Below are 288,358 nucleotides of genomic sequence, written 5' to 3' on the forward strand. Positions count from 1 at the left end.
AAAAGAGGGCTTATTCAGGGAAGGCCTCTTGAAGGAGATAAGCCTTCAGTAAGGCTCTGAAGCAGGGGGAGAGTTATTGTCTGTCGGCTATGAGGAAGGAAGGCGTTCCAGGCCGGAGGCAGGCAGAAATGGACGAGGGCAAAGGGTCAACGGCGAGACAGAGGAGATCAAGGTACAGTGAGAAGGTTAGCATTAGAGGAGAAAAGTGGGAAAGGGCCAACAGGAGGTGGTTTTAAGACTGTTGAAATGGATTCAAGTACGTTCTTTGCATCCCAGTTTTCAGGCTAGCTGATTAGAAGCTAAGGGCAATCATTTTCCAATAAACCATGACCCAGCTTTTGACACAATGGGAGTCCATTGCTTAGCACGTGCCCCCATTCAGGAGAGGCCTCCCAAAAGATACGAAAAGGGTGATTCGGAAACAGTTTCCCTTGAAGCACGCAGGCAGGGACATTTTCTCCTTCTAATTTGGTAGAGAAGGCTCAGATGAAGACCAGGTTGGAGCTGGAGCCCAGGAAGGAACCAATGCCACGGTGACACTCCAAGAGGAGAGTCGCAGAAAACAATAGAAAAAATGGCAATCGTTTTTGAAACCTAATAAAGGGAAACAGGGTGGAGAAAGGTTACCGTAAGAACACCGAAAACCAAAGCTGGGAGACAGTGATGGAGGATCTGAAAAGGGCCGAGTAGCTGAACTTCACTCTGCTCAGATCTCGGAGGCATTCGCATTAGAAGATGATGAATATCGCCAATTAAATGTGTCACAATTGTGCTTGGGAGCGGAACATGAAAATGATGGTATGATAATCACTACCATAGACTTCCCAAATTAATAGTGGAGCAAGAGGGAGGGAGAAACAAGCCCAGGAGATCAAATTAATCACTGAGCTAAAAAGTATTCAAGAAACCTCTGTCAGGACGTGGGAACCACATAAGCATTTAGCAGACATTCAAAATGGCCATAATGGCAGGCGTGGATTCAGAGGCCCCGAATCTAACTTCAATCAGCCTTTACCCAAAGTTAACCAGGGAGAACATCATACCCCAGTTATTTAATGGGAAATAGATAATCTTCCAGAGCCATTTTGATGAGATTTGAGTGAGAGGCATCCAAAGAGGGATTGGGTTTGTACAACCCAAGTGAAGTTGAACATTGAGGATTTTTTTTTTTAACTATTTTATGGTATTTGTTCATTCGTTCATTCAATTGTATTTATTGAGCACTAACTGGGTGCAGAGCACTGTACTAAGCACTTGAGAGAGTCCAGTATAACAATAAACAGACACACTCCCTGCCCACAATGTGTCAAGAGCTGTTTTAAGCACCGGGGTAGATACAAGATAATCAGGTTGGACATAATCCCTGCCCCCCTTAGGGCTCACAGTCTAAATTGGACAGAGGAGGATTTAATCCCCATTTTACAGATGAGATAACTGAGGCACAGAGAAATGAAGTGATTTGCCCAAGGTCACAGCAGATAAGTGGCAGAGCTGGGATTAGAACCCAGATCCTTCTGATTCCCAGGCCTGGGCTCTTTCCACTGGACCACACTACATTAATTAGTTGGATTCTTCCATAGAGGTAGCCTGAAGAGGTAATGCGGTTTGGACTCGGTCTGTATCAGCTCGCCTCAAACCATTCCTAACTAAACTGGAGCAGACCCCAGTGTATTCCTGTCCACTTAGGGATCTGTCCTGAACTGATTGAGTCTCTGGGTTCAAGAAGTCGTGCTGGCCAATAGCCATTACCTCCCTCCTCTTTTCTTTAAGGACCGCCCAGGGTTGCCTTTGACATTCTCGGGGGCCCCTTCTCTTACCTGTGATCCTTTACCAATTGTGATTATAACTGCTGCTTCACTGTCCAGTCTGTCGGCCCATCAGGTTGGCCTGACCGGTGTTGCTTCAGTGTCTGACTGGTTCCTGCCTCAGTGTCCAGTCTTTCTGTCCACCAGACTGGTATAACCGGTGCTTGCTTCATCTCCACGTCTGTCCACCAGACTGATTTGACCAGTTCCCGCTTCAATGTCCAGTCTGTCTGCCCACCAGATAAGTCTGACCGATGCTGCTTCAGTGACCGGTCTGTCTGTCCACCAGGCTGGTCTGATTGGTGCTGCTTCATCACCAGGTCTGTCCGCCCTTCAGCTGGTCTGACCAGTGCTGCTTCAGTGTCCAGTCTGCCCACCAGGTTGGTCTGACTGGTGCCGCTTCAGTGTCCAATACGTCTGCAGTATGTCTGCCCACCAGGCTGGTCTGCTCCGGGCATTGAAATCCTGCATCAGGTGAGACATGGCTTACCGGGGAGACCCTAGGAAGCTTCTGAAGACTGGCATAACCCATCACTCACTTTGATGGCTGGAAAAATAGGTAAGAAGGACTTGGCGCTTTCCATCTGCCCTGGAACCAGGAGTCTTTGAGGAACTGGAATCTTCCTGGAAGATCTAATTCCTGAGATGGAAGAAGATGGGCAAATCTCAAGATAGATCTGGGTCAATTCATTCTTCTGAGTTTCCATCTCGGTCATTTAGGGTTTGGGTTTGCAAGAGTATGGTGCTCCCGTGGCTCAGTGCAAAGAGCCCGGGCTTGGGAGTCAGAGGTCATGGATTCGTATCCCGGCTCTGCCACTTGTCAGCTGTGTGACTGTGGGCAAGTCACTTCACTTCTCTGTGCCTCAGTTCCCTCATCTGTAAAATGGGGATGAAGACTGTGAGCCTCATGTGGGACAACCTGATTACCCTGTTTCTACCCCAGCGCTTAGAGCAGTGCTCTGCACATAGTAAGCGCTTAACAAATACCAAATTAAAAAAAAAAAAACTCCCTTAGGAGAAATAAGGCATCAGTGCTAGCCACCCATGCCACAGCTCTTTTTAAAACAACACCATCCTAAACTCTTTCATTTTCACAAAAAACAGAACTGTGAGTGGTGATGTTCAATTTTTTTGGACTCAGTTTGAGTTCCACCAATGATGCATTTTGTCATAGGCAATTATCATCAGAAACTATGTGGTATTCACATCTGAATGTACATCTCTTCAGAAAAAAATTCCCAAGCCACCCATTCCATAATGCACAATGCATATGCATAATTCCATAATTCCATAATGTGTGTGAGAGACAGAGAGAGAGAGAGAGAAGTAGGGCGAGAAAGGGAAACAGTGTGTACATATGTATTTGCATGTGTGCAAGGGAGGGAGGGGGAGAGAGAAGCAGAAAAAATCAGAGAGAGAGAGAGAGAGAGAGAGAAGAATGGGCTTTCTAGCTGATGCAGCCCAAAAGGAAATGGGCTTAAAATGCAGCTCAATGGATTTTGGTTGAGGAAGAACTCACTGAAAGTGAGGACTGCTAACTTGAATGGGATCCTAGAAGAAATACTTACACTTGTTAAGGTAGCCGTTATTGGGTCCCCTTTCCTTTACTCTACGTAGAGGCTGGGTCGGGAATCCTGCAGCTTCTTGATCAGATTTATGTTTGAAGGAGAATTTCCAAACAATATTTTTCATAGACCAAAATATATATTTTATTTCCAAACATAAAGCAAGCATCAATTTACAAAAAAATGCTACTGCAGTATCGCTGATTCAAACATGAACAAAAGCGCAAAACATTAAAAATGATGTATTACATTTAAAAAACCACAGTTTTGGTAAGAAAATACCCTGGTCCACATACTCCCGTATCTAGCAGGAAAGGTTAAAGAAAGGTCCTCAGCAAAGTTAATCTTAGATTTGATATAAACTGTGATAACTTGCAAAGGAACAGGACAGCTGTTTGGCTCTAACATTGTTTCCCTTAACTGGAAGCTTGATTTACTACAAATGCATATGAAAACTATAAATAATATGACAAAGAGGTTATGGTCCCTGCAGTATGAGTATTTGTGTTTACACAACAGAACGTTTTCAGGCATCCAGTCACTTTGCTTTCCCTGCTGAAAAGCACTTAGCTTAACAGTTGCTACATTAGCTGCATACGTGAAGATGAAGTTGATTCACACGAGTGTCACTGAGTAGGGGATGTGTGAACGTGCGGGTCACCATGACAACTGCCTGGTACGGTGAACACTGAGTGGGAAACTAAATGAGGAATGAATATTAGCGAGGGCTCTCTGAAATGGTTCTTTGGATTTGAAACTGTGACATCACGACTGCCTGTTTAAGCTTCCATATTATTGTCAAGGTTCTGAGGGAAATAAGTTTTCCCAGGAAGGAACTGGGTGCCTCTTCGCTATAGCCTTTCGGTGCTCGTTTTACACCCGCTACTAAGAGGGAGGTGAAACAGTGGCCCAGCCCTTCTGCCTTAACTGTTCAAGTCTTGAGCCTGTACTGCATCAGCAAGGACGGAGAACACTCAGGAAGACTGAATTTGCTAATAAACTGGTTTTGTAATAATAATAATAATTGTTAAGTATTTACTCTGTGCCAAGCACTTTACTAAGCACTAAAATAGGCATAAGCTAAATCAGGTCAGACACAGTTCCTGCCCTACATGGGGCTCACAGTTTAAGGGGAAGGAAGAATCTCTAGTTTACAATGAGAAAACTGAGGCACTGAGAAGCAAAGTGATTTGCCCAAAGTCACACAGAAGGCACGTTGCAGAGCTCGGATCAGAAACCAGATCCTCTGAATCCCAAGTCCGTGCTCTGTCCACTAGCCACTCTGCTTCCTAGTAGAAATGTTTGGTATATTTTCTGGACCTTTTTGCAATATGGTCCTAAGGGATTTTGAGTGGGGAGGCTGACTCCACCATTAGATAGTAAGCCCCTCCCTTCTTCAAGGCCCTTCTGAAATCACATCTCCTCCAAGAAGCCTTCTCCAATTAATCTCTCATCTCCCCACCCTATTTTCCTCAATCTTGCCTCTTCAGCACTTCAGTATCACCTAAACACTTAGGTAGTCTCTCTCTCTCTCTCTCTCTCTCTCTCTCTCACACAAACGCGCACACAAACTTCTCACTCCTCACCACCGCTCTTTGATACATATCTTCATATTCTATCGCTTCCCCTTATCTGCAATCTTATTTTTGGTTCTCTCACCCCTGCTAGACTGTAAACTCCTTAAGCGCTTGAGCACTTGATATTTACCCCACCTTAAATCAAACAGCATTTATGTACATATTCCCCTATCTGAAATTCATTTTAAGGTCTGTCTTCCCCTCTAGACTGTAAACTCCCAGTGGTCAGGGATCATGACCACTCCCAATCGCTTGGACAGTGCTCTACACACATAAAGTGCTCCAAATAAAATCCAATGAATGAGTCAGGATCATGTCTACTAACTCTATTGTTCTCTGTCAAGTGCTTAACACTGTACTCTTCATAGAGTGAGTGCTCAGTAAATACTACTGATTGATTAAATCTGTTGTACTATGTCAAACTTCCCACTCAGCAGGAGTTCAGTGCAGATCTTTGATGGGTTGATTGTGATGACCCTGAGGAGTTGAGTCTGACAGCCTTAGTGTTCCCAGATCCAGAGGGCTGGAGTTTGGGTGTGGTCAGGAAAGAGGAGGAAGAGAGAATGACAGAGGAGTGCAGGAGTGTGACATTAAAGGAAGGTTTCTTAGCAATTCCTCCCCAACTATCTCGATTCCCAACCCCCACTTTGTCCTATGGAATAGATCTAGCTTCAAAACTAGATTCTTCTAGAGGAGACGCCCCGCTGGCTAAGATACACACAAAACAGCGATCTCTCTGTCTGGCCACCGATTAGTTGCGGTACACAGATCTTATGAAGTGACGCACACACACCCTAATAATAGTGCCTTGAAAGCAGGAAGTGGTTAATCGGCGCTTTTTTCGTGACACAATCGAGACTCAAAACAGTATCCCTCTACCTGCTTCCTCCTTGCTGATGAGAAATCTGGAATCACAGCGGATATGGTTTTGAGAAGGAAAATACTCCTTTAGAAGGATGGAGTAATCTGAGTCCCTTCACACTCAGTCATTGAAAAAAGCTAGAAACAACAAACAAAAAAAGCCACATCAAATAGGAGTGGGGAGGGAGGAAATCTTTCCATCCCAGACTGGGCAGGAACAGCATACAATGCTCTTCACACAGAAAGCGCTCAATATATACGATCGGATGAATGAATGAACAGGGTCCCCAAGTCCCAGCTTTCAACAGTGGACTTCTACTCAGTCACCTGGGCCAGGAAGCCACATGACCTAATGGAAGAAGTACAGGGTTGGGATTCAGGAGACTTGGGTTCTAATTCTGACTCCCCACTTGCCTGATGGGTAACTTTGGGCAAGTCACTAACCTTCTCTGGGCCTCAGTTATTTCATTTATACAATGGGGATTCAATAGCAGTCCCCCTACTCCTTAGATTGTGAGCACTTCATGAGATAGGGACTGTGTCTGGCCTGATTCTCTTGAATTTACCCCACCGCTTAGCCCAGTTCTTGGCACGTAAGCGCTCAACAAATACCACATTTTTACTGTTGTTGTTGTGAGAACTCAGTTACCCACTTGAAAAGGGGAAGGAAAGCAAGAATCCACAACTTGGGGAGCATGGTGGGTTTCTAACCATGCCCCTACACGCCTCCCTATATGCTAAATATACCCTCCAGAAGGAGCCTAATCGAAATATGAAATCAAATGCCTCTCTGCCCCTTTAAAACCAATCTCCATTCTTCCTTTCCAGCTGCCTTTTGATCAATCAATGGTATTTATTGAGCGCTTACTACGTGCAGAGCACAAAATGTTTTGCCCTTTTGATGACGCAGTCGGGGTCAGAAATGTCCCCTTTCTTTACGCAGAACACTTATTGGACTCGACCGTGGTGATGACCACTGCACCAGGGTCCGGACAGTTAAGCTACTGTGTTGAGCCACAAAGAACCCATTTGCGTTCTTCGGGTTTCGGGCAAAGGACTTACCCTCTAGATGAAAAGAGATCTTGGGGAGGGAAAGGGCAAAAATCCATCACATACGAGCAATTTCCCCCCACCTCGGGTATTTTGCTGGAATTCTTTTTTCTCTTTCTGGGAGAACGGAGCAGGAAGGACGCAAGTCACTACCGTCCCAGTCGGCTGGAAACTTGCATTCCTCCTGCCGAGAGTGGGATTTCGGTAGCTATAGACCCTCCCCACTAGAGATATGCTGGGGTGTGTTTCTCTAGGAACACCTGGTCCCTAAAGAAATGCCCCCTCTGACTGAATGAGAGTTGGCAGGTAACCTAACAATGACTATCTTGTGAAAAGCAGGGTTATTATGATGGTGCCACTTGGGCTCCCAGAGCTAAGGTAGTTTCAGGATTCCTCTCCAGACTGTTTTGAACAGCTTTGATCGCCGTGCTATAGAATATTTTCTATGTTGAACCTTTTGGTTAAACCTGCAATTTTTTCATCTCTACAACTTTATCTTGACAGTTTTGTGTATGATGGGAGCAGGGGGAGGTCAGAGGGGAGACAAGCGGGGAGGAGAATTTAACTTGTAAAATGAAACCAAGAGAGAAAACCTGGACGGGTTAATGGCTGTGTTATTATTTTTCTGCTGGGGTAACTCAAAGACTGACCTGGATAAGAAATGAAATCTGACTAGCGGTCGGTCCATGAGGTGAGCACGTTCTGGAGACCATTTTGAAAAAAGAATTTAAAATGGCGACTGCTACGAACCTTGATTGCTGACCCCTCGAACGCAGCGGGAAACCCTTTTCCGAAGCTGGAACAGGCAAGACCCTAAATGTGTTTGAGCAACAGCATGTGTTATGCGAATCTACCACGGCTGAGCCCACAGCAGCGTGGGAGTGCCGGACCAGCGGAAGAGAAGAAAGGACATGCCTTTGTCCCACGTGATTTAGGTGATTTTAAGCTAGGAGGCAGGGGACTGGACCAGTTGACTTTTTGGGTGTCCTTTCCTGACTTGTGATTCTATCCCTAAGAATCATCTTCACTGATTATAAAGGAGCTCATTTGGTTCAGTCGGAAAGCATGTTATTCCCCATTTTTTAAAATGGTATTTGTTGAGTGATCATTATGTGTCAAGCACTGCTCTAAGCACTGGGGTAGATACAAGTGAATCCGGTCGGGAATCGCCCCTGTTCCTGTTCTACATGGGGATCACAGTCTAAGTAGGAGGGAGATCAGGCATTTAATTCCCATTTTGCAGCTGAGGAAAGTGAGGCATAGAGAATTATTATTATTTATGGTATTTGTTAGGCACTTACTCTGTGTCGAACACCGTTCTAAACACTGGGGTAGATATGAGTGAATTAAGTTGGACACAGTCCCTGTCCTACATGGGGCCCATTGATTAAGTAGGAGGGAGAACAGAAGAACTGAGGCACAGAGAAGTTAAGTGACTTGCCCAAGGTCATATAGTAAGCATTCGGAATTAGAACCCAGGTCCTCTGACACCCCGGTCCATGTTCTTTCCACCAGACCATGCTGCTAGTCCATTTACTCACCAACCCCAATCTTACGGGCTAAATAGCACATGTTCAGTATTCAGGGATGTGCCTTGAATACAGTCTCCACCACGCATAGTAAACATTTAACTCTCATACAGTCAATCAATCAATGGTATTTACTGAGCCCTTGCTGTGTGAAGAGCACTATACTAAGCACTTGAAAAAGTACAATATAATAGAATTGGCAGATGCGACCCGTGTCCACAAGGAGCTCACTCTCTCTGAGGATGCAGATGGGTCAAATTGGATTTCCCCAAGCATCCTCTATTTTCTTGAGCCAAGAGAAAAGGGCGGGAGGTGGGGATAATCAAATGCAATGCTATTATGGGCCCTTAATGCATATGTCATTATTCAATCACCCTAGGATCTGCAGAGACAGTGTTTAGATGTCCCTGCCTGCTGGGAAAACGTTGGAGGCAGAGGAGATACTGTGGCTTGGACTATGGAAGAAATGGGACAATGAGGGACAATGTCCAAAGGGGAAGGGTATGTGGTCAGAAAGGTAATTCACACGCCTGGCTAGCATGGGCCACTTACATGACCCAGTTTGGACTAGCCAGGCTGAGTTCATGCTGAAACTCTAGTTTTTCTCTTCGATGATCACCACCTTAGGCTCTCCCTCTGCCCACCCGAACCCCTATTCTGGGAGCCTGATGCTCTTGTATATATATCCCTATGGGCCTTTTGACCTGAGGTCTGATGGGTCAGGGAGGGCACAGTGTCCATCCTGTTTAGACATTCGGGCTCAAGGATTTTTTTACGGCATTTGTTAAGCGCTTTCTATGTGCCAGGCACTATGTTAAGCATTGGGGTGGATACAAGCTTATCAGGTTGGATGTAGTCCAGGTCCCACCTGGGGCTCACCAGAATTAACCCCTATTTTACAAATGAAGGAACTGAGGCACAGAGAAATGACTTACCCAAGGTCACACAGCAGACAAATGGTGGATTCAGGATTAGAACCCAGGTCCTTCTGACTCCCAGGCCCATGCTCTGTCCGCTAAGTTACGCTGCTTAATCAAGAACAGGAAAACCAGAAATCTTTGGAGGGGAACCTAACTTTGATTATTTTAATCATTCAAATACCTGGTCGATGGCCACCTGAAGATGATCAGGGGCCACCCAAAGATGATCAGGTGGCCACCCACTGAAAGAGAAATCAACTCAGGATGGCCTATCCCCTCTAGACTGTAAATGTGCTGTGGGCAGGGAATATTTATGTTATATTGTTTTGTTGTACTCCCCCAGTTGGTTAGTACAGTGCCCTGAACACAGTGAGCCCTCAATAAAATACATTTGATTGTACTACTAGCATAGTGCCTAGTCCAAGGGCTCCACGGGTAAAAAAATAAGCACTCAATAAATACGACTGAACTGAATGAATAAAAAGTGCCAGGATCGGTTCCGGTGACACAGATGGGCCGGTGGGTCTTTTTAGCTTTTATTTTATTCTGTGCAGGCACATCCTAAATGTCAGTTCCTTAAGGAAAGATTGGGTTCTTTATCTACCCCATCCTACCCGATGACTCGCAGAATTCTGATCTCATCTAAAATATCTCCAAGCATCAAAAAATTGCCAAGCACTCAACCGAAACCTACTAAGATCTGACCTGCCTGGTCCACTCCAAAGCATGGTGCTATGCCACAAGCTTCAATCCTAAAACTTTAAAATGATCCCAGTCTCAGGGTCAAGGGGCCCTGAGAGGAGACTTTCCTAAATTTAGATCCTGACCTTGATAGTAGGAAATAGTCACTGACATTGTGCAAAGCTGCAGGATGTGATATGCCGTTAAATTTCTTTCTACCTCAAAACCTGCCCTAGACCAAAGAACACTGTTTAATCATTTGCCAGAGGAAACTTTCATCCGTTTTGGATTAGGGTACCCCCTCCGCCATGAATTAGATAATCCGGTGGTTTAGTTAGTTAATGAACAAGACAGACGTTCGACCGGTTTAAAAAAAAAATGTCTCTTGGGTTTTAGTCGGACTACGCAGTATTCATCACATAATCCAGAGTGGCAGGAGTGAGGGGAAATTTGAGTAAACTGGGGACACAGAAAGCATAAGGTTACTCTTGACAAAGTATTAACCTTTTAAAGAAATCAAATTATTTGATTTACAGCAGACTTGCAGATAATTCCAAAAGGTTTACCAACCCACATGGCTTTAAATCATCCCACCAACGTGATAAAAGCAATACAATCAAAATTCTATTCCACCATCTTGGGGTACGTTGTTCATCATCTCGGGTGAGTGAACAAGCGGCTTTATGCTCCTGGCCTTTTGACTTCTGTTTAGCTAGTTGTACATTTGAGTATCTGTGTTTGTTTTGTCACCTCATTAGATTGTAGCAGTTGTAAGTAGCATTTATTGAGTGTCCCTGTGGTGCGGTGCACTGTTCTAGACACTCGGGATGCACAGAGAAAAGAAGCAGCACATTCACTGCCCCCGAGGAGCGTAAACTCCTTAAGGGCAGGGGCCTGGCTAGTGTTTCATTCCCCTTCTCAATGTTTCCTAAGTGCCTAATCCAGTGCTCCGCTCAACAGGCACCCGGGACGGTGCTCAACCCACAGAACGTGCTCAATCGATGCTGCTGTAAATGACCGATGAGTAGAACACACATTTTAAAAACTGTGCTACCCAATTTCTAAAGAACACAGTCAGTTTGTGGCTTTTGATGACACAAAAGGGGAGAGAGGCAGCCCTGCACCCTTCCGGCTGGTCCGATATTGGAGGCTTGGCAGGGAAGACCCTCGTATCACGGGGTGGACTTTTCCAGGGGAGGCGAGGTGGTGCTGGGGGGGAATTGGCCTCTCTGGTTAAAATGAAGAAGAGGGAAGAGGGGGATCAGCTGGAGAATCGATTCAGCTCAGAGCCTCCTGCGGAAAATGAGCGGTGGGAGAGAATGGGACCCTAACCCCAACGGAAGCACCTTAGAGCCAAAGCTTTCGGGGAGTCTCTCTCCAGCATCTCTTCGGTTTTATTTCTTTTTCCAGTTGGAAGTCTGAGCACCGGACGTCTCCCCTCGGAGCGCTATGTGAGTCTCATTAGCACTAATGGGAGTTACGTGTGTGCCTCGAACATGGCGGAGACCTGTCTATATTTAATATCGGCCACGTGACCGACCCAAGTAAATTCCTACAGCCTCCAGGCGGCAATAAATAACTTAGCAGGTCATTTTTCCCCTAAGAAATATGCATATCTGGAGCTCTGACTCATGGCTGGCCCCTGCTCTTTCAGTCACTCTGTCTCCTTTCTGGGGACTGTCTCTCTCGCCCAGGTATAGGATTAAGGGAAGATTATGGCTGGTTAGAGGAATCTGGTGGAACAGGCAAAACCATCACCGCACACTGAAAGGCAGCATTGCATGAGTAAAGCTTTCTGTGGCTTCTTTAAGCAGGAAAAAAGGAGCGGGGAGTGAAATGCTGCCTCTAAAAGCAAGCAAGTGGCTCTCTTCATCTCTGCGGCCGAAAATTTCAAGATCCCTGTAACGTCTCTCCTGAATGCTGTTGTCCAGAGAATACTGGATTTTAGATATTTAATCCACTTAAATACAGGGGTAGAGTTTTTCACTGGTGGGATTAACGGAATCAAAATTAGTGGCTGGAATCGAGGAATCCACTCTAGGGAGGTAGTCGGCACAACAGGCAACTTCAGCTACACTGTACCACGGTTACCAAAAAAAAAAACAAAACCTCTCCCGTTGTGACTCGTGCACAACTGTGAGAGTTAGACAAGGGTGTTTTTAGGCACATTTCTTGCTTATGTTTTTGGCCTCTGCCACATGAGGCTTCTCTATCAATCAATCAATCAATCAATCACTGGGATTTACTGAGCACTTACTGTATGCAGAACACTGTGAGCTTTCTCTTCTCTGTAATTTTTTTTATTTATATTAATGTCAATCTCCTCCTCTGGATGTAAGTCCCTTTTGGGCAGAGAACATATCTACCAACTCTGTTGCATTGGACTTTCCCAAATTCTTAGAACAGTGCTCTGCATACAGTGAGCAGTCAATAAATATCATGGATTCTCCCCACTCCAAGCTTTCAGAGTACAATAAAAGGCCATGCTGAACTTACTGACATCGATAAGGGCAGTCACCGAGAGACAGGCCACACCCTGTCTGAAATAAGTGCATGACTGACATGAAGCTGAGATGCAGAAAAAAAAGAGCACAAGAAAAGCCTATCCAAAATTTCCTGTGAATTATAGCAAGATTTATAAGCGGGATGTTTCCGAATAAATTCAGATAAATTCCCAATAGGAAAAAGTGTGTTTCTAATTTGGATTTTACCTGCCACGATACTGAATCTTGAAGGTGAAGCGTCAGCTCGTTTCATCTCCCGACCGGGCGTGTGGAAAGAATGCACCGGCCGAATCCTCGGAAATCCAGCTTCGAAGCCTAAGGTTGCCAACTGATGGAAACTCCATAACTCGGTTCTAGGCAGGGATATGGCCCACATGATCACTTCCTCTCCCAATTTCTGCTCTCCTTCATCCCTCTGTCCTTCCTGTCCCCTGCCTCTGTCTCCCTTCCTTTTCACATCCTCCGACTTTGTTCTTCCATCATTTTGGAGCTGCCCAACAAACTCAAAGCCATGGCAAGGTGTCTTGGCAAAAGGATTGATAGCTTCCATATGTCTCTGGTGCCTCATGTTCCCTTGCTGTTTCCTCTTTGATCTAAACTGGGGGCAGGGTGAAGGGACACAGAGTCTCGAGACTGTTTGATAATTTTAATCCTGGTGTTTAAACCTGCTACCATACTAAAGAAATCACAGTGGGAAGCGGTGCAGCCTAATGGATAAAGCACGGGGCCTGGGAGTCAGAGGATCTGGATCCACCACTCGCCTGCTGTGTAACCTTGGGCAAATTACTCAGCTTCTCTGTGCTTCAGGTTCTTCAACTGCAAAATGGACATTCAATACCTGCTCTCCCTCCTGCTGTGACTGGGTGTCCCATGTAGGACAGGGAATGTATCCGACCGGATTAACTTGTACTTATCCCAGTGCTTAGAATGCTGCTCGACATAATAAGCACTTAATGAATGCACCCACTGTACTCCCCACACCCCCGCCAAAAGAAATTTTAAAAAAAAAATCTACGCCTCCAGTTTAGGGAGGGTGTCTTTAGCCGCATTTTCAACAAAATAAGGAGAGGTATGGGTGGATCAACCTGGGATCATAATGCCCGAGAAGGACACGAATTGGAACAGCTCAGTGGAATTAATGTTCTATCAAGCCAGCTACTTTATAAAGGATAGGCTGCAGGCTCTGCAGGAACTAATATAGACAGGAAAATAAGATAAGCCTCCTCTCCTTACTCTCTGTCTCCCCAAAGCTCCTGACAAGCAGTCCTCTGTTATGGATCTTCCTTCCCCTTTCCCTCTCCAACTTCCCCCTACATCTATTATTCCTTTCTGCCTTTTTTCAATCCTCCTGGCGCTTTCTCTTCACTAAAAACAAAAGTTCCTTTCCCTTAGATCCTTTCATCTTTTTCCTCCTGTGCTTTCTTGCCACCATTCTCTTCTCCTTTATGAGCATTTATCCATTCAACGCCACTGAACCCAACACCTTGTACTAGACGCTCTGGGGAGTTGTAGAGGAAGTAGAAGGTAAAGTCTCTATCTTTGAGCAACATACAGTCCAAACATCAGTGATGTGCAAAAAAAAGTAAAAAAAACCACTTCCCGTGTCTATTCTCACATACCTCCTCTCATCGAGAACAGAGTTTATCTGTCCAGTCACGCAGTTTAAGAAACACATTTTCCCTCAGCAGAACATTCTTTAATGCCACCAGGGCCAATCGAACACTTTGAACAAATTTGAAACTAAATCTAATGCCTCACGTTATCATTCAGGAGAAGCAGCATGGCATAGTGGATTGAGAACGTGTCTGGGAGTCGGAAGGACCCGGGTTCTAATCCCAGCTCCTCCACTTGTCTGCGGTCTGGCCGTGGGCAAGTCACTTCACTTTTCCGTGCCTCAGTTACCTCATTTGCAAAATGGGGATTGAAACTGGGAGTCCCATGTAGGACGTGGACTGTGTCCATCCTGATTTGCTTGGATCAACACCAGTGCTTAATACAGTGCCTGGCACATAGTAAACGCTTAACAAATGCCAAAAAAAAAAAAAGTTCGACATAATGGACAATCACTACCTGATTTTGATCCTCTCCCATACTAAACTGTAAGCTCCTTGTGGGACGGGATCACGTCTACCAACTCTGTCATATTGTACTTTCCCAAGGGCTTGGTACAGTGTTTTGCATACAGTAAGTGCTATAAATATGACTGACTGACTGATGGGTCCATTTCATTCAATAGCATTTATTGAGCGCTTACTATGTGCAGAGCACTGTACTAAGCGCTTGAGCACTTTCTTAACTAACCATAAGGCTCTGGGTGGCAAAAGATGGCATGGCTGTCAAGGGTCCATGGCATCCAAGGGTTCCTGACCTTGATCCAGCCCAGGATGACTGGGTACCCCCAGAGATGACCCCTGCTGGGAGCAGTGCCTGGGGCTCTGTCTGAACAACCGAGTCAAGGACCAACTGGGCTGCAGAGGCTGGGCAGAGTCCGTCATTTCCAGACGTGGTCATCGTTTGCTTGGGAGGTCAGTTCGTCTATCAGTCAGCAAGTATTTCTCGAGCACCCACACGGTGTCCAGCACAACATTAGGCCCTTGACTGCTGTAATAATAATCGTGGTATTTGTTACGATCTTACTACGTGTCAGGCACTGTACTAAGGGCTGGGGTAGATATGAGATAATCAGCTCCCATATGGGGCTCCCAGTCTGAGGAGGAAGACAGGGTAGTAATAATAATGTTGGTATTCGTTAAGCGCTTACTATGTGCACAGCACTGTTCTAAGCGCTGGGGTAGATACAGGGTAATCAGGTTGTCCCACGTGAGGCTCACAGTTAATCCTCATTTTACAGATGAGGTCACTGAGGCACAGAGAAGTTAAGTGACTTGCCCACGGCCACACAGCGGACAAGTGGCAGAGCGGGGATTCGAACCCATGACCTGTGACTCCCAAGCCCGGGCTCTTATTACATCTGCATTTTACAGATGAGAGAACTGAGGCACAGACAAGTTCAGTGATTTGCCTAAGGTCACCCAGCAGGCAAGTAGTGGAACGGGAGTCAGAACCCAGGTCCTCTGACTCCCGTGTTCTTTCCACTAGGCACTCCTGCTACCTGTGCTTTCTCTGCAGGACAATCAGCCTTGGCACCAGTCCCATTCACACCCAGCAGCTCACCTTGTCACCTCCCTCTCTTCCATTATTCCCTGTCCTCCTCTACCCTTACTCTTTCTCTCCATACAAACAACCCTTTTCCTTCCACCCAGTCTGCACAGGATAAAAAAAAAATTGTGGAGGGAAATGGCAGGATGAGCAGAATCCTCATATGTTGAGCTCGGACCAAGTAAACCCTGGGAGTCCATAAAGCCAGTCCCATCATTCCCTTAGAAAGAGACAGACAGCTAAAGTGAAGCCCCTCCCTCACCCCCAGGGCAGCAATCCCAGCCCAAACTCCCCAGAGAAACAGGGTCCTCTTGAGCTGCAGAAGGAAAGTAACCTCTGGATGCCCCCATCCTTTCATTCCATTTGAGGCCTTCTCTTCTCCCAGCTGAATCACAGTATCAGCTCGATGGTGATTTTGTTTAGGCCTCTTCAAGTACAGATTCAACCCCGGGAAGAACTTATAAGCAATTTCCTGTGGATTGCTTCAACAGTCAAATGTTCCCGACTAGGCCTTCCTCACCATTTTGGGCTTAGGAAATGACACGCAGGACAAATGATCTGAGGACCTCCTCCCACCCCCTTCCTCTCCTCGGCTTTCTTTTTTAAGGTATTTGTTAAGTACTCACTATGTTCTAAGCATGGGGGGGGGGGGGTAGATACAAGTTAATCAGGTCGGAAAGAATCCTTGTCCCATATGGGACTCGCAATCTCAGAAAAGGTAATGAATCCCCATTTTACAGCACTCTTTCCACTGGGCCACGCCACCTCCTGCTTCATTAGTCAAAAGCCTAAGAGAACTGGGAGGGAGCAAGGTCTTCTTACACACAATGTTCCCTGTGCTACAACGAATATCATCTCGGTATTTCAACATATGGGTGGCATGAAAGGAGAAATGGCAGAGCCCCCCAGTTTTTGGAGTCCCCACATTTCAAACGGAGCACAACCGAGGAACGATGCTCTAGGCTGGCCAGTTGGCCAACCGGTTTAAGAGCCCATCTCTCTGGCCAGGTCACACATGGCCTGCTCCAGAACAGTCAGTACCCAAGAGTATTCTCTCTTTCAAGGTGAAAGCCAACATCTTCTAATGCCCCGTCCTTTCCATGCCAGCTCCACCACACCCACCCTGACTCACTTTAAAAACCGGGGTACTTAAATCATTTTGATGGTGGTGATCTAGATTATAAGGGGGTCGGGGTTTGGAAAGTGCTCGTGAAAAACAGTCCAGTTAAAATACTTCATATAGTGACCATAAGACTGAGGTGGAGCTGAGAAGGGGCTCAGGGAGAGAAGAAAGGAGAGAGAGAAAGAGAGAGAGAGCGCGCGTGCACACAAGGGAGCATCCAGGCTGCTCCACTCTCTCATTGAGATGGATCACTGCGTTCAGAACCTTGATAACATGGTAACTGTCCTTCTGGAATGAAGCTGGTGCCCAGGGCACACTACCCAACAGCCCTCTCCAGTGCCCGGGAGAGGGGAGTGGGTGAGACCGTCACCCTGCTGCTCATGTGACACAATTCCAATCTGGAACTCCTCTTTAGCATACTCTTCCGAAGAAGATCCCCTTGGTCCCTTTCTCTTTGGTTGTAAACGGTAAAAACCCAGCCCAAAAAACACCTCTGCTTTTCAATGCGGAGTGCAGTCAGAATCAAAAATACTGTAGACTTATATCCGGGGAGGGATAGATTGTCAGGCGCTTTTATATCTATATATATAGCAATGTTATATACAGTATAAATATAGGAGCAGCATATACGTCCTCTGTATATCGCTTCCCTAGCCACACGTACATACACATACGTACAGTATAAATATATCCCGTTTATATTGTATAAAAATTAATTTCGCTCTGGTAACGATGATACTGGATTTAAAGGACTCAGCTTTGGCTGCCCGGGTCCGACCACATTTCCAGTTAAAACAGCGACCTGGAGGTTGCGGACGCCGCCTCGGGAGGGGCCGATCCTCCGGCCGGCCGCCGGGCGGTCGGCCGCGGGTTAAGTCGGCGGCGGCCCGTTGTAGCGCAGCATCAGGTTGAAGGAGCGGGCGTAGTTGTTGGAAAGCGCGCAGCTGTGGGTCTCTTCCTCCAGAGGCAGCAGGAAAAGCAGGAGGAGCAGCAGCAGCAGGAGGAGTTGGAGGGGCAGGGCCATACAGCACACTCGCTCCAGGAACGCGCACAGGCCCCCCGAGCGACTCTAAAAAATCCAAATGGGGCAGAGGTTAGTTGGCAGCTTGACGGGGAGGTCACTGAGGGGGTTTCTGTGGGAAGCTGAGGCCCCACCAGCATCCCACTAGACACGCAAAGGCACAAAGACTGTACGATCCCCCTTCTAGACGATAGGCTCCTCGTGAGCGGTGATTGTGTCTACCAACCACACCGTACCGCTTCTCCTGGAAAGCAGCGAGAAGCTTTCGCCCCGCCATGGCCTGGGAAGGCCTGGTTCCGACCACGTCTTTTGCAGAGCAGTCTACCAAATCCGTTATACTGTATTCTTCCAAGCATTTAGTACAGTGCTCTGCACACAGTAAGAACAAAAAGCGATTGTCGCTCCTCCTCTACACTGTGAGCTCGATGAGGGCAGCAATGTGTCTGCTGCTACACTGCACTCTCCCAAGCTCTTAGTACAGTGCTTTGCCCACAGTAAGCGCTCAAAAAATACGACTGAATCAACCCTGCTGCGTTGTACTCTCCTAAGTGCTTAGTACAGTGTCTACTGCTGTGTTGTACTATCCCAAGTGCTTAGCACTGAGCTGTGCATACAGTAAGCGCTCAATAAATATGACTGAATGAATGCTCTGCACATAAGTGCTCAATAAATATCATTGCTTGATGATATTCTAGTCTTAGTACTACCTCTGCTTTACAGAAAATCATTTCAAACCTCTTCGGCTCTCCGTTTCCTCTTCAGTCATTCAACGGTATTTACTGAGCATTTACTCTGTGCAGAGCACTGCATTAAGCATTTGGGAGCCAACAATAAAGAATCAATCAGAGGTATTTATTGAGCACTTAATGTGGGAAGAGCACTCAATTAAGTGCTTGGGAGAGTACAACGGAGTTGGTAGACACATTCCTGCCCACGGCAAGTTAGACACAATCCCGGCCCTTCAGGAGCTTTCAGCTTAACAGGGGAGACAGGCCCCGAAATAAATTACAAGTAGAGGGAGGCAAGAGAGTATACAAATGCTATCAGTGGGAAATCTCTGAAATGGGAACGTTTTGAAATCTGTCAGATTCTTATTTGATGCCCACTATGGGCACTGCGCTCTAGAAGTAGAAGGCACAAACTCTGCCCCCAATAAACCGTTACCACAGACTTATTGTGTCCCTCTAGATGTTACAGAAAATTGACACCGCTTAAATATTGTTTAGATCTTTGTGAACTGCAAATAAATACGAGCAGGAACTGGTAAGGATACATTTAATAAGGTCAAACTCAAATTGCAGTGGGTTTGTTAAATACCCTAATGCAACTACAGGCTAAGGTGTCTCCTCTTTAGGTGAAATGGGCCTGGGGCCTCTGGCACCAGTCAGCTGGACCACAATGTGTGTGCACAAGGGCAAAAAAGCCATCCCTGATTAATTCCCCACACCCTTAAATCAATGCAACCCAATAATCTAACAATCATTCTTTTTTTCTTTTTAGTTTTTTAAAGGTACTTGTTAAGTACTATGTGCCAGGTGCCGTATTAAGCTCTGGGTTAGATACAAGATAATCAGGTCCCGTCTCTGTCCCACATGGCACTCACAGTCTAAATTAGGGGGTCTAAATTACAAATGAGGTGACTGGGGTACAGAGGAGTTAAGTGACCTGCCTAAGGTCACCCAGCAGACAAGTGGTGGACCCAGGGTTAGAACTCAGGTCCTCTGACTCCCAGGCCATGCTCTTTCCACTAGGCCACTCTTAGCCCTTATATCTCCAGACCCATCCTCAGCACGTATATATTGGCATATAGTAAGCACTTAACCAATACCATCATTATTAGATATGTCCATTCAAACATTTATCCGGCTATCACAGGCTGGCATCCTCAGAGGCTTCTTGTTCTATCCTTGTTCTGCCATCTGCTCCCACTATTCGTAAATAATTAAAACTGCCTGTCGAACTATTAGGTCGTAAGCTCTCTGAGGGCAGGAGAAGCGTCTTTGTGCCTCTAGTACTCTTCCACGCTCTTAGCACTCGGTACACGCACAATAAATACCAGTGACTGAATGACTGATTCCAAAGAAAGAACATGGCGCGGTTCCTGCCCTCACAGAGCTGAAATTCTAATTGCAGTCATCTTTCTTTTGAGGGATGGTTCTGTGGTTGGACTGATCTCAGGATCACTTAAAAGAAAATGACTTGGCACTCACCAGAGGAAAAACAACTTAACTGTCATCGGGATTGATTTTGTGACTACTGAACGGTGGATATGAATATAATGAATAGGAAGCTGCCAGTTGACCTTATTTCAACAGTGAATTCTGGAAAAAAAGTATTTTAGCAGCTGTATTTTTATTCCAGAGGAAAATATTCCCTGAGAGAACTCAACCTCTCTTAATTTCTTTGCTGCAGCAGCAGATCGCTGTGTGCTGCCCATATTTGTGATTGACAACCTTGCTTTAGTTACCTCGGGCCCCGAGGCTGATGGAGACTAGGCCCTTTTCACTTAATGATGCACGGTAAAATTACTCGGTCCCTTTCTCCCAAAAGAGCTACAGTGGAAACTGGCTTCCACTGCCTCCCGTCGGAGAATCCTGGCCCATTGGAGGTAGAGACCTGATCTGAAGTCAATAACTGCCCCCCCCCCCCCCCACCCAAAGTGCTACCCTCAGAGCTGCTTGGGGAGATGTTTGCGGGCAACGGAGCAGTGCTCACCACACACTTAGACTGTGAGCCCGTTGTTGGGTAGGGATTGTCTCTATCTGTTACCGAATTGTACATTCTAAGTGCTTAGTACAGTGCTCTGCACACAGTAAGCCCTCAATAAATACGACTGAATGAGTGAATAATAATGTTGGTATTTGTTAAGGGCTTACTATGTGCAGAGCACTGTTCTAAGCGCTGGGGTAGATACAGGGTGATCAGGTTGTCCCACGTGAGGCTCACAGTTCATCCCCATTTTACAGATGAGGTAACGGAGGCACAGAGAAGTTAAGTGACTTGCCCACAGTCACACAGCTGACAAGTGGCAGAGCCGGGAATCGAACCCACGACCTCTGACTCCGAAGCCCAGGCTCTTTCCACTGAGCCACGCTGTGAATGAACCTAGACTCAGGAAGGACTGACGAGGGAAGTTGAGTCAGTGTCATCCTCATTGCCCTTGCCACCTCTTCCTCCTCCTTCTACCACTTCTTTCTCCTCCAGCTCCTTCCCTGCCACCGCCTCCTCAGGCGGATGGAGAGAGAGAATTTAGGCTTAATTCTGTTACTATTATCTTGCGTTGTGGGTGTCCTCCAAGCTCAGGATACTAACTTTCATGAGACATTTGGTCTTTGAAAATACTGGCTGCATCAGGGACCACTGGGGATATAACTTGGCTAAAAATAATATACTGGAGGGGCATTGCAGCACACGGCACGAGAAAACAAGAGAAACTGAGTGGCCTAGTGAAAAGAGCCCGGGCTCGGAAGTCTGATGACCTGGGGGTCTAATTCTGTCTCTGCCACTTGTCTGCTGCGACCTCGGGCCAGTCACTTACCTTCTCTGGGTTTCTTTTCCTCATCTGTAAAATGGGGATTAAATCCTACTCCCTCCTACCTAGACCGTGACCTCTATGCGGGACAGGGACTGTGGCCAACCTGATAACCTTGTATCTATCCCAGAATTTTAAGACAGTGCTTGGCGCAGAGTAAGCATTTAACTAATAGAATAGATATAACTGTAATAATAATAACAATGATACCAAGGCAAGAACTAACTTGGCTTTTCAACGCTGAATGGTACTTGCCAAGTGCTTAGTTCAGTGCTCTGCACACGGTAAGCGCTCAATAAATACAATTGAATGAATAAGCAAACCCATTATATATCTCACTTCAGACACTCCCTCCCCCCTTCATATATGACAGATCACCACTCTCCCCTTCTTCAAAGCCTTATTAAAATAACAACTCCTCAACAGAAAAGAACACGTTTCCTGTCCATAAAGAGCTTACACTCTATCAGGGTAGAAGGATAAAATTTTTTTTTTCATGGCGGTTACCCTGGGTAGTGTTCTTTTGGGCATTACGAGATAGTGAACCAATTGACCCTGCCAGCAATAATAATAATAATATTCATTAAGCTCTTACTATGTGTCAAGCACTGTTCTAAGTGCTGGGGTAGATACAAGTTAATCAGGTTGGACACAGTCCCTGTCCCCCCGGGGCTTACAGTCTCAATCCCTCTATTACAGAACTGTGGCACAGAGAAGCGAAATGACTTGCCCAAAGTCACTTAGCAGACAAGTGGCGGAGCCAGGATTAGAACCCAGATCCTTCTGACTCCCAGGCCCGTGCTCTACCCACTCCTTGCCCAGGCTGCCATCCCCGAATTGTCTCGCTGAACCGACCAGGACTGGATCGCTGGGTGCCATGTTTTAGGATGATGAATTATAAAAAGCGGTGGCTAAGAGCCCACCGGCATTCCACATTAACTAAAAAAGGTAAGGCCGCTGTCTTCCTTGAGGGGAGGGATTCTAACCTGTGTTTCTCTTGTTCACTCCCAAGCATTTAATACAATAGGCATTCAGTAAATGCTCACTGACTGAGGGGGCTGTTTAAAATGGTCCAAAAAATTTTGGATTGTGAGGGAAGCAGCACAGCCTAGTGGAAACAGCCCGGGACTGGGAGTCAGAGGACCTGGATTCCAAACCCAGTTCCATTCTTCGCTTGCTGGGTGCCCTTGGACAAGTCCCTTCACTTCTCTGTGGCCTCAGGTTTTTCATCTGTAAAATGGGAACTCAGTACTTTTTTTTCCCCCTCCTACTTAGACTGTGAGCCCAATGAGGGATAGAGACTATGTAAGACCTGATTATCTTGTTCCCTGCCCAGCACTTAGTACAGTGCTTGGCGCATAGTAAGTGCTTAACAAATACCACTTTTTATAGCAAAACAAAGCCTTGACTATCAGGTGGGCAAGTCAGTTCTAAATGTTTTGTCCTCGGTCTTCAGCATAAACAGGTTCTTCTAAGACAACAACACCCGTCCCAATCCTCCGTCGGGTAACCACTCTTCTCCCCCCGACCCCAACGATCTGCCACGTGAATCTCTTACACAGCAGCCATGTTCTGGTTATGAAACAGCTGGTTCTGGGCAGTGACTGAGTGTGTTGGTTAGTTCTGGCCAAGAATAACACTTGAGTTTGGAGAGGGGACAAGAATGGTCTTGTGTGAGCCCTCGGACATCGCTCAGATGAATCCACTGTCGCCTGGGAGCCACTGGGAGGCTGGATTGGGCCTCTCACCCCAAATGATGGAGTCTGGGGGCCACAGTGCAAGGTTAAGCGGCAGGCGCCAGCCTCTCGGACCGAGGGATCGTTTGCAAAGCCCCACGTTGGTTCAAAGTCGGCCAACACTTCCAGAGTGAATTTTAGTTTTGGCAATCTGTTTGGCTTCCTCTGGCTCCTTTCAAAAAGTGCCAATCCAACCTCAGAGTTGGTTTTCCTATCCTCTCTTTCAGCTGGAACTCCCGGGGAGGCAGGCTTACATTTCTGCCATTATTCTTCCAGAGGACTTTTCAGGGCATCCAAGGGCTCAGTCACTCTGGATGTGGGCTATGACTCTCTGGCTCTAGACTGTAAGCTCGATGTGGGCAGGGAATATTGCTGTTATATTATTCCACTGTACTCTCCCAAGTGCTTATCCTCCCAGCCACCTGTGTATCAAACAAAAACTCCCCACCATCGATTTTAGATCACTCAATCACCTTGCCCCTTCTTATCCACCTCACCACTCTCCTACTGTATCCCGGCCCGCACACTTTGTTCCTCCAATGCTAATCTTCTCGCCGTCTCAAGATCTCACCTATCTGGCTGCTGACCTCTCACCTGCATCTTCCTCCGGCCTGGATCGCCTTTCCCCCCCATATCAGACAGATAATTGCTCTCCCCCCACTTCAAAGCATTATTCAAGGCACATCTCTTCCAAGAAGGTTTCCCTGATTAAGCCCTCCTCTCCTCTTCTCCCACTCCCTTCTTTGTCACCCTGGCTTGCTCCCTTCATTCATCCTCCTTCTCATCTCCACAGCACATGAATATATCTGTAATTTATTTATTTATGTACATTAATGTCTCTCTCCCCCCTAGACTGTGAGCTCGTCAGTTCTACAGCTCTACGGCTTCACCGTAGTCGGGGGCGCCCAACCCACCTGATTGAGTGGCGGGGTCCAGGTCAACCAGGTGGCCCGCCGGGGGGGCAGGTCGACCATTAGCACAGTGCTTTGCACAGAGTAAGTGCTCAATAACTATGACTGACTGAATGACTGGGTCTGCCTCAGTCATTTGGTGTCTCAGTTCCCAGATTACTCTCCTGTGAAGGCCGCTGGACTTGAGGAAAATTGCTAAGGGCTGTTGGGATGGCCAGCTTGCTTTTTTCTCCCTTCTCCATGGTCCTGGATGGAGCCCTCCCACGAAAGCAATGTGTCTGACCAAATCTAAGGCCCCTTTGAAGTGGGAAGTGGAAAAGACAGGTTGCCTTCAAACCGGCAAATGCAATGACAACCACAACCGCGATATTTGATAAGCACTTACCATGCCAAGCACCATGCTAAGCGCTAGGGAAGGTAGATACAAGGTAGCCCAGTTGTATATGATCCCTATCCCACGTGAGGCTCACAAGCTAAAGGAGTACAGATATTGAATCCCCCTTTTACAGATGAGGAGAGGACACAGGCATGGGGAATTGAAGTGACTTGCCCAAAAGGCCTGATGCCTTATGTTAGGGATAATCCCCCAGACCCAACACCTGGGATCAGAGCCGCGGGTGGAACGGATCCGGCAGATCCACCGGACCCCTGCTCTGGCCACCTGAGAGCTAGAGACGGTGAGGATCAAAGGCCCCGCTTGAAGCTTTTTAAGCTTATACGTTACCTATTGGCCCCATCTATATGCCCTCTGAGCAGCGGTCATATTTTTTTTTAAACAGTATTTGTTAAGTGCTTACCACATGCCAGTAACTGAACTAGGTGCTGGGGTAAATACAAACTAAGCAGGTTCACAGAGTGCACAATCTAGTGAGTAGACCGCAGGCTTGGGAATCAGGAGGACTGAGTTTTAATCCTGGCTCTGCCACTTGTCTGCTGTGTGACCTTGGGCAAGTCACTTTGCTTTTCTGTGCCTCAGTTACCTCATCGGTAAAATGGGGATGAAAACTATAAGCCTCATGGGGGACAGGGACTGTGTTCAACCCAATTTGCCTGTATAAACCCCAGCGCTTGATACAGTGCCGGGCACATGGTAAGCGCTTAACAAATACCACAATTATTAGTTTGTCCCACCTGGGGCTCACGGTCTTCATCTCCGCTTTACAGATGAGGTCACTAAGGCACAGAGAAGTTAAATGACTTGCCCAAGGTCACACAGCAGACAGGTGGCAGAGCAGGGATTAAAACCCAGGTTCTTCTGACGCCCACACCCATGCTCTATCCGCTAGGCAATACTGCCAGCATATGGTGATTTGACAACTCATTTCCTACCTGATGCCCTCTCATTGCCACACCGTGGTAACAGGGAGGTGCTTCTTGTGGGCAGGGAACATGTCTAATATCTTTGTTACACTGTAATCTCCCAAGCTCTTAGTACAGTGCTCTGTACTCAGAAAGTGCTCAATAAACAGTCAATATAGCAAACTAACAGAAATAAAATTCTTAGTGGTACAGTCTATTACTCTTCTGCGTATCAGCATTAGTATGAGCTGGGGCATAAAATTGAAAGCCTGTACGACATTCATATTTATCTGGCTCGGGGAATGAGTCTCTTAAATCACTAGTGAGGGTGGGACTTAAACCCTGTTCTTTCTTCAGGATAAATCCCTCGCCCGAAAATAAAGACAGGCTGTGCTGTCTTTTGGAACTCGAGAGGTTTGCTAAATGCAACCTGTCACCTCCTCTGTATCAGAATCACCACCTCACCACACCAGGAAGGAGGCACTGAACTATCTGAACCAGCTGCTCTGAGGTGTAGAGAAAGAGTGGACGTTTAAAGGAATCTTCTGAAAAAACAACGCAGTCGTTGAGCTGGTCCAGGCCCTCGGCTTCCTTCTTTAAAAGTCTTCATCACTATCCGGGGGGAACCGAGGACGTTCACCCTTCGGTGAATTTTCAACAAGATTGGCAGGGCTTTCCCTGTGAATGTGTCAAGACTGAATTTTCTGAAGGAATCAAGGGAAAAGCAGAGAGCCGGGATACAGAAAGGAGTCAGATTTGTTGAGAATTTGTAATGGGCCATCTAGATGCAACAGTCCCTTGTGAGGAAGGATGGATTTTTCTACCAGTCGTGTCCCCCCCACCCCGCTGGTTGGTGATTGTGACACCCTTCTAAGGCAGACTCTGTCATAGACAATTGGATGTTTTGGCTGCCCTGCAGGGGAGTGTGAGAAGAGGCAAAAGAGTTGTGAGAGCGGAACCAGAGTAACTTGCAAAACAACAAAGAGCTTTGATATTAGGGGGTGGGCAGAGCTGACAGGCATCGGGGTTTGGCAAAATGTCTGAGGCGATTTTTCAAACATGCTGGGTTTTGGAAAAATCCAAAACACATTTTGCCAAGCGCCTTTCTCCTTAAATTTTGGCATTTCAAGGAAAATTTAATCCATCTGTTTTTGATTCATTTACACTTAACTCATCAAAATGCTGTTTTGCAAAGGCTCTCTGATGTCAAAAAGTCTTCTCAGCCTTTTTGGGTCCTAAAACCAGGAAGTTATATTTTGCCAGCATTAAATGCAATCCAAACAGTTCAAATTCAGATCTAGTCAGAACAGATGAACTTTGAGGGGGCGGGGGTAAAGGGCGTCCAAAAATCTGGCCAAATTCATCCTCTCACTCCTCACTGAGCTCTCACCGGAGTGACTGAGAAAAGACAGACTTACAAACACTATGTGCAAATCGAATGTTTCAGAACCGAAAGGAGGATACACGTGAAGATTGCTTTTCCTTGCTGGAATTAGAGAGCAAGTGGGACTCGGACATCTTTAAACCAAATTCACCAGACTGAGGGGGCTTAAGTGCAGCTGAAATGGGCTTAGTACAGGCTGAAATGGGCTTAGCGCAGCAGCGACCGAAAGACCCTGTGGTAAAGCCTCAGATGAAGTGCCAGAGCTGTGGACTTCTGGGGAGTGAATTGTGGCAGGCAGATGGACCTGGTGAGCTGCAGTCTGGTATGAGATGGCTCTTCCGAAACAAAGGGAATATACCTACCAACTCTGTTGTATTGTATTCTCCCAAGCACTTTCAGTAAGTAACCACTCAATAAATGCCTCTGACTGAAGATCGAAAATATTTCAAAGAAGCATCGAAAACAAGTACCAGGCACTGCAAATAGCAAAACAAATGGCCACGTTCATCATCATAATAAAAGTAATAATAAAAATAATAATAATACTTTGCTTGTATTTGCGTAGTGCTTTTATTTCCCAAAATGCTTTTTTATCAGTTACCTCTTTTATCCTCACATCACTGTGAAGTAGGGAGAGGTGGGTATTTTTACCCTTATTTTAGAGATGAGGAAACTGATGCCTAGAGAGGTTAAGTGACTTGTCCAAGGTCACTCGGTAGGGCAGTGGCCGAGCTGGAACTAGAACACAAGTTTCCTGACTCTCAGCCCCATGCTCTCTCCCAATAGATTTCACCATGAAGGAAAGGCATATGTTTCCAGCCACGGCCACATATATGGATACAGTTCACCAACAGTAGGGTCACCTTCCTTCATGAAGGGCAGTCTCACACAGACGTATCACCTCGATGAACACACTCTGAGGCAGCATGATCTGGAAAATGATTAGCATTGAAAGGAGACAAGACTCTGACTAGGCAAGGCAATAACCCATTAACTTGCATCCCCAAGGGCTTAATACAGTGTCTGCTACACAGTAAATGCTTAAATACCATTGAAACAACAAAAAAGGTTATCGAACACTCTCCCTGGCCTATACCAATCAACCAGTTTCATTCACTGAGCATTTACTGTGTGCAGAGAACCGTACGAAGCGCTTGGGAGAGTACAACAGAGTTGCTAGACACGTTCCCTGCCCACAGTGAGTTAACAGCTACAGGATCCTAACCCAATAATAATGATCAAAATAATAATCTTCACCATAATTGTGGTATTTGGGTGTTCAGGTGCACACAGAGCCAACACAGTCTGGGCAGACACCACTTAGAGGGCAGCACCAAGCCATTTCACCAAGATTGACAACAAGTAGATGCAAATATTGAACAAGGAGTGACCCAGACGATGTATGATGTGTCCTGGACAAAATTTTGGCCAACTGAAGAAGTTCAGGAAGAAGAAATTCACTCCCCATGTTACAGTCTGAAAATACAAACCTCCACATCATGCGCGCATGAGTGGGTATTTGACTGGGTGTGTGGGTCTTCACGTACACACCCATATCAAGAATGGACAATTAATTTCACTTCCACCTTTCGTTTGTGAAGGTGATTCCGAAACTGCTTTCAGGAGGTAAAAAGACCATTTCCATTCCAGGACAGGGAAGTGGGGGAAGAGGGGGATGAGAGTGGGAGAGAGTGAAAAATTTGTGAGAGAGAGGAGGAAGAGGGAGCAGTTACTGCAAAGCTAAAGAGGAATTTTAAGAGCACAGCAACAATATAGGGTTTCCTACCATTCAACTCCTGAGACACATTAGGCCACAACCCTACTTCTGTCATCCTTTGGAGGATGTTCATGTCATAGAACACCAGGTATGTTCTTTATACTAGCAGATACGCTGAAATGCTGCTGCAGCCTTGGAACTAATTCCCTAAATTCTCCCCATCCTCAACAATGCATCTCCAGGTAAACAAGGGCATTCCAGCCAACTCAGTTATCACAGAGGGTGACCTTTAGTTTTCAGATATCAACAACAATTGCGGTATTTGTTAAGTGCTCCTATGTACCAAGCACTGTGTAAAGCACCGAGGGAGATACACACCATGCAGATCAGATACGGTCCCCGTCCCACGGGGGATCGAAACTGAGGAACGAAGAACTGAAGCGACTTGCCAAAGATCACACAGGGTTAGGGAAGGAGGATGGAGCTCTCCATCACCTTGCATCCTCCTACCTCACCTCCCTTCTCTCCTCCTACCGCCCAGCCCGGACACTCCACTCCTCTGCTGCTCACCTCCTCACTGTGCCTCGTTCTCGCCCGTCCCGCCATCGACCCCGGCCCATGTCCTACCTCTGACCTGGAATGCCCTCCCCCCTCACATCTGCCAAACTAACTCTCTTCCCCTCTTCAAAGCCCTACTGAGAACTCACTTCCTCCAGGAGGCCTTCCCAGACTGAGCTCTCCCTTTCCCTCTGCTCCTCCTCCCCTCCCCATTGCCCCTACTCCCTCCCTCTGCTCCACCCGCCTCCCCTCCCCACAGCACTTGTACATATTTGCATATATTTATTGCTCTATTTTATTAATGACGTGCATTTATCTATGGTTCTGTTTAGCTATTTTGATGATAGCGATGCCTGTCTACTTGTTTTGTTTTGTTGTCTGTCTCCCCCTTCTAGACGGTGAGACTGTTGTTGGGTAGGGATTGTCTCTATTGCCGAATTGTACTTTCCAAGCACTTAGTACAGTGCTCTGCACACAGTAAGTGCTCAATAAATACGACCGAATAAATGAATGAATGAATGAATGAATGAATGGAGGTGAGAGTAGGAGTCAGGCAAGAGGGGAAATTGGAAAGCTTTAGTGAGGTATTCATTCATTCAATCATTTACTGGGCAGTTACTGTGTGCAGAGCACTGTACTAAGTGTTTGGGAGAGTACAACAATAAACAGACATATTCTCTGCCCACAACAAGCTTACAGTCTAGAGGCAAGCTTATCCATTGCAACACCACCCAGGCCTCACGCCATCTTCTCTTACAGCTAACGTGAGACTGGTATCGAAGAGTTACCTCTACCTCAGGCCTGGGAGAACTCAAGGAAGCTGAAGGGTCTGTCAAGGAAAGAGTTTTGCAGGCGGCTTCCCAAAAGTTCTACGGAAGCAGGAAGGGCTCGACTCATTCCTGCAGTTGGAGGGAAGCCCCGAAATAATGATCTCTTCCAAATGATAACCCTCATTATATCCTAAAGTGCCAGAACTGGTGCCAGAGGTGGATGCGGAGGGGAGGATGGGTGGGACCCTGGAGTCCCGGAGGACGGTCCTCCCAGAGAGGAAGCCGGGCTGCACTAACTCCCTGCTCTCTGAGCCGATTCACCACCCACTGCCGCCTGGTGCTCTTGAGCCAGCTAACGCGTCTCGTACGAGTGAGCGGTTTAATCCCGTAGAGTAATTCCGCTCACCCTGGCTCATGGCAGGCTCAAACTCAGTAATAACCCTTGGCATTTTTACAGTGCTTTTCATTTTCAGAGAGCTTTGCAAGCATTAGCTAATTAATCTCGAGGCATTACTGTTTCACATCAGTCCCTTTATGTCGCTGCGGTTCGGATTTTTTTCCGAGATACGTCTTCATCTGCAATTATCCAGGGTGCAGCAAGGATGACTTTTTTTTTCCTTTGTTTGTTTGTTGGCTGGTTTGTCATTATTTTCCACTTTGATATCATGAGTCTGTCTTCAGTGGCCTGCCTTCTGAGAAATGTAGAACATTTAGGATTTCAACCAGTATGCTATTTTTGATCCATCAGAATCTTCCAGATAAATTGCTTGTTTGAGGCTTGTTCCTAAAATAAGCCAAAGGAATATCCTGGTGGATTCCATCGTGGATTGAAATTCTGACTCTGGGTAGATCCTACTTTATAAACTACAACAGTTAATGCTGGTGGGTTGAACCACCGCTGAAAAGCTCCTTCAGAAAGCTACTTACATGGCTTTCCGGCTTAAGCATTTCTAGGTATCTCAGACTCCCTTTGCTTCCTAGGACATTTGATCCACTTCAAACATACAAGGAGCACATCCCATTTGGGGAAATTCCAAAAGAGAGGACAAGCTTCAGGCTAGTTCTTGAGAGCCATGGTCCTCATCTTCCCCATCTTCTCATTTTTCCTCCCCTCCCCTCCACTTCCCTATCTCCACTGACCACATCTTTATCCCCCCTCCCTTAGCCCCACAGCATTTACGTGCGTATCCACAATTTATTTATTTATATTAATGTCTGCCTCCCCCCCTAGACTGTAAGCTCGTTGTGGGCAGGGAACGTTTCTATCAACTCTGTTGTAGTGTACTCTCCCAAGCGCTTAGTCGAGTGGTCTGCACACAGACAGCGCTCAAAAAATACCATCGATGGATTGACTGACCACCAATCTCCCTGTCACTGGGACCTTCGTGGACTCCGTAAACTCTTTCGTCTCTCATCCACTCTACTGTCCAAATCTGCCAACTCCTCTTCCGAAACAATTCGCCGATCCGCCCCTCCCTTCCCCCAGTGTAGCCGCTTCCCTGCTTCAAGCACTCGTTGCATCGCCATCGGAGGCAAAGAAGTGAGGTCACTTGCCCAAGGTCACACAGCAGACAAGAGGCGGAGCCGGGATTACAACCCGTGACCTGCTGACTCCCAGACCCGTGCTCTATCCACTAGGCCATGCTGCTTCCCTTCTCAAATCCACCAAGCCACAACCCTCTCCGTCTTCAAAATCTTCCTAAAAACACTTCCTCCGGCAAGACTTCCCCAATTAATTATCGGTACTCCGATTCTTATCAACCCTTACGTATTCATGTCCACCCTTAATATGGTGAATATTTCGCATATGCGATATTTCTATGTGGCTCCCGGTTAGAGCGTAGTTTCCTTATGGACAGGGAATGTGCCTAGGGCATCTCTGTACTGTCTCCCACTTCACTGCGTTGCAGTCAGGAGGAGTTCAATACGAGCCATTATTACCACTACCGCTGTCATTGCAAGATGCTCCGTTAAAAGAAGCAGGGGCGCAGAACGGTCTGGTGGAAAGAGCAAAGACCTGAGAGTTGAAGAAAGTGGGTCCTAACCCAGCTTTGCCACTTGCCTGCTGGATGATCTTAGGCAAGTCACTTAAACATCTCTGGGCTTCAGTTTCCTCATTCGTAAAATTCATTCGTTCATTCAATAGTATTTATTGAGCGCTAACTCTGTGCAGAGCACTGTACTAAGCGCTTGGAATGTACAAGTCGGTAACGGATAGAGACAGTCCCTGCCCTGTGACGGGCTCGCGGTCTAATCGGGGGAGACGGACAGACGAGAACAATGGCAATAAATAATGGGGATTGAATACCCATTCTCCTTCTTATTTAGACTGTGAGCCTGTGTCGGACTGTATCCGACCTGACCAACTCTTTGTCAAGTCCTTGGCACGTAGTAAACACCGAGCTATTATTCTTAGTAATAGTATTAGTATTAATACTACTCATAACAACAAAAATAGTAGATTATAACAAAGTCCAGGGCTCTCGGTGAATATGACTTCCAAGGCCCTAGGCAGGCCTGACAGACTGCAGCCCTGCTCAGAAGCAAACTTCCTGTTTGCCTCAAACAAAAAGGAACTCCGGCTACTAAATACCAGTGAAATGGGCCAATGAAACTCTCCCTCGCGTGAATAATAATAACGTTGGTATTTGTTAAGCGTTTACTATGTGCAGAGCACTGTTCTAAGCGCTGGGGTAGATACAGGGTAATCAGGTTGCCCCACATGAGGCTCACAGTCTTCATCCCCGTTTTACAGATGAGGTAACTGAGGCCCAGAGAAGTGAAGTGACTTGCCCGCAGTCAAACAGCTGCCCGAGTGGCAGATCCGGGATTCGAACCCATGACCTCTGACTCCCAAGCCCGGGCTCTTTCCACTGAGCCACGCTGCTTCTCGAAGGACCGATGCCAAACAACTGCAACTGGTCAGCAAGCAGTCCTGAACCACCGGGAGAGGGAAGGATCCAACTGAGTTAATTATAATAACAACTCTGGTATTTGTCAAACACTTACTATGTGCCAAGCACTGGTCTAAGCACTGGGGTAGATACAAGCTAATCAGGTTGGACACAGTCCCTGTCCCACGTGAGGTTTACAGTCTTAATCCCCATTTTACAGACCAGGTAACAGGCACAGGGAAGTTAAGTGTCTTGCCCAAAATCACACAGCAGACATGTGGCCGAGCCGGAATTAGAACCCACATCCTCTGACTCCTGGCCCGTGCTCTTTCCACTGGGCAACACTGCTTCTGCCCTGTCTTCTCTGCAAACTGTTTCACAGGATGGGGTCCCTCAGAGATTATCGTGAATTATTAGGGGCTCACACATCCGTAGCCTGAGAGAAACTACCCCTGGCCGAGGAGAAATTGGACTCCGGGCATATTAGAACCTAAATATTAGGACCATTCATTCAATAGTATTTACTGAGCGCTTACTATGTGCAGAGCACTGTACTAAGCGCTCGGAATGAACAAGTCGGCAAACAGATCACAGATCACGTCCCTGAACATCACTCTCCTACTTCTCCCAGAGAATGGTCCTCACTGACATCAGACATTATAATAATAGAAATAATAATTTTGGTATTGTACCAGGCGTGGCTTAGTGGAAAGAGCCAGGGCTTGAGAGTCAGAGGTTCTAATCCCGCTCGGCCGCTTGTCAGCTGGGTGACCTTGGGTAAGTCGCTTGACTTCTCTGTGCCTCAGTTACCTCACCTGTAAAATGGGGACGAAGGCTGTGAGCCCTACGTGGGGCAACCTGATTACCTTGTATCCACCCCAGCGCTTAGAACAGTGCTTGGCACATAGTAAGCGCTTAACAAACACCAACATTATTCTACAAGCTAATCGGGTTGGACGCACTCCCTGTCCCACATGAGGTTCACACTCGTAATCCCCATTTTAAAGATGAGGTCGCTGAGGCACCGGGAAGCTGAGGCACGGTCACACGGCAGACGAATGGCGGAGCCGGGATTAGAACCAGGAATTTATGAAGCAGTCACCGACCCCAAGCCAGGCATACGTTTAGCTTGTCCTGTGAACCACTGAAACTGATAAGGGAGCGGGGAAAGTCTTTTGAAAGTCACTCCGTTACGTGAAATCTGAGGGCGGGGCACATTTTAAGGACTGGTGGGCCCTTCTGCGGGACAAATGATCTGGGGGGGTTAAAACTTGACTGTGAAGCTGGTTAGACCTGAGAGACACCAGCTCCTGGCCAAAAAGATGGGCACAGACTGAAGGTTGGGGGAGAGAGAAGAGTGAGGTAATTTAATTAACAAGTTGTTTACCTTACGGTCCATTGCTTGGGCCTCTGCATTAGGTCACTAAGATCCTTCCTGACAGCTGGTTTTGTAGCTGGAGCTATTCAGCACGTGATGAGGATTTCAGAGGTTGGACCTCAAGACTCGCAATTGGGCCAGGATGTCAGCCAATCCGTGACACCACATCCATGAGGTGAACTCTGGTGCCTGGGCACCTCTCGTTAATTGGAGTCGAGGATGGGTTTCAAAATTAGCAGCCCCTGATAATTGGTTACGGTTCTGCAGAACGCGCTGACACGAAAAGACAGGGCAAACGTTCCCGAAAGTACTCAGTCATCTTCAAACCTGGTCCCCTCACACTGAGAATCAGCGTGGCTTAGGGGAAAGAGCACGGGCTTGGGAGTCTGAGGACGTGGGTTCTAATCCCAGCTCCGCCACTTGTCTGCTGCGTGGCCCTGAGCAAACCATCTAACTTCTCTGTCCCTCAGTAACCTCATCTGTAAAATGGGGATCAAGACTGTGAGCCCCATGTGGGACAACCCGATTATACTGCAACTACCCCTGCGCTTAGGACAGTGGTCGGTATAGAGTAAGCGCTTAACAGATACCATAATTATCGTTATTATTATCTGCCCCAGCAGGATGTGCAAATTGGAAATCCAATCAATACGGAGATCGAGTATCTAATTCCTTTTGGAAAGCAGCGAGGATTGGGAGCCGGAAATGTGCCCCAAAGGTTCCAGGATTCACTGATGGGAGGCAGAGTGACCTCATGGAAAGGGCTTAAGGCCGAAGGTCAACAGACCCTGATATGTGAACTGCTGCATGGCCTTGGGCAAGCAAACAGTATGGCCCAGTGGGTAGAGCACAGGCCCGGAGACGGAAGGACATGGTTCTAATCTCGGATCCACCGCTCGCCCGCTGTGTGAACTTGGACAAGTCACTTGACTTTCCTGTGCCTCACTTACCTCATCTGTAAAATGGAGATTAAGAACGTGAGCCCCATGTGGGACAGGGACTGTGTCCAACCTGATTCCCTTTGATCCACAGCCTCGGTGGGGACTATCTTGAAACCCTTTCTCCCAGGGGATGGCAGGAGGATAACGAGATGGCCCGCCCTGGCAGGGCTGCGTTGCTGGGTTCTCTGACTCCTCTGCCACCGGACGTGCGTAGACACACCGCGGTTTCAGTTGTCCCGAGAGCACAGTGAACCTCAGAGGTGTCAGGGTAGGTCACTGCATTTTGGAAAATGTAAATCCTACCCGGGACACCCAGGGTAGGACTTACTTTTGTGTGTGTTTGTGTTTGTTTGCGTGTACGTACCCGGGAAGCCCTCCAGATCAGAAACCATCCCAGTCCTATATGAGGTAGGCGATGCAAGAGACTAGGTATTTAATCCTCATTTTACAGATGAAGAAACTGAGGCGCAGAATCTAAGTAATAATAATTGATAATAGTAATAATTATTGTACTTGTTACACGCTTATTATGTACCAAGCACTGTTCTAAGCATTGGGGGAGATATAAGTTAATCAGTTTGGACCCAGTCCCTGTCCCACCAGGGGCTCACACTCTTATCCCCATTTCCAGATGAGGTAACTGAGGCACAGAGAAGTGAAGTCACACAGCAGAGCGGTGGCAGAGCCAGGAGCAGAATCCAGGTCTTTCTGACCCCCTGGCCCGTGCTCTATCTACTAGGCCATGCTGCTTCTCTAAGCGATCTGCTCGCGGTCATACAGCGGGCAAGTGCAGCGTGGCTCGGCGGAAAGAGCACGGGCTTGGGAGTCAGAGGTCATGGGTTCGAATCCCGGCTCGGCCACTCGGCAGCCGGGTGACTTTGGGCAAGTCACTTCACTTCTCGGTGCCTCCGTGACCTCATCTGTAAAATGGGGATGAAGACCGGGAGCCCCACGTGGGACAACCTGATTCCCCTGTGTCTACCCCAGCGCTTAGAACGGTGCTCGGCACGTAGTAAGCGCTTAACAGATACCAACATTATTAAGTGACTCCGAGGCCTCAGCTCTTCGCATGCCCTGGAACCCCCAAGTCACCTGGGTTCTCAGCAGAATCCACCAGTGACGGCAGACGGCCTCTCCTTTCGGGCCCAACAGTAAGCCAGGAGGGCTGCCTGCATGAGGAGGAGCGGGGGAGGCTGTGGGAGCTCGTGACCAAGGACTGTTTCTCAGAACTGGTGAGGCGCCCGGAGGCTGCCCCGATCAGGGACTGTTTAGCAGCTATATTTTTCACGGTCGATATTTTTATTGTGCAATTTTAACTTGCCTTCACTGACTTCGCATTATAGAGAGCTGTTATTCGTCTGTCCCCTTGTGTGCCACGGTCTGGGTCTGAATTTGATTTTCTTGCAATTTCCCCAGTGCTTAGTACTGGGCCTTACACACTGTAAGCACCTAATAAATGGGGTAATAATCGTACTAATAATAATCTGACATTTCTCCCCCCCAAACCACCATTTCCCAGTTTGCAAAGAGTAAAACCACTCAAAAGCACAGTCCCCGAAGTCCATGGAGAACACGATAAAACTTCCTTCGTTATTACTCATCAACGGAGCAACGGGTACCCCATCTCCTAGGTTACTGATAATAGTAATGATAACAATAGTACTAACTGTGGTATTTGCTAAGCCCTTACTATGTGCCGAGCACTGCACTAAGCGCTGAGGTAGAAACAAGATAATCGGTCCCACACGGGGCTCACAGACTGAGTAGGAGGGAGAACAGGTATCGAGTCCCCATTTTGCACATGAGGGAACTGAGGCACAGAGAAATGAAGTGACTTGCGCTGCAGTCAAGTGGGGAAGCCAGGATTAATAATGTTGGTATCTGTTAAGCGCTTACTAGGTGCAGAGCACTGTTCTAAGCGCTGGAGGAGACCCAGGGTCATCAGGTTGTCCCACGTGGGGCTCCCGGTCTTCATCCCCATTTTACAGATGAGGGAAACGGAGGCACAGAGAAGTGAAGTGACTTGACCACAGTCACAGTCACACAGTCACAGTCCCACAGCTGACAAGTGGCGGAGCGGGGATTCGAACCCACGGCCCCTGACTCCCAAGGCCGGGCTCTTTCCACTGAGCCACGCTGTTTCTCTAGTGTGGCCTACTGGAAAGAGCATGGACCTGCGAGTCAGAAGACCTGGGTTCTAATCCTGCCTTGGCCACTTGCTTGCTGCGTGACCTTGGGCAAGTCACTTCACTTCTCCGTGCCTTCGTTCCCTCATCTGCAAAACGGGGTTTCGATGCCTGTTCTCCCTCCTATTGAGACTGTGAGCTGCATGTGGGATTTGACCATCTTGCATCTACCCCAGCACTTAGTGCAGGGCTTGGCACAGAGTAAGGTGTTTCACAAATACCACAGCTATCATTACTTTCATTAAACGGATTGGCAAAAGGCAGTACCACCACCGATCTCTGCCCTTGGGCACCCCGCACAGCTACCGCAGCGTGGCTCAGCGGAAAGAGCCCGGGCTTTGGAGTCAGAGGTCATGGGTTCGAATCCCGGCTCTGCCACTTGTCAGCTGTGGGACTGTGGGCAGGTCACTTCGCTTCTCTCGGCCTCAGTTCCCTCATCTGTAAAATGGGGATTAACTGTGAGCCTCACGTGGGACAACCTGATGACCCTGTCTCTCCCCCAGCGCTTAGAACAGTGCTCTGCACGTAGTAAGCGCTTAACAAATACCAACATTATTAAGTCACTTCACTTCTCTGTGCCCTGGTTCCCTCATCTGTAAAATGGGGATTAAGACTGTGAGCCTCAGGTGGGACAACCTGATGACCCTGTATCCCCCCCCCAGCGCTTAGCACAGTGCTCTGCACGTAGTAAGCGCTCAACAAACACCAACATTATTAAGTCACTTCACTTCTCTGTGCCTCATTTACCTCATCTGTAAAATGGGGATTAAGACTGTGAGCCTCAGGTGGGACAACCTGATGACCCTGTATCCCCCCCCCCAGCGCTTAGCACAGTGCTCTGCACGTAGTAAGCGCTTAACAAACACCAACATTATTACTTAACCTCTCTGTGCCTCAGTTACCTCATCTGTAAAATGGGGATTAAGACTGTGAGCCTCACGTGGGACCACCTGATGACCCTGTATCTACCCCAGCGCTTAGCACAGTGCTCTGCACACAGTAAGCGCTTAACAAATACCAACATTATTATTTCTGGACAAGCTCCAGGCAGATGAAGTTTTAGGAGACCAAAAGACCTCATTCCAAGTTTACTCCCCAGAGCTAACCACGAATGAACTTGAGCTCTCACCCCCTAAGGACTTAGGGCATCACCCCAACCCATATCCTCCACACCCCTCTCCCCCCACCATCAGAACTATGTACCTGAATTTACACTCATTTGCTTCCCCTTACCTCTCTTTCATTTTAAGTGTCTAACCTGCTTAATGATAAGATTTTGGAAGGCAGGGATTGTGTCTACTTACTCTATTCTACTCTCCCAAGTGTTCAGTACAGTGATAATAATAATAATGTTGGTATCTGTTAAGCGCTTACTATGTGCCGAGCACTGTTCCAGGCGCTGGGGTAGACACAGGGGAATCAGGCTGTCCCACGCGGGGCTCACGGTCTTCATCCCCATTTTTCAGATGAGGTCACTGAGGCACCGAGAAGTGAAGTGACTTGCCCAAAGTCACCGAGCTGACAAGTGGCCGGGCCGGCATTCGAACCCATGACCACTGACTCCAAAGCCCGGGCTCCTTCCACTGAGCCACGCTGCTTCTTCATTCAATTAACGCCAGGGATTGATTGAGATTCTTTCAGTCCTCCGAAAGAACCCAGGAGTCAGGCTGACAAGTCCAGCATGATTTTGGAGGTTGCGGCGAGGTATGTAAACATTCACAACACGTATAAAACTGTAAATTCTCAACCGAGCAGCCCGTGAGGGGCTGGAATCTGGCATGTGTGAAAATCACCTTCAAGATATCTTCCCCAGGTTCCAACCAGCTCAGAATTCAAATGACCTCCCATCATTAGATAAACAATGGGCTGCTAATGCCCAATACGGGGAAAGGGAACGAAGAATTTGTTTTACTTGGAAAGAAAATTGCTTCCCAGCTTGAAGTCGATGGTGTTTTACAGACTTGTTTTCCCCCTAATTCAGTTTGATAAAACTCATCTCCAAGAATTTAAAAAGTCGAAAAGCGAGAAAGGAAAAACAAAACAAGTTCAACTGCAGAGGGGCAATCATCCCATCCTGCTTCTGGCAGGCAAACACCGTACCTTTCTGAATCCGGCTGAGCCCTCCGAAGAGTTGTGAATCTGTTAAAAAAAAAAGAGAGAGAGAGAGAGCGGAAGACAAAGTGTATGGAACCTCAACGCGGACAGGATCTAAAATGGAATATTCATTTTGTCAGGGGGGTGTTTCTTTAAAAAATATTCTGGTCGTCTGGGCAGACTGAGCCTGCAGGTGATTCGGTTTAATGAGCTTTTTAACTCACATCGGGCACACGGCCTAGTTGGGTTCTGTTTTCTCGTGATTTCAGTCAAGAAGTAAGCCGGCATAGCCTTGATTGTGCTGACACCTACTGGCTCCCTACATTTTAGAGAGCGGATTTGTTTAAAAGAGTGGATTTGTTCACTGATGAAGAAACAAGGGATGAGCCTCGTTCCTCAGGCTTCAGGCCCGAGCACTGAGGAATGGCTTAGAGTGTTAGAGGCCCCCGCAGCACCATTCACACGCTCCCGTCTCTGCCAGTCATGTCCCCCCTGGAGCCCCGAGTGCCACAAAGGAGAAGGAAGGTAGGGGTGCTGCAGCTGCAGAGTGCCTATGCCGTCTCTGCGCACACTTGCCAGCCTCAGGCAGACCCTGGACTAGAACCCAGGTCTCTGATTTCCAGGGTGGTTCTTTATCCACTGGACCCAATCAATCAACGATAGTTACTGTGAGCTTACTTTGTGAAAGGCACTACACTAATTGCTTGGGAGGGTACAACGCAACAATACAACCAATCAATGGTATTTATTGCGAGCTTACTGTGTGCAGGGCACTATACTAATTGCTTGGGAGAGTACAACACAACAACAGACACATTCCCTGCCCTCAGTGAACTTACCATCTAGAGGACCAACGGTCAGGACTTATTTCACGCTTTCAGCCAGACCCCTGCTCTCCCCACCTTAAGGTCACGTCTCCTCCAAGAGGCCTTCGGGGATTAAGCCCTCTTTCCCCACCTTTTTTCTGCGTTGTTGGATATGTACGGCTGTATCTATGTCCTCTGGGCACACGGTATCCCCCCCATTCTCAGCCCCACGGCACTTGAGTACGTATCCGTAATTTATTTATATTAATGTCTGTCTCCCCCTCTAGACTGTAAGCTCACTGTGGACAGGATACGTGTCTACCAAAGGATTGTACTTTCCCAAGTACTTTTAGTACACTGCTCTACACCCAGGAAGCGTTCAATGAATACCATTGATTGATTGTTTTGAAAAAAAAAAAATCAAAAAACATCTCAGGAAAAACTACTATTTGAGACTGTGGTAAGTTCTTGTCTTATCCACTGATAGAAACCATTCTGTAATCAATCATATCTGAGTGCTTGCTGTGTGCAGAGAAACGTACTAAGCGCTTGGGAGACTATAACGTAATATAACAGACACCTTCTGCACTTATAAAACACATCCCGTACTTACAGAACACAAAACCTTCCTCCCACAAACCTCTCTCTGAGTATGATTGACAGGGGCTACTAGAGTTCCCGGAAAGGGACTTACTTTATCTCCTTGGAGGAAGATTCCAATTCTTCCTCCACCTCCCTGCCTCCTTCCTCTCTCTACTCATTAAGCCAGGGCAGGCTTGGAAACCTTCATAAGGATGGCGGTATTCGTTGGGCATCCGTGGCGTGCCCAGCACCGTGCTGTACACGAGACAGTAAGGTTGCATGTGGTCCCTGTCCTCTCTCGTTCACATGAGGTCTGGACCTGACGAACGCCCTCCCCCCTGCCACCCCCAAACGATGACTCCCGCGGTATTTATGGGCATATCTTTATTCTGAGTTGCTGCTGCCTATAATTTATTTCGATGCAGACTGAGAATTCCTTGAGGGCAGGGTTTGTGTCCACCAACTCTATTGATTATACTCTGCCAAGCACTTAGCACCGTGCTCCGCACAGAGTAAACACTCAATAAATACTACTGATTGACCAATATTAGCCTTTATAAATAGCCCCGTTCTGGGTCTGACCTCTCAGGCTCTATCCTGCACGTCTCTCGCTAGTTAATTCCAAATGCCTGTTCTCCTTCCTCCTCAGAGCCATTGAGCTCCATAAGGGACAAGAACTGTGTCTGACCTGATTATTGGGTATCGATTTGGTATCTTATTGAAAGCACGTCCTCCAAGTAGTCTTTTCTGACTAAGCCCTCCTCACCTCTTCTCCCACCCTCTCCCTGACTTGCTCCCTTTATTCATTCCTCCTCCTAGTCCCAAGGCACTTCTGAATATATCTGTAAATTTTTATTTATTTATTTATGTATATTAACATCTGTCTCCCCCTCTAGACTGTGAGCTCGTTGTGGACAATGAATGCTTCTGTTTATTGTTATACTGTAATAATAATAATAATGTTGGTATCTGTTAAGCGCTTACTATGTGCAGAGCACTGTTCGAAGCGCTGGGGGAGATACAGGGAAATCAGGTTGTCCCACGTGAGGCTCACGGTCTTCATCCCCATTTTACAGATGAGGTAAGTGAGGCACAGAGAAGTTAAGTGACTTGCCCACAGTCACACAGCTGACAAGTGGCAGAGCTGGGATACGAACCCACGACCTCTGACTTCCAAGCCCGGGCTCTTTCCACTCAGCCACGCTGCTTCTCTGTACTCTCCCTAGCTCTTAGTTCAGTGCTTTGCACACAGTAAGCGTTCAATGAATACTATTTAATGTCTACCCCAGTATTAAGCAGATAGTAAGCTCTTAAATGCTGCAATGACAACAATAATTATCCTATAACAATGATCATTACAAACATTATGGTCATTATACACGCTATAAATATATTACAATTTATGATTACGTGAATTATGAAATTTGTGTATAATAGAGACTGCTATATTCTATATTATCAATGGTATGATAAATATAATGATAATATAATCATAAGGCTAATGATAATTGTCACTATTATTCCTGGTAAGCCCCGCCGGGTCTCTTCAGCATCAGGGTCTCACTGGACCGGGTACCTACCGGCAGGTGGATGGAGTCAGTGAGTTTGGATTTGTAAAGCATCCAGCGATAGCGGACATCCTCCAAGTCTTCAGAGTTCCCTTTGGTGGACTGAAGATGAAGGAGATTTTCGAAGAGGTCCTGTCCTTCGGGGATTCGGGACTGCAACTCCTGGCGGGGAAGACAAAAAGTCACCCACGTGGGTTATACAGCTGCCTTCCAAGCACCAAAATTGGGATTCTTTACCCTATTCCCTGCCAGATGTGAACATCAAATCTCCCTTCCCATCCATAAAATCGGTGAGAGCTAATAATGTGTTCTCCATCTTACTGGGTTGTGGCTAAGAGTGACTGAGTCTATGAAGTGTTTAAACTCCCGAAAGAAACACGTTCTAGATTAATAAAGGGATCCTACAACAAAGATTCTTCTAAAGGCCATTACAGAGGATTGACAGGCATCTGCAGTATTTTGCTCCACTCACTCTTCTATCTGGGGGTTTTACCACTGATGTGCTAATGCACTGATGATGAGTGAATGTGCATGGTTATTTCCGAGCATACCAGGACGGACCAAGAACAAGTCTTTAAGAATGGCCTTTAAGAAGCTGGAAAATGCATTTCATTCCTCCTCATTCCTGTCCAATGGGTTCAAAACCACAAAACTAAAAATAAATCCAACTGGGAGTCACTCCAGAGCCTCTAGCTCCTTGCCAAGCCCATGTGCTCCAGCAAGTAGGAGGATGGTGTCCATGAGCCCAGTTTCCTGGAGAGAGGGTGCTTCCAGAAAGCCGGCATTGTGGTATAACGCAATTCACCTACGTCTTGGGATCCTGCTAGGATTCATTCATTCAATCGCATTTACTGAGCACTTACTGTGTGCAGAGCACTTGTATTAAGCGCTTGGAAAGTACAATTCGGCAGCTTATAGAAACAATCCCTACCCAACAACGGGCTCATGGTCTAAAAGACAGGCTCACAGATGTAGGTCTTGGAATCCCAAATCTCCCTGGAAAATATTCCAGGGAGGGAAGGGGTTAGGACTTCTCCCCTGCCCTTCCTCCTTTTCCCCCAATCGCTTTCCTGAGTCGGAAATGTCACATTACTCCTCCGTGAGGCTTCGGTCTATCTGGTTCCTGCTCGGACAGGCAGCAAGGAGATGCAGCGGTCAGGGAAAGGTATGAGGGAAGAGCAACCACAGGATGTGGGCCAGTTTAAAAATACACCCACACTACAAAATGCAATCCTTCAGAGGCTCGCCGAATACCAGGGTTTACCCGAGTCACACTGTAACCCAGCCCTCGGGCCATTCACCCTGAGGAACACTGCCGATAATTATCTGTCACACTGATGTCTACGATGAAGAAGAAACCCAAAGAGGAGGGCCTGTGCCTTGAGAGACCGAGAGGAGAAAAGCAACTGAATGCCTAGACCAAAGCAGAGAATCAGCATGGCCTAGGGGAAAGAGCACAGCCCTGGAGTCAGAGGACCTAGATTCTAATCCTGGCTCTGTCGCGTACCTTCTCTATGACCTTGGGCAAGTCATGTCACTTCTCTGTGACTCAGTTCCCTCAACTGCAAAATGGGGATTCGATACCTGTTCCCCTTCCTACTTAGACTGTGAGCTCCATGTGGGACCTGATTATCTTATATCTACCCCAGGGCTTGGTACAGTGTTTGGCACATAGTAAGCATTTAAATACCACAATTATAATAACACAGTAATAATAATAATAATACGTTGTGATTAGAAGGGTGTGCTGTAGGAACAGCTATAAGGAAGCCTAGGCATAACAGCAGAATGGGCAACTTTCCAAGAGAGTTTCATAACTTCCCATTGCTCCTCTTCCTTTCTGAAAAAAACTCTTCCCGGGTATTTGGAAAGACAGGTCTGGGAGAGTATTTTTATCCCAAGGCCTTCGAGAGAAGGCAGGAAAACCAAGAATATGGCTAATTTTCTCTGCAGGATATTATATTTTTCCCATCACGGACTCCTCAGAGAAAAGACCGGTGCTGAGGATACGCACCTGCAGCTTGCTTTTTCTTGCTTTCACATCCTCTGGGGTGGGAACTTTCACCTCGATAATTCTGGCCAGTTTAGCATTTTCCACTTGCAACCACTGTTCAAACTTTTCCAGGCCGGAATTGAAATCTCCTTCTCCATCACGCAATTCTCCCTGCATTAAAGATTAAAGAAGAAGAGTGAAAAGAGATTCCCTCTGGTTACAAAGGCTGAGGAAGGACAGGTGAGGGATCTTTTTTTTTTTTGGTATATATTAAGCACTTCCTATGTGCCAGGCACTCTAATATACTCTGGGGTATGTACAAGCAAATTGGGTTGGACACAGTCCCTGTCCCACGTGGGGCTCGTGTGCTCAATCACCATCAGAACCCAGGTCTTCTGACGCTTCGGCCCATGATCTTTCCACTAGGCCACAATACTCCTCACTCGTGAACCTGGACTTTAAGGAAAGAGCTAGAATAGCCTTGACCACTCCACATCAATGCTATTGGAAAATTAAAGACACGTGGGGTTGGGGAGACTGCTGGGTGTCTTCTTGAGCCAATCTAAAGAAGTTATGGGCCCAGAATAGTGGATGTTTGGTAAATCCCCCGACGCCAAAGTTCTCCTTCTACCCACACTCACTCCCGGAGCAGGTGTGTTGGGAGTACTTCACTGGCCACACAGAGGGAATCTATCCCTGCATTTAGTGATAATGTATTTGTTAAGCACTTACTCTGTGCAGAGCACTGTTCTAAGCACTGGGGTAGATACAGGGTAATCAAGTTGTCCCTCGTGAGGCTCCCAGTCTTAATCCCCACTTTACAGATGAGGTAACTGAGGCACAGAGAAGTTAAGTGACTTGCCCACAGTCCCACAGCTGACAGGTGGCCGAGCCGGGATTCGAACCCATGACCTCTGACTCCCAAGCCCTTGCTCTTTCCACTGAGCCATGCTGCTTCTCTACAGTGCCAGGAACACAGGAAGTGCTTAACAAATCCCATAAAGGAAAAAGAAACAAGGGGGAGCAAAGGAGGGGATGAAATGTGACACGAGAGTGAAAAACAGTATAGTATGGCCTCGTGGAAAGAGGGCAGATCTGGGAGTTAGAGGACCTGGGTCCTAATCCCGGCTCCGCCACTCATCTGCTGCATTGCCTCAAGTGACTTGTCCAACTTTTCTATGCCTCAGTTTCCTCATCTGTAAAATGGGGGTTCAATTCCTTTTCTCCCTCCAATTTTCACTGTGAGCCCATGTGGGATGGGGCCTGTGTCCAACCTGATCTAACTGTATCTACTCCAGTGTATAGAATAATGATAATAATGTTGGTATTTGTTAAGCGCTTACTATGTGCAGAGCACTGTTCTAAGCGCTGGGGTAAACACAGGGGAATCAGGTTGTCCCACGTGGGGCTCACAGTCTTCATCCCCATTTTACAGATGAGGGAACTGAGGCACAGAGAAGTGAAGTGACTTGCCCACAGTCACACAGCTGACAAGTGGCAGAGCTGGGATTTGAACTCATGAGCCCTGACTCCAAAGCCCGTGCTCTTTCCACTGCGCCACGCTAGAACACTACTCGATAGATAGTAAGCATATAACAAATACAATAATGATGATGATAGGAATAATAACAATTATAATTCAAATGGGATAGGGGAAGGTGTATGGATAGGTCAAGTTGCCCTCCAATGTCTCCCAGTAGGCAACATCTGAGTTTGTTCAACACCTAAAATGGACCCGGGGCCAGCCCATAGTTAATAACTATCATCATAATAATTGTGGTATTTAAGTGCTTACTATGTGCCAAGCACTGGTCTAAGCGCTGGAGTCGATACAAGGCCATCAGGTTGTCCCACGTGTGGCTCAGTCTTAAGCCCCATTTTATAGATGAGGTAACAGAGGCACAGAGAAGTTAAGTGGCTTGCCCAAGGTCACACGGCTGACAAGCGGCAGACCCAGAATTAGAACCCACACCCCCTGACTCCCAAGCCCGTGCTCTTTCCACTAAGCAGCAGAAGCAGCGTGGCTCAGTGGAAAGAGCCCGGGTTTAGGAGTCAGAACTCATGGGTTCGAATCCCGGCTCTGCCACTTGTCAGCTGTGTGACTGTGGGCGAGTCACTTCACTTCTCTGTGCCTCAGTTACCTGGAAAATGGGGATGAAGACTGTGAGCCTCACGTGGGACAACCTGATGATCCCGTATCTCCCCCAGTGCTTAGAACGGTGCTCGGCACATAGTAAGCGCTTAACAAATACCACCATCATTATGATCCTGTCTCTCCCCCAGCGCTTAGAACAGTGCCTGGCACGTAGTAGGCACTTAAACACCAACATTATTATTACTAAGCCACGCTACTTCTCCAAGTAGCTTCTCTAAGTTAAGTAGCCAAAATTCGGATTTTGAAGAGGAAGTGCCTCCATGGCTTGCCAAGCTGTGACATTCTGAGCCCTTCCAAACCTTAACCAGGACACCGGTCCTTTAAAAAACTAAACGGCAAAAACAAACAACAAAATGACGGCTGGGGCAATCAAGGGGGGACGGGGAGCGGATCTGCATGCTCTGGGAAGCCCGCCGCCCCCTGTTTCGTCTCTTGGGGAGGGAGCCCAATCCTCACCCAGCCATAATGCCCATCAACGGCATTCCCTGCATGCCTGAAGGAGCCGGGTTTCGGGTTGTGGTTTGTCATCACTTTTTTCTTCCCTGAGTCGGCATTCACTCTTTTCAGCTGCCAGCTTCTGACGAGGCTGGAAAACACAAAGGAACACAATCGGTAAACAATGATCTCTAATAATCTCTAGGTTAACCCAGACTCGAAGCACTTCTCTTAGAGAGCCTTTGGCCACAGCGTCTACTCTCTGCACACTCAGCAGTAGCCATGTCGATTTAATTGTTAATTGTTAATTGGGGTATTTGTTGAGTGCTTACTATGTGCCAATTACCATGTGGCAATTTCATTGCCACTGTTCTCGTCCGCCCGTCTCCCCCGATTAGACCGTAAGCCCGTCAAACGGCAGGGACCGTCTCTATCTGTTGCCGATTTGTACATTCCAAGCGCTTAGTACGGTGCTCTGCACAGAGTAAGCGCTCAATAAATACTATTGAATGAATGCCGAGCACTGTACTAACCCCTGGGGTAGATATACGATAATCAGGTCACACATAATAATAATAATGTTGGTATTTGTTAAGCGCTTACTATGTGCAGAGCACTGTTCTAAGCGCTGGGATAGATACAGGGTAATCAGGTTGTCCCACGTGAGGCTCACAGTTAATCCCCATTTTACAGATGAGGCAACTGAGGCACAGGGAAGTTAAGTGACTTGCCCACAGTCACACAGCTGACAAGTGGCAGAGCCGGGATTCGAACTCATGACCTCTGACTCCCAAGCCCCTGCTCTTTCCACTGAGCCATGCTGCTTCCCTTAGGCCCAGAGTCCAAGTAAGAGGGAGAATAGGAATTGAATCCCCGTTTTGCCGGTGCCATGGCTAACGACACTGCTGATCATAATAATGATAATGGTATTCGGTAAACATTTTCTATGTGCCAGGCACTGTACTAAGCGCTGGGGTAGATACAAGCATATCGGGTTGGACACAGTCCCCGTCCCACGTGGGGCTCGTGTGCTCAATCACCATTTTACAGATGAGGTAACTGAGGCCCAGAGAGGTGAAATGATTTGCCCAAGGTCACCCAGCAGACAAGCGGCAATGCCAGGATTAGAACGCAGGTCCTTCCCAGGCTCTACCCCCTAAGCCACAAGGTGACTGGCAGTTCTCCTACAACATGGGGATTGCCCTCTTGCAGAATCCCCCATTGGAGGACTTATCCCGTGTCTGACACTGCACACACATGTACAACTGTGTCTTCTGCCTCTGCCTCACGCTGTATCCATACAGATCCCGCAGAGCCTGAAGAGCATTCTCTAATCCTTCCCTCTTTCTTCCCAGAACAGGGACTGAAAACCTCCGCTCTGGCAGGAAGGAATGAACTCTAATTTCTAGCCAGCTTTCCCTTATGCCAAAATTCTGCCCTGGAGCAACTGACATTGTCTTTGAAAAGAAGCAGGTAAGCTTACCTGAGACCCCAGCTTGGTACTTAGAACACTTTAGGGTGCTTCCTTAGCCCTGTTTTTGGTGGCAATAGTAAACTCCAGGAAAACAGACAATGCACACGCTTGCTTGACTTTATACAGGGCTCACCATTTTTCTTTTGATGGTATTTGTTAAGCACTTACTGTGTGCCAGACACTGAACGAGCACCGCAGTGGACGCAAGCCAATCTGGTCGGATACGGTCCACGTTCCATAAGAGGCCCACAGTCTTAATACCCATTTCACAGATGAGGTGAGGCACAGAGAAGTTAAGTGACTTGCCCAAAGTCACAGAGCAGATAAATTGAGGAGTTGGGATTAGGACCCAGGTCCTCTGACTCCCAGGCCCGAGCTCCTGTCACTAATAATAATAATGTTGGTATTTGTTAAGCGCTTACTATGTGCAGAGCACTGTTCTAAGCGCTGGGGTAAACACAGGGGAATCGGGTTGTCCCACGTGGGGCTCACAGTCTTAATCCCCATTTTACAGATGAGGGAACTGAGGCACAGAGAAGTGAAGTGACTTGCCCACAGTCACACAGCTGACAAGTGGCAGAGCTGGGATTCGAACTCATGAGCCCTGACTCCAAAGCCCGTGCTCTTTCCACTGCGCCACGCTGCTTCCCCAGGACAGAAGGCTGTGAGACCGTGACTCCAACACAGCGCTGTAAACCCTCGTCTCCTCTTCTTGCACCCAAGGATCAATCAGTGGAATGTACTGAGTACTTTCTCTGTGCAGTCGGTCAATCATATTTATTGAATGCTTACACGGTGCAGAGCACAGTACTAAATGTTTCGGAGAGAACAGTACAGCAGAGTTGGTAGACACATATCCTGCCCACAAGGAGCTTACAGTTTAGAAGTGTAAAATCGTGTACATCGCCTTGATTCTATTTAGTTGCCATCGTTTTTACGAGATGTTCTTCCCCTTGACGCTGTTTAGTGCCATTGTTCTCGTCTGCCCGTCTCCCCCGATTAGACCGTAAGCCCGTCAAACGGCAGGGACCGTCTCTATCTGTTGCTGACTTGTTCATCCCAAGCGCTTAGTCCAGTGCTCTGCACATAGTAAGCGCTCAATAAATACTATTGAATGAATGAATGAATGAAAGTGTCTTTGCAGGTGCCTGGAATTTGAACTCTTTCTGGAGTGAGAGACGTTAAGGTGTTTTTTTCCCAAAGAAATATAAAATCACGTGCAACTAATGCGAGTGGCCTTGCTCGCTCCACCCTGTGACTTTAACATATGCCCAGAGCCAGTGACCTCGATCTCATTTTATCAATCTCATCTTGATCTCGTCTTATCTTGCCACAGACCTCTTGCTCCCCTCCTGCCTCTGGCCTGGAACGCCCTCCCACTCCATTTCCGACAGACAAAATACTCTCCCCTGCTTCAAAGCCTTACTGAAGGCGCATCTCCTCCAGGAAACCTCCCCTAAGCTCTCATTTCCTTTTCTTCCACTCCTTCCTGCATCACCCTGCTTTGCTACCTTTATGAAATCCCTCCTCGGCCCCACACTGCACTTCCGTACGTATCCCTGATTTTATATTAATGAGCGTCTCCCCCTCTAGACCGTAAGCTCACTGTGGGCGTGGAATGTGTCATACTGTACTCTTCCAAGAGCTTGTACAGTGCTCTGCACACAGTAAGCGCTCGATAAATACAATTAATTGACTGATCTATCTTAACTGTCAGATCTCCATGCTACCCAGCTTCAAAGCCTAACTAAAATCATATCTTCTCCAGGAAATCTTCCCTGACTAACCTCTCATCTCCCCCACCTTCTACTCCCCGTCCGAGTCATCCAGTTTTGGGTCTGATCCCCCGAAACCCTCTGATACTCACTCCACCCCAACTTGAACAGAAGTTATATGCATAAACTTAAGACTCTGTTGCTTTTCTTATCTGTAATTCATCTTAGTGTCATCTGCCCCCCCACTTCTAGTTTGAAAGATCCTCGAGGGCAGGGACTGAGCCTACCGACTCTATTGGACTCTCCCGAGTGCTTAGTTCAGTGCTCTGTGAGTGCTCAATAAATACCACTGATTGATTGATCGACTGTCAGATTTTCTAGGGACAAAGCTGAGGGAGAGCAAGAGAGCGATCATTTTTTTTTAAGAACAACTTTACCCTGACAGCATTTCCTCTAGCACCCGCAGGGAATTCCAGGACTCCTTCAGCTGTTTCAGCTCCTCCTGGATGAGGGCTACCCCTCCTGGAGAAGACTGCTCCATCACCCTCTGGCCATGAGCTTCCACCAAGTGCAGCTGGACCTCTTTGTTGGGGAACTCAGCCGACAGTCTCTACAATAAACAAGGATTATTTTTATTAATAATCATCATAATATTTTTTATTGATAATACAAATTTCCTCAGAGGAACAGAAATCTCAAGCCCAGAGAGGTTAAGTGACTTCATAATAATAACTATGGTACCTGCTAAGAGCTGACTATGTGCCAACCACTGTTGTAAGCACTGGGGTAGATATAAATTAATCAGGTTGGACACAGTCCCTGGCCCCCACGAGGCTCCCACTCTTAATCCCCATTTTACAGATGAGGTAACTGAGGTTCGGAGAAGTGGAGTGATGTGCCCAAGGTCACACAACAGACACATAGAGGAGCTGGGATGAGAACCCAGGTCCTGACTCCCAGAACTTCATGTTCTAGCCACTAAGCCACAGCTGCTTCTTGAGTGTGACCTGACTTGCCCTAGGCCGCACAGCGGGGGCATCTTCAGGGCAGAAAACGCGGTGTGGTTTACGGAGAAGCAGCACGGCCTAGTGGCAGGAGCACGGGCCTGGGAGTCAGAAAATTTGGGTTCCAATCCCGGCTCTGACACTTGTCTGTTGTGCGACCTTGGGCAAGTCATGTAACTTCTTTGGGACTTAGTTGCCTCATCTGTAAAATGGGGATTAAGACTGTGAATGCTATGTGGGCCAGGCACTGTGTCCAACCTAATCATCTTATATCTTTCCCAGCACTTAGTAAACTTGTCCTCTAGACTGAAAGCTCATTTTGGACAAGGAGTATTTCTTCCAACTCTGTTTTATTGTACTTGCCCAAGTGCTCTGGGCACAGTGCTCTGAGCACAGTAAAAGCTCAATAAATGCCATTGCTTGGTTAATTAGTACAGTGTCTGGTACATACTAAATGCTCAACAGATACAATGACAAAGAAGATTCTTACCTCAATTTCCCCAGCTCGGGTCTCTACCTTCCACCCGTCACTGTCCTCCTGGTAGGATTCCAGCTTCTGTTTGACCACCATGATCCACTGCTGAAGCTCTAACCGTTTGTTGCTGAACAACCAGTGCTCCTCGACGCACTGCTGACTTTGCTCTAGCATCATCTGAAACACCAAGGATGACCCCAACGTACTGGCATTAAACCCAGGCAAGACACAGGCCTGCTAGTGAGAGGGAATCGAAAGGGGAGAGGAAACAGTAGGCAGGCAGAGGAGGGAAGACGGAGGCCGACTCTAAGCAAACGTCTTGGTGGTTTCCCAGAAAATCAACTTCCACGTATATCTTTGAAGCACTACGTCTATGAACGTGGCCACCTGGGGGAGTACAATGACCTCAAATCCCTTCCCATTTAATAAACCGATGTAACTGGAGAGTTCATTCAATTCATTCAGTAGTATTTATTGAGCGCTTACCATGTGCAGAGCACTGTACTAAGTGCTTGGAATGGACAAATGGGTAACAGAGACAGCCCCTGCCCTTCGACGGGCTTACGGTCTAATCGGAGAGTTGAGTTCTGTGTTGGTTTCTCACTGACATTTAGCTGCCTGAGCCAACCCAAGAGCACAAGAGCTGTCCCGAGCATCTAAGAGGAATGCCACCTGACATTTATTGCAGTGGTCTGGAAAAGGAGGTACCTCCGCAACGAACTCCCTTAGGTTACTAAATAGCAGTCCATTCGGGTCTCCTTACTGCTGAGCTAAACCTTATTGTGCAGAATTTCAGGCTGAGAGGCAACAGAGTAAAGACAGTGACAGATTGTCCCTTTTTTTGTGGTATTTGTTAAGTGTTTACTACGTGTCAAACACAGTTCTAAGCGCTGAAACCTTGGTGTTATCCTTGATTCCTCTCTCTCATTCAACTCACATAATCTATCACTAAATCTTGTCAGTTGAAGCTTCAAAACCGTTAAAATTCGTCCTTTCCTCTCTATCCAGGCTACTACCGTGTTAATGCAAGCACTTATCCTATCCCACCTCGATTATTGTTTCAGCCTTCTTGCTGACCTCCCTGCCTCCTGTCTCTTCCCACTCCAGACCATACTTCACTCTACTGTCCGGATCATTTTCTACAAAAACCTTCGGTCTACGTTTCCCCACTCCTCAAAAACTTCCAGTGGATACCCGTCCACTTCCACATCAAACAGGAATTCCTTATAATCGGCTTTAAAGCACTCAATCACTCTGCCCCCTCCTACCTCACCTTCCTACTGTCCTCCTACGACCCAGCCCTCACACTTCACTCCTCTACTGCCAACTTACTTACTGTAGCTCGATCTCATCTATCTAGTCACTGACCTCTCACCCATGTCCTACCTCTGGCCCGGAACACCCTCCCTTTCCATATCCATCAATTACTCTCCCCACCTTCGAAGCTCTATCAGAGGCCCAACTCCTCCAAGAGGTCTTCCCTAAGCCCTCATTTCCTCTTTTCCTACTCCCTTCTGCATCTTCCAGCCTCACTGCACTTATGTATACATCCATAATTTATTTATTTATATCTGTCTTCCATTCTAGACTGTGGGGAAGCAGCGTGGTTCAGTGGAAAGAGCCTGGGCTTCGGAGTCAGAGGTCATGGGTTCGACTCCCGGCTCTGAAGCTTGTCAGCCGTGTGACTGTGGGCGAGTCACTTCACGTCTCTGTGCCTCAGTTACCTCATCTGTAAAATGGGGATTAACTGTGAGCCTCACGTGGGACAACCTGATTACCCGGTATCTACCCCAGCGCTTAGAACAGTGCTCTGCACAGAGTAAGCGCTTAACAGATACCAACATTATTATGAGTCTCAATGTGGGAAGGGAATGGGCCTGTTAAATAGTTGTGTTGTACTTTCCCAACTGTTTAGTACACGTGCAGGGCACTGTACTAAGCACTCAATAAATATGACTCATCGATTAATACAAGATAATGAGGTTGGACTCGGTTCCCGGCCCACAAGAGGCTCATAATCTTCATCCCCCTTTTACAGATGAGGCAGCTGAGGCTCAGAGAAGTTTCCCGAGGTCACACGGTGGACAAGGAGTGGACAAGACTAGAAGCAGCTTGGCTTAGTGGAAAGAGCACGGGCTTGGGAGTCAGAAGTCATGGGTCCCAATCCCAGCTCCACCTCTTGTCAGCTGTGTGACTTTGGGCAAGTCACTTAACTTGTCTGTGCCTCAGTTCCCTCATCTGTAAAATGGGGATTAAGATTGTGAGCCCCACGTGGGACAACCTGATTACCTTGTATCTATCCCAGCACTTAGAAGAGTGCTTGGCACATAGTAAGCGCTTAACAAATACCATCATTATTATTACTACTACTGGAGCCGAGTAGAACCCAGGTCCTTCTAACTCCCAAACTTGTGTTCTACCCACTAGACCATGCTGTCCCTGGGAGGGGCATGTTTTGGGAGGAAATCTAAAGGACTGAAAGGTGTCTCGCTTGCTTGTGGGACCTCAGGTGACCTCTGGAGTCCCTGTTTGCCGAGGTCAGTGCACCTCCAAACTGCAGGTATGGGTGACCAGACCCAGTCCCCCTGGCTTTCTGTCCATGGCACAGATGACACCGGTCAGAGTTTCTGGTTTTTCTGTCTCTGGGAGGAACACCCGGCCTACCTCCAAAGACCTCTTCAGGGTGTGATAGTCCGAGGAAAGTTGGCTCATTTTATGCTGGTGACTCGGCTCAGACTGAACCAGGAGCTTCAGATCATCCATTTGAACTGCCAATTCCAGCAAATCTTCTTGGAGTCTCTGCAAAGAAAGGCGGAGTTCGCACGTTTCAGAGGTGGCATCACAGGGGTGTCACCGGCTGGCCCACCCACTCTGAAACCCCGGGTGTTGACGGGTGGAACTCTGCCCTCTCTGCCGAACTCGAGTAGGGAGCTCGAGAGCTGAGGGGACGTTTGGGGAAGTTCTCGGCTGATGGGCTCCGTTTGGTCAGCCGAGCACCTGGCAGGTCATCGGGGCGATGGGGGTGAGGGCGCTGGGGCTTTCAGGAGGGAGGAAGAGGTCTGAAACAGTTGCTGTGGGATGGAGGCATGGGAGTCAATAAAGGAGGAGATGTAGCATCGCTGAGTAGAGGAGAGGGCAGAGTAATAGCAGGTGAGGATGGAAAAGAGATAGCCAAAATTGGCCTGATGCCTGGATTACCGCCATGGGCATTATTACAGGGTGATACTGGTAACCCGAAAATTTTAAATCTGAAGCAAGAATTAGGGTGTGGAGGAGCAGGGGTGGGGAGAGAAACAAAATGTTCGGAAAGAGAATGGAACATTCCGGCATTAAAACAGAGCACAAGAGGACTAACCACTTTGGAAACACTCCAGACTATAATTTCAAGGGATTTAAAAATCTGTCAGTGGTATATTTATTGATCACTTACCGTGTGCTGAGCATTGGGAAAGTACAATAGAAAAGAGTTGGTAGAGAGACATTAAAAGAGATGTAGTAAAATCAATCGATGGAATTTATTGAGAGCTTACTATGTGCAGAGCACCGTACTAAGCACTTGGGAAAGTACACTACAACAGAATTAGTGGACATGTTCCCCGCTCCTAATGAGCCACATATACAGCGTCTCTGTATTTCACAGAGACACTAGATTCAACTCTTGCCTATTTGTAAAACTAAAAACAGTACGTGTACCGATTGGGCAATTGGTAGTATTTTTTGGACATCTTCTGTAGAAAGTACACAATACTAAGTGCTTGGGAGAGTTTAACAAAGATCGCTGTCACAGTGAGCTTTTAGTCTAACAGGGGAGGCAGATACAACATAAGAGAAGCAGCGTGTCCTAGTGGATAGAGCACGAGCTCTAGCATGAGCATGGGCAAGCTATGTAACTTCTCTGTTCCTCAGTTTCCTCTTCTGTAAACTGGGGATTAAGACTGTGAGCCCCAGGTGGGACACGGACCGTGTCCCACCTGATTAGCTTATATCTACTCCAGTGCTAGTACAGTTCCTGGTACAGAGTTAGAATTTAACAGATACCATAAAGAAAAAACAAGTAATTGATAGGGGGAAGATAAATGTTTTCACGGTACATTAAGCAAATCGCCGTGTACCTATGTGCAACAACAAGTTTTGAGTACCAAAGTGCTGAGATGATAGCTAGGAGGATTGCATCTGAGGAGAAGAAATATTAAAATGGGGAAAGCTTCCTGGAGAGGGTCTCATCTCAAGACTTTAAAGTTGCAGGGAGCTGAGGTGTGGTGGAATCGAAGGAACAGGGAGTTCTGCTCAGGAGGAGTGAATCAGGAGTCAGAGGTGGGCGAGTCAAGAACCTGGCATGGAGAGAACGTAAGCTTGAGAGAAACAGAATGTGAGCTGCAGTTCAGTAAAAGAAGAGAGTGGAAAATAAGGAGAGACCTGATGGAGTGCTTTAAAGCCAGTGGTCAGGAATTTCTGTTCGAAGCCCAGAGCAGTGGGAACCCCACATTTCTCCTTGGGTAGGGTGACCCCAAAATGAAGGTGGCATAACCCAGCCACAGAGTTGCCCCAACATGCCGACCGACCTGCAGCTTCTGGAGCTGGGCCTGTTTACCACGAAGGTCAGGCTGAGGCTCTTTCTCGACGGCCACCCTGATCCTCAGAGCTGCTAACCTCTTCTGCAAAGGCTCGAATGCAGCATCGAAGTCTTTTTGCTGAGAGAGCATATTCTGGAGAGACAGCAACAACGAAAATGAATATCGTAGCCAGCTTCATCTGCACCCTTTTCATGGGGTCCCTCCATACCAGTGATCGGTAACCGACGGCATAACTGGTCAGGGCGCTGCATTCTACTCTCTTGAACTGGGCACAAAGGGCAGGATTTCAGCCAGTCCGACGCTCACCAGCAATTTACTTTTCCTTTGCAGAAGACAGTTATGGAGCCGATCTCTGTCCTTGGTCGCATCAGTAACTTCCGCCACGAGAGACTTTGCTCGCTCCTCACCGAAGATGCCGCTCAGCAAGTCTCTCTTGAGTAATACTGCCGTCAACTTCTCTTTCAAGTCAGAGCTCTCAGACAACGCAGCCTAAAGGAGAATGGGCCTTATTTAAATATTCTTATCCACTACAATTTCCCCTTCTCCTAATCTATTTTAATCTCTCTCCCCCGTGGCCTGTAAGCCAAAAGGGTAGGGTGTTAAGTGCTTACCATATATTGTACTCTTCCAAGCACTTAGCACAGTGTTCTCCATGCAGCAAGTGCTCAGTAAATACCACTGATGGATCGACAGAACAAATATTCTGGAGTTTTTTAAATGGCATTTTTTAAACAGTATGTGCCGAGCAGTGTACTAAGCACTGGGGTAGATGTAAATTAATCAGATTGGACATAGTCCCTATCCCACGTGGGGCTCACAATTTTAATTTCCATTTTACAGATGATGTAACTGACACACAGAGAAATTAAGTGACTTGCGCAAGGTGATACAGCAGACGTGTTGAGGAGCTGGGAGTAGAACACAAGTCCTTGGACTTCCAGGCCCGTGTTCTTTCCACCAGACCATACTGCTTCGGTTACCAGTGGACGAGAAGTGGCAGAACAGAATGAGATAGAGCTCGCTCTGCTCCTATCCCACTGGACAAAGAGCAACAGCGAGTGAACTCTGAACATTTCCATGCCTGAAGCGGAACCCCTGAGCTCGGCTTACATACTACCAACAGGGAGAGATATCCACTCCAGCCTGACCCCAAAACCCAAACTGATAACTATATCTGCCCCCCCCCCCCCCCCGTTTCATCCAGACTCTGCTACACCACCCCAGCAGACTGCATTTTAGAAGCTTTGGGAGCTTCCAGTCCTCCAGGGCCTCCATAAAGCACTATTTACGCTCCTGAGGGCAGGGCTTGGGTCTTCAAGCCCTTACTGTGCTTGCATAATACTCTGCAGAGAGAGTAGTCATACAAATATGAAAAGCAGCATCCCTAGTGAAAAGAACACGGATGGACCTGGGAGTCAGATGACCCGGGTTCTAATCTCAGCTCCACCTCTTGTCTTCTGGGTGACCTTGGGGACGTCACTTCACTTCTTTGGGCCTCAGTTTCCTCATGGGGATTTAATCCTAACCCCTTCTACTTAGACTGTGAGTCCCCTGTGGGACAGGGACTGGGTCCAACCTGCTTATCTTATATCTACCTCAGTGTTTAGTACACTGCTTGGCACACAGTAAGCACTCAACTAATCAATTAATTGTATTTATTGAGTGCTTACTGTGTGCAGAGCACTGTATGAAACACTTGAGAGAGTAAAATATAATAGGCACATTCCCTGCCCCCAACAAGTTTATAGTTTAGGGGACGAGTTTACAGAATATACATATATATATAATATTATTAATTATTATGATGATTAAACTATGTTATAATAATAATGGTATTTGTTAAGCACTTACTATGTGCCAAGCACTGTTCAACTGACTGAGTTGTCATTACTATCATCAGTAGTGCTTAGGGACTGTAAGGAATGCTACTGTGGACAGAGCATTCAACTAATTGTTCGGGGCTGACTGGATCATGCCCTAAATCTACTGTTAGAGAACTGAGCATACCTGCCCAGAGCCCCCAGGGACAAAGATCTGCATCTTGAAAGGCTAAGATATTGAACGAAGCCTGCCAAATGCCCTTCTCCCCATCCGTCACCATCCACCGTCACAGCTATTGAGCCAGCTCTTTCCGCCTGGGCGATTCAGGCTCCGTCTGATGCATAGATTGGTTTGCTGCTACACGAATTGACACCCGATCAATAAGAAGCATAACTGGATCCTTCCCTGGGGACTTTCACTGGCTTCCCCAACTTGATTCTGGCCCCTTTCCCATCCTACATCAAATAAATTCAAGGCCCCTGAAGATGGCACCATAAGTGTTCACTCCATGGGGGCAAGGGGACTAACTGTTCCCAGACCATTTTGAGCTAAATGCCCAGGTTGCCTGACCAGCCCTGAGAGTTTCCAAATAGGGCTGAAGAGACCCAAAATGGTGGCTCTAAGGCCTGTTAGCTCCTTGTTCCTCCTAAAATCCCTTCCCCTTCCTCGGTACCACGCTCTAACCGAAAAGCTGTGAATGGCACACAACCAGATTTCACCCCTCACGTTCATTAAAATTTTCCCCAGAGTTGCAGAGTGTGGACATGTGGTGCCCACTAAAAATCCTCCATGTGCGTTTTGCCCTAGAGCCTGATTCAAAACAACTGACTGAGTCAACGGAATTCCTACTCGAGAGTCTTTGTTGCTTTCAGCAATTGAATGATGACATCCAGCTGTGGTTTAGAGAGGACGATGGGTCCATTTTTGTCTTAGGACCGTCCCCCCAGTGACATGAACAGTGAGGCCAAGAGATGATGCATCAGATATCAGGACCCCAATAGTGTTCAATTGAAGGGTGAGGGTCAGATTTTTCATTTCCATAAGTACTCGTTTCCCTGCTTACAGATTTCTTTCCAGATTTCAGCTGCCCAGTCCCCTTGAGTGGACATATCAACAACCTTGCCTCAACCTACCACAACTTTCTGCTCTCTACTACAACCCAACCTGCACTCTTCACTCCTCTAATGCCAACCTACTCACTGTACCTCAATCTCACCGCCGACCTCTCGTCCATATCCTGCCTCTGGCCTGGAACTCCCTACCTCTTCATATCTGACAATTACCCTCCCCACCTTCAAAGCCTTCTTGAAGACACATCTTCTCCAAGAGGCCTTCCCTGATTAAGCCCTCCTTTCCTCATCTCCCATTCCCTTCTGCATCTCCCAGATTTGGTACCTTTATTTATCCCCCTTCAGCCCCGCAGCACTTAAGTACATATCTGCAATTTATTTTTTTCTATTAATGTCGGTCACCCCCCTCTAGGATGTAAGCTTCCTGTGGGCAGGGACTAATAATAACGATGGTATTTGTTAAGTGCTTACCATGTGACAGGCATGTACTAAACGCTGGGGTAGATACAGGCAAATCAAGTTGGACACAGTCCCTATCCCATATGGGGCTCACAGTCTCAATCCCCATTTTACAGATGAGGTAACTGAGACCCAGAGAAGTAAAGTGACTTGCCCAAGGTCGCATAGCAGACAGAGGCACAACAGGGATGAGAACCCATGACCTTCTGACTTCCAAGTTGTTATATTGTACTTTCCCAAGCATTTAGTACAGTGCTCTGCCTACAGTAAGTGCTCAATAAATATGACTGATTGATTGATATCTGCCTTCCTCCTGTCCTTTCCTGCAGAGCTGGTGAACTCATGAGCATACGGGACTCTGACAAGCCTGATCGCTGCTTCCTAGTTAAAAACGCTCAGAGGCCATCCAAGACCGCTACATCAGAGGTGTCTGTTCAGCCAGGGCACAGTGACCAAGACAACGAGCCGCCTCAGTTACCTCCAACTGTGGTAAGAAAGTGGGAATCATTGAGCGATCGGGAACACTGGCCGTGATATTCACAAGTCTCTGGGCCTCTGTCTTCCACAGCTGGAAATCCCGGAGCAAGTGTTGAAAACCCTGTGCCAGTTCCATGCCAGTGCTGGTCAGCAGTTTGGCCGTTTTCCCTTTCACGCTGAAAGAATCAACAGACGGTGTAAATATCTGACTTAGCGGGAAGGTGACATCCTTAAATCATTGTGGGCAGGGAATGTGAATGTTTACCGTTATAGTGTACTATCCCAAATGCTTAGTAGAGTGCTTTGCGTCCCTTAAGTGCCCAAATATGACTGAATGAATAAATACTACTGCTTGATCGATCCTGCAATATGGCATCCTTCATTTCCATCAGGGCACCATCCACCGTGTTCTTTGCACATCACCTGTATTAAACTTAAAGGATCTCAACAGAAGACACAAGAGATGCGAATGTCTTGCTTCTGTTGTAGTCTCCAAAGGGTTTAGCGCAGTGTCCAGCAGTAACTAGATGTTCAAAAATACCACTGATTAAGTGGATGATCGACGCCCCCAAGGCAGTCTAGTTTCTTGGGGTCAGTTCTGTTGATTAAATACCCAGAAAACCCATGGAGGATGGTGATGATGAAAGTAATAATAACTGTGGTATTTGTTAAGCACTGTGCTAAGTACTGGGGAAGATTCATGAGATTCAGGTGGGGCACGGTCCCTTTCCCACATGGGGTTTAAAGTCTGAGGAGGAAAGACAACATGTATTGAGTCTCCATTTTACTGATGAGAGAAGTGAAACATTTAGTGACTTGCTGCAGACAAGTCGCAGAACTGGGATGAGGGCCTACTCCCTCTCCCTTCTGGTTCAACTGTGGACTTGGATCTTTACCTTTTAAGCACTCTGGAACCTTTATGGCCAGGACCCTAATCCAAATACCTTTGGAAATCCTGAAGAGCAGTCACGACGTTGGCTGAGAGGGGCTGCCCGTCCTGAGAAAATTGGATGAGTTCCTTCAGCTGAGCCTTCAGCTTTTCCGCTTTGGCCTCTTCTGCCACAAGAGCCGATCTGGTCACCTGAGTCGACCAAACAGTGACGGAATTAAAAGCAGGGAAAAACAATAACCAGAGTGGGAAACAAACTGTGCTGAGGAGGAACTGATATGAGGTGGGAAAAGGAAGGGCAGAGCCAAAAAAAAAAAAAAAAAAAAAGAAGGGTTGAAGCCATATCGGGCACAATACCAAAGGAACTGTTTACCTACTGGGCCTATGATAGATCCTCTCTCTCGCTCACCAGCCTCATAATGGGGGTAAGTTTCTTTCATTTTGGGAACTGAATCCTGAATTACATTCAATACAACACTTCCATTTTCCTTCATCATAAATATTTCCTGTCAAAATTCAATATTTAGTACTACTATTACTAATAATGATACTACTAATAATAATTGTGGTATTTGTTAAGCACTCACTAGGTGCCAAGCACTGTACCAAGAGCTGGGGTAGATACAAGATAATCAGGTCGGGCATGTTTAACAACAATGTTGGTATTTGCTAAGCGCTTACTATGTGCAGAGCACTGTTCTAAGCGCTGGGGTAGATACAGGGTCATCAGGTTGTCCCATGTGAGGCTCACAATCTAAATGCCCATTTTACAGATGAGGTAACTGAGGCACAGAGAAGTTTAAGTGACTTGCCCACAGTCACACAGCTGATAAGTGGCCGAGGCGGGATAAACAATACGTAAACAGGTTGAGCTTGCTATACAAATTTTGAAAGAAGAGGGGGAAAAAATCCTGGTCAGTGAATAAAGCCTAAATGATTTTACTTAAATTAAAAGCTTCTTATATCCATCTCCTGAAAGGAGGCCAAATTAGAAGAAAGGAGTGGGTTTTAACCGGAGAAAAAGGAGGGAGAGGATTATAAGTGAAAATCAGTGGCTTAGAAACATTTGGAAGATTTTCTACAGGCTCAGAGAGGAGCCTGTCCACATCAGGTGAGACCCTGGATTCAGCTATGCTCAGTCAATCATATTTATTGAGCACCTATTGTGTGCAAGGCTCTGTATTAAGCACTAGGGAGTGTACAATACAGCAATACAACAGACACCTTCCCTGCCCAAATGAATTTACAGTCTAGAGGGCAAAAAGAGGACTTGGTTTTCATGGAATCTAATACCGGGAATGGACTCAGGCTGAGGGAAGGATGGGGATATTTTTAAGTGGCTAAAAATCATGAAATTATAAATTGAGGTTACAAAGAAACCCAGGACTATCAAGAATCTAAAGAGGTCATTTGATCCAATGCCCAGTACAGTGGTCAATAAATACGACTGAATGAATGGGACCACTCCTAAACCATCTCAGACTCTAGTCCCAAAGAGCTCCATGGAAGTAGTTTCCTTGGTAATCTGTATCAGGATTTTTCAATCTTCAGCATCTCGTAAGTTCTTGAAAGCAAAAATTTACTTTCCTCTAATTAAAATCTGTCTCCTCTTGTTTTATCTCTACAGGAAATAAGAAACAGCTACTTAACTCATAAAAACAAAGTCAAAGGTCCATCTAGTTTGCTATTCTGCCTCCACAGCTTCTTGGAGGCCCACAGTATGCACCCCTCTCGCCAACACTCCATGTTTTCACTAGAAAGTTAGAGAACTAGGGAACATTCTTCCAACATTGCAAGTCTATCTGGCTTCTGACGGCGTCAGAAGAAAGGGCTCTGCACGTACATGCACCATACAAGGGTTAATATGACAGTGTGAATCTTCATGAACAAGGGGTCCTCCACAAACGCAACCCCAACGTTAGAGGAGAAGCAGATGCTACATTTTAATGTCTGTCTCCCACTAGAAACTGTAAGCTCGTCGTGGACAGGGATCACATCTACCAACTCTCCGGTACTGTAGTTTTCCCGAGCGCTTAGTACAGTGTTCTGCACACAGTAAGCTCCCAATAAATACTAAGATTGAGTGAATGAATGATTCTCAAAGGATCATAGTGGGTATACGTTTTAAGGCGGGGGACACCGCTGAGCTCCTGGGAAGTGATAACCGATAATCCAGGCAACAAAAGGAGCAGGAGCAGCCCAAGGGGACGAGAAGAGATATCAGGCCTGCCATCACTGTGCATCGCTGTGGCCTCTCTGGAGTTCGTGTCTCTGTCAGAAGCGTGAGTTCCAGGGAGGTGGAGGTGCCAGCAGCAGCAGCAGCAGCAGGGAGGATGGTTTCTCTTCTCATCCTGAGGATTCCTCAGTGGGGGTCAGGTAGGGAGGTGGGAAAATAAGTTAGGCACAACTTTTTTCCTTTCCTCAACTCCCTTCTGTGTCATCCTGACTTTTCCCTTTATCCATCCTCCCTCCCAGCCCCAGTGCACTTATTTAAATATCCGTAAATCATTTATTTAATGTCTGTCTCACCCTTTAGACTGTAAGGCTCATTTTGGATAGGGAATGTGTCTGTTCTAGTATACTCTCCCAAGCACTTAGTGCAGTGCTCTGAACACAGTAAGCATTCAATTAATATGACTGACTGACAACTCGTCTGCAGGGGTGGAATTTCTTAACAATGTTGAACACCGGCTGCTAACACGATTAGAATCCTCCCGACGCATGTGACTATTGATGTGGCTTCAGCTACTCACAGTGTATTTCCTCCAGAGAGCAATTAACTCCTCTTCATCTCTCGCCTTCTCCCCTGGCTCCAAGCTTTTGGCCAACCTTTGGATCTCTTGCCGAAATTCAGCGACCTCAGTTCCCAACAGCTGGGCCTGAGATCGGTAGGACCCGTCCAACTTCAGGGCCTTCAGGAGTCTCTCCTCTTCCTCCTTACACAGCAGTTTCAGCTTCTCCAGGGCTTTCCTCAGCTCTTCCAGCTCACGGGTGATCTTCTCGGTACCCAAAGGAGAAGTGTTCTGGATAACTCCCACCGACTGCCTCTCGAGGTTTTTTAGAGACTCCTCTCCTCTCAGAAAATCTCTGGCAATATCCTGGTGCGGAGAGAAGATAGGAAAGAGTAACTTAGGCAAAGAAAATATCAGGAAATCAGGTACTGAATACACTGTATCATCCTCCCCCAAGTGCTTAGTACAGTGCTCTGCACACAGTGGGCACTCAATAAATATCGTTGATTGGTTGAGTGGCACTTGAGAGTAGTGGTTGTGGTTTCCAGGGTATTTTCATCTAAAATGTTGTCTGTTGTACTCTCCCAAGAGCTCAGTACAGTGCTCTGCACAAGTAAGCTCACTGTGAGCAAGGAATGCATCTATTTACTGTTATATTGTACTCTACTGAGTGCTTGGTACAATGCTTTGCACACAGTAAGTGCTCAATAAGTACAACTGAATGAATGAATAGTAAGCACTCAATAAATGTGACAATGATTGATTGATTGAAATTATAAACTGACCAGTCACAAGGTTGCAGGTCTCCCTATTTTGAGGATTCTTATGGGTGTCTCCTCGGACCAGTATATAAAAGGAGTCTGACAACCCTGGAATAATTCGAAGCCTTATCGTTTGCCCTGCGATTTGACTTGCTGACATTTAAGTAGAAAGAAGCACACTGTGTGCATTGCATTCCTCTTGAATGAGGGGGACGACAGGATAACTCACTGATCGCTAGGCGGTAAGGTTAGCTGTGGCTGGCCCCAGAGGGCGGGAGTGATGTCTCCATTCTCCAGCACAGCTGGACCAATGGACAAGTTTCCGTGGAATTATTACCCGCAGATCCTTGAGCTGGTTCTCGAGGGTTGATTGGTTGGCTCTTCCCAGTCGGCTGCTCACCCGCTCCGTCATGCCCCCTAGCCATCCCTGGAACGCGTCCACCTTCTCCTTGTACTCCTTGTGCTCGCCGGTTATCTTTTCAAGCAACTTCACCCTGTCCTGTTTCAAGAAGTTCACCGTTATCAGTTGCCCTTGGGGTCGGGCTTGATCCATCTGGGCACAAGCTGTGCTCTTTAAAAAGTGAAAATGGATAGCCTGGATTTTGCTGTCACCTGATCCCCAAGCACCCTCAGTCACAAAACAAAATGTGCTCAACTTTTTCAGGAATCTACTGTGCCCCGGGCTGAGGATAAAGGCCACTGGGTCTCTGCCCTGGATGTGGTTATATAACTGCGCATCGCAGCCCAGTTGCTCCGTCAAAGTCATGTGAGGTTTCATGCACTAGCTCCCTTTCCTGCCAAGCCAGCTCATTCTACCAGATGTTTGTGGGTCCTATTTTCCATGGACAGAAAAGAACCCTTGACATTCTAAGCGCTGCCTGGGTGTGAGCCAATGCAAGGCCATTCTCCCAGGGGAGGCAGGAGCCTGGGGATATATCTGGGAAATGCAGATGACTTCAAAGGGCTGGCACACATACACTGGGCAGAAAACACCCCTGCTAAGGCCTCTCTTCCAAAGGGAGACACTCACAGGACTTCCTGCCCCTAGCCAAGACATTCTCTTTGGCTACACCAAGCAGGTCAGAAATAACAAACCTGAGAGCCCGGGGCTGAAACTGATGATGATTAATGTTGCCCCTAAATGAACACTCTGAAGCACACACGTATCACTGAACTTGGTAGTGCCAGATGTGTTAAGCTCTGAGGACTCCACGCTGGAAAGAAAGAAACAAATAACACTCCACGAGATGAACAGAAGGTACTTGGAGTGGAAAACGGCTGAGCGGCGCCAGAATCCAAGGAAGATTCATGAGGAACATAAACAGTGTGAAAGTGTAATTTAAACCACTGCTCAGAACCCTGCAAGGAGGGAGCATGACAGGTGAGACAAACCGAGAAAGAGCTTAACCTTTCCTGTAAGGAAAACAATTCAAGTACGATCCGGCGCCCGTGGTGGGGATATTACTGTCGAAAGCTTCTAACTCCATTCAATTAAGAAACAAATGGCAGATTTAAGCAGACGCTGGACTTACAGACCGTTAAATGAAAAGCTTTGACTTTCTGCCAAACAGTCAGGCAAGTGCCGGTTCTCAAAGGGAAGACGGTTAGAGGATCCCACCATTTGTTCAGTCGCCTGGTGAAGAATTACAGATTGGGAAATGACCCAGGGGATATGAATCGACCAATCAATGGCATTTATTGAGCGCTTACAGTGTGCACAGCACTACACTAAACACTTGGGAAAGTACAATATAGCAGAGATGGTAGACCCGCTCCCTCGCCATAATAAATGGACTTTCAACTCCCTAAAGTTCTCTGGAATACCAAAGTTTGTCCCCTTCCCAGTCTTCCCTAGTTGCTTCCCTAAAGGAAACAAAGGCTACCTTGTTGACCCCGCCAAAATTCTGATTAGGCATAAAATAATCCACATCACACAAGACTCAGTATGGTGCTTTGCACACAATAAATACTCAGCAAATACTATTGAATAAACTGTTGAGTGAGAGAATCCACATTCTTGCCCATGAGGACTATGTGGACATTCCTGATTCACGGGTAGGAAAGCAGTGGGTGACCCAGAAAGGGAGGTGAAGGTCGACCTCCCATGCCAGTGGCTTGGCAATGTCACGTGCCAGGAGCTGCCAGGTGGAAGACCGCCAGCAACAATGGAGACCCTCTGCACCGCCTGGCCCAGACATCTCAGAGGAACCGGCTGCCCAAGGTGGATCCGTTTTAGAGGGGGCCAGCCTGGTTTCGGGAAATTGGGTCACGCTCTGAGAGGCCTAGGGCCCTCTGAGAACCAGCCCACTTTATGCCAAGATGGGAGCCAGAACCCATCAGTTGCAGTGGTGATGCAGAAGGGGAGGAAGGGCAGCAACAGGGGTGGCTGCTGTTGCAGCTTCGGAAGGAGAATACTTGTCTCTTCACCACAGTGGTGAGAGCAGTCACTACTTAACTTCTCGGTGCCTCAGTTACCTCATCTGTAAAATGGGGATTAAGACTGTGAGCCCCACGTGGGACATCCTGATTCCCCCAGCGCTTAGAACAGTGCTCGGCACATAGTAAGCGCTTAACAGATACCAACATTATTATTATTATTACCTTACTGCCACTGCAGCTGACCCGGAACTCACAGATGGGAAAAGGAGTTTTTGACGTGGCCACTTCTGAACCCCCTAATCTTGGATCTAAGGCTCAGTTATGGCAAGGTCGGGTGGTTGTGACAGCCATCAGCCCCTGTGTCCTCGTGCCTTTTTTTTTTTTTTAAATGGTATTTGTTAAGCACAAACTCCGTGCCAGGCACTGTACTTGAGCACTGGGGAAGATGCAAGCTAATCAGGTTGGACACGGTCCAGGTCCCACATGGAGCTCACAGTCTTAATCTCCATTTTATAGATGTGGTAACTGAAGCACAGAGAAGCTAACTGAATGGCCCAAGGCCCCACAGCTGACAAATGGCAGAGGCGGGATTGGAACCCAGGTTCTTCTGGCTCCCAGGCCCATGCTCTATCCACTAAGCCATGCCGCTTCATAAGGGCAGTAGCTTTTATTGGGTACAGACATCCAGCTTGGGCAGAACTACTGAGACCAGGTGGCAGCTGGGAGCATGGCATACAGGGGAACTGGCGATGCCAAGTACTGGCAACCCAGTTTAGGCCCATGTGAGCGCTCAGGAGAAGAGGGGGGGTAAATGGAAAGCAATTGTGGAGGAGGAGCTACATCCCCACTGTTCCTGATTTTAGCTCTCCTCTCTCCCTCTCCCGCTTTCTTCCCTCTGATCCTGTCTCCTTGTAAGCCCCTCACCCTTCAAGTCCAACTTCCTTTCCCCTTGACGTGCTAGGCATAGAGTGTGGTGACTCCTCGCTCCTCTGGAAAGACAGAAAAGGGAAAGTGGTGCAACAAACATTTCTGGCATTTTTTGTCCTCAGGGGTCAGTACTTCCTCCGTGTAGCAACTGCCATAATTTATTACATCCAAAATTTATTTATGCTAATATCTGTCCCCCACCTCCACCCCACTAGACTATAAGCTCATCGTGGGCAGGAAACATGTCTACCAACTCTGTTATATTGTATTCTCCCTAGCACTTAGTACAATGCTCGGTGCACAGTAAGCACCCAATAAAAATGACCGATTGACTGAGAAGTGAGGCCTATTAACCAGTATTAAAAGGCCCTCATAGTAAGGAAACATTACTGAGTCACTAAACAGTGGCTTTGATGTGTTCAGGGATCCCTAGGGTCCTTCAGCTGTGTGACTGTGGGCAAGTCACTTCACTTCTCTGTGCCTCTGTTACCTCATCTGTATGCCAACGTTATTATTCTTCTAATGGAAAGCCCGGCTGCATCACGAAACGAGATCTCAGAGCTCTGCTCAAAGAGCTGGGAGGGGCGGTCTAACTGCCAGCATTCTGACTGATATCTGCCCCATGGCCAATGTGAGAAGAGCAGCTGTCTAGGTTCGGAGCATTTGGACCCTGCTCTGATCTCTCATTCCAAGGCCACGAAGCAACTGCAGCTAAAAACTTTAGACCCTGTGTGAGGTCACAACCGGGTCAGACCAATGTCTCCATTCACTTCAGCGTTCTGTCTCCGACAGGGACAAAAGGATCCTTAGAGAGAGTGTGAGACGACCCCTCTCTTTGACATTCCTCCTCCTGGATGAGGGTGAACTGAAGTTCTTATCTTTTTTCTTTAACAACCATTTTCATTCAATAGTATTGATTGAGCGCTTACTATGTGCAGAGCACTGTACTAAGCGCCAGGAATGAACAAGTCGGCAACAGATAGAGACGGTTCCTGCCGTTTGACGGGCTTACGGTCTAATCGGGGGAGACGGACGGACGAGAACGATGGCGATAAATAGAGTCAAGGGGAAGAACATCTCTTACAGTGTTCCATTTATGAACTCTTCAGGAATGGTTCAGTCAAGAGGGACTCTTCATTGCCAACCAGCTGATCCTCCTTAACCCCACACCTAAGCGGCTTAGAGAAGCAGCGTGGCTCAGTGGAAAGAGCCCGGGCTTGGGAGTCAGAGATCATGGGTTCGAATCCCAGCTCTGCCACTTCTCAGCTGTGTGACTTTGGGCAAGTCACTTCACTTCTCTGTGCCTCAGTTCCCTCATCTGTAAAATGGGGATGAAGACTGTGAGCCTCACGTGGGACAACCTGATTACCCTGTATCTACCCCAGCGCTTAGAACAGTGCTCGGCACATAGTAAGCGCTTAACAGATACCAACATTATTATTATTAAGTGGATAAAGCACAGGACTGAGAGTCAGAAGGACCTGGATTCTAAGCCTTGCTCTGTCTCTTGTCTGCTGTGTGACCTAGGCCAAGTCTCTTCACTTCTCGGTGCCTCAGTTCCCTCATCTGTAAAGTAGGGGTTAAGACTGTGAGCCCCATGTGGAACATGGACTGTGTCCAGTCCAATTAGCTTATAACTATCCCAGTACTTAGTACAGTGCCTGGAATAGAGTAAGCGCTTAACAAATGCCATTAAGAACAAAACAAAAAAACTGGGTCCCGGGAGTCCCAATCCAAGCCAACCATCTTCCTACCTCTCCCGCTTCATCCACCCAACAGGAATTCAGGCTCACCCTAGGACAGGTAGGTGATTGGATGTTCCAAACTAGGGCAGACGTGGAGGGTTTTTGACTCTTGCGGTGAGAGTTTTAGTTCTGCCTACTGTGTGTGCCTAGGCAAGTCACTTAACCCCCTTGATCCTCATCTGTGAAATGGGGATAAGATAGATTGGGAGCCTCCCAGGGGATAGGGAATGTGTCTGATCTCAAAATCCTGAACCTGCGGGCAGGGAATGTTTCTGTTTTTTGTCACATTACACTCTCCCAAGTGCTCAGAACAGCGTTATGCATACAATAAATGCTCAATAAATACAATTGGCTGACTCTTCATTTTCAAATCCAACAGACCAGCACTCTCCCCATCTTCAAAGCTTGCTACAATCATATGTCTCCTCCAGCAAGCCTTCCTGAACTAAGCACTCATCCCTGAAACCCTATTTTCCCTCTCTACTGCCTCAGCCATGCACTTAGTCCTACCGCAACCTCTATAGCACATATGTACATGTCCTTAGACTCAGCTGCTTCCTCTATCTAAAATTTAGTTTAATATCTGTCTTCCGTTCATCCTTTATAGCAAATGCGTAATAAGAGAAACCAGATTGGATGAGATGAACGGGGAGTAAAGATTGGAGGAAGGAATATAAACAACCTCCATTATGCTGATGATATTGCCTTACTAGCAGAAAATGAAGAAGATTTGAAGGGCTTATTATTAAAAGTTAAGGAGCAGAGCCAAAAGACGGGCTAGTATTTGAATGTCAAGAAAACAAAGATCAGGACAATTGGAAGTTTTAGCACACTTATAGCGGATGGAGAGAAGATTGAAATAGTTGGCAATTTTTCTTTCCTAGGATTAATAATCAATAATAAAGGAGCTAGTAGTCAAGAAATAGCCAGAGATTAATGTTAGGAAGATTTGCTATAAAGAACCTGGAAAAAAAAATCAAACGTGCTGATGTGACATTTGCCACAAAATTACGGGTTGTTAATTCTATGGTGTTTCCAGTGACAATGTATGGCTCCGAAAGCTGGACAGTGAAAAAACAGGATAGAAAGAGTATCGGTTCACAAGCTTTTTCGAATATCTTGGACTGCCCGAAAAACAAACAAAAGGTTTTGGAGCAATTTAAGCCAAGCCGGTCTTTGAAAAACCAACTCGACTCATATTAGCATATTTTGGACATATCATCAGGAGGGCTAATTCTCTGGAGAAGACACTAACGCTAGGAAAGGACCAGGGAAAACATGGAAGAGGCAAATCAGCAGCTAGATGGATAGAAACCATAACAGATAACAGAAGAACCGTTAGTAAGGTTACGGATTATGGCAGAAGATAAGACGATCTGGAGAAAATGTATCCATAGAGTTGCTATGAATCGGGAATGACTCGATTTCCTTTGATAATAATACTTCCTCACTCATTGGTTAGCACCCTGAGGAGAAGCAGCACGACATAACGGATGGAGCACAGGCTTGTGCATCACAGGGGTCATGGGTTCTAATCCCAGGTCCACCACTTGTCAGCGGTGTGACCATTGGCAAGTCACTTCCCTTCTCTGTGCCTCAGTTACCTCATCTGTAAAATGAGAATTAAGATTGTGAGCCCTATGTGGCACAGGGATTGTGTCCAACCTGATTACCTTGCATCTATCCCAGAACTTAGACCAGTGCCTGACACAAAAGAAGTGCTTAACAAACACTGTAAAAAAAAAAAAAAAAGGATTCCTCTGCAGCTCTGCACCCTATCTCCACACAAAATCACACACACACACCCCAAACCCACCCTAAAGCACTCTATCAGGTCGCCTCTTGCCTCACCTCACTGATCTGTATATATGTATAATTTAAAAGAGCCCGGACTGGGTCATTCGTTCGAATCCTGGCTCTGCCACTTGTCAGCTGTGTGAGTGTGGGCAAGACACTTAACTTCTCTGTGCCGCAGTTCCCTCATCTGTAAAATGGGGATGAAGACGGTGAGCCCCACACGGGCCAACCTGATTACCCTGCATCTACCCCAGCACTTAGAACAGTGCGCTGCACACAGTAAGCGCTTAACAAATGCCAACATTATTATTATTATTACTTGTTTTGGTTTTTTGTCTGTTTCCCCACTTATAGACTGTGAGCCCGTTATTGGGTAGAAATTCATTCATTCAATAGTATTTCTTGAGCGCTTACTATGTGCAGAGCACTGTACTAAGCGCTTGGAATGTACAAGTCAGCAACAGATAGAGACAGTCCCTGCCCTTTGACGGGCTTACAATCTAATCGGGGGAGACAGGCAGACAAGAACAGTGGCAATAAATATAGTCAAGGGGAAGAATATCTCATAAAAACAATGGCAAATAAATAGAATCGGAATTAACAGAATAAATAGAATAGAAATAGAATAGAAATAGAAATTGTCTCTATGTGTTGCCGAATTGTACTTTCCCAGTGCTTAGTACAGGGCTCTGCACACAGTAAGCGCTCAATAAATACGATTGAATGAACGAATGAATAGAAGGTGTTCCTCTTGACCCAAACAAATGACTATATGGATGAAAGGGCAAGAACATTTTTCAAAGGCCTTTGTCTTAGCCTTTGTCTGGCTCCCCTAATGCCACAAAGTTCCCCTTGCCATATTCCACCCACACCTGCCGAGCCAACAAAAGGGAAGCCCAGACGGGCAAATGACAGCACATCGCATCCTCCACCAGGTGAAGACCTTTGAACAGAACCACCCTTCCTGCCTCCACAACTTTACCCCCAGGCCTACCACTTGAAGGTGGGCCTCGAAGGAAAATAATTATCAGCTGGAGAAGCTTCCCTGGGCAGAGAGGTTGGAGATGAATCAGATGGGCTCAAAGCAATTTCACCTTTATTACCTCCTTTATCCACACAAGATCCCTGGGAAAGAGGCAGAGGCAGGGGTAATTATCCCCATTTTACAGACAGGGAAACTAAGGCCCAGATAGGCTAAGTGTCTTGCCACGGGCCATACAAGTCACAGCTGAATCCCAATCAGTAGTCCCTCACCTTCTTTATTTTTTTTTATAGCATTTGTTTTAAAAGTATTTGTCAATTCTAAGGTATTTCTAGTGACAGTGTTTGGATCCAAAAGCCAAACAGTGAAAAAACAGGACAGAAAGAGCAAAAGTTCTTTTGAAATGTGGTATTGGATAAGGCTTTTGCAAATACCTAGGATTCCCAAAACACAAACAAATGGGTTTTGGAGCAAATTAAGCCAAGGTGGTCTTTGGAAAGCCAAATGACTCATATTAACATATTTTGGACACATCATCCGGAAGACTATTTCTCTGGAGAAGACACTAATGCTAGGAAAAGTCCAAGGAAAATGTGGAAGAGGCAGACCAGCAGCTAGATGGATAGAAACGATAACAATGATAACAGAAGAACCATTAGCAAGATTCTGGATTATGGTAGAAGATAGGACATTCTGGAGAAAATATACCCAGAGAATCACCATGAATCAGAAACAACTCAATGGCATTTGATAATAATAATAATAATTTGTTAAGCACTTTACTATGTGTCAGGCACTGACCTAAGAGCATGTTACAAAATAACCATGTTGGACACAGCCCACGTCGACGTGGGGCTCACGGTCTCAATCCCCATATTTACGGAGTGAACTGGGGCAAAGAGAAGTGAGGCGACTGGACCCAGATAACACAGCAGACATGGCAGAGGTGTGATTGAAACCTAGATCCTCTACTCCCAGACCCGTGCTCTTTCCATTACTCCATGCTGCTTCTCTGGCACACGCTTCCAGTTGAGGAAGGTCAGGGCACAGCTCAGAGCTGCTGCTGACCCTCTTAGGTTCTCTATCCGCCTAGACCCACCATCGCTCAGCTTTCTCGGTGAATCGTTCCAGGGACTTGGCCACATTGAAACCTGGCTGGCAATGGACAAAGATGACAAGTCTTAGGGACACTGGTAAGCAGGAGGGCTCCTGGCCTCGTTCAAGGAAAAACAGCGCGGCCTTATCTTGGAAAGAGAACAAGCCTGGGAGTCATAGGATTTAGGACTTAATCCCAGATCAGCCACGTGTATGTGCGTGATCTTGGGCAAGTCACTTCACTTCTCTGTGCCTCAGTTACTTCCTCTGTAAAATAGGGATTAAATCCCACTCACATGGTGAGATCCATGTGGGACAGGGACTTTGTCCAACCGGATTAATATGTATTTATCCCAGCTCTTAGAACAGTGCTTGACACTTAGTAAGTGCTTAATGAGAACTATCATTATTAATATTATTATTATCATTAAGGAGATCAAATGGGTTTAAGCCAAAAACTATCCCATGGGCAGTTTTACTGTCACCCATCTCTCACCCCCTCCTCCTCCTCCACGGCACCTTCCTCTGTTCCCTTAGTTCAGAGCTCTGCGTGCCTATATCCATATCTTCAAATTGCATATTTATTATAAATTATATATTTATATTAATGCCTGCATCCCCTTCTCAACTGTGAGCTCATTGTGGCAGGGAATGTTTCTACCAACTCTGTTGTATTGAGCTCGCCCAAGTGCTTAGTACAGTGCTCTGCACCCAGTAAGCACACAATATATACCATTGCCTGATTGATAAGTGCTCACTAAATATCACTAACTGTGACAGGGGAGGGTAAGCCCATCAAAGGGCAGGGACTGTCTCTATCTGTTACCGATTTGTACTTTCCAAGCGCTTAGTACAGTGCTCTGTACATAGTAAGCACTCAATAAATACTATTGAATGAATGAATGAATGAATGAATGAATGAATGAATGAATGAATGAATGAATGACGCAGTGGCTGAGTCAGGATAAGAGATAGATCCAGTGGAATTTTACAGGGTCACTGTGAGAGTGATTCAAATGGGATTAGTCAAAGGAAATTCTCCCAGAACCACTTGAACTCTTTTGCCTCTTCCACCAACTAATCCTGTTTTAACCCCTTCCACAATGACCCCACCTACTCTTCTCCGTTAAGTTCTATAAGAGAGTTGGTAGACAAGATCCCTGCCCTCGAGGAGCTTACAACTTACCATCAATCAGTGGTATTTACTGACCCCTTATTATGTGCAGAGTATTCTACTAAGCACACGGGAGAGTAAAAAACAAAAGAATTAGCAGATATGTTCCCTACCCGTAAGGAGCTTATAGTTTAGAGGGAATTTTAAGAACTAGGACGGGATGCCTTGGTCTCTAAAACTCCCCGATCCTGAAGACTGAAAAGAAATGAGAGAGAGATAGGCTCAAGGATTCTGGGTTGTTTACAAAGTTGATGGAGTTTGAACTGAGTCAAACTTAACCTGCCTCTTGAAGTCTTTAGGTCTCCCTTCTCTCTTTGAGTCACTTTCCCTTAACTCTGCTTCCACTGAAATGTCATCTTAATGATAATAATAACAATGTTGGTATTTGTTCAGCGCTTACTATGTGCAGAGCACTGTTCTAAGTGCTGGGGAAGATAGACGGTAATCAGGTCATCCCCCGTGAGGCTCACAGTCTTCATCCCCATTTTCCAGATGAGGTAACTGAGGCACAGAGACGTTAAGTGACTTGCCCACCGTCATACACTTGACAAGTGGCAGAGCCGGCATTCGAACCCATGACCTCTGACTCCCAAGCCCGGGCTCTTTCCACTGAGCCACGCTGCTGCTCTAGAAGAGAGAAGCATCTCTGAAGAAGATGCCATCTTCTTCAGGTGGCATCTGTGACACTATTACTTCAACTCTTGCCAGGGTTTTGTTGGACATGTTCTTGGAAAGGAAGGAACATTCCGAGGGCCCCTGCCTTCCCTTTGCCCCCCCACGCTTATGTGGCTGCCATCGGTGGTATCACTGCTAAACACAAGCCAGTTTCCCCGAGGTTGTGTACTCCAATCCCAAGTCTATTCCTCTTTGCTAAAGGCAACTACTGCAGAGAAAGAAGAATAAGGGAGGAGGATTGAGTGAGGGAGAGACAGGGAGGGAGAATGGGGGGAGAGAGAGAGAGTGGGAAAGACAGGGAGGGAGAATGAGAGAGAGGGGGAAGAGGAGGTGAGAGGAAAGAGAGGAAAGAGCAAAGAAAGTGTGGGGGGGAGGAGGACGGAGGCTAGGGCACTGAACGCAGCTGTTCCACAAAGACTGCCACAGTCTGTCACGAACCAAACAAAAGCCAGTGTTTTTGCTGCCCTGTTTTATTTCCTGATCTGGGTGGGATAAAGGAGAGCGGGCTGCCTGAACTAGACAGAGAGAAAGAGAAAGAGAGAGAGTTTGGCAGGAGTGGGGATCAGTGAAACTGCACCCTTCTTTTACAAGTTCTCTGTCAGTTAATAAAGAGAACAGAATCCCAGCCAAAATGTCACTTCATAGATCACCTGGTAATTGCCTTCGCATTGCAAGATGAGCGAGTTCAAATTGGGCTGACCCGAAGGCAGTTATTGCTTTTGACAGAGTTAATGGACTAAAAGGACATCTCAAATAGAGACCCTGAAGTCAGGCCTGGGAGGAAGTGTCAAAGCAGCTGTCTCAGGGTGAGGGAAACCCAGGTTACACCCCCTAACGACCCATCCCCCAACCCATTTCAGGTAGGAAAAGTCACCAGAAAGACCCATTCCTTTCCCCCAGACCAGGGAGGACTTCAGAAACAGGAGCTGTGAAACCATGCTATTCTACACCACCTCTTCCAGGATGCCATCCCAGATTAACCTTATCTGTTCAGATGTGTAAATCTCCTCTGTACAAGTCTGTCCACATTCTGCCCTATCTCTTATACAGCTCTATCCTTCTAGTCATGATATTTTGTATATTGACCTGTACCCTCTTCGGACAGAAACTCCTAACCATTGGCTTCAGAGCAATCAATGACTTTACTCCCTCCAGTCTTACGTTGCTGATTTCCTATTACAAGCCAGCATGCTCACTTCACTCCCCCAACACCAACCCACTCGATGTTCCTCAGACTCATCAGTCAATCATCTTTACTGAGCACTTACTATACGCAGAACACTGTACTAAGCACTTGGGACCGTACAAGAATTAGCGGACACGTTTCCCGCCCATAACGACCTTACAATCTAGAGGAACTCACATCTATCTCGCCACTGTTTCCTTGCCCATTTCCTGCCTCTGGCCTTGAACTTCCTCCTACTCTCTGCAGCCTCAAAGCTTTATTAAAAATCACATCTCCGCCAAGGGGCCTTTCCCAACTAAGCCCCTATTTCCCCTACTCTCTTCCCCTTCTGTGTCACCCTTGCGCTTGGATTTGTACCCTTTACTCATCCTCAGTCCCACAGCACTTATCCCTAATTGATTTTAATGTCTGTCTCAACCATCTAGTCTGTAAACTCCTTGTGGGCGGGGAAGATGTCTCTATGATGTACTCTCTCAAGCTCTTAGCACAAGGCTCCGCACTGATCGACTGATTTGAAGGTGGACTTCCTTTTTTGTCACTTCCTCCCGGTGCCTATGACTGCACTCTGTTCTCCACAGGAGCTGGATCAACCCCGTGGGCAGTTCGAGTGGCCGACTCAAACCGTGCCCGCAGCCTGGGTTCCCCACTTGCTTCTCTGGCAGCCGTGTATTTATTTATTTATATTAATGTCTGTCTCCCCCTCTGGACTGCGAGCTCTTTGTGGGCTGGAACGTGTCTGTTGTTATATTATACTCTCCCAAGCGCTTACTGTTTGCACACAGTAAGTCCTCAGTAAATACGACTGAATGACTGAATGAACAATCCCCTGCTCCTAGGGGTGGGACGACCCGCCGGCTGCCACTGCAGCTGCTGAGCCAAGTCAGCAAGGAGCCAACCCCCCCCCGACCCCAGCGAGCCGAGATTCCGCACTGCCAGTCTGCACGATTCAACATGCCTGTGAGCTTCCCCGCTGACCCCTGACCATCACACGGGGCCCCTGGAGAACCTCCAGCCATCAGGCATCAGCTGGGCAGTTTTATGCCAGCTTTCAGAGCCGGGGTAGGCACCAGACAGACCCAGGAGGCCAAGAATCTGGTCCTAACACTTTCTCTTCTTTGCCGTTGGATTTAGAGCACTTACGCGCGGACCAGATCTGGGGAGTCCAACCCTCCCCCCGCCCCGCCCTGGCTCAGACCCTCTCCGGACCGAGATGCACTGAAGAATCCGGGGCCCGGGCCCCCTGATTTTAAGAGCCGGGCCCGAGCGTCAGAACCGACATTTCACGAGACCGCTGCCGCCCCGTCCCCTGCCGAGAGCGGCTGCTCGGTGCCTGGGTCTGCGCACGTGAAGCTTCCGGCTGAAGAGGTGGGGGCAGCAGCAAACATTCAGGGGGAAATTGGCTGACACATTTTTTCGCCGGAAATTGGCTGACACATTTTTTCGCTGTTACCTTTAAGAATTTAAAAGGCAGAAAACCAAAATGAAGACCGTTTGAATGTGCCCTTAGCCAGCCCTCCCCCCTCAGGACTTGGCCAGACAGTAGCTTAGGATTGGCAGATCTGGGCAGCCGACACCGGCCTCCCTCTCCCCTACCCTCGGTCCCCAGTCCTCGAGCTCGTAAGCTCGTGGAAGGCAGGGCACGTTCCTACCAAATGTCTTGTACTCTCCCAAGCATTCAGTACAGTGCTTTGCACACAGAAAGCACTCAGTATATACCACCGATTGATTGATTGCCCTCCCTGGACCTCCATTTCCCCACGTGTACAGCAGCTTACTGGACCCCAGCCTCACCCCTGCCTCGTGACACAGGACAGGTCAACCTCACCTGGGCCTTGGCTTTGATTTCCTCGTACTCGGCTCTCATTTTCCTCTGGACGTCCTCGTCCACGCTGGGGTCCCCGATCCTGTTGAACAAGGAGGCCGCTTCCTCCAGGAGCCTGTCCAGGAGGACGGCCTGATTCTGGACATTGCTGAGCAGGACCTCGGAGTGGCTCAGCTGCCACTGCTTCTCCTTCCAGCCCAGCTGCAGCTCCAGGGCGGGCTCCAGCGTCACTCTCATGCTCTGAAACCACCGGTAGAACTCATCCTGGGCCCGCAGGTACTCATTCCAATGCAGCCATACCCACTCGATCCGGCTGTGGAGGGAGAACGAGAAAGCGGGAAAATGAGGTTCTCCGGGCCCACTGATGCTCGCCGCTGGGGAAGGCCCCTGGGAGGTGGCCCGGTTTCCCGGGAAAGAGCCCGGGGCTGGGAGTTGGGAGATCTGGGTTCTAGCCTCAGCTCTGCCACTGGCCCTGCTGGGTGACCCTGAGTAAGTTAATTATCTCTCTCTGCCTCATTTTCCTTATATGTAAAAAAAGGGAATACGATACCACTCTCTCTCTCAGATTGAGAGCCCCAAGAGGGACGGACACTAGGTCTAATAATGCACCTACTCCGGTGCTTAACACAATGCTTTGGCATCTCATAAGCACTCAATACCCACCAGTATCATCATCATCATCATTGTCATTATTACTACTGCAATGAAGTTCCCACAGTCAGTCGGATTTATTGAGCGCTCCCAGTGCGCAGAGTACTGTACTAAGCACTTGAGAGAAAGCAATATAAAAAACGTTGGTAGGCCCATTTCCCGCCCACACGGAGCTTATAGTCTAGAGGGGGAGACAGACATTAACATAAATTACGGATAAGTGCTGTGGGACCGAGGGGAGAGTGAATAAAGGGAACAGATTCAAGTGCAAGGGCGACCCAGGTATTGCGATCTGTCGAGGTGCGTGCAAAGATAGCAGAAGGCTGGATGGCCGGAGCCTTTTCATTCCAAATCATATTTATTGAGCATTGTACTACGTGCTTGGGAGAGTACAGTGCAAAAGAGTTGGTGGACATGTTCGCTGCTTACGGTTTACAGTGGGAACTTGTAAAACCCAACAGGGTTGAGACTTCCAAACCTCTGCCCCAGCGATGGTATTCTGACTCCCTGACCCGGCCAAGACCCCAGAAGCTGGAGGTTCTTTGGTGAAAACTTGCTAGGGTGGAGAGGGGAGGGGACAGGAGGAAGAGGAATCCTAGGATGGTGGGACAACCTCCTCCATATCGCCCACTCTCAGCAAACTGGGTTAGGAGAGACCCTGGATTCCCCATCTAATCCCTCTTTTCTTCTGCGCCCGAGTGCCGGTAGCCTCGTGACAAAGCAGGCCGGCCACCGCGGAGGCTTCCCCTCCCATCCCTAACCACGATGGTTTGGCCATGTCCTACCTGTGACAGTGAGTGATGTAGACGACTGTATCTTCCCACTGTGTCTTGATGTCTTTCAGCTTGGTCAGGACCGCGGGCTTCTGATCCTCACCGCACGAGCCAAGGAGGGTGTCGGCCGACTTCAGGACCCTGTCCATCTTCACCTGCCCTTCCGGCTCTAAGTGGCATATCTTCTACTCGGAAAGATAAGGAACGAGGTTAAAAGGGAAACCCAAACTTACCACCTCAGAGCAACTCAGGTGTTTGGTGTGGATCCACTGGGGGAGTTGGAAGATGCATCACCAGACAGAGGGCAAAAAGAGCAAATGGCTTGCTGAGAAGGAGCATGGCCTAGTGGAAAGAGAATGGGCCCAGGAGTCAGAGAACCCGGGTTCTAATCCTGGCTCCACCACTTGTCTGCATGTGACACCTTGGGCAAGTCCCTTGGCTTCTCGGTGCCTCATCAGCTCATCTGCAAAATAGGGATTCAATGCCTGTCCTTCTTCCTACTCAGACTGTGAGCCCCATGTGGGACCTGATTATCTTGCAGCCACCTCAGTGCTTAGTTCAGTGTTTGACACATAGTAAATGTTTCACAGATATTATTATTAGGGTGAAGGCTGGAGGGTGAGGACTGTTAAAATACAGGAATGAGCTGCCTGGTGGAGAATCAATCAATACCATGTATTTACTGAGTCCCTACTGTGTGCACAGCCCTGTACTAAGTGCTTGGGAGAACACAGAGTTGGCAGACATGTTCCTTGTCCACAGTGAGTTTACAGTCTAGAGGAAGAGAGGTAAAGATTTCAGGACTCCTTTTCAGGAGCTCTTGGGCAGTGGTGAATTGATGGCATCAGTAGACAGGTCAACCGCTGTGGTCGTGATAGGGAAAAGGCTTCCTCCTTACCGGCTTTGACCCTTCAGAGATGAACCAAAAAAATGAAGAGCTGCTTTTCATTTTCCACGGCTGCTCTTCAGAAACTGCACCTGTTTTGCCCACCCACCACCTGCATCTGAGGTCAGACAATCCTAAGAGGGACTTCCAAGACCCTCCCCAGTTGGGTGAAGCAGTATTTCCTGAGCAACCTTCCCTAAACTGGACATAGGCTCTGGAAACCTCTATTAAGGAATAAGCATAATCCATGCCCAAAGGGCTGACATTCCAGTAGAGAAGCTAATAATCCTTTTAGGAATGTTACCTGATATATCCATAGGGATAGGTTGCCTTTGGTGCCAATAATACAAATAATAATTGTGACATTTGTTAAGAACTTACAATGTGCCAGGCACCGTACTAGGTGCTGGGGCAGATATAAAGTAACCGGATTGGACACAGTCCCTGTCCCACACTGGGCTCACGGTTTAATCTCCATTTTACAGATGAGGTAACTGAGGCCCAGAGAAGTGAAGTGACTTGCCCGAGGTCACACAGCAGTCAAGTGGCAGAGCCAGGATTAGAAACCAGGTCTGGGCTCTCTCCATTCTAGATGGACAGTTGGGCTGGGCCAGACAGACAACGTCCTGACTCAGTATCGGCGCTGCTCAGAGTTTCGGCGACTTAATCTTCCCCGGCCAGGACTGTGTGATGGAGGGTGTGTTTTCAGAGAGGATTTTTCTAGGGGAAAACCCAAACTGGGATCAGCATCTCTCCAGGAACGGATGCCTGCTCCTAGGGAGGGGGGCGTGTACACACAGGTCACGACTGGAGCCACGAGCTGCACCCAAGACCCCTCCTCTGAGGACAGCATGTCTTCCTGAAACTGACCACAATTAATTATTATTATTATTCCAGAAATGGATGACCTTTCTGGTGTTTCCAGCTCCAAGCCTCCTCCCTCCGCTCGGTGCCACCCTGGAAGGAGGAAGGGCAAGTCCCAGGACCCGTACGGGCTGAAGGAGAGTGAAAAGGGATTCTCCAGTCGTCTTGGGTGGCAGCTGTCAAGCGGAAGACTGATCAGTCAGGAAGCATGCGGGGAATCAAGCTCACCCAGGTGAAACCCATGTAGACATAATAATGGTAATAATCGTGGTATTTTTTAAGCACTCACTATGTGCCAAGCGCTGTGGCAGATGCACGACACTCAGAGCAGGTACAGTCCCTGTCCCACATGGGGCCCGTACTCTAAGGAGGAGGGAGAATGGGCACTTGATCTCCATTTTACATTTGAGGTCGCTGAGGCACAGGGACATCCCCACAGCAGGTAAGAGGACGGGCCGGGATTAGAACCCAGATCTCCTGATTCCCACGCTGCTTCTCCAGACAGAGGCCTGAAGGAAACTTTAGGTGGAGAGAGGGAGAAGGGCTCTTCAACCCTCCCAGACCCCTGGGGGGCCGGGCGGGCACTGAGACACTCTTGCTGCTACTGATGGGAGGGAGAGCAGAGCTCACAACCAGACTCCCTTGGGTTTCAGTAAAGCAGCATGGCACAGTGGAGACAGCAGAGGACTGGGAGTCAGAGGGTCATGGGTTCTAATTCTGGCTCTGCCATTTGTCTGCTGTGTGACCTTGGAGAAGTCACTTCACTTCTCTGTGACCTCATCTGCAAAACGGGGATTGAGTCTGTGAGCCCCATGTGGGAGACGGATTGTGTCCTACCTAATTAGCGTGGGTCAGTGGAAAGAGCCCGGGCTTTGGAGTCGGAGGTCATGAGTTCGAATCCCGGCTCTGCCACTTGTCAGCTGTGTGACTGTGGGCAAGTCACTTCACTTCTCTGGGCCTCAGTTACCTCATCTGTAAAATAGGGATTAAGACGGTGAGCCCCACCTGGGCCAACTTGATTCCCCTCTGTCTACCCCAGCGCTTACAACAGTGCTCTGCACATAGTAAGCGCTTAACAAATACCAACAGTATTAATTAGCTTGCATCTACCCCAGCACTTAGTGTAGTGCCTGGTACATAGTACACACTTAACAAATACCACAATTACTATTATCATTATAAAGTCCTGGATATCAGACCCCTTTGGATGTTCTAAGTTCTGAATTCTCTTAGACCTTGAGGGAGCCGGTCCTTCTTCAGGGGGCTAACGAACGATCCAGTGAAATTCCAGCCCTGTGGGGCTCTGCATCATTTCAGAAAGGAATGAAGTTCACCAGCCAGAAACTACTTCCTTCCACTCCCGGGCAAGGGCCCAGAAGATCCTCCCTCCCCAACACCCGTGCAGGCACACACCCCTTGGAAGCAGGCATTCAGACCTGTGTGTTTTGCTTTCAGAACTCTTAAATCTCCAGTGTGAATGCCCCGGGCAAGCGTGGAACGGGACCTGGACCAGACCCGTGCATGAGGACACTCCCAGAACTGAGCACTCTTTTTAAAGTACAGGAGATTCCAAAATTCCTCTTGCAAGGAGAGGAATCACTTGCGGGGATTAAAACAGGGAGTGTCCAAATAAGAAAGCTCATCTAAAAATGAGACATCGCCCCTGCAGTTAAATCTCAGGGGTGTTTGCCACTTCCCTGAAAGCAAGAGAGGGTGGGGAGACTGCAATACTTGGGAGCTGGCAAACTTTTCCAAAGAGTCAGTCTCTCCCAGTCATTATTTCCTTTGGCTGGTGTTTTTACTAGTAAACCAAGAGAAAATAAATTGTAACAGGAAGTTGAGAGGTGCCAGAGCCAGCGAGTTAGGAGTCTCATGGAAGTGATACGTTGTGTGGCGTGCCTGTTCGTATTTAAACCAGCCAGTGACTAAGGGACAGGAGTTAAGGGGCAGGGACAGCTGCAATAAGAAAAAAAAATCAGGAAAGAGAGGTGGGAGAGGGAAAACTGGATGGCTTATCAAGAGCCTGGGACAGAGAAGGGAATGGTCAAAGGTAAAAGGTAAAAGGATCCAAAAGTGGAATAGTTTAAAGATATGTTTCTGTGGTTTAGCTAATTTGTGTTCCTCCTGTCTTCTGTTTATGCTTTTATCAATTGAGTATTACATATTTGGGAGTTTCTTTAGGGCTGCAACCAGCCTACCAGCTCCCATTTAACCATAATAACAACAGCTTGGGTTTCTCTGGCACTTAATTTTTTGCTAACTTTTTATATCTAATATCTTTTTCCTTTTATATACATATATGTGTGCGTATACACATATTTACAATGAAAGAGAGGGATGGGGGAACGGTTCTCTGTACTCAAATTAGATGCCACTGATGGTGAAATTCACCTATGGATGCATGTGTAGCTCTAAAAGTCAATATGAGACCCACAGTTCCAGCCACATCATATGCACCCAAGACTGGCCCTTGCTGGGCTGTCATGGTCACTTTATCCTCATGAGAGTGCTATCCTGAGAGGTTGGGAGCACAGGTATTTTATCCCCATTTATAAATGAGGAAATGGAGGCGCAGAGAGGTTAAGTGACTTAACCAAGGTCACACAGCAGGTCACTGGCAGCACTGGGACCCGAATCCAGATCTCCTGACTCGCTATTCCACGTTCTTTTCGCTAGCTCGAGCTGCCGCCAATAATGCCTAGAACAGCAGGTACTTGGCAAATCCTGGCGGGGAAGACAGGGCACAGCCACCAGAAGCTAAGGGACAGAGCTCTCGGAGTTGGGTGTAGGAGTGGAAGCTCCCATTTCTTTTTCCTCCCTTTATTTCCTCCCTCCCTCCCTCCCGCTCATTCTCCCCAGAGAAAGGCATGGAAGAGCCTATTAAACTATTTTGAAATACCGAAGGATATTAAGAAATTCCTGATACCTCCGGGGCAGGAAGGAATAATCCTTTTACGAGAGGAAGCCTGAATCTCCGCTTTCTGTACTCTTGGTCATCTTTCCCCCCTTGATATTTCTCTCCTATGGGCTACGGGACCCGCAGCTCCTTTCTATTCTGACGGCTTTTCTCCCCTTTGTGACACAACTGGCCTGAATCAGAGCAGGAAGCAAAGAAATCCTGTTTGATAACCGATGGAGGAAAACTGCCTCTTCTCCTTTAAATCAAACTGCTTCTGTATTTGTTTCTCCTAAGAGTGAGAACCTACTGAGATTAACTGACCCCTCTGATCCGGGCAGGTCAAGATTCCTAAAGCTCTTAGAGGCCCCTGAGATGTAACACTCACACTGCATCTTGAGAGGACTTAATCTCCCAGCATCTTCCTTTCCATCGAGCCTGAGCTTCTCACCCAAACACCACTCTACTCCAAAAGTGGGGGGGGGGGGTGTACATATATGCATCCACGTGCAACATTAGAGGGTTACAGCCTGATTGACTAGTTTTTCTGCTACACACACACACATACACACACACACCACCCTCCCCAACCACCCCTCTCCAGAAACCTGCGGGAAGGAAATTAGCACTGATGTCTCAGCGAACAGAGCAGGACACAGGATTACTCAATCCTGTCGGCCTAGACCCCCTCAGCCAGTCAATATTAATGTTGGTTTTCGTTAAGCGCTTACTATGTGCTAGAGCACTGTTCTAAGCGCCGGGGTAGACACGGGGGAAATCAGGTTGTCCCACGTGGGGCTCACAGTCTTAATCCCCATTTTACAGATGAGGTCACTGAGGCACAGAGAAGCGAAGTGACTTGCCCACGGTCACACAGCCGACAAGTGGCAGAGCCGGGATTCGAACCCATGATCTCTGACTCCAAAGCCCGTGCTCTTTCCACTGAGCCACAGGTAGAAGTCACTGAGACCTCACGGGAGCGGTGGACAGAGCCAACCCTTATAGAGAAGGCCCCACCGGGGCATCGGCCAACCCAACAGCTCAGCCGGTCCCAGCTCCACTGCTGCCGCGTCACTCAGCTTGGGTGACGGAGAGGCGCAAGCCTCCCCTCACCTCCGAAAACCTGCGGACGGATAAAGCGGAAGTCTTTTCCTCAAGAGCTGCCCGGGGGCATCGCAAGATTCCCCAGGGGCAGGAGATAATGCCGAGAGGGGAGTCGAGTGTGGGGAGCAAGATGGGAGCAAGCACTGTTCTAAGCACTAGGGTAGATACGAGTAAATCAGGTGGGACACATTCCCCGTCCCACAAGAGGCTCACAGTCTAAGTAATGAGGACTTTCCATTTTCCCTTCTCCCTGCCTGCGTAGGTAACCCGTTGGTCGTCACTGTACAGTGCCCGATGGCTCGGACTAACCCCTGGCAGCCACTGAAGAGTGGCCAATAATAATAACGATAATAATAATTATGGTATCTGTTAAACACGTACTATGTGGCCAGCACAGTTCTGAAGTGCTGTGGTAGATACAAGTTAATCAGGTTGGACACACTCCCTGTCCCACCTACGGCTCACGCTCTTAAGCTCATCCTGATGAGGCGTAGAGGATAGGCCACGGGCCTGTGAGTCAGAAGCTCGCGGGTTCTTATTCCGGCTCTGCCACTTGTCTACTGTGTGACCTTGGGCAAGTACAGTGCTCTGCAGATAGTAAGCGCTCAATACATACGATTGAATGAACTTCACTTCTCTGTGCCTCAGAGGGGATTGAGACTGTGAGCCCCACGTGAGACAGGGATTGTGTCCAACCCGATTTTCCTCTATCCACCTCAGTGTTTAGTAAAGTGCCCGGCACACAGTGAGCACTTAAATATCACTATTATTATCATTGATCCACAGTTTACAGATGAGGTAACTGAGGCCCAGAGAAGTGAACTGACTTGGTCAATGCCATGCAGCAGACATATGGTGGAGCCGGAATCAGAACCCAGGTCCTTCTGACTCCCAGTGGACTGACTCCCAGTCCACTAAGCCTCGTGCTTCTGGCAGCCTTTGCAGAGTGTCCGGTGGCTCTGGGTGACCCCTGGCCGCCACTGTGGGGTGCCTGATGGTCTAGTGGGAGCAGGCATGCCCTGGCTTTTGGGTACCTCGGTCTCTCTCAGCCTGGCTTCCAGGGCTGAGCGGGGTCCTTTGGTGTTGTCATTAATCTGCAGTCTCTCCTGGACGGCCTTCATCCATGCCACGGCATTCTCCAAACTGCTGTCAAATTCATTCTGGGACCGTTGGGTCATGGCATTCGCAGGAGCTGAAAGAATTACCTTAAATGAGCCAAAGAGGAAGAAGAGAAACTTGCAAACATCCCTTTCCCATCTTCCCAACTGCCCTTCCCCGGACGCTGCCTGCAACAGACAGCTCTCTGCGCAGTCCCGGAGCTCCGGGAAAACGTGTCTGTGGGATTCCCAAATCTTAGCAGTGAAAATCTGGGTAAGGAGTAGTAAATCCCAAGGATATCAGTCAACAGAAACTGACACTCATCAACCCAGTTTTTTCATCCTGATGAACTGGGTTGGTGAAATTAAAGCTTGCTCCACTCAGCCTCGCTTGAAACTTTCAGACTGTTGGTAGGAGTTTCTCACTTGATGGATTTCTCTGCATCTTCGGAAACACTTGGGAAGAGGCTGGTGAACTGTAACAGGCAATCGGGACCGTGTATTAAACGCAGTGAGTAGGTAAATTTGTTGTGGGCAGGGAGGTGTCTGCCAACTCTGTTGCGTTGTATTCTCCCAAGTGCTTAGCACAGTGCTCTGCCCACAGTAAGCGCTCAATAAATACCAGTGAAAGTAATGAGGATGATCATGCCGATGAGAGGGAATTATCCTGGAACAATCACGTTTTATATCGCTCCAGATGGAAATTCTTCCCAGTTTCCACCCAAATACCCCTGATCCAGGAGTGCTGTCAATTTTATTTATTGAGAGCTTACTGTGTGCAATGCACTGTATTAAACGCAGTACAATATACCATCAGACACGTTCCCTGTCCACAACAAGCTCACAGTTTAGAAGCGGAGAAAGACATCAGTATAAATAGGCAAATAGATAAATACATACATACATACATAAATACATAGATAAACACATACATAAATAAATGAATGAATAAATAAATGAAATAACCCATAAATGCATATTTGAAGTTATACTTGAAGGTACACGTGGAGCAAGGAGGTTTTGGCTGCTACAGTGATGAGCGTCTCCACTCCCCACCCCACCATCTCCCATGGACAGTGCAGCTACCAGTAGGGTGACAGGCTCAGGAATGCTGCATTCTGCCCATTACCCACTGACGTCTTTCTCCCCCCTGCAGTGCCCTCGATCATGCCTTCTGAGCTCTAGGAGGAAATCCTCTGGGAGGGACAGAGGAGAGGCTTGAAACCATCTCACTCTCTTCCCTCTCAATGAGCTCATCAGTCGATCAACCATTGGTGTTTATTGAGCACTCAGTATATGCAGAGGACTGTACTGAGCACTTGGGAGAGTACAATGCAATGGAGCTGGCAAACAACATTCCCCGCCCACAAAGAGCTTACAGACTCGGGGACGAGATAGATGTTAATATCGATACATAATTTATAATATATATTTAAAAAGATACGCATCTAAATGCTGCGGGGTTGTGGGGGGGATGAATATCAAATGTCCAAAGGTCACAGATTCAAGTGCATATATGACGCAGAAGAGGGAGGGAGCCAGGAAGAGAGGGCTTAATCGGGAGAGGCCTCTTGGAGGAGATGTGACCGTTAAAAGGCTTTAAAGATGGGGAGAGTGGTGGCCTGGTGTATAGTCATTCAATTCATTCATTCAATCATATTTATTGAGCGCTTACTGTGTGCAGAGCACTATGCTAAGTGCTTAGGAAAGTATAATACAAAAATAAACAGTGGCATTCCCTGCCCACAGTGAGCTCACAGTCTAGACTGGGGGAGGCAGACATCAATAAAAATAAATGAAATTACAGATACGTACCTAAGTGCTTTGGGGCTGGGACGGTGGAAGAGCAAAGGGAGCAAGTTAGGGCGACGTAGAAGGGAGTGGGAGATGAGGAAAAGTGGGGCTTAGTCTGGGAAGGCCTCTTGGAGGAAATGTGCCTTCAATAAGACTTCGAAGCAAGGGAGAATGGTGGTCTATCGGATTAGAGGAGGGAGGGTTGTCTATCGGATTCCAGGCCAGAGGCAGGACATGGGCTAGGAGTCGGCGGCGAGACAGGCGAGATGGAGGCACGGTGAGAAGGTTAGCACTAGAGGAGCGAAGTATGCGGGCTGCCTTGTAGAAGGAGAGACGCGAGGTGAGGTAGAAGGGGGCAAGGTGATGGACTGATTTAAAGCCAGTGGAGATTATTTTTTTGTTTGATGTGGAGGTGGGAGGGGCAACCATCGGAGTTTTTTGGCGAGCGGGATGACATGTCCAGAACAGAGTGGGAGGGGGTTCCAGGACAGAGGGAGGACTTGGGAAAGGGGCTGGCGGTTAGATAGACGAGATTGGGGCACAGTGAAAAAGCTGGCGCTAGAGGAGCAGAGTGTGCAGGTTGGGCTGTAGTAGGAGATCAGTGACTTGAATAATAATGTTGGTATTTGTTAAGCGCTTACTATGTGCAGAACACTGTTCTAAGCGCTGGGGTAGATACAGGTTAATCAGGTCGTCCCACGTGAGGCTCACAGTTAATCCCCATTTTACAGATGAGGGAACTGAGGCACAGAGAAGTGAAGTGACTTGCCCACAGTCACCCAGCTGACAAGTGGCAGAGCCGGGATTCGAACCCATGACCTAATAATAATAATAATAATGTTGGTATTTGTTAAGCGCCTACTATGTGCCGAGCACTGTTCTAAGCGCTGGGGTAGACCTAGGGGAATCAGGTTGTCCCACGTGGGGCTCACAGTCTTAATCCCCATTTTACAGATGAGGGAACTGAGGCCCAGAGAAGTGAAGTGACTTGCCCACAGTCACCCAGCCGACAAGTGGCAGAGCTGGGATTCGAACCCATGAGCCCTGACTCCCAAGCCCAGGCTCTATCCACTGAGCCACGCTGCTTCTCCACGCCGCTTAAAGTAGGATGGAGCGAGCTGATTGAGTGCCGTAAAGCCGTCGGTAAGGAATAAGGAGCAAAAAACTCCTAAGGAGCACTCCTGATTGTCAGGTTCAGAGCATGAGGGTGAACAACGGAGGAGAGTTTGGTGACAACTGAGTCATACAACAGTCCTTGAACTCAGGCCTATGAATAGGACATTCCTCTCTCCCATCCAAACAATCAGTGGTATTTATTAAGCACATCCGCATATAGAGCAGTGTTCTAAGTGCTTGGGAGAGTAGTAGTAATAATAATAATAATAATAATAATAATAATGGTATTTGTTAAGCACTTACTATGTGCCAAGCACTGTTCTAAGCGCTGGGGTAGATACAAGGCAATCAGGTAGACCCATGCGGGGTTCACAGTTTTAATCCCCATTTTACAGATGAGGTAACCGAGTCGCAGATAAGTGAAGTGATTTGCCCAAAGTCACACAGCTGACGAGTGGCAGAGCCGGGATTAGAACCCACAACCTCCGACTGCCAAGCCCCTGCTCTTTCCTAGAGTTGGTAGACAGAAGCCCTACTGACAAGGAACTTACAGTCTGGACACCGAATGCCAGGGATGTGTACATAAGGGCTGTGGGGCTGAGGGTGGGGTGGATATCAAGTGCTTTAAAAACAACCGATGGCAGGGCATAGGCAAAAGAGAAGAGAAAGTGAGCAGAGGAAATGAGGGCTTAGACTGGAAGGTCTCTTGGAGAAGAAGTGATTTTAGGAGGGTTTTGAAGATGTGGAGAGTGGCGGTCTGCCGTGATGAAGCGGGAGGGCGTTCTGGGCCAGAGGGAGAACGTGGGCAAGGGACGGGAGGCAAGATAGATGAGATCGGGGTGCAGCGAGTAGGTTGGTATTAGAGGAGCAAAGTGCAGGCTGGGCTGTCGTAGGACAGCAGTGAAGTAAGGAAGGATGGGGCGAGCAAAGGGAGGAAAAAACCATAAAATAATGATGATGACGATAACAATAACTGTGGGTATTTGCTAAACGCTTCTTTTGGGCCAAGCACTCTACTGAGCACTGGAATAAATGCAAACTCATCAGGTTGACACAGTCAAGACACAAGCCGGAAGAGGAGAAGAATCCCGGGCGTGAAGAAACTGCCCCAGCCGCAGCCCATCTAACATCCACAACCTTGGGTCCCCGAAGTGGGTCTAGAACATTGTTCTGTTCCCAGTGACCTGATGGGAAGAATGTACTCCCTCCAACCTATTCTGCCTCATAATCTGTTCAGCCCTCTCCTAGACCCTGGCTTCCAGCTACCCCCAAATGCCACCAACCAGAATAATGGCAATTCTGCTCCAGGCTGGAGCTGGGGCACACCACCTCCCCTCCCCAATTTATCCCTGCACCCAGTAGCCTGTTCTCTAGCTCTCTAGTGTCAGAGGCAAGATCTTTTGGGGAGGATCTGCCCCAGTTTTGTCGTTTAGCTGCATCTCTCTACCCGCTGCAGTCTGCTCCCCCAAAAGAGCCTGCAATGTGAAAGGAGTGCCTTTCCCTTCATGTGTATTTCATTGGCCAAGTGGTGACCCCACAAGTCCCAAAACACCTGTATCCCTGAGACTGAACCACAGGAAACATTTTCCAAGGGAAAAAAAAGGGTCCACCTCAAAACTGGGTGCAGTTCTTCTACAAGCACCCAATGACTACCGAGTCATCACCACCCAAGCCATCATCAACATTTACCGAGCTAAATATTTGGGTAAAGAACTGTATTAGACCCTTCAAGAAATATGGAAGGAATAGAAGGAGCTCATAAACTAAGTAAAAGGAAGATTTCTGGCTTTTGCTATGTGTTCCAGGATACGAGAAACCAAAAAGGGAGGAAAGGAAGTTGCGCCTGCCAGAACATGGGAGCTTCCCAAAGCTGGGAAGCTAGTGGTGAGAGCCAATGAGGTGGAGAAATGGGGACGGAGAGAGTGAGTGTAGGGTTCCGGTGGACAGGAGGGCAGCTTCTGAAACCGATCCAATCAGGTTTCAAAGCTGAGTTCCCCAATTCATTACGTCTCATTCAAATTGGCTCTGGTCTCTCTAACATCTTAATATATTCCATCCGGGCTGTTTTCCCTCCCTATAATTGGTGGTTTTGAAAGCATGCAAGAGTGTGTGGTGATTTACATTGGTTCAACATGATTTTTGATTCTGTTTCTTCTGCATCACTGGACTAACTTCCAAACTACAAAAATTACTACAGTTAAAGGCCAGGAGGGAAAATGAAGCCATTTTGGGAGGAGACAGAGCAGCAGACGCCAGGAAAATCAAATCACTTGGTATTAGGAAGAGCGTTTTCTAATTTCTCAATGTCTCCAGCTTTGCCAAACCCATTCTATTTGGGAGAAACAGGGTGAGACCTGTTGAAAATAGTGGAGCATGTTAACTTTTTTTCCCAGTGTCCCAGAGGCGAGGTGACGGTGGTTCTGCGTCTCCCTTGGAAATTACATTACCCTGACACTGGCGTCCGGAGGGGAGGAAGGAAAACAGGAGAAGAGCTGGGGGCTCTTGCAGAATCCACCAATCAACGGTGTCTACTGAGCCCCTTCTCTGTGCAAAACACTGCCCTAAGCAGGGGGAGAGTGCAATATAACAGAGTCGTTAGACACATGCCCTGCCCACAACAAGCTTACAGTCTAGAGGGAGAAAAAAGACATCAAAATAAGTTAAGGATACGTTCGTAATTACTGTATAGCTGAGGATGAATAAAGGATACTAATCCAAGTGCAAGAGTGACACAGAAGGGAGAGGGAGTAGGGGAAATGAGGGCTTAGTCAGGGAAGACCTTTTGGAGAAGATGTGATTTTACTGAGGTTTTCGGGGGGGGGGGGGGGGGGGAGAGTGACGGTCTGTCGGAAATGAAGGGGGAGGGAGTTCCAGGCCAGAGGAGCTTTTTATGGTATTTGTAAGCATTCATTCGATCGTATTTATTGAGCGCTCACTGTGTGCAGAGCACTACACTAAGCTTGGAAAGTACAATACAGCAATAAAGAGAGACAATCCCCACCCACAACGGGCTTTCAGTGTACAGGACTTCTTTGGTGCCAAGCACTGTACTAAGCACTGGAGCAGATACAAGTTAAGCGAGTGGGACACAGTCCATATCCCACATGGGACTCACAGTTTTAATCCCCATTTTGCAGATGAGGTAATCGAGGTACAGAGAAGTGAAGTCACCTGCCCAAGGTCACACAGCAGAGAAGTGGCAGAGACAGAATTAGAACCCAGTTCCTTCCAAATCCCAGCCCAGTGCTTTATCCATTAGGCCACGCTCCTTTTCTCAATGTCTAACCAAAACCCCTCCTACTGCAATTATATCAATTTCCTCAAATTCTGCCCTCTGCCTAGACGAAGAATGAATGATCCATAGCCTTCGGTAACAATTTAATCCACTTCGGGACAGCTATTATCACTCACTCATTCTTCTCTCCTCAAGACCAAATAGCTTCCTATCCTTACTTTCTAGCTAGGAATGATTTCTGATTAACCATCTTTTCTTTAATCATGCTATTTTTCAAATACTATTTTATTTTTCCTTTTCAAATTCCCCTCAACTCGCAAAATATAAACTCATTACTGGGTGCAGTTCTTCTGTAAGCATCCAATGACTACCGAGTCATCACCATCAGAGCCATCATCAACATTTTCCGAGCTAAATATTTGGGTAAAGAACTGTGCTGGACACTTTGGGAAATACAGAAGAAGTAGAAGCAGCTCATAATCTAAATAAAAGGAAGGTTTCTGGCTCTTGTTCGGTATATTCCTGTTGACTACATCCTAGGAGGTTGCCTTTTTAAATTCTAGTCGTGGATAGCTGACATTCAGTTTGTGGTCCACTATGATTTCCAGATCTTTTTTCCGCTCCCCAGCAACTACGCCGTCATTTCTTTTTGAGAAACCACATATTCTGGTTTTAGTCCCCAAGTGTCCTCCTTGAACCTGGAGCTGGTGGGCTTGATCCTGATTTCAATCATTTAATTAATAGTACTACTGAACGTTTATTGTGTGTACTGAACTAGGTTAAGCACTCGGGAGAATACAGTACAACGGAGTTGGTAGACACATTCCCTGTACACAAGAAGCTCACAGTCCAATCGATCCCTGAGCCTGCCAACGCTGTTTTGAATTCTAGTCTTAGCATCCAGGGGGTTGGTGGCAAAGCCTGCCGTAGTTTCAGTTGAAAACTTGGCGAGCTGGTGCCTCCCCACCAGATCACGCAAGGCAGCACTAACTAATCATACAGTGGGAAAGTATGTAGAAAAGTCCAGAGGGACGACGGTTCCAAAAACAAAGTCCCGGGTTCTGAATTTCGCTATTTTTCCTTAGCAACTCGGCAGTGTTTCACCCGGTGCCAAGACCTTCGGTTTCTAAATCGGGACTGTTGTGAGCAGACCCGAACGGGGAGCCACTTGGGGCAGAAGTTCCGTTGCAGAGCAGGGGGTCCAGTCACCAGCAATGGGCGTTGGCTCCACAGACCACAATGAAGATCAGCTATGTCGCATTTCCTCTCCCAGCCAAAGAGCAGAGCAGAGCCAAAGGCCATTTTCACCCAGAATGCCCTTGCTTTGGTTGTTGGAACCAAGCCCCAACACCCAAGCCTGAAGAAAACAAAACATACTCCACTCCTTTGGTTTCACCTGAAGCCTCACAGAGGGAAACCAAAGTGCTGAGCCTTTCCAGGAAAAGTTCCGCCAGCCTGTCAAGCTACCATCTACCTTCGATAAGCTCCGCCTCCAAGCAATGCTGCATCATGTAAACAGAGTCGCCGTGCCCCTTAAAACCCGATTTTCTTGGGACATTCCAAGGAGCAGGGAGGGCTCCTGGGGAAAGAAAACAGCAGGAAAGCCTTGAAGCTGTTATATCACTGCTCTCCCGAGAGAGCCAGCCTACTAGAACCAAGGTTAGAAGAGTCTGAGCTTCATTCTGGAGAGACAGACCACAAATTTCAACCCAAAGAGGCTACAGATGCTTTCTCTTTCAGATTTACAACAATAACTCCATTCAGATGACTATTTTTGCAGGAAGGACTTTCTACCATCAATCACCGTGTGAATTTTTTTTTACGAGATCAGTCGGTCAACAGTGGTTACTGAGCCCCTACTGTCTGCAGAGGACTGTTCTGTACATAGTAACATTGCAGGCGGTACCGTAAAATCGAAATATATGATCCCTGCCCTCAAATAATTTACAATTTAGTGTGGGAGACAAACTAAAATGAATTACACATATGAGGAACAAGGAAAGGGATCTATCTCTATATCTACAGGAAGATAGTTTGCGTAACAGAGAGCTGTATCTATATATCCCTATATAATGATAATAATAATAATAATAATGTTGGTATTTGCTAAGCGCTTACTATGTGTGTGCCAAGCACTGTTCTAAGCGCTAGGGTAGGTATAGGGTAATCAGGTTGTCCCACATGGGGCTCACAGTCTTAATCCCCATTTTACAGATGAGGTAACTGAGGCACCAAGAAGTAAAGTGGCTTGCCCACTAGGCCTAGTCAACCTAGGGCCTGGATTTCCGCCATCAGCAGCTCCACGGAAGAGAGAGCCAGAAGACAGAAAGTATAATGTGGAAGTGATCAGGTGGAAGGGGGAGCAAGGGAGTTGAGTTTGGTAGAGAGGGTGGTGTTGAGAGCATGAATTTGCGCTTCAAGAGAAGGCAGGTTGAGTTCTGATCCAAATGGGGCCTGATAGCCTGGAAGAAGTAAAGAGAGTCTTGGGACAAGTCAATTAATGGTACATAGTGATGCTAACTGTGTGCAGAGAACTACACTAAGAGCTTGGGAGAGCACAATACAACAGAGTTGGTAGACATCGATGGAGTTGGTAGTTGGGAGAATTGGTAGTTAATAATAATAAAAATAATTACGGTATCTGTTAAGCACTTACTATGCGGTAAGCACCGTACTAATCGCTGGGGTGGATACAAGCAAAGCAGGTTGGACGCTGTCCCTGTCCCACGTGGGGCTCCCAGTCTCAGTCCCCATTTTACAGGAGAGGTAACAGACACAGCGGAGTGAAGCGACCCACCCAAGGTCACATAGCAGACAAGCGAAGTCGGGATTAGAACCCACGACCTCTGATTCCCAGGCCGCTGCTCTATCCACTACACCATGCAGTCGGTAGAACTGGTAGAGTGGGTTCAAGAGAGTTGGTAGAGTTAAAACAGTATGACCTAATGGAAAGAGCAGGGGCCTAGGAGCCAGAGGACCTGGGTGCTAATCTCAGCTCCCCTCCGGCCCTACTGTGTGACCTGGAGGAAATCACTTAACTTCTCTCGGCCTCAGTTTCCTCATCTGTCAAAAAGGGGATTCCACATTTGGTCTCCCTCCTAGACTGTGAGCCCCATGTGGGATCTGATTATCTTGTATCTACCTGAGCACTTGTTACAGTGTTTCACACATGGTAAGCGCTTAACAAATACCACCGATAAACATGTTTCCTGCCCACAAGGAACTTAGAGTCTGGGGAGAGGTTTTTGAGACCAGAGTTGTCTGTGCGGGGAGGGAACCGTCTGTGGTGGGGGATGCTTGGCAAAGGCTTTGATGTCCCATCTCCCTAAAGTAAGGATTTCATCATCAAGCCAATAGCATGTGTCACAATCCCTAACTGTTTCAGGGCTTCAATTTACGCAAGACTCCCCCAGATTCGTTGAGAGGGGAGGGAGCTGACTGAAGTATTACAAAGGCGGGTAGCTGTAAACTTCCCATTTAATGCCCATAAATTCGGCGACTCGTAGAAATTGAGGTTTTGGGGTCACTCTAAGGCATCAGAGCAGATGCCATGATCACAGTCAGTGAGCTGAGTAAGCAAAAAGGAAAAGGTCAATTAAATTCCAACTTTCTAGTCAGTCAGTCGCATTTATTGAGCGCTTAGAGCAGAGCACTGTATTAAAGTGCTTGGGAGAGTACAATACAACAATATAAGCGACACATTCTCTGCCCACAACATGTTACTCTCAATGGCCCAAGCGTGGGCCCCCACACAAATGCGCCTTCTGATGTCTTCCCCACGAAAGCACCACTACAAGGAGGCTTACTTTTCACTCGGAGTGAAAAGGTGGAAAGCTGAGGTTAGTGGGGTGTGCTTCCAGACTGAGCTTCCCTTTTTCCCTCTGCTCCCTCTGCTGCCTCTCTGCCCCCCCTTCACCTCCCCTCAGCTAAACCCCCTTTCCCCCCCTTCCCTCTGCTCCTCCCCCTCTCCCTTCCCCTCCCCTCAGCACTGTGCTCGTCTGCTCATTTGTATATATTTTTATTACCCTATTTATTTTGCTAATGAGATGTCCATCCCCTTGATTCTATTTATTGCTATTGTTTTTGTCTGTCTCTCCCGATTAGACCGTAAGCCCGTCAATGGGCAGGGACCGTCTCTGTTGCCGAATTGTACATTCCAAGCGCTTAGTACAGTGCTCTGCACATAGAAGCGCTCAATAAATACTATTGAATGAATGAATGAATGCTTAAGGGGGATGGGGCCTGGAAGGTGATGATAGGCTGCAGACAGCTCCCAAGCTCACCTCCTGGCTGTACCCCACTCTCATCTCGCCCCCTCCCTCCCAGTATTCGTGCTGTCCCCCGAAACCCCACTCTGCCCCAGGCCTGTCCTCAGCCCTCCTCACCTCCAAAGCCTTCCTAAAGTCCCACCTCCTCCATTAAGCCTTCCCCAAATTACCAAAATCCCAAATCCTAGCCACTCAGCAACCACCATTTGCATTCGATCGCTTTATACCCTTTCTCAACACTGGGCGTAAACGTATGTTCCGCTGATATTCCAGGTATTTATTGTGTTTCCTCAGTTTATACGTATTTTTATGTCTGTCTCCCCCATTCGAATGTAAGTCCTGTGAGCAGGAAACATCCCTGCGCTTCTGTTGTACTTTCCCAGGTGCTTAGCATGGTGCGTGGCACTTAAGCATTCAATAGACCGCGACTAGACTGTGATTGTGACTCTAGACTATGAACTCCTTGTGAGCAGGGGGCGAGTCCTACCAAGTCTGCTATACTGTAATCTCCCTAATGCTTAGCATAGCACATAGTAAGCGCTCAAAACCACTGACCGATTGATTCGATAAATATAACTATTATTACAGAACTACTATCACAACAATCCCCGCCACCTGAGTTTTCCAATCTTGTCAGAGACCTAACAGGGGGAAGGTTAGGAGCCCAAGTTTAAAAAGTTGTTGTGGAGGGCAATCATCAGGCAGATTGGCATCTTTGTAACTCAGTGTTTGCCACCTGCTTGGGAGCCCCCAAGAGAGTCACCATCTCAAAGCCACAGAGGGCTTTTCGACAAAGCCAGAGGCTCCCGAGAGCCAAGAGCAAATAGAAATTGCAGGCCCGAATTACTGTAAAACTCAATCAATTCCATAAAGCCACCCTTTCCGGCAGAGGCTAATTCAATATTATCATTCTTTGCTCATTTCCAGCTCTTCATCCAGACTAGCGGGCAGCCATCCTGCAGGGGTGGTCATCTGCTCATCGAATGCATTCTCCCTGGTGCCTTTTCTTGATTTTGAAGAGGTGGGTGAGGAGGGGTGTAACTGTGGTATTTGGTAACCGCTTATGATGTGCTGGGGTAAGTACAGGATAATCAGATCAGGCCCAGTCCCTGTCACAGATGGGGCTCACAGTTTAAGCGGGAGGGAGAGGAGAGAAGCAGCGTGGCCTAGTAGAAAGAGGACGGGGCTTGAGGTCAGAGCACCAGGATTCTAATCCGGGCTCTGCCACTTGCCTGTTGTGTGACCTTCGGCAATTCACTTAACTTCTGTGATCCTCAGTTTCTTTATCTGTTAAAGTGGGGTTTGAATAGCTGTTCTCCCTCCTACTTACACTGTGAGACTCATGTGGGTCAGAGATTCTGTTTGTCCTCATTAACTTCTATTGATCCTAACATTTTGTACAGTGCTTGGCACACAGTAAGCGCTTAATAGATACCACAATTATTATTATTATAAAGGTACTTAATCCCTATTTTACAGATGTGGAAACTGAGACCCAAAGTCACATAATAAAATGGGGATTCGGGTCCTGTACTCCCATCTTCTTCAACTGTGAGCCCCAAGTGGGAATGGGACTCATATCTACCTCAGTGCTTAGAGCAGGGGGTGACACATAGTAAGCTCTTAACCAATACCACAACAAATAAACAAAAATTATTAAAGTGATGGTCGGGATTAGAATTCAGGTCTCTTGTCTTTCAGTCCTTTTTTATTTTTCCCAAATGGTATTTTGTTAAATGCTTATTATGTGCCCAGCACCATACAAAACATTTGGGTAGATATAAGCTAATCGGGGGGACACAGTCCATGTCCCACATAGGGCTCGCAGTCTTAATCCCCATTTTACAGATGAGATCATTGAGGCACAGAGAAGTGAAGGGACTTGCCCAACATCCATAGCAGACAAGCGGAGGAGCTGGGATTAGAACCGAGGTCCTTCTGACTCGCAAGCACGTGCTCTATCCAACTAGGACTCACTGATTTTCAAAGTCAAATGAAGAACATTAGGCATTCTGCACAGATACCCGAAAGACTATCGCTCCAGTCTTACCCACCAAAGGAAGATTTTAAAAGATTCCCGGGTCCCCTCCTCTCCTTCTTGACTAGAGAAAAAAAAAAAAAAATCAAAGCAGAGAGTAGCTTGTGGCTAGCTTCTAAGATAAGACCGCCTAAACAGTAAGCCACGGTGCCTGTCAGGCAGGGAAAGTTGCTGGCAAGAAAACGGATTTTGTTTTCAAACCTCCATGTGGTTAGAGTAAACAGAGCCTAGAAGAGAACTGTTTATTGCCCCCTCGAGTACAAAAATCCCTTTAAATACCTAATGTCCTGCTTCCAAATTTCTAATAGTGCCGTCTTCGGGGGTGGAGACCGTCCCCAGGGAATTTTACGTTTCCCTGATCTCACTGTCACGTGGAGAATGGGAAGACAGTACAGACTGGACTCCTTTCAGAGTTAGGGAAGTTCCCTCCACAGGTAAGAGCCTCTGGAGCTGCTCCTTGTCAGCTGTGTGACTTTGGGCAAGTCACTTAACTTCTCTGTGCCTCAGTTACCTCATCTGTAAAATGGGGATGAAGACGGTGAGCCCCATGTGGGACAACCTGATCAGCTTGCATCCCCCCAGCGCTTAGAACAGTGCTTTGCACATAGTAAGCGCTTAACAAATACCATTATTGAGCAGTGGCAGAAACCGACTTCAAAATACTAGGGCCTGCAGCAACCAGCCCACTGATGGCTTGCCTATAATCTGGGCAGCGCCTGGCCTCATTTGCAGAGAAACAGCACGGCACTCTCCCTTGGGGCAATCGATCAATCCTATTTATTGAGCGCTTACTGAGTGCAGAGCATTCATTCATTCAATAGTATTTACTGAGCGCTTACTATGTGCAGAGCACTGCACTAAGCGCTTGGAATGGACAAATCGGCAACAGATAGAGACAGTCCCCGCCCTTTGACGGGTTTACAGTCTAATCGGGGGAGACGGGCAGACAAGAACAATGGCAGTAACTAGAGTCAAGGGGAGGAACATCTCATAAAAACCGATGGCAAATAAATAGAATCAGGGCGATGTACATCTCGTTAAACAAAATAAATAGGGTGATGAAGATACATACAGTTGAGCGGAGGAGTACAGTGCTGAGGGGGTGGGATGGGAGGGGGGAGGAGGAGAGGTTTTGGGAGAATACAATGTTACAATAAACAGACACATTCCCTGCCCACAACGATCTGCCCAAGGTCACACAGGAGACGGGTGGCGGAGCCAGGATTAGAACGCAGGTCCTTCCGACTCCCAGCCCCGGGCTCTATCCACTAGGCAACACTGCTTCTCCTAGTAGCAGGGCAGGGGCGGAGTGGGCGGACACACAACCAGGAATCTGCTATCCCTGCCCTGGGCCAGCAGCGCTGGGGCTCCATCTGTCCCCAGTCGACATTCAGGCAAACACAGAGCCTGCGGGATCTGGGGCTCACACGGCAGTGTATTCTCCTCTAATGCTCAGTACGGTGCTCTGCATAAAGTAAGCGCTTCATAAATACTACTGATACTCCAACTTCCCCGCGACCAGAGACAACCCCGGCTGCGGGCACACTCTTCGGAAACCAAGTAATCCGCTGTAAACCGTACACGGTATCCAAATGAGCGGCAAATGGAGGAGGACGTTTCTGAAATGAAGTGGTTGTGGCTGCCTTCCTGTGACTCATTTTTGCCTGAACTTTTGCAGTTTCCATAACTTAGTCACTCTCCCACTGCGCTCCTATAACGTGCCCTGCATGTCAGAAATGGAGCACACATCTGGTTTCCATCCCCGGAACTGTTCAAATTAAAACACTGCCAGTTTTCCTTTCCTTTCAACTGGGAGACAAGCCTAAAATCCACAGAACGGGAGGTCCGTTACCACGTACTCGCACACTCCCTTTGCACAGCGACTGATTCTAGATGGAAAGCAAGAATGTCTTCTACGGTCAGCTTCTGCTCACAGACCTGAGGTTTCTGTGCTGGAAATCATTTTTTTTTAATACTATTGGTTAAGCACTTACTACGTGCTTTAGAGAAACAGCATGATCCAATGGAAAGAGCAAGGGGTTGGGAGTTAGAGGACCTGAGTTCCAACCCCGGCACTGCCATTTGTCTGCTGTATAACTTTGGGCAACTCACTTGGCTTTTCTGAGCCTCAGTTCCCTCAACTGCAAAATGTGAATTCAACACCCGTCAGCCTTCCTACTAAGACTGTGAGCCCCGTGTGTGACAGGGACTGTGTACAATGTGATTGACTCGTATCTATCCCAGTGCTTAATATAGTTATTGGCATGTAGTAAGTGCTTAACAAACACCGCATTTATTGTTATCATCACGTGAAAGGCACTTTACTAGGGGTAGATATAAGCTAATCAGGTTGGACACAGTCCATGTCCCATATGGGGCTCACAGTATTAATCCACATTTTATAGATGAGGTAGATTCCCAGTAGAGATATTCTGAAATCTAGAATTGGTTTTGCCGTAATGTGTGTTCGCTTGTTTCCTCTACAGATCTTGGGTAGAACGCTAACCTAATTCATTTAATTTTTTTTAAGGTATTGGTTAGGTGCTTACTACGTCCCAGGCGCTGTACTAAACACTGGGGCAGATACAAGATAATCGGGTTGGACAGAGGGCGTATCCCCATTTTACCGATGAGGTAACTGAGGCACAGAGAGGTTAAGTAACTTGTCCAAGGTCACACAGTAGACACGTTGGTAAAGTTCTTCCAAGAGCCCGCCTCTGGGTAGAACTGTTTGGAGCATATACCCCAGTGCTTAACACATTGCTTGGCATGGAATAAGCGCTTAAATAGCACAATGAATTAGACAGCACAGAGTAAGAAGTAAAGGTTTCATGTGCGGTGCGGTCGAGGTGGGATTATTTACTTGTGTTTTTTCTAACGTGGGGATTCCTGAAGAAACAAACAGCAATCCCACACTACAGGAAAACTGATCTGAACTCGGATTATCTCCCAGCCGGGGTATTCAGAGATTCATTCTAGACAGGAAGCAATAGTCTTCAACCATCACCTTTTGGTCACAAAGCAGGAAGCAGTGTGGCCTAGTGGAAGGAGCACAGGCCTGGGACTCAGAGGACCTGGGTTCTAATCCCAGCTCCACCACTTTGGTCTGTGAACTTGGGCAAATCACAACTTCTCAGTGCCTCAGTTACCTCATCTGTAAAATGGGGATTAAGACTATGACCCCTTTGGGGGACAGGGACCGTGTCCAACCCTATTAGCTTGTATCTATCTGAGCATTTAATACAGTGCCCGCACATAGTAAGCTCTGAACAATACCACAAAACAACTCTATTTTTCTGGGCTGGAAGCCAGTTTCAAATTGAGAGACTGTTAAAGCATTTTCAAACAAGGTCCCCGGTGTCAGATAAGAGATTAGCGGTCACTTATCCACTTCAACTTATTACCTTTAAGCACAGGATATTTGCTCGAGGTAAGTAAAGCCTAAACACAATAAAGCTTCCTATAGTTACTCACCTCTCAGCACTGCCACCTGTTCCACTGTCATCACAATATCCACTCTCTAATCCCGGAGCCTCACCCACAGGGCATTACTTTGGAAACCGCTGGAAGTAAGGGAATTCCTGCTAGGTCTGTTCCATCGATAGGGAAAGGCTTCCGGGAAACAGATAGGCCATCTCGCTCTATTTATCGGTAACGTTTACTCCGTGCGTACATCTCAATCAATCAATAGTATTTTCTTAGTGCTTATTCTGACCACTTTAACCACAGGGCAAAGTGGCAGCCAGCCACGCCATGGTCACTGACCTTAACAGCCCCAATTATAACCTTCTAATCCTCCTCACCCCTCTCAGGGTCACACCTGGAGCGTTTTCGGGACTCTACCAGACACGGCTCCAGGAGGGAGAGTCAGGCAGAGGCCTACCCATTCCATTCCTAGCTTGGGCAGCGGCTAGTGAGCGGAAGGCAATCTGCTACAAGTCAAACTCATCTGTGCCTGGGCAGCAGCCGCGTGGGAGAGAGTCGAGGGCGGAGACTCAATTTTACTGCGCGGGAGGAAGCAGTGGCAAACCACTTCTGTATTTTTACCAAGAAAACTCTATGGATTCACTACCAGAACGATTGCAGAGGGAGGTGGGGAGTTCCGGGACAGCTGTGTCCACGGAGTCACTACGGGTCGAAGACGACTCGACGGCATAAGACAAGACAAATCCTCTTCCCCCTGCCTTGCTCTTACCCCTCCGAGCCCTTGTCCAGGGGTGGGAATGCCTGTGTGCTTCAAAGAAGGTGAATTCTGGGGATGGGGATAATAATAATAGCAGTATTTGTTAAGCACTTACTTTGTGCCAGGCACGAAGTGCTGGGGGATACGAGTAAATTGGGTTGGACACAGTACTTGTCCCACTTGAGGCTCATAGTCTTAATCCCCATTTTACAGAAGCGGTAATTGAGGCACAGAGAGGTTAAGTGACTTGCCCGAGATCACACAGCAGACAGGTGGCAGAGTCGAGATTAAAAGCCAGGTCCTTCTGACTCCCAAGCCCATACTCTATCCACTAGGCCACACAACAAGGTTTCCTCTGTCTGGGATCTGTGTTTGGTCTACTGAGAACAGGACTGAGGAAAGTGATGAATCCTGGCTGATCGAGCTCTGCCTTCTCACACTGATTCCTTCTCAGTAGCTTCCCTTACCCACCCTGATTTGGCTCGAAAATCACACCAAAGAGTGTATCAAAGATTCTTAGTGGAAAGAGTCCAGGACTGGGCATCAGGAGACGGGGGGGGGTTTAGTCCTGGCTCCGCCACCTGACTGTCGTGCGACCTCAGGGCAAGTCACTTAATTGCTCTGGGCCTCAGTTTCTTTACCTGTATAATGGAGATTTAATATTTGTTCTTCCCTTCTCTTAGTCCGTGAGCCCCGTGAGGGACAGAGACTGTATCTGATTCCATCATATATATCTACCCCAGTGCTTAGCACACAGTAAGTGCTTAACGGAAAGAAGACAAGGACGATGATAAAGGAAACACTCACGTCTCATTGATCCAGGAGGCCGATGACCTCGTCCCTACAGATTGTAAACCCCTTGTGGGCAAGGAGTAAGTCTACCAACTCTATCACACTGTACTCTCCCAAGTGCTTAGTACTATGCTCCGCACACAGAAAGCGCTCAGCATGGCCTAGTGGACAGAGCACAGGCTTGGGAGTCAGAAGGACCTGGGTTCTAATCCCGGCTCCGACACCTGCCTGCTGTGTGACCTTGGGCAAGTCACTCCACTTCTCTGTGCCTCAGTTCTCTCATTTGAAAAATGGGGATTAAGACCGTTGGCCCTGTGTGGGGCTAGGGACCATGTCCAACCCAATTATCTTGTGACTACTCCAGTGCTCAGAAGAGTGCCTGGCACATAGTAAACGCTTAATAAATACCATAATTATTAATAAATACGACTGATTGACTGACCCATCTTCGTGAGGCCTATAAGGCAAACACCTCAAAAAAAAAAAAAAAATCTGAGAAAATACCACAGAAATCTGCACTCAACTTCAACTACTGAAAATATTCCAATCACACTTTTATCATCTTAAAAAATAGAAGCTCTGAACACACAAAACATGGAGGGGGTGCATTCCCCGGGCCCTACAACTTTCAGTCTCTCAGACAGGTGTACTCTGTTGCAAAAAGTTGTTAAAACACAAATCCCTTGCCTTGCCTGGCATCCCGACGTTCAGCCCAACTGCTCACCCCTCACCGGCCCGCTGGCCTGGGAAAACTGGCATAGCCCCAGCTGTAGTTACCGGCTGCCAGGCAATGGTTGGGACTTGTTGATGAGCCCAGTGGTCACAATAAGGGAAAAACTAATTCTGGACTGTAAAACCTCCCCAGATTACCTCCTTGGAAAATGCAATAGCTTCAGAAATGGTTCTTCTGACACACCGAATCAACCGAAAATAAGGTGTTTGATTTTTACAATTAAAAAAAGGGGAAAGCTCTACTATATGTCGATCTTTGTAGTCAAAGGTGATGTCCCTTGGTGTCCAAATCCACCTGTGGGAGCAAGTACGGATAAAAATGTGGGGACCTGCAATCTCGTCGTGCACAAGCAAAGACGGTTCTTAGCTGTGCAGACACATCTGTTTGCAGCACCTGGGGTTGTTTTGCTCTCTGTCTCAGAATTCTCTCAAAACTTAAAACAAGGAAGCAACGAGGTTGGGAACACACATTCTGTTCTCTCCCCGCCCCCATCCCCATCGCCTTCTCCTGTTTGCTTTACTCTGTCACTTCCTCCCCAATCTCATTCTCTTCCAGCGATTCTCATCCCCAATCCGGAACAGGACCTTTCCAGGGGATGCTGCTCTGTTGCCTGAGAAAGGCACGGACTCCCATCCTGGAGGTAAAGGGGTGGGCTCCAGAACTGAGGATATCTGACAATTACTCTCCCTCCCTTCAAAGCCTATTGAAGGCACATCTCCTCCAAGAGGCCTTCCCTGACTGAGCCCTCCTCTCCTCTTCTACTCCCTTCTGCGTCACCCTGACTTGCTCCCTTTATTCATTCATTCATTCAATAGTATTTATTGAGCGCTTACTATGGGCGGAGCACTGTACTCAGCGCTTGGAATGTACAAATCGGCAACAGATAGAGACGGTCCCTGCCCTTGACGGGCTCGCAGTCTAATGCGGGGAGACAGACAGACAAAAACAATAGCAATAAATAGAATCAAGGGGATGCACATCTCATTAACAAAATAAATAGGGTAATTGAAATATATACAAATGAGCAGATGAGCACAGTGCTGAGGGGAGGGGAAGGGAGAGGGGGAGGAGCAGAGGGAAAGAGGGGGAAAAGGGGGCTTGGCTGAGGAGAGATAAACGGGGAGGCGGAGGGGAGAGTCAGCAGAGGGAGCAGAGGGAAAAGGGGAAGCTCAGTCTGGGAAGGCCTCTTGGAGGAGGTGAGCTCTCAGTAGGGCTTTGAAGAGGGGAAGAGAGTTAGTTTGGTGGAGGTGAGGAGGGAGGGCATTCCAGGACAGCGCGAGGACATGGCCCAGGGGTCGACGGCGGGATAGGTGAGAACGTGGGACGGCGAGGAGGTGGGCGGCAGAGGAGCGGAGCGTGCGGGGTGGGCGGTAGAAAGAGAGAAGGGAGGAGAGGTAGGAGGGGGCGAGGTGATGGAGAGCCTCGAAGCCTAGAGTGAGAAGTTTCTGTTTCTTGCGGAGGTCGATAGGCAACCACTGGAGGTTTTTAAGAAGGGGAGTGACAGGCCCAGACCGTTTCTGCAGGAAGACGAGCCGGACGGCGGAGTGAAGAATAGACTGGAGCGGGGAGAGACGGGAGGAAGAGAGATCGGAGAGAAGGCTGATGCAATAATCCAGCCGGGATACGATGAGAGCCTGCGGCAGTAAGATAGCCGTTCGGGTGGAGAGGAAAGGGCGGATCTTGGCGATATTATAAAGGTGAGAAGGTGAGACCGGCGGGTCTTGGTGACGGATTGGATGTGTGGGGTGAATGAGAGAGCCGAGTCAAGGATGACAGCAAGGTTGCGGGCTTTACGCATCCCTCCCCACAGCTCCACTACACTCATGTGCTTATCTGTAACTGATTTATTAATATTGATAATAATGTTGGTATTTGTTAAGCGCTTACTATGTGCAGAGCACTGTTCTAAGCGCTGGGGTAGACACAGGGGAATCAGGTTGTCCCACGTGGGGCTCACAGTCTTCATCCCCATTTTACAGATGAGGGAACTGAGGCCCAGAGAAGTTAAGTGACTCGCCCACAGTCACACAGCCGACAAGTGGCAGAGCTGGGATTCGAACTCATGAGCCCTGACTCCAGGGCCCGTGCTCTTTCCCCTGAGCCACGCTGCTTCTATGTCTGTCTCCCCCTCTAGACTGTGAGCTTGTTGTGAGCAGGGAATATTTCTCTTTACTGTCGTATTGTATTCTCCCCAGAGTTTAGTACAGTGCTCCGTGCTCAGTAAGCGCTCAATAAATGCCAGTGACTGACTGAAAGAGGTTCACACTAAACAGACCAGGGTCACTACTGCTTGACTGTAAACTTCACGGGGGCAGGGATCCTGCAAAGCAGCATGAGAGAGTGGAAAAAGCGCAGTCCTAATCCCAGCTCTGGCCCTTGCCTGTTGCGTGATCACGGGCAAGTCACGATTTCTTTGTGTCTCGGTTTCCTCAACTGTAAAATGGGGATTCATACTGTGAGTCTCATGTGGGACAAGGATAGTGTCCAACCTAATTAGGTGCATCCTTTCTGGCACAGAGTACAGTGCCTGGTGCATAGTAAGCACTTAAATGCCAGAAAAAAAAAAAAAAGTGGGACAAGGACTGTGTCCAACCTGATTATCTTGTATTCACCCCAGTGTTGGGTACTTGGCATGTAGTAAGTGCTGACCAAATGCCATAATTATTATTATCACCTCCTTTGTACGCTCCTAAGTGCTTGTATCAGGTTCTGCACACAGTAAGCGCTCAACAATATCACTGATTGATTGATTACTGTGCTAACTTCTACCACAAGCATTTCTGGGATCATGTGGTCCTGGAAACACAGTCTGCTTCCCAGAGACTGTTCCCGGGATTAGACTAATAATAATAATAATAATAATAATAATAATGGTATTTGTTAAGTGCTTACTATATGCAGAGCACTGTTCTAAGCGCTGGGGGAGATACAGGGTCGTCAGTCTGTCCCCCGTGAGGCTCACAGTTAAGCCCCATTTTCCATATGAGGTCACTGAGGCACAGAGAAGTGAAGTGACTTGTCCACAGTCACACGGCTGCCAAGTGGCAGAGCCGGGATTCGAACCCACGACCTCTGACTCCCAAGCCCGGGCTCTTTCCACTGAGCCACGCTGCTTCTCTACGACTAGAAGTCCCGGCAACAGCCAGGGCAGAGAGGATTCCCGCTCCAACCTGGGGATCGGGACACAGATGATGGAGTCTCCCATCCGGATGAGTCTTTGGTCCCGAGATTTCAGAACCAAAAATCTGCACGGTGGAGTTGATTAACAGTGCGGGTGGCTTGTGTTGGGCCACTGGCTCTCTCATCCCCGTCAGTCAGGTTTTCACCGAGGTCCAGAGAATGAGAAGTCAGTATGTGGGCGGAGGCCCAGCACATATTGACCGGCTCCAGGCCAAACCAGAACGGTGCCCACGTCTCTCAATTCCCAGCCAGCACTCATTTCACTGGACCAACTGCGGGGCTTAAATCGGTAGATGATGTATTGCCGAATTCCTGTCCTCTGACTTTGGACCAAGGGGATTTTGATTGTGTCTCCACTTTACGCAGAGTTGTGTTCCTGAAGAACACCGATTTAAGAAAAACTTGCTTGGCGGTTCGTATTCCGCGATCGAGGCCACACACGACTTCTGTACCAAGGCGGGCACTGCGGGAAGGACATTCCTTCATTCTAACGTCACATTCTAGCCCCAGTGCCTGGCTCTTGCTTGTGTTCGGGCAGAACCCTTTCAAAGAGCCAGGTTTGATGACTGAGACTTCGAAGTGCCGATCACTAACACAGGTGGCGGCTTCAGCTGCTTCTCGGCTCCTCTGGAGCCGAGCCCTTACTTTGCATTCATCTCATTTTTCACCAGAATATCATGTTCTACGATTCTCCGGGCTTCCCGGGCCCAGGGCCTACATCTCCCGGAGCACAGTGACAATTTGGAACGGATAGCGTCGTGGCGCGTCTGGAGGATTGGTGTGTTCAAAGATGTTTAATTCCCTTCCTTCGGAGCAAGTGAGTTCTACAGACGGAAGTTACCGCGGACGGGGTCACGTCCACATCTAGCGAAGTGTGATGACGGAATCTCACACAGGCTGATGGGCGAGCCTTCGCCCAGTGACTTCAGACCATCAAAACTCCTCCAAGACGCCTTCCCCGATTAAGCCCTCTTTCTTCAGGCACCCTCTCTCTTTTTTTTTGTGGCATTTGTTAAGCGTTTACTATGCACCAGGGACTGTACTAAGCGCTGGGGTAGATACAAGTTAATCAGGTTGGACACGCCACTTGTCCGCTGTGGGTCACTGGGCAAGTCACTTCGCTTGTCTGTGCCTCAGTTACCTCATCTGTAAAATGAGGATCAAGACTGTGAGCCCATGTGGGACAACCTGACGACCTTGAATCTACCCCAGCGCTTAGAACAGTGCTTGGCACATAGTAAGCACTTGACAAATACTATAATTATTAATACATGGGGCTCCCAGTCTTAATCCCCATTTTACAGATGAGGTCACTGAGGCACAGAGAAGCTAACAGGCTTGCCCAAGGTCACACAACAGACAGGTGGTGGAGGCAGGATTAGAACCCAGGTCCTTCTGACACCCAGACCTGTGTTCTCTTCACTGGGCCACGCTGCTACATCTATGCATTTGAATCTGTGACCTTTTGCTATTTGGTATTCGCCCCACAGCACGCACTTACGGATCTATATCCCCATTTTACAGATGAGGTAACTGAGGCACCGAGAAGTTAAGCGACTTGCCCAAAGTCACCCAGCTGACAAGTGGCCGAGCCGGGATTCGAACCCATGCCCTCTGACTCCAAAGCCCGGGCTCTTTCCACTGAGCCACGTGTTTGCTAGTAAAAGACTTGTCAAGCCAGTGAGGGAATCCACACGGCCGGGGTGCGCTGTGTGCACAGAAGTCTCAACACAGAGACAGCTTTTTTTGCGCAGTTATGTCAGATGTTTACAGCACCTGGCCCTGCTTTCATTTTTCACCTCCTCGTTTCAATCCTTGCAAATTTTCTCCATAGGTAGAGCCTCTCCTTTCTTAAAAATAATGACAATATTTGTTAAGCGCTTCCCGTGTGCCAAGCACATAACACTGGGGTAGACACAAGATAATCAGGTCTCGCAAGGGGCTCAGAGTCTGAGTAAGGAGGGAAAACAGTCTCATTGTGGGCACGTAACGTGCTACCAACTCTGTTATACTGTACTCTCCCAAGCACTTACTACAGTGCTCTGCACACAGTAGGGCTCAATAAATACAATTTATTGATTGAGTGAATCCCCATTTTACAGAGGAGGGAACTGAGGCACAGAGAAGTGAAGTGACTTGCATAAAGTCACACAGCAGGTATGGGACGGATCTGGAATTAGAACCCAGGTCCTCCGAATCCCAGACAGGCACTCCTTCCACTAGGTCATGCGCGCGGCTTAGTGGAAAGAGCCCGGGTTTGGGAATCAGCGGTCGTGGGTCCTAATCCCGACTCCACCACTTGCCTGCTGTGTGACCTTGGGCAAGGCACTCCACTTCTCTGTGCCTCAGTTCCCTCGTCTGTAAAAATGGGGATTAAGAAATGTGAGCCCCGCGTGGGACCACCTGACTACCCTGTACCTACCCCAGCGCTCAGAACGGTGCTCTGCACGTAGTAAGCGCTTAACAGATACCATAATTAGTATAATTCTTCTTCTCGATTGAAGAATGCCATCTTTCTCAACTTACTCCCAGCTTCAGCTGGGTTGCAGCACGACTGAGGGTCTGTTTTGCTGTAGCCTTAAAACAGTTCCTCTGTCCTCCTTGCTTTCGGTTTCCCCATTTCGGCTCTCCGTTCAGCAGCCGTTTCTGTAGCCCACTGCCTCTCCTTCTCCTCACGTGTCGCAGGCAGCAGAGTTGTGACTGAGTTGAATATAGCTTCAGTGCTAGGCTCGACCCTGTAACCAGCCCGGAGCTCTGCAAACTTAACCACATTCGGCCCATCAGCTCTAAAATGAAAGGGGATGGGGAGGGGGTAGAATAAATTTCAGAGGCACAACGGATCTTGATATTGGTATCGAGTAGTAGGAGTTGTATCTACCCCAGCTCTAAGAACAGATATAAATAAATTATGGATGTATACATAAGTGCAGTGAGGCTGGAAGATGCAGAAGGGAGTGGGAAAAGAGGAAATGAGGGCTTAGTCAGGGAAGACCTCTTGGAGGAGTTGGGCCTTTCATGGGTCCGAATCCCGGCTCTGCCACTTATCAGCTGCGTGACTTTGGGCAAGTCACTTCACTTCTCTGTGCCTCGGTTCCCTCATCTGTAAAATGGGGATGAAGACTGTGAGCCCCAAGTGGGACAACCTGATTCCCTCGTGTCTACCCCAGCGCTTACAACAGTGCTCTGCACGTAGTAAGCGCTTAATACCAATATCATAGAACAGTGCCTGGCACATCGTAAACGCTTAACAAATACCATTTATCGTTATTATTATTATTACCCTCCCAAGAGCTTTGAACAGTGCTCTGCACGCAGTGATCAATAAATACCGTCGCTTGATGTAAACATAAACCCCTTGACTGTATCCAAAGCCACTGTGGTGATAACACAGTGTAACCCGCTGGACATGTTTTCTGGAAGTTAAATGACACTATTTTTGCCATGGAATTCAAAGTTCTTTACTCATAAATCCCACAGAGTGTGTTTCGGGAGCAGGTTAGGCACAGGATTAGAATCGATCCGAGGCATCTCCAGTCTAGTAGGGGTTCATATTCAATCCTTTTAAAAGTCATTCTGAGGGCTCAGAGAATGTCTTTCTTCCGAAATCTGTCCAAGAGCTACTCGTTTCCTTCCATGTAAAAGGTTACAGTCACGCTTTGGATGCCCACAATTGAAAGGGAATCGTCTGAACTGGGTGTCCCAGGTAGACAAGAAGCAGCATGGCCTAGTGGATAGACAATGGGCCTGGGAGTCAGAAGGTCATGGGTTTTAATCCCCACTTGTCTGCTGTGTGACCTTGGGCAAGTCACGTCACTTTTCTGAGCCTCAGTTACCTCATCTGTAAAACAGGGATTAATACTGAGAGCTCCGTGTGGGAAAGGGACGCTCTGTGGCCGACCCGATTCGCTTGTATCCATCCCAGTTTATGTACTGAGCATTTACTGTGTGTAAAGCACTGTACTAAGCGGTTGGGAGAGTACAATATAACATCAGTCACCCTCCCTGCCCACAGTGAGCTCAGAGTCTAGAGGGGGAGACAGTAATATAAATAAATACATACAGAAATAAATACATATGTGCTGTGTAAATGCATACATCGGAAGGCGGCGGGGACGAAAGAAGGAGCGAGTATGAGCGGCGCAGAAGGGAGTGGGAGAAGAGGAGGGTTCAATCAGGGAAGGCTTTCTGGAGGAGACTTGCCTTCAATAAGGTGTGAAATGGGGGAGAGCAATGATCTGTCTGCTACGAGGAAGGAGGGCGTTCCAGGCCAGAGGTAGGATGTGGGCCAGAAGTTGGCGGCGACGAGATCGAGGTACAAGCGCTTGGCAGAGCGCCTGGGCACACAAGTAAGTGCTTAACCAGTACCGTCATCGTTATTATTATCTGCTTTCCGCTCACCGATCACACTGTGTGATTTTCGCACCAAGTGGACTGCCGGATTAGAACAAAGCCATTAGCAAACTTAAGGAAGTCTGAGTCAGAAGAAAAGGACGCCCGTTTTCTAGTTGTGTCACAACAGCCAGGGAAACAGGATTTCCCATAATGCAGCCAGAGGACTCCCGGAGAGTTGGGAGAGGAGTTCGAGCACGCAGATGACTCCGCTCCCGTCTCTGGTGTAACGGAAACACAACAGAGCCCAGCCCCGTAGGACTCTGATGGTCAGTTGGGTCTGGATAAAACGATCCTCACGAAGCGCTCTCCCTTCAGGTCACCGACTGACGGGTCGGTAAATGCCTGGCAACAGGTTTTGCCGGGGATTACCGCTTGAAACGATTACGCCTGACAGATGTTTGTGGAACAGGAATTACCCCCATATAATACTCTGAACTAAAAACAGAGCCGGGCGGGGAGAAACCCGTGCTAAGATGGATATAGCTGGAAGCCGAGATGTCTCTCTCATTCCTCTCGGCTCCGCTATGTCACACGCCAGCTGGGGACGACGCGTATCGGAACGGATGCCTCGGATCGATTCTAATCCTGTGCCTGACCTGTTCCCGAAACACACTCCGTGGGATTTATGAGTAAAGAACTTTGAATTCCATCGGCGAAAATAGTGTCATTTAACTTCCAGAAAAAAACGTCCAGCGGGTTACACTGTGTTACAACCACAGAGGCTTTCGGGAAAGTCAGTGTGTTTATGTTTACATCAATCGGTGGTACTCATTGAATGAGCACTGTTCAAAGCACTTGGGAGAGTAATAATAATAGTAATAATGATATCTGGCATTTGTTAAGCGTTCACTATGTGCCAGGCACTGTTCTACGAGCTGGGGTAGATACGGGGTTGGACACAGTCCCTGTCCCACATGGGGCTCCCCGTCTCAATCCCCATTTTACAGATGAGGTAACTGAGGCCCAGAGAAGTGAAGTCACCTGCCCAGGGTCACACAGCAGAAAAGTGGCAGAGCCCGGGATAAGGACCCAAGATCTTCCGACTCCCAGGCCTGTGCTCTGTCCAGTACACTATGCTAGTTGGTGTTCCCCTGAGATCCCAGAGCGGTGTTTGGCACAGAGTGGGTTCTCAACAAGCACGGATGAATGAACTTTCCGAGCTTAGGCAAAACACTGCAGTGCACTGCAAGAAGTCTTGCACTGGAGCAGTGTGCTTAGTTGCCACTTCCACTGGCTGGATTGCTGCATAGAATGCAGGTCATGGAATCTCTCCTATCACATATTAAAACTTAGGAATGATCACTCCCCAAATCAAGGGCAACCACGAACGGCAGGGACTGGAAATTTAAAAACCTTCCCCTCCTTTGCTCTAAATAAATCTGCCCGTGCGTAACTATTTCTTTCAACCGTCTTCACGTCAGTTATCTCATTTTATCTTTACAGCATCCCAGTCGGGGAGGGGGTGACTGTGGGCAAGTCACTTAACTTCTCTGTGCCTCAGCTCCCTCCTCTGTAAAATGGGGATTCACTGGGAGCCTCACGTGGGACAACCTGATGACCCTGTATCTCCCCCAGCGCTTAGAACAGTGCTCTGCACATAGTCGGCGCTTAACAAATACCCACATTATCATCATTATTGGCAGATATTACTGTCCCCATTTTACAGATGAGGGAACCGAGGACCCCTAAAGGACCAGCTACTTGTCCAGGGTTACACAACAGGCCAGTGGCAGAGATGGAATTTGAACTCAGCCCTCCCGACTCTCAGTTCAACGAAAGCAATCAATCAGCGGAATTTATAGAAAGCTTGCTGTCCACAGAGCACCGTACTAAGCACTTGGGAGAGTACAGACCTGGAGCACTGACGCTTTACTTGCCAACACGCGCTCTTGCCGGACAAGTATTCTGAAACAGCGTGGCCCAGTGGATACAGCATGGGCCTGGGAGTCAGAAGGACCTGGGTTCTAATTCTGCTACGCTTCTTGTCTGCTGGGTGACCTTGTGCAAGTCCCTTAACTTCTCTTGCCTCAGTCACTTCATCTGTAAAATGGGGATTAAGCCCGTGAACCCTACACAGCAGAGGGACTCTGTCCAACCTGATTAGCTTGTATGTACCCCAGCGCTTAGTATAGTACCTGGAATATAGCAAGCGCATAACAAATCCCATTAAACTTTTTTTTTTTTAGAACTCAATCTGGAAGACAACGGTCATCCAGTATCTGCCGCATCTGGGAAAGGAGCAGGCTTTTTAGCAACCGAAAAAGGAAGTACTCTCAAGCAAGGTGGAAGGAAAGTAGAGGGAAGCTGAAACCAAGGAAAACCCCAGAGAGAAAACCAAGAAGAGAGGCATTCGGGAATAGGCAAACCCTTAACCACCAGCCTCGGCCTACATAATAGACAGAATTCCTATTCAAGACAAACAGAGAAGCCCGACCAGCAGCAGAACTAGAGATAGAGAGAAAACAATTTACCAATCATATTTATTGAGAGCTTACTGTGTACAGAGCATTGTACTACACACTTGGGATAGTACAATATAACAAAATTAACTGACACATTACTGCCCACAAAACATAAACGAAAAGGGGAAATTTATCTAGAATTTTACTATTTCCCCCCCCCACAAAAGAAAAAATTACAGTGTCAGTGATGATATTCTATTTCTTAATTATAACGGTCTTTCTAAAAGCCCAGATGTGTCACATCAAGAAAATGATCACTGAAGCCATCAGGTAGAATGCTTCCTGAAAACGCGCCTGTTCATTAGAACATCTTCGAAGAACAAAAATTGAATATCAAACTTAAAAATAAAAAATACAGATTACCCCACGTCCGTACCCAGAATACAGCTCTCGGGAACCAAATCTGACCATAAATCTGGCTCTATTACATAAAGCTGCTAATATCCTGGATCATAAATTTCCTTTCCGGCGCACGGAAAGGAAGATTTAAGGGAGACAGAGCTGCGGTTCCCTGCACCGGGTCTTTTAAAGCCATAAACTGACAGAACACAGACCAGAAAGCCAGAAGGATCTGGGTTCTAATCCTTGCTCCGTCCACTCGCCTACTGTGTGTCCTTGGGCAAGTCAGTTAACTTTTCTGTGCCTCATTCCCTCATTGGTAAAATGGGGATGATGACCGTGACTCCTACGAGGGACATGGACTGCATCCAACCTGACTAGTTTGTATCTACCCCTGCGCTTACTAGAGTGCCTGATACATAGTAAGCACTCAATAAATGCCACTGATTAACAAATACCATAAATCAATAAATGCAGTGGTTGGGTGAAAGGCAGAAAGGCTAACGATGACTCTTTCCTCTACACCACTGTCCTCTGGAACAAGACTTCGATTCCAATACGGGAAGCCCTTTCGGTGTGAGTGCCTGCTTGGCCTAGATTCAAAGCCAACAGGGCTCACATTAATAATAATGATAATAATGTTGGTATTCGTTAAGCGCTTACTATGTGCCGAGCACTGTTCTAAGCGCTGGGGTAGACGTAGGGGAATCAGGTTGTCCCACGTGGGGCTCACAGTCTTAATCCCCATTTTACAGTGGAGGGAACTGAGGCCCAGAGAAGTGAAGTGACTCGCCCACAGTCACACAGCCGACAAGTGGCAGAGCTGGGATTCGAACTCATGAGCCCTGACCCCAAAGCCCGTGCTCTTTCCACTGAGCCACGCTGCTTCTCATTACATTACGTTACAGAGAACTCACGTCAGTGGACGCCTAATTAATCCCCGGTCATAAACGAAGCTCCGAATTAGTTGATCAGCCAACATCAACCTGTGAGTTGTGAATTTCTGGGGCAAAACAAGCCACTCTTCATCGGGCTAGCCAGAAAGGGGGGATGTTTCGTGGGGTCTCTCAGGGACCTTGCCAGCCATTCAAGAGCAGCGTGAACCCTGGGAGGGAAATCTTGGGCAAAGAAGACACGGTTAGGGGCGCATCAGGGTTCCAAGGCGGGAGAACTTCCTCCACATTCTAGGGAAGCAGAGTGACAAAAACACTCCACTGAGAGAGTCAGGAGACCTAAGTTCTAACGTGGTCTCCAATCGACGACGTCTACTGAGCATTTACTTTGTGCACAGCACTATACTAAACCCTAGGGAGAATCCGACGCAGTAGGGTTGATAGACACGCCCCTTGCCCACAACCTACAACCTTTCGTCCTACAGTGGGGACGGACATCAAAAATAAATTACAGATAGGGGAAATCAAAGGGTATAAGGAGATGTACAAAAGCGCAGTGGGACTAAGGACCGGTGGAATGGCAAGCGCTTAAAGGGTGGTGATAATAATAATGATGATGGTATCTGTTAAGCACTTACTATGTGCTAGGCACTGTACTAAGTGCCAGGATAGATACAAGGTAATTGGGGTGGACACAGTCCCTGGCCCACATGGGATTCAGTCTTAATCCCCATTTTACACACGAGGTAACTGAGGCACAGAGAAGTTAAGTGACTTTGCCCAAGGTCACACAGCAGAGAAATGGTGGAACCGGAATTAGAACCGAGGTCCCACTGAGTCCCGCTGCTCTATCCAGTACACCACGCTGCTTCCATGGGTGCAGATTCAAGGGCACAGGAGAAGCAGCGGGAAGATCAGCAGGGGAAATAATAATAATAATGATGATGATGGTATTTGTTAAGTGCTTACTATGAGCCAAGCACTGTTCTAAGCGCTGGGGTAGATACAAAGTAATCAGGCTGTCCCACGTGGGGCTCACAGTCTTAATCTACATTTTACAGATGAGATAACTGAGGCACAGAGAAGTGAAGTGACTTGCCCAAGGTCACACAGCAGACAAGTGGCGGAGCCGGAATTAGAACCCACATCCCCTGACTCCCGAGCCCGTGCTCTTTCCACTAAGCCACGCTCCTTGCGTAGTCAAGTAAGGCCTCTTGGAGATGTGATTTTAGGAGGGTTTTGAAGGTGGGGAGAGTGGTGGTCTGTCGGATAATAAAGGATTCCCAGGTCAGAGGGAGGATGAGGGCAGAGGTTTGGCGGCAAGATGGAAGAGACTGCAGTAGAGTAGGTTGGTATTAGAGGAGCAAAGTGTGCAGGTTGGGTGGCGGCAGGAAACCAGCAGGGTTAAGTAGGATGGGGAGAGCTGATCGGGTGCCTTCAGGTTGATGATAAGGAGTGGCTTAGCATGTGACCTTGGGCAAGCCACTTGACATCTTAATGTCTCAATTTCCTCATCTGTCATCTGTGGGGCATGCTCAGGGGGACACCATCCCCACTCCTAGCGAGGCCTGAGATACTTCCAAGCAGGGACAAGGAGGGACCATTCATTCATTCCTATTTATTGAGTGCTTACTGTGCTCAGAGCACTGTGCTAAGCACTAGGGAGAGTACACTATATCAATAAACAGTCCCATTCCCTGCCCACAATGACCTTAAGGTCTAGAGAAGCTTACAGTCTAGAGGTTTAAGACCGTGAGCCCCATAAGGGATAAGGACTGTATTCAAACAGATTACCTTATCTAATAATAATGATGATGATGGTATTTGTTAATTGCTTACTATGTTCCAAGCACTGTTCTAAGAGCTGGGGGAGCTACGAGGTAATCAAGTTGTCCCCCATGGGGCTCGCAGTCTTAAACCCCATTTTACAGATGAGTTAAATGAGGCACAGAGAAGTTAAGCGACTTGTCCAAGGTCACACAGCAGACAAGTGGCGGAGGCGGCATTAGAACCCACGTCCCGTGACTCCCAAGCCCGTGCTTTTTCCGCTAAGCCTCGCTGCTTCCCTTCTATGCTGTTTATCTGATTATCTACCCCAGAGTTTAGAACGGTGCCTGGCACGTAGTAAGCATTTAATAAATGCTATTTTAAAAAACCACTCTGACAGGCCACGCGATTTTCCCCGCAATCCCATCTCCAGGTTTTAAATGTACCAAAATTTTTTTCTGTGGTGCTTGTTAAGCACCAGGCCCTGTCCGAAGCGCCGGGGTTGGTTCAAGATCATCAGGTGGGCACAGCCCCAGTCCCGCCTGGGGCTCACACTCTAAGTAGGGAGGAGTTAGTTAATCCCCAATTTACGGATGAGGAAACTGAGGCACAGAGAAGTCGTGTGACTTCCCCAAGGTCACCGAGCAGACAAGCGGTGAAGCCGACATTAGAAACCAGGCCTTCCGAAACCCAGGCCCATCCTCTTTCTACTAGGCCCTGCTGCTCTCTTGCCTGTCGACATTCATTAAGACTATTTGTTAGAGGAAGGGTGGATAGAGTCTCCCTCTCCTCAGGTCTCCTCATGTCCTCCTCACATTCCCTTACACCTGGAAGATATCCTGGAGGAAAGCTCAGGTCTTCTATTAGTCAGTCTCTCTGACTCCCCACAGTATCCCCGGCAGGAGTTCAGTGAGTAATCACAAAAAAGAAATCCACTTCTCACGTTCTGGCGCTGTCTGATTCTGCCGGGTATAAAATCCACTTCACGATAATCCTTTCAGGTTCTCCTTCTGCTTTTTATTTGGTGACCTCAGTGTATTTTCCAGACACTAGCCCAGGAACCCCTGCTCTCTCTGGAGACACAAGGTGGGTTGTAAAACTCTCCGTGTTGATCATGATGACTACTCTGTGTTTATCGTAAGTAAATCTGAGGCACCAGGAAACTCATTCTAGTCCAGTAATGGGGTCGCTATATACTTCCCTATTTGACGCCCCCGTCGGCCTCACTTAAGGTGAATGACTTCAGAAGAGCAGCAGAGGGTTATATTTGTCCATAAGGCAACACGGTACGTTAGCTGGGGTGAAAAACGCCCAAGCGTGGCTGTCAAAGGGACGGAAAAGAAGAAGGATGATGAGAAGCTAAGTTAACTCATTTAAAAATGACTTACACCGATTTAATAATAACTGCGGTATGTTAAGCACTTATGATGTGCCAGGACTGTAGTAAGCGTTGGGATGGATACAAGCAAATCGGGTTGCACACGGTCCCTGTCTCGCATGGGGCTCACAGTCTTAATCCCCATTTTACAGATGAGGTACCTGAGGCCCGGAGAAGCAAAGTGACTTGCCCGAGACCACACAGCAGACAAGTAGCGGAGCCAGGGTTAGAACCCATGACCTTCTTCTGACTCCTGGGCCCGTGCTCTATCCGCAGCGCCACGCTGTGCAGCACGTCCGTCCGACCGGGCCATCCCAAGTCATTTGCTGGCCATCAATCAGCAGATTTTACTGAGAAGCCACTGAATGCGCACAGCACTGAACGAGGTGCTGTAGACCACTGAACTACGGGCTGAGTCAATTAGCACATCCGGAGTTTCAGTCCCAAGACAGGGCCCCGGGTTATTTTTATACCTAAAGCTGAGAGTCCAAACTTTCCTGCCTATGGGCACAGAAATTAAGAACAGGGGGTGTCTCAGACATCCCAGTAGAGAAGAAGGCTTCCTCACACTTCCAAAAAAAAAAAAAAAAACCTCCCCGAAACACTTAATTTTTATTTATTTGATTTACTTATCGTCTCAGACAACAATGCCGCCTTTAAGACGCTCACTCGGCCAAGCCAATGTACCGCACGCTTTACATGCAAATCAAATGCCACAGCCCATGAGTTCACCACATTAAACGGTCAGAGCTCTCCGCCCACTCTAGGGTGCATTCTTTCTAAGTTGTGGGAGGCTCAGTGCCATTAATATTACTCAAGCAAGCATCTTCTCATCTCCTACAGGTTGGGAAGTCTCCTGTGATCCTCTTAATAAAATGGCATCAACAGTATTTGTTCTCTGCCTTTGCATTTCCTTTCATGCAAAGATCTAAGTCCGCTGTGGGTAGGTAATGAGTCTACCGACTCTGTTGTATAAAAATTGCGGTAACTGTTACGCGTTTATCATGTGCCGGGCACTGTGGGGAACATGTCTACCAACTCTATTGTATCGTACTCTCCCCAGCGTTCAGGACCGTGCTCTGAAACAAATGTGATTGACAGATAAGGATCCCGCAAGACTCAATTCAACCCAGAAGCCTATTGTGACTGGAGAAAAAAAGTCACAAAACTAGAGAAGGATAATAGCCAACCTCCCCACACTATCAGTCCCTCCTGTTTTAATGGCATTTGTTAAGTGCTTAATACGTGCCAGGTATTGTACTAAGCACTGGGGACAGATACGAGCTAATCAGGTTGGTCACGGGCCACGTCCCATCTGGGGATCACACCTTAATCCCCAATTTATAGATGAGATAACTGAGGCACAGAAGTTAAGTGGCTTGCCTGAGGTCACCCAAAAGAGTAGCGGAGCCGGGATTAGAACCCGGGCCCTCTGACTCCTAGGCCGGTACTCTTCACATCAGGACACACTGCTTTCTGGCTGAAGCGGGTTTCTCCGGGCCAAGTCTCTCCCTACAGAAGCATATCTACATGTCTACCGACTGTTCGATTGCATTCCCCCAAGCACTTAGTACAGCGTTCTGCACACAGTAAGTGTTCACTAAGTAAATACCACTGATATCTTTGTGTGGCCTCTCTGTTTGACGTGTCTTCTCTCCTCTCACCTTCTTTTCTCTAACCACTTTGTTCTCCGAACAACAAAGTATTTGGCATCCAACTCATCTTCACTGTTAACAGATCTCTTTCTCCAGGACCTCAGCATCTTAGGAACTAAAAAGATATATCGGTGCATTCTTTCTGTTTGATCAGTTTTAGTGCTCTAGGGATAGAGCCATAAAAATGCCTTAGAAAAGTAATGGAGGTATTAATTGTTCTCTTTAAGATGGGTAAACTGAGACACGGAGACTTACCGGAGGAACTATTCTGATCCATCAGTCAATGGTATTTATTGAGTGCTTACTATGTGTAGAGCACCGTACTAAGCGCTTGGGAGAACACGATACAACAGAATTAGCAGACACTTTCCCTGCCCATAACAATCAAGAAATGGAGAATCCAGTGACACCTCTTCGTTACTGAAAAACATGATTTCTTCTACGAAGCTCAGGGTCACAGAATTATTGCCTCTAAGATGACAAGCGATCCCATTCCTAAGTCCGACCAATGGTCCAGCCAGAATTCTGTCTCCAGCAGTAGTAACGGGATGTTTGGAGGAAGGGTGGGATGACCAGCTCTTTTTGACATCCATTCGTCCTAATGGTTGTGGTTGTTTATGTAATTCATAGTGAGTTCCCAGAGGAAAGTCTACACAGTCTCCTACCTTTCCCCTGGGAACTCACTACGAACTACATTAGTCCTACAACAGCCCAGTGAAGGGAACAAGAGGGTATCACCATCCCCACCTCAGAGTTGGGAAATCAGGTACATAAAATAAGTAAAGTGGTTCTGTCCATGGTCAAACACGAGACAGGACTAAAATCCAGCTAGAGCTTTCTCTGCAAGGACAAAGAACCTCCTCTTCGGGAAATTGCTAACCTGTATCCACTCTCTGAGAGCACATTCCCACCACCCAAGGCAAGGCGGCCTCTTTCCAATTGTCTGTTTCCCCACCACCCCACCAATTGGATTGTTAGCTTATGCCTTGTTTCTTTTGCGCTGTCCCGAGTAAATAATAATAATGATCATGGTGTTTGTTAAGTGCACTGTACTAAGTGTTGGAGTAGATACAAGATAATCACATCCCACATGGGGCTCACAGCCTCAGTAAGAGGGGGAGAACAGGCACTGAATCCCCATGGTGTAGATGAGGGAACTGAGGCGCAAAGAAGTTAAATGAATTGCCCAAGGTCACCCAGAAGACAAGTGGTGGAGTTGGGATGAGAACCCAGGTCCTCAGACTCCCAGGAATCTGCCCTTTCCACTAGGCCACACTGCTTTTCAAGAAGGGTAGCATACTTAATATGCTTCAGTAAGTGCTCACTAACTAAAATCTATTGAATTGTTGACAGGCTGGTCAAAATTGAGAAAAGGATAAATTTAAATACTGCATCCTGTTCCTGCTGTGTTTTAGAATGACAGTAACCCATCAGTCACATCTAGTGAGCACTGACTGCGTGCACAGCGCTTGGGAGAGTACAGTACAATAGAGTAAGAGGACACATCTGCAGTCCCCAAGAAGCTTACAGTCTAATAAGAATAATAATAATGTTGGTATTTGTTAAGCGCTTACTAGGTGCAGAGCACTGTTCTAAGCACTGGGGGAGATACAGGGTAATCAGGTTGTCCCGCGTGAGGCTCACAGTTAATTCCCATTTTACAGATGAGGTAACTGAGGCCCAGAGAAGTGAAGTGACTTGCCCACAGTCACACAGCTGACAAGTGACAGATCCGGGAATCGAACCCATGACCTCTGACTCCGAAGCCCAGGCTCTTTCCACTGAACCACGCTGCTTCCCCTAGCAGGGGAGCAAGACGGTGTAACACGTTTACTCTCATACACGTTTCCTGCCCCACTTTTTCCATCCCCATAACAGTGGAGTGGCTATCGTGTGCTATTACGTCTAGCAGTAAGGGATACAGGAGAAAAAGAGACAAGACAAAAAGGAAGGGGAAGGGAGGAAAGAAGGAAAAGTAAGAGATCACTTTATATTACATAGACACTCAGTGAATTACGGTAACTTTCTTCAGCTTTCTCTCTCTACCCCTAAACTCACACGTCTCATCTCCGGGACTTGGAATCCGCAGCTTCGGCTTGCTCTCGCCCTGCTCCTCTTCTTATCCCGGATGGTGCCGTTACCACGGCTTACACAAAAGTAACCTTTTATTTCCTCCTCAGAATATCGGGGTCGGGTGGTGGGGAGATTATGCAGTGGAAGCAACTCGGCCAGTGGCTCCGTTAGAGCCTTCCCTTCACTCTTCTACCTGTTAAGAAAATGCAGTGCTAGGATGGGCTCCCTTAGGACAAACTCCTATCACAGAGGCCTCAGGCTGGACAGGAATCCAAGTCATAACTGAGTGGCTCTGGATTCAAGCCAGAAACCTAGAGGTGAAAGGGCCTTAATCTCATTACCAATCCCCTGAGCCTTCGGTCTCCCTTAACGAGTTAGCTTTAAACCCTCTGCCTAACATACGTGCTGCGGCAAACCCCCAGAGAGAAGTTCTCGTCATTGGTGCTGGGGACGGTGATGAGGAGGAGAAGGTAAAGGGCAGTGTCCTGTTCCTTCGGCCTAAAGAAGTGAAGTTTTCAAAAACAACAAGCGGCTGGTTTCTTCCAAGTTGCCACTAAAAATTAAAACTGCTTTAATGTCACATTCACCAATTACCCAGCTTCTTTTCGTGACTACCTGTGGAAGCACTGAGACGTTCTTTCTCTTCTCCAGTTCGTTTCCTACTCACGGACTATCCTGCCTGGATCGCAAGTTGACCCAGCACCTTAACATCTGATGATATTTCAGGTCGAGGATATTAAGTGATAAAAAGGGTATTTGTTAAACACTTACTGTGTGCCAGGCACCGTACTAAGCACTGCGGTAGACACAAGATAATCAGGTTGGACACAGTCCATGTCCCACATAGGGTGCGCCGTCTTGATTCCCCGGTTTATAGACGAGGTAAATGAGAACTTAAGAAAGATAACAGATAATAACAGAGCGGCTAAGTGACTCACCCAAGGTCACACCGCAGACAAGTGGTAGAGCTGGTATTAGAACCCAGGTCCTCGGGCTCCCAGGCCTTTGTTCTTTTCACTAAGCCATGTTGCTTCCCTAATATTAATGCTGCCTCATTAATATTAACAATTTTTCAGTGAAACACCAAGGGAAACATGAAGAATGTTTTTGTCCTCAGAGAGCCTTTAAAAAATTGATTTTTTTCCTAATTGTCCTTTTGTTTCACAGAAAGATCCTTAATATTACTGTTCTTCTTAGTACCACTAATATTATCCGTTATGTAAGGGTCATTATATGCATTTCCTTAGGAACCTTCTCAGAACGTGACTTGTCGGAACAATAAGTGTCAACAAAACCTCAAGAGATATAATAATAATAATGATGGCATTTATTAAGCACTTGCTATGTGCCAAGCACTGGGGTAGATACAAGATCTCGGGTTGTCCCACGTGGAGCTCACGGTCTCAATCCCCATTTTCCAGATGAGGCAACTGAGTCTCAGAGAAGTTAAGTGACTTGCCCGAGGTCACATGACTGAGTCTCAGAGAAGTTAAGTGACTTGCCCAACACAGCTGACAACCAGCAGAGCCGGGATCGGAACCCACGACCTCTGACTCCCAAGCCCGTGCTCTTTCCACTAAGCCACGCTGAACAACCTATTAAACGAACATCAGTAACTCTCTCTACAACCTATTGGAAAGGTTTCGTCAACTAAATATAACCATTAGGCTTTCTTAAATAAACAAGACATACCCCCATCAGAAGCTGGAAGTCAGCACCTTCTTTGCCAAATTGCCAGAAGAAACTCTAAACTAACACCTGGAATAATCATGGAAGTTTGACTCAGGGAAGTCAAACTTCCAGTTTCAAAATGTTCATTCTCCCAAAGTGGATAGCCACCTGAACCCGTTTTGGGAATGAGCTCTGCAGCGGCCCTGGATTTTGACATCACCAGCCAGATTCATGGGGTCTGGGGTTTTTTCCCCCAAAGGTTGAATTAGTGGGTCAATCGATCAATCACCGGTACTTATTGAGCACTTAGTGAGTGGGGGAAGAGCACTGTATAAAACATTTGGGAAAGTAAAATACAGCCAATTTGGTCGCCACACGTTCCTTGCTTCCACAAGGAGCTTACAGTATATAGAGGAAGACAGACATTACACTAAGTTACGTACATAAGATCTGTACGTAAGTGCTGTGGGGCTGAGGGTGGGGGGAATATCAAGTGCTTAAAGGGTAATAATGTTGGTATTTGTTAAGCGCTTACTATGTGCCGAGCACTGTTCTAAGCGCTGGGGTAGACATAGGGGAATCAGGTTGTCCCACGTGGGGCTCACAGTCTTAATCCCCATTTTACAGATGAGGGAACTGAGGCACAGAGAAGTTAAGTGACTCGCCCACAGTCACACAGCCGACAAGTGGCAGAGCTGGGATTCGAACTCATGAGCCCTGACTCCAAAGCCCGTGCTCTTTCCACTGAGCCACGCTGCTTCTGAGTCAAGGGCATAAGCGACGCAAAAGGGAGAGGGAGTAGGGAATGGACCCAAAATTAGGTATCATCAAAACAAGCAAAATCAACCTGAGAAGCCATAAGATGTCTGACTGCTTTCCTCTACTTTAGTTGGGAAAGGGCTCCTGGACAAACTCTTTTAGCCAGAAATGACTTGAAATAACCCACAGCCACCAGATCTGGCGGTGTTCACTGGATATCCCTGACCCTTGCTGCTGGAAACCTGACGAGATGTTGTAGCTGAGAAATGTCTTCGGGAATCCTCAGTTAAGAATTAGAGGTTTGCATTTTCTTTCAGATAAAGGAAGGGAAGATGACTTAATTTAAGGTCACTTCTTCCCTTTTCCTCCCCCCCAGTCTTTTCCACGCCCAACTAGAGATGATTGTACAGGTATATAGGCCGAGCTGGGTCTATTCTGGACCATAATTCCTTTCTGAGTCACTTGATTGGCTCTATTGCCCACGCAGCCAAAGAAAATAGTCATTAGTGGGTGAGTAATTCGACCTGATGACACTTGACCAATTAGACCTGTTGGGTGTGTTCGGCAGGCGGGAGGAGGGGTGAAACTGGTCTTGAAGGAAGGTGGTTCACGAGAGAGGGGAGGGTTGGGCGAGGAGGCAGGAGGAGCAGGAAGAGGGTCACACTTTGAGTTTAGCCAGAAGTCAGAAGTAGAAAAGGGACAGGACCAGGAGAGAGAGGGAAGATATGTGGGAGATACAGTGGGAAAAGGCATTATCAAGACGAAGCGGGTTGTCATTACAGTGATATTGATCGTGATAATAATAATAATCGTCCTCATTAAGCACTTTCTATGTGCTGAGAAGTGCATTAAGGGCTGGGGTAGATACTAGATAATCAAGTCCCACATGGGGGGCTCAGTCTCTGTAGGGAAGAGAACGGGTATCAAATCCCCATTTTGCAGACGAGGGAACTGAGGCTCAGGGAAATGAAGTGACTTGCTCAAGGTCACACAGCTGGTAGGCGGCAGAGCCGGAATTAGAACCCAGGCTTGTCCTCTTTCCATTAACAATAATAATAATAATAATTACGTTGGGATTTGTTAAGCACTTATTATGTGCAGAGCGCTCTTAAGCACTGGGAGAGATACAGGGTAATCAGGTTGCCCCACGTGAGGCTCACAGTCTTCATCCCCATTTTACAGATGAGGCAACTGAGGCACAGAGAAGTTAAGTGACTTGCCCACAGTTACACAGCTGACAAGCGGCGGAGGCAGGATTCGAATCCATGACCTCTGACTCCCAAGCCTGTGCTCTTTCCACTGAGCCACGCTGTTTCCCGTGGCTCAGTGGAAGCCAAGCTGCTGCTCCTCAGAGATTACAGAGATAGATCTCTACTGCGGAATCCCTCAGAGGTGTCGCTATGTATCATTTTTATTGCATGAAAAATGGGAGGGGGACAGGACGTTCTAACCAACAGCGCCCTAGAATGGGGATAACACAGGAAGTCCTGAAAATTGGGGAGGATCACACCATCCCCAAACCACTGGTTATTCTGCAGTCTCTCTCCACGCTTGCCAAAGTCCCATTATTTGATTTGCTTGGAGAGAGCCTCCTATCATTATATAAGGCAGAGAACTCCTTGAAAACACAAGCTGGGAACTCCTTTGGCGCTGACATCTTCATGAATCAGCCTTCAGCATGACTTCGACTCTTGTCACTTGGGAGTAATTCAGCCCCATTCAGTGCTCAAGAGAGAGTCACAGTTTAATAAGCCGTATACAAATGCCTGAGAGAACTCCACCTTGCTAAATCCATGACTTAGAGCTCGCCAACTGTACTGAAGATCAAGAGCGATCTTCTGACGCATACCGACTTCAACACTCGCTCCTTAGGCATGGAAAATATATGAACCGTAGTGACGTGTTAGATGTGATAGGGAAATAGCAATCAACGTGAGGATCAGGCCCCTTTTCTCCTCCCCTTTGCCCACCAGAGCAGAGCAGAAGGGAGAGGTAAATAGGATATTCCATTCCCAAAATAATCTGTACCTAGTAAGCACTCGATACTTTTTTTAAAAAAAATGGTATTTTTTAAGCGCTTACTACGTGCCTTCTAGACTGTGAGCCGGTTTTGGGTAGGGATTGTCTCTGTTGCCAAATTGTACTTCCCCAGCACTTAGTACAGTGCTCGGCACACAGTAAGCGCACAATAAATATAACTGAATGAATGAATGAATGTGCCAGGCACCGGGGTAGGTACAAGCTAACCAGGTCGGACACACACCATCTCCTACGTGGATTTCACAGCATTATTCCCCTTTTTACAGATGAGGCAGCAGGGGCTCGCAGAAGTTGAGCGGCTTGCACAAAGTCACACATCAGACAATAATAATAATAATCATAATGTTGGTATTTGTTAAGCGCTTACTACGTGCAGAGCACTGTTCTAAGCGCTGGGGTAGATACAGGGTAATCAGGTTGTCCCACGTGAGGCTCAGTCTTAATCCTCATTTTACAGATGAGGTAACTGAGGCACTGAGAAGTGAAGTGACTTGCCCACAGTCACACAGCCGACAGGTGGCAGAGCTGGGATTTGAACCCATGACCTCTGACTCTCAAGCCCGGGCTCTTTCCACTGGCAAAGCGGAAGTTTTGCCGACAAGCGGCAGAGTCGGCATTAGAATCCAGATCCTTCCGACTCCCAGGTCTGGGTTCTATCCACCAGGCTAGATAGTTTAAAAACAAAACAAAACATAGTTCCAGATTTTAAGGTCCAGGGAAATCCTACTCACAAACCCCTGCCCTCCTTGTTAGAGTGGAAAGAGTCCAACAGGGACTTCAGCCAGCTCACGGATCCGGAGCCTATTGGTCTGGGGAAAAACCAAATCGGGCCGGACATTCAAGGATCTGGACGCCTCTTGGCCCCCACCACGGCTTCCTGCAGCGGTGACTGAACATGTGCAGCCGGTTGTCCAGGTGGGGCTGTTCCAGTGGGTTTCTGGAACTACAAGTCCAAGCAGCCCAGCGGGGACAACCGTCCTCCGGTAAAAACACTTGGCGCGCGTGGCCACGCCCCCTTCCCAGTTCCGACTAGATCTGGGCCACACCGACACCTGGATTCAAGGACTCGGCTCAAGCCAAACAAAGTTGGGGCCAAGGCTGGCTCCAACACCTGAAATTCAGCCTACACAGGGATCTGTTAGCAAGCAACCATATCCCCGATTGAGAAAGAAAGGCCAAGAATCGGATTGACTTGGGTAACTGAAAATCAGAGGCTCAGGAATAGGGACTGGAACTCAGACTAACCTGTCTTTAGCATGTCACCATGTCAAAACCATCGGCCAGCCAAGCCCTCTGGGTCCCTCGAAGCAGAAGCCAAGGCTTTCTGGCTCGACGATACGGTTCGGAAAGAATCGTGAAGCCGCGCTCGGCTCTGACAGTCGTCGTTTAATAACCGACAAGGAAATAGTGTATCATCACCATCCACCACCCCAGGCAAGTCTGCATCGAGAGTCCCAGGGCTTATTGTGGTGTTCTAAGTTTCATTTTCACGGGAATGAGGATGACAATTTGACATGGGAGACAGAGCAAGAATTGTTTTCTCGTGTAGCAGGGTTTGGTTTGCCTGTTTTTAAAAAGACAAAATTTATAACGATTCAAAGTTCCAAGTCAGTGTATTCTCTGGGATTTAATGCTGTTCAGCGAAGAAACATTCAACCCTTTATCCCCATCACAGGACAACATTGCTTGAATAGTCTCCAGAGCTCAGGCCTATATCTTGGTAACGAATACTCCAAAGGGACTAGTTAGGATCACATGGGCCGAGAGAGCAAAAGAAGTGACACACAGTGGGTCCTAAGCTAAAGCAGCTAAAAAGAACAGAGAAATATGACGTGTATGGATGGTTTATAGCAGGGGCTTTCGCTGTTCCCCTGGAACACCTAATAGTAGGGAACAAAAATAAGACACGATGATAATAATAATTATGGTATTTGTTAAGCGCCTACTCTGTGCCAAGCCCTGTTCTGAGTGCTGGGGTAGATACAAGGTAATCAGGTGGTCCTATTTGGGGCTCACAGTCTTAATCCCCATTCTACAGATGAGGGGACTGAGAAACAGAGAAGTTAAGTGACTTGCCCAAGGTCACACAGCAGACACGTGGCGGAGTCGGGATTAGAACCCACGACCTCTGACTCCCAAACCCGTGCTCTTTCCGCTGAGCCACACTGCCTCTCTGCTACAGCAACTGCTACAGCCATCATCTTGGTCCTAGACCCAAACAGGAGGTCTGCTGGTCCATTTTCAATTCCATTTTCAGTTCCTGTTAATCACCCCCGTTGCCCCCACTGTGCCTTCCAACTTCCAGCTGCTCCACACCCCTAGGCTCCTCCCACCCCCAGCGAATCCATGGTGAGTACTTTCTGTGTGCAGAGCCCTGTACTAAGCAACTGGGAGAGAACAATACGATAGAGTTGCTAAATGCCATCCCTGCCCACAGAGAGTTTCCAGAACCTACAGGACCCAAGCATCGGCGCTTAGCACAGGAAGTGCTTAACAAATACCATAATTCCAATTAACCCCGCCTCATCCCCTTGCTCTCGGTCATCTACGCAACCTCTGAGCGTGCCCTACACTCTCTTAACCAAGATTTCCGGAACTGAATTTCTACGGTGTGGCTTCGTTGGCACACGTACAAAAAACACAACAGCGTTGGAAGCGTCCCCCCTAAGCTGGCACCTAATCAATCAATCATTCATCTTTACTGAGTGCTTACTGTGTACAGAGCACTGCTCTAAGCACTTGGGAGAGTAGAGAGTATTCCCTGTCCACAACAAACTTACAGTCTAGAGCACTTATATACGTATCTTTAAACGTCGCTGCTTCCCCCGACCTGAAATTTAATTTAATGCCTGTGTCTCCTGCTAAGTTGTAAGCAGCTCGAGAGTAGAGATCACACTATTTAGTCCACTGCACTCTCCCGAGTGGGAAGCGGTGGCCTAACGAAAAGAGCACGGACCTGGGAGTCAGAGGACATGGATTCTAATCCCAGCTCCACCTCTGAACTTCAAGTCACTTCACTTCCCTGGGTCTCATCTGCAAAATGGGGATTCAATACCCGATCTCCTTCCTCCTCAGTCTGGGAACCCCATAAGGGACTTGAATATCCCGCATCTACCCCAGCGTTTAGTTCAGGGCTTGGCATATAGCAAGCACTTAAAAACCATCGTTATTTCTAGCCTAAGTGCTTAATGCAGTTCTCTGCACGCGGTAAGCGCTCAAATGGTATTGTCAGTGCTTGTATGCCCGGATTAAATACCAGGGAAAATGCATGAAAATACTACTAGAGAGAAAGCCGGAAAAGAGTTTAGCACAACGGGGTAAATGGGGGCCCTCCACGAGCCCCGCTTATTCGCTTGTATTGAGGAATGTCCGGATTTTGGAGAGAGGCAGTTGATTTCCCCCTCTGCCTCAAGAAGAACGCAACAGTTTGCAGGATACGGCCAAGGTCAGAGCCATGGCCCAGTTTGAAAAAAGAACTGCCACATGGGTGTTCGCTTCGAAGGAGGAACTGTCTGACCTGCCAAGTTTACTAATCAAGACTGCATTTTATACTGCACTTGTCTCCCGAATGGTTCCCAGCACTTCGGAGACATTATCTCATCTATCGTCATTCCACCGTTTGAGGGAATGGGGGAGACCACTGCTACTCCTCCTGATTTGCAGAGGGAAAAGCCGGAAGAATGACACACCCCATTCTCTTCCAGAGGGCCAGACAGAACTCAAGACCCCCGACCCCCAGACAAGCGATCCAGCCCTGTCCCCTCTTGCCTGCCTCTTCGATTCCAGCACTTGGGAAAGGTGTGGAACTGACACGGTCCTGGAGATTGGACCCATTTGACTAACGTTATCCCACCGATTAATGGTATTTATTGTGCAAGTGCTTCCTGTGTGCAGAGCACTGTACTGAGCACCTGGAGGAGTACGCTAAAGTGTTCGTAGGCACAATCCCTGCTTTCACGGCGTTCACCATCGGCGGGGAAGACGGATGTTGTAAATTACCAGAAGGGGAAGCGGCAGAGGATGGAGATACGTACTCAGGTCTGGTGGGGCTGGGGGTGGGATGAGTTTCAAACTGCTTCAGGGGTAATAATAGTGATGATTACAGTATTTTTTAAGTGCTTACTAGGTGCCGGGCACTGTTCTAAGGTCAGGGTTAGATCCAAGCAGATCAAATTGGACACAGTCCCTGTTCCACGCGGGACTCACAGTTTCAGTCGCCATTTTTACAGATGAGGTAACTGAGGCACAGAGAACTGAAGTGACTTGCCCAAGATCGCCCAGGAGACACGGAGCAGAGTCGAACCCACAGCCGGCTGATTCCCAGGCCCGATTTCTGATTATTTCCGAATCCCAGAACCTGGGTCAACTGCTTGGAAGGCAGCTCTGCTGACCGTTATATCGCCGGTGCCACACATAAGACCCAGTCCCATGTGCTTGGCGATGCAGAAGAGGGTGGTGAATAGGGTGGGGAAAAAGAGAGATTAGTCAGGGAAGGTTTCTTGTTCTACACTCCAATGAGCGGGGCACGTGACCATGAATTCTGTTGTATTATACCCTCCCAAGCCCTTAATACAGTGCTCTGCTCCTGGTAAGCGCTCAATAAATACCACTCATCGATTGGAGGAGATATGATTTTAACTGGGCTTTGAAAATGGGGAGACTGGAGGTCTGTCAGATAGGACCAAGGAAGGTAGGCCCAGGATGTAAGCAAGGGGTCAGAGGTCTATTCCTACCTCACTTGAATGGATTTCGTTTGGAAAACAAAGGGCAAATCTCCATGACCTAATTAGACTGACAAATAGGAAGGCTGATGGGAGTCGTGTGACATTATAAACACCACCGGCCCACGGGAAGTTGGACGGAGAAGCTCAACCTGTGGAGGAATTTAATCCATCAGTTTATTGAGCCCCGGCTGGGCGCGGCGCACTACGCTAAGCACTTGGAATACAACTGAGGATATGCTTACTAAACACCACCTGCCTTGAGGCAGTCTGTGACGTCCCCTGAGATGTTCAGCCGTCTTTGCTTTAATCATAATTACGGGGTTTGCTAAGGGCTGGGGAGAGACAAGACAATCAGGTTGGACACAGTCCCTATCCCACATGGGGCTCACAGTCTAAGTAGGGCTTAATCCCCATTTTACAGATGAGGAAACTGAGGCCCAGAGAAGTTAACCGACCCGTCCAAGGTCACACAGTGGGCAAGTGGCGGAGCCGGAATCGGAACCCAGGTCTTCCGACTCCCAAGCCAGTGGTTCTTCCACTTGGCCACATTGCTTCCCGATAGCCCTAGCCCATCACCGTCACTACTTCTAGACTGTAAGCTTGTTGTGGGCGGGGAATGTGTCTGTTTATTGTTGTACTGTACTCTCCCAACCATTTAGTAGAGTGCTGTACACGCAGCAAGTGCTCGGCTCGGTGGAAAGAGCCCGGGCTTGGGAGTCAGAGGTCATGGTTTCGAATCCCGGCTCTGCCGCTTGTCAGCTGCGTGACCGTGGGCGAGTCACTTCACTTCTCCGCGCCTCAGTGACCTCGTCCGTAAAACGGGGATGAAGACTGTGAGCCTCACGTGGGACAACCCGATGACCCTGGATCTACCCCGGCGCTTAGAACAGTGCTCTGCACATAGCGCTTAGCAAATACCAACATTATTATTATTATTAAATACGACAACGAATGAATGAACTGCACGATCAATGCCCTGCTGAAAGGAGAACTAGAAATAATCACAGTACTCCAGAAATCATCAGCATTCAGGCCTCCCTCAAGGTAGCTTGACAGCCACTATTATTATTATTATTATTATTAAGAAGTGCCGTTGAGTCGTTTCCGATTTATAGCGACTCCACGGACATACTTTCTCCAGAACGTCCTGTCCTCCGCCATAATCTGCAACCTTTCCAATAGCTCTTCCGTTATCGTTGTTGTGGTCTCTATCCATCCAGCTGCCGGTCTGCCTCTTCCACCTTGTCCCTGGACTTTTCCTAGCATCGGCGTCTTGTCCAGAGAATTAGTCCTCCCGATCACGCGGCCAAAATATGCTAATCTAAGTTATTTGGCCTTCCTAGGACCGCTTTGGTTTAATTTGCTCCAAAATCCATTTGTCTTTCGGGCGGGCCACGGTATTCACAAAAGCGCCACTAATCGATCACGTTTACTGAGCGCTTCCTGTCGGCAGAGCACTATACTAGGCGCTCGGGAGAGTAGAATAGAGTACTGAGGCACAGTCCCGGCTCTCGAGGAGCCTGTCATCTAGCAGGGGAGACGGCCATTAAAATAAACTCCAGCGCGGGGAAATAAAAGAAAAGAAGGCTAGATACATAAAGGCTGCGGGGGCGGAGTGAGCATCAGAGGGAGCGGGGTTACGGACTTAAGTCAGTCTGACGGGGGGAGAGAGAATAAAGTCAGGGAAGGCTTCCTGGAAGAGACGGGATGATAAAAAGGACTTGGAAAATGGGGAGGGAGTTGAGGAAAAGCTGGGAAGGCCTGGGCAAGGGATCGCGGGTGAGAGAAATGAGGTCGAACCACAGTAAGTAGGTCGGTGTGACCGGAGCCAAGTGTGCGGGACCGGGCTGCGGTAGAGGCCTTCGGTGGGAGTGGGGGTGGAAGCATTGCCCTAAGCACTTGGGGGAGTACAGCGGTAATGGGTCAACACTGGTACTCCCTGCGCGCTTACCCCGTGCAGACCACTGTGCTGAGTACTTGGAAAAGAACAAACACAACGGGAGTTGGAAGACGGGATCCACGCCCACAGGGGGAAACAAACGCTAAAAGGATTTACAAGTAGGAGGAAGAGGAAAAAGGGGCTACGCACAGAAAGGGGAGAGGCACTACAAGTGTAGGATGTGAACAATAATAATAATAATGTCGGTATTTCTTAAGCGCTGACTATGTGCAGAGCACCGCTCTAAGCGCTGGGGGAGATAGAGGGTCATCGGGTCGTCCCACGTGAGGCTCACGGTCTTCATCCCCATTTTCCAGATGAGGTCACCGAGGCCCGGAGAAGTGAAGTGACTCGCCCACAGTCACCCAGCTGACAATTCCAAGCGCTCAGTCCAGTGCTCTGCACACAGTAAGCGCTCAAGAGATACTAATGGACGAATGAAAGTGGGAGAGCCGGGATCTGAACGCATGTCCTCTGACTCCCAAGCCCGGGCGCTTTCCACTGAGCCCGCGCTGCAAGAGGTTGGAGCAGGAGAGACAAGAAGTAGGATAGAAGCGGTGAGGCCTAGTGGAAAGAGCCCGGGGCTGAGAGGCAGAGGACCTGGGTTCTAATGAAGCGGCGCGGCTCAGTGGAAAGAGCACGGGCTTGGGAGTCAGAGGTCGTGAGTTCTCATCCCACCAGCTCTGCCGCCTGTCAGCTGTGTGACCTTGGGCAAGTCACTTCGCTTCTCTGTGCCTCAGTGGGCGAGTCACTTCACTTCTCTGGGCCTCAGTTCCCTCATCGGTAAAATGGGGATTAACCGTGAGCCTCACGTGGGACGACCTGATTTCCCCCGTATCTACCCCAGCGCTTAGAACAGTGCTCGGCACGTAGTAAGCGCTTAACAAATACCAACATTATTATAGTAAGTGCTTAACGAATACCAACATTATTATCATTATTATTATTATTATTATTATTCATGCCGGCTCTGCCACCTGCCTCCCGTGTGAGCTTGGTTGGGCAAATGGCTTCACTTCTCTGTGCCTCGGTCTGCTCGTCGGTAAAACGGGCAAACAATTTGCCTGTCCTCCCTCCCTCCTTGGACTGGGAGTTCCACGTGGGACAGGAACTGTATCTTGTATCGGTCCCCGAATTTAGTACCGTGCTCGGAACGCTGTGAGCGCCCGACCAAGATCACAATTTTCGTTCTTTAAAAAAGCACAGTAAACAGGCCGGCCTGAGGGCGACGAAGAGCGTGAGCCGGGCCGCGGGAGAAGAGAGCGGAGAAACAAGAGGGCGAGAGCGGACGGAGTTGTCTCTCCTAGATGGGGGGAGGAACGGGGGACCGCCGGAGGTTTCCGAGGAATGGGGAGACAGTGCGCTCTGCTTGCTACTCTTCTTAATAACGTTGGCATTTGTTAAGCGTCTACTACGTGCCGAGCACCGTTCTAAGCGCTGGGGGGGGACACCGGGGAATCAGGTTGTCCCACGTGGGGCTCGCAGTCTTCATCCCCATTTTCCAGGTGAGGTCACTGGGGCCCAGAGAAGTGAAGCGACTTGCCCACGGTCACCCAGCTGACGAGTGGCAGAGCTGGGATTCGAACCCACGACCTCTGACCCCAAAGCTCTTCCCACTGAGCCACGCTGCTTCTCTTCTTGTCACCAACAGACGCTTTTGTCGGATTTCCCCTGTATCCTCCCCTCTTTTTGGTTCCCCTCTCTCCCCTTTTACACTGTGAGCCCCCCGGTAGGCAGGAGACTTGTTGGAAAGAGCCTGGGTTTGGGAGTCGGAGGTCATGGGTTCCAATCCCGGCTCCGCCACCTGTCCGTTTGGGCAAGTCACTTCTCCGTGCCTCGGTTACCTCGTCTGTAAAAATGGGGATGAAGACTGTGAGCCCCAAGTGGGGCAAGCCGGTTACCTTGGATCTTCCCCGGCGCTCAGAACAGCGCTGGACACGTAGCGAGCGCTTAACGAATCCCGTCGTTCCGAAGGGGCCATCCGTCCCGTCAGTCGATAGCCTGGGGATTCTCCCCCGGCATTTACCCGCGCTTAAGAAAAGTCATCATTACCGTACCTGAAAACCGTGCTCTCCTCTGGGCAGGCCCATCGCTTGACTTAACAACGGAGGGAGGAGACCCTGCGGCCCGGGACGTGGGTTCGAGCCCTCCTACCCTTCCGGGGCGTGCCTTAGGAGACATCTAATATCCACGAAGAGAAGGTGGGATCACCACGACGCCCGCCCTTCGCCTCTGGAATGGAACCCCCCGGAAGCCAACCGCAACTCCCACCGTCCCCGGCGAGGAGATACTGCTTTTCCGAAGAGCCGGGGATGGGAGATAACTGCTCTTCCGCTGTTCTTCTCTTTGAGCGGCCCATCGGATATTCTCCGAGTCAGACCAGGCCTTTCCCGAACGGCAACGGGTCATTAGCGCCGGGTGTACGACGTCCCCTCCCCTCCCTCCCTCCCTCCCTCCAGCTGCGAGATAGAACGCCCCATAATAGAAGCCTCGCCGAACGATAAACCGACGCCCCTGTACCAAAGGGTCCGGCAGGGCCCCGGATCCCAAAAAGGACAACAACGAAAAACCGTTCTCCCGGCTCCGGGAACGCCTCAATCCCGCAGGAGAGCGGCGGCTGGGCCTCGGTGGGCGTCTCCGAGCTAGTACGATCGCAGCGGGCTCCGCGCGGCGTTTGCCCCGGCGGCGGTGTAGCCTAGCGGAAAGAGCCCGGGCTCGGGAGTCACAGGACGGGGGTTCTAAATCTGACTCCGCCGCCTGCCTGCCGTGTGGACCTCGGGCGAGCCGCCCGACTTCTCTATGCCTCAGTTCCCTCATCCCCAGAGAGGGGATTAAGACTACGAGCCCCACGTGGGACCGCCTGACGACCTCGTTGGGGAAGCGGCCTGACGCAGCGGAGGGAGGCCGAGCCTGGGAGTCGGAAGGTCACGGGTCCTAATCCTGCTTCCGCCGTCTGTCCGCCGCGGGGCACTGGGCAAATCGCTTCACTTCCCCGGGCCTCAGTGATCTCATCTGCCCAACGGGGATTACTGTTCCCATGGACATATACCTCTCTCTAATGCTCTTGATTTACATCGATGCCTTTTTACCCGTTTTGATGTCCGTCTCGTCTCCCCCACTCTCGACTCCGAGCCCGGCGCGGGAAGGGATTGCCTCTCTTTGTTGCCGACTTGTACTTTCCAAGCGCTTCGTCCAGTGCCCTGCACGCAGTGAGCGCTCGATAAATACGGCCGAACGGATAAATACGACCGAGTGAACGAACGAATGACGGCGGGCCCCACGTGGGACACGGGCTCCGTGCAACCTGATCCGCTCGTATCCACTCCAGCGCTTACTACATTGCCCGGAACGTAGTAAACGCTTAACGGATGTCATCGTCGTCATCATCATCATCATCGACCCCAGCACTTGGAGCGGTGCCCGGCACGAGGTGAGTGCTTAACAAATACCATCATTATTACCCATCCACTCGTCCAGTCGCATCTATTGAGCGCAGAGCCCTGTACTAAGCGCTTGGACAGTAAAATCGGGCAGCAGATAGAGACGATCCCTTCCCGACGACGGGCTCACAGTCTAGAAGGGGGGGAGACAGACAACCAAACAAGCGGACATCGATGGCATCCGAATAAATAAATAGAATTACAGATAGATCCGCGTCGTTGACAAAATGAATAGAATAAGAGACACGTACATGTAGCGTGGCTCGCTGGCAAGAGCCCGGGCTTGGGAGTCTGAGTTCGTGGGTTCGAATCCCGGCTCTGCCCCTCGTCGGCTGGGTGACCGGGGGCGAGTCGCTTCACTTCTCCGGGCCTCAGTTCCCTGGTCTGTAAAACGGGGATGAAGACCGTGAGCCCCACGTGGGACGACCTGATTCCCCCGCGTCTACCCCAGCGCTTAGAACGGTGCTCGGCACATGGTAAGCGCTTAACGGATACCAACATTATTATTATATTATTATTATTGCTCTGCACACAAGGAAGCGCTTGACCGATCCCAACACTATTATCATTATTAAATACGACGGAATTGGGCCAGGCCGTCCATTCCACCCTATCTGCCCAGCGCCTACTAAATCGTCCTCGTCGCAATAACGTTGGTTATCTGTCGAGCGCCTCCCGCGTGTCGGGCACTGTTCCGAGCGCTCCGGGGTCGTCGGGTCGCCCCACGGGAGGCTCGCGGTCTTCATCCCCGTTTTCCGGATGAGGTCACCGAGGCGCCGAGAAGCGCAGGGACCTGCCCGAAGTCACGCAGCTGACGGGTGGCGGGATTCGAACCCGCGACCTCTGACTCCCGAGCCCGGGCTCTTGCCGCCGAGCCACGCCGCTTACCGTGCGCAGAACGCTGTACCGAGCGCCGGGGAGGGTGCGATCGACCGGCGGACCCGTCCCCTCCCCACGACGGGCTTCTTTCCTTCGTCCGGTGGCATCTACCGAGCGGTGCTTAATTACCATCGATATCATCCATCCATTCATTCATTCATTCCTTCAATAGTATTTATTGAGCGCTTACTACGTGCAGAGCACTGGACTAAGCGCTTGGGATGAACAAGTCGGCAACCGATGGTACTTAGAGAGCGCTGACTGTGTGCACAACACCGTACTGAGCCCTTGGAAAGTAAATTCTGGCAACGGATAGGGACAATCCCTTCCCAACAACGGGCTCCCGGTCGACCGGGCGAGCGGACAGGCAACAATAGCAATCGAAAGAGTTTACAGTCTAGAGCGGGAGACGGATCAATACTTGCCCGAGCGCTCGGCACGGCGCTCTGCGCGCGGTGAGCGCTTAATAAATACGACCGAATGAAAGAATGAATACCGACCTGACTCTTATCATTAATCGGGGACGGACACGGACGGCAGAGAAGAACGATAGCGGGTTTTGGTTGTTGGGGCCGTTGGTGTATTAATTACAATCAAAACGAGGGGGTTCGCCCAGCTCTTCCTCTGTGCCGACCCTCCAAGTTTCCCGGCCCGCGGTTCCCACCCTGAGTAGATGCCCCAACCTTGCTTTCGCTTCTCTTTTGGGGGGGGTTTTCTTTTTTTGCGGGAAGGGGGAAGGGACGAGCCGCGGTCGGCTGATGACGGGGAAGGGAGCGGGAAGGGAGCGGGAAGGGAGCGGGAATCTTACCGGCCGGGACGGGAAGTCGGTGGGCGCCGCTGACAGGTCCTGCAACCGGCCGGGAAGAAGGGCGCAGGGAGGGGGCGGGGCCGGGAGCAGGGGGGCGGGGCCGAGGGCGGGAGCCGGGCCAATCACGGGCGGCCATTCGGGGGGAGGCGGGGCCTGGAGGGGGCGGGGCCGGGGGACGCGCCCGTGGGTTGCATGGAGGGGGGCGGGGCTTGGCGAGGGGGCGGGGCCACGGGCGGGAGCCTGGCCAATCCCGTGGACTGGAATGCCGCGGGCGGGGTGGGGGGGAGGGGGGCGGGGCCGAGGGCGGGAGTCTGGCCAATCCCCTGGAGCGGATGAGGGGGCGGGGCCTGGAGGGGGCGGGGCCGGGGGACACGCCCGTGGGTTTGCATGGAGGGGGCGGGGCCGAGGGAGGGAGCCTGGCCAATCCCGTGGAGCGAATGAGGGGGCGGGACTTGGAGGGGGCGGGGCTACGGACGAGCGCCTGGCCTCTCCCGTGACTTTGAATAAAGGGGCGGGGCTGGGGGCGGGGCGGGGCTGAGGGAGGGAGCCTGGCCAATCCCGTGGAGCGAATGAGGGGGCGGGGCTTGGAGGGGGCGGGGCTACGGACGAGCGCCTGGCCACTCCCGTGGATTGGAACGAAGCGGGCGGGGCTGGGGGGAGGGGCGGGGCTGAGGGAGGGAGCCTGGCCAATCCCGTGGAGCGGATGAGGGGGCGGGGCCTGGAGGGGGCGGGGCCAGGGACCCCTCCCGCGGATCGGAATGCAGTGGGCGGGGCTGGAGGGGCGGGGCTAAGGGCGGGAGCTTGATATTGAATGATGTTGGTATTGGTTAAGCGCTTCCCATGTGCCGAGCGCTGTTCTAAGCGCTGGGGTAGGCCCAGCGGAATCGGGTTGTCCCACCTGGGGCTCCCAGTCTTCAGCCCCATTTTCCAGAGGAGGGAACTGAGGCCCCCGAGAAGTGAAGTGACTCGCCCACGGTCCCCCGGCTGACGGGTGGCCGAGCCGGGATTCGAACCCACGACCTCCGACTCCCAAGCCCGGGCCCTTTCCAGCGAGCCACGCTGCTCGTACCCAACCAGAGTGCTTAGACGACACCGTAAGCACTCGGCGAGTACCGTAAACCAAACCAAGTCAACATTTGCGGAGCATTTACTACGTGCAGATCCCGGTGCCAGGCCCTTGGGAGCGTGGAGTTCGCCCCTTTTAATCTGGGTTAAATGGGATGAGAGAGGAGACTCGCCCATCGCCACGCCCGGGGCCGGGAAAGGAGCAGGTCGCCGGTCAGGGAGGAAGGGCCAGAAGGGACCCGCTGCTGTCTTCAGATTGCTTAGCAGGGAGAAAAGAAGTTCATCCTTATTTGGGTTTACGCAATCATTCCCTTCAAAACGGTTCCCACGAACAAGATGGCCTCAATCGCTTCTTGAGAACTTGGGCAGTGTGCCTGTATTTTGCCTGTTTCCTCTTCCAACAGGCCATTGTCCTCGTCGCCATTTTGTAGCTATCCTCAGGCCCGCTTCTGAATATATTCACTCCATCCTATTTACTCACTCCCTTGGAGCACTCCTTCGCTCCCACGGCCTCAACTGTCATCTCCATGCGGATGACACCCAAATCTCCCGCTCCTCCCCTGTTGCCTCTCCCTCCCGCCAGGCTCGCATCTCCTCCGGCCTTCAGGACGTCTCTGGTCCGATGTCCTCCCGCCACCTGAAACTCAACCTGTCCAAGACGGAGTCCCTCATCCTCCCTCATTCATTCACTCACTCACTCACTCATTCATTCAATCGTATTTAGTTGAGCGCTTCCGGTGTGCAGAGCACCGTGCTAAGCGCTTGGAAAGTGCCCTTCGGCGACGGATGGAGGCAACGGGCTACCCGACAACGGGCTCCCAGACCCTGTCCTCTCCCGGACTTTCCCGTCACTTTGGACGGCACGACCACCCTCCCCGTCTCACCAGCCCGCGACCTTGGTGTCAGACGGCGGGGCCCGTCTCTATCTGTTGCCGACTTGTTCATCCCAAGCGCTTAGTCCAGTGCTCTGCACCTAGTAAGCGCTCGATAAATACTATTGAAGGAATGAATGAATGAATGAATCCTTGACTCCACGCTCTCATTCACCCCCCACATCCGATCCGTCGCCAAATCCTGCCCGTCTCACCGTCACAACGCCGCCAAGATCCGCCCTTTCCTCTCCACCTAAACTGCTACCAAATTAATGCAGTCACTCATCCTATCCCACCTAGGTTACTGCACCGGCCTCCTTTCTGACCTCCCAACCTCCTGCCTCTCCCCACTTCAGTCTACACTTGGCTCTGCTGTCCGGATTATCTTCTCACGGAAACATTCAGGGCACGTCACCCCCCCTCCTCGAAAATCTCCAGTGGTGGTTGCCTATCAACCTCCTTTTTAAACAAAAGCTCCTCACTCTTGGCTTCAAAGCTCTCCATCCCCTTGACCCCTCCTACCTCACCTCCCTTCTCTCCTTCTACAGCCCACCCTGCGCACTCCGCTCCTCTGCCGCTCACCTTCTCGCTGTGCCTCGCTCTCGCCTGTCCCGCCGTCGACCCCCGGCCCTCGTCCTACCTCTAGCCCGAAACGCCTCCCTCCTCAAATCCTCCAAATAATCATTCTTCCGCGCTTCAAAGCCCTACTGAAGGCTCACCCCCTCCAAGAGGCCTTCCCAGACTAAGCCCCCTTTTCCTCAGCTCCCCCTCCCTTCCGCGTCGCCTCGCCTCGCTCCTTTTGCTCTCCCCCCCCACCCTCCTCACAGTACTTTTGTATACATTTATGTATATATCTGTAATTCTATTTATTTGTACTGATGACTGTTTACTTGTTTTGCTCTCTGTCTTCCCCCTTCTAGACTGTAAACCAGGTGTGGGCAGGGATTGTCTCTCCAGCGCTTAGAACCGTGCTTTGCACATAGTAAGTACTTAAATAATAATAATAATAATGATGTTGGTATTTGTTAAGCGCTTACTATGTGCCGAGCACCGTTCTAAGCGCTGGGGTAGACATAGGGGAATCAGGTCGTCCCACGTGGGGCTCACAGTCTTCATCCCCATTTTACAGATGAGGGAACTGAGGCACAGAGAAGTGAAGTGACTTGCCCACAGTCACACAGCCAAGTGGCAGAGCTGGGATTCGAACTCATGAGCCCTGACTCCAAAGCCCGTGCTCTTTCCACTGAGCCACGCTGCTTGAATGCCATCATTAGTATTATTATTATTATTATTACTCTCCTTATATTGTGAGCTTTCATCTGGAACAGTGTGTCTGATTTGATTATCTTGTATGTATTCCACTGCTTAGCGCCTGGTAAGTGCTTAATAGACACCATAATTAGTATTTGTCAGAAGGAAGAACCTTTGGCTCCGAGGATTTAAACCTTAGAACAGACTACCAGGGGAAAGGGTGGACTTTCCATCCCATTAGGATTGTTTTTTAGATGCTCTGAATTGGATCTTCTACGCCTGGAGGCAGGAGGCCGGGTCAAATGACCTCCGAGTTTTCTTCCAGCTCCAGGATGCAAAGGGTCTTAAATCGAGATTCCCCAGGCTACTTGCAAAGCGTGAAAAAGGGCGAGCCGGAAATTATGTAGGGGGTGCAAGGTTTGGCGGGAAGTGGTTGAGCAGTGAATGGCAATTCTGCCATTTTATATCCACACCAGACTGCCTATAAGAACCAAGGCCCTGAAACTTAAAGGGAAAGATCCCTCTACCACTCCAGAATTCCATTTGTCAAAGAACGTGGTCTCGGCCAGGAAGGAAATGTTTCTCTGGTTCTCTGGTGAGCCAGGGCTGAGGAAGGTGAGCCTGTCCCCCGTTCGGGCAGCACGATCCCAAGTAATAACAAGAATCATGATGGTATTTGTTAAGCGCTCAGCATGTGCCGGGCGCTGTCCTAAGTGCTGGGGTAGATACGAGACAATCGGGTTGGACACGGTCCTTCTGTCCCACCTGGGGTTCACGTTCTCATTCCCCATTTTACAGATGAGGCAACTGAGGCCCAGAGAAGGGAAGTGCCTTGCTCAAGGTCAAGCAGCAGACAAGTGGCAGAGCCAGGATTAGAACCCAGGTCCCTCTGACTTCCAGGCCCGGGGATCGTCCACTAAGGCCGCCCTGTTCAAACCCCCCAGTGTATCACCGAGTGCCTCCGCCGTCCCCTCGGGGATCAAATAACGACGATCCTGAGCTGCTTGTTCGTATAGGACGTTTCTTTCCAGTCCTCAAAATTCTCAATGGCTCCCCCTGTACCTAGGGGCAAAATCTCCTCATAATCAGTTTCAGGGCTCTCCAACTCACCCCATCATATACTTCTGCTCTCTCTATCCACTAGTGCCCTGCCTATCCTCTTGATCCCTCCCCAGAACAGACTTCAAAATCCAGATTTTATATTCATTCATTCATTCAATCAATCATATTTACTGAGCGCTTACTGTGCGCAGAGCAGTGAACGAAGCGGCTGGAAAATACAGTTCAGCAGCAGAGACGATCCCTGCCCACAGCGGGCTCACATTCTAGAAGCGGGGGAGACACACATCAAAACTTGCAAACGGCTATCAATAGAGAAGCAGCGTGGCTCGGTGGAAAGAGCCCGGGCTGGGGAGTCAGCGGTCATGGGTTCTAATCCCGGCTCCGCCGCTTGTCAGCGGTGTGACTTTGGGCAAGCCACTTCACTTCTCCGGGCCTCAGTTACCTCATCTGGAAAAGGGGGATGAAGACCGTGAGCCCCACACGGGGACAACCTGATCACCTTGTATCCCCCGCAGCGCTTAGGACGGTGCTTTGAACATAGTAAGCGCTTAACAAATACCACCATTATTAAGAGCGTCAATATAAATAAATAGAATTATAGATAAGTACACATACACAGAGGTGCTGTGGGGCGGGGAGGGGAGGGTGGAGCAAAGGCTGTAGGCTCTTCATGACTCTCTTGCTTCCGTCCCCTCGCTCACCCTCTTCCCCCAACTTCAGGAGGCCCCCCCCCCCCCCCGCCTTCCCCACCAAATCTGAGACCCCCGCGCACCTCATCCAACCCGTCCTCCCCAATTAATTCCCAGCACCTCAAGTCGTACAAGCCCACCAGCCATCTCTACCCTTTATGCACCTATTTATACTCACCCTTGACACTTTTCTATATGTACATTCAATTAGCTCTTCTGATTACTTTGATGTCCGTTTTCCTCATTGGAATTGAAACCTCCTTATGGGCAGGGAATGTCCCCTACTTGTTTTGGACTTCCCAAGAGCTTTAATGCAGTGAACTACAACAAGTGGGTGCTAATCAATGCCGCTAATAATGATAGTTATGGTACTTGAACTACTTCTATTTATCACTGCACGGGACATATTTGGGGTTCGGCAATAATCTAGTCTTAGTATGGCTCTCTCTGGAATGAAAAAGCTATAAGCCCACTTTTTACAGTACCATTTTCTATGGTTAAATGACCATCAGTACAATGGTACCATATTCATTCATTCGATAGTATTTATTGAGCGCTTACTCTGTGCAGAGCACTGTACTAAGCACTCGGAATGTACAATTCGGCAAAAGATAGAGACAATCCCTGCCCAATGACGGGCTCGGGGGCTCTCCCTCCCGTCCCCATCGACCCCGACTCGCTCCCTTTGCTCTCCCTTCCCCGCCCCACAGCACCCCTGTATATGTGTACCTATCTATAATCTATTTATTTATAATAAGGCCTGTTTACTTGTTTTGATGTGTACAAATCTATAGTTCTATTTATTTATATCGATGCTACTGATGCCTGTCCGCTTGCTTTGATGTCTGTCTTCCCCCTATGTCTGTCTCCCCCCCTTCTAGAATGTGAGCCCGGAGTGGGCAGGGATCGTCTCTGTTGCCGAATCTTACTTTCCAAGCGCTTAGTACAATAAGTGCTCAGTAAATATGATTGAATGAATGGATGAATACCAGATGTGGATTTTGAAGCCCCTTCTCAAGAAAGCAACAGATACTCTAAGCCGATATTTCTGCAATTCAATAACGGAGGACTCAGTCGATCATATCTACTGAGCGCTCGCCCCGTGCGGAGCACTTGAGAGAGTACAGTATAGCAGAGTTGGTAGACACGCTCCGGCCACAGAGATACGGCCACAGAAAGGGCAGTCAGTCGGTCAACCTTATTTATTGAGCGCTTACTGTAGGCAGAGCACTGTGCTAAGCACTTGGGAGAGTATAATATGACAGCAACAGACACATTCTCTGCCCACAGGCAATGTTCACTCTGCCCCACACTTTAGAAAGCTCCTGTCCAGGGCAGTGGAGGTGGAGGAAATGGGGGATGTTCGGGGGGACTGAAGGACGGGCTTTGGAGTCAGAGGTCCTGGGTTCGGATCCCGGCTCGGCCACTTGTCAGCTGTGTGACTGTGGGCAAATCACTTCACTTCTCTGTGCCTCCGTTATCTCCTCTGTAAAATGGGGATGAAGACGGTGAGCCCCACGTGGGACATCCTGATTCCCCTGTGTCTACCCCAGCGCTTAGAACAGTGCTCGGCACACAGTGAGCGCTGAACAAATACCAACATTATTGCCAGACGTGGAAGGTAAGTGTCGGAAGTAACAGATGCAAGGTAAATTTGCAGTGTCAATAGTTGAGATCTGGGCCCAGGGAAGGGAGGGAAGGGGTTACGGGAATCCCACTCCTTCTCAAAAATTCACCAGTTGTTGAGTCAATCAAAACTGTTGGCAGCGGGGCTGCAGCGGTTCACATCTGTCTTCATGTCGATGCACATTTCGGCCCATTACAGTCGCAATAGCTCTTCCCAAACAGACTTCTGGCCCCTTCCCAAATTCATCGTTCGGGGATTAAGCCTCTGCGTTGAACTAGATTCGGGGGCTATCAATGCCAAGACTTCTTTAGAAGTCAACCCCACTGTTGAGAAGTGAAACAGCTTCCTTCATGGGAGCAACTAGCGATAGCAAGAAGAGATAGGCAGGGATATACAGCTTGTGAACTGCACATGCGGTTTATTATGCCTTAAGTGAAGGACGTGACCGACTATTTTTCTGCCCGTGGGGGTGTGTATCTGCGTACACAACGTGAGTGAAACCCCTCCAGTCATTCCTGTTAATACAGGTCGGCCAAGGGAGGACTGATTCAGTGACCAGTTTTACGTGGAAATCTATAAAACTAGCGGAGGCGGCGACCCAGACGCTATGTAAGTATTTTCCTGATAAGATCCACGTTGCCTATTCTTTGAATTATTGAGAGTACCAAGAAAGTCAAATTTGTACTGAGCAGTTTCCTTCGCTGTTAAAACCAGCACATACGGTTGGGTCTGCAAAGCCCGAGGAGTTTTCTGGTTTTCATTCCTTCGTTCATTCAGTAGTATTTATTGAGCGCTTACTATGTGCAGAGCACTGGACTAAGCGCTTGGAATGGACAAATCGGCAACAGATGGAGACGGTCCCCGCCCTTTGACGGGCTTACAGTCTAATCGGGGGAGACGGACAGACGAGAACGATAGCAATAAATAGAGTCGAGGGGAAGAACATCTCATAAAAACAATGACAAATAAATAGAATCAGGGTGATGTACATCTCATTGAACAAAATAAATAGGGTGATGAAGATATACACAGTCGAGCGGACGAGTACGGTGCCGAAGGGGTGGGACGGGAGAGGGGGAGGAGGAGAGGGAAAGGGGGGAGAAGAGGGTTTAACTGCGGAGAGGTGAAGGGGGGCATTGAGGGAGCAGAGGGAAGAAGGGGGGAGCTCAATCTGGGAAGGCCTCTCGGAGGAGGTGAGCTTTAAGTAGGGATTTGAAGAGGGGAAGAGAATCAGATTGACGGAGGTGAGGAGGGAGGGCGTCCCGGGACCGCGGGAGGACGCGGCCCGGGGGTCGACGGCGGGACGGGCGAGACCGGGGGACGGCGAGGAGGTGGGCGGCGGAGGAGCGGAGCGTGCGGGGTGGGCGGTGGAAAGAGAGAAGGGAGGAGAGGTAGAAAGGGGCGAGGTGACGGACGGCCTCGAAGCCTAGAGTGAGGAGCTTTTGTTTGGAGCGGAGGTCGATGGGCAACCACTGGAGGTGTTTAAGAAGGGGAGTGACAGGCCCAGAGCGTTTCCGCGGGAAGCTGAGCCGGGCAGCGGAGTGAAGAATAGACCGGAGCGGGACGCGAGAGGAGGAAGGGAGATGGGAGAGAAGGCTGACGCGGTAGTCTAGCCGGGATATTTGCTCCAAATGGATCTTTTAAGCAAGCCCCAGAGTGGAAGCAGTCTCGCCTAAGGGGTAGAGCACAGACCTAGGAGTCAGAAAAACCCGGCTTCCAATCCCGGCTCTGTCGCTTGTCTGTTGTGTGCGACCTCGGGCAGGCCACTTCACTTCTCTGAGCCTCGGTTCCCTCATCTGTAGAATGGGGATCAAGACTGTGAGCCCCATGTGGGACATGGACTTTGTCCAACCGGAGTAGCTTGTATCATTCCTAGAGGTGAGTTCAGTGCCTGGCCCGTAGTAAAGTGTTTAACAAATACCATAAGAGTTGGGTGATTCACCAAGGAGCGAATTGTACTTTCCAAGTGCTTAGTACAGTGCTCTGCACAAGGGTAAGCGCTCAATAAATACGGTCGAATGAATGAATAAAAGGAGCGAATCGTCGAGACGATTGATTGCTCCATCCTCCACCGCACTCAGACTGTGCAGGCAGTCAGTCGGTCGTATTTATTGAGCGCTTACTGTGTGCAGAGCACTTGGGAGAGTACAGACTCGACTTCCCTGTTTAGGAACAGCGTGATAAGGGCACACGTGCCAACTTTTCATTTTGAGTATGGGGGCAAAAGGAGGGCAGGGGCTTTAGGGGGGAGGAGTGATGACTGGGAGGAGACAGGCATCAAAAAGCTAACACGCCACAGAGCCACCATTTTGGCTCTCGCCAGTCGTGATTGGAAATCCTCATGTTTTCTAAGAGACTCGGACGAACGAGGCTAGAAGTCCAGTTTAAATTCAAATTTCTTTCAGGGCACCTGTCCCCATTGCCCCATGGAGCGGACGGTTATAATAACCAAAATAATAATGACGCTATTTGTTAAGCGCTTACTATGTTCCAAGCACTGTTCTAAGCGCTGGGGTAGAGGCGAAGTAATCAGGTTGTCTCACGTGGGGCTCCCAGTCCTAATCCCCATTTTACATATGAGGTAACTGAGGCCCAGAGAAGTTAAGTGGCTTGCCAAGGTCACACAGCAGATGAGTGGCAGAGCTGGCATTTGAACCCACGTCGTCTGACTCTCAAGCCCGTGGTCTTCCCACAAAGCCACGTGTTACGTTAACTGTCTTGATGACCAGTCAGTCGTACTGATTGAGCGCTCACTGTGTGCAGAGCACTGTACTCAGAGCTTGGAAGAGTACAACGTAACAATAAACGGACACAGTCCCTGCCCTCAGTGAGCTTACAGTCTGGAGGAGGAGGCAGATATTAGCCCAAATAAATAAATTAAAGATACGTGCTGAGGGGCTGGGAGGGGAAATGAATAAAGGGAACAAGTCAGGGCAACTAGATGTTGCTCTACCATTAAAGACACACATAGTTTTGATCCAAATCCACAGCAGCGTTTTTAGGAAGCGTTTCTTTTTCACATCAGGGACCTGGTATGGGGAATCTCACCTGTCAAAGCTTCATTCGTAATGAGAAATGACAGGGGAAAGTCAATGATCCGAGCCCCCGTTATCTGAATGGCATATTATCCAAGTCAGTCCTACGGTCGCATAGTAAGTGTTTAACAGAGACCTATTCAAAAAAAAAAAAAATCCCGCCTTAGATCATCAGAAAATGTTTGGATAACCAAAGTTGGTCAAATGCCAATCAAAGGGAGCCAGAGATAATTCTGTTCAACCAACTGAATTTCCAATTATCTGTTCTCAGTCCCGCTTAGTTGGATAATTGCACCTAAAAGCCTGTCACGACAAACATCCCATTTGAGCGAAGTAGATAATAACTGTGATTTTTTTAATGGTACTTGTCAAGTGCTCTGTGCCAGGCATTATACCACGCGTTGGGGTAGATGGAAGCTAATCAGGTTGGATACAGTCCGCGTCCCACATGGAGCTCACAGTCTTAATCCCTGTTTTACAGATGAGGTACCTGAGGCCCGGAGAATTGAAGCGATTTGCCCAAGGTCCCACACAGTAGACCAGTGGCAGGAGCGAGACTAGAACCCAGATCTTTCTGACTCCCGGACCCTTGCTCTATCCACTAGGCCACCCCGCTTCTCAACCATCCACGTGGGACAACCTGATTCCCCCGTGTCTACCCCAGCGCTCAGAACAGTGCTCTGCACACAGTAAGCGCTTAACAAATACCAACATTATTATTATTATTATCCATCCCCATGGAAACCAGTCTCTAGCCCCGCTTCGGAGCTTTCACAAAAGCCGGATGGAGGATTAAGAGAGCTGCTGACTCCTCCTCTTCCACCGCCAGCCCACTGCTGCGGGTCCGTCCCCAGCTCGTGAGCGCTTTCTGTGTGCTAAGCACCCTCCTAAGTGCTGGGACGCATAGATCACAAGCGGATCGGACACGGTCCCTGTTCTACGTGGGGTTCTCAGACTAAGGAGGAAGGAGAAGCCCCATTTTACAGATGAGGACACTGAGGCCCAGAGAAGTAAAGTGACTTGATCAAGGTCACACAGCAGGCAAGTGGTGGAGCCGGGATTAATAATAACGATGACGATGATGGCATTTGTTAAGCGGCTACTCTGTGCCAAGCACTGTTCTAAGCGCCGGGGGGGGTTCAAGGGGATCAGGTTGTCCCACGTGGGGCTCACAGTTTTAATCCCCGTTTTACTGATGAGGGAACTGAGGCACAGAGAAGTGAAGTGACATGCCCACAGTCGCCCAGCTGACAAGCGGCAGGGCAGGGATTCGAACCCATGACCGCTGACTCCCAAGCCCGGACTCTTTCCATTGAGCCACGGAGCACTTACTGCGTGCAGGGCACTGTACTAAGCATGTGGAAAGGACAGCTGAGCAACAGAGACAATCCCTGTCCACAGCGGGCTCACAGTCTAGGTGGGGGACGACACACATCGAAGCAAGTAAACAGGCATCAGTAGCATAAGAGAAGCAGCGCGGCTCAGTGGGAAGAGCCCGGGCTTGGGAGTCAGAGGTCGTGGGTTCGAATCCCAGCTCTGCCACTTGCCAGCTGGGTGACTGGGGGCGAGTCACTTCACTTCTCTGGGCCTCAGTTCCCTCATCCGGAAAATGGGGATTAAGACTGTGAGCCTCCCGTGGGACAACCTGATTCCCCTGTATCTGCCGCAGCGCTTGGAACAGTGCTCTGCACATAGTCAGCGCTTAACAAATACCAACATTATCATTATCAATATAAAGAGAATTAGAGATATATAAACACAGCATCAATAAAATAAAGAGAATTATAAATATATACATATATACACACTAGTGCTGTGGGGCGGGCAGGGGGGTAGAATTCATTCATTCATTCATTCGATAGTATTTATTGAGCACTTACTAGGTGCAGAGCACTGTACTAAGCGCTTGGAACGAACAAGTCGGCAACAGATAGAGACGGTCCCTGCCGTTCGACGGGCTCACGGTCTCGTCGGGGGAGACGGGCGGACGAGAACGATGGCGACAAATAGAGTCGAGGGGAAGAACATCTCGTAAGAACAATGGCGACTAAACAGAATCGAGGCGACGTACATTTCATTAACAAAATAAATAGAGCAAGTGGGGGCTCTGGAAAGGAGAGGGGGAGCAGAGGAAAAGGGGGGCCTGGGAATCAGAGGAGCTCGGTTCTTATACCAGTTCCACCGATTAACTTTCGTGTGACCTCGGGGAAGTCGCTTTTCCAAGGAGAACCAGGGCACCCACAGTCTCAAGGTCCAAACGCTATCTCGTAACTGCCCGAGCTAGCAAAGCGGAACTTGGAAGCGCGGGCAGGACACCGCCCCAGCAACCAAAACCACTAGATAAACATCCCAGGCCGGGAATACAGAAGATGTCCCTCCCCCCCGTGACGGCCGAATAAGGTACGGAGGAGCCGGGTGGGGCGGTGGCGACAGAGATCGGATAAGTGAAAATAGGAAGGGCAGATAAAGATAATCGCGGCGGTCGGCCGCGTGCCGTCTCTGCCCGGGGCGTGGGGTGCCCACTCTGCACCAAGTGAGAGTCGTGGGACGGGTGGGTGTCCCGCTGAGTGCTCCCGGGCCTGGAAGCTGGGCGCTCCGCCGCTTAGGTGTAACACGTAAATGAATTCCTCCCGAGTGGGCAGCGTTGGTGAGTGGGAGCGGGGAGCTTCGCCGAGTGCGAGGAACGCCTAAATATATTCCTCTCGTGAGGGGAGTTCAAGTGGCCCCGTGGGAATAACTAAAAATAAGTGCATTCCTCCTGAAAGGGAAGTTCAGTTCACCCCTAGGAATCCATTTCGCACGAGGGCTTTTCTGACTCTGGTCTCTCACTTTCACCATGCCGGTCCTTGAACCCATCGCCACGCGAGGCATTCCGTTTGCCACGTGGAATAAATTTCACGATCAATTTCTAACCCCGGTCCCTCCCCCTCCCCGGGACAATCCTCAGACTCGTCACCACGCCATGGGGGGCAATCACTATTGTCGAGTGATCGACACTCAGTGCTCTGCACACAGTAAGCACTCAATAAATACGATTGAGTGAATCGCTTTAACTTCACGGTGCCTCAGTTTCCTCATCTGCAAAATGGGAATTCAATACCTATGCCCCCTCTTACTTAAAAGACGAGCCCCGAATGAGGCCTGATTATCTGCAAGGCAGAGTGGAGGGACCCTGGGCCTGGGAGGGTCATGGGTTCTGATCCCGGGCCCGCCACTTTGTCTGCTGCGTGATCTTGGGCAGGTCACTTCACTTCTCCGGACCTCAGTTACCTCATCTGGCAAATGGGGATTGAGACTGTGAGCCCCATGTGGGACAGGGACTATGTCCAACTCGATTGGCGTGTATCCACCCCAGCGCTTAGTACAGTGCCTGGGACATAGTAAGCGCTTAACAAACACCATCGTCATTATTATTATTATTAACGATAAAGGAGGCCGTGGATGAGGGGCCATGCTGGGGAAGTGTCACCCGGCCCGGCCCCGCATCCCTCATAGCACTGCCCCGGTCCCCTCCCCTAGCACCTCCTCCGGCCATGCGCACTCCCCACTGGGCTCCAGGTTTTGAGGGGAAGGAGGGGCGGGCATGGTCAGTGGAGCGGGAGGGGCGGGGAATGGGGGGGGACTCGACATGCTGAAAAATTTCCCAACCTGGAACAGAGGTTGTGGTTCCGGGCCTTTATGGGAGCAGGGTTCCAGCCCGGTCCACCTCGTTCTCAGCACCCGTCAGGGCTCACCTCCAGGGACGCAACTGCACGTGAGGAGTCGTTCCCGGTGGCTTGGAGCTGCCGTGCCAGCAGCCCGAGGGAAAACCAAGCGGGGAGGGATTCATTCAATAGTATTTATTGAGCGCTCGCTAGGTGCAGAGCACCGTACTAAGCGCTTGGAACGAACAAGTCGGCGACAGATAGAGACGGTCCCTGCCCTTGGACGGGCTTACGGTCTAATCGGGAATGACATGGCACTGCCTCTTTTAGTGGTGAGACCTCATCCATTAGCGTGACTAAATTTATAATAATAATAATGTTGGTATTTGTTAAGCGCTTACTATGTGCCGAGCACTGTTCTAAGCGCTGGGGTAGACGTAGGGGAATCAGGTTGTGTGACTAAATTTATGTGCAAGTAAAAACCGTCCCCAAGTGTATGGCAACTATTATTACTTGCGGCGCCTGTCGTCGTTTAATCGATCGATCAATCGTGTTTATCGAGCGCTTACTGTGTGCCGAGGACTGTACGGAGCGCTAGGGAAGAGTACAGTATTGCAACAGACACGTTCCCTGACCACAACAAACTCACAGTTTACAAATCCGCCTCATGGTCTCCTGATAATGACGACGACGGTATTCGTTAAGCGCTTACTACGTGCCGAGCACCGTTCTAAGCGCTGGGGGAGACACAGGGGAATCAGGTTGTCCCACGTGGGGCTCCCGGTCTTCATCCCCATTTTCCAGATGAGGTCACTGAAGTGACTGGCCCAAAGTCACACGACTGACAAGTGGCCGAGCCGGGATTCGAACCCATGACCTCTGACTCCAAAGCCCGGGCTCTTTCCACTGAGCCACGCTGCTTCTCTGTCATACCTAAAGCTTCAGTATGGGTAGGGCAGCGCCTCTCCTAATCGTCATCCGGCCTTCCCTGACAAAACCCTCTTTGCCTTTCCTTCAACACCTTTCTGCGTTTCCCTGACTTGCTCCCTTAATTCGTCCCCCGTCTCCTAGCCCCACAGCACTTCTGTACATATCCCTAATTCATTTATTTATATTAATGTCTGTCTCCCCCCCCAGACTGTAAGCCTGCTGTGGGCAGGGAATGTATCTATTATTCTTTTGCCCTCTCCCAAACGCTTCGTACGGTGCTCTGCCCACAGTAAGCGCTCGATAAATATCATTGACCGACTGCTGGTCTGAAGGGCTTCTTCGGGAATCTTCCCAGGAGTTTGCAGGCCGGGTTACAGCCTGACCCCAGTTGGGGATGACGCTGGGCCACTCGAGGTCTCTGATAGCCTGATTGTACTTTCCAAGTGCTTAGTACAGTGCTCTGCACACGATAACCACTCAATAAAATATGACTGAATGAATGCATACGTACCGATTTATCAGTCTATTTTATTGATGACGTTAACAAATACCGACCTTATTATATACCTATAAATGCTGCCCACCTCCTCACCATCCCCCGTTCTCGTCTATCCCGCCGCCGACCCGTGGCCCACGTCCTCCCGCTGTCCCGGAACGCCCTCCCTCCTCACCTCGGCCAAACTAACTCTCTTCCCCTCTTCAAAGCCCTACTGAGAGCTCACCTCCTCCAAGAGGCCTTCCCAGACCGAGCCCCCCTTTTCCCTCTGCTCCCTCCGCCGCCTCTCCGCCCCCCCTTCACCTCCCCTCAGCTAAGCCGCCTTTCCCCCCCCCGCCGTTTCCCTCTGCTCCTCCCCCTCTCCCTTCCCCTCCCCTCGGCACTGTGCTCGTCCGCTCCACTGTATATATTTTCATTACCCTATTTATTTTGTTAATGAGATGTCCATCCCCTGGTTTCTATTTATTGCTATTGTTTTCGTCTGCCCGTCTCCCCCTATTAGACCGTAAGCCCGTCAATGGGCAGGGATTGTCTCTATCTGGTGCCAAATTGTACATTCCAAGTGCTCAGTACGGTGCTCTGCACCTAGTAAGCGCTCAATAAATACTATTGAATGAATGAATGAATATAATTCTATTTATTTATCCTGATGCTACTGATGCCTATTTACTTGCTTAGATGTCTGTCTCCCCACTTCTAGTCTGTGAACCCGTTATTGGGCAGGGATTGTCTTCGTTGCCGAACTGTACTTTCCAAGCGCTTACCACAGTGCTTTGCGCACAGCAAGGGCTCAATAAACACGACTGAATGGCCGGATCGGACCAGGTTTGGCCCAGCTGGCCCAGCGTGGGGTTCTTGGGACCCGTCAGACCCCCGCTGAACTTACTTTAAACCACTCTCGAGGCCTAGCGGAGGGAAAAGGGCAAGACCTTCCCCCTCCGGAGCTTAAAAGTGGAGGCTGATTTAGGAATCCAGATGGGAAAACTTCTCTGGAGGCAGTCCTGGCCCGCCCTTTTTCTCTCTCTCTCAAAAATAGCATTCCCTGCCATCGTCTCACAGGCTGCTCTTGTCTTTCACAGGCCAGGGCTGGCCAAATGGGCGACGCTCTCGGGAGTTGTGCTGTTTAGGCAGGATGCCCAGAAGCCTCTGAGAAAACCACTCAGCTCAGTCCTGGCCCGCAGACGTAGACCACTGCCGGCACTGGGTGTTCTTGCAGAAGAATAATGTCGCTATTTGTTAAGCGCTGACTAGGTGCAGAGCGCTGTTCTAAGCGCTGCGGGAGATACGGGGGAATCAGGTTGTCCCACGGGAGGCTCCCAGTCTTCACCCCCATTTTCCAGATGAGGGAACTGAGGCCCAGAGAAGTGAAGTGACTCGCCCCCAGTCACACAGCTGACAAGTGGCAGAGCTGGGATCCGAACCCACGACCTCTGACTCCCAAGCCCGGGCTCTTCCCACTGAGCCGCGCTGCTTCTCTAACTGCACGCAACACTCGCACCAACGTGAAGGGGGGATTTAGGACAGTGCTCCGCACTAAATAAACGCTCGATAAATCTAAACGATGGACCGAAAGCACCGTGTGATCCTTGCTGTTTTGGCTACAGTTCCCTGTCGTCGCATCGCTTCACTTCACCTAAACCCAAACCGTCGGAACACCCTACAGGCACAGGTGACGATACATGTCCTTGCAAGGATTACAGCTATTGCATCTGGTCTTTTCTTGCTCATGAATTCGCAGAATTTTAATCTTAATTTCGGGAAAAAAATGAGGGTGTTAGATGCTCGGCAGGGAGTTAATGCGGGAAATTTCATCAGGGCGGAGAGAAAGGATTCCATTCAAGAGCGCGGGGCGATGCCGGCTAAATCTCCTTGAATGACAACAACAGAACAAATTCCTCCCCCGGGTCTTAAGTCTGAAAAGTGCAAGAGCTGCCGGGATGGAAGAAATTGTAATTCTTAAAACACTTGATAGCCCAGTCACCCCTCTTTTGGGCCACGTACACTAGTAACACAGTTGCCTTTAATCAATATTTCTACCACCTTTTATATTTACTATTGTCTTCTAAAACCTGCAGGCCACTCAGCCCCACTCTTCAGAATTCCTGGGCTTTCGCCGGGTCACACTCGGCCCCTCCCGTCACTGCCCTGGGGTAAGAATGCTGGATCGTAAATCATCAGCGCCATCTGAGAGGTCTTAGGGTTAATGATAATTATAGTTATGGTTCTCATTGAGCGCTAACTATACACCAAGCACTGTACCAGATGCAGGGGTAGATACAAGTTTCATCAGGTTGGACCCGGTCCCTGTCCCACGTGGGGCTCACCCTCTTAATCCCCGTTTTACAGATGAGGTAACTGAGGCCCAGAAAAGGGAAATGACTTGTCCAAGGTCACACAGCAGAGAAAGGGCAGAGGCGGGATTAGAAGTCAGGTCCTTCTGAGTCCCAGCCCTGTGCTCTATCCAGTAGGCCCCACTGCCTCTCTCAGCTGTGGCTCAGTGGAAAGAGCCCGGGCTTGGGAGTCAGAGATCATGGGTTCGAATCCCGGCTCCGCCACCTGTCAGCTGTGTGACTGTGGGCGAGTCACTTCACTTCTCTGGGCCTCAGTTCCCTCATCTGTAAGATGGGGATGAAGACTGTGAGCCTCACGTGGGACAACCTGATGACCCCGTATCTACCCCAGCGCTTAGAACGGTGCTCTGCACCTAGTAAGCGCTTAACAAATACCCACATTATTATTATTCTCTGGGCCTCAGTTCCTCATCTGCGAAATGGGGATGAAGCCTGTGAGCCCCATGTAGGACAAACTGATCACCTGGTATTTCCCCCCGCCCCCCCCAGCGCTTAGAACAGTGCTTGGCACATAGTAAGTGCTTAATAAATACCATCATCGTCATCTCGAGGCCCCGCCGAACGGAGTCCTGTGGGCTGGGAAGAAAAGCCATCCAGCCCCCTCCTCATCGGGGACTTTGCACCAGGTCCGGCTCCAGTCGTGGGCAAGTCACTTCACTTCTCTGTGCCTCAGTGACATCATCTCCAAAGTGGGGTTTAAGACTGTGAGCCCCAGGTATATACTACACATATCCCAGCTCTGCCACTTCTCAGCTGCGTGACTTTGGGCAGGTCACTTCACTTCTCTGGGCCTCAGTTCCCTCATCTGTCAAATGGGGATAAACTGTGAGCCTCACGTGAGACAACCTGATGACCCTGTATCTCCCCCAGCAAATAGAACAGTGCTCTGCACAGAGTAAGCGCTTGACAAATACCAACGTTATTATACGTATTGGTTTCTCTCTGCCAGGCACTGTACTAAGCGCCGGGGCGGATACAAGCGAATCAGGTTGGGCGCAGTCCCCGTCCCACGCGGGGCTCACAGTCTTAATCGCCATTTGACAGACGAGGTAATCGAGAGAAGCGAAGCGACTTGCCCGTGGTCACAGAGCAGACAAGTGGCGGAGCCAGGTCTAGAACTCAAGTCCTTCGGAATCTCGAGCCCGTGTTCTAGCCCCTGGACCACATTGCTTCTCATGTGAGACTCTGTCCGACCTGATTGTCTTGCATCTACCCTCGTATCTAGAGAAGCGGCGTGGCTCAGTGGAAAGAGTGCGGGTTTGGGAGTCGGAGGTCATGGGTTCTAATCCCGGCTCCGCCATTAGTCAACTGGGTGACTTTGGGCAAGTCACTGAAATTCTCCGTGCCTCGTTTACTTCATCTGCCAAATGGGGATTAAAACTGTGAGCCCCACGTGGGACAACCCGATCACCTTCGTATCCCCCAGCGCTTAGAACAGTGCTTTGCACCTAGTAAGCGCTTAACAAATACCACCATTTATTTATTTTTACCCCAGCTCTTAGGGTGCCTGGGCACAGAGTAAGCATTTAACAGATACCATTTTTTTAAGAAAAGTTTTCTATTTTACCGTCCCACATCTGCCACCAACCCGTCTCCCCCCATTTATTCTTAGATCGTGAGCCCTTTCAAGGCCGGGAACCAGATCGAAATCTCACTCGTAATTTTTTTCCCAGGACCCTGCTCAGTGCTTTGCACGCAGCAGGGACTCAATATTCACTCATTCGATCGTATTTACTGAGCGCTTACTACCTGCAGAGCACTGGACCAAGCGCTCGGAATGGACAAATCGGCAACAGATGGAGACATTTCCCTGCCCATCGACGGGCTTACTATTTCTTCACTGCAGTTAGACTTTCAACCTATATTTCAGACATCAGAGTTGGCCTAGTTTCAGCACTTCCCTCTCCCTCCTTTCAAAATGTTTAGCGATTGACGCCCATTTTAATTAGCATTAACGACAACGGCATATTCATTCACTCATTCAGTCGTACTTCCTGAACGCTGACTGTGCGCAGAGCACCTTACTAAGCACTTGGGAGAGGACGATACGACAATAGGCACCGTCCCTGCTCATAAGGAGTTTGCAGTCTAGAGGGGATAAACTCTAACTAAGCTTCTGAGCTGCCTTTTTGCAGAATAGGATGTGAACGGGAACACTTTGAAAATTAAGTGCTATATCATCATTTGGTATTTGTGGAGCGCTTTCTGTGTGCAGATACCGTACTAGGTGCTCAGGAAATTACAGTATAACTGATCTGGTAGACACGTTCCCTACCAACAACGAGATTACAGTCTGGAGTATCACACGGAACCTATGTACCCAAAAAAGCATCCAATTCATTCAGTAGTATTTACTGAGCGCTTACTATGTGCAGAGCACTGTACTAAGCGCTTGGAACGAACAAGTCGGCAACAGATAGAGACGGTCCCTGCCGTTTGACGGGCTTACGGTCTAATCAGTTCAAAATCTTGCACTATTGATGCATATTTATATCGTTATAGTTGATCCTGGAATCATTTACTGTGTTTGTCATTTTTTAAAAAAGCATGGCGCAGCGGAGGGAGCACGGGCCTGGGAGTCAGAAGGTGATGGGTTCTAATCCCGGCTTGGCTACTTGTCTGCTGTGAGGCTTTGGGCAAGTCACTTCACTTCTCTGGGCCTCAATTACCTCATCTGTAAAATGGGGATCGAGACTGGACACACGGGACAGGGACGTTGTCCAATCCGATTTGCTTGTATCGACCCCAGTGCCCAGGACAATGCCTGGCACATAGTTAAGCGCTTAACAGGTAGCGTGGCTCAGGGGAAAGAGCCCGGGCTTCGGAGTCAGAGGTCACGGGTTCGACTCCCGGCTCCGCCACTTGTCAGCTGTGTGACCGTGGGCGAGTCGCTTGACTTCTCTGGGCCTCAGTTACCTCATCTGTAAAATGGGGATTAACTGGGAGCCTCACGTGGGACGACCTGATGACCCTGTATCTACCCCAGCGCTTGGAACAGTGCTCTGCACGTAGTAAGCGCTTAACAAATACCAACATTAGCATTTTTTCTGAGAAGCAGTGTGGCTCAGGGGAAAGGGCACGGGCTTGGGAGGCAGAGGTCATGGGTTCGAATCCCGCCTTTGCCACTCGTCAGCTGTGCGACTGTGGGCAAGTCACTTCATTTCTCTGGGCCTCAGTTACCTCATCTGGAAAATGGGGATGAAGACTGCGAGCCCCACGTGGGACCACCTGATTCCCCTGTGTCTACCCCAGCGCTTAGAACGGTGCTCGGCACGTAGTAAGCGCTTAACGAATACCAACGTTATTATTATTATTAAGTACCATCATTATTATTATTTGCATGATTCGGGTCAATTTTTATTATTCTGTATTTTTATGCATTTTTTAATTTCATATGGAAACCACCTGATTTAGCACTCAGGCTTACGAAAACAGTATGATCTTCAAGGAATCAATCGAGGACGCTAACTAAGGCATAGCCGTTTACAACGTAGTGAAGGTGTGAAGCGGGATGACCTTGAGGAGAGAGCAGAGAACTGAGAGTCAGGAGAATCTAATCCCGGCTCTGCCATCCGTCTGCCGGGTGACCTTGGGCAAGTCACTTCTGTGGCCCTCGGTTTCTCATCTAAAAGAGAATTGGTTTCAGATACCTGTTGTCCCTCCCTCTCAGACTGTGAGCCCCACGTGGGACAGGAACTGTATCCAATCTGGCACATTCAGAGCTGATTGTTGTTATTTTTTATTATTAATAGTTAAATCTGGACTAGCACCCTAGCAGGGCTGAGAGGCTGTCATTCAAGCAAAAATGATTTAGTAATACTACTATTATTTAAGCCCTTACTATGTGCCAAGCACTGTTCTAAGCCCTGGGGTAGATACAAAGTAATCGGGTTGTCCCCCATGGGGCTCACAGCCTTAATCTCTATTTTACAGATGAGGTAACTGAGGCACAGAGAAGGTAAGTGGCTCGCCCAAGGTCACACAGCAGACGAGTGGTGGGGGCGGGATTAGAACCCACGTCCAGCCTGTGCTCTTTCCCCTAAGTCACGCTACTTCTCTATTGGATAGCGACAGGACAGACTAGGTCCTTGAAGATAATCCCCTACGCGCTTATTGATTCTTTCCTACGACGTCTTGTGTGTATTTTTTAAATTGTTGAAATAGCAAGAGGCACTAAGAGTTTTCTATACGCAAAGCGCTGAGAAAGATACATGACTGTGAATTTAGACACGTTCGATGGCCCGCAAGAGTTTCACAGTCTAAATGGCGGGGAAGAAGGGGGGAGGAGGAGGCAGACAGGGAAAGGTCAACAATGCAAATGAAACAGAAGCGGGAATAATAGAAAAAGGTGCCATAAGAAGAAGGCGGCGTGGCCCGAGAGTCGGGCTTGAGAGTCAGAGTTCCTCGATTCTAATCCCGGCTCTGCCACTTGTCTGCCGTGTGACCAAGGGCAAGTCGCTTAACTTTGCTGTGCCTCCGTTTCCTCATCTGCAAAATGGGGATTCAATACCCGTTCTCTCTCCTGCTTAGGCCATGGAAACGGATTCTCCCGTATTTACTCCCAGGGCTCAGTACAGCGTTTGGCATATAGCAGGCGCTTAACGAATACCATTATCATCAGTCAGAAGGTCACGGTTCTAAATCCCGGCTCCGCCACACGTCTGCTGCGTGGCCTTGGTCAAGTCACTTAACTTCTCTGCGCCTCGGTTACCTCGTCTGTAAAAAATGGGTACGAAGAGGGCGAGCCCACTCTGGGACGGGGACTGTTGTCTGACCCGATTTGCTTGTAAGCTCCTTGTGGCGGAGCCGGGATTAGAACCCAGGACCTTCTGACCCCCCGGGCTCACTGCACCATGCTGAATGTACAAGCCCTAAGAATGAGTAAACTGGAATTTCGCGGCTGGATTTAGAAGTAGAAACACGCTTCAATTCTCAAGGCCCCAGAGAATACTGTAGCGTGTAGGTTAGATTTCAACCAGCGTGGGAAGCAGCGTGGCTCAGTGGAAAGAGCCCGGGCTTCGGAGTCAGAGGTCACGGGTTCGACTCCCGGCTCTGCCACTTGTCAGCTGGGTGACTGTGGGCGAGTCGCTTCACTTCTCTGGGCCTCCGTTCCCTCATCTGTAAAATGGGGATTAACTGTGAGCCTCACGTGGGATGACCTGATTACCCTGTCTCTCCCCCAGCGCTTAAAACAGTGCTTGGCGCACAGTCAGCGCTTAACAAATACCAACATTAACCAGTGGTATTTATAAAAAACTATGCACGGAGCACTGTACTAAGCTCTCGGGAGAGTACAACAGAGAGGAAGACATATTTCCTGCCCCTAAGGAGCTCACATTCTAGAGATTTCTCCTTCCCTTACAGGAGGAAAAGAGGAAAAACTCCAAGGTTCATGGTGACGAGTACCAATTTTCGGTTCACGACAGGCAGCATTTACAATCTTTGAAATGAACCTCAGTAGCCGCTCAACCGGTTAGATCCATTTCGATATTTATGTACTGGACAGAAACAAAGGACATCTCAATGAACTGCCTGTTACAAGATCTGTCACCATCAGAGGAAGACAGAACACATTTCCTCACGAAGACAATCTTCCCAAGAGATCTAACACCTAGCAGAAACGGAGCCGACGCTGTTTTATGCGATCTCGTGGGCTCTGGCATTTATTTATTATTTATTTATTCAGGATCGGCCGATCAGTAGCATTTAGCGAGCACCTACTGGGTGCAGAACATTGTACTGAGCACTTGGGAGAGTGCCCACGGATTAGAAGACGAGGTCCCTGCTTGTATCTACCCCTGTATTTAGTACAGTGCCTGGCTAACCGATAGCCCAAAAAAGAAAATAACTGGCAGCCTGACTTTCTAGTGTTGGGATTGAGCAGTGAAATGAAAAGTACAAAGGGTAGGCAAGATAAACACACGGAGGAGCGAGGCATCTCGTAGGCGACAAGCTGCCTAATAATGTTGGTATTCGTTAAGCGCTTACTACGTGCCGAGCACCGTTCTAAGCGCTGGGGTAGACCCAGGGGAATCAGGTTGTCCCACGCGGGGCTCACGGTCTTAATCCCCATTTTACAGATGAGGTCACTGAGGCACCGAGAAGCGACTCGCCCAAAGTCACACAGCCGACAGAAGGCCGAGCAGGGATTCGAACGCACGATCTCTGACTCCAAAGCCCGGGCTCTTTCCCCCTGAGCCACGCTGCTTCTAGCCAGGTTAAGTGGCACTGTTTGTATACCCATTTCACCAGATCGAAGAGGTGATTAAACAAATACCAGGCACTCATCCCTCGCTTGGCCACATTTCGGGAAGAGAGTTCTGCCAGGAAATGGGGGCTGTGTGAAGGATGAAGAGAAGAGCACCTCGCTGTTTATTTCCGGGCCCCGGCTGAAGAAACAATCTTTCTGGCCCAGAGCTCCACTTAAGCTTCTTCAGTAGGTTCACGCTGAGCCAGGTGGGCTAAGTTACCCTTGAAGGGATTCAGGGAAGAGGCTCAATTCCCGAAGACCCGGACGGAACGCAGACTCGAGTGCAACTGGATGGAGGAGACTGTTCTACTGGGAAGGGGAGACAGGCGGACTAGTGGAAAGCACCTAAGATAGAGCCAGGAGAGCCGGGTGACTTCGGGCAAATCACAACTTCTGTGCCTCAGTTTCCTCTTCCGTAAAATGGGGGGAAGACACTTGCTCTTCCCACCTCTTAGATGGTGAACCCTGCGTGGAACAGGAACAGATTATCCATCCCAGTGCTTAACAGCGGAAAAATGATCATGAAGTGGAAGGGGGACAAGACTCCTGCATCTCTCTATCCATCGATCGACGGCATTTACCGAGCATTTACTACGGGCAGAGCGCTGTCTCAGCTCTTGGGAGAGCACAACAAAATTGGACAAGTTCCCGTTCCAGAGTCCAGGTTTCGAAGGAAATGGAACCCATCTGGACTACGTACATAATTTGAGCATCAAAAGGTCTCTGGTAGCAAAATCTGTGGAAGTCGAAAGTGGAGACAAGCGCAAGTGACCTCAGTCGAGGCTGCTGGGGATTCTGGCAGATAACTGAAGAAGTTACTTCTGCAGTTAAGTGCTCCGGGGAGCTGGAGCAATAACTGACGCTTTTGTTCCATTTAGGTTGAGTCCCCTCTGTATGGAACTGACTCTCATATTTTGTGTTTCCTCAAACTGTTTAAGCTGCGTGCCCTCGTGGAAAGAGCACGGAGCTGGAAGTCACGGCACGCGGGTTCTAATCCCGGCTCGGCCGCTTGTCTACTGTGGGATCTCGGATAAGTCACTTAGCTTCTGAGCCTCCGTTTCCTTACCTGTAAAATGGGCTTTTTACAGAAGCGGCATGGTGTGTGGATAGAACGAGGGGCCTGGGAGTCAGAGGGTTGTGGGTTCGATTCCGGCTCGGCCGTTCGTCTGCCGGGTGACCTGGGGCGAGTCACTTCTCTGGGGCTCAGGAACCTCCGCCGTAAAATGGGGATTGAGACCGTGAGCCCCACGTGGGACAGGGACTGTGTCCAACCCGATTTGCTTGTGTCCACCCCAGCGCTTACCAGAGTGCCTTGCAGAGGACTGTACTAAGCACTTTCATTCATTCATTCATTCATTCATTCAATAGTATTTATTGAGCGCTTACTAGGTGCAGAGCACCGTACTAAGCGCTTGGAACGAACAAGTCGGCAACAGATAGAGACGGTCCCTGCCGTTCGACGGGCTCACGGTCTCAGCGGGGGAGACGGGCGGACGAGAACGATGGCGATAAACAGAGTCGAGGGGAAGAACGCCTCGTAGGAACAATGGCGACTAAACAGAATCGAGGCGATGTACATTTCATTAACAAAAAGCACTTGGGAGAGTACACTATAACAGAGGTGGTAGGCACGTTCCCTGCCCACAGGGAGCTTCCAGAGACGATAAAATAAGGCTCAACTGCCATCGACCTTTCTTCAGAGATGGGAGGCTTGACCCATCTGCCCACCATCCTTGGTTGAGCTGACTCAACCCAGGAACTACGTCCAGCGGAGGGACGGAAGGGAGACGGAGCCCGTGGGGTGGGGTTGCCGGGAGAAGGAAAACACTCAGGGTCACGGATGTTGGCATAGCTCTATTCGTCAATCAACCCATTTAATTGAGCGCTTACTGCGTGCAGAGTACTGTGATAAGCGCTTGGGAGAATCATCATAACGATGGTGTCCGTTAAAGGGCTTATTACGTGCCAGGCACTGGATTAAGCACTGGGGTAGAGACAAGCAGATCGGGTTGGACACAGCCCCCCGATCCGTGTGGGGCTCACAGTCCCGATCCCCATTTTATGGATGAGGTAACTGAGGCACAGAGAAGCACAGTGACTTGCCCAAGGTCACACAGCAGACAAGTGGCAGAGCCGGGAGTCGAACCCACGACCTCTGACTTCCAAGCCCGTGCTCTTTCCACTGAGCCACGCTGTTTAGCAGCGAGAGTACAGTAGAAGAGAGCTGGAAGACAGATTCCCTACCCAAAACAATTCTGCAGTCTAGAGGACGAGCTTCTTCATAGGACTTCCCGGTCAAGGAAGAGGAAAACCCTATGCCAAGAGTGATTTTAGTTATTGGGCCCTGGGAGAAATGGCACTTTTTTTCCACAATACTGAGCCCTCCCCAAGTTAGCTGCGCACCCACTACAAGTATTTTCAATTGGAAGCCGTGGAAATGAAGCGAACAAGCAATTATCTTCTAAGATCATCAGATAAAAATAGCTACAGCTGCTCCGGTTGAGGTCCCGGGCTTCTAGGAAAGGCAGAGTATCAGGGGACGGCAGGATTCTCGAGGATTGCAACTTCTCCATAAATTACATCTTATTTTTTTCAAAATGCTACTGCTACAGAAAGCTTTATAGGACCTCAAACAGTACTTTTCTAAATTGCGTAGGAACACAATCCTCTCATCAACAAAACCCCCCAAACTCCTCAAAAGAAAAATCAAGTGTCCCATTAACCTCTACGGAGTCATAATTTTATATTCATCCAAGTCTTACATGTTACATTTATCACCGATCCCAGCTCCGCGATCGTCCCCGTAGGGAGGCTTTTCAGTTTTGAATAATTTATGGACTTCGTAGAAGCTGTTACTTTTCCTTTCTTAGAACCTCAACACAGATGGCAGCCCCAAGGGAGAAACAAACATTTTTGAGGGCTGCAATTCAAAGATTATTTAACCAACATAAAACTTTAGTTGTGCTGACTTTGAATGAAAAATTAGAGCCCAAATGGCAGACCATAAAGACAAATTTCAAGACTTGGACCTAAATATAAAGAGGATCTGACTGGACGGCCACCAATAAGGACTGGAATGGGCTTTGGCTACTGTGGCCTTAAGAGGTTTCTGGGTCTTTGAGGAACCTTACGAAGGATCAGGGAGCCACAAATCACATCCGCGTCTCCTCTTTCATGCGTCTGACAGTCCGTCCCACCCACGCAACATATTTGCTAGTATGTTTACATGCAGAAAATGTAGAGAGAAGCTGAAGGTGACACTGTCGACAGCAAAATCATCCTAGCGGGTTGGTCTGACTGACCATCTAAACCCCACCGCCCATTCCAGGGGGGTCGTTTTCCGCACGGATGCATCACGGCCTAGTGGATAGAGCACGGCCCTGGGAGTCAGAGAGACTTGGGTTCTAATCCCGGCTCCGCCACTTGCCTCCTGTTGAGAGCAAGTCGCTTCACTTCTCTGGGCTTCAGTTCTCTCATCTGGAAAATGGGGATTAGGACTGTGAGCCCCAAGTGGGACCAGGTCTGTGTCCCACCTCATTTGCCTGGCTCCACCTCAGCGCTTAGTACAGTGCCTGGCGCATAGTAAGCGCTTAAATATCACAGTTGTTATTATCATCTGCCACCTACACCTAGTTACGTTCTTCGGTCGGCTTTGGCGTCGGGATTTTTCCGCAGTCCCTTCTCTGACGGATGCCAGATAGGTCCCGCCTTCTGCAGGTACCTCTCAATGAACCGTCACTGTATCTTTAAAGCGCGTCTTCCTTGCCCGATTACCCTATTTCAGTTCTCCGTAATAACACGGATCCCTGGGATCTCATCGGCCGCTCTTTTCCCAAATCCTGCCAAGTGGGATGGTGTTCTGAGGCCCAGGCTCAGCGGAAAGAGCCCGGGCTTGGGAGTCAGAGGTCACGGGTTCGAATCCAGGCTCCACCACTGGCCAGCTGTGTGACTTCGGGCAAGTCACCTCACTTCTCTGTGCCTCACGGACCTCACCTGTAAAATGGCGATGGAGACTGGGAGCCCCACGTGGGACGACCCGATCACCCTGTATCCCCCAGCGCTTAGAACAGTGCTTTGCACACAGTGAGCGCTTAACAAATATCACAATTTATTTATTTTTATTTAATGAGCCAAGTCCAGCTTGTTTCCTTCTATATTGTCCACAAGGGGGCGGGTGGAAACGCTCACACTTGAAAAATGATGCATTCACTATTCATTCAATAGTATGTATTGAGCGCTTACTATGTGCAGAGCACTGTACTAAGCGCTTGGAATGGACGATTCGGCAACAGAGACCCAACGACGGATTCACAGTCTAACCGGGGGAGACAGACGGCAGAGCGAGACAGAATGAAACATCAACAAGACATTATCACGGTAAATAGAGTCAGGCGGATGTACGCCTCATTAAGAAAACAAATACGGCAATAAATACTATATGCAGATGAGCACAGGGCTGAGGGGAGGGGAAGGGGGGAGGAGCAGAGGGAAAGGGGGCTCAGCTCAGGGGAGGTGATGCATTTGAACAATTAATCCCTCATCCATTCAGGGTTTACGATAATAATTATGCTATTTAAGTGCTTACTGTGTGCCAAGCCTATGCTGAGCACCAAGCACTTGGGAGAGAACAACCTAAGTGTCAGCAGACAAGTTCCTTGCCCACAAGGCACTTACAGCCTAGGGGGGGAGACGGACATTAATGTGAATAAATTACCGAGATGCACGTCAAGTGTCACGGGGCTGAAGGAGGGATGACCCACGGGTGTAAATCCAAGCGCAAGGGTGATGCAGAGGGGAGGGGGAAAAGAGGAAATGAGGGCTTAGTTGGGGATGGTCTCTTGGAGATGTGCTTTTAATAACAATGCCTTGAAGCTGGGGAGAGGGACTGTCGGATAGGAAGAGGGAGGGCGTTCCCGGACAATGGCAGGTCGTGGGTGAGAGACCGACGGCCAGATAGATGAGATCGAGGCACAGTGAGCAGGTCGGCGTCGGAGGAGCAGAGTGCGAGAGCTGGGTTGTGGTAGGAAAGCAGGGAGGTAAGACAGTGGGGGGGGCAAGGTGACCGAGTCCTTTAAAACCTCTGGTAAGGAGTTTCTGTTTGACGTGGAGGTGGATGGGCAGCCATTAGAGGTTTCTGAGGAATGGGGAAAGGTAGATTGGACATTTCTGTAGAAAAATGATCTGGGTAATAGAGTGAGGTATGGCCCGGAGTGGGGAGAGACAGGAGGCAGGGAGGTCAGCAAGAAGGCCGATGCAGGACTCGAGGCGGGATAGGATTAAGTGCTTGGATTAATATGGCAGCAGTTTGGATGCAGAGGAGAGGGTGGATTTGAGCGACGTTGTGGAAGTTGAACCGATGGGACACTGAATAAGTGGGTTAAATGAGAGAGACGAGTCGAGGATAAGGCCCAGGTAGTGGGCTTGTGACATAGGGAAGATAGTGGTGCTGTCTACAGTGTTGGGAAGGCCAGGAAGAGGACACCGCTGGGGAAGGGAAGATGAGGAGGTCTGTTTCGGACATGTTAAGTTTGAAGCCGCGGCAGGATATTCGAGCAGAGATGACCTGAAGGCAGGAGGAAAGGTGAGACTGCAGAAAAGGAGTTAAACCGGGGCCAGAGATGTAGATTTGGGAATCATCCGCCTAAATAAGGGGACCCAGCTGTGAACAGCAAGAACAAAAAACCCCACTCAACACATTTCATTAATATTTACATTTCATAACAAAGAACACACTTTAAGAAGATAAATTACATTCGGACTGGTCATTTAAAATATTTTAAAAATTTTTAATTATAGACTTTGTAATCACATTAAAAGTATCTCGGGATGGGCCATTTAAAAGAGACTGCGGCCAGCAGGCAAGCATCCACAACCAACCAGGCAATCAATATTCATTGAGCGCTTACTGTGTGCGGAGCACTGAACGTAGCACTCGGGGGGAGCACAATACAGCGGAGTTGATAGGCTCGTTCCCTGCCCGCAAGGAGTTTACAGATTGGTCAATCTCTAGTCAATCCAGAAACCTTCCTTATATTTTCTTTCTTTACAGGAAGAGCTTTAGTTAATCCACTTCAGGTAGACTGCTTTTTCTTCCTGATCTGCCTAGACGTTATTGGCTTTTTCATCCAGTCTAAACAATCTCCCATGAACTCCCCTTATAATTAAAGATGTTAGAAGGTGGATTCACTCAACTGTACTTAGGTACCTCCTTCTGTGTGCACATCCAATGCTTAGAACAGTTCTTGACACATAGTAAGTACCGTAATTATTATTATCCTTACACTAGGCACTTGAAAAGAGTACAACAGAATCCCAGTTCTTGGCCCTGAGGGGCTCCAACTCCCAGTTCTGCTGGTAATGCTTCCTCATCTCTTCTCATTCAAAGTCCAGATTTGGATCCCGGTTGTTTCTAAGAAGTCTTCCTAAGGCATGCAAGAAAATGCTACATGTCCATTTTGAGGCTTAACCTCACATATATTTACAGATTGAAGTTCATTCAATTCATTCAATAGTATTTATTGAGCGCTTACTATGTGCAGAGCACTGTACTAAGCGCTTGGGACGAACAAGTCGGCAACAGATAGAGGCGGTCCCTGCCGTTTGACGGGCTTACGGTCTGATCGGGGGAGACGGACGGACGAGAACGATGGCGATAAACAGCGTCGAGGGGAAGAACATCTCGTGAAAACCGCTGGCAACTAAATAGAATCGAGGCGATGTACAATTCATTAACAAAATAAATAGGGTAACGAAAATATATACAGTCGAGCGGACGGGTACGGTGCTGTGGGGATGGGAAGGGAGAGGTGGAGGAGCAGAGGGAAAAGGGGAAAATGAGGCTTTAGCTGCGGAGAGGTAAAGGGGGGATGGCAGAGGGAGTAGAGGGGGAAGAGGAGCTCAGTCTGGGAAGGCCTCTCGGAGGAGGTGATTTTTAAGTAGGGTTTTGAAGAGGGAAAGAGAATCAGTTTGGCGGAGGTGAGGAGGGAGGGCGTTCCGGGACCGCGGGAGGACGTGACCCGGGGGTCGACGGCGGGATGGGCGAGACCGGGGACGGCGAGGAGGTGGGCGGCGGAGGAGCGGAGCGTGCGGGGTGGGCGGTGGAAAGAGAGAAGGGAGGAGAGGTAGGAAGGGGCAAGGTGATGGAGAGCCTCGAAGCCTACAGTGAGGAGTTTTTGTTTGGAGCGGAGGTCGATAGGCAACCACTGGAGGTGTTTAAGAAGGGGAGTGACAGGCCCAGATCGTTTCTGCGGGAAGATGAGCCGGGCAGCGGAGTGAAGAATAGACCGGAGCGGGGCGAGAGAGGAGGAAGGGAGGTCAGAGAGAAGGCTGACACGGTAGTCTAGCCGGGATATAACGAGAGCCCGTAACGGTAAGGTAGCCGTTTGGGTGGAGAGGAGAGGGCGGATCTTGGCGATACTGTAGAGGTGAAACCGGCAGGTCTTGGTAACGGAGTCTGTCCTATGTCGGCCTTCAGAGGTAGGCATCGGATGAATCGACCAACCAATGGCATTTACTGAGCGCTTTTGGTGTGCAGAGCACTGTTTTAGGCGGTGGGGAAAATACAATGCAGCAGAATTGGTAGAAACAAGCCCTGCCCTCATCGAGCTTACAGTCTACCGGATCTTCTCTGCATCAGATTTCTGCCCACTCCACATATCTTCTACAATTCCTGGCACCCTGCCGGTCTTCAAGCTCCCTAAGGAATGTCAAGGAAAAAATAGCTTTGAAAACCACAGGGGTGGCATTATTTCTTTTCTACAAAGATTCTCCAACTAAGCGGGCTTGAAAATTATGGACTTCAAAAGGATAAAAACCTGGCAACCGAATGCGCGTATCTGGCTTCGGAATCCCATTCTACGGCGTTCGGCTCACGGTTGAGGAGACTCCTTCAACCACGATGTCGAGAGAGTGGACATTCCCTAATGAATGATGCTCCCGCCCTTCCAGGTGGAAGTCTGCAATTTTTTTCCCCTCACTAAAGTGGAATTTAGCAGGTTTATAGGGTTCTGGGATAATGACGAATCAAATTCATAGTTCTCTTAGAAGCGTAGGTGCGCACCACACACACACACCTCTTAAAATTGTTCCAGTGGCAAAAAAACAGTAGCACTAGATAGAAAGAAATCCAAAAAATATACGCCACTCTACTGTCAAACAGGACGCAGAACTTCCGAAACCATAAACGGCACGAAACAATGCTTAACCTAACAGGTCAAGCATCTGCATATACCTAGCTGTTCCCAACGTTCTTCAGTTTGACCCAGGATCTCTTGAACCTGAAAAAAAAGCATATACAAAACTTTAAGACAATAATTCTAACAAGTCCCTAAAGACGACCAAAATCCCAGTCCAGCACAAGACACAGATACGTATTCTTGCAACCCTGGAAAACGTTCTTGGAACGATTTCAGACACCACAGCTATTGCACTGTCGGTGCAGGCAAGCAGTGAACTTCTTTCAAAATCAAGTTTCAAATAATAAGTATATCCGATTGGACGTTTCTTTTTTTTTTTTCTTCCCGGGGGGTCGCTAAACTTTCAAATGAGCGAGAAAGAGAGAAGGGATGCTATCAAACTCTGTTTTATGCTTCCAGCCTACGGCCGGAGATCGAAAAGCCAACCGCCCCTAGGCATCCAAAATCGATTCCTTCCATCAAATCGATCAAAACGCCGGCTTTGAAAGGGAAGTCACTTGAAGCCACGGACACCAGGCTTATAGCAGTTCTCAGTGTTCGGCAGAAACCACTCCCTTTGCCGAACCATATCTTGACTGCGACGCTGCTCTAACTGTTGATAGATAGACAGATGACACGAGAGAGGTCATCATCGCCGTGACAACAGTATCTGGTTTGGTGTCAGAGGAATATTGCACATGGCGCTGCTGCCCCTTTAACAGTCATGCCTCAGCTTCCTCTGGGCTATGTTCTCTCTGCGAGCCCCATCCGCCCAGGGTACTAACAACCCAGAGCACCTCCGAGGCTGCAGATGACGCACCCGACACGCTGGGATGGCAATACCTGTCTTGAACTCAGCGAGGAAAAAGGGCCTCCGGTCCACACCCCCTCCGGCAGAGTCACACAAGGCAACGGCAGGTAACTCGCTCTCCAGAGGAGATACGGTCTCCCCTGCTGCTCTCTCCTGAGGGGACTCACCTTTTCTCACTCCCCTCCACAGATACCTCCCCGCCCCCGCCCCGCCACTTCCATCCACCTCTCCCCTCCCATTTCCCGAAGAGGTTTCGATGCCTCTCTCGCCTTCCTTGGCGTGCCGGATGCGGACGTTCCCGACAAGCTCCCGAGCCGCCAGCTCCCTCTCAACTGCGACGGCCTCCCGCTCCACCTCCGGATCTCATCATCACTTGTCGTCATACCATTTCTCACTTTACCAACTCTGAAATCCCCCCGCTCTGACCGCAACCTCCTATCCTGACCTCTCTTACGTGCCTCCTCCCTGCAAAACCGTCCTCGTGCCCTCCCAGGGACCTGCCATCCTCCCCCCCCCCCCCGGCCCTCGGTCATTTACCCCAGGCCGCCATGCTCTTTTTGGACTTCCTGCCCAATCTCGCCTCTCTGGATGCACAGGTCCAAGCCCTCCACTCTGCCCTCTTGGCCAGACAGCTCCCTCCCCCTTGTCCCTCTGTTCTTCTTACCCCTCCAGCCCTCGATCACCTCCACTGCTGCCCGCATGCCAAGGGGCTCAGTTGGCAGAAATCCAGGCCCCCGTCCGCTCTCGTTCACTTCGACTTCACCCTCGCCTGCCATAACCCCGCCCCCCCCTTCCGCTCAGGAACACTACCTGCTCTCATAGGAGTCAGAGGTCATGGGTTCTAATCCCGGCTCCGCCACCTGCCAGCTGGGTGACTTTGGGCAAATCACTTAACTCCTCGGGGCCTCAGTTACCTCATCTGTAAAACGGGGATTAAGACCGTGAGCCTCACGTGGGGCAACCTGATCTCCCCGTATCTACCCCAGGGCTTAGAACAGTGTTCGGCACACAGTAAGCGCTTCACAGATACCAGCATTATTATTATTATTAGACTGTGAGTGCCACACTGGGGGACTGGGGATTGTGTCCGGATCAGATTATCTGATACTTATCCAAGCGGTCGGCAGATAGCAATCAAATACCATCATTTATTATGATGACTATTACCATTAGTTGCTCTCTTCCCACACCCACGCCATCGTGCCTACCCTCTTTCCTTCTTCCCTTCCCTGTGGGCTCCGGCCCCGACTCCCTCCTTCCATTCCTGTCCCTAAACCCTAAACACCCACTGCCCCCATTTCCTCCCCTCAGTCGACCCTCCAGTTCCGCCTCCTTCGCTCCGCCGAGATGGCTCTCTCCAAGGTCACCGAGCCCTCCTCCCTGCTCAGATCGAACGGCCGCCACTCCGTCCGCATCCTGCCCGACCTCTCGGCAGTCTTTGCCGCTGTGGACCACCCCCTAGAAACCCTAACGGACCTTATTTTTTTCCCGGCACATTTCCCTCCTGGTTCTTCTCTTACCTCTCGGGCCGATCCTTCTCGGTCTCTCTCGCCATCGCTCCCTCCAGCTCTCACCACTCAACTCCAGATGTCCCCGGCAAGGCTCTGTTCTGGATCCGCTTCTCGGCTTAACGTTACTCCCGTGGCGGGTTCATCTGCTTCCCCGGCTTCCAACGCCACCCCGAGCCAGTTGACGCCCAGATCTATCTAACCAGCCCCGACCTTTCGCCTCCTCGGGATTCTCGCGCTTCCCCGGCTTCGAGTTCAACCCGTCCAAAACCGAACTCGTCATCCCTCCCAAACCGTCCCCATCTAACCGCCCCCTTAAAGTTGGCAACGTAACTTCACTCCCCGTCTCCGAGGCCTGTAACCCCGGCACCCTCCCCGACTCTTCCCTTTCAACTCTCCCAGTCCGTCGCCCGTTTTTCCTCCGCGACATTTCTACAGTTCTCCCCATCTTCTCCATCCCGACCACCACGGCATCGGGTCCGAGCGCTTACGTCGAGGACCGCGTCAGCCTCCTCGCTGATCTCCCTTGATTCCAGTTCACACCGCAGTCTGGCGGCCTGTTTACTTTTGCAAAATGCTGCTCTGCATCTCTCCGCTCCTCAAAGGCCTCCAACGGTTGCCCCTTAATCTCCGCATCGAGGAGAAATCACTGACGACTAAAACGGCAGGGAAGCCGGGTGGCCTGGTGGAAAGAACACGGGGCCCGGGAGGCGGAGGACCTGGGTTCTATTCCCGGGCTCCACCGCTTAAAATAAAAAAATAAAATACATGGTAGTGTCTGTTAAGCGCTAACTATGTGCAAAACACTAGCGCTGGGGGATACAAGGTGATCAGGGTGTCCCACGTGGGGCTCACAGTTGTAACCCCCGTTTTCCCGATGGGGCGACTGAGGCCCAGAGAAGTGAAGCGACTCGCCCCAAGTCACACAGCTGGCAAGCGGCGCAGCCGGGATTCGAACCCACGACCTCTGACTCCCCAGCCCGGGCTCTTTCCACCGAGCCACGCTGCTTCTCTAGCCACGCTGCCGCTTGCTGCCGGGCGACCTCGGGCGAGTCCCTCAACTTCCCGACGCCCGTTTCCTCGCCTGTAAAATGACGATACCGGTTATCTCTCCGACTCGGGTTTGGGAGCTCCACGAGGGCCGGGGACTGTGTCTGACCTGATTATTCTGTACTTCCCCCAACCCCTGGTAGTGTTTGGCCCAGAATAAGCACCTAAATAATAATGAAAAATATTAACTGGCTTCGAGGCCTTCGGTCAGCTCTTTCCCTCGTGCTTCTGCACCTACCCCTCTGGACTGGAACCTCATTGTGGGGCGGGAATGTGTCTGTTTTACTGCATTTTCCCAAGCGCTTAGCAGGGTGCTCCGCACACAGTAAGCGCTCAATAAAAACCACTGATTGAGCCCACGGGCTTCATTTCTTTCACGCTAACCACCTCAGTGTGCCTTATTCTTGTCTCTCCTGCCACGGACTTTTTTATTTATACGTCATCTGCAGCCTGGGAGGACTTGCCCAAGGTCACACAGTAGACAAGTGGCAGGGCCGGGATTAGAACCCATGCCTTCTGATTCCCCCCTTTTAAAGTTGGGGGAACTGAGGCCCGGAGGAAGTGCAATGACTTGCCCAAGGTCACACAGCAGACAAGTGCTGGGGCCCGGATTAGAATCCACGTCCTCTGATCCTCCCCTTTTAGAGATGAGGGAATAATAATGTTGGCATTTGTTAAGCGCTTACTACGTGCAGAGCACTGTTCTAAGCGCTGGGGGAGAGACAGGGTCATCAGGTTGTCCCACGGGAGGCTCCCAGTCTTCATCCCCATTTTACAGACGAGGGAACTGAGGCCCAGAGAAGTGAAGTGACTTGCCCACAGTCACACAGCTGACAAGTGGTAGAGCTGAGGCCCAGGGAAGTTACTTGCCCAAGGACACACAGCAGACCAGTGGCAGGGCCGGGATTAGAACCCACGTCCTCTAATAATAATAATGTTGGTATTGTTAAGCGCTTACTATGTGCAAAGCACTGTTCTAAGCGCCGGGGTGGGGGGATACAAGGTGATCAGGTGGTCCCACGTGGGGCTCACAGTCTTCACCCCCACTTTACAGATGAAGTAACTGAGGCCCAGAGAAGTGAAGTGACTTACCCAAAGTCACCCAGCTGGCCAAGTGGCGGAGTCGGGATTCGAACCCACGACCTCTCCCAGGCCCCGGCTCTTTCCGCTGCGCCACGCTGCTTCTGAATCTCCCCCACCTCCCCCTTTTAAAGATGAGGGAACCGAGGCCCAGAAAAGTGACAGTGACTTACCCAGGGTCACCCAGCAGACAAGTGGCAGGGTCAGGATTAGAACCCAAGTCCTCTGGTCCCCGCCCTTTTAGAGTTGAGGGAACCGAGGCCCAGAGAAGTGGAATGACTTACCCAAGGTCACCCAGCAGACCAGTGGCAGGCCGGGATTAGAACCCACGTCCTCTAATAACAATAATGATAGCGTTGGTACTTGTTAAGCGCTTACTAGGCGCCAAACACTGTTCTAAGCGCTGGGAGTGGGGGGATATAAGGTGATCAGGTGGTCCCACGTGGGGCTCCCAGGCTTCAGCCCCATTTTACAGATGAGGAAACCGAGGCCCAGAGAAAATAAAGTGACTTGCCCAGGGTCACCCAGCAGGGCAGGATTAGAACCCACGTCCTCTGATTCCCCCCCCCCCTTTAAGAGATGAGGGAACTGAGGACCAGGGAAGTTAAAGTGACTTGCCCAAGGTCACCCAGCAGACCAGGGGCAGGATTAGAACCCAGGTCCTCTGAGCTCCCCCACCCCCTTTTAGAGATGAGGGAACTGAGGCCCAGAGAAATTACAGTGACTTGCCCAAGGCCATCCAGCAGGGCAGGATTAGAACCCACGTCCTGATTCTCCCCCTTTTAGAGATGAGGAAACTGAGGCCCAGAGAAAACAGAGTAACTTGCCCAAGGTCACCCAGCAGGCCAGGGGCAGGATTAGAACCCACCTCCTCTGATCCCCCCGCCCCCCCCTTTTAGAGAAGAGGGAACTGAAGCTCAGAGGAAGTGAAGCGACTTGCCCAAGGTCACCCAGCGGACCCGGGGCCGGATTAGAACCCAGATCCCCGTGCCCGCCGGGCCCGGGACACGTGACGGAGGCGGGGGGGGGGGGAGAAACCCGTGCGCTCCTCTCCCCCTTCCCCCCCCACCCCGCGGCCGCGCGCCACCAAGGGCCCCGCGCGAGCCGCCCCGCGCGAGCCGCCCCGCGCGAGCCGCCCCGCGCGAGCCGCCCCGCGCGAGCCGCCCCGCGCGAGCCGCCCCGCGCGAGCCGCCCCGCGCGAGCCGCCCCGCGCGAGCCGCCCCGCGCGAGCCGCCCCGCGCGAGCCGCCCCGCGCGAGCCGCCCCGCGCGAGCCCCGGACCGGAAGCGGAAGTCCTGCCCCGGGGTGACGTCACCCGCCCCCCCCCCCCCCGAGCGCCCGCCTCAGGCCCTTCTCCTCACAAAAAAGATGGCGGCCGTCAAGCGCCCCCCCCCCCCCTCATCCCCTCCGTCGGGCGTCTTGATTCAGCGCTAACGGGGAGGGGAGCTAGTGACGAGCGGCGGGGCTCAGGGGAAAGGGCCCGGGCTGGGGAGTCAGAGGTCGTGGGTTCCAATCCCGCCCCTTGTCAGCTGTGGGATGGTGGGCGAGTCACCTCTCTGGGCCTCAGTGACCTCCTCTGGAAAATGGGGATGAAGGCTGGGAGCCCCACGTGGGACCACCTCATGACCTTGTAACTCCCACAGCGCTTAGAACAGTGCGTGGCACATAATAAGCACTTAAATGTCATCATTATTATTATTATTCCTCTGAGCCTCAGTTCTCTCATCTGTAAAATGGGGGTGAAGACTGTGAGCCCCAAGTGGGACAACCCCATCACCTTGTAATAATAATAATAATAATGTTGGTATTTGTTCAGTGCTTCTTACCCAGTGCTTAGAACAGGGTTAGAGCGCATAGTCAGGCTTGACAAATGTCATTATTATTATTATTATTATTCCTCTGAGCCTCAGTTAGCTCTTCTGTAAAATGGGGATGAAGACTGACATGGGACCACCTGATGACCTCGTAATAATAATGTTCGTATTGGTTTAGTGCTTCTTACCCAGTGCTTAGAACAGGGTTAAAGCGCACAGTCAGTGCTTGACAAATATCATCCTTATTATTATTATTCCTCTGAGCCTCAGTTCCCTCATCTGTAAAATGGGGGTGAAGACTGTGAGCCCCAAGTGGGACAACCCCATCACCTTGTAATAATAATAATAATAATGTTGGTATTTGTTCAGTGCTTCTTACCCAGTGCTTAGAACAGGGTTAAAGCGCACAGTCAGTGCTTGACAAATATCATCCTTATTATTATTATTCCTCTGAGCCTCAGTTCCCTCATCTGTAAAATGGGGGTGAAGACTGTGAGCCCCATGCGGGGCAACCCCATCACCTTGTAATAATAATGATGATAATGTTGGCATTTGTTCAGTGCTTACTACCCAGCCCTTAGAACAGGGTTAAAGCACATAGTCAGTGCTTGACAAATATCATTATTATTATTATTCCTCTGAGCCTCAGTTAGCTCTTCTGTAAAATGGGGATGAAGACTGACATGGGACCACCTGATGACCTTGTAATAATAATGTTGGTATTGGTTTAGTGCTTACTACCCAGTGCTTAGAACAGGGTTAAAGCACATAGTCAGTGCTTGACAAATGTCATCATTATTATTGAGAAGCAGCGTGGCTCAGTGGAATGAGCCCGGGCTTGGGAGTCAGAGGTGGTGGGTTCGAATCCCAGCTCTGCCACTTGTCAGCTGGGTGACTGTGGGCCAGTCACTTCACTTCTCTGGGCCTCAGTTCCCTCATCTGTAAAATGGGGATTAACTGTGAGCCCCACGTGGGACAACCCGATCACCTTGTATCTCCCAGCGCTTAGAACAGTGCTCTGCACATAGTAAGCGCTTAACAAATACCAATATTATTATTATTCCTCTGAGCCTCAGTTCCCTCATCTGTAAAATGGGGGTGAAGACTGTGAGCCCCATGCGGGACAACCCCATCACCTTGTAATAATAATGATAATGTTGGCATTTGTTTAGTGCTCACTACCCAGCGCACAGTCAGTGCTTGCCAAATGTCATCATTATTATTATTATTATTCCTCTGAGCCTCAGTTCCCTCATCTGTAAAATGGGGATGAAGATTGTGAGCCGCCCCCCCCCCCGTGGGACAACCTGATGACCTTGTAATAATAATAATGATAATAATGATGATAAGGTTGGCATTTATTTAGCGCTTACTCTGTGCCCAGCGCTGTTCTCCTCGCTGGGGTAGATACAGGGTGATGAGGTGGGGCTCACAGTCTTCATCCCCATTTTAGAGGTGGGAGAACTGAGGCCCAGAGAAGCGTAGTGACTTGTATCCCCCCGCCCGCCCAGTGCTGAGCACAGCGCTTGGCACATCGTAAGTGCTTAACAAATGCCATCGTCACCATCATTGGGCACGTCGCTCTCCCGGGGAAGGAGCTAACGCTGGGCCCGGCCGCCAAAGCGCCCTTTCCCTCTGCTCCTCCGACCCTCCCCGCAACCCCAACTGTCCCTTCCAAGCGCTTGGTCCAGTGCTCTGCACATAGTAAGCGCCCAATACTATTGGAGGAACGGATAGTCTCTAGCTGTTGCCCAATTGCCCCTTCCAAGCGCTTGGTCCAGTGCTCTGCACATAGTAAGCGCCCAAGACTATTGGAGGAATGGATAGTCTCTAGCTGTTGCCCAAGTGTCCCTTCCAAGCGCTTAGTCCAGTGCTCTGCACATAGTAAGCGCGCAAGACTATTGGAGGAACGGATAGTCTCTAGCTGTTGCCCAATTGCCCCTTCCAAGCGCTTAGTCCAGTGCTCTGCACCTCATCAGCGCTCAATAAATACAGTTGAATGAATCTGTGGCCGAATTGTCCATTCCAGGCGCTTAGCACATTGCTTTGCACATAGTAAGCGCTCAATAAATACTATTGAATGAATGAATCTGGGGCCCAATTGTCCATTCCAAGCGCTTAGTCCAGTGCTCTGCACATAGTAAGCGCCCAATACTATTGGAGGAACGGATAGTCTCTAGCTGTTGCCCAATTGCCCCTTCCAAGCGCTTAGTACAGTGCTCTGCACCTCGTCAGCGCTCAATAAATACAGTTGAATGAATCTGTGGCCGAACTGTCCATTCCAGGCGCTTAGCACATTGCTTTGCACATAGTAAGCGCTCAATAAATACTATTGAATGAATGAATCTGGGGCCCAATCGTCCATTCCAAGCGCTTAGTCCAGTGCTCTGCACATAGTAAGCGCGCAAGACTATTGGAGGAACGGATAGTCTCTAGCTGTTGCCCAATTAACCCTTCCAAGCGCTTAGTCCAGTGCTCTGCACCTCGTCAGCGCTCGATAAATACAGTTGAATGAATCTATGGCCGAAATGTCCATTCCAGGCGCTTAGTACATTGCTTTGCACATAGTAAGCGCTCAATAAATACTATTGAATGAATGAATCTGGGGCCCAGTTGCCCCCTTCCAAGCGCTCAGCACAGCGCTCTGCACATAGCGCTCAATACATACGATTGGACAGTCGTCAGTGGTAAAGAAAGACGCTTGAGTGACTGAGCGGAATGCGGACCGTAGGGGGAGCAGCCGGGGGGGGCGGGGCCGAGGACGGAGGGACGTCATTGGTGGCCGCGGAGCCTGCCGGGCGGCGGGCCAATGGGAGGACCGTCCGCGCGCGCGCGCGCCCCGGAGCCCCGGCCAATGGTGGCCGCGGAGGCTGCCGGGCGGCAAACCAATGAGAGGACCGTCTGCGCGTGCGCTCCGGAGCCCCAACCAATGGTGGCCGCGGAGGCTGCCGAGCGGCGGGCCAATGGGAGGGCCGTCTGCGCGCGCGCCCCGGAGCCCCGGCCCATGGGAGGGCCGTCCGCACGCGCGAGCCCCAGAGCCCCGACCAATGGTGGCCGCGGAGGCTGCCGGGCGGCGGGCCAATGGGAGGGACGTCTGCGCACGCGCTCCGGGGCCCCGGCCAATGGGAGGGCCGTGCTGGCTGCCGGGCGGCGGGCCAATGGGAGGGCCGTCTGCGCGCGCGCCCCGGAGCCCCGGCCAATGGGCGCCTTCGGGGGGCGGGGCGACAGGGGGGAGTGCGGCCGAGGGAGGAGGAGGGCGGCGATGGGCCCAATGGCGGCGGCGGCGGCCCTGCTGCGCGGGGTCCGCGGGGTCCTTGGCGGGCCGGGGCTGCGGGCGGGGAGCCGGGCGGCGAGCGGCGGCGGCGGCGGCGGCGGCTCGGGGTCCCGCGAGCAGCTGGACGCGCTGGTGAAGAAGGACAAGGTGGTGGTGTTCCTCAAGGGCACGCCCGAGCAGCCCATGTGCGGCTTCAGCAACGCCGTGGTGCAGATCCTCCGCCTCCACGGCGTCAGCGGCTACGCCGCCTACAACGTGCTGGACGATCCGGACCTGCGGCAAGGTCAGCGCGGCCCGGGCGGGGGGGGGGGGGGACGGGACACGGAGAGGTCCATTGTCCCGGGGGGGGGCACGGACCAGTCCATTGTCCGGAGCGGGACACGGACTAGTCCACAGCTGGGGGCGAATCCACTGCGGGCACGGGCGGGGGGGACGCGGACCAGTCCATTAGTCCGGAGCGGGACGCGGGCGGGCGGGGGGGACACGGACTAGTCCACTGCTGGGGGCGAATCCACTGCGGGCCACGGGCGGGGGGACACGGACTAGTCCATTGTCCGGAGTAGGGCCACGGGGGGGGGGGGGCCCGGACCAGTCCATTGCTGGGGGCGGGACCACTGCCAGGTCACGGGCAGGGGGGACACGGACCAGTCCATTGCTGGGGGCGGGACCACTGCGAGGCCACGGGCGGGCGGGACACGGACCAGTCCATTGCTGGGGGCGGGACCACTGCCAGGTCACGGGCGGGGGGGGACGACACACACAGAGACCAGTCCGTTACTGGGGGCGGGACCACTGCGGGCCACGGGCGGGGGGGACACGGACCAGTCCATTGATTGGGGCGGGACCACTGCGAGGCCACGGGCGGGGGGACACGGACCAGTCCATTGATTGGGGGCGGGACCACTGCCAGGTCACGGGCGGGGGGGACACGGACCAGTCCATTGATTGGGGCGGGACCACTGCGAGGCCACGGGCGGGGGGGACACGGACCAGTCCATTGCTGGGGGCGGGACCACTGCCAGGTCACGGGCGGGGGGGACACGGACCAGTCCATTGCTGGGGGCGGGACCACCGCGAGGCCACGGGCGGGGGGGGACACGGACCAGTCCTTTGATTGGGGCGGGACCACTGCGAGGCCACGGGCGGGGGGGACACGGACCAGTCCATTGCCCGGGCCTGGGGGGGGGGCACCTTGCACTGGGCCGCTTGTGGGGGCCTCCTACTCTTTTTCATGCCATTCGTTAACCTCCCCCGCCATCATTATGATAATAATAAAAATAATGACGGTGATGGTATTTGTGAAGCACCAACTATAGCAATAATAATGCTAGATTAACGGTAATCTAGTTTGGTAATATAGGAGTAATACTGTAGCAATGATAATGGTCGTTGTTAAGCACCTACTACAGTAATGATAATAGTCATTGTTAGGTGTCTACTACGGTAAGGATCACGGTAATTGTTAAGCGCTTACTATAATAATAATGGTATTTAAGTGCCTACTAATAATGTAATGTTGGTATTTGTTAAGCGCTTCCTCTGTGCAGAGCACTGTGCTAAGCGCTGGGGGAGAGACAGGGTCATCAGGTGGTCCCACGTGAGGCTCCCGGTCTTCATCCCCATTTTCCAGACGAGGTCACCGAGGCCCAGAGAAGTGAAGTGACTTGCCCACAGTCACCCAGCTGACGAGGGGCAGAGCCGGGATTCGAACCCATGACCTCCGAGTCCCAAGCCCGGGCTGTTTCCACGGAGCCCCGTCCCGGACTGCACAGTGCGGTGAGAATCGCCTTTGGGGCTACGTTCAGACAGGGTGTTTGCCAGGAGACCTTCGATTTTTGCCACGTGCGTTTCCGATCGCCGTTTTGGGGGTGTCCTTCGTTTTTACCCCGAGTCGGTCAATCTGTGGTATTTAGTGAGCGTTTACCGAGGGCAGAGCACGGCACTAAGCCATTGTGGGAGCCCGGTACAATAAAGTAGGTAGACACAACCTCCTTCCCCTCCCCTAAGCCCTGTGCTCATTTGTATATATTATTTATTTCCCTATTTATTAATGAGGTGTACATCCCCTCGATTCTATTTATTGCCACGGTTCTCGTCGGTCCGTCTCCCCCCGATTAGACCGTAAGCCCGTCAGAGGGCAGGGACTGTCTCTGTCTGTTGCCGACCTGTCCATTCCCAGCGCTTAGTACAGTGCTCTGCACATAGTAAGCGCTCCATAAATACGATTGAATGAATGAATGAAATTCCGTTTATCTTGAAGATGTTGTCCTGTTTTTGTTTTGTTCTCTCTCGCACGGCCGTCTGCCTCCCCCGTTTAGACCGCGAGCCCGCCGTTGGGCAGGGATCGTCCCTGTCTGTCGCCGAATTGTCCATTGCAAGCGCTCAGTACAGTGCTCTGCACAGAGTAAGCGCTCCATAAATACTATCGAATGAATGAACCCACAAGGACCTGATAGCCCAGCATCTCGTACTGGTCAGCCGGTTGACTGTTTGTTCTTTTGTCCTTTTCCATTGTTGAGAAGCAGCGTGGCTCAGTGGAAAGAGCTCGGGCTCGGGAGTCAGAGGTCATGAGTTCGAATCCCAGCTCTGCCACTCGTCAGCTGGGTGACTGTGGGCCAGTCACTTCACTTCTCTGGGCCTCAGTTACCTCCGCTGGAAAGTGGGGATTAAGACTGTGAGCCCCACGGGGGACCACCTGATGACCCTGTGTCTACCCCAGCGCTTAGCACAGTGCTCTGCACCTAGTGAGCGCTTAACAAATACCAACATTATTATTAGTATTATTATTGTTTTAGTGTATTAAAGGGGTGGAGGATGGTGTCGGTTTTCGGAGCGTCCGGTCATCTCTTTCGTGCCTTCGCACCTGGTGGCAGTGGAAATCCTTTGCTGTTCCCCCAGCGTAGCCTAGTGGGTAGAGCCCGGGCCTGGGAGTCGGAAGGATCTGGGTTCTAATCCCGGCTCCGCCACTTGTCTGCCGTGTGACCGTGGGCAAGTCACTTCCCTTCTCTGTGCCTCAGTCGCCCCATCTGTACAATGGGGATTAAGACTGTGAGTCCCATGTGGGACCAGGGCTGTGTGCAATCTTGTATTTACTTCTGTCTTCCCCAGCGTCTAGTACAGTGCCTGGCACACGGTAAGCGCTTAACAAATACCAGGAGCAAAAGAAAAGGCTCAAGTAGCTGTAAATGCAAATGAAACTACCGAGGCCCACGAATCATTTTAAAATGGAAATGGAATTTTCTCCAAAGTCTCTTGCGCTTCCTATGCCCGTCAGCTCAGTGACCTCGGGCAAGTCACTTAACTTCTCCGTGCCTCGGTTACCTCATCTGTAAAATGGGGATGAAGACGGTGAGCCCCAGGTGGGGCCACCTGGTGACCTGGTATCTCCCCCAGCGCTTAGAACAGTGCTCGGCACATAGTAAGCGCCTCACGCATGCCAACGTCATTATTATCATTATGCCGTTTCAAAACCTAATTCGGTGTCTGCCAGTGAGTACATTAAAATACACGAGGGTCGCGAGTGTTTTGTCTTTTTTTAATCGAGCACCGACCGGCTGCCGCTGTCTGCACTAGGTGGTTGGCGGAGGACCTTAAAGTAAATGACGGATTTCGGGGTTTACAGCGGATTCCGCCCTGAAGGTGAATGGAAAAGAGGCAACTTTATGAGGAGCTTGGAATTCTGTTCCTCTAGCTACAACACCTTGTCCCTCCCTACTGCATGTATATCGTTGTCTTGAGAAGCGGCGTGGCTCAGTGGAAAGAGCCCGGGCTTGGGAGTCAGAGGTCATGGGTTCGACTCCCAGCTCTGCCCCTCGGCAGCTGGGTGACTGTGGGCGAGTCACTTCCCTTCTCTGGGCCTCAGTTCCCTCATCTGGAAAATGGGGATTAACTGTGAGCCTCACGTGGGACAACGTGTATCTCCCCCAGCGCTTAGAACAGTGCTCTGCACGGAGTAAGCGCTTAACAAATACCAACGTTATTATGTCTTTATCTTTAAAGTTGTTTTTATTGTTTCACCCTTCCCTATGTGGGTCTGTAGCCTGTCCCCTCTCCCCTTTTTCACTCTTCGCTTGGGAGGCGCCGAAGGGCCTAGGACCACGTCCGATTTTCCCCTGAGTATTTTTCCCTAACCCAGGAAGGCTTGCCGAAGGAGGTGCAGAGACGTCCCCTTGGCCTAGTGGAAAGAGGGGGAAAAGGGTCAGAGGATCTGGGTTCTAATCCCAGCCCTGCCATTTACTTGCTGGGTGACCTCGGGGGTAAGTCACTTAACTTCTCTGTGCCTCAGTTGTCCGGCGTGGCCCAGTGGAAGGAGCCCGGGCTTGGGAGTCAGAGGTCAGGGGTGCGAATCCCTGCTCCGCTGTGAGACTGTGGGCAAGTCGCTTCACTTCTCTGGGCCTCAGTTCCCTCATCTGGAAAATGGGGATGAAGACTGGGAGCCTCTCGTGGGACAACCTGATGACCCTGGATGTTCCCCAGCGCTTAGAACAGCGCTCTGCACCTAGTAAGCGCTTAACAAACGCCAACATTATTATTACCGTCTGCTCCGCACAAAGGACGGGGTAAATAAATATCGCTACTGCTATTATTTTCCAGTTAGGGTGGGCTCAGCACTTCCTGCGCACATTTACGCTGCCAAAGCACACGTGTTTACTCCTCCTTGCTTTGGTTGGGCTGGGCGTTTGCAGACACACTCTGCCGCCCTCCTAAAGGAGAAAGGGGTCCCAAACTCCTGGTGTTAGGATGGCAGGAGGGTTCCACCACTCCTCCCTAGGTAATAATAATGATGGTATATCTGTTAAGCGCTTACTCTGTGCCAAGCGCTCTTCTAAGCGCTGGGATAGATACAAGGTGATCGATCAGGTGGTCCCACGTGGGGCTCACAGCCTCCATCCCCATTTCTGAGGTCACTGAGGCACAGAGAAGTGAAGCGACTTGCCCAGAGTCACACGGCTGATCCACAAGTGGGATTAGAACCCACGACCTCTGACTCCCGAGCCCGGGCTCTTTCCACTGAGCCTCGCTGCTTCTCTAGGTTCATCTCTTTTGCCGAACGGGAGACGGGAAACATCCCTCCTCCCTTCCGTCGGGCGGTCCGACTCTTTTATATTGTACTCTACCCGGCGCTTAGTACAGTGCGCTGCACACGGTAAGCACTCAGAAAATACCACTGACTGACGATGGGTGCCGTCCTCTACCCCCAGCCCCCACCCCTTTTGTTCCTTTTTCCGTAATTCTCTTTTGGCCCATCTCCCCCGAAAAGACCGAAAGCCCGTCAGAGGGCAGGGACTGTCTCTATCTGTTACCGATTTGTCCATTCCAAGCGCTCAGTACAGTGCTCCGCACATAGTAAGCGCTCAATAAATACTAATGAATGGATGAATGGGGAGGGACCGTCTCTATCTGTTACCGATTTGTCCATTCCAAGCGCTCAGTACAGTGGTCCGCACATAGTAAGCGCTCAATACATACTAATGAATGGATGAATGGGGAGGGACCGTCTCTATCTGTTACCGATTTGTCCATTCCAAGCGCTCAGTACAGTGCTCCGCACATAGTAAGCGCTCAATAAATATTAATGAATGGGGAGGAACCGTCTCTATCTGTTACCGATTTGTCCATTCCAAGCGCTCAGTACAGTGCTCCGCACATAGCGCTCAATAAATACTAATGAATGGATGAATGGGGAGGGACCGTCTCTATCTGTTACCGATTTGGCCATTCCAAGCGCTCAGTACAGTGGTCCGCACATAGTAAGCCCTCAATAAATACTAATGAATGGGGAGGGACCGTCTCTATCTGTTACCGACTTGGCCATTCCAAGCGCTCAGTACAGTGCTCCGCGCGTAGTAAGCGCTCAATAAATACTATTGAATGAATGCATAATTTCCGGTGGGGGGGGGAGGGGGAAGCAAAGTGTCGTCTCCTATAAATTCCGCTATTCCCTATCCAGCCACCGTTTGCCCAAAATGAGTAAGCCTTTTAAAGGCCGGTGATGACGGCACATTTCCACGCTATGGACTTCCTTCCCTTACTCCCTTATAAAATTTAAGGGTCCAAGAGGTTTTTGGTGCCTGCAAGCAATCGGAGCAATTTTCCAGAAGGGCTCCTTTATATCTGAACCAGCGAAGCTTCAGGGAAGACGTTCCCAAGGCCAAAATGTCCCATTACAACTACAGTAAATCTTTCCAGATTACAGGAGATGCTCCCTGAAAAACCACCCCAGAATCCCTTCACTCCCTGCTAGGGATTCAGTAAAGGAAGTGTTTTGATGGAAGGGCGTTTTATTCCTCCGTCAGTGGAAGCTTTAGATATTGTACGGCATTGTTTTTCTTCCCGGAGCCCGGTAAAAAGAAATGTCGCTCAGTCGGGGGTATAGATCGAGCGCTTTACTGTGTGCGAAGCGCCGTACTGAGCGCTTGGGAGGGTACAGTATAACAAGCGGACGCATTCCTCGGAGAAGCAGCGTGGCTCAGCGGAAAGAGCCCGGGCTTGGGAGTCGGAGGTCACGGGTTCGAATCCCGGCTCGGCCCCTTGTCAGCTGGGTGACTGCGGGCAAGTCACTTCACTTCTCTGGGCCTCAGTTCCCTCCGCTGGAAAATGGGGATGAAGACCGTGAGCCTCACGTGGGACAACCTGATTCCCCTGTGTCTACCCCAGCGCTGAGAACAGTGCTCTGCACATAGGAAGCGCTTAACAAATACCAACATTATCATTATTATTATTATCAATCTCCTCTCTTTTCCTCCTTCCCTCTCCCCTTTTGGAAGGAGGACGTGGCCCTTTCCTGTGTCGTTTGGGACTTGAAGTATTAACGTTTCTTTTTCTGAGTAGCCGAAGTGGGCTTCTTGCAGGCGATGATTTCCTTTCAGTAGCTCTGTTGTAGTGAAAACGACAGCTACATACCTGTCATTACATTATTTATAAAAGGGAAATAAGGTTTGATTAAACTATGGCTGATTCTTCCACACTTTATTAAAAGTTAATTTTACTTCCTGGGGACTCTTCGGGCGTTTTAAACTTGCTAAACTTTAGATTTAAAAGAGAAAAAGTTGTTATTTTTCTGGGAGGTGGAGAGGTGTAAACCTTATTTGGACAAGTGCGGTCTTAACCTGCAAGAAGCAGTTAAACTCGTGTCATCTTGATAAGCTATCAGCTCGTTGGCACCTTGAGCTCCTATCGAGAACGGGCCCCAACATACTTGAGAAGGAGCCGTTCTGTGGTGGTGAATTTAAGTTAGTGTGTCATGATTAGGAAAGAAGACCGAGCTCAGCGGTGCTTTGGAAGATTGAGGCCGCTGTACACTGGGCTTGTGCTCGGGGATGCAGAAGAATCCCTTCCCCTCAGAAACGCCAGTTCATTAGCCCGTCTTCCGCTAAAAACGAGAAGCAGCGTGGCTCAGCGGAAAGAGCCCGAGATCATGGGTTCTAATCCCGGCTCCGTCGCTTGTCAGCTGTGTGACTTTGGGCAAGTCGCTTAACTTCTCTGTGAAATGTAAAATGGGCATGAAAACCGTGAGCCCTACGTGGGGCAACCTGATCACCTTGTATCCCCCAGCGCTTTGCATGTAGCAAGCGCTTAACAAATACCGCCATTTATTTATTTTTATTTCATTTAAAAAAGGACCGGCACCACCTCGAGGACTACCCGAAAGGCTTAATTCAGTGATTTACCTGGGAGTACCCCCGGTCTGATCTACAGGAGAGGTGATGTTAAACACATTCGAGTGAGAGGATTGAACCAAACAAATATCGTTCTCTCCTCGTCCCGGAGAAAGCCGTTCTTCGAGGGGTTTTTTATATACTAGTGATTTCCCGGGCACCGGGGTTAAGGTTGGCTGTGGGTAAACTGAAGTTATGGCTCCAGGAAGCCACGTTTTCCACTTTTGCCCACCATTTCTTGGCCAACCTTAAACCCCTTCCATTCGTAAAAACATTGAGAGGTTTTTGTATGCCCTCTTTGCTGGTAATTTCAAATGCGCCGGCAGTGTCACCTGTTGAGGCAGAAGCTGTCCAAGATCCACTCTCCCACCGGCCCCTCGCTGCGTTTCGTAGACCCGTAGCACGAGAAATGTGTCGGTCTGGCAGAGATAGATAAAACCTTTAGCTCAGGCCCGTCTGAGCAGGAATTTACACTGACGTCCTGGCCGTGACCCTTTAAAGAAACTAGGCTTATTCGATCGCGGAGAAAAATTTACCAAAATGTTTTTTTTCAACGGCATCTTTGTATAAACTAATCACTTAATGTAGCGTCTGCGGTAAAAGACCCAGGGACCGATCTTGGAAATAGCTAGCATTTTTATTCATCTATTGATGGCGGCGCCCTTGAACGCGTCAACTTGTAGGTGGGCCAAAAAGCAATTGGAAATGCGCTACTGTTCACTACTCCGCTGTGTCTCTGCCTGAGTCCTCTTGTGATTAGACTGTAAGCCCGTCATTGGGCAGGGACTGTCTCTATCTGTTGGCGATTTGTCCGTTCCAGGCGCTTAGTACAGTGCTCTGCGCATAGTAAGTGCTCAATAAATGCTATTGAAGGAATGAATGTTCTTTGCACACCGTAAGCGCTCAATAAATACGATTAGGAATAATGACAGGGACGGAGTCCCGAGTGAAAATCAATTCGACGATTTAGCGACGGGTACACGGAGGCGGTGGAGCGCTGTGGGGTGAATTGAGGCAGCAGCTGAAGCGAGCAAAGCAGGGTGTCGTCTACCAACGTCTCAGCAGCCGGTGGTGTCCTGCGCTCAGCCGTCTGGGCCTCGTTTTTACATTTGCCGTCTAATCGGTCAGGCACGGACCAGGGCAGTAGGATGGGGTTCATAGGGTCCCGGGCCTAGGGGCAGGAGTCACTGCTGGAAATCCCAGCCGTCTGACAGTCGGTGGCGTTGCGGTGCCCGTGCCAGGCTATCTTTGGAGATTCGGTGCCATATAACAATAATAACGTTGGTATTCAAGTGCTTACTATGTGCAGAGCGCTGTTGTAAGCGCCGGGGGAGATACAGAGTAATCAGGTTGTCCCACGCAGGGCTGTCAGTCTTAATCCCCATTTTCCAGATGAGGGAACTGAGGCCCGGAGAAGTGAAGTGACTGGCCCACAGTCACCCAGCTGACAAGTGGCAGAGTCGGGATTCGAACCCACGACCTCCGACTCCCAAGCCCGGGCTCTTTCCACTGAGCCACGCTGCTTCTCTACCAAACCAGACCAGCAGTGTGAGAGGAGGAGGGGCTTTTACGGTAGGCAAAGCAAAGGACTGTATTCAATCGCTCGTTTGTTCTTGCGGCAGTGGGGATAGGCATGGGACTTGGAGTCAAAAGCCCCGGCAACGAGTCTTTGGACAAGTCACTTCACCTTAACCTTGAGAAGCAGCGTCAGAGTCGGAGGGACCTGGGTTCTAATCTGTGTCTGCTCTGTGATATTTGGGCAAGTCGCTGGACGTATCTCGGCGTAGTGGAGAGAGCGCAGGCCTGGGAGTCAGAAGGTTGTACGCTCTAATCCCGGCTCCGCCACTTATCTGCTGTGTGACCTTGGGCAGTCATTTGTCTTCTCTGGGCCTCAGTTCCCTCATCTGTGACATGGGGATTGAGACTGGGAGCCCCATGCGGGACGGGGACTCTGTCCAACCCGATTTGCTTGTATCCACCTCAGCGCTTAATAACGTGCCCGGCACACAAGAAGCACTTAAATACCACAATCATCATTACCATCATTATTATTATTATTCTCTTTGCTTCAGTTACCTCATCCGTAAAATGGGGGTTAAGAATACGAGTCCGATGTGGGGCAGGGAACCGTGTCCAACCCGATTTATCTTGAGTACAGTGCCTGGCACACAGTAAGAGCTTAACAAATACCATTATTATTATTATTGCTATTATTATTTCTGGGCCTCTAAAATGGGTAAGATATCTGGTCTCCCGACCTCTTGGACCGCGAGGTCCACGTAGGACCAGACCTGAGCCCGGCCCCGAATTCTCGTTATCCTTCTCTTGTACCGAGCCGAGGGCTTGGCACGACGCAGATGCTTATTCAACGCCATCACTCTCGTCGTCCGCGAGAACAAACGGGCATTAACGGTTTCCCGTCTTCCTTCGTATCGCAGGGATCAAAAACTATTCCAACTGGCCGACCATCCCTCAAGTGTATCTGAACGGCGAGTTTGTCGGCGGCTGCGATATCCTCCTGCAGATGCATCAGAACGGGGACCTGGTGGAAGAGCTCAAAAAGTTGGGCGTTCGCTCTGCCCTCTTAGATGCAGAGAAAGACCAAGACTCGAAGTGAAGGCCTTACCCGTCCTACCTGAGCAGGAAGCACGGAGACTGTGAGAGAAAGCCCTGTTAGTGTCAAAGACTCATTACCGAAAAAGCCTTACCGATTGTTTGGTTGTCGTTCTCGTTCTCAAGAAGGCGACTCTTTGAACTGACCCTAAGGTTTGGAGCAGCGTCGGGTGGGTCGGGTTTCAGTCTGGCGATGGGGGCTCGAGGACGTTCAACCGCCGTAACGGCTGCGGCGATCCGAAATCGTGGCGCGACACTGATGTGAACCTGCCGTATTTCTTGTACCCTCATTTACTCTTTGCCGATGCGGGAGTAAAGCAAACAAATATGAGTTATTGTCGTGGCTCTTCTGTGGGCGGGTGGCTCTGCATAGATAATATATCTAAAAGAAGTTTTATCATTTGTTTCATTTTAAGATTTTTTTTTTTTTTTAAATAAACTGCCAGCACACCAAGGAGAGTCCTTTTTTAGGGTGCGGGTTCCAGTTCCGGGTAGCCTGTGCCAGTCCTATAAAGTAGCAAGGCAGATGGGAATCGGGGTTGGAGGCAATCTTAACCGGATCTTTGTTTTGGGAGAGAAACGTGGGATCTTATTTTAGTTATTGTAAAGAGTGTTTGCCCTGATTGTCTCTAAATTTCAGAGACCATCTCTTCCACCTCTGGCAGGTTTTTGGAGAAAATTGCCACGCTGACACCTCAGTGGTTCTCTTCCTCCTGCCTCTCCCCTTTCACTAGTTTGTCAAGGTGGAGGGGGTCGAAGCCGCGTGCCGTAGTGGATAGAGCACGGGCCTGGGAGTCAGAAGGTCATGGGTTCTAATCCTTGCTCCGCCATTTGTCTGCTGTGTGATCCTGGGCAAGTCACTTCCTTTCTCTGTGCTTCAGTAACCTCATCTGTAAAATGGGAATTAAGACTGAACCTGATTACCCCGTACCCACCCCAGCGCTTAGAACAGCGCCCGGCACGTAGTAAGCGCATAACAAATACCATCTATCATCATCATTCATTCAATAGTATTTATTGAGCGCTTACTATGTGCCGAGCACTGTACTAAGCGCTTGGAACGAACAAGTCGGCAACAGATAGAGGCGGTCCCTGCCGTTCGACGGGCTTACGGTCTAATCGGGGGAGACGGACGGACGAGAACGATGGCGATAAATAGAGTCGAGGGGAAGAACGTCTCGTAAAAACCGATGGCAACTAAATAGAATCGAGGCGATGTACATTTCATTAACAAAATAAATAAGGTAATGAAAATATATACAGTTGAGCGGATGAGTACAGTGCTGAGGGGTTGGGGAGGGGGAGGATCGGAGGGAAATGGGGGGAAAGAGGGTTAAGCTGCGGAGAGGTGAAGGGGAGCGGTAGAGGGAGTAGAGGGAGAAGGGGAGCTCAGTCTGGGAAGGCCTCTTGGAGGAGGTGAGTTTTAAGTCCAAAAACTACTTAATCTAAGTCGACTAAAGGGAGGACTTTTATCATTCAGTCCACTTTGGGGTTATAATTAGACTCCCAAAATGGAAGTATACAAGCTGCCAGAATTATGGGAGCCAGAAGAACCCATCCAGATACTCAACATTCATTCACTCAGGAGTACTTATGGAGTATCCACTGTGTTCGCAGCACCATTCTAGGAGCCTGGTAGAATATGAAGGTAAAAGACATGGTCTCTGTCTACGATGAGTTTATAATTGAATGGGAGTTGTGATTCTGAATAGCTCAGCAGCTTCTGCTGTCTTTGGACATTTCAGCAGTTTCTCTGCTTCCTTCATAGAATGTCCGGGTGGAAAGAAAGTTTTTGAGCCTTTCTTCGTCTGCTTTAGGCCCATAAATAGTCCCCAGGAATAAAAAGCTAATTCAAAGCACCTGAACCTCAAGAGCAGACACTTCCCAGGCACCAAAGGAAATGAGAAAGACGAAAGGGAGGAGAGAGAAGAACTAGGACGACGGAGAGGAGAAGCATCCAGAAAAGGCGCAAAGAGCTGGAGCAATGACAACGGGTCTCTGAAATAGAGATGAAGAGAAGAAACAAAAGGACAAACCAAACTGTAGCAACCTCCTGTGGCCCTCCCTCTCCCCACTTTTAGTAAATAGTAAAGATTAAGCCTAGATTTCCCTCTCTCTAAGCATTCTAGACTCCTGGCAAGGGAAGTGTGGTGAGGTATGCTTCACCCAAGTGTTGGTGAATGGGTAAATGTGGCATCTGTCCAATTTCTGAAATTACTGAGACACCCAAAGGTAAGGGATGTTACACTGAGGCTCAAAATTTGCATTGCTTTGTAGTTCATGATGACTGCAAAATTCAACCTACCAATAGGTTGTTTCCTCATCCAGTTTGGTGACATACCCCTGCCTATCAACTGACACATGTGAAGAAGTGGTAATAGAATTAAGTACTTACTGTGGGCAGAGCACTGTACTAAGCACTGGGAAAGAATACTCAGTGGGGAATTAGATATGGTTCCTGTCCCTCTTAAGCCTCACCCTCTAAAAGTGACTCCTTGCGCAGTGTTTTATTATCGTGAGAATTCGAAATACTGAGCATTTTAGCTATTTTCTGTAAGGTTCTTTTTTATGGTCCTTCGAACAGGAGAAAACCCGTCTAGTGGCTCTAGATTAGACACCCGTGTACTTATAGAGTGATATTTTTTACGTGAAAATTAGGAAAGAGAAAATGATTCTCTTATTGTATAGAAGGTGAAATGATTTCACATTGAGAATATGTGGGTACTCTGTTTTATTAGGGAAGTGTTCTTAAAAAATGATTTCCTGCAAGGTAACAAATTCTTTCAGAAATGTATTTATTTTTTTAAGTAGAAAACACTTATAGCGTTTCTCCATTCTGAAGAATTCAACCAGCACAATTCAGGGTGACATTTTAATATTTCCGGCATTATTCACTAGCTCAAAACGTTTCTGTTGGCCCGGGAAACGCGGCTTAGATAATCAAAAGCATTAATAAAAATATGAATCTTCACCTTTACTTCATATTTCTCTTCGGAATGGCAGTTGTACAAACATCCAGTTTAACGACAACAGAAAACTGGTGCAGCCCGTAAATTCTGAAAAGGAAAGGGGGATCTCAGTGTTCAAGTATTCAGGTCCCTGATGGATTGATTATCAGAGGAAAGGTGAAGACTTTGGAAAATACTGGTTCCGAGTAGCGTTGCATGTTGGCATGTTGTCCCTCCCACTGGTTGTCGCCCCTTGAACTCTGTGCTTCCCTTGAAGCAAGGAACATTTGTTAACCATGAGGAGAACTGTCATAAAGGGCAACCGTCACAATCTTCCTCAGATTACCCTCTGCGACAACTCCTCCAGTAGGAGTTCGGAGCTCGATTCGCCCCCCAGAGTGGTTTTGCTTCTAGCTTTAAAAACGACGATGGTATTTAAGCGCTCACTATGCGCCAAGGACTGTTCTAAGTGCTGGGGAAGATATAAGATAATCCGGTTGTCCCGCGTGGGGCTCATCGTCTTAATCCCTATTTTTACAGAGGAGGGCCCAGAGAAGTTGTGACATGCCCAAAGTCACACAGCTGACAAGTGATGGGGCGGGGAGTAGAACCTCCGACCTCCGACCCGCGCTCTTTCCACTAAGCCACGCTGCTTCTAAAAAGTCCTGGCCCTCTCCCAATCTCATGAAATATCCATAAATGAATATTCAATCACAGACTCCGAGGCCACAGGAATGAATTTTCAGAGCGCACTCACGGCGCGATGAAAAAAGGAGCATGAGGGCAGCGGAGAGAATCGCCCGGTGGTTTTGTATTTTGCCTGTCCTCACCGGTGGCTGTTTTTGCTCTGGTGGAAGGTGGAGGTTCATTTTAAGGGGAAAAAAAAAAAAATCCACTGATGGGCACCCATCTTTCCCTCTGGTTTGTTACCGTGTCCTGGGTCAACTACTAGAAAAGAAGGCAGCCCAGCCCTCTGCGTGAATTCACTGTGATTTTTCGGATGATACGTGGATTACCTTTGAAGCCGCCATTATGTTTTGCAGATCCTACCCCAAGTTCCTCAATAAAGCTAATGGGAAAACCGCCTGATTCTCCCCAGGCATCAGGAGATGGAAAATTCACGGACGCGGAGAGAAGCTCAGGAAGATTAATTTAAGCCATCTTTGAAACCCTAGAAGACTTCATAATATATTTTGGTCACTGATACCCGAAAGCCTGAAAGCACTTTGTGTTATTAGTTGGCCTTGGGTAATTTTAGCGGTGTCAAGTGGTCAGCGTAATACCTAGGATATCTTAATCACTGTCATGCGAGACAGATCTATCAAAGCCCTGGAAAGCTGTGATGGCTTTTAAATCGACTTGTCAAATATTTGGAGTAGAGCAGGGAACGTGTCTGCTTTATTGTACTCTCCAAAATGCTTAGCATAGTGTTGTGCACACAGTAAGCACTCAAATACGATCGAATGGGTGAATATTATACTCTCCCAAGCACTTAGTACAGTACTCTGCGCACAGTGAGCACTCAGTAAATAGGATTGAAAAATAAAGGAAACAGATGCTAATCCGAGGACTGTGGGTATCATGTGATGGATGAGAAAGGGGAAAATAACTGAGGATTGAATGAATGAAACCCCAGTTCAGTTAGCCAAATTACGGTACAAAATAAAGTTGGCTAACTGATTGATAGTTATTGGCAAGGAATGGATCAAGTCACTCTGAAGGGTTCCATCTCAGGATCAACCTGCCGATATGGATTGGAAATCTGTAATTTGGGGAAAAAAGTAGTGAGAGTATCAGATTCTTTGGATGCTCATTTAGTGACCATGTTAATCTAAACACTTAAACTATCCCCTCTTGATTACTGCATCAGCCTCCTTGCTGACCTCCCTGCCTCCTGTCTCTCCCCACTCCAGTCCATACTTCATTGCTGCCGGGATCATTTTTCTACAAAACCATCCAGTCCATATTTCCCCCCTCCTCAAGAACCTTCAGGGGTTGCCCATCCACCTCTGCATCAAACGGAAACTCCTTTCCATTGACTTTAAAGCATTCGAGCTCCTTGCCTCCTCCTACCTTCCTGATTTCCTACTACGACCCCAGCCCGCAAACTTCGCTCCTCTAAATCCCCGCCTACTCACCGTACCTCGATCTCGTCTCTCCCGCTGCCAGCCTCTCGCCCTTGTCCTGCCTCTGGGCTGGATCGCCCTCCCCCTTAATATCCAACAGATGATCACTCTCCCCGCCTTCAAACCGTATTAAAATCCCATCTCCTTCAAGAGGCCTTACCGACTAAGCCCTTATTCCCTCTTCTCCCACTCTTTTCTGCATTGCCCTTGCGGTTCGCTTGCGTCCTTTATTTCCCCCACCCTGAGCCCCATAGCATTCATTCAATCGTATTTATTGAGCGCTTACTATGTGCAGAGCACTGTACTAAGCCCTTGGAATGTGCAAATCGGTAACAGAGACAGTCCCTACCCTTTGACGGGTTTACAGTCTAATCATGTCTTAAGCTGTCGACTTGTACATATCTTAATTTTAATAACTGTGTCCTCTCTAGACTGTAAGCTCCTTTTTATGGTATTCGTTAAAGCACTTAAATACCTTTTTTTTAAAAAAAAAAAAAGGAAAAGGCACTTACTCTGTGCAGAGCCAGGTACTAGTCGGTTGAGGCAGAAGCAGCGTGGCTCAGTGGAAAGAGCACGGGCTTGGGAGTCAGAGGTCATGAGTTCGAATCCCGGCTCCGCCACTTGTCAGCTGGGTGACCGTGGGCAAGTCACTTCACTTCTCTGTGCCTCAGTTCCCTCATCTGTAAAATGGGGATTAACTGTGAGCCCCACGTGGGACAACCTGATTCCCCTGTGTCTCCCCCAGCGCTCAGAACAGTGCTCGGCACATAGTAAGCCCTTAACAAATACCAACATTATTTACAATACAATGGAATTAGCAGAAATGTTCCCTGTCCATAACTAGCTTACAGCCTAGAAGGGGAGACAGACAATTACCATGAACAAAATACAAGCTAATCAGGTTGGAACGGTACTTGTCCCAAAAGGAGCCCACACAGCCTTAATCCCCATTTTACAGATGAGGTATCTGAGTCATAGAGAAGTGACTTGCCCAAGGTCACACAGCAGAGAAGTGACAGAGATTAGATTCATTCATTCAATCGTATTTATTGAGCGCTTACTATGTGCGGGGCACTGTACTAAGCGCTTGGAATGTACAATTCGGCAACAGATAGAGACAATCGTCCCTGCCCAACGACGGGCTCGCGGTCTAAACAGGGTAATCAGGTTGTCCCACGTGGGGCTCGCGGTCTTAATCTCCATTTTACAGATGAGGGAACTGAGGCACAGAGAGGTGAAGTGACTTGCCCAAGTGACTTGCACAGTTGACAAGGTGGGGAGCTGGGATTAGAACCCACAATCTCTGACTCCCAAGCCCGGGATCTTTCCACTAAGCCACGCTGCTTCTCTCCCCGCTAACTCTGTACCCCTTTACCACAGATAAACACGGCAACGTTTCAACAAGTAGTGAAAGAGAGGTCAGTGTCAAATGAAATCTGATGAAAAATACTGATTTAAGATAAAAGTATACAGGGAAACCGATGTGGCTTACTCTACTTGAAGCAGCGTGGCTCAGTGGAAAGAGCCTGGGCTTGGGAGTCAGAGGTCATGGGTTCTAATCCCGCCTCTGCCGCTTGCCAGCTGTGTGACTTTGGGCAAGTCGCTTCACTTCTCTGTGCCTCAGTTACCTCATCTGTAAAATGGGGATGAAGACTGTGAGCCCCACGTGGGACAACCTGATCCGCTTGTATCCCCGCCAGCGCTTAGAACAGTGCTTTGCACATAGTGAACGCTTAACAAATACCACTATTATTATTATTACTCTGTGAAGAAGCACATAGAACATGCGTTCCCTCCTACCGTTGTGCTCGGGGCAGTGGCCAGTGAGGCCCGATAAGTGGATTAGAACCCAGATCCTTCGGACTCCTAGACCCATGTCCTATAAACTAGTCCACGCTGTTTCTCTCGTGGGCTGGGAATCTGTCTAATAATAATGTTGGTATTTGTTAAGCGCTTCCTATGTGCCGAGCACTGTTCTAAGTGCTGGGGTAGATACAGGGTCATCAGGTTGTCCCACGTGAGGCTCACGGTTAATCACCATTTTGCAGATGAGGTAACTGAGGCCCAGAGACGTGAAGTGACTTGCCCACGGTCACACAGCTGACAAGTGGCCGAGCCAGGATTCGAACCCACGACCTCTGACTCCCAAGCCCGGGCTATTTCCACTGAGCCACGCTGCTTGTCTACCAACTCTGTTATAATGTACCCTTCCAAGCGCCGAGAGGAGTGCTCTGCACACAGTGGGCACTCAATCACAGTAAGTAATCTGATGATAATACATGTTAAGACTCCGTCACGACACTGGCCGGCTCTCACGCCGCAGGCCCCAGAGAATACTGGTCCCCAGTATTGTTGTGTGCTGGGAGTGTTGTCCCATTGGCGAGACCCCCTTGACGTCCTTGCTCCCTCGAATGCGAGTCTAACCAGATTTTATCATTTGCATTAGCAGAAATTACCCTATTTATTTTGTTAATGAAATGTACATCGCCTCGATTCTATTTAGTCGCCGTTGTTTTTACGAGATGTTCTTCCCCTCGACTCTATTTATCGCCATCGTTCTCGTCTGTCCGTCTCCCCCGATTAGACCGTAAACCCCTCAAACGGCAGGGACCGTCTCTCTCTGTTGCCGACTTGTTCATTCCAAGCGCTTAGTACAGTGCTCTGCACATAGTAAGCGCTCAATAAATACTATTGAATGAATGAATGAAAGGTTGAGAACCCCTCCCCCCCAAGATTTTGAAGTCATTTTTGTTCTGAAAGGCCCAGCACAGACCTAGGTTCTCTGACTTGAGAAGCAGCACGGCTCAGTGGAAAGAGCCCGGGCTTGGGAGTCAGAAGTCGTGGGTTTGAATCCCGGCTCTGCCGCTTGTCAGCTGTGTGACTGGGGGCGAGTCACTTCACTTCTCTGGGCCTCACTTACCTCATCTGTAAAACGGGCATTAAGACTGTGAGCCTCACGAGGGACAACCTGATTACCCCATATCTACCCCAGCGCTTAGAACAGTGCTCTGCACATAGTAAGCGCTTAACAAATACCAACGTTATTATTACTTTTTTTTTATGGTGCTTGTTAAATACGTACCCGGTGCCATACACAGTACTAAGCACTGGGATATATCCAAGCCGATCAAGTTGGACACAGGGCCTATCCCACTGAGGGCTCAGAGTCTTAATCCCCATGTTTCAGATGGGGAAATAATAATAATAATGTTGGTATTTGTTAAGCGCTCACTATGTGCCAAACACTGTTCTAAGCACTGGGGTAGGTAGAAGGTAATCAGGTTGTCCCACGTGGGGCTCCCAGTCTTAATCCCTGTTTTACAGATGAGGGGTCTGAGGCACAGAGAAGTTAAGTGACTTGCCCAAGGTCACCCAGCAGTCAAGTGGCAGAGCCGGGCTTCGAACCCATGACCTCGGACTCCGAGCCCAGGCTCTTTCCACTGAGCCACGCCGCTTCCCTAATCCGACTTATATAATTTCCCGCTTAAAAACAACCAACCAGCACCAAGACTGTAAGCCCGTCAAAGGGCAGGGACTGTCTCTGTTACCGATTTGTCCATTCCAAGCGCTTGGTACAGCGCTCCGCACATAGTAAGCGCTCCATAAGTACTATTGAATGAAGTACTATGCAGTGAATATGGTGGACAGTTTTCCTCCATCTGTGTGTACCAAGTGAGAAGTTGTATATGTGTGTGAATGACTGTTCTTCATATACGAACGTGAGTATTCTTTCCTGTGATTCTACCCGTGTGTCCGGTCGTGGCTAAAAGGACACACAAGAGATAGAGGCAGCATGGTCTAATGGACGGGCCAAGGGCCTGGGACTCACAGGACCTGGGTTCTAATTCCGGTTCTGCCTCTTCTCTGCTGTGTGATCTTGGGCAAGCCACTTCACTTCTATGCCTCATCGGCAAAATGGGGATGAAAACTGTGAGCCCTATGGGGGAAATGGGCTGTGTGTCCAATCCGATTATTTGGTACGTACCACAGCGTGGCTCAATGGCAAGAGCCCGGGCTTGGGAGTCAGAGGTCATGAGTTCGAATCCCGGCTCTGCCACTTGTCAGCTGTGTGACTGTGGGCAAGTCACTTCTCTGGGCCTCAGTTCCCTCATCTGTAAAAAGGGGATTAACCGTGAGCCTCACGTGGGACAACCTGATTCCCCTGTATCTCCCCCAGCGCTTAGAACAGGGCTCTGCACATAGTAAGCGCTTAACAAATACCAACATGATTAGTATAGAGTCTAGTACATAGTAGTAGAGTGCTCTGCACCCAGTAAGCGTTCAATAAATGTGATCGAATGAATGAATAAATGAACATTTAACAAATATCATTAAAAAGGATAGCCGGGTAACTCATCTTTCCTCTTGTACAGGGGTGAGAAACGCATTATTATAAAGATGCATTCTGCTCAGCCGTCAGGGTTGCTGCTGAAATTTCTGCTGCTGTCGTTTCTTCAGCATCTGATCGATCAATAATGAACTGCTTAGTTCAGTTTACTCTTTCATTCATTCAAATAGTATTTATTGAGCGCTTACTATGTGCAGAGCAGCAGCGTGGCTCAGTGGAAAGAGCCCGGGCTTTGGAGTCAGAAGTGATGAGTTCGAATCCCAGCTCTGCCACTTGTCAGCTGTGTGACTGTGGGCGAGTCACTTCACTTCTCTGGGCCTCAGTTCCCTCATCTGTAAAATGGGGATTAAGACTGTGAGGCCCACGTCGGACAACCCGATTCCCCTGTGTCTACCCCAGCGCTTAGAACAGTGCTCTGCACATAGGAAGCGCTTAACAAATACCAACATTATTATTAATGTATAAATCGGCAACAGATAGAGACAGTCCCTGCCCATCGACGGGCTTACAGTTTAGAGTGGCAGGAGAAAGAAGAGGTGAAATACATCACTTTAAGTAGGGCGTGTGCTTATTTTTTTTTCCCCAACACTGGTGATGTCTTGTTCCAGACCCAGCAGGAAATTCATTCATTCATTGAATCCTATTTATTGAGCGGTTACTGTGTGCAGAGCCCTGTTCTACATGCTCGAGAGAGTACAATATAACAATAAACAGACACATTCTCCCACAATGAATTTACAGTCTACAAACCTGACAGCACAAGGGATGGCCTGTGATTCGGCGGTATGGTTTGGACAGTCGGCCCTCGATGGACTTTCTCAATCACGTGGACCCATGGCCGAATTTTTCTACCAGTGGCTTCTTCAACTATGAGGGCATCTCTTTCTCAGACTGTGAAATGAACTTTAGCTGAAGAGAAGTGGGTAAAGAAAAAGAAAAATGCTCGCCCAATGAGATGGGCTTGTCAACACGGCAGATTATCCATTGAATACTCCCTATCAATATCGGTATCGTATTTTGTCCGCGACTGAGCGATGCTCATCTCGTTAGGTAATGATAATAGCAATAATAATGGTGGTATCGGTTAAACGCTTCTATGTGCCAGTCACTGTACTAAGCGCCGGGGTGGATATAAGCAAATCGGGTCAGACAGAGTCTCTGTCTTACGTGGGGCTCACAGTCTCAATCCCCATTTTACAGATGAGGGAGCTGAGTATCAGAGAAGTGACTTGCCCAAGGTCACACAGCAGACAAGTGGCAGAGCCAGGAATAGAACCCGTGACCTTCTGAGTCCCAGGCCTGTGCTCTATCCACTACAAGTTTTTATTGCTATTTTATTGCTATTGTTCTTGTCTGTCCGTCTCCCCCGATTAGACCGTAAGCCCGTCAAAGGGCAGGGACTGACTCTATCTGTCACCGATTTGCACATTCCAAACGCTTAGTACAGTGCTCTGCACATAGTAAGTGCTCAATAAATACTATAGAATAGAATACAAGCTTCTTACCACCCCCTATTGTATTGTACTTTCCCAAGTGCTCAGCAGAGTGCTCTGCACAGAGTAAGCCCTCAATAACTACCATTGATTGATTTTCCTCTTTATTTTTATTTCACGATTCAAACCCTCCAGAGCATCTCTCGACTTTACACGAAGTCTGACAGAAATACTTTCTATTAATGCGGTCTCTCGACTTATACTGGTTCAATTCCAACCTTGAACATTTTTGCCAACAAGAAGAAACTCTGCAAAGCACATTTAATAACTTCCTCTCCAGCTTCCCAGCCCTCCCTCCACTAAGCACTGCTCTCTTGCCAGACCGCACAATTATTCATTCATTCATTCAGTAGTATTTATTGAGCGCTTGCTACGTGCAGAGCACTGTACTAAGCGCTTGGAATGGACAGTTCGGCAGCAGATAGAGACCATCCCTGCCCAATCCATTTTGTGGTATTGCCTCCTCTCCCCGGCACAAGCCTTTCCTTTTGATTCTTTTCTACCTCTCAGGCCTGGCCCGTCTTTGACCAGCCTTCCCTTTATTCTCTTTTCCTCCCGTTTTTCTCCGAGTTCCCTCCTAGCTTCAGCTTTCTTTCCCAGCTTGTCAACATGAAGTTGGGATTTATCCCTTAGTAAGCTTTGCTCTTTAAAAGCCCTTAAGAGTGGGCGAGGTTCGGCGTACCCTTGAACAATCTCATCGTTTTGACAAGAGTGCATGTCAAGAATGACAGTGAAGGAGACTGGGTTAAATTCTGCAGCCTCGGGCCAGACCGCCCAACCTCCAGATAACCTAATGCGCTCCTGCTTTCATTTGGAAAAGCGAAAAATTGCAAAATATTAACAGATGCAAATTTCTAACAAGGAAGACAGTGTTTCTGAGCGTGCCCTGTCGAAACAACAACACGTGTGCTGGGAAATGCCGTAGATCACCGTAATAATAAAATGAAGAGTCAAAATTAAAACAAAAACTCGCCATAGACTTTGAAGCACTCAACCACCTCTCCCCCTCCTACCTCACCTCGTTACTTTTCGTCACCTCGCCTGTCTTGCCACCGACCCCTGGCCCACGTCGTGCCTCTGGCCTGGGAAGCCCTCCCTCCTCGGATCCTGCAGACCACTACTCTCCCCCTTTTCAAAGCCTTGTTGAGGCACATCTCTGGGAGGCCTTCCCAGACTAAGCCCCCTCCTTTCCTCTTCCCCCACTCCCTTCTGCCTCACCCTGACTCGCTCCCTTCATTCTTTCCCCTTCCCAGCCCCCCAACACTGAAGTACATATCTGTAATCTATCTATTTGTGTTGATATCCATCTCTCCCAGTGTTAAAGAGAAGCAGCGTGGCTCAGTGGAAAGAGCCCGGGCTTGGGAGTCAGAGGTCATGGGTTCGAATCCCAACTTTTCCACTTGTCAGCTGGGTGGCTGTGGGCAAGTCACTTCACTTCTCTGTGCCTCAGTTACCTCATCGGCAAAATGGAGATGAAGACTGTGAACCTGACGTGGGACCACCTGATTTCCCTGTATCTATCCCAGTGCTTTAAACAGTGCTGTGCACATTGTAAGCACTTAACAAATACCGACATTATTATTATTATTTAACTCATCGTGGGCAGGGAATATGTCTGTTTATTGTACTGTTCTCTCCCCAAAGCTTAGTGCAGTGCTCTGCACACAGTAAGCACTCAATAAATTCGATTGAATGAATGAATGGAATGAAGATTGAAGACATTCCCAAACGGAGCTCTTTCTTTACAGTGATCTCTTTATTATGCATTGGACTGTTTGAGGGATCTACTGCATTGAGAACTTAATTCCAGCAGATAGCACTATTTCCCTAGGAAAAAGTAATGCTTACCCTACCGGCAATGTCTAAGAAGACACCTCTCATTATTTTTCTGCTGAGTGATCAGTGCTAATATTTGTCCTGTGTTTGCCTCACATACATAGAGTCATGGCCCCAGCTCTCGAGGTCGGGTCAATTTAGAAAGGCAAAATAGAACTTCAAACGGCCTCCGAGAGCTCATTCCATCTAGCATTTCCTGTGTTCGATGTCTCGTCGTGATGCCTTAGAGTTTTGATGAGCTATTTTGGCAGAAAGCAGTTACATTGCTTTTGGAATGCTTATCATGCGTAGATTTTTTTTTCTTTCTTCCCAAACTCAATATCATTAGCTAGTCCAGAGTTATTTCATTTTACTCAGAGCGTATCTAATTTTGTTGAAACTCATCGGTATAGAACGCAATAATGGAAGAGGCTGATTCCCGGGATATATAAGACTACACATATAAAACATCTGTTGGGGAAAGGGGGATGGTTGGCCATACTTAATTAGATAAAGACAATTACTCTCCCCACCTTCAAAGCCTTACTGTAGGTGCATTGCCTCCAAGAGACCTCCCTGACTAAGTTTTCCTTTCCTCTTCTCCCACTCCCTTCTGCGCCACCCTGACTTGTCCTTTTTATTCATCCCCCCTCCCAGCCCCACAGCACTTATATACATAACTGTAATTTATTTATACTCATGTCTGTCTCCCCCTCTAGACTGTAAGCTCGTTGTGGGCAGGGAATGTGTCTGTTAATTGTTATAGCGTACTCTCCCAAGCGTTTAATATAGTGCTCCGCATTCGATGAACACTCAATAAATACAATTGACTGACTAAAGAAGGTTATTACCATTTACACGATTAAAAGACCCAATTTTTAATACCTTTTTTTCTCAGTGAAAACTATAGATGCTGTCAGTAGAAAATGTGGTGAGTTGCAAAGCTATGCTGGCCTCCGGCAGATGTATAGTCAAGGATGACATTGAGGATCACCCTCAAACAGGCACATAGGATCCCTTTTTGCCAACCCAGCGAACCCTATCCAGACCAGCTCCCAAGGAGGGGCAAGGGAGAATGTGGAGGGCAGTCCATGTCTTGAAGTTCCAGTAATTCCTCTTTGGACCTAGTCGGACTTGGCCTTCAGGATCTGTCCCACTTACACCACAAGTCCCACCATGGGGCCGAATCCGTGATCCCAGCTGAGGTTATAAAAATGCTCTAGGGGAGGTAGCGTGAATCTTTGAGAGCCTCGGATGATCAGCGACTCATTCAGTAACCCAGTCTGAACAACTGTTGGAGCATAGTTGTTTTCATTCATTCATTCAATAGTATTTATTGAGCACTTACTAGGTGCAGAGCACTGTACTAAGCGCTTGGAATGAACAAGTCGGCAACAGATAGAGACGGTCCCTGCCGTTTGACGGGCTTACGGTCTAATCGGGGGAGACGGACAGACGAGAACAGTGGCGATAAATAGAGTCAAGGGGAAGAACATCTCCTAAAAACAATGGCAACTAAATAGAATCGAGGCGATGTACATTTCACTAACAAAATAAATAGGGTAATGGAAATATATACAGTCGAGCGGACGAGTACAGTGCCGAGGGGATGGGAAGGGAGAGGGGGAGGAGCAGAGGGAAAGGGGGAAAAGAGGGTTTAGCTGCGGAGAGGTGAAGGGGGGGTGGTCGAGGGAGAAGAGGGGGAGGGGAAGTGACGGAATAAGCTGAAATTTTAGAATCTGTTTAATTGCTGCTTTTGTGACGAAAAAGGTCACAGAATCTGGGGCCCGATCTAAGTCCCCATCATGTAAACCAAGAAATGGAAATTAAAGTGGAGAAGCAGCGGGGTCTAGTGGATAGAGCACGGGCCTGGGAATCAGAAGGGCCTGGGATTAATCCTGGCTCTGCCACTTGTCTGCTATGTGATTTTGGGCAAGTCACTTCACCTCTCCGGGCCTCAGTTCCCTCACCTGTAAAATGGGGATTAAGGCTGTGAACCCCAAGTGGGACATGAACTCTGTCCAATCTGATTAGCTTGTATTCATACATTCAATCGTATTCATTGGGTGCTTACTGTGTGCAGAGCCCTGTACTAAGCGCCTTAGTACAATGCCTGGCACATAGTAAGCACTTAAGAAAAGCAGGAAAAAAATAGACATCAAAAATAGACATCACAGAGATCCAAAGCTACCTTAAGTCAAGTTGGATAGCATCTGGTTAGAGAGCCATGTTGTGTAATGGTTAGAGCACGGATTTGGGGTCAGAAGGATCTGGATTCTAATCCTAGCTCTGCCACTTGTCTGCTGTGTGACCTTGGACAAATCACTTCACTTCTCTGTGCCTCAGTTACCTCACCTGTAAAATAGGAATTAATACTGTGAGTCCCATGTGGGACATTTACTGTGTTCAATCTAACTAGTTTGTATCTACCCCAGCTATTAGTGCAGTGCCTGGCACATAGTAAGTGCTTAAAAAATGCCATTAAAAAAAGGAGGGGGTGTTGGGGACCCTGGGGAAATTCACCTTGAGGGTCCATAGATGAGCTGTTAAAATCTCACAGACATTAACAATTCTATTTGAGGGTGAGCGAGACTGTGCTTGACTAGAAGAACGGCTGGGGCATTGGCTGCCTTCCGCCTTGGCAGTTTAAGAACCAGGTGCCTTGAAGCCGTAGTGTTTGATAGATAGCATAAGCTGTGGTTATCCCTGTTCTGCAGCCTCTAGGTTAGCTCAACTCTGGAAAGGGTTTCTGAAGATCAACAGGCCTGGAGAAATTCTGCCCCAAAATGTGCATCGACCCCATCCGTATTTACCAAAGCCACAGTCTCCCTCTCCGCTTCAGTTAGTTCTCATCCTGAGGTGTGGAAAGGCCACTCAGGGGTATTCTCTTCACCATGGAATGCACAAATTCACTGTAGCCAAAATTGGATTTGGTCCATCCCTCAAGATCAAGTATTGCCATGCCATCCCCAAAGCATTTTATTCTTTCTGATGCTTCTTCTAATGTTTCTCTTCATCTTGGCCCCCATTGGCCCCTCCCACCCCCCCGACTCCATGCTCTCATTCTCCCTCCTCTAGCAGCTCTGAGCTAAAGGGAGAAAATTGGTCTTGACTTCAGGCCTGGAGTCTTTCCTGAGACTTCCCTACCTCCAGCCCTCCAGGGGGCCAGACCTGAGCCATGTGGGGAGGGAAAGTGTGACCCTCCACTTTACCGATGGTTTGGATGAACTCACCTCCTTGGCAGCCTTACTGCTTTGGCGGTACAGCACGTCTAGGGGAATAAGCATGATTCTGAGAGCCAGGAGACCTAGATTCTCATCCCAGTTCGGCCGGCATAGAAATAATGCTGTTTAATAATAATAATAATCATGGTGGTATTTGTTAAGTGTTTACTATGTGCAAAGCACTGTTCTAAGCACTGGTGGGGGGGGGGGGAGATACAAGGTGATCAGGTTGTCCCACGTGGGGCTTACAGTCTCATTTGACAGATGAGGTACCTGAGGCACAGAGAAATTAAGTGACTTGCTCAAAGCCATACAGCTGGCAAGCAGCAGAGCTGGGATTAGAACCCATGACCTCTGACTCCCAAGCCCAGGATCTTTCCACTGAGCCACGCTGCTTCTCAGCCATGCTGTTTAATGGATAGAGAATGGGCCTGGGAGTTAGAAGAATCTGGAATCTGGATTCTAATCCCAGCTCTGCCACTTCTCTGCTGTGACCTTGGGCAAGTCACTTCACTTCTCTGCCTCAGTTCCCTCATCTGTAAAATGGAGGTTGAACCCCATGTTAGACATGGGCTGTGTCCAACCTTATTAGCCTGTATCTAACCCAGGGCTTAGTACAGTGCCTGGCACATAGTAAGCGTTTAACAAATACCACTATTATCATGATTATTACCAGCCTTCCAAGTGGCCTTGCGTAAATTGCTTCACCTCTCTGGGTGTCTGTTTCCTCAACCATAAAATGAGGGCATTATCTGCCTCTCTCACCCTCACAGAGCTGTTAGGAGAATAAAATCAGATAGTTGGTGTGGAAGCACTTTGGAAAAATAGAAGGTCTTTTTTAAGCTCGAAAGATCATTATTATTACTAACAAAATGAAAACTAACTTGACCTGGGAGAGTTGGACGGTGAACAGATTTGAAAAAGGAAAAGGACTCCTCATCAACTCCTCATACTTTACTAGATTTACTCCCCTGATTAGACTGTAAGCCCGTCAAAGGGCAGGGGCCGTCTCTATCTGTTACCGATTTGTACATTACAAGCGCTTAGTACAGTGCTCTGCACATAGTAAGCGCTCAATAAATACTATTGAATGAATGAATGATTTGCATATCGTTTCACCTTGTCCAACAGCAATAGGCTTTTACTGGGAGCCCCATGTGGGACAGGGACTTTGTCTAATCTGATGATTTTTCATCCATCTCAGTGCTTAGCACAATGCCTGGCACCTAGTAAGGACTTAATTTATTCAGTGCTTACTGTCTGCAGAACACTACACTTGTGAAAGTATAGTAGAGTTAGCTGCCCACAGCGAGCTTACAGTCTAGAGACTGTAACACACAATAATAATAATAATGATGTTGGTATTTGTTAAAGCGCTTACTATGTACAGCGCACTGTTCTAAGCGCTGGAGTAGATCCAGGGTAATGAGGTTGTCCCAAGTGAGGCTCACAGTCTTCATCCCCATTTTACAGATGAGGTAACTGAGGCACAGAGAAGTTAAGTGACTTGCCCACAGTCACACAGCTGACAAGTGGCAGCTGGGATACACAACAACAAATATAACAATATATAACACATAGAACCTGAGCCTGGGAGCACTGGTACCCCAGCGCTTAGAACAGTGTTTGAGGCGCTTAACAAATGCCCCTAAGAAAATAAAATAGAGACCCCATTCGTCTGAAACTGTGAACCCGTTATTAGGAATTGTTTTTAGCTGTTGCCAAATTGTTCTTTCCGAGCGCTTAGTACAGTGCTCTGCACTCAGTAAGCACTCATTAAATACAATTGAATGAAAGAATGAATGAAACACCCCCAACTCCTGCTCCCCCCGATACACCCCAGCTCAGCTTGTAATGAATGTTCCTTAAGAAAACTTCCTCTTTCTCCGACCGACTTGGAAGGCCTTTCCCCGCTCCTCCCGTAATGTGGCAGTACCATCTTTCTCTTCGCTGCTCCAAGAGTTTACTCAAATAACAGGAGAAAGAAAACCGTAGTCCCTGAGGAGCACGCAACTTTACGTGTGATTATTTTGGGGGGCTGATTTGACTCTGAGTTCAAGTCCTAGTGGATGCTGTTATGTGACTATAATCGGTTTCTCAGAAGTGATTTACTTCTCTTGTTAGGAGTCGGTCGTAGTTGAAGATTTCTTTCTATTAAAATTTGGATTGCCTCCTGAGATTCTAGTGTTTTCCTTTGCAGGTTCATATTTCAAATCTTTCTCTCTGTAGCAGGCGTGGATGAGAATATTCATATCTCGACAATTCGCCGTTCTGTTTATTTCACGTGATTCAGAGACGGCAGAGGAAAAGATATCGTATGTGGGGAAGAGCTGGGAAGAGAAAACAATGTTTTTTGCAACCTAGAGATGTTGCAACAAACCAGCCCCTATTACGACTTTAATTATCATTTTGGAAGGTGGCCACTTAGTTTATAAGCATCTCATCTCTGGGCTTGACGCTAGCACCATTCCATTTATTATTTCAGAGTTTTCTCTTTCCTTTATTTCACTCTGATACACCTAAGGTTAGAGGCAGCGTGGCTCAGTGGAAAGAGCCCGGGCTTGGGAGGCAGAGGTCATGAGTTCTAATCCTGACTCCGCCACTTGTCTGCTGTGTGACCTTGGGCAAGTCACTTCTCTGGGCCTCAGTTACCTAATCTGTAAAATGGGGATTAAGACTGTGAGCCCCACATGGGACATCCTGATTACCTTGTATCTACCCCATCGCTTAGAACAGTGCTTGGCACATAGTAAGCGCTTAACAAGTACCATTATTATTATTATTATTTCTTTGTTTCTGTTTTAAGTCATTTATTCTTCTATGTGTGTGTATTGGAGGATAAGGGCAGGGGAGGAGGAGGAGAAGTGGAAAGGGAGAAAGATGCTAGAGGGGAAGGGGAAAGGGAGGATGAGGGCAGGGGAGAGGCAGGGGAGACTTTGAAACCTTAGGGTTGCCCGATTGTTGTTCATGAGTCTGAGAATGCTTAAAGTCCAGTTTCATTTTCTGGCATTTGCAAGGCATGGCAGAGGATGGGCTGAGCTTGCGCCGATCCCACCCTCATAGTTCTGACCCAGAAATGCTTAGGAGCTACAAATCTACCCCGTCCTTTCCCCACCCTCTTTCCTCCATCCGCCCTGGCCCAGGGCCAGGAGGCCTCCAGTTCTTGCCTTCAATTTTTGCTCAGCCTCACTTGCCAAGAGCTTAATGCAATGGTCTGCATACAATAAGTGCTCAAGAAATACCATCAATTGATTGATTGATTGATTGATTTCCCGACCCCATAGCTGGGAGTGGACAATCCTGATAGTGCAAGGCCTGGTCCCCACCCGGTTCCTCATTTGAACAAACACAACCCCAAACATCCTTTATACAGCCCTGGTGTAAAATGTGCTTGCCTGACTGTGGTTTGAAAAGAACCAAGGCCAGTTTTCAGGGTAGCACATTAGCAATCCCAAATCCAGGGTCTCCCAAGATTCATTAAGAGGATTTACCACAGTATTTCAGAAGATTAATGCTTTTCTGTGGTAGAGGGTTTCAAGGACTTTTCAAGCCTCAAAACCAATTAAAGAGAACATCTCTTTCCTGAAAATGAGCCAAATTTCCATGATGCAAAATATATGGTTTCTGGTTTTCTTGTTTCAGAATGTTACTGTGAACAGGATAAAATTCATGCATGCACACACACAGAGATATTTTCATACACCAGCATGCACACACCAATTAAAAAACCCATTAGGAAAATAAAAGCAAGCCCTGGTTTTTTTTTTTTCCTGAACACTTTTTATGACTCTAAATGTAACTTAGATAATGAGTTTGGTCTTCTTTGTTCACAGTGGAATGTCCACATGGACTTCCATTCTTGTCTGCTAATCTGATAGCTCCCTCAACACCAACCACTTTGTAATGCTAATTAAAATTTCCAAACAGGTTTCATTTGTTTACTAATTATGTTCCTCTGCATACTCAGGCAAAAATGAACACACATCCCTTCCATAAATCATTGGCAGAACTGAGGTGTCTGAACTTCAAGAAACCGAGTAGTGGGTTGTATCTCACCGCCTCGGGCTTGAAAAAAAACCCGAAAAAGCTGAAGGGAGTTGAGGGATTTAAAAGGGTCTCAGAAAGCCAGATTCATGTCAAAAGACTTCTCGGTCTTCAAGGAATAACCCAAGTGATCCTGCATATATTTATCTATCGGCAAGTGGTCGAGTTTTATTCATCGTGCTGTTTATGCATTTACTCTATCATTGTTATAATGATAACAGCCTGGTGGACATGAACTAGAAAAAAATCTAGAACTACAGTAGGTTTTCTCCTCATGAAGATGGGTCAGAATTCATTTGTGCCTGGGTGAGGGTTTGCAAGCTTCCACACATTGCTGGGTCAAATGCTTTTCACCGGAAGGCTGCTAGCCAAACACAGGGCTTGGCACAAGGTAGTAATAATGATTATAATAATAATGTTTGTTAAGTTCATTCATTCAATAGTATTTATTGAGCGCTTACTATGTGCAGAGCACTGGACTAAGCGCTTGGAATGTGCAATTTGGCAACAGATAGAGACAATCCCTGCCCATTGACGGGCTTACAGTCTAATCGGGGGAGCCAGACAGAAACAATAGCGATAAATAGAATCAAGGGGATGCCCATCTCATTAACAAAATAAATAGGGTAATAAAAATATATACAAATGAGCAGAAGAGCACAGTGCTGAGGGAAGGGAAATTGAGAGGGGGAGAAGCAGAGGGAAAGGGGGGGAAAAGGAGGCTTAACTGAGGGGAGGTGAAGGGGAGGCAGAGAGGGAGCAGAGGGAAAAGGGGAAGCGCAGTCTGGGAAGGCCTCTTGGAGGAGGTGAGTTCTAAGTAGGGCTCTGAAGAGGGGAAGAGAATTAGTTTGGCGGAGGTGAGGAGGGCGGGCATTCCAGGACAGAGGGAGGACGTGGCCCAGGGGTCGACGGCGCGATAGGCGAGACCGAGGGACGGTGAGGAGGTGGGCGGCAGAGGAGCGGAGCCTATGGGGTGGGCGGTAGAAAGAGAGAAGGGAGGAGAGGTAGGAGGGGGCAAGGTGATGGAGAGCCTTGAAGCCTAGAATGAGAAGTTTTTGTTTCGTGCGGAGGTCGATAGGCAACCACTGGAGGTTTTTAAGAAGAGGAGAGACATGCCCAGAGTGTTTCTGCAGGAAGATGAGCCGGGCAGTGGAATGAAGAATAGACTGGAGCGGGGAGAGACAGGAGGAAGGGAGGTCAGAGAGAAGGTTGACACAATAATCCATCCGGGATATTATGAGAGCACTCTTTGCCAAGCACTGTTCTAAGGGTGGGGGTACATACAAGGTTATCAATTTGGACACAATCCCTTTCCCACATGGGGACAGGGTTCACAGTCTAGGTAGGAGGGAGCAGGATTCAACGCCCATTCTTACAGATGAGGCAACTGAGGTCCAGAGAAGTTAAGAGACTTGCCCAAAGTCACACAGCGGACAAGTGACAGAGCCAGGATTAGAACCCAGGGCCTCTGACTCCCAGACCCTTGCTCTTTCAACTAGGCCACTCTGCTTCTGATTAGTGAATAAGCACTCAATAAATACTATTTATTGATTGATCTGACTAAACTGGTCAGCCTGTCTTTCACTAGCTCCCTCAGACTTGTGTATTTGGACTGGAACATGTGCAGTATATGCTCAATTTAGGTCCCTCAACATTTTGGGACTTGTAAATACGAACCTCCTAGGATACTGAAGTCTTTTACCCACATTTCCCCTGAATCGTTCAATCAGTGGTATTCACTGAGTGCTAACTGTCTGCAGGGCACTGTACTGAGCATTTTCCAAGCCCACAACTTTGCGGTGCACTCTAGTCTGTAAGCTTGTTGTGGGCAGGGAGCACATCTTCAAACTTTTTTATATTGTGCTCTCCAAGCACTTAGTACAGCGCTGTACATACAGTAAGAGCTCATTAAATTTGATCGACTGAAAGGTAAGGGAAAGGCACAGAAGCTTAGGGTAGTGCCCTGATGTCTTGAAATTTAACAGAAATAATGAGGTCAACAACCAATGGTCTGATCCAAACACAAAAGTCTAGAATAACACAACCAAAGGAAGGAGAGGGTCTTTGTGAGCTAAATAGCTCAATTTTGTTCAGTTACTTCAACTGCGAGCCTCATTCTCGGTTAGTTCTTGTAATCCACTCTCTACCTGAGTGATATCTGGTTTAGGCACCTGGGAATAACCAATGTCGATAAATACCCAGACACCTTTTGGAAGCCTCAGAAGAAACCCTAATCCTCTCTCATTTGGGGAGATCCAGACCCAACCATAATGTTCTCTTGCAGGAAAAACTGCATCCAATGGCCATTTTTTTTTTAAATTAAACCTAAAGGACCCCAAGCCTGTTCCTTTAAATCGGTGTAGATTGTACATCCGGTGGGACTTCAGTGAGAGTTGTGATTGCATTTGGACTCCAGGATTGGGGCAGGCGGCAAAAGGAAATTCAACCCAGGAACAAAAGGAGGACAAAACTATTTCTCTGCTCAGGCCCGGGTGGAATTTTGTTTGTGTGTGTCAGCAGTTCCGTCCGCCATCTAATTAAGGTCACCCCCGGCTGTCACTCTGAGTGGGACTGGGGCTACTTTGGGAGTGCTAGACCAGCTGTTCCTGCCCCCTTCCTACTTCCCAGAGTCCTCCCCACCAAGTAGTCTGCACTGCCAGAGGGATTACCGTTGCTAAAAAAAAAAATTAAACAAAACTCCCTTCCCACACACTGCAGAGCTCTTCCAACCTCTGCCAAGCCACCACCTCTTCGAGAGCCAACACAGCTTCAACCTTTTCTCTTCCTCTCCTCCCAGATCTTTGAATTGCACCAGGCAATAGAGAAGTAGTGTGGCTTAGTGGAAAGAGCGCGGGTTTAGGAGTCAGAGGTCATGGGTTCTAATCCTAGCTCTGCCACTTGCCTGCTGTGTGACCTTGGGCAAGTCACTTCACTGCTCTGGGCCTCAGCTCATCTGTAAAATGGGGATTAAGACTGTGAGCCCCACATGGGACAAACTGATTACCTTGTATCTATCCTGATGCTTAGAACAGTGCTTGGCACAGAGTAAGCACTTAACAAGAACCATCATTATTATTATTATTACCAGGCTGGTCTATCTCGTCTACTTCGCCACGGACCACTTGCCCACTTGCCTCTGGCCTGGAACTCCCTCCCTCCTCAATTTCAACAATTACTCACCCCCTCTTTCAAACCTTATTGAAGGCACAACTCCTCCAAGGGGCCTTCCCTGATTAAGCACCCCCCATTCCTCCTTTCCCACTCCCTTCTTCATCACCCTGACTTGCTCCCTTCATCTCTCCCTCCTCCCAGCCCCACAGCACTTATCTACATATCTGTTATTTATTTATATTAATGTCTGTCTCCCCCTCTAATGAAGTGTATTATGGGCAGGGAATGTATCCATTTATTGTTATATTGTACTCTCTCATGCACTTATTACAGTGCTCTGCACACAGTAAGTACTCAATAAATAGGATTGATTGAGTGAATGAATGAATGTTCATCAAGTTTGACTTGGCAGGACCATGGAGGAGAAGGAGGAACAAGGTGAAGAGAGATGGGTAGGAGGAAAGAGGGTGCCAGAGACTAGAAAGTGAAAGGAGCAGGACTTGGGGATGGCCAGAATTCAGGAATGAGGTTGATTTCTGTGCCAGTGAAAGTCATAGATGGGAGGAAAAGCTGGGAATGCAGGAAAAGCTCCCTAAAATCTCCCTGGTCTGAGCTGAGAGGCTGTTTCCAGATGTGTCAGGGGAAGGAGGATATTGCTGAGAAGTAGTATGGCCTACTAGATAGAGCATGGGTCTGGGAGTCAGAAGGTCATGGGTTTTAATCCCAGCTCTGCCACTTGTCTCCTAATGTTGGTATTTGTTAAGCGCTTACTATGTGCCGAGCACTGTTCTAAGCGCTGGGGTAGACATAGGGGAATCAGGTTGTCCCACGTGGGGCTCACAGTCTTAATCCCCATTTTACAGATGAGGGAACTGAGGCACAGAGAAGTTAAGTGACTTGCCCACAGTCACACAGCCGACAAGTGGCAGAGCTGGGATTCGAACTCATGAGCCCTGACTCCAAAGCCCATGCTCTTTCCACTGAACCACGCTGCTTCTCTTCCTACTAGATAGAGCATGGGTCTGGGAGTCAGAAGGTCGTGGGTTTTAATCCCGGCTCTGCCAGTTGTCTGCTGTATGATCTTGGGTAAGTCACTTCACTTCTCTATGCCTCGGTTACCTCATCTGTAAAACTGGGTTTGAGATTGTGAGCCCCACGTGGAACAGGGACTGTGTCCAACCTGATTTGCTTGTATCCACCCCAGAGCTTAGAGCCTGGCACATAGTAAGTGCCTAACAAAAACCACTATCATTTCAGTCTTTGTTGTTATATTGTACTTTCCCAGTGCTTAGTACAGTACTCTCCATACAGTAAGCACTTAATAAATACAAATGAATGAAAAAGGTATTATTATTACTAAATAGGGCCTCTATTAGGACTGAATAACTGGGGAAAGTAGCCCAAGCTTTGGGCCCCAAATGGAACAGCTTATTGAAGGACCAAATCAGCCTCTGAAAGCTCAGTGGGCTTAATCTGAGGTAGCAATAAGGGTGTATTATTGTACCAGCAAGATGTTTTGATGTCTGTCTCTCCCCTTCTAGTCTGTGAGCCCATTGTTGGGTAGGGATTGTCTCTATTGGTTGCTGAATTGTACTTTCCAAACACTTAGTACAGTGCTCTGAACACAGTAAGCGCTCATTAAATACGATTGAATGAATGAATGTTAGATGCCCTAGTGGTTAGAGTGCTGGACTGGGAGACAGGAGACCTGGGTTCTAGCCCCAGCTCTGCCACTTGTCTGTTTTGTGACCTTGAGCAAGTCCCTTACTTTCTTTGGCACTCAGTTCCCTCAGCTGTGAAATGCGTTTAAACTACCTATTCTCCCTCCCTCTTAGGCTGTGAGCCTCATGTGAGGCAGGGACCCTATAGGATTTGATTGGCTTGTTTCTACCCTAGTTCTTAGCCCAGTGCTGGGCACCTAGTAAGTACCATCCTTACTTTTATAGTTCTGCTCTTTGAATCAGCCCCCTGATTCTGGGTTACTAGCTCCAACCCTTCCCTTCTCTGCTGCTGGTGATTTACAAGCACAGTTCCTCCCCCTGCGGCTCCCAACCTCTCACCACCATCTAGTTTGATCCGAAGTTCTAGAGTAGGCTTACTTTTATCACTTTCATTACATTATTTAAGCGTCTGTCTTTACCTTGCTGTCTCTTCCCTCCTCTCTTCCTCACTCTCACTTTCTCTCTCATATTTTGTCCCCTTCTTGTATCTCTTCTTATTTCACTCCATCCAGTCCTCTGCTTCTCCCTTTTTATAATGATTTGTTAAGTTCTTACAATGAGTCAGGCATTTGTACTAAGCATTAGGATAGACTCTCTCTTACTCTTTCTCTAATAGATGTTCTTGTCATCCATTTGGTACCCCCCCGCCCAAATTTCCTATTTTAAGTGTCCTCTGACTGTCCCTCTACTTCTTTGGCCTTTTCTTTGCTGGCTTGTGAGGGAGCTAGGGGAGAAAAGCAGATCCACAGCAGGGGGGTCAGTCTGCCACGGTTTGCTGGCTTATCATTTGGGGATATGTGGACTATTAATCACTGTGGAGGACAGTTGGTGGCCTGAGGTGTTTGGTTGGTCTGCACTGTTCTAAAATGACCACATTCACAGGCAGCTCAAGGTGAGATGGGGCTAGGGCCAAAAAGGAAAGAGGGAGAGGGAAAGAAGTGGGAGAAAATGGGGGAGAAGAGCTAGGAAAAGAGAAACTGGAAGAGAAGCATGGTATTTCCTCTCCCAAGTAATTAGTACAAGGCTCTGCACAGAGTAAATGCTTCATAAATACCACTGATTGATAATCAGTCAACCCGTCATATTTATTGAATATTTGCTGTGTGCAGAGCACTGTACTAGAAAGGTGGAAGAGTATAATACGACAGACTTGGTAGACACATTCCCTGCCCACAAAGAGCTTACAGTTCAGAGAGACGTTAAATTAAGGGGGAAGGCCTCTTGGAGGAGATGTGATTTTAATAAGGCTTTGAAGGTGGGGAGAGTGATCATCTGTTGGATACGTAGGGGGAGGGAGTTCCAGGCCAGAGGCAGGATGTGGGCAAGAGGTCGATGGCGATCTAGATGAGATCGAGGTACCGGGAGTAGGTGGGTGATAGAAGAGCCAAATGTGCGGTCTGAGTTGTAGAGGGAAATCAGCAAGGAAAAGTAGGAGAGGGAGAGCTGATTGATAAGGAGGTAAGGAGCTTCTGATTGATGTGGAGGATAGAAGGAGCAGGGGAGAAATAGTTATCTCATTAATGCCGGCCTTCATTTTTTTTAAAATAATATTTGTTAGATGCTTACTATGTGGTAGGCACTGTCCTAAGTGCTGGGCTAGATACAGCTAATCAGGTTGGACACAGTTCATGGGGTTCACAGTCTCAATCCCCATTTTACTGATAAGGTCAGTGAGGTACAGAGAAGTGAAGTGATTTAGTAATGTTGGTATTTGTTAAGCGCTTACTATGTGCAGAGCACTGTTCTAAGCGCTGGGGTAGATGCAGGGTAATCAGTTTGTCCCACGTGAGGCTCACAGTTAATCCCATTTTACAGATGAGGGAACGGAGGCACAGAGAAGTTAAGTGACTTGCCCACAGTTAAGTGATTTGCTCAAGGACACACAAGAGACAAGAAGCTGAGGCAAGATTAGAACTCAGGTCCTTCTGAGTCCCAGGCCTGTGCTCTACCAGGACACTAGGCCATGCTACTTCTCCTCATTCTTTTCCTCCTTGGTCCAAACCACTACTCATGCTGGCTTGGTAGTTGGTTTTCCTCCCATTACTCTGGAGGCAATCTGAAGCCCCAAAATGCCTGACCATCCCACCCGATGTGGAACATCTGATAACATTTCAGTCAATCAATCAATCAATGGTATTTACTGAGCGCTTGCTATGTGCAAAGCACTGGGCCAAGTGCTTAGAACACTCACCTGATATTTTAAAGATGAACCTTGTATGTTTTCTTTAAACAATGCAAAGCGTCCCCTTTGTCTCCATTTCACATTCCAAAAGCTGAATAGAAAAATGTCAAAGAAATGCTCTCCCTGAAGCAAAGGCCCTGAGGACTCTGGGGATTTTCTTTCACTGATAAATAAAGTTGATGCCTTAAGGCGATTTGGGATTTATTTACATGTTTGTGCGGAGATGGGCAGACTTCTGCAGTCTAAGGAGAACACAATAAATCATTTAGCCCAGAAGAGGGTGGAGAAACAGGTTTTTAATCAGCAACTGGGGAATTCCTGCCTCCTTAGGAAAGTGGGTTAGACTTTTCTCTCTGTTCTGTACATTGCAAACTCAGGGGAGTTTGCTGAACTCTCTGCCTCTACTGGGTAGGTTTCAGTAGGATGCTTCTCGCCCTCCTAGAGACCAGGGCACCTGGGCGTTTATTGCATGATGCCAGCAAGAGGAAAACAACCACGGCCCAGGCCATTAATCTGAGTGGCATCGTGAGTTATCTCGTGCCAGGTCGTGGCTTCGAATTGGTTCGGTTTGGCGGTCTGTCAGCAGTTCTGGAGAACTATTCCCAACTCTGGGGAAAGGGAGGGGCAAAACTTTAACTTCTATTAACGTTATGGATTTCTCTTCCGTGAATATCTTAGCCATCTTAGGCCACTGACACAGTCTGCGTGGCTTCCTGCAGTAACAATTCCAAATGCTCACCCCCCACAGTTGAAAGAGTGTTTACTTTTATCTACTTTGAACCTACCACCTTCAAACTTAAGTGGGTTTCCCCTTGAATTGGAATTGGGGAACTACCATTTCAAACTCCCCCTGACAACGCCTTTTGTGATTTTTAATTTTCAGTCATCCAAACTCCCCCTCAGTTTTCGTCTTGCCAGAATGAACGGTCCCTTATCTCCTCAGCTGTACCGCGGCGGCTCCTTCATCTCTGTGTCCTTCCTAAGATGCAGCCACAAACCCCTCCTGTAGAATTTGGATGTGGGTGATGTGGACGTGGGCGAAGACTAATGCCTGTCTTTGCTTTTCTTTCCTCTCTCCCCTTCTGGGTTCAGCTCTCCATGCCCCAGCTTTTTTTTTTGTGGTACATATTAAGCACTTATGATGTGCCAGACATAGTAGTAAGTGCTGGAGCAGCTACAAGCTAATCATAGTCCATGTTGCACATGGGCTCACAGTCTTAATCCCCATTTTACAGATGAGGTAACTGAGTCCCAGAGAAGTGACATGACTTGCCCAAAGTCACACAGCAGAGAAGTGGCAGAGCTGGGATTAGAACCCAGGTCCTTCTGACTCCCAGGCCTGTGTTCTAACCACTAGGTCATGCTGCCTCTTCCAATATGAAGGTGGGATTGGCGAGGTGAGGGTGGCTGCGACTCTGGGTTTTGGACCGCGGGACCAATCTGGGAAAGATTCTTCTAGGGCTCTAAAACTGTCCCTTTGGCCACAACAGGGCAGGTAACCTGCGGAGCGGACTTTGCTCAGCAGAACAGCAGCTGCTAGTGTGTGGGTGGATGAGGCAAGGATGGGGGTGGGGGCGGAGGACAGGGGAGGGCAAAGAGCTAGGAAGGGGCTGGACACCCTGGGGGTAGTTTTCTATTTATGCTGGCTAAAGGCCAGCTGGGATCCTGCCAAGCATACTTTATGGATGGCTTTAATAATATACATATGCATATTTTATTTTCTATTCCCACACACAATCCATTTTTTAATCTACAACTTGGTACACAAGCCCTGGGACATCCTAAAGGTATTGGGTCCATTAAAAAAAGAAAAGGAAAAAATCACTGAAATAAAGATCAGTCTGCAGATGCCTGGGGCTGACCCATGGGAAGTCGGCGTTCACGTTCCTGGAACCGTGGCAAGGAGGGAGACTCAGTTCCCAGCTTTCTGAAATGGAGGGCATCCTCTTATGAGAAGACTGCTGCCTGCCTCTCTCATGATGCTCTTCCCTTTCCCCCAAACCCATGAGCCCCTCCACTAATATAAAACCCTCTCTGTGGCTGTCCCTACCTCCTCTGCTTCATCGGTGGTCTCTCACTCCTCGGAGAGTCAGGACGGAATCCATTTCCAAAAGGACCCCGGCTCTCATCTGATGGAGTTCTGCGGGTCATGGAGCCTGATGGAAAATCACCTCCTCCGGTGCAAACGAAGCCCAGTCTTATCGGCTCAGCGCTGGCTTTTAGGTCAGGGCCAGAGGCGCTGCTTGGAATGTGAAAAACGAAAATAAGAACTCCAGCGCGGCGAGGTGTAAGCATATCCCGGGGCAAAGTTTTTAATTTGATTTCAAACATGTAGAGTGGGCACGTTATAAAATTCAGGGGTGGGCCATCCCCAAACTGATCTGTCATCAGAAAGCATTTCTCCGACAAATGCATTTGGAGAGTGTTATTACACAGCGGGCATCCCTGCTTATTTGTTCATAATTGCAGGCAGTGTGCAGAATAGATCTAATTAGCTTGGAGAGTGTTCTGCTCTTCAATCAATTCTGCCATTTACTTCAGAGAACTGACTGAACCTTTTGAATCTCCTCAGCAGCAATAATGAACAGTGGGGAGATAGGGCACTCTGATTTTATTATTCAGGGCTCTTCCCAGCTTCCCGAATGATAAAACCTGGTGCTGGGTCGACCTGCTTCTCTTTCCTCGTGAGAATGCAAATGTCATTGACAGCTATTGGGCTCGATCGATCAATCAATCCATTTCACTTCTCTGGGCCTCAGTTATTTCATCTGTAAAATGGGGATTAAGATTGGGAACCCCATGTGGGTCAGGGACTGTGTCCACCCTGATTCGGTTGTATCCACCTCAGTGTTTAGAACAGTGCTTGACACATAGTAAGCTCTTAAGAAATATCATTATTATTATTATTATTCACTCTCCCAAATGACTTCCTTCACAACGCTTACATCTTTCTCCTACGTGGATCAACCTCCCCTCCCCGATCTCAAATCCCCTAGCTAGCCCCTGTCCTCTCCCTTGGGTTTCGTTTCCCCCTCCCTGGAAATAATAATAATAATAATAATAATAATAATAATGGTATTTGTTAAGCACTTACTATGTGCCAGGAACAACCCAATGCTTTGGGATAGAACAGGTTAAATCAGCTGGCCGAAGAAAGGAGAATTTCTTTTGTCAATGACCCTGCCTCCACCATCAACTATGAAAATCCGTCACACCAGGGAAAGCCCTGCCAGAGGGCGAGAAGTGTGAAGTCGATTAGTTGTACTGACACCAGTGCACGAGTAAGGAAATTAGTTGGCTGAGCTAAAGTTTCTAGCCCTGAAATTCCTCTTGTACCTATAAAACTTGGAAGGCCTCAAGCAGCAGACTTCAGACACTGAGTGAATGAGCTTTTCTCAGTGAAGGGGGCTTTGGCCTTTCTCAGTCAATGCAAATGGACCAAAAATTACAGGAAGGGGGCAAATGAGGTTGAGCACAGCTGGACTGAGAAAGAAGCCCTGCAGGTGTCAATAAATTATTAAAGGATCCTCTGAAATTAACAATTTTACTTCAATCCTTTAAACTGTAATAATAATAATAATAATGTTGGTATTTGTTAAGCGCTTACTATGTGCCGAGCACTGTTCTAAGCGCTGGGGTAGACATAGGGGAGTCAGGTTGTCCCACATGGGGCTCACAGTCTTAATCCCCATTTTACAGATGAGGGAACTGAGGCACAGAGAAGTTAAGTGACTTGCCCACAGTCACACAGCCGACAAGTGGCAGAGCTGGGATTCGAACTCATGAGCCCTGACTCCAAAGCCCGTGCTCTTTCCACGGGGCCACGCTGCTTCTCATTGTATTCCTTGTCAATTAGCTTTTGCCCTGAAACCTGGCTTATCCGCATCCCCTTGGGTAAGGACCCAGTTTTCTCTCAAATTCTCTGGTTATTATTGAGGTCTCCTTCATGCGGGAGGGATGTTTCTATCACATTTCCATTATTAGGGAATTCCCTCCCACTCCCTAAACTTGTCCAAAGGAAATCTCACATCCCGCCGCAGTTTCTCAAGGCCAATGTGCAGACTCCACTAGGGAGCGAAGCCCGTCTCACAAGTCCGTAACCTTGGCATCGTACTCCATTCATCTCTCTCTCTCATTCCACCCACATATTCAATCTGTCACTAAATCCTGTCAGTTCTACCTCTGCAGCATCGCTAAAATCTACCCTTTTCTCTCCATCCAAACTGCACTATGTTGATCCAAGCACCTATCCTATCCCACTCCTGCTACTGCATCTGCTTTCTCTCTGACCTCCCTGCCTCCTGTCTCTCCACACTCTCATCCACACTTCACTCCGCTGCCTGGATCATTTTTCTAAAAAAGAGTTCACGCAAACAGAGTGAGAAACTCCTAACCATCAGCTTTAAACACCTCCTAGAACCTCGAACCTCTGGTCTTCCACTGATCCTGCCCTCCCCTGGGAGGAGAGTTCCGGGGGCATGACCCCCGTCAGGGTAATATCAGCAGTAGGGTAACTAAATTATGGCCTAGTGGAAAGAGCATGGGCCTGGGAGTCAGAGGACCTGGGTTCTAATCCCGGCTCCGACAACTGCTTTCTGTGTAACCTGTGTGACTAGACGCTGGAGCTAGGAGGTGAGGCAGTGGGGAGGGGGCTCCGAACAGCAACTGGAGCTTGTAACTCCCATTAATACAAAGACATTTTCTTGCAATCCGTAAAGAAAAGAAGCCCAATTTTACCTGGCTCCCTTAGCGATGGACCTAGCTCTGTTTCTGTGTCCTCTGGACCGTAAGCTCATATCGAGACTGTAACTCGTTGTGGGCAGGGATTGCGTCTGTTGATTGTTAGAGTGCACTCTCCCATGTCTTTAGTACAGTGCTCTGCACACAGTAAGTGCACAGTAAGTATGTCTGTCAAAATGTGTTTGTTATATATTAGCGCTCAATAAATGCTATTGAAAGAATGAAGGAATATATTGATGTATCTACAAGTGCAGATATTTGCTCAGTCCCCGATCCATAGCAAAACAATTCGTTTCTCTTCCAAACAGAACATTTCTGTCCAGGACATGGTGATACTTAGCTTCTCTTCTTGTTTGTGGTTGGGGGGAAGAGAGGAACTTAATGCTTGTTTATAGTTTTAGTCTTCCTTAAGGGCAATAACTCCATCTACACAGCAATTACCAGACGATTATCTCTTTAATGTGCTCACTCAATACTTAACTGTTTAACCTTGTTAGCTGGAGTGTTGCCTACTGACATTTTTATACCCGGTTGCTGCTGTGCTTCATTAAGCATTGGCAATTGACGTGTCTTTATGTCAGTTGACTCTTGGATGCTGTATAATCAATCATGAACTGAGTTTAGTGTATAAGAATAACTCTTTTTTAATAAGGAAAGTGTGATTGTGGTTGGAATAGTCTTTTATACCCGTATCTTTGCAGCTAACCTACATTTGATAAAGCTACCTGTAGTTGCCCTTGTAACTGAAGAAGGTGGTGAAATTGAACTAAGGAGGCGTGTGTGTCTGAAGAGATTGGCACTGTCCTCCATACTATTTACACACGGAGATGATCCTGTTGGGCCTGTTGTTTGCCGTGTCCTATGCTGTTTTTTCACTTTTTCTCTTTTTACTGCGCTAATGTACATATCTGAAGCAGTAGCAAAGTGTAGAGAATAGAGCACGGGCCTGGGAGTCAGAAGGCCATGGGTTCTAATCCCAGATCTCCACTTGTCTGCTGTGAGACCTTGGACAAGTCACTTCACTTTTCTGGGCTTCAGTTCCCTCAACTGTAAAATTAGGATTGAAACTTTGAGCCTCATGTGGGACGGGGCCGTGTCCAACCTGATGAACCTGTATTTACCCCTGCGCTTAGTACAGTGCCTGGCACATCGTAAGTGCTTAAAAGAGACCACAATTTATTAGTATTTATTTATATTTATGTCTGTCTGCCCTCTATACTGTAAGATCATTGTGTGCAGGGAATGTGTCTGTTGTATTGTATTCTCCCAAGCACTTAGTATAGTGCTCTGCCCATAGTAAGTGCTCAATAAATGTGATTAATTAACTATATTAATCTCTGCCTCTCCCTGTAGATTGTAATCTCCTTGTGGCAGGGACCTTGTCTACTAACTTGGTTATATTGCTCTCTCCCAAGTGCTTAGTACAGTGCTCTGCACACAGTAAGTGCTCGATAGATCCAATGATTGATCTAAAACACTTTGAAACTTCTTCCCCAAAAGAGCCTCTTCGTCCATGATCACAGCGTGCTCTGCTAGTCTTTCTGCCTCAGTTCTCTCCCAGCTTTCAGCTTGGGTACCATATCGTCTAAGCCTTTGTGTCCTTAAAGGCACACAGGCTTAGAAGCAGCGTGGCTCAGTGGAAAGAGCACGGGCTTTGGAGTCAGAGGTCATGGGTTCGAATCCCGGCTCTGCCACTTGTCAGCTGTGTGACTGTGGGCAAGTCACTTCACTTCTCTGTGCCTCAGTACCTCATCTGTAAAATGGGGTTGAAGACTGTGAGCCCCACGTGGGACAACCTGATTCCCCTGTCTACCCCAGCGCTTAGAACAGTGCTCTGCACATAGTGAGCGCTTAACAAATACCAACATTATTATTATTATTAATAAAGCACTTCCTCTGCCTCCTCTTGTTTTCTGTGGTCCCTTTTAAACTCACCATCTACCATCCGTTTGGTTATCCTCCTCTTAATAATAATAATAATAACTGTGCTATTTGTTAAGCACGTACTATGTGCCGCACACTGTACTAAGCGCTGGGGTGGATACAAGCAAATTGGGTCAGAAAGTCCTAGTCCCACATGGGGTTCACATTCTCACTTCCCATTTTACAGCTGAGGGAACTGAGGCACAGAGAAGTGAAGTGACTCGCCCAAGGTCACACTACAGGCAAGTGGCAGAGCCGGTTTTAGAACCCATGGCCTTCTGACTCCCAAGCCCGTGCTCTGTCCATAATGCCATGCTGCTTCCCCTCTCAACCATTCTCTTCCTATGCCCTGTCTAGAGGAATTGCACTGAGGTGAGCCTCGCTTTGATTCTAGTAGACTAACTTTCATTCAATTCAGTCGTATTTATTGAGCGCTTACTGGGTGCAGAGCACTATACTAAGCGCTTGGAATGTACAATTCGGCAACAGATAGAGACAATCCCTGCCCAACAACGGGGTCACAGTCTAAACTTCATTCTGGGACTTCATTAAGCACTTTGATACACACCCCAACCCCACAGCATTTATGCAGCTATGCAGATAAACTTGTTCTCTACTATTTCCCCTATCTGCAATTTATTTTAAGTTCCGTCTCCACCTACAGACTGGAAGCTCCTTGTAGACAGGGATTGCGTCTGCCAACTCTGACCTACTGTACTTTCCTGTGCACTTAATACGGTGCTCTGTACACCTTAAATGCTCAATAAAAAAAAATGATGGCATTTGTTAAGTGCTTACTCTGTGCCAAGTAATAATAATAATAATAATAATGTTGGTATCTGTTAAGCGCTTACTATGTGCCGAGCACTGTTCTAAGCGCTGGGGTAGACACAGGGGAATCACGTTGCCCCACGTGGGGCTCACAGTCTTAATCCCCATTTTACAGTTGAGGTAACCGAGGCACCGAGAAGTTAAGTGACTTGCCCAAAGTCACACAGCTAACAAGTGGCCGAGCCGGGATTCGAACCCATGACCTCTGTCTCCAAAGCCCGGGCTCTTTCCACTGAGCCACGCTCTGTTCTAAGCGCTGGGGGAGGGGGGGGATACAAGGTAATCAGGTTGTCCCACATGGGGCTCACAGTCTTCATCCCCATTTTACAGATGAGGGAACTGAGGCCCAGAGAAGTTATGTGACTTGCCCACAGTCACACAGCTGACAAGTGGCAGAGCTGGGATTCGAACCCATGACCTCTGACTCAAAAGCCCCTGCTCTTTCCACTGAGCCACGCTGCTTCTCATGCCGCTGCTGCCCAGCACGGGCGAGTTTTGACTTTAAGCAGATTGCCTTCCTCTCTCTGGCCACTGGCCAAGCTAGGAATGGAATGGATATACCTCTTCTCGACTCTCCCTCCCGAAGCCGAGACTGGTAAAGTACTGGAAACACCCCAGGTGCGACCCTGAGAGGGGGCCAAGGGGGCTAAATTGGAAGCTCTGACTCCTTCAGTCGAGCCTGGTCTATCGGATTTGCTCTCTAGTGATCTTACCAAGAGAATCAATCAACCAATAGTATTTATTGAGTGCTTATTGTGTGCAGAGAACTAATAATAATGTTGGTATTTGTTAAGCGCTTACTATGTGCACAGCACTGTTCTAAGCGCTGGGGTAGATACAGGGTAATCAGGTGGTCCCACATGAGGCTCACGGTTAATCCCCATTTTACAGATGAGGTAACTGAGGCACAGAGAAGTGAAGTGACTTGCCCACAGTCACCCAGCTGACAAGTGGCAGAGCCGGCATGCGAACTCATGACCTCTGACTCCCAAGCCCGTGCTCTTTCCGCTGAGCCACGCTGCTTCCCTAAGAACTGTACTAAGCGCTTGGGATAGTACAGTATTACAGAGCCGGAGGACACATTCCCTGTCCTTATTGAGCTTACAGTCTAGAGCGGAAGACGGATGGCAAATACATTGCGGATTACAGATATGCCTTTAAGTATGTGGTGGGGGAGTTGGGGAGGTGACTATCAGGTGCTTAAAGGGTACAGATCCAAATTACATAGGTGATGCAGAAGGGAGACGGAGTTGAGGAGATGAAGTCTTAACAGGAAAGGCCTCTTGGAGGAGATGTGCTTTGAATAAAGCTTTGAAGGTGGGGAGAGTGGTGGTCTAATGAATGCGATGTGGGAGGAAACTCCAGGCCAGAAGGAGGACATGGGCAAGGGGTCAGTGGCGAGACAGATGAGATTGAGGTACAGAGAGTAGAGAGGCTTTAAAGGAGTGAAATGTGTGGGTTTGGATGTAGTAGGAAGTCAGTAAAGTGGGAGGGATGAGCTGATAATAACAATAAGGTTGGAATTTTTTAAGCGCTATGTGCAGAGCACTGTTCTAAGCGCTGGGGGAGAGACAGGGTAATCAGGTCGTCCCACGTGAGGCTCACAGTTAATCCCCATTTTACAGATGAGGAAACGGAGGCACAGAGAAGTGAAGTGACTCGCCCACAGTCACACAGCTGACAAGCGGCAGAGCCGGGAGTCGAACCCATGACCCCTGACTCCGAAGCCCAGGCTCTTTCCACTGAGCCACGCTGCTTCCCCTGATGGAATGGTAAGGAGTTTCTGTTTGATGTGGAATCAGATGGGCAACCTCTGGTAGTTTTTGAGGAGTGGGGAGATGTGGACTGAACTGTTTTCAGAAAAATGATCGGGTTATCGGCATGAAGTAAGGACTGGAGTGGGGAGAGGCGGGAGTCAGGGGGATCAGCAAGGAGGCAGACGCGGGACTCATGGTGGGGTTAAGACAGTTGCTTGTATCCGTATAGTAGCCGTTTGGATGGAGAGAGAAGGTCAGCTTTTAGCTATGCTGTGCAGGTTAGTTTCGCTTGGCATTCCCTTTCGTCCTGCCTGGCAAAAAATTCGGACGCTCACTTCTCATCTTTGCAGGTGAATAGAAGATTCCAAGGGTGTCGATGCATCCTCCAAAATGATGTAACAGCAGAACAGCGGAGCTGGAATCCCCTTGAATTGATTTTGAGTTTGGACATGCTTCCTAGGGGCCTAGAGGGATTTAAATTAGATTCTGGCTAACATTGACTACTGCTAGAAGGTTAAAATATATATATTCAAGTGATCAGTTGTGGCAGCTTTGGATATCTGAAAAGGACAGGAAGATCTTAGCGATGCCTCAGCTGTTCAAAAAGGAAACATTCAGTCCCCTTCCCAGGGTAAAAAAGGTACCAGCCAGTCAGATTCCCAGGCTGGGTAGTAACTCTTTGTTTCTTTCTCTCACTCCCTACTTCATGTCTACCTCCCGGGGAATGACCCGCTAAAAGGACATCCAGGTAGAAAGAGCACGAATTGAGAAACAGCATGGCCAAGTGGATAGAGAAGCAGCGTGGGTCAGTGGAAAGAGCCCGGGCTTGGGAGTCAGAGGTCCTGAGTTCGAATCCTGGCTCTGCCACTTGTCAGCTGTGTGACTGTGGGCAAGTCACTTCACTTCTCGGTGCCTCAGCGACCTCATCTGTAAAATGGGGATGAAGACTGTGAGCCTCACGTGGGACAACCTGATGGCCCTGTATCTACCCCAGCGCTTAGGACAGTGCTCGGCCCATAGTAAGTGCTTAACGAATACCAACATTATTATTATTCTCTGGGCCTCAGGTCCCTTATCTGTAAAATGGGGATTGAGACTGTGTCCAACCCAATTTGCTTGTACCCGACGCAGAGGTTATTGCTGTTGTTTTTGTCTGTCTCCCCCGATTAGACCGTGAGCCCGTCAAAGGGCAGGGACTGTCTCGATCTGTTACCGATTTGGGCATTCCAAGTGCTTAGTACAGTGCTCTGCACATAGTAAGCGCACAATAAATACTATTGAATGAATGAATGAATACAGGGTCTGGCACCTAGAAGGTACTTAAGAAATACCACAATAATAATAATTCTAGGACCAGTTGGACCACTGATGTGCTGTGTGACCCCCAGCAAGTCACTGAACCTCCCCGTGCCTCAGTCCCTATCTATAAGATGGGGATAATAATTCTTGTCCCATCTTGTGCCTTAAAGGGATATACCGCGAGGACCACACTTCCGACACATTTCTTCCCCTCTAGACTGTAAACTCATTATGGGCAGGGAATGTGTCTGTTTATTGTTGTATTGCACTCTCCCAAGCACTTAGTACGGTGTTCTGCTCGCAGTAAGCACTCAATAAATAAGATTGAATGAATCATTAATAAAATAGAGAAATTTGATGAAAGTGCTGCATTTATAGGGAGGGAGAGCGCAAGAGAGAGAGAACGTGAATTCTTTGCAGTTGAAGATGTAGAGGCCGATGGTGAAGGTTATCTATGGATGTGGTTGAAGAAACCTTAGCAGTTCCACCCTCCAATCTAAACTGTGCATGCAGGCACTGTTTTCAACTTCTTTTTGTCTGTCTGGAGAGCCACTCCTTTTTTGATTGCAGCCTGCCATGCTGCTTTGTCTGCAGCCAATTGGTGATTGTGATTCCTTATCTCTGAGGCTTTCCTTCTGCTTCTCTTTGCTTTCCGCTGCTCCATTTGAGCTCCCCATGATTGGGTGTCCTTGCCCCAGGTCAAGTCACTTAACTTCTCCGAGCCTTAGTTATCTCACTTGTACAATAGAGATTAAGACTGCGAGCCCTATGTGGGACAGGAACTGTGTCCAACTTGATCACCTTGTTTCTACCCCAGTACAGCGCCTGGCACTTAATAAGCACTTAACAAATACCATTAAAAAAATCGTTGTGATCCAGTTTGATAGCGCTGTTGCCCCATTCTCAGGATTTCTTTCTTATCCCCGACGAGGCTGGAGCCTTCTTCACTCTTTTGAAGTGTTGTGATGGGGTATATGGAGCCATATTGCTCCTTTGGTGATGTATTTTCTTTTTAGAGATCCTTGGTTTGGGGGCACTTGGCAGACCTTTCAATCTCTTAGGTCGGGGTGACAGCTTGACCTTTTGGCAAGAGTTCGGGACCTGGATTGTAGTCCCGGCTCTACCACTTGTCTGTTGTGCCTCAATTTCCTCATCTTTCCTAGCTTGGGCAGTGGCTAGCGAGTGGAAGGCAATCTGCTACAAGTCAAAACTCGCTTGTGCTGGGCAGCAGCTGGGCACAGCTGGGCATTGGTAAACCACTTCCATATTTTTTTACCCAGAAAATTCTATGGATCCACTACCAGCAGGATTGCAGATGGAGAGTGGGGCGTTCTGGGAGAGATGTGTCCATGGGGTCGCTATGGGTTGGAAACGACTCGACAGCATAAAGCAAGACAAAATGGGGATTAAATTCCTCAGCTTTAAGCCCCTGAGCCCCATGTGGGACAGGGACTGTGTCCGTTTTGATTTTTATTTTTTGTGTATCTATCTTTAAGCTTAGTCCCACTCCTGTCCCATAGCAGACACTTTATAAAGTTCATCATCATGATCTCTTCGGCTTCGGCATCCCACTTCATCTCACGGATGATTCTTAACTTGATTCACTTGACATGATGTAGGTTTTCCGAAACTCTTGTTTTGTCGGAGTTGGAGACATTTTAAGATGTCGGTGATTCACCGCTTTTTTTGCTTCGAGTAGTCCTCTTATTTCTGAATCACTGTCACCAGATCACCCTTGGGGACAGATCCAATGTCTTGATAGCTCCTCAGTAAACAGTATCAAGGGAAAGAATCATTTCCTTTTTCTTTTGGAGGCAGGGGTTTAGGGTTACTTGTTCCAACAAGGCCGAAGTAATTTTGCTGCAGAGAGATTTTCATCTTCCAGGAGCCTGATGTTGAGCCATCTTTGAGTAATGGTTTGGAGGCCACATTCCGATTCAACGACTGGATTGTCAGCGTAAATTAGGAGCGTATCGGATGACGGTTATTTGGGTACCGCTTCATACGAGACTGCCAAAATCCATAAATCCTTCAGGTCCTTCCACCACACTCTGGGTACATCCAGGATATTTTTCTTTTTGTTGGCAGGTTAAAGATAGCAGTGGTAACCTCCTTACCATCTGCTTTAAAGCCGTCACTGACTTCCTGCTACAGCCCAGCTCGCGCACTTGGCTCCTCTGGCGCCAGCTTGCTCGCTGTGCCCCGTTCACGTTTATCTCACCACCGACCCCTTTCCCACATCCTCCCTCTGGCCTGGAACTCCCTCCCACTCCAAATACTGACAGACCACCACTCTCCCCAACTTCAAAGCCTCATTAAGGTCACATTTCCTCCAAGAGGCCTTCCTTGATTAAGCCCTCCTTTCCCTTCCTCCCTCTCCCTTCTGTGTCTATGCAATTGGATCTTTACCCAACTTCACAGCACTTATGCACATATCCATAAGTTATTTATTACTATTAATGTTTGTCCCCCCCCTCTGAACTGTCCACTCATTGGAGGCAGGGAACGTGTCTTACAATTCTGTCGTATTGTACCCTCCTAAGTGCTTAATACAGTGCTCTGCATACAGCAAGTGCTCAATAAATACCACTGATTGATTGATTGATCATAAAATGGTGTTTGGCCAATTCCCTGATACAATCCTAAATATCGAGATGTTTGTATGCCCTCTGGACTGTACATGCTCCTTCTAGGCAGGGAGCATGTCTCCCAACTTGGTTATAGTGTAGTCTCCCATGTGTTCAATACAGATTCAGCATGGTGTAGTGAATAGAGCAATGAATCTGCAAATCGGGAGGTCATGGGTTCTAATCCCGGCTCCACCACTTCTCAGCTGAGTGACTTTGGGAAAATCACTTCACTTCTCTGTGCCTCAGTTACCTCATCTGTAAAATGGGGATTGAGACGGTGAGCCCCACGTGGGATAGGGACTGTGTCCAACCCAACTTGCTTGTGTCTACCTCAGTGCTTAGTACAGTGTCTGGCACATAGTAAGCGCTTAACAAATGCCATAATTATTATTATTCTATGCACACAGCAAGCACTCAATAAATATAATTGATTGATTAATTTATGGACTAGAATGTATGTCCAAGAAGTTGACTATTGCATTGTAATTCCACACATCTTGTGACGCTGTCAGAAATGGAATCCTGAGATGGATAGACCGGCCATTGGTTTGACCCAGGATTGACCTTGCTTATGGTGTGATATAATAATAATAATTGTGGTATTTGTTAAGTGCTTATTTTGTGGCAGGCATTGTTCTAGGTGCTGGGGTAGATACAAGATAATTAGGTTGGATACAGTTCCTGTCCCAGATAGGGCTCACAGTCATCATACTCTTTCAGTCTTACAGTCTTTCATCATTTTACAGCCGCGGAAACTAAGGCACAGAGAAGTTAAATAACTTACCCAAGGTCATACAGCAGACTAGTGATGAAGCTGGGTTTAGAACCCAGGTTCTTCTGACTCCCAGCCCCATGTTCTATCCAGGAGGTCATGCTTATGTGGCTTCTCTCCTTTCCAGTGCCCTAAGGTGAAAGAGTTCCAACCAGGAACAGAAATCACCATTTCTGTATCACTCAACTGCTCCTGGATCAGGAAGTCACTGGACCTTCACTTTACGTCTAGAATAGAGAAAAATAACTCTAGAGCTTCTCCAAACCCCTGCAGCTTGAATTCAAACCTCCCCATTCACCCATCCAGATTGGTTTAACACAGGAGGACTGGGTCATGCAAATGTTTCTCCTTGCTAACTTTAGCAATCCATTCGTCTGTGTGAGCAGAGGAACCAAAAAGTGAATGGTGGCTTTGTGGAAATGCTCACAGCCAGATCACAGGAACTCCGTCCTGATCTTTCAGCAACCTGGCCAGACGGGAAGGAGCACAAGTCCGGGAATCAGAACGATTTGGGTTCTGAGCCCGGCTTCGCCACTTGCCTGCTGTGTGACCTTGGGCAAGTGGCTTCGCTTCTCTGTATCTCATTTCCTTAGTCTATAAAATGGGGGGGTTCAGTACCTGTTCTCCCTCCTCTTTAGACTGTGAGTTCCATATGGAATCTGATTATTTTGCATCTACTCCAGTACTTAAGTACAATGCCTGGCACATAGTAAGCGCTTAGCCACAGTTATTATTATCTGTTGGCTGATTCAGATCACATTCAGTACCTTTCCCAAATGATAATCATGATGAGGGAGTCCTCTCTTCGACAGTGAGGGGCAAGCTTTTGGAGATGTTGGTATTTGTTAAGCGCTTCCTATGTGCAGAGCACTGTTCTAAGCGCTGGGGTAGATACAGGGTCATCAGTTGTCCCACGTGAGGCTCACAGTTAATCCCCCTTTTACAGATGAGGTAACTGAGGCACCGAGAAGTGAAGCGACTTGCCCACAGTCACACAGCTGACAAGCGGCAGAGCGGGGATTCGAACCCATGACCCCTGACTCCCAAGCCCGGGCTCTTTCCGCTGAGCCACGCTGCTTAACTTGCACTGGAGAACTGAATGTAGTGTAGTGACACTCACCGTTTCCCCACTCCTCAAGACACTCCAGTGGTTGCCCATTCACCTCTGCATTTTCAAACTCCTCATCTTCGACTTTAAAGCATTCAATCTCCTTGCACCCTCCTACCTTCTCAGTACTCCCCTACTGCCACCCAGCTCGCACACATTGCTCCTCTCATGCTAACCTTCTCATTGTAGAGAAGCAGCGTGGCTCAGTAGAAAGAGCCCGGGCTTGGGAGTCAGAGGTCATGGGTTCGAATCCCCGCTCTGCCACTTGTCAGCTGTGTGACTGTGGGCAAGTCACTTCACTTCTCCGGGCCTCAGTTCCCTCATCTGTAAAATGGGGATTAAGACTGTGAGCCCCACGTGGGACAACCTGATTACCCTGTATCTACCCCAGTGCTTAGAACGGTGCTCTGCACATAGTAAGCGCTTAACAGATACCAACATTATTATTATTATTATTATTGTTGTACTTCAATCTCATCTATCTTGCCGCCGACCTCTCGCCCATGTCCTGCCTCCGGCTTGGAACGCCCTCCCTCCTCATAACCGACAGGCAATTACTCTCCCCAATTACTTCTCCTCCCAGAGGTTTTCCTTGACTAATCCTTCCTTTCCACTTCTCCCACTCCCTCTGCTTTGCCCTGACTTGCTCCCTTTTCTCATCCCCCAACCAAGCCCCACGGTACTTAAGTACATATTTGTGATTTATTTATTTATATTAATGTCTGACTCCTCCTCGAGACTGTAAGCTCCTTGTGGGCAGGGAGTGTGTCTGTTTAATGTTCTATTGTACTCTCCCAAGTGCTTAGTACAGTGCTCTGCACACAGTAAGTGCTCAATAAATATGTTTGAATGAATGAATGATTGAACTCACCCAGGAGGTGCTGGGGTAAAGTGACGACTCCTGATAACATATTGTCAATACTTGGGCTTTCCCCAATTTCATGCATAGATGGAAACTCTCCAGGGAACCTCAGATGATAAATAGTATCTCCACAGAAGTTTATGCTCTCTACAATTTTTGACAGTTTAGTTCACCACAAAATCTTAATTGAAACCTCAGAGTTATTTCCCTTTTGCTGCTTGCCGGTAAGTTTTCTGACACTAGCGAACGAGCCTTTTTGATGACTTCTTTTCCCTCTTTTCTATTTACTGCCTCATTTAAGCTTGCTTTGTCTTCAGTTTAATGACTCCCTTTGGGTGGCCACTTAATTCGTTGTCTACTGAAATGGAGGCTGTTCTGAAAATGTTACCTCAAACCTGGCCTCTCTCTTTAGAGGGTATCAAACAGCCAACAGCCGAGCCATTCTCAGCAGCTTAGCAAGGTGATCATTTATTTAATTTTTTATGGTATTTGTTAAGCACTTACTACGTACCAGACATTGTACTAGGTGCTGGATAGAAGCAAATCGAGTTGGACACAACCCTTGTCCCACGTGGGGCTCACAGTCTCTATCCCCATTTTACAGATGAGGTAACGAAGCACAGAAAAGTGAAGTGACTTGCCCAAGGTCACACAGCAGACAAGTGGAAGAGCCAGGAATAGAACCTACCACGTTCTGACTCCCAGGCCCATGCTCTATCGACTACTCCATGCGGCTTCTCAGTTTGGACACAGTCCCTGTCATAATAATGTTAATAATAATAATAATGTTGGTATTTGTTAAGCGCTTACTATGTGCAGAACACTGTTCTAAGTGCTGGGGGAGATACAGGGTCATCAGGTTGTCCCACGTGAGGCTCACAGTTAATCCCCATTTGACAGATGAGGTAACTGAGGCACCGAGAAGTTAAGTGACTTGCCCACAGTCACACAGCTGACAAGTGGCTCAGCTGACACTGAGCAGCGTGGCTCAGTGGAAAGAGCACGGGCTTTGGAGTCAGAGGTCAAGGGTTCGAATCCCTGCTCGGCCACTTGTCAGCTGTGTGACTTTGGCCAAGTCACTTAACTTCTCGGTGCCTCAGTTACCTCATCTGTAAAATGGGGATTAAGATTGTGAGCCCCACGTGGGACAACCTGATTCCCCTGTGTCTACCCCAGCGCTTAGAACGGTGCTCGGCACATAGTAAGCGCTTAACAAATACCAACATTATTATTATTAAGTGGCAGAGCCGGGATTCGAACTCATGACCTCTGACTCCCAAGCCCAGGCTCTTTCCACTAAGCCACGCTGCTTCTCTGTCTGTCATACAGATTTGCTGTGTGAATGAGCTTCCTTTAGACCAATAACCCTCTGCTTTCTCCAGAGGAGATCAAGGGAACCGGAGTCTGGGAAGTAGCTGTCAACCTCCCTCTACATCAAGCAGAAACACATGGCCACTGGCTTCAAGGCTTCCTGAGCTCCCTCCCCTCTTTCCCCCACTTATGGGCCCCCTTCACCAGCTTGTACTTTGTTCCTTGAAGCTTCCCTTCTAACTCCACTTCACTTTCTACTTGCCTGCTTTTTTCCCTGGCCTCCCCACTCCAACTTGGTCAGTCTTTAGTCCTTCCCCTCTTCAAAATCCTCCTCCAACCCCACCTCCTCAGCAGGCCTTCCCTGATTAATTCCCCAACACCGTGTGTTGTTTTAACCGGATAACCGCTCCTACTGTTTAGGTATTTAATTACTCGAATCCCTTATTCAGATTTTTCATCCCGGTTTATTTTTCTACTTACTAGCTAATCTTTGTCCTTCCTGCCGCTCCCAATATTTTGTATGCCTGTCTGCCTCATTCGGGTATAAGTGGTTTGCGGGCAAGGGCTGGATCTTTCTTTTGCTGTACTGAGCTTAGTACAGTAGGCTGTCCCCAGTAGAAGCTCAAAAAATGCCAAAACGTTACTACTGATACTATTACTATTACCAGGGAAAATGGCGAGAGGATTAAGCATCAACAAGAAAATCCAACCCTTCCTTGGGGTGAAGGGTGGAGGTTTCACTGCTCCCACGTTGGGGAATGATGGAAGGAAAGGGAAGTCAAAGCTGGGCTGGCCCATCTGGAAGGCAGAATACTCCAAACACATGGAAACATCGATAATAGCTTTTCCTACTCCCTCATTTCTTCTTCTCCCGCTCCCTTCTGAGCCACCCTTGCGCTTGGATTTGTTCCCTTTACTCACCCCTCCCTCGGCCCCACGCCACTAAGGTACAAAGTGGAAATGTATTTATTTATATTAATGTCCATCTCCCCCTCTGGTTTGTGAGCTAGGGACTGTGCCTGTTATACTGTTATACTGTACTCTCCCGAGTGCTTAGTACAGTGTTCTGTACACAGTAAGTGCTCAATAAATATGATTGATTGATAATAAAAATACAAAGAACAAGTAGAAAGGGAGAAGTGAAGTCACTGATCTAGCAAAGAGGGTGAGCCCTCAGGACAGGAATGTTATTAAGAAACCCTATGGAGACTTTTAGTGAGAATCATTCAGGTAGGGATTCCTTTACAATGCCATTCATCGTCTAGATACTTTAAGCCAGGCCCGTGTTAAGGAAGGGCTTCGGAGTGATTGATTTGTGCTCTGTTCTGACCACCTTTCAGGCCTGGGGTAGTGTTAACACTATTGATGGTATTTGTTAAGCGCTTCCTATGTGCCAAGCACTGTTCTAAGTGCTGGGGTAGATACAAGCTAATCAGGTTGTCCCACGTGGGGCTCACAGTCTTAATCCCCATTTTACAGGCGAGGTAACTGAGACACAGAGATATGAAGTGACTTGCCCAAAACCACACAGCTGACTAGTGGCGGAGCTGGGATTAGAACCCTTGACCTCTGACACCCAAGCCCGTGCTCTTTCCACTGAGCCACGCTGCTTCTATTGTTAAGCGCTTACTATATGCTTACTATATTACTGTATGAAAATGCAGGATGATCAGATGAGGCACAGTCCTTGCCCCACTTGTGGCTCACGGTCTCAGGGGGAGGGAGAACAGATGTTTAATTCCCATTTTGCAGATTAAGGAATTGAGGCGCAGAGAAGTCAAGGTGACTCACCCCAGGTCTATGACAGACAAATGACAGAGCTGGGGTTAGAACCCAGTTCTCTCGACTCCCAGTCCTGGGCTTTTCCCAGAAAGTCACCCTACTTCCCTTTTCGTGATAAAAATCAAAATGGGAGACAGGAGAAATGTAAACATTACATTGAAATGTCCAAAGCTGCTGTAAAGATGTCAGTTGGGTGAGGTTTTTTTTGGTTGTTGTTTTGTTTTTTCACTTCAGAACTTCTGTGAAGAGAAGTACTGAATGATATCAATTCATTAAGATACCTGGAGAAGCTATAGGGAAGCCCTCCAAGAAGACATAAAATCTTTGAGTTTCTGTTTCATTCCATCTCCAGAGGCTCTTGCTGGGGATTAAGGAAATCTCTTTATGGCCCTTATGTCACCATCTGTAAATGAGGACAGTGGAATATTGAGTTCTGCCTAGGTCTTCTGGCCCTATTTCCATTATTCCTAACTGTAGGTAAACAGGGTAAAAGACATGCATTGTTTTCTGAAAAGTTCCCTTCAGTAAGTTCCCTTCCATTCTCAGCTTTACAAAATACTCAGGTCACTCCAGTCAATCAGTGGTATTTACTGAGTGTCTGTTGGGTGCGGAACACTGTACTAAGCACTTGGGAGAGTACAGTACATTAAAATTAGTAGACACGATCCCTGCCCATAAAGAACTTAGAGTCTGTGTCTTGCTTCTCGAACATGTGGTGTTCTTCTGGCTCTGAAATGCCTACCTGGGACAAAAGATAACCTGGGTTTATAATAATGCTTATGGTATTTGTTAAACAGTTACAACGTGCCTGCCACTGTACTGAATGCTGGGAGCGATACGGCGTATGCAGATTGGACACAGTTTCCGTCCCACAAAAAGCTCACGGTCTAATAGGAGGGAGAACAGATATTGAATCCACATTCATCTGAGGCACAGAGAAGTTAAGTGGCCTGCTCAAGGTCACACAGCAGGCAAGTGGTGGAGCTGGGATGAGAACCCAGGTTCTCTGACTCATAGGCCTGTGCTCTTTCCACTAGATCGCACGGTTAATAGCAAACTCTGCCTCAACTTTTCATTCATTCATTCAATCGTATTTAACTTTTGATTTTACTTTCTTTTTCTCCTCAAGTGCAACAAGTCAATTAAACTCATTTCCTCCACCAACAGAGTAACAGCAGTTGTGAACTAGGGGGCTCAGGAAAATTTCCCATTCCCACTGGTATTTTTAAATTCTCCCACATTTCATGTTCCTCCACCTCTCTACTAGATTGGTCAACTTCCTCCTCTGATAAATGGGCCACATATAACACTGAAAGGAGAGTGAACGGGGAAATTGTTGAATTTGGGTTTAATACGTCATCCGTGAATATTAGAGTAGGTAGGAGAATCATGTCAGAGAATTGTCAGTTCACTGCCTGGGGAAGTATTCATTTGCATGCCATTTGATTGTAATGAACACTGAAATCTTGTAGGCAACCTCCTACACATATCGTTATATAAAAATGTCTCTCTCTCCATCCTCCCTCTCACATTCCCAAAACACTCAAATTCATATTACCCAGAAACTCATAGGTCATCTCTCCGCTCACCATGAATCCACCCAACTTCCTTCGGAGTTCTGATTCATCCTTACTAATCAAATCCCCGATCTTCTATGCACTGAATTTGCCAGTTTAGTCCTGTTCTTAGCCATTACTTCCCTTCTGGTCCCAGAACAAAGCGCAAACATCATCACTGGATTGAGCAAAACTTGTAAATGTGCCTTGCTGTCATCTCTCCTCCCTGCCATCGCCTTTTACTCTCCCTAGAATACTCTCCTTCCTTTGTTTCAACCAACCATATCCCTTTCCTCCTTCAGAGCCCTTCTAAAAAACCACCTCCTTAATCATAATAATAACGTTGGTATTTGTTAAGCGCTTACTATGTGCAGAGCACTGTTCTAAGCGCTGGGGTAGATACAGGGCAATCAGGTTGTCCCACGTGAGGCTCACAGTTAATCCCCACTTTACGGATGAGGGAACTGAGGCCCAGAGAAGTGAAGTGACTTGCCCAAAGTCACACAGCCGACAAGCGGCGGAGCCGGGATTTGGACCCATGACCTCTGACTCCCAAGCCCGGGCTCTTGCCACTGAGCCACGCTGCTTCTCTAATGAGGCCTTCCCAGATTAATTCTTCCACTTACTCAGGCAGACCATTCTCTTAGCCGCCTCAGCAGTCCCAACTTGGCTTGTCTTAGGCTGTCGAGTTGTCCCCGACCCACAGCGACTCAACGGACCCGACTCTCCCAGAACGCCCCACCTCCATCTGCAATCGTTCTGGTAGTATAGCCGTAGAGTTTTCTTGGTAAAAATGTGGAAGTGGTTTAACATTGACTTTTTCCACGCGGTAAACTTGAATCTCCACCCTTGACCCTCTCCCACACCGCTACTGCTCAGCACAGGGGATTTTTGACTTGTAGCAGATTGCCTAACACTCGCTAGCCACTGGCCAAGCTAGGAACGGAATGGCTATGCCTCTGCTTGACTCTCCCTCCAACAGCCGAGACTAGTAGAATACAGGAAACTCTCCAGGTGCCATCCTGAGAGGGGAGTCTCAACTATAACTATTTATTATAGAAGCAGTGTGGCCTAATGGAAAGATCACAGGCCTGGGAGTCAGAGGACCTGAGTTCTAATCCTGGCTTCCTCACTTGTTTGGCATGTGACTATGGGCAAGTCACTTGTCTTCTCGGTGCCTCAGTTTCCTCATTTGTAAAATGGGGATTCAATACCTGTTCTCCTTTCCACTCTATGAACCTCATGGGGGGCAAGGACAGTGTCCAACCTGATGATCTTGTATCTACTCGAGTGCCTAGTACAGCGCTGGGCACTTAGTAAGTGCTTAACGAATACCCCGATTATTATTTATTGATGAAGTAATTATCCACTTGGGTTTATGATTCATTTTCGTTCTCCTACTCTTACACTAGTTTCCCCAGTAGATGATTAAGTTCTTAGAGGAAGTGTTCCTGCTTTGATTTCTTCCTTTCTTTCCAATACCTGATGCAGCATTGATCCAGTTTATTGATTCGATTAACAATATGGTTGATGATACTGATAATGGGGCCGACAATGATGACGAGAGGAATTTTAATGGCCTTCTAAGTTACTCACTAGAGTTTTCCTCAGTTAGATTTGAGTGTGGTACCCGTAAACCATCAAGTGAGTTTCCCACTAGAGTATTTCTGTTTCCCACCCTGTCAATGTCAACAGAGGGGAAGTGGATGCTAGAGAATAAACCTCAAGTGAGCCAGTATTTTAGCCTCTTCATCAATGGCCCAATAATAATACTACTACTACTACTAATAATAATAATTGTGGTTTTTATTGTGTTTACTATGAGCCAGGGACTGTACAAAGAGCTGGGGTAGATACAAGGTAATTGGCTTGGACATAGTTCCTGTCCCACAGTGGGCTCACGGTCTTAATTCCCGTTGTACAGAAGAGGCAACTGAGGCACAGAGAAGTGAAATGACCTGCCCAAGGTCACACAGTAGACAAGTGGTGGAGCCAGAATTAGAACCCAGGTCTTCCTGACTTCCAAGGCCCGTGCTCTATCCAGTAGGACACAACTGATTCAAGGTCTCTCCTACCCCACCCTTTTGCTAACTTTCCCTCTAATGAACTGCTCCTGAGCAATATGAGAGCCCGAGAACTGTCCACAGAAAGAGGAACCAATGGTTGAGAAGAGAAAAAAAAAACCCAAGACGATGTGAACAGACAGGGATCGTCTTGGGGAGCTGAGAGGAAATGGAATTATCTTAAGCCTTGTTGAAGACCAAGTCCTGTAGCTCTAGCCCATTTTTATTTTCCTCTGCAACATCCACAGTTAAAACAGGGGTGAGTTTTTATTTTTTGTTTGTTATGGAAATTATTACTGCAACCATCCACTCTCCTTGGCTCATACAGACTTGGTTTGAGTGATTCACCTCAAAGACCTTATTTACTTGGTAGCAGTCACTGTGCTAGCATTAAGAATTAGAATTTCCATATCAAAGGGAAAATGGGTGACATTAATGGAAGAGATGTTTGTTGCACTGTTTTCAATAAACTAAAAGGGGATTTAAAGCCAGTGCATTACATCACAAATTAGCAAGAAATAGATACAATTCCTAAGGTTGATGGTTTCCATGATTCCAGAGAAGCAGCGTGGCTCAGTGGAAAGAGCAGGGGCCTGGGAGTCAGAGGTCATGGGTTCGAATCCCAGCTCTGCCACTTGGGGCAAGTCACTTCACTTCTCTGTGCCTCAGTTACCTCATCTGTAAAATGGGGATGAAGACTGTGAGCCTCAAGTGGGACAACCTGATGACCCTGTATCTACTTCAGCGCTTAGAACAGTGCTCTGCACATGGTGAGCACTTAACAAATACCAACATTATTATTATTAAAATAATGAAGGCTCTGGCTAGGGAAAATTTGGAATTTTTGCTCATTGAATTCCACAGTGCCAGATAGAGGGGAGATCCACTGAAGATTGAAGATGGGAGATTCAAAACAAAAAGGAACAACCATTTCTTTACTCAGCTTTTGGTTCATAAAATCCAAGAACCATTTCTTTACTCAGTGGGATTTTATTAATTCCAGCAAAGCTGTAGGTCGATTCATGAAAGGTCCCTTATTACAGGCAGAGCTAGGTAGTCTATCTATTATTATTAGGCTACATGCCAAGCATCTGTCTTGATCCAGCATGTCAAACTCGCCTGTGCTGGGCAACAGCATCATGGGAGAGAGTCGAGGGCAGAGACTCAAGTTTACTGCGTGGAAGGAGGCAATGGTAAACCACTTCCGTATTTTTTATTAAGAAAACTCTATGGATACACTGCCAGAATGATTACAGATGGAGGATGGGGCTTTCTGGGAGAGATGCGTCCATGGAGTCGCGATGGGTCGGAGACGACTCGAGAGCATAAGACAAGGCAAGACAAGTGATGTCGTAGCCGATAGTATAATTCTTTGTGTATACATGTAAGACTATATTCTTAGAAGTGACCCTTGATTGGTCCGGGCACCTACGCGAGAGGCAGCTGTTGTCTCGGAGGCTGATGCTTTTCCTCTTAAGCGGCTGGGCCTAGTGGGTAGACACGGGCCTGGGAGTCAGAAGGACCTGCGTTCTAATCCCGGCCCCGCCACTTGTCTTCTGTGTGACGTTGAACAAGTCACTCCGCTTCTCTGTGCCTCCGATCCCTCATCTATGAAATGGGGATTCGGACTGTGAGTCCCATGTGGGGCAGGGACTATGTCCAACCTGACTAGCTTGTATCTACCCCAGCTCTTAGTACAGTGCCTGGCTCTAAGTGATTAAGAAACACCCTTAAAAATAAGAAATAAAATCCCCAATCCAAAACAACAGTGTTACAGTAAATAGATAATTAGTACTTGGAAGATGGAGTCCTCATGTTTCAGACAATGCTTCATTATAAACCAGCAGCACTCCCCAGCGTAAGGAACTTTTAACTGGAGGATACTGTTGCAGAGTGACCTGTGGCCAGGGGAGCTGTTCAGACCATCAGCCAGTCAATCATATTTATTGAGTAATTACTATGTTCAGAGGACACTGTACCAGCCTCTTGGGAGAGTACAATATAACAATAGACACATTCCCTGCTTCGTCTGGGCATTGGCAACCCCGGAGGATTTTTACATTGATAAATTGATGCATATTGACTACGTACCTATGGTCCCAGTTGCTGCTCATCCCCTTTTCCTGTAGAGAAGGGGACTTCAAACCCGTGGTGGACTGCAGCCAAGGGGTGGCCTGACTGGGCATCAGCGTGGCTTAGTGGTTAGACCACGGGCCTGGGAGTCTGAAGATCATGGGTCCTAGTCCTGGCTCCACCACCTATCTGCTGTGTCACCTTGGATAAGTCACTTCACTGCTCTGGGCTCAGTTACCTCATCTGTAAAATGGGGGTTAAGAGTCTGAGCCCTATGTGGGGCAGAGACTGTGTCCAATCTGACTACCTTGCATCTACCTCAGTGCTTCAAACAGTACTTGGAACATAGTAATAATTATAATTATTATAATATTTGTTAAGGGTTTACTGTGTGTCAAGCACTGTTCTGAGTGCTGGGGTAGATATAAGGTAATCAGGTAGTCCCACGTGACTTTTTTCCCCCCTCTAGAAAATTTGCCTGGCATGTATAGACTTTGCTTGGAAAAGCAGCCATCTGAAAAACTCAGTCCGATGCATCATTCTTCTTTATATCTTGGTCATTAAATTATTTAGCGTCCCCAGCCTCAACTTTCAAGAGAAGAACATTAAAATCTAAAGAGATCATAATTGAGGCTTGGAAATGCTTTACAGGTGATTATTTCCTTCCCCAAATCTCCCCTTTCCACGAAGGTTTCTGATGGAGCCATGGCTTAGGGCTCTTTTATCTATTGCACATCCATCTATTTTTGTCCGCTGACCTTCTCCGTTAGATTGTTAGATCCTTAACTATGTTATAAATATTTATTACTGTGTGGAAAACACTGTGCTAAAGTCTCGAGGAAGATTAAGATAATCAAGTCGGATACAGTCCACGTCCCATACCCGAGTCACAGTTTAAGAGGTTGGAAGAACGGAGCTCCATTTTGCAGATGGAATATCTGAAGCCCAGAGAAGTTAAATGACTTGACCTAAGTCTCCCTGCAGGCCAGTGGCAGAGCTGGGATTAGAATCCAGATCTCCTGACTCCGGGGCCACAGTGGCCAGAAATCACAGGGATTCTTTTATGCTTTCAATTTCGAGGCACTGAACTCTGGGCGATTTCCTGATTGCATATTGATTGCTCAGCTGCCAAACCTTTTCACAATTTTTGCCTGGAGATAATTTTTATTGATCATCAGAGTGCTGCTCTGAGCTAGATGCTAAATTTATGCTAAAAAAAAAAAAAAATACTTCTCCTGCCTTCAAGAAGCTTGCACTCAATTGGCACATCATCCGCGTAAGACTGTTCAAGAAGAGACAATCATTCTGAGAATGAGTTGAGGGGAAGAAGTGAGCTATGTTCAAGGTCTCTGGGGAGAAGAGTGGGTGAGGTCAGTTGAAGAAAGCTCCCTGGAGGAGGTAGGCCTAAAGTTATGCTCTGGCTGTACCTCTAGATTGTAAACTCATCCTCTAGACTCTAAGCTTGTTGTGCTCAGGGAATGTGTCTGCTAACTGTTGCATTGTAGTGTCCCAAGTATTTAGTACAGTGCTCAACACATGGCAAGAGCTCAATAAATGCCACTGATTGATTGATTGAAAAAGGGAAGGAGGTGGTGTGGTGCATAGGATCAGAGGGAAGTTATTTCATGCTTAGGGGGTGGCTTGGGCAGCATCTTGGAGCTGGGTCAGTGAGGTTGGACTTTAGCTTACAGGACCCCAGGAACAGCTTTTAGAATGCCACGCCCCAGTTAGGTTGTCACTTCTATTTCTTCTTCACACCCAGCCTCCCCATTTAACTTCCCTAGCCTTCCCAGAATCTCTTTTCCAAATAAATGATAATGAAATATTTACTTTGATTTCTGGAGAACACCAGGATGAAATTTAATAATGGCAAAGAATGTATTATAGATGGCGTTTGCCCAGACCAGCCACCCCGACTTGTCAAAGGGAAAGACATGCGCTCACTGTAATTACCCAGACTTTCCCTGGCCTCCAACGAGCCCGTCACGCTCAGGCCCAAACCCAGTTTTACGGTGTTTGCTGACAGGCGTGGAAAGTCAAAGAAAAATACAGTTTCTAAAATTACATTTCAACCATTTCTTTTGTGTCATCAGTTTCAGTGTAAGGAACCATAATCGAATCTGAATAATCATGAAATATTGCTCCTTTCCTGCCCGGTCACATCGGCATTCCTGGAGGATATTGATTTTTATACTCCGAAGCCAGAATATTGCAGATCAAACTATTTGACTGGATTCCCCAGTTGCTTAATGACTCTGGGGGCTTGTGACAAATCGTAGTTACTGCCAGAGCGTGCTAACGGTCTCCCCGCTGATGCAGGGAGCTGTTGGCAGATAATCTGGGGAGATTTTTCGAATAAATGTTTCGGGAAATGCAGGGAATCATAGTTGAGAAAATGAGTTGTGCCTTAGGACTTCAAATCATATGGCTGAAATTAATCAGTCAGTCAGTCAATCATTGATATTTACTGAGAGCTTACTGTTGGAAGAGCACTGCAGTAAACTCTCGGGAGAGTAAAATACAACGGGGTTGGTAGACACGTTCCCTGCCCATGATGATCTTACCATCTAGAGGGAAAGAAGTATGTATTTCTGGTCCATCGTTAGGGCTGGTTTTTGCCTTGAAATCTCCAGAGAACGATGCTCCCCCCCTTCCTGAGTTATGCCACCCTGGGTCGGACCCATCAGTATTCCTTTTATCACAGTGGCAACAGTGCCCGTGAGAAGCAGCACGGCCTAGAGGAAAGAGCATGGTCCTGGGAGTCCGCAGACCCGGATTCGAATCCTGACTCCCTTGCTTACCTGCTCTGTGACCTTGGGCAAGTTACTTCACTTTTCTGGGTCACAGTTTCTTCACTTGCAAAATGGGGATTCAGTGCCTGTTCTCCCTCCTGCTTAGATTGTGAGCGTCATGCAGGACTTGATTATCTTGTACCTAGTCCGGTGCTTAGTACTGTGTTTAGCACATAGTAAGTGCTTAACCAATATTATTATTATTACCACCCTTGAAGGACTCATGAGATGGTCACCCATCTTCACTACCTTTTCACTCCCCACTCTCTCACCTTGACACTAGTGCAAGGAGGTGAGGATTGAGAAGACAGTGAGTGAGTGGTTGGTTCCCAGGTCCAGAGGATCACCCTCCGAATTCCCTGGCTCTCTCAACACTCGGAATGAAGTGGCTCTTCCCACTGCCCAGTCCGAATTGCTTTTGGTTCAATCTGAGTTTGGTTTTGTTCTCACCATCCTCAGGGGAAACAGATCATTTGACCTTACATCCAATTTGACTGCTGCCAAGCTAGTTTCTCAATTCGTCCTGCTGAAGGAGTTTTCCTCATGCCTGTCTGCTTTGATACTCAGTGTAAAACCTCATCTTTTCTGGCTGGAATCATGTCTCCAAAGATGTTTTTCTGACAAAACTATATAAACTGCCAAGACCACGGTGAAGAATTAAACCCCGTCCTCAGTTCCGATAGATTCCAGGTGTCATCATGTACCTCGCATCATTCCTGGGTCCATCTCTTCGGCAAGTCATCCTGGGCGTTCTCAGAGAAGCTCCAGCAGAGTAAGGTTCCCTCCCTACCCTCTTGACTCCCCTTGCCGCCCCTCCACCTAGATATGAAAGGGTCTTAGCGGGCCTGGACACCCCCCGAGCTGTCAGCAAGCCAGGCTTTGCTTAGTTTGCTCTCTGGGTTTGTTGGTTTGACATGAGACAAGTTATTACCATATAAATGAGATAAGGCTTTAGATAATTGCTGACTGAAAGTAAAATTGAACAAGGTTGCTGGTGGCCAGAACGATTTTTTTTCTTTAATGGTATTTGTTAAGCATTTGCCAGGCACTGTACTAAGTGCTGGGGTAGATACAAATTTAGCGGGTTGGACACGATCCCTGTCCCACATGGGGCTCACAGTCTCAATCCCTATTTTACAAATGAGGTAACTGAGGTACAGAGAAGTCAAGTGACCTTTATTATAATGTTGGTATTTGTTAAGCGCTTACTATGTGCAGAGCACTGTTCTAAGCACTAGGGTACATACAAGGTAATCAGGTTGTCCCACGTGAGGCTCACAGTCTTCTTCCCCCTTTTACAGATGAGGGAACTGAGGCACAGAGAAGTGAAGTGACCCCTGCCCACAGTCACACAGCTGACGAGTGGCAGAGCTGGGATTTGAACCCATGACCTCTGACTCCCAAGCCCGGGCTCTTTCCACTGAGCCGCGCTGCTTATCAGGTCACACAGCAGACAAGTGGCAGAGCCAGAATTAGAACTCAGATCAGTCAGTCAGTAGTATTTAATGAGTGCTTACTGTGTGCAGAACACTATACTAAGTACTTGGGAGAGTAATATAAAACAATAAACAGACATATTCCCTGCCCACAATGAGCTTATAGAAGAGCTTAGAGTCTAGAGGTTCTTCTGACTCCTAGGCCCATGCTTTCTCCATTAGACCACGCTGCTTCTCCTTTCCCCACCGTCCTGGACGCTCTCTTCCTGTCATGCTTCTCTGCCTCGAGGAGAACCTCGCTATCATTTTTGCTTAACATCCAGCAAAGGTACCCTATGTCTGTTCCTTGAAGAACCCAGTGCTGACCAAATAATGAACCTGTCAGGGCTAGGTCAACATCATTGTGGGCTTGGGGCAGAAGGAGTCCAGTGGAGTCCAGACCCTCATCCAAAATGCAATTTGGACTTGAGGTAGTAAAGCATGAACAGTGTTCTGAGGAAAGGGAATTCCCCCACATTCTTCCTTTCTACCTGATGTCCTGGAGGCGTCTGGCAAGTGAAGCAGAGAGAGTCAAAATGCAGATAAATATGGAGACCATATGGTACTGGCTCAAGATGTTTGATTGGTCAAGCTCACCCACATTTGACCTGGGAGAGAAAGTTTAAAGTCTGATGACTAAATTTCAAGTGATTTGGGATCTTGGAAGCCAAACCCTATTAACAGTAATAATAATGATGGTATTTTCCAGGCACTCAGTACTATATGCCAAGCATTATACTAAGCGCTGGGGTGAATACGAGCAAATCAGGTTAGACACAATCCCTGCCCTGCAAGAGACTCACAGTCTTAATCCCCATTTCACAGATGAGGGAATGTGGCACAAAGAAGTGAAATAACTTGCCCAGGGTCACACAGCAGACAAGTAGCAGAACTGAGATTCGAACCCAGGACCTTTGGACTCCCAAGCCCGTGCTCTGCCTCCAATGCCACGGTGCTTCTCTAACCTTGAAGGAGGGCGGGGAACACTTGTTCTTCATTCAGAATGAGCACAGAGACAGTAATAGGGTTGTGTGGCCTGCTGGCAAAAAGCAGTTTTAGTCTAATCAGGTAGGATTTAGCTTACACTTGATTGATAGAAAAAGATCAGAGTGGAGACAGTAAGGAGAGTTACAGATTTTCTTACTTATACCCACCCTCAGCACTTACATATATATGATTATTCAAATGATATTCAGTTATAAATTTTGATTACTCTCAGCAAAGAGCATGAGAGCATGGGCCTGGGAGTCAGAAGACCTGGGTTCTAATTTCGACTGCCATCTGTCCATTGCTTGACCTTGGTAAAGTCATTTAACTTCTCTGTGCTTCAGTTCCCTCATCTGCAAAATGGTGATTCATTACCTGTTCTCCCTTCTATTTAGACTGCGAGCCCCATGTGGGACCTGATAATCTTGTATGTACCCCAGCGCTTAGTACAGTGCTTGGCACAAAAGTGCTTGAAAAATACAATGATTTTTATTATGCCCACCCCACATTTGAGTGTAAACTCTTAGAGGACAGAGAATGTATCCTTTTTTAGTAGTACCCAATTACTCAGACCCATTTAATAGTGTTCAAAAATACTAGCTCTCTTTCTGCTCCTCCTCATTTTTCTCCTCCTCCTTCTACAGAAACAAGAGGAAATATTAATCTCCTATTGGCATTGAAATGGTAAAAGGACAGAGCAAATGTTTGTATTTTTCAATCAAAAATAAAGGGAGAATATAGGAAACAAAGTACGTTTGAAAGGCAAGCCCACTGCCAAGCAGCTTCAGCAGTGAAAACCAATTATATAGGAATAAAAGGGGGATAGGGGAAATGAGAGAATCATTACTTGAGCGTAAAATTAAAATAAATCATAAAAACCTGGAGAAGTATGAGTCATTCTGTGGGGAGGGCTGGGGAGCGGAGGAGAGTGCTGCTGATGGGAAGCAGAAAAACCCACTGGAAGCCGGGCCACAGGCCTGACCTGGAGAAAAAAAAAAGCAAAACAATTTGAGTGAGCAAGGGAAAGAACAACCAGCAGTCAGATTAATATTGCCCGAGCACTCTTAAAATCCTGTTATTACAGGGCTTGAGGCATTAAATTTGCCAAATCACTTTAGTTTCAGAAAGGAACTATCCAGAAGAGTTAGACTGTTTCCACCAAAATAATGCAATCGGCACCTTTGATTTGGGTTGGTGGAAAGACCAATCCAAGATATAACAGAAATGGGCCTAGACGGAGGAGCTGAAGTAAAAATGGGAGAGGGTGGGAAGAGGTAGCATATAAATGGAAGAAGGACAGGGTGAGAAGGGGGTTGTGGGCACAGAGTGAGTGAAGGGATTTGGAAGCCCTCACCTCTTCCAAATAAAATATTCATTTAAGATGATTGAATGGTTGGGGAGCTGGGTAGAGGAAGATCCCCGTCGCCCATCCATCCACCTGTTAGTAATAGCTAAATACAGGTGCAGGGAGATGCCCGAGTAATGGTTTGAGAAATGTGAAAAAATGAATCCAAGCACTTAGCAATTTTAATAATACTCAGATTTTGCACTTACGCAACCGTTTTTAAAGAAGAATCTCCAGCACTTTTCAAACATTCATTATTAAGGTCCGTAGCACAGCTGGAGCGTAGATTCCAGCCCGCAGAGAAGCTGGGATACTTTAAATGAAGGTTCAAAATAGCTTGCCACAGCATGATAGAAGTCTTTTGGGATACGGAGGCATTCTTTAACACGAAGACCATTTCAGAAATCCTTATTATCTTAGAGATGTTAACAGTTTCTTTAGGACAAAAAAACCACCTTTCAACGCTGCAGAGGAAATCATAAATCTCTGGGCAGTGATATTTTTTTTTATGGAAAAACAAAATTCAGCTTGGAAAGGGAGAATGGTCAGTGCCGGATGGCTGGAAACTGATTGTCAACCAATCACTAAATCAGTGTTATTTATTGAGTGCTTGCTGTGTGCAGAGCACCGTTTGTTTTGTAACACTCTTCTAGTATCAGTGAATAACGCCACTTAAATTTTAACTCTATGAAGTAATTAAGACGATGATACACAGCGTGGCCTAGTGGATAGAGCACAGGACTGAAAGTCAGAAGAACAGGGGTTCTAATCCCAACCCAGTCCCGTCTGCTGTGGGACCTAGGGTAGGTTACTTCACTTCTTTATGCCTCAGTCACCTCATCTGTAAAAGAAGGGTTAATAATAATAATAATTGTGGTACCTAAGTGCTTATTATGTGCCAGGCACTGCACTAAGTGCTGGGGTGGATACAAGTAAATATGTGAGCCCATATGGGACATGGCCTGTGTCCAACCTTAGTTTGTGACTACTCCAGCACTCAGTACAGGGCTTGGCACATAGTAAGCACTTAACAATGCCATGAGAAAAAAACAAAAATAAAAACTGTGGATAATAATCAGGTCACAGCCAGAGCACCACAGTCTAACTGTGAGAGAGATGCTCCCCGGTGGAGAATATTTGTTTCGACTCATAATTTGCAGGTTTTCCTCCAGCGGTCTTATTCCGGTCATCCACGTGACACCCCCTGGATGCCTTTGTTTGTGTTATGAGTAGAGCTGAGTGCTTGTTCTGTGAAATAAATCTCAGGTGGCTTCAGCCCAGAAGGATGGGGTCAGTACTAATTGAGTTCAGATAGCTCCCTTCCATCTTGGTTGGTAGGGCCCAAAATATCAGAATTAATAACTCCTGGTGGGGCTTCTCCCCTCATCCATTTTAGTTTGAAGTAAGGAAGCCCAGGTCTGAGTGAAGCATACAGACGTGGAATTCGGTGGCAGGAATTTTTTTTTTAATGGTGCTACTTAAGTGCTTACTATATGTAAGGCACTGTTCTAAGCTCTGGGGTAGAAACAAAGATAAACAGTCCATGTCTCACATGGGGCTCACAGTCTCAGTATCCATTTCACAGATGAGGTAACTGAGGCACAGAGAAGTGAAGTGACTTGCCCAAGGTCACACTGCAGACAGGCAGAGGAGCCAGGATCAGAACACAGGTCCTTCTGACTCCCAGGTCCATGCTCTATCCACTAGACCAGGCTTCGCTTGGATTGAGCTGAAGCGCAAGGACAAAGGCAGTAGGTGGGGGTGAGAGCAGGCCTTCGGAATATAGGGACTAAACTTTTCTAAATTAGCACTAAATTTTTTGGCCTTATGTTCTAATCTTGGCTCCCTTATTAACCCGCTCTGGGAAAATCCCAGTCTCTCTCTGCCCATTTCCTCTGCACACAGTGAGAGCTCTGAAAATAATGCCAAGTGTTCTTAAACTGAGTCCAGCATACCAGTAGACTGCTGGGAGGTCCAGACACATAGGTGATCAACCCTATGGGGATGCATTATAGAACAGAAGTATTCTCTCTCTCTTTTTTTATTGGCATTTGTTAAGCACTTATTATGTACCAGGCACTGTTCTAAGCACTTGGGATAGATACACGATAATCAGGTTGGACACAGTCCATGTCCCACGTAGGGTTCACTGTCTTAATCCCTATTTTACAGATGAGGTTACTCAGATTTAGAGAAGTTAAGTGACTTGCCCAAGGTCACGCAATAGACAATGTGGCCTAGTGGATCAAGCATTATCCCGGCTCCATTAAAAAATAAAGGGAAAAAAAGTGGTTCAGCTGGGATTAGAACCCAGGTCCTCTGACTCCCAGGCCTGTGCTCTTTCCACTAAGAAGCGTTGCCTCCCTATGGAAAAGAAGCATCCGCTCTCCATCACTGATTCCCTAGGAATATGAGTTAACAAATACCTCTATCATTATTACTCTTATAAATTCTCATATGAATCAATGATATTTATTGAGCATTTACATTGTGCAGAGCACTGAACTAAGCACTTGGGAGAGCACAATAGAGGAAGTAGACAGCATCTCTGCCCGCGAGGACCTTCCATTAGAATGGATTTTGGCTTGTCTTCTAATGTACGATTGAGTGTTTTCTGGGACCTTGGTCTCTATACCTCCTGAGGGTGGAGGAAGCAGGATTAATAATGATATTAGTAATGTTGGTATTTGTTAAGCGCTTACTATGTGCAGAGCACTGTTCTAAGAGCTGGGGTAGATACAGGGTCATCAGGTTGTCCCACGTGAGGCTCACAGTTAATCCCCATTTTACAGATGAGGGAACTGAGGCACAGAGAAGTGAAGTGACTTGCCCACAGTCCCACAGCTGACAAGTGGCAGAGCCGGGATTCGAACCCATGACCTCTGACTCCCAAGTCCAGGCTCTTTCCACTGAGTCATGCTGCTTCTCCAGGAGAGGTTTTGATTGGTCATATGGAAGATCTTCTCATCCCAAGGCTGTCAAGGAAGGTTGTAGGGTCTCCATCCCTGCAGAATTTGGATAAACATCCGTCTCTTATCTTCAAGAAGCAGTGTGGGCTAGTGGATAGAGCACTGGCCTGTGAGTCAGAGGGACCCGGGTTCTAATCTTAGCTTGGCTACATGTCTGCTAAGAGATCTTGGGCAAGTTACTTCACTTCTCTGGGCCTGAGTTACCTCATCTGCAAAATGGGGATTAAAAGTGTGAGCCCCATGTGAGACAGGAACTGTGTCCAACCTGATTAACTTAACTTGTATCTGCCCCAGGGCTTAGAACAGTGCCTGGCACGTAATAAGCGCTTAACAAGTACCATTATTATTATCATTATTATTATTCACCAGCTGTGAGGTAGGGGCCTGGACCATCTCTCTGGAATTCCCTTCTGACTGTATTATTCTATGTGTTTTTTAGAAATAGTATTTGTTAAGGCTTACTATGTGCCAGGCACTATAGATATAAGATAATAAGGTTGGACACAGTTATTGTCCCATATGGGGCTCACGGTTTTAGATCCCCATTTTAGAGATGAGGTAACTGAGGCACACAAAAGTTAAATGACTTGCCCAAGGTCACACAGCAGACAAGTTGTAGAGCCGGGATTAGAACCCAGATCCTCTGACTTCCAGGCCCCTGCTTGTTCCACTGGGCTAAGCTGATTGATAGTATGACTTTTCCATCATCCCTTCCTGCATATAATTAAAGAAGAACAGGTGACTGTACTTAGAATTAGTAATAATTATGGTATTTATTAAACGCTCAGGGAAAGAAAAGTGAGTACCCGTAAGCATAGAGTCATTCGAGAAAAAAATGATTTTAATGAATTTATTTAATTGGACATTAAATGTGTATTAAAACAGCCTCCAACTGATCAAGATGACGAATCTGAAGTGGTGGTTTGGAAGGGTATGGTGTTTTATTTGAGTTCTCTTTTTGTTACAGGCCAAAGACAAAGATCCCTATTGAAGAGTTAGGATTTTCTTTCAGGAATTTGCCTAAAACAATCTCAGTAGAAAGAGCATAATCAAGCAATCAATCAGGTGAATTTATCGAGTGCTCTCTGTGGGCAGAGCCACTATACTAAGTGGTTAGGATAATGCCTGGGCACTCAGTGACAGAGGTGACCCAAAATTGCAATTCTAGGTAGATCTTTGTTGGTATTTGTTAAGCGCTTACTACGTGCAGAGCACTGTTCTAAGCGCTGGGTCGACACAGGGGAATCAGGTTGTCCCACGTGGGGCTCACAGTCTTAATCCCCATTTTACAGATGAGGGAACTGAGGCACGGAGAAGTGAAGTGACTTGCCCACAGTCACACAGCTGACAAATGGCAGAGCTGGGATTCGAACTCATTTGTCTGCAAGGACTTGTGGAGGTGAAAAATTCTAGGGGCAAGGGTTGCTAAAAAGACAGACCTTCATAATAGACAAAAGATGCAATATTTCTGCCACTTTTACAAGTAAAATGGGCCTGGGAGTTACATCTGGCTTCTAATCCCAGCTCTGCCACTTGTCTGCTGTGTGACCTTGGGCAAATCACCTAACTTCTTTGTGCCTCAGTTACCTCACCTGTAAAATGGGGATTAAGACCGTGAGCCCTATATGGGACATGGACTGTGTCCAATTTGATTAGCTTGTCTCTACCCCAGCGCTTAGTACAGTGCCTGGCACATAATAAGCAATTAAGAAATACCATAAAAAAGTAGTCGTTTGCAACTTTTATGTTTCTTGTTACAGTTAGCAAGGCCTTAAAGATTTTACTCTTCCTCTAGGAGAATGAGGCCATGTGACCCCCAACACCCCCGCCCGCCGTAGGTGCCAACCTTCCATTAAAGTATGAGTTGAAGAGGGATGAAGAGGGTCTTTGGGTGGGAACTGAATTGGGAAGGGACACGCTTTGAAGAACTAGTAGTAATGATTCATTCATTCATTCAATAGTATTTATTGAGCGCTTACTATGTGCAGAGCTCTATACTAAGCGCTTGGAATGGACAAATCGGTAACAGATAGAGACAGTCCCTGCCCTTTGACGGGCTTACAGTCTAATCGGGGGAGACAGACAAAAAATAATAGCAATGAATAGAACTAACCCCTGCGTCGGGTACAAGCAAATTGGGTTGGACACAGTCTCAATCCCCATTTTACAGATAAGGGAACTGAGGCCCAGAGAATAACAATAATAATAATGATGGTGTAATGATGTTGATGATGATAATGATACTAATAACATTTGTTAAGCACTTACAATATGCCAAGCATTGGACAAAGCACTGGGACAGATACAAGATAATCAAGTCAGACATAGGCCCTGTCCCACATGGGGATCACATTCTAAACAGGAGGGAGAACAGGTATTCAATCCCCATTTGACAGATGAGAAAACTGAGGCACAGAATTTAAATGATTTGCCTAAGGTCACCCTGCAGGCAAGTGGTGGAGGAGCCGGAATAGAACCCAGATCCTTTGGCTCCCAGGCCTGTGATCTTTCTACTAGGTCATGCTGCTCTGGCTAAGAGAAGCAGCATGGCGCAGTGGAAAGAGCCTGGGCTTAGGAGTCAGGGGCCATGGGTTCGAATCCCAGCTCTTCCACTTGTCAGCTGTGTGACTGTGGGCAAGTCACTTCACTTCTCTGTGCCTCAGTTCCCTCATCTGTAAAATGGGGATTAACTGTGAGCCTTACGTGGGACAACCTGATGACCCTGTATCTACCCCAGCTCTTAGAACAGTGCTCTGCACATAGTAAGCGCTTAACAAATACCAACATTATTAATAGATCAGAAAGTCACCATTCTGGGGCCTTTTCAGCCCAGATTGGAAACTCTCAAGTCCAATCAGTGACCTAGTGGGAGGCAGTCTTGCAGTGTCTATCGTGCCTTTGGAGTGGACACTGGTGGTCCCTCACTAAGTAGTGGGATAGGAGTCCTAGCATGTCAATATGAGAAAGCAGTATTTCAAGGCTGCATCTGAGAATCAGATCCAACCAGCCCAAATTTTAAAAAAGCCACTGAATTTCTCTGTAGAAAGGACTTTTTCCATTAATTGATTCTTCAGCTTGACTGCAATTCTTGTATTTAGGTCTTCCTTTCTTCTTCTGCCTCCCTCCTCCCCACCTCCAATTTAAGCCTTCATATTTTGAAAGACAGAGAAGTTAATACCCATCATCAGTTCTTTTTGCTGCACCCGGATGTCGAGAGGCCACGGAACAGCTTTCCCAGAGGATACCTTATTTCTGACTGGGTCTGGGACAGAACACTTGACTTTTTCCATCAAAGGGATCTGCTTCAAAGCCCTTTCACAACGATTTTCCTCCTTTTAATCAGGCTTTAAAGACGTGCCAAGCTTGGCTCGCTTTGACAAAGCTTCTGCAGAACCAAGTAAGGTCTGAAAGTTGGTGTCAGCAAAATAAGTGGCAAAGTCTGTAAACCGAGTTCACGGCGAGTTTCTAGATATGTCTGGGAAGAAGCGAAGATCCCCTCTGGGAGAGAAGGAAAAGTTCTCTAATGAACGAAGGATCAATCAAAACCAAATACCAAATGTCCTAGAAGTGATTTACCCTGATAAGGACAATAACTAGAGCAAATATCATTATCTAATATGTCCCTCCCCACTAGGAGCACCTAACATTTGGAAAAGAAAAAGGTTAACGTCTGATTTACTGCAGATTGTTTTCTCTATGCCTTTCAAATTGGGAGAGCAAAATGCTGTTACTTTTGTGTAATCAGAAATAAAGTGAAACCTCATATTTTCTGCCTTATAGCCAGCCTCTATTGGCCTCCCCCTCAGGTCTTTCTTCCCAGTTTGAGCCTCCCAGTATCTCTGAAGACAACCAGCGCTTAAGCAGTATGACAGAGTGGAGAGAGCACAGGCTTTGGAGTCAGAAGGTCATGGGTTCTAATTTTGGCTCTGCCACTTGTGTGACCTTGGGCAAGTCACTTCACTTCTCTGGACCTCAGTTACCTCATCTGTAATATGGGGATTGAGGCTGTGAGTCCCATGTGGGACAGGGACTATGTTCTCCCATGTGGGACAGGGACTATGTTCATCCTGATATGCTTGTACCCACCCTAGTGCCTACTACAGTGTCTGGAAGGGAGCGAGCGCTTAAAAAAATACCACTACTTTTAGAGGCCCAATTCATATTTTCATTCTTTTTCTTAAACTTAGATCCAAAGATCCATTCCCAGCCTCCTCAAAATCCTCTCCGACAGACATCTGTGATATTGTCTTCCACTGGTTCTCTTTGTCCTCCTCCAACATCCCACGTGCCCATCCAAGAGGGATTTTTTGCTCTGTCCCTCCTGGGGACTAAGGATCAGTCACACCCTCCTTTGTTATGGGTCCTTTGCTTTGTTTGCCTTTCACTCAGTCCCAGGGAAATCTCCACTGTTGTCTTTTGTTTTCTCTATCTTCTTTGCACAGGTGATTCCCAGATCTCCACTTTAATAATAATAATAATGTTGGTATTTGTTAAGCGCTTACTATGTGCAGAGCACTGTTCTAAGCGCTGGGGTAGACACAGGGGAATCAGGTTGTCCCACGTGGGGCTCACAGTCTTAATCCCCATTTTACAGATGAGGGAACTGAGGCACAGAGAAGTTAAGTGACTTACCCACAGTCACACAGCTGACAAGTGGCAGAGCTGGGATTCGAACTCATGAGCCCTGACTCCAAAGCCCGTGCTCTTTCCACTTATTGTTTTGTGTGTGTGTGTGTGTGTGTGTTTTTGTGTGTGCATGTGGGTGTGATGGAAAGGTCACTGTGAGCCCCATGATTCCAGTGACATTATACAAACAAAAAGGCAGCCCCTTGTGCTTTCAAGTTACATGTTTGCATCATCTGGTGCTATTTTCTCTTTTGCTTCAATGTCTCTCATTCCTTAGGCAAATTTTACTCAAAAAGAGCCATTCCTTTCTCACTAGCAGTACTCCACGTTGGCCTGTCTTTGCCAGTTGATGCCCAATTTTTGACTCAAATGCATTGTCTAAAGCTTTATTTTACCATGTCCTTAAAACGTTTCCTCTGCCCTTCTCATTTTCATTTTCCTAGTTTCATCTCACCATAGCGCAGTTCTCTGGGTATTCTGCTGTCGTATATGTGTCTCATCCAGTATACCTATGTTGAGGGGAGCATAGCTTCACTGCTAGGGGATTGATTTTGTTCCAGAATTACCTATACATGAGCAGACAGCAAAGATTAATGCAAATAACATCCACATCGCAATTTAAAGCACAGCCTGGATTGGCATACTTTTCTTGGGCAATAACCCAGTCCATCCGGAGTGAAACATGAGAATTAGCACACTGTAATTCTTTGATACAGCTAATTGCTTGACCGCCCATCTACCCTCAAACAAGGTCATTATTGAACCACCAATATTATGTTTCATAACTCTCTCTATTAATACGAGGCAATTAAAACTCAAGGAATTGTTTTCAATTTATTTTGGAAAGTTAATGCTGCTTCCTGCTCTCCTTACATAGATCAACTCTCCAGATGAAATCGACAACTTGTACTAGAAATCTGACACTTCTTGCCCTTCTACCTCCTGTCATGTGACTCCCAACATACTAAACATACTATATACATTTAAAGTGGAACCAAAGAAAAAACATGATGCAAATCATTTAGAAGCGGGTAGCCGGTACATCCAAGACTGATTTACCAACTCATCATCATCATCATCAGTGGTATTTATTGAGTGCTTACTGTGTGCAGATAACTGTATTAAGCACTTGGGAGTTAGTAGACACACTCCCTACCCACAACGAGCTAAACAGTCTAAACTAGACTGTGACTGTTTTCTATTCTATTGTACTTCCCCAAGTGCTTAGTACAGTGCTCAATAAATATGATTGAATGAATGAGGACCGTAACTCCTCGTTGGACTTTAACACATTCGCCTCCTAACTCTGGTTGTCTTTCTCACAGTTAACTGGGTAATGGGGGCCTCAGAACTATGTTGGATTAGTTACAGACCCCCCTTATTTAAGAAATAGCTAGAACATCTAATGCTTGATTTCTGCATTTGGCAGTTGTGAGAGAGAGAAGATCCTAAATAACCCACTCAAGATGACATCCCAGGCTCCCATTTTGGGGCTGATCTTAGGCACCTGTTGCAATGCGGGTATTTATTATGGACTATATTTATCAGGGACTATTAGTTGGAGACCCCAAATTGGTCCTTTTCAGATTTGCAAAATTTACAGCTAAGCCTTTAGAACATTTTCCATCAGAAGGAACATCACATATTAGTTCCTTTATGAAGAGTGCTCTTCCAACCCCGCCGAACATAAAAAGGCTTTTATGTCACATTTGAGCACTGCAGACTTCTGATTGCTAAGGAGTGAAATATTAACTGAGAGTCCAGGAGCCGAGTTAAAAGAAAAAGGAAAGATAAATTTATTTTTTTAGTCATCTGCGGTAACATAATTCATCTCATCTTTTTCCAAGGCAAGAAAATAAAACTTTCAGATTAGAATTGTTATCAATTCAGCAGACAGAGCCAATGTAAACATCAGCACAGATACTGAACATATATTTAGCATAAAATGTTTAATAAATCCTTAAAAATAGAGTTAGAGTAACAAAAGCCCCATTAAACCAGGTTTGGGTGAAAGTATATAAGTCAGCGTGACAATATAATTATCTTTAAATTATGTTAGCTATTGGATTACTGCTCTTCCCAGGATAAGGGCTCATAGAATAGCACGAGAATTTCAAATTAGCAAGGGTTTAAGTCTCATCTGACAAAAACTGACTTTAATCGTTGGTTCTGGGGTTTAGCCTTCAACATCCGTCTTGTCTGCCTCCATTCAGTCACAGCCCATCAGGAACAAATAAGCGCTATGAATGGGCCTCTGAGAATGTTTTTTCGAGGAAAACTGTCAAGTGCATCAGGTATCGAATCAGGACCAGGACTGGATTTCTTAAATAAAATGTATATATTCCATTGTTTAATGAGGGCCAAATGAATCAAAACAACCAGCCATATGCTGTGCTGTCTTTAGTTATTTAAAATAATGATAATTGCGGTACTTGTTAAGACATTATTAAGTGCCATGCACTGGGTTAAAGTCTGGGAGAGATATAGGAGCTCGTAGTCTAATGGAGAGGGAGAACAGTATTTATTCTCCATTTTTTACAGAGGAGAAAACTGAGACCCAGAGAAGTTAAGTGACTTGCCCAAGGCCATACATCAGGCAAGTAGCAGATCAATCAATGGTATTTATTGAGCACTTACTAATAATAATAATAATGTTGGTATTTGTTAAGCGCTTACTATGTGCAGAGCACTGTTCTAAGCGCTGGGGTCGACACAGGGGAATCAGGTTGTCCCACGTGGGGCTCACAGTCTTAATCCCCATTTTACAGATGAGGGAACTGAGGCACAGAGAAGTTAAGTGACTTGCCCACAGTCACACAGCTGACTAGTGGCAGAGCTGGGATTCGAACCCATGACCTCTGACTCCAAAGCCCGTGCTCTTTCCACTGAGCCATGCAGAGCACTGTGCTTAGAAGCACTTGGGAGAGTAGAGTATAAGAGAATTAGGGGACACGTTCCCCGTCCATAATGAGCTTATAGTCTAGAGGGGGAGATAGATATTAATATGAATAAATGATTTTTAATAAATAATTTAAAGATATGCCGAGCCAGGATTAAGACCCAGCTCCCCTGAAGAACCACTGTACCGACTCAATTGAGGAATGGTTGATGAAACTGACAAAGTTGAGAAAGCAGAGCTGTTCCCTGAGTTCAGTGGGAATCCAGATGATTTTGAACTTGACAATCAGTCCCCCAGGGTGAGTTATTTTCACAACAATGACTTCAGGAGAAATGGAGGCCCACAGAGATAAGGTGTCATTCAAAATCATAAAACAGCAAAACTCAGATTAGTAACCAGGCTTCCTTACTCACAGTCCAGTGATTCAGCTTCTTAAGCACTTTCATGAATACCATTTTTCAATTAACAAGAAGACCCTATCTGCTGATGAGAGCTAGACCACTCAGTAAGTCAGTGTGCTGGTAGTAAATAATAATAACTATATACTATACATATTACATACTATTACATATGCTGTACATATGGTATTCAATTATTATTATAGTATTTAAGCACTTACTATGTGCCAAGAACTGTTCTAAGTACTCAGGTAGGTACAAATTAATCATGATGGACACAGTCCAAGTAGGAGAGAGAACAGGTATTGATTCTGCATTTTATAGATGAAGAAATTGAGGCACGGAGAAGTGAAGTGACTTGCCCAAGGTCACACAACAGGTAACTGACAGAGTTGGGATTCGATCCCAGGTCCTCTGACTCTCAGGCCTGTGCATTTCCCACTAGGCCACACTGCTCCTTAATAATAGGCAAGTTAAGGGGGCAGAAACCAAACCCATCCATGAGAGGCAGTGACTCATTCATGGTTGAAAAACTCTGAACACAGTTCCCCTCTTGGGTTTCATCTGGATACAACAATGCATTTATGGGGCAGTAGAGAGAAGAATATTCTTCAGGTCATATATTCTCTTGTCAGACTTGGCATAACTAGCAACCAGGCTGCTTTTACTAGAAGGACATTCTTAGTCACCGTAACAGTAATACATGTCGGTAGATGAAGAGAATGAATTTATGGAAGGATTCTTTGGGGAAGATCCCGATTATGACTTCAAGTCCTTTTCAAACCATCTCAACCTCACTGCAGTTGAATGTTTAAAGGACAGTCTACTCCCTGAACACCTCAAACATGTCTAAAATAGAAGTCTTTATTTTCCCACCCAAACTCTTCAAGCATTCAACTGCAGTGAGGTTTGTCCATCCACCTCCGTATCAAACAGAAACTCCTTACCATCGGCTTTAAAGCATTCAATCACCTTGCCCCCATCCTACCTCACTTCACTAACCCCCTACTACAACCCAGTCTCCACACTCCACTCCTCCGGTGCCATCTTACTCACTGTGCCCTGATCTCATCTCTCTCTCTGCCAACTCTTTTCCCATGTCCTCTCCCCAGTCTGGAACTCCCTCCCCATCTATTTACACTAGACCACAACTCTCTCCACTTTCAAAGCCCAGTTAAGTTCACATCTTCTCCATGAGCCCCTTCCTGAATAAGCCCTTTTTTCCCTGGCTCATTCTCCCTTCTGCATTGACTACATACTTGGATCTGTGACCTTTGGACATTTGATATTCATCCCGCTCCCAACCCCACAGCACTTATGTACATATCTGTACATATCTGTATATTATGTACATAATAAATTATTTCTTATAAATGACATTCATATTCATTCATTCCATCAATAGTATTTATTGAGCGCTTACTATGTGCAGAACACTGTACTACTTGCTTGGAATGTACAATTCGGCAACAGATAGCCATAATCTCTGGCTCACAGTCTAAATGGGGGAGCCAGACAGCAAAACAAAATAGAACAAAACAAAACAAGGCAACATCATCAAGATATTAATGTCCGTCTCCTCCTCTAGGCTGTACGTTCATATGGGCAGGGAACGTTTCTGCTAATTTTCTTGTATTGTACTCTCTCACTCATTTAGAATAGTTGCTCTGCACATAGTAAGTGCTCAATATGATTGGTTGATTGAAATATAAGGGTCATGAGGCTCCTCAGAATTTCTTTTCTCTAAGTGTTAATTCTCCTACCTGCAGAGGAGCTTTTTGGTTGAGATTTACAGTAAATCAAGCAAATACAAGAATCTTTTTCAACTCTCTGAACCATCTAGTTGTTTCTTTAAAAGAAATACTCAGACAGTAGCCAACTATGTTTCACTTTGTTTTGGTCTTTTCAAAAACAACCCAAATTCATAAAACAGAAACAGAATTCATTTGTTGTGAATAGTAAAGGTTATTCTGTGGAAGGCTAGAACGTCAGTTATTACCTTTTAATAAACTGTGATTAGGAGTAAAGCAAATTGAAAAGTATATTTGTTCCTACGTAAGAAGTACATTCTGTGCTTGGGTTCTGGAAATCAAGTCTTGTTGTGGACAGGGAATGTGTCATTTATTATTATAATGTACTCTACCAAGCGCTTAGTACAGTGCTCTGCACACAGCAAGCACTCAATAAATACGATTCAATTAATTGAATGAATGAAATCTAACACTAGGTAGTTGCTCAACTTCCAGCTTCTTGTAATAATAATAATAATGATAATGGCATTTAAGTGCTTACTATGTGCCAAGCACCGTTCTAAGCAGTGGAGTAGATATAGGGTGTTTACTGATATCTGTGAATTAACTGGGAGAGGCTTCCTGGAGTAGGTGGCTTAATAGATAGAGCATGGGCCTGGGAGTCAGAAGGATCTGGGTTCTAATGCCGGCTCCACCACTCGTCTGCTATTTCACGTTAGGCAAATCACTTAACTTCCTTGTGTCTCGGTAACCTCGTCTGTAAAATGGGAATTAAGACTGTGAGCCCCATGTGAGACATGGGCTGTGTCCAACCTGATTAGCTTCTATCTACCCCAGCTCTTAGTACAGTGCCTGGCACATAGTAAGAACCGAACAAATACTATAAAAATGGTCGGATTTTAGAGAGAGCTGGGCTTTGGGGATTTCCCCAGAAGGGGGAAATCCAGGCTAGAGAAACTGCATGACCTGGGATCAGATGTAGGAAAAGTTAGAGTGAGATACAGTTAGATGGGGAGCTTGGGAGGAGCCAATTTGTAGTTAGTAAAATGTTTGGCACGAAAGTGCGTAACAAATCCTGTAATTATTAATAGTACTGTATCAATGATCTCTTTGGCTATTTTATCCTGATAAGCAGGTACTACTTTCTGCAATAACCTCCTCTTCCTCCCACTATTAGTAAATACCTTCTGTCTTTTCCAGTAGCTTGTAGTTCCTGCAGAGCAGTGATTGTGTGTGTTGCTTCTGTTGTACTCTCCCAAGCACTCAATTAGTGCTTTGCTCTCAGTTGACATTCAATAAATATCATTGACGATGATGATAGGGAAGCAGCATAGCGTAGAGGATAGAGCGCGGGCCTGGAAGTCAGATGGTCATGGGTTCTAATTCTGGTTCCGCCACGTATCTGCTGTGTGGCCTTGGGCAAGTCGCTTCACTTCTCTGTGCCTCAGTTACCTCATCTGTAAAATGGGGATTAAGATTGTGAGCCCCACATGTGACAGAGACTGCGTCATACCCGATTTGTGTATATCCACCCAGCGCTTAGTACAGTGCCTGGCACATAGTAAGCACTTAACAAATACCACAATCATTATTATTATTAAAAACGGTACCTACTGAGTGCTTATTATGTATAGAGTACTAAGCATTTGGGAGAATACAACAGAGTTACTTCTTTCCTGACCCCCCTCCATTTTTCAATCACGGTTGGTTGGAAGCTTGTATCTTTCATCACCACCAACCACCACATCAGAATAGGACTGGAAAGACCCCCTTTCATCCAAAGTGAGTGAAGCTTAAAATTCGTTCACTGGTCGACTCTCTCTTCTTCAAAAGTCCTGGACAAACCCACTGTGTCACCCCAAATGAAGAGAATGGCAGAGAGCCGTGAAGGACATTATCAAATAACAACTCTTTCTTTGTCTAATTCCAATGACTTTTAGTCGGGTCTTTTTTGCATGCCAAGTCGATCCTGGTTTGATTCATGGCGCCCAAGCTTTTTTCCAGTCTACTTAATGAAACAGTACAGGTTCATTCAATAGACTCCCAAGCAGTCTTTTAGTCCATTAGGGTGACTGCTCTCATTCTCAATTCCTGATTGGAAGGATTCAGAGGCAAACTGAGAGTGAATAAATTATTTCAGCCATTTAGGACCAGCGTCTTGCTTTGCCCGGAGCCGTAGGCTGGCTGGGTGCTACTCCCTGGTGTTTCTTTTGTCGGGAAGAGAGTGAAGCAGAAGCATTCCAAGAGTAACAATGAGTGTTATTTTCATGATCCTCTTTGGTAAGAAAGAATTTTAATTCAGACTTTCATTCAGTTATATTTATTGACCACTTACTGTGTGGAGAACACTGTACTAAGCGCTTGGGAGAGTACAGTATGACAATAAACAGACACATTCTCTGCCCACGGTGAGCTTACAGGCTAGACTTCATACTTCTTTGTGGTGGGGGTTGAGAGGAAGGGTTGGAAACTGGATCTAGAGAGTGGACTCTGTGGAGGTAGTAGGGGTGAGTGGAATCTAAATGTGAGAACTATCGAAAGCACCCGAAAGAGTTGGGACACCTATCCTACAACGCTGTGCAAGGTGAATCTAGATCTGATGATATTGTTGACGGTTCAGTCAATCAATCAATAAATTGTATTTATTGAATGCTTACCATGTGCAGAGCACTGTACTAAGCGCTTGAGAAAGTACAGTATAGCAGAGTTAGAAGACAGGTTACCTGCCTACAACAAGGTTACAATCTAAAGGGACTATAGTTAAAAAAATCCACAGAGATGAAGACATCCCCATTCCAAATACCAGGTTAAGGGTGGAGTGTTTACGTTTTTATTGCTATTGTTTTTTTCTGTCTGTCTCCCCCGATTAGACTGTGAGCCCGTCAAAGGGCAGGGACTGTTATCTGTTACTGATTTGTACATTCCAAGCGCTTAGTACAGTGCTCTGCACATAATAAGCGCTCAATAAATACTATTGAATGAATGAATGAACATCAGCTCAACTTCAGGGTTAATAGCCAGCATTTGCCCGAGATCCACTGCAGGCGTGAGCTGCCTCTGAAGCCGGGAATTTATTCTCCTCCCAGTATCTGAAACTTCAGCCCCACAGTAAAGCAAAATACTTGGAAATCAAATATCTTCTGGAGTTCACCTCCCTCCTAATAGCTATAACTAATTCAGATGAAGACCAGATTGTTATATTGACCATTTTAATAGATAAATGATCTCAAAAGTTCGAGGCAATGTATTTCTAAGGTGAAATCAGCAATTTATCTTAGAGTGTTTAGATTGTCAATTGGTCTTAATGTCAGAACTGCTTGTGTTACTGATGGGGAAGAAATTCCACCATCAACCTTGCGTGGAAACACTTCGAAGGGAAGGGTGAAAAGGTAAAGAGCAGAAGGCGATATTTCTTTTGGGTCTAAGACCTCTAAAGACACCTCACTGCTAAATTATCCCTGTTTCCCATTCCTAAGGAAAACTGAGTGCATGTAACTGTGAGCTGATAGTAACTAATCCATAAACGTGTTTATCGAAAAAGAAAGAAGGGCAAGTTGGGTCAAATGCTCTCAGGCAGGAAGAACAAAATTCCAAGATTTGAGGAGAAGAAGGTCATGGTTTCCTTGAAAATGGCTTGATTCAGAGTTGAGCTAGAACAGGAAAAGGAAGGTAGAGGGAGAGAGAGAGGGGTGAGGGGGAAGAGAGAAAGAGGGGAGGGAGAGAGGAGAGAAATGGAGAGGGAGGACGGGGAGGAAGGGAGAGAGCGAGGGGCAGGTAGAAAGGAAATGGGGAGAGGAAAGGTGGCGATGGAGGGAGAAGACTGAAAGAGAGGAGAGGGAGTTGGGGAAAGAAGGAGTGAGGGGACAGTGAGGGGAGGGAAGAGAAGAGATGGGGAAAGGAAGGGAGAAGGGCGAAGGGAGGGGAAAGCAGTGGAGGGGAAGTGAAAGAGGAGAGAAAAAATGGGGAGTGGGAAAGTCAGATGGGAAAAGAGGAAGGGACGAAGGAAGGGAAACTTCTCAAAAGGTGCTTTTCTCAATATGGATCTTCCACGGTCAGGCCCCTCTGGGGCCAAATAAGAACATTAATATCTTGCTCCTTGTGGGCAGGGAATGGGTCTGTGTATTGTTTTATTGAACTCTCCCAAGTGCTTAGCACAGTACTTTGCAGGCTGTAAGCACTCAATACATATGATTGAATGAATAAATGAATCTTAAATCTTCCCCAAAACAGTTTTCATGGGAAGCCTAGTGAATCACACTGTAGTTGGTAAGCATATGGAGTTTGTTATTTTGAGAATTTGGGCAGATGGAAAAATCAGTAAGTCCAAGGAACATTTGGATAAATTATTGAAAGAGAGGGCCAGAACTGGATAATAAGAAGGAAAGTTGAGGCCCTAGAGGGAAAATTTCAAGATGTTAGATGGTACACCCCTAACCATTAGAATGGTAGTTAAGGAGGGCAACCATTACACTGTATCTTCACATATCCTGTCACCTCTGTCTGATGCAGGTTGGCATTAATTGGGAGCTTGTTCTTATTTCAGTCCTTTAGCTTCCCCAGACACAGTGCCTCTAAAGTAAAAAAGTACAGTGACCGACACATAGTAAGCACTTAATAAATACCATAATCATTAGTAAAAAACTAAACCAAGAATCAACAGTCCGCCCGTCCTGGGTAAGATCAACCTTTTCAGGTCTGGATCTATTTGCTGGTCAAAGCCATCGTATCCTGGAATTTTGTTTTTGCCTGGGAGCTTTTGACTCAACTGGCCTTTCTTTCTTCTTCGAGAAACACGTTTAGGATTAGTTACTATCAGCTCACAGTGACATGCCCTCAGTTTTCCTTAGGAATGGGAAACAGAGATAATTGAAATTCCCACTGTGGTTAAGAAAATGCTGTTCTGTTATGGCTGCCCTTGCTACTGGGTCCTCTCCTTCCACCTCAGTCAAAAGCAGGTCCTAAAACAGAACCCCTAAAGTGTGACTGCCACCAATCAGTTAATCAGTGGTGTTTATTGAATGCTTACGGTGGGAAAGCACTCTACTAAGAGTTGGTAGATATAATCCCGGCCTTCAAGGAGCTTACATTTTCAGGATCTCTTGTGACCTTAAATTGATGTTGGAATTTTTGTGGGTGGCATGCTGAGCTTTCTGGGACCTTCCCCAGAGAGGCACCCGTGGGCTTGGGCACTAGAATTTTAGCAGGGACTGAATCATGAGTATCTGTAAGCAGCAGCTGTCACCAATGTGGTGACATTGTAGCTGAAGCTGACTTTGAAATAACTTTGAAATTAAGATTCTCATGTGTACTTTCCTACCTCCTTTTTTTCCTTGAAACTTAGTTGGTCTGCTAACATTCTGAAGCTCATTATTAAAGTAGGAGCTGGCTTATTATTCCAGGGACACAGATGGAAAATATTAGCTTTTCTCCCTACTGAGGACTGACACAGTAAATGATTCTTGAGATGTTAGCTGTCAAAGAGAGGGCTACGTTTTTTTCATCTGCACGAATAATTGTTCCCTATGTTATCTGGAGAGAAAACGGATTTACATCCTGGAGACAAAGTCAGCTAAAAGAGATGACTCTTACAGAATCGAGTTATATTTTTTTTTCTTTCTCCTGAGTAAGATTTTAGTATTGGAATTCTTCTCTAGATCTGGCCACAGAATTGCATTCTGCTTCTTGTCCCTTTTCCTTTATCTCCATTGCTCACATTTATTTCCTATGTGTTGGTTGTGTTTTGACCCAACAGGAAATGTGAAATGGGGAAGGGAAATGGCCAGGACATTTTGTGGCGAATTAGTGAAAGCTATTTTGTTGGGAAAGATTGGTGATTTGGTCGGGTTTGCTTTGTCACAGAGATTCCTCATGTGTTTGGAACGAGAATTTGCTCTATCACTTTTCTACCTGGAGGAGAAGGACAAGGGAGAGGGAACATGGAAGGAGAGAGGTAGGAAAATAGGTCCCAGAGGGATTCAGATGTTGGGAATAAGGAGTTATCCCGGGTTTTCTTCCCCACACTCCTCTGTATTCTCTCACCATGCTGCCCTCCTCTCCATTCATTCATTCATTCATTCATTCATTCAATAGTTTTTATTGAGCGCTTACTATGTGCAGTGCACTGTACTAAGTGCTTAGAATGTACAAATCAGTAACAGATAGAGACAGTTCCTGCCCTTTGATGGGCTTACAGTCATTATTGAGTGCTTACTATGTGCAGAGCACTGTACTAAGCACTTGGAATGTACAATTCAGCAACAGATAGAGACAGTCCCTGCCCAATAATGGGCTCGCAGTCTAAATGTTCATTCATTCATTCATTCAATAGTAGGTATTGAGCACTTACTATGTGCAGAGCACTGTACCAAGTGCTTGGAATGTACAGTTTGGCACCTTACCTCTCACCTCTCCACCCCAGACCATCCACCTGCCATTTGACACAGCCTTTCAGCTAAGAAATACTGAACAACATTTCAACTCAGGTTATACAATGATCTCTGTAACCTTGGAGATAATATTCTAGGAGCCTGGTCTTAATTTAGCCTATTGGGAAATGAAGAATATCAGCTGACCAATCCTTTGGGGGATGAGCTTTCTAACAGGTTTGGATGTGAATTCAACTCAGTCCCTCAATGAATCAATTAATTGCATTTACTGTGTGCTTACTGTGGGCAGAGGACTGTACTAAGCACTTGGGAGAGTACAGTATAAGAGGATTGGTAGACACATTCCCTGCCCACATGACTTTACAGTCTAGAGGGGGATACAGACATTAATATAAATAAATACCTTATGGATATGTACAGAGGTGCTGCGGGTCTGAGATAAGGGTGAATAAAGGGAGCAAATCCAAGTGCAAGGGCTACAGAGAAGGGAGTGGGAGAAGAGGAAATGAGGGCTTAGCCAGGGAAGGCCTCTTGGAGGAGATGTGCATTTAACGCTCCGGGATCTCAAAACTCTCCATTGTCACTGATTTTCATGCTCCCTGTTGTTCCGTGGAAACGTTTGGTCAACTGAGTGCAAGGATGGAGCATAGCTTCATCATTATAATTGTGATTGGAAAAAACACTCTTGAGAGGGTAAAAGGGAAGAATTGAAGACCAGCAATATAAACGAGATTCTTATTAATGCAGGCCACAGGACGAACCCATCACTCCCTGGTTTCTAAATTTCAGTAAACTCTGCCTCTTCTGTGAGTCCATTTCCCATCATGCCCCAAAGTTGCATTCTGAGTAGTAAAAAGGACACACAATTCCCAAGGACAAGCCTTGTCTCCAGGTTCTCTTCAAATTTCTTTATAAAAGAATTCATCAGAATGTGAGACTCAGAGGCCCTAATACTGCCTAGTCTCCCTCTGAACTTTAAAAAGGGCCCGGGAGAATTAAAGTGGGCTTATTCATTAAAACCATATCTCCCTCCCCTTTCCCTGTTACTTCCTTAGGTTACCGTGGATCTGTTTTGAAATGAGATGCAGGAGTTGATATTTCTTCCGATATGCCAACCCTCAGGAGACAATTTCTGGGGGAAAATGATAAGAAAATGGCAAGTAAAAATTCCCGCACTAAGTAAGTGAAGTGAAACCTGCAAGAGATTCAGACCAATTTGCAGAAGAAACTCACAGGTATAATCAATTCTTCTTCAGACTATTAAGGCTATGACTGAGGCTGAGCTCTCTGGGAAAGTGATTGCCACATTATGCACTACCCAGTATTCCTAAGAACAGCACTGGAGCTTACTGGAAAGAGAAGCCAGGAGAGGCAACCACCCCCAGTGGTTGTCCATAATAGTAATAATGATGATGGTATTTGTTAAGGGCTTATTATGTGACAAGCACTGTTCTAAATTCTGGGGGGCGGGGATACAAGGTAATCAGGTTGTCCCATGTGGCGGTCACAGTCTTAATCCCCATTTTACGATGAGGTAACTGAGGCTCAGTGAAGTTAAGTGACTTGCCCAAAGTCACACAGTGACAAGTGGCCGAGCCGGGATTAGAACCCACGACCTCTGACTCCCAAGCCTGTGATCTTTCCACTAAGTCACGCTGCTTCTCCCACCTCTGCATCAAATTAGAATTCCTTACCACTGTCTTTAAAGCACTCAATCAACTTACCCTCTCTCTCTTACCTCCCCGATTTCCTACTGCAACTCAGCCTGCACACCTCGTTCCTATAGATGCCAACCTACTAACTGTACCTCGATCTACCCTATCTTGCCTCTGACCTCTAGCCCACACCCCGCCTCTGGCCTAGAGTTCTCTCCCTCTTCGTAACCAACGAACGACTCCTCTCCCCACCTTCAAGGCCCATCTCCTCCAAGAGGCCTTCCTTGACTAAGCTCTCATTTTCTCTTCTCGCACTCCTTTCTGCATCACCTTTACACTTGGATTTGCACCCTTTATTCGCCCATCCCTCAACCGCATAACACCTATGTACATATCTGTAATTTATTTATATTAATGTCTGTCTCCCCCTCTAGACCGTAAGCTCGTTGTGGGCAGGGAACGTGTCTGTCGACTCTGCGGTATTGCATTCTCCCAAGTGCTTCTCCCGGTGCTCTGCACACAGTAAGTGCTCAACACATATGATTGATTGTTTGATTGATTGAGGCCCCACTACCTGCCTTTAGCTTTAAGAGCAGTCTCTTATTGGTTTAACTTTCTCCACTGAGCTCTGAAAATGGTCGTTGCATCATTGGATCTCCCAACAAGACAACCTACACAAGCACTAAATAAATACTACTACTCATTCATTCATTCAATCGTATTTATTGAGTGCTTACCGTGTGCACAGCACTGTACTAAGCACTTGGGAGAGTACAATAGAGCAACTGAGTGTTTACTGAGTACTGAAAACTATGCAACTGCAGAGCACTGTCAGCAACTGGGAGAGCACAATGGAGTTGGTAGACACAGTCTCTGCCTTCAGGGATTTTACAATCTAGGAGAGGGAAGCAAACTTTAAAATAAAACACAGATGGGGCAACAGGCAGAGTAGGGGGAGATTTACAAAAGTGCTGTGGGGTTGGCGGTGCTTAGGGATATAGATCTAAGTGCATAGGTGATGTAGAAAGGAGAGTGAATAGGGTGGGGAAATGAGGAGTTAATCGTATTTATTGAGCGCTTACTATGTGCAGAACACTGTACTAAGTGCTTGAGAGAGTAAAATATAACAGAGTTGGTAGAATTGTTCTTTGTCCTCGATGAGCTTACAGCCTAGAGGGACTTTACAGTCTGGAGCGGGAAGGCTACTTGGAGAAAATGTAATTGTAAGAGGACTTTGAAGGTGGGGAAAGTGATGGTCTGTCAGATATGAAGAGGGAGGGAGTTCCAGAACAGGAGGACAAGAGCAAGAGAGTGGTGGAGAGAGATGAGATCTAGGCATAGTGTGTAGGTTGGTGTGAGAGAATGGGAAAGGAAGGGGTAAGAAAGAGAAAGGTAAGAGGACACTTGAGACTGCAGTCTCTCCTATTATTGCTCTTCTATTGCTGCATACGGTAGGCCCTCAAATCGGTTAACTTCTTCTCCCTCCTCTTTTAACCCAGAGTATCTGCAGGTTTTACATATCCCAACCCCTATCTTCTTGCAGTGATTATGCAGTGAAGGCAATTATGCCAAGAAATGTGGTAATCAGATTAGACACAGTCCCCCCCATTCTCACATGGGCGTCACAGTCTAAGAGGAAGGGAGGGCAAGTGTCTTGACCCCATTTGAGAGGTCAAGTGACTTGCCCAAGATTCTAGTTACTATTATACTATTGCTACTTCTGCAGAAAAGCAGCATGGCCTAGAGGAAAGAGCAAGGGTCTGAGAGTCAGGGAACCTGGGTTCTAATCCCAGCTCCACTCTGTACCTGCTGCGTGACTTGGACAAGTCACTTCTCCGTGCTTCAGTTCCCTCATCTGCAAAATGGAGATTCAAAACCTGTTCATGCTCCTAATCAGACTGTGAGTCCCATGTAGGACCTGACTACCTTATATATACCTCAGAGCTGAGTACAGTGTTTTGCATATATTAAGGCTTTAATAGATATAATTATCATTATCATTCTTATTATCACTCAATAAAGCGTCAACAATCAACTGGAAAAGAAGTTAGCTAAACTAACTTGGGCAATTTGAGACGCACTCTGCCCCTTGCCCAAGTTCACAACGATAAAAAATAAAAAACTGAAGAAAGTATAAAATATTTTCAACTGTTGTTCCCTGGGTGTCAAACAAGAAAGCCCTTGTTTCTGCGGGCCGGAACAGTCATTTTTATCTGTCATCTTTTTTTAAGAAAAATAGATCTGCACAGTTTAGTGGCATGTTTTGCTCAGCTTCTGTATTTTCCTCCTCCACTGTGGGAATCCTTTGTCAAAAGACCGGGCATGTTCACAATAAACCGACGCATAATGTGAGGGAATTGGGATAATCACAGTTAGCAGGGCCTGGGTAGATAGGTCTGATGTGCTCATGCAGAATTTAGATTGTTTAGACTTTGCTGTCCCATGGTATAACATTTAATCCACTGAATTCCTGATGGAACCCATAAAACTCACCAAAATAACAGCTCATATATAATGCACTTGTAGCCCTCGAAACATGTTTAGTTCCCAGGAGACTTAGGAATGGATAAAGCAGATAAGGGCCTGAGAGGCATACTTCAGTATGCTGAACCCTAGAGTAAGGCAAACAGTAGCAAATTAACTTCTAGTTTCTGTAAAGGAAAAATATGCAGCCCTGGATGCATCACTGTTACCCGTAGAGTACTGCTCACCAAGTTAAAGCTTTAAATTCCACAAGAAATGCAATTTAATGACTATTTTTGGGATGTGTTTTTTTAATGGTGTTTGTGAAGTGCTTACTTTGTGCCAGGTACTGTACTAAGTGCTGGTGTTGTGTAAAATGAATAGAACTGATGAGGCCTTTGTTCATTTATTTTTGGTTTTTGTTACTATTAATACCACTATTAATAAAATAATAATAATAGTCATAAAAATAGTACTACATAACAAGTGCTGGGGTAGAAACAAGGCAATGAGAAAAAACACAGTCCCCAACCCACACAGGGCGGGGAGAATAGGTATCTTAACCCCACTTTATGGATGAGAACACTGAGTCCCAGGGATATTTTAAGTGACTTGTCCAAGGTCACACAACAGGCTAGGGACAGAACTGGGATGATGATGTTGGTATTTGTTAAGCGCTTACTATGTGCAGAGCACTGTTCTAAGCGCTGGGGGAGATACAGGGTCATCGGGTCGTCCCACGTGAGGCTCACAGTTAATCCCCATTTTACAGATGAGGTAACTGAGGCACAGAGAAGTTAAGTGACTTGCCCAAAGTCGCACAGCTGACAGGTGGCAGAGTGGGGATTCGAACTCATGACCTCTGACACCCAAGCCCGGGCTCTTTCCGCTGAGCCACGCTGCTTCTCCTGACTTTCGGTCCCAAACTCTTTTCCTCTAGGCCATGCTCCCTCCCTAGCACTAATAGAAAAGGGAAAGTAACAGAGCATGGGTTAACCTGAAAAACCAAAACGGACCCTACAGTGAGAACAAGACTGTGAATGCTAAGGAGTTTAGCGATGGACTGAGAAGAGAATTCAAAGAGAAATAAAGGCAGTGCTTTCTTCCCCGATAGATGGTCCCCAAACCTGCCTAAGTCTTCTGGTGAAGGGTCGGAGGAAAAAAAACCCTCGGTAATACTGGTCTGAGAACTGTAGCTGGGGGCGTTGAACAGGCGGTGGTTTGTGGTGTCAGTGGCGGAAATTTAAAATCATCTTTCCCTCCACTTATCCTTTCCCAGGCTGGTGTTCGCCTTCCAATTCCCTGTCAACATTTAGCGAGCACTGCCTGGGTGGTTTTCACCTGCAGCGGTACCCTCACCCTCCCTCAACTTCCTCCCCAACCCCACTTCACCAACACACAGGCCATTCGGGATGAGGCCGGAGCAAACCAAGGAGTTGGCTTTTGTTTGGGCCCAGACCTGGAGGGGAGGGAAAGGAAGGCGAGGTGGTGAGGGGGGAGGGAAGTTTTTGCAGCGTCTCTGTGTTGGGGACAGCTACCGTGTCTGCACAGCACTGGTGCTTCCGCCTTCGGAGCCGGTGCTTGACCGAAGGAGCGACACAGAGTTCAAACCAAACGCGTTTATTGTGATATTTTTTCAGTGGATCGAAAGGAGGACACAAAATGCCAGGCAGCACAGGGGGCTGCCATGTATGAAGACACCGATTAGGAGAGGATTGAGCCTCTCTTTGGCCACTCTGTTCACAGCTTTCCTTCGCCGCCTTTTATAACCCTAAGTAGGCCAGTCATAAAACAAACCTTTTTCTTTTCCTACTTTCAGAAGCCCTTGAGACTGTTTATGCCCTGTGGTGACTAGACTCTTTCCACCCCTCCAGGATGACTCTTTAACTCATTACAAATGCGCAAGGCACAGGGCCATTCCTTATGCAACGCATTCCGTTTTTTTCAAAAGTGGGTCTTCTGTCAGAAGACATCAGCCTGTTTTTCTCCACAAAAGATGGTAATTTCCTCCTCAACTAATACCTCCAGGTCTGGTCCTAGAGCTGCTGGGGTTTTTTAGGGTCAGAAGATGAGTTGCCTAAATCACTTCTTTATATGGTATTCATTAAAGGCTTGCTATGTGTCAAACACTGTTCTGAGTGCTGGAGTAGGTACCGGTTAATTAGGTCTCACACATTCCCCGTCCCACCTGGGACTAACTTAAAGTAGAAGGGAGAACAGGCATTTAATCACCATTTTGCAGTTGAGGAAACTGAGGCAGAGAGAAGTTAAGTGACTTGCCCAAGGTCACACAGCAAGCAACTGGAAGAGCTGGGATTAGAACCCAGGTCCTCTGACTCCCAGGCCCACTCAGCCATGGATGTCACTAGGACATGGATTTTGCTCCATAATAATAATAATGTTGGCATTTGTTAAGCGCTTACTATGTGCAAAGCACTGTTCTAAGCACTGGGGAGGATACAAGGTTGTCACATGTGGGGCTCACAGTCTTAATCTCCATTTTACAGATGAGGGAACTGAGCCACAGAGAAGTTAAGTGACTTGCCCAAAGTCACATGGCTGACAAGTGGCCGAGCCGGGATTTGAACCCATGATCTCTGACTCCCCAGCCCGTGCTCTTTCCACCGAGCCGCGCTGCTTCTCTGTCTTTAACTACCTGGTACTGAAGAGAAGCAGAATAGCCTATTGAGAAGAGCACAGGTCTGGGGTCAGGAGACCTGGGTTTTAATTCCAATTTTGCCACTGACCTGCTGTGTGAGCTTGGGCAGAGTACTTAACCTCTCTGGGCCTCAGCTTACTCATCTGTAAAACACAGATACCTTATTTTCTTGAGAGCCCTGTTTGGGCCAGGGATTGTGTCTGATCTGATTATCTTATCTTGATCTAGTGCTTGGCATATACTAGGGGCTTAATAAATATCATGATTTTACATTTGCAGGGCTCTGGGTAGGACTGCATCCACCCACTCAGTTGATTTTTCCTTTAACTGATGGTTCAGTTGACTGGATACTTGGTTACGTGGTTTATAGTTGGGAGACTCCTGAGAGGTGACTGCTTCTCCATATGGGCCGAATGGATTGGAATCAATCAATCAGTGGTATTTAATGAGCACTTAGTGTGTGCAGAGCAGCGTACTAAGCTCTTGGGAGAGTATAACAGAGGTGGTAGACGTATTCCCTGCCCATAATGAGCTTAAAGTCTAGAGGGGAAGACAGATGTTAATATAAATAATAATTTAGGTATATGTACATTGGAAGGCCTGGTTGAAATTAGCAAGGGGATGATGACCCACCTCTTCTAGACTAATTGCTGCCTTGGGTCTCTATGTAGCCCAACTTACCATATATGATTTGGAGCAGTTAAGGCATCTAGCAAGTGTAGGGAGTGAATTAGGTAGGAAAAAGAAACTGAGGCCTGAGGAAGCAAGAATAGTGGTTTAGTCCTCTAAACTGTAAGCTCCCCGTGGGCGGGGAAGTTGCCTACCTACTCTGTCATATTGTACTCTCTCAAGCAGTACAGTACTCTGCACCCAATAAGCACTCAATAAATAATAATAATAATAATGGTGGCATTTGTTAAGCGCTTACTATGTGCAGAGCACTGTTCTAAGCGCTGGGGTAGGTACAGGGTAATCAGGTTGTCCCACGTGAGGCTCACAGTCTTCATCCCCATTTTACAGATGGGGGAACTGAGACACAGAGAAAGTCAAGTGACTTGCCCACAGTCACACAGCTGACTCCCAAGCCCGGGCTCTTTCCACTGAGCCAAGCTGCTTCTCTAAATACCATTGATTGATTGATTGATAGATGAACGTATTCAGTGGACAGAGAAGTCCCTTGATAGAGTTTTTGAGCACTGAGTTTCCCTTAGTTTCAAGAGAGGTAGCACTAAGAAGTCATTTCTTTCTGGTGATCGCCTTAGCTTCTCTGTCAAGGGAAGAACTGACCCTTCTTAATGGTATTTTTTAAGCCCTTACTATGTGCCAGTCACTGTACTAAGCACTGGGATGAATACAAACAAATCAGATTGGACACAGACCCTGACCCACATGGGCTCACAGTCTTCATCCCCATATTAGAGATGAGATAACTGAGGCACCGAGAAATGGTGAACGACCCAAGGTCTCACAGTAGACAAATGGCAGAGCTGAGATTAGACCCTTAGAAATGAGTAAAACCTGGGGATGATGCAGTTGTGGGTGTAATTCCAAGGGATTGGAACAATATTTCCATTTCTGTAACTGTGCTATTAAAAGGAATTCCTTTAATACATAGGGCCGGATTTAGTTTCTTATAACTGTGTCTGTAGACCTTTTCTGATTGTACGGAATAAACAGATTATGATAGATGAGGAGCCTGGTCTAAATTACCTGTTCTGTAATTTAGGAAAGTCAGGGCGAGTTTCCCACTAAGAAAAGAGTGACTCTGTGGCCCAGGTAATCCACTAGAATTCAAATGAATTTACTCTTTTAATTTCCCATTGTCATTATCAGGACTTGGCCGAGACATCCCGAAGGTCACTGCACTGACATAGGACACATTCATTTACCGCTCTCACTGGTCAATCAATCAATCAATCAATCATATTTATGGAGTGCTTTCTATGTGCAGAGCACTGTACTAAGCACTCGGGAGAGTACAATAATATAGGATTAGCAGACACGTTTCCTGCCCGTAACGAGCTTGCTGTCTAGAGGGGGAGATAGACATTAATATGGAAAAATAATTGATAATCTATAAAGATACCTACATAAGTGCTGTAGAGCTGGGGGGAGGGGAGAGAATATCAAAAGTCCAAAGGTCACAGATTGAAGTTTATAGACGACTCAGAAGGGAGAGTGAGCCGGAGAAAAAGGGCTTAATTAGGGAAGAGCTTAGAACTCCTTTGAGTGCCTGAAGGGCGGTGGCTGTCGCCAGTCCAAGAGAATTTGGGAAGGAGACAGGCAGGAAGGGATGGTGGAGATCCCCTTTATTTTCTCATCCGATCCTAGTCATCAGTGGTATTTATTGAGCTCACTGTATGTAGAGCACTGTACTAAGCGCTTGGGAGAGTACCGCAGAGTTGGTAGACACATTCCCTGCCCCAGACGAGATTCGCACTCCTCCCTAAACTACTCAAAGCCAGCTCTCAACCTAGCCCTTTTGCTGCCCTTTTGATTGGCCAAAAACTCCTGATGGCCCCCCAGGACTTTGGGGGTAACTGAACCACATTCTTGCTTTTTTAAAGTAGTATATTTCTTACCTAAAATGGCAGAGGTTTGGTGACCAGGCTGATCTGCATTATCTTTCCTGAGCAGAGGACTGACAGGTATGCCACTTACATCACTATTAAGGGAAGCAGCGTGGCTCAGTGGAAAGAGCCCGGGCTTGGGAGTCAGAGGTCTTGGGTTCGAATCCCGGCTCTGCCACTTGTCAGCTGTGTGACTGTGGGCAAGTCACTTGACTTCTCTGTGTCTCAGTTCCCCCATCTGTAAAATGGGGATGAAGACTGTGAGCCTCACGTGGGACAACCTGATTACCTTGTATCTCCCCCAGCGCTTACAACAGTGCTCTGCACATAGTAAGCGCTTAACAAATGCTAACATTATTATTATCAATATTGCAGTTAAAATTCTGTACCAACACAATTGGGTCCTTTAGATTCATTTAATTTCACCTCACAACTCTTCAAAACGTTACAGTTCAGATGATAACATGGCTATTTCCCAAATATTATGCCTGTTCTGTTAGAATGCTTTGGCTTGGGAGCCTTTTCTGAATTGAATCAAATATATTTCATTTTGATTGGGCTGCAATTTTCATGAGAACTGCATTCCTGAGAGGACTTACAGCCTTTCCACTGTTATTTGGAAATGCCAAAATAACCGTCTTGACAATATTTAGGAATTTGTAGTTCCGGTTGGAAATGGGAGGACAAAGAGACCCTCACATGATCCAGACAGTTCAAGAAAAAGGGTCTTCATTCTCCATTCAGGGCATGGACAGGGAAGAGAGTGGATGGATAAAAAAGAGATGGGAGTGGATGGAGATAGAATCAGATGAGAGGAGAGATGGTGGGTGATGAAATGTCCATTTGTTAATGAAATGTACATCACCTTGATTCTATTTATTTGCAGTTGTTTTAATGAGATGTTCATCCCCTTGATTCTATTTATTGCTATTGTTCTCGTCTGTCCGTCTCCCCCGATTAGACCGTAAGCCCGTCAAAGGGCAGGGACCGTCTCTATCTGTTACCGATTTGTCCATTCCAGGCGCTTAGTACGGTGCTCTGCACATAGTAAGCGCTCAATAAATACTATTGAATGAATGAATGGGTGGTGGGGAGGAAAATAGAGGGTACGGGAGCAGCTTGGCCTATTGAAAAGAGTACAGACCTGGGTGTCCGAAGACCTGGTTCTAATCCCAGCTCCACCACATGCCTGCTGGGTAATCTGCCTCAGTTATCTCATCCATAAAATGGGGATTCAATACTCGTTATCATTCTTATTTAGATCGGGAGACTTAGGTGGGACAGGAATTGTGTTTCGCCTGATTATCTTGTATCTACCCCAGTGGTTAGAACCATATTTGACACAATCAGCTCTTTTTCTCCATCCTTACCTCGCTGGTTTCCTACTACTGCCCAGCCAGCACACTTCATTCTTCTAGCGCCAGTTTGCTCTCTGTGTCCCAGTATCTTCTCTCTTATTGCCTTCCCCTTTCCCAGATCCTCACTCTGGCCTGGAACTCCCTCCCCCTCCATACACACCACACCATCCTTCTCCCCAACTTCAAAGCCTTATTAAGGTCACACCTCCTCCAAGGCATTGCCCCACCGAACCCTCATTTCCCCTTCTCCCTCTCCCTCCTGCATCATTTATGGACTTGAGCCCGTGCCCTTTGGGCATTTGGAATTCACCCCAACCTCAGCCCCACAGTACTTATGTACACAACTGTAATTAATTTATAATCTCTCTCTCCCCCTCCAGACTTCAAACGAGTTTTGAGCAAGATCTGCATCTACCAGCTCTGTTGTACTTTCCCGAGTGCTGAGTACAGTGCTCTGCACACAGTAAGCACTCAATAAGTATCACTGATTGACACATAAGAAGTGCTTAACAAATACCACAGTGATTATCATTCTGGAGCTGAGGATGGGATGGAACTCTGCTTGTGGCTTCTTGGAGCCCCTGACTTAATGGAACAAATCTCCAAGTTGTTCTTAAGTTGCGTCAAAAATTAAATTGGCCAAGGGAGAGAGGGGAGAGATGTGCAAGTGCCAACGGTCATCCCCACGGCAGATTTAACTCTGCAGCAGAAATGTTAATTTGAATTATTTTCCAATTGAGCCCACATGGGCTGCCGGAAAGAAAAATCTTCATTCAGTTCACACCCGTGTGCGTGAGCAAAACATATATTTCTGGACCTGACCCATTTTCCCTGCTTTGTGCCCGGAGGGGAGATACACTGGGTGACCCTCCAAATTTCTAGGTCACATTGACTCTCTCTGAGGTTTCCCCTCACTTCTTTGGGAGGATTCTCCTAGCTCAGAGTCAAAAAGAGCCTTTGGTATGTCAACCGGGAAACCAGCCCCCATTTAGCTTCCCTGATTCAATTTCTCTATCCCTTAAAAAGTAATGGGACCCCTCTTTGGACGGCAGCGTGGCTCAGTGGAAAGAGCCCGGGCTTGGGAGCCAGAGGCCGTGGGCTCAAATCCCCTCTCTGCCACTTGGCAGCTGTGTGACTGTGGGCAAGTCACTTCACTTCTCTGTGCCTCCGTTACCTCATCTGTAGAATGGGGATTAAGACTGTGAGCCTCATGTGGGACAACCTGGTTTCCCTGTATCTACCCCAGCGCTTAGAACAGTGCTCTGCACATAGTAAGCGCTTAACAAATACCAACATTATTATTATTACTATATGCTCTTTCAACTTGAAATCACTGACTGCTTCGGGTCAGTAATATCGGGTATTGCTACTTTTGTTAGCTGAAGAGCTCTTTTTGACAGCTGAAGAGCTCTCAGAATCCAAATATAAATAGATAAATTGGGCCTGTGTGGTAGACCATTGCTCGATGACCTTTTTGCATGCCCAATCTCATCAACACAACAGTCTACACCTGTGTCTCTGCTATTTGATCACTTAGAACACTCTTGTGGATTCCTGGGGGAGAAAAATGGGGTTTTAAGCCTGTAGTTTCTCATTTAATAGCTTCCTAATCTGGTTTGACTTTCTTAAATGATGATGATTGGGAAAGAGAAACGGGGTAAGGCAGGACAAGGCATCTGACTCCTGAGGCCTTTGTTTGAGATGGACAAGCCTCCGGAGGGAGAGTTTCAGAGGGAAGATTCATGAGGGACTCTAGTCAGAGGCTTAGCGAGGGTTGGGGCGGGAGGCAGGATCATTCATTCATTTATTCAATAGTATTTATTGAGCGCTTACTATATGCAGGGCACTGTACTAAGCGCTTGGAATGTACAATTCGGCAACAGATGAGAGACCATCCCTGCCCAGTAACGGGCTCACAGTCTAAACGGGGGAGACAGACAGCAAAGCAAAACAGAACAAAACAAAACAAGATAACATCGTCAAGATAAATAGAATCGAAGAGATATATACACCCACCATCTGTGAGGCAGTCAAGGTGCAGTGCAGCGCAGGCTGACCGACTGGCTGAAGGACAATAGTCCTGAATGATGCCCCATCTCTCGAGGTAAAAAATAAGGGGGCCTCTTTCCTGTCTCTTCTTTCCCAGATAATGATCTCTTTGCCGCAGGTCAGGAATTGGAAATCAGGAGTCCCCACACCCAGCCTGAAAGTTTAACTACCTTCTCCCCTCAGCACTTATGTTCATATTCGTAATTTCTTTAATGATATTAATGTCTGTCTCCCATCTCTATTGTAAGCTCTTTGTGAGCAGGGAGCATGTCTACCAACTCTGTTATATTGAAACAGCATGGCTTAGTGGAAAGAGCATGAGCTTGTAAGTCAGAGGACTTGGGTTCTAATGCCAGCTCTGCCACTTGTCTGCTGTGTGATCTTGGGCAAGTCACTTAACTTCTCTGTGCCTCAGTTACTTCATTTGTAAAATGGGGATTAAGACTGTGATCCTCACGTAGGACGCCCGATTACCTTGTAACTACCCCAGTGCTTAGAACACTGCTTGGCACAGAGTAAGTGCTTAACAAGTACCATTGTTATTATTATTATTGTCTCAAGTGCTTAGTACACATGGTACTACCATTGATTGATTGATTGGTGGTTCAAGACTGACTGGAATTGGGTGGGGAGTGAGGGTGGAGCACAGCGGATACCGCTGTGCCGGTCTTCTACCGCCTTCTGCTTGGCGCTTTTCATTCCGTAGCAGATGTAGTCCAGTTGTTCTGCTGTAGGAGCGCAGGTTGGGGCCAGTTCTACATTCCCTCCTCTAACAATCAATCGATTGTATTTATTGAATGCTTACTGTGAGCAGAAGACTGTACTAAATGCTTGGGAGAATACAGCATAACAGACTCCCCTGCTGAGAACTTGTCCATTTCTCTTTCCTCCTGGACCTTCCTGCTGGGTGAATCCTGAAGCTGGGGTTGGGGACAGAAGTCACCCGGTGTCATACAGTAAAGCCCAACAGATAGAGTGGCCACTTGAATTCTAAAGTACTAGACCTAGTTCCATTCATGTTACCCCGGGCACCCAGAATAATGTTTTGATGTTTCAAGCGCCATTTTGCAGAAGTATGCCGAGCTTACCTGAATCTAGAATATTTCTCTGGGAGGGGGACCCCGACCCCCTTTTCGCTCCAGAGCTGATAATAATAATAATAATTGCAGTATTTGTTAAGCACTTTCTAGGTGCCAGGCATTTTACTAAGTGCCGAGTTGGATACAAGTAAATCGGGTTGGACCCAGTCCCTGGCCCATGTGGAGCTCATAGTCTCAATATCCTCTTTACAGATGAGGTAACTGAGGCCTAGAGAATTGAGGTGACTTGCCCAAGGTCACAGAGCAGAAAAGTGGTGGAGCAGGGATTAGAACCCATGATCTTCTGACTCCCAGGCCCGAGCTCTATCCACTTTGCCATGCTGCTTCTCATGTTATATTTCCTTCCCAGATTCCTGTAAAGATGAGCAATGCTTTAGGATCTCAGTGGCGAGAGCTAAGTAGAGGAAAGCTGGACATTCATTAACAATAATTGTGGTATTTGTTAATAATAATGTTGGTATTTGTTAAGTGCTTACTATGTGCCGAGCACAGTTCTAAGCGCTGGGGTAGACACAGGGGAATCAGGTTGTCCCACGTGGGGCTCACAGTCTTAATCCCCATTTTACAGATGAGGTAACTGAGGCACAGAGAAGTGAAGTGACTTGCCCACAGTCACACAGCTGACAAATGGCAGAGCCGGGATTCGAACCCATGACGTCTGACTCCAAAGCCCATGCTCTTTCCACTGAGCCAAGTACTTACTATGTACCAAACACAAGAATATCAGGTTGAACATTATCCCACATAGGGCTCAAAGTCTCCTTGTCCCACATAGAGCTTACAGTCCAAGTAGGAGGGACAATAGGCTCCTTTTAATGCTATTTGTTAAGCCCATTCTATGTGCCAGGCACTGTTCGAAGCACTGCGGTAGGTACAAGGTAATCAGGTTTGACAAAGTCCATGTCCCACATGGGACTCACAGTCTTAATGCCCATTTTACAGATGAGGAAACTGAGGCCCAGAGAAGTTAAGTGACTTACCCAAGATCTCACAGCCAAGAAGTGGCAGAACCAGGATTAAAGCTTAGGGCCTCTGACTCCCATGCCCGTGCTCTTTTCACTAGGCCACAGTGCTCCTCAAAATAAAAGTAGCAGACATAAAGTTGTTCAGGGCAGAATCCATTTAGGAGAGGGGACAGACCAACTGGAAACCAGAATGTGAGGCATAAAACCAGGTGAACAGATTCAATGTCTTCAAGATTCAGGGGAGCCCAAGTGGCAAGTTGGGCTTGAACCCTCCTAAACCTGCTCAAGTTTGAGCCAGGTTCCCGCCACTCTCTTCATCTCCCCACATTCCCTCCACCCCCACCTCTTTTTCAGCTTTTTTTTTTTTGACCGGAGACTCCCATCTCCTATCCTGGAGATCCTTCAAGCATTTGGACTGCTTCCTTTAGTGCACTATCTTCCTGCCACCTGCCATCTCTGCTCTTCATCTTTATTACTTTGGAAACACTTCCTATGAATTTCAGCTTTAGATGGAAGTTTAAAGGAGCTGTCAAAGTGTTGTTTTCTCATCTCCAAGGGGAGATAACTTAATAGCAGTGATTTGTGACATGCTTCCATTCCCTGTTAATCTTTTTTAATGCTTATGGAAACCAAATGTTCAAAAGTAACTGAATGCAAAAAGCAAAAGACTTATGCCAGGCAGAGAAAGGGATGCAAGTGCAACATGCTCTGTACAAACAGGTCCCTGGGATAATTAAGTTTGCAGGTCATACTGTGGCATCCTCAGACAGTTGATAGACAGACAGAAAATGCCCCTCGTTTTGGTTTCAAGTCTGATTTGTCTTCTAGTGTCTTCCGCTTCTCTCCCGTCAGGTGTAACACATCACAGTGCTTAGCTGAAAAAAAATGCATGTATTGCCTGGCTAGGATTTGGGTTTAAAAAAAAAACTCCAAAAATTATTTCCGGGCCCCACGAACCTCTATGCCCTTTCCGCTTCTTCCCTTTCCCCATCTTGCCTCCTGTGTCTTTTGGAATTACGATGTATCCATTTCCAGACATTGTCCTTTTACACTTCTTTCCCCTGCTATCGGTTGCCCGATGACCTATCTCCCGTCTGATGTGCTTCCTGTTAGGTACTGAGCAACTTTAAGAACAGTAATGAGGTTATCAGGGACTCAAAGTCTTCAGAGCTTTGCCATACAAAGTTCTGCAGAGATTGGATTGCCCCGTTCCATCTGACTTCTCCCCAAATTCTGGTCTCAATCCAGGCTAGTCTGGCTACCCTCGCTTTCTTGGGCTTAATCATTTAGTCGATAGATCATATTTACTGTGCAGAGACTGTATTAAGTGCTTGGGAGAATACAGTATAACAGAGTTGGTAGATAAGTTCCCTGCCCACAGTGAGCTTCCAGTCTAGATGGGGATACAGACATTAATATAAATAAATTATGGATATGCCCTTGAGTGCTGTGGGGTTGAGGAACTGGTGAATCAAGTGGTGTACTTGATGCAAATCCAAGTACAAGGGCAGCGCAGAAGGGAGTGGGAAGAGAGGAATTGAGAGCTTAGTCCGGGAAGGCCTCTTAGTTGAGATGAGCTTTTAGTAAGGTTTTGAACTTGGGGAGAATGATGATCTGTAGGATAGGAAGAGGAAGGGCGTTCCAGGCCAGAGGCAGGATGTGGGAGAGAGGTCAGTGGTGAGATAGAAGAGATCAAGATACAGTGAATAGGTTGGCATTAAAGTAGTGAAATCTGTGGGCTGCGTTGTAATAAGAAATCAGGGTAGGTAAGATATGAAGGGGTAAGGTGATTGAGAGCTTTAAACCCAATGACAACGAGTTACTCTTTGATGTGGAGGTGGATGGACAACAAATAGAGGTTCTCGAGAGGTGGGGAAACACGGACTGAACGGTTCTGTAGAAAAATGATCCGGGCAGCAGATCCAGTTTGGACTGGAGGGGGGAGAGACAGGAGGCAGGGAAGTCAGCAAGGAGGCTGATGCAGTAATCAAGATGGGCTAGGACAAGGACTTGGATTGGAGTAGCGGTTTTGATGGTGAGGAGTGATGTGAAGATTGAACCAACAGGATTTGGTGACACTGAATACGTGGGTTGAATGAGAGAGATCCATCAAGGATCACGCCAAGGTTAGGGGCTTGTGAGACATGGAGGATGGTGGTGCTGTCTACGGTGATGGTAAAATCAGGAGGAAAACAGGGTTTGGATGGGAAGATAAGTTCTCTTTGACATGTTAAATTTGAGGTGTCGGTGGGACATCCAAATAAGGATGTCTCGAAGACAGTGCTCTGCAAACAGTAAGCGCTCAATAAATATGATTGAATGAATGACTGAAGAGAAGGGGAGGGATCGTCCTCCGTCCTGGAGACGTAGATTTGGGAGTCACCCGCATAGAGATGATTAGAAGGGAACCAAGGCCTTGCTTCCAGAGGGCGTTGCCAAGCAGATGTGGTGATGGTGTGCCTCAGTCACCACACTCCATTCCTCTCGGCCTGATCCCGAGGCGGGGCCGTAGGGTGCAGGGGGCTGCTGGGGTAGGCCTCAGCCCAGCCTCGTCCCCGTTGGGTTTGCATGGGCTGACCTGAACCGGGGCGGGATTCAAAGGGGCCTGGCGTCCCTGGGCACGTCTCTCTGTTCACTCTACCTGCCTCGCTATCATTAACCTTCCTTCTCATGCAGGTTCTGAATTGGGCAACCAGGTCTACAAAGTGACACTGGGTGATTAGGGAAGCAGTGGACTCTAGGGGAAAAAAACACTGGCCCAGGTTGCAGGAAATCTGTATTCTAGCCCCAGTTCTGCCACTGGCAGGCTTTATTGCCATCGTTCTCGTCTGTCCGTCTCCCCCGATTAGACCGTAAGCCCGTCAAACGGCAGAGACCGTCTCTATCTGTTGCCGACTTGTTCATCCCAAGCGCTTAGTACAGTGCTCTGCACATAGTAAGCGCTCAATAAATACTATTGAATGAATGAATGAATGTGTGGCCTTATTGTCTCCCTGGAAGGATTTGGGGGAAAATTCTGGAAAATAAGAGAACCTTTTCAGTAAAAATGGGCCATCTGGGCAGCCTGAAGGTATAGCTTTAAAAATTAAATTGAAAGTTAAAAAATGGCTATGACGACTGTGAGCTGGGCACTTTATTGCATAAATATACCCCCTGGCTGTTCTCAAGGGATTAAGAACTTTCTGGGACAGACCCGTGGTCCAAACAGCCCAGGATTCTGAGAGAATAGAGTTCTTTTTTAAAATGTTATTTGTTAAGCACTTACTATGTGACTGGAATTATACTAAGTGCTGAAGTAGATACAAGACAATCAGGTTGGACACAGTCCACGTCCCACAAAAGGCTCACAGTCTCAATCCCCATTTTTACAGCTGAGGGAACTGAGGCACAGAGGAAGTGAAGCGACTTCCCCAAGGTGACACAGCAGACATGTGGCGGAGCTGAGATTAGAACCCAGGTCCTCTGACTCCCAGGGCCATGCTCTTTCCACTAGACCACAGAAATGACAACCTTCCGGGAAATGCTAGTAAAATATTCAATGGAAAGTGATCTGAAAATAAGCTAAAGCATCTCTTTAGATCCCTTTGAAGTTAGAAGCAAAAAATACACAAATATGCAAGAATTCCCGTATAACTAATTTTTTTTTAATAAACTAGTTATTTAGTTATGTTTTGTGACCCAAGAAAATCCTAAAGGAGATTCCTGTATAACTAAAGACTAATTAATGAATCAGTCAATAGTATTTATTACATACTTACTCTATGCGAAGCACTATATTAAGGGGTTGGGAGAGTCTAATCAGAATACTTAGACTGTGAGCTCCAGGGACTGTGACTGACCTGATTAACTTGTAAATTACCCCAGTGCTTAGAACAGTGCTTAACAAATCCGATAACAGTGATAATGATAGAAAAGTGACCATGTCATGTGGCAGTGTGGATTGGATATCACACATATCTGCATTTTTCAATATGCTTCTCTATGTGGTGTAAAGCAGCACAATGGAACAGAATCTTATGTTAAATCTGGACTTTTTTTGAGGAATTCGAAGAGAAAACCTTCCTTGACTAGTATAGGAGGGAGAGACAAGTTTGACTTGATACCTAGCAAGTTCTTTACCTAGCAACTATCTTCTTTTCTTGTTTTGGTGACAAACTTTTAATCTTAAAAGGGAGTTTACTCTTACTCTCCCAACACAAATACTATATCTCAGAAATAAGTTTAAGTAGAAGATTCCGAAGCTTGCCATTCACCCCAAAAGGAAAAGTCAGAAGAAACACATTCCCATAAAGATCATTTCCGAGGGGCAAAAATGTGTGGTTTCGACTGAAAAAAATCTAATTACCACATCTGGCCGTGGTCATGCAAAGTGACTTTCTGCACAGAAATAATTTTCATGCAGTGAAGAACATCTCTGCAGTCCCCGCATAGGCATGGTGATTGAGTGCTTAAAACCATAAATTGAAAATGTAAACTCTGCTAGCTGGAAAATTCAATTTGACAACTTTATATTTACACATAAAATGAATTTTAGTACATATTGAGTTCATTTATAAATTTAGATACATTCCAGTAGCTATTTTGTTCTGTTATTTTACACTCTAATTATAATGAAAATTGATTTTTAACATTATTTCCAATCCATCAGAAACACTACTGTATGGTCATTTGCGTGCCATTACCCAGAATGCTTTTGTAGCATAAACGGCTTTGGAATTAGGTTGTTTTAATTTGTGGAAAATAAATTGGAACGGTTTTCGGCAAAACGAGTAGAAACTGATTGACTGCCTGCAGAGGCACTTGAATATAATTTTCAATGGCCTAATTTTTTCCCCTTTGGTAAAGGGCATTTGGGGAAGAAGAGTAAGATCTCACCTTAAATAGAGGAGCTGGAGGTTTTTAACTCTAGGGGAACAGGAACTGCATGATTCTCCCCCTCTAGACTGTAAGCTTGTTGTGGGCAGGGAATGTGTCTCTTTGTTGTTGTATTGTACTCTCCCAAGCGCTTAGCACAGTGTTTTGCCCACAGTAAGCACTCAATAAATATGACTGAGTGAATGAATAAATGAATGAGAATTCAAAACACTTAGTTCAAGTCATCTTCTCCTTCTTTCCCTAATAGAAGCAGGTTTGAGTCCCTCAAATATGTCTGAGCTTCCTGACAGACTTTTCTGGGAAAATGAGACAAAATGACAACACTAGTAAAATTTTCAGTGGAAAGTAACCTGAAAATAAACTAAAGAATCTCTTTAAACCCCTTTCAAATTAGAAGCAAGTCATACGCAAATATGCAAGACACCCTCCGATTTTATGTACTTGGTTTGTCTCAGGAAAATCCTGAAGGAGATTCCTGTGTAACTAAAAATGAATCAATCAGTCAATCATTAGTATTTATTACATGTTGACTCCTTGCAACACATAGAGAGTTGGAAAAGACCCACGTTCCATCCACTAGGTCATGCTGCTTCTCTAAATTGAAGCAGTAAACCTGGAGAAATATCTGTTGTATCTCTTACTTAGACTGTGATTATCATATGGAATAGGGCTGTGTCTGATCTGCTTATCTTGCATCTAGTCAGCGTGGCTTAGTGGAAAGAGCACAGGCTTGGGAGTCAGAGGTGGTGGGTTCTAATCCTGGCTCTGCTATTTATCAGCTGTGTGACTTTGGGCAAGTCACTTACCTTATCTGTGTCTCAGTTACCTCATTTGTAAAATGGGGATTAAGACTGTCAGCCCCACATGGGACATCGTGATTACCTTGTATCTACCCCAGTGCTTAGAACGGTGTTTGGCCCATAGTAAGCGCTTAACAAATACCATCATTATTATTATTACTCCATTGCTTAGTACCCTGCTTGGCACATAGTAAACCCTTCACAAATACCATTATTCAATTCCCTTCGGTACTTTGTTCTTCAAGGGAATTAGAAGAATGGCTTTCCTTTTCCAGTCACAGCTCCTTTTGGGGGGCTTATACTAAAATAGAACACTGAGAATTTCAGCGCAAATGGACGCTTACTCTAATGACAAAGTACCGTATTGCCAGAAACAAAGGACCAGTTGACATTTTCTCTTCCATCATCCACATCCACCGTGGTCTAATTTACAGAGCCATTTTCTGCTGGTCCTGGGTGGGAGATGAA

At 47.8% G+C, this 288,358-nt stretch overlaps 2 protein-coding genes, 1 long non-coding RNA gene and 3 other non-coding genes across 6 annotated transcripts; 2 read left to right on the plus strand and 4 right to left on the minus strand.

Annotated features, from left to right (window-relative positions):
* Positions 1-17,318: 17,318 nt before the first annotated feature.
* SYNE3 (spectrin repeat containing nuclear envelope family member 3) lies at positions 17,319-138,847 on the minus strand. The gene is made up of 18 exons (XM_029073189.2): positions 138,797-138,847; positions 86,176-86,333; positions 79,404-79,576; positions 77,971-78,280; positions 64,523-64,684; positions 63,446-63,790; positions 60,748-60,884; positions 59,805-59,979; positions 56,283-56,465; positions 55,965-56,108; positions 54,067-54,201; positions 51,418-51,579; positions 50,361-50,533; positions 46,756-46,885; positions 44,166-44,315; positions 42,164-42,313; positions 39,202-39,240; positions 17,319-17,843 (listed from the first exon to the last, which is right to left on the minus strand). The coding sequence occupies exons 2-18, from the start codon at positions 86,317-86,319 to the stop codon at positions 17,646-17,648; spliced, it is 2,910 nt and encodes a 969-aa protein (XP_028929022.1). The 5' UTR covers positions 86,320-86,333; positions 138,797-138,847; the 3' UTR covers positions 17,319-17,645.
* LOC114816009 lies at positions 102,492-102,629 on the plus strand. Its single transcript, XR_003763779.1, has one exon. It is a non-coding gene; the product is annotated as a small nucleolar RNA SNORA7 (small nucleolar RNA).
* Positions 138,848-169,442: 30,595 nt separating the features above from the next.
* Positions 169,443-173,312, minus strand: LOC103170602. The gene is made up of 3 exons (XR_486287.2): positions 172,574-173,312; positions 170,299-170,344; positions 169,443-169,764 (listed from the first exon to the last, which is right to left on the minus strand). It is a non-coding gene; the product is annotated as an uncharacterized LOC103170602 (long non-coding RNA).
* On the minus strand, positions 170,780-171,056 carry LOC114817712. Its single transcript, XR_003765574.1, has one exon.
* Positions 173,313-179,742: 6,430 nt separating the features above from the next.
* Positions 179,743-190,380, plus strand: GLRX5 (glutaredoxin 5). The gene is made up of 2 exons (XM_029076302.2): positions 179,743-180,061; positions 189,875-190,380. Exons 1-2 carry the CDS (start codon positions 179,767-179,769, stop codon positions 190,051-190,053), a joined length of 474 nt encoding a protein of 157 aa, XP_028932135.1. The 5' UTR covers positions 179,743-179,766; the 3' UTR covers positions 190,054-190,380.
* A 48,146-nt stretch (positions 190,381-238,526) lies between these two features.
* Positions 238,527-238,664, minus strand: LOC114816548. The gene has a single exon (XR_003764336.1). It is a non-coding gene; the product is annotated as a small nucleolar RNA SNORA7 (small nucleolar RNA).
* Positions 238,665-288,358: the final 49,694 nt, after the last annotated feature.

Source organism: Ornithorhynchus anatinus, chromosome 1 (genome assembly GCF_004115215.2).
Source record: "Ornithorhynchus anatinus isolate Pmale09 chromosome 1, mOrnAna1.pri.v4, whole genome shotgun sequence".
Lineage (NCBI taxonomy): Eukaryota > Metazoa > Chordata > Mammalia > Monotremata > Ornithorhynchidae > Ornithorhynchus > Ornithorhynchus anatinus.

Coding starts and splice junctions, on each gene's coding strand:
- SYNE3 (XM_029073189.2), bottom strand. CDS start 86,319: ATGACCCAACGGTCCCAGAATGAATTTGACAGCAGTTTGGAGAATGCC. Junction 64,685..77,970: donor AAATCAAAGCCAAGGCCCAG/GTGAGGTTGACC, acceptor TTCTTGAAACAG/GACAGGGTGAAGTTGCTTGA. Junction 42,314..44,165: donor CAAGAAAAAGCAAGCTGCAG/GTGCGTATCCTC, acceptor CTTCCCCGCCAG/GAGTTGCAGTCCCGAATCCC.
- GLRX5 (XM_029076302.2), top strand. CDS start 179,767: ATGGGCCCAATGGCGGCGGCGGCGGCCCTGCTGCGCGGGGTCCGCGGG. Junction 180,062..189,874: donor CGATCCGGACCTGCGGCAAG/GTCAGCGCGGCC, acceptor TTCGTATCGCAG/GGATCAAAAACTATTCCAAC.